The sequence below is a fragment of the Malaclemys terrapin genome, chromosome 15, assembly GCF_027887155.1.
Source record: "Malaclemys terrapin pileata isolate rMalTer1 chromosome 15, rMalTer1.hap1, whole genome shotgun sequence".
Classification (NCBI taxonomy): Eukaryota; Metazoa; Chordata; order Testudines; family Emydidae; genus Malaclemys; species Malaclemys terrapin.
The window spans coordinates 9,820,160-10,042,398 of record NC_071519.1 but is presented as its reverse complement, the minus strand read 5'-3'; the positions used below and the strand labels follow the sequence as shown (position 1 = coordinate 10,042,398).

The window sequence follows — 222,239 nt, the reverse complement described above, 5'->3', positions numbered from 1 at the left end:
ATATCTCTTTTCCCACTACTAAGCGAGGGATGCGGGGCTTTATTGGTATGATTGGATTTTGTCGCCCCTGGATCATTTCAGCTGGAGAATGGTTAAAACCTCTGCATAAACTAACGAAGGAGGAGGCTGAGGAGCCCTTACGCCCTAACTCTGAGCAAATAAGAGCCTTTAAGGCACTCAAGGACTCTCTTATTCGAGCTCCCGCACTGGGACTACCCAATTATAACAAACCTTTTGACTTATATGTACATGAGGTGAAGGGAGTAGCGTCCGGAGTATTAACACAGCTGTTCGGAAATGTATCTAGACCTGTGGCATACCTTTCAGGACAATTAGACCCAGTAGCAAAGGGACACCCAGGCTGCCTCCGAAATGTGGCGGCGGCGGCATTGTTAGTTGAAAAGGCTCAAGAAATTGTTTTAGGACACCCTTTAACAGTACATACTCCACACGCTGTGGCAAGTTTGCTAAATTCTCAACAGCATAAACATCTGACTAACCAAAGACTGTCTAGGTATGAGATAACTCTGCTAATGACACACGGAGTTACGTTAAAAAGGTGTGCAAGTTTGAATCCAGCTTCTTTGCTGCCCCATGAGAATGGTCAGATCGTACTGCATGACTGTTTACAAGTTTTGGATCAGGTATCAACGCCCTGGCCTGATCTAACAGATGTCCCTTTGCCCAACCCAGAATTGGAATTGTTTGTGGATGGGTCTGCTTTTGTCCGGAATGGAGTTCGATACTCAGGGTATGCAGTTACAGATGGTCATGCAGTAATAATGGGAAAACCTTTATCACCTGGAACAAGCGCTCAGTCAGCAGAGCTGCAGGCTTTAACAGCCGCCTGTTTATATGCTAAAGGAAAAAGAGTAAATATTTACACTGATTCCAAATATGCCTTTGGGGTGTGTCATGCTACAGGAGCCATTTGGAAGGAGAGAGGGTTTATCACTTCGTCAGGATCACAAATTGCTCATGGTAAAGAAATAGCACAATTGTTGCAGGCTATTCAAGCTCCTAAGGACATTGCAGTTATTCACTGCAGAGCTCATACTAAAGGTACTGATCCTGTATCAACAGGAAACCGCTTTGCAGATGAGGCTGCTAAAGCCGCTGCCTTACAAAGTACCCAGTTGGATTTAAGTCCTCCTCTTTTAGATTGGCAACGGCAAGCCCCTGATAGTGAAAAACTGGTCTGGGAAAAATGGGGAGCTAAGCCCAACTTAACAGGAATATGGGAATGTGATAATCGTTTTGTTTTACCTAAAAGCCACCAGAGTGAAGTTATGGAGCAAGTACACAAAAACACGCACCTGGGAGCCAATAAAATGTCCCAGATTATCTTAAGGAAATTTATTTCCCCCGGACTTCATGAAGTAGCAAAAAGAATAGTAGAGAAGTGTGCTCTGTGCCAACAATGTAATCCAAAGGGTGTTGATAAGCAAGCACCGCCTGGAGGTCGTAAATGGGCTCATAGACCTATGCAGAATGTTCAAATTGACTTTACTGATTTACCTCCCTCAGAAGGGAAAAAGCATTTGTTGGTCATAATTGATCAGCTAACAGGATGGGTAGAGGCCTATCCCACCAGCCGAGCAACTGCAACTACAGTTTGTAAAATATTGCTTAATGAAATAATGCCCAGGTTCGGCCCTCCTGAAGTAATTGACTCCGATCAAGGTACTCATTTCACGGCAAAAGTTTGTAAAGAACTTACTGAAGCAGTAGGAACTAAATGGGCTTTTCACGCTCCCTGGCACCCCCAGAGCTCAGGCCAGGTGGAGCGTATGAATGGAACATTGAAAAGACTTTTGACCAAATTATGCCAAGAACTCAACTTAAAGTGGACCAAAGTTCTTCCCCTTGCTCTGTATATTATTCGAACTACCCCCAACGCTAGAACCAAACTAGCACCCTACGAGATTCTGTTTGGACATATACCTCCCACTTTTGCCCCTTTAGTATCAATTCCAAGTCTCTATATCTTTATAATGCCACTTGGGAAAGAGCAAACCACCTTAGGGAGGTAGCAAAGGACCACGGAGGGAAACGGACTGACTCCTGGTGGAGTAACCTGTTCAATTGGATCCCAGATATAGGTGGTTGGCTCCATAATGTACTCCGCAGCGCCGTTGTAATCATATGCGGCTTGCTGGCTTTGTATGTTATAATAAAAGTCGGATGTTGGATGGGCACCAAGGTATGTTCAGCCCAAAAGTAATCAACCCCCAAGCTTAACACCAATAGCGATCTCATAGCGGTTAGTTGTCCCAGGAGTCCCTTCGAGGGACTCCAGGGACAAAGGGGGGACTGTTAGGCCCAAGGAAAATGGAGTGTAAGAACAGGCTGTTGAGCCAGCTGAGCCAAAGTTAGGCTAACTAACTGTGGTTGCTGGGCCTTTCTTGTCTCTTAGAGAAACCTAAGGGCACTTTGCCTAACTGCATGAGATAAGGGAGGAGGAGGGGACCACATTCTGATACCAAATGTACTAGGAATGGTTTGGACATATGGAGACTTGCAGTCCCCACTCCCTGTTTCTGTTCTTTATCTGTACTCAACTCCCTCTTTTCTCCTAGCCTCTGGTGCATGACGAAAAAGTTGATAAGCTGCTGAGGCATCATGAACTGTTTGTACTGTCGAAAAAGATAGATATGTATGAATATTAGAAGCTTTTAACTAGTAAGGGGGGGGATTGGGTTACTTTAACTATGACGCGACGGAACTGTCTATATAATCTCACTAGTTATTGTAATCGGGGCTGGTTCTCTCTGGAGACGGGCCGCTCTCTATTGTTGTGTGCACTCTTCAATAAAGAGCTTGTATTGGACCTTGCTGGTGTTGCCTGTCTCTCACTCTGCGGTCAGACAACGAACCTTGCCGTCTGGGTTAAAAAGTCCCCGACAGTAATATTGTGGTAATTTCACAATTTTGAAGAAAATGTTTAAGGAATGGGACCAGGAAGGGTGGGGGCTAGTTGAAAAGCCCACCCTCCTTGCTAAATTGGTAGTGGAACAAGGCTTGTGCCCATGGAAAAAAAAAACTGTTTATTGGAAAAAGCAGGATCGGGCCCAGGCAAGCAACAGATAAAGAAACTGGAAAACAGGTTGGGTACAGAGAGTTAAAACAGCACTCTCAAATCTTACAGCAGCAGTAACATCAGGAGAAGAAACATTTAAGACCCCAGAAGGGGGCAGACCTTTGGGACCCCTCTGGAGATTGGGACGGGGGATATTTGGGATATTTGGGTAAATTCCTCCTCCCAGGGCCAAAATGCCATTGAAACAGTTAACAACAGTGCCTGCTTCTGCCTCAGATCTCCAGGCCATGGCAAAATGGCTGGAGATTTTAAAACAGAATTTTTTTTTTCTAGATGGAGTGTTAACGCCCTTTTACTGAGAGAAAGGGAGGATTTACACTCTCAAAAAATGCACCATTTAATTAGCATTTGTGCAGCCCCAAGTACCAAAAACACTGTGGCAGAGACCAAGCAGGTTCTGCCATGGTAAAAGCACTGTGCTAATTTGTTTTCAAGCTTCTATCTTTCAGGCTCTGAACCAGAACATCAGGAGAGCTGGTACCAGCTGAAGAGTTATAAAATACCATGGTTATAGTGTCATGACAAAGTCTGTGTTCAGTGTTCTGTGTTGCATGTTCTGTGTCTGTCTCTAGTGGTGTCCTGTGTTAGCATTGGGTCCAGAAAAAGAGGGGATACTACACTAGACAGGGCAAATGTCTTTTCCTCTCTCTACTTCCCCCATGTCCATCCAATTTATCAATCACCACTTGTGTCCAAAAAACTTTGGTCCCCAGTGCATCAAGGTTATTTTGTTTTGTTTTGTCAGGTTCTCTAATAATCATTTTGTTGTTAATTTTTGTTCTTGATACATTTGTATTGTTAGTTACATTTGCTTGTATTATTATTAATTCCACACTTTCCTCTATGCACTCTGATTCTATTTCCCCAAGCCCTGAAGGGTAGTTCTTGGGCCCCCATAACCTGTAAGACCTTGGCCCATAATTGTATGGCTCCATCTTTCAGGTCCCCAGAAACCTCTGAGAACAACTGTTAAAAATAGGGAATTCTACAACATTTTAGCAACTGAATGTTAGTTTAAGTCCAAATCAGCTTAACCTTGCATAACAACTGTGGTACTCCTACAAAATCTTATTTGTTGTGTGTGCTTAAGAAGGTCCTGACCTCAGTGACTTTTATTGTTTGATGGCTATTGCAGCATCAAACTTGGGCTTCATTTTGTTTGTCAATGTACCCAATTATTGTAATGGTAATGGTTTTGTTGTATTTCCAATTATTATAATTATAATTGTTTGCATTTGTGTTTATGTTATATCTGGTGTTTAGTCCATTGTAATGGTTTTAGTTATATTCACCTGGTTATAATTGTTTTGTTTGCAACAAATACAAAAGATTTATATGGTGACCACTCAAGAATTGTTCTTGAGAGGTCAAAAGGGGGACAATGTAAATATATTATATTACATTGTGTAAGTGTAATATATTATATGCATATAATACAGTGTTAATAAATACATGTATTACTAATAAATGTGGTGTTTTGTCTTATTCCCCCTGAAAAGATCCTGTGCAGTACTTTAAGTACAACAGTCTACCCACATGTGACCTCTGTTTTCATGAAACTTTGTATCAAGGCCTAATATAGAAACCTTGTACTGATAAGCCTTGGTATATGGAAACTTTGTATCGAAGCCTCATGTAGAAACTTTGTGTTAAGCCTTGGTATAATGTTATAGCCCCTAAGGATAGTTAAAGTAAAGGAAAATGTCTTTTTGCTTGGAAAAAGAAGAACAGGAGTACTTGTGGCACCTTAGAGACTAACAAATTTATTAGAGCATAAGCTTTCGTGGACTACAGCCCACTTCTTCGGATGCATTTTTGCTTGGAGTAGAATAAGATCTTCCCCCCCATGCCCTTAATCAATTGCCCTGTTGAATGAATGAGGTGTGAATGAGGAAGGCATGGAAGGCAGCACCTCCAAACAGCTGCAACAGTTGGAGAGGAGCTGGGAGCCAGACCCAAGGACAATAAAACATGTCAAGTGGGCTCACTAAAGAAGATCAGACATACTGACAGCCTCGGGGGTTAGAAGCAAGCACCTTCTTTTGGAAACACCCTCTTTGCAGCATTGGGACAACACCCAGAAGGAAGCAGCACAAAGGCCCAATGGACACAGACACAGAGTTTGAATCTGGTATAGATTTGCATGAGAGGGAAGCTGCTATAAAAGTGAGGTGTCTTGCAGAGGACCCCGGGTCTCGTCTTGTCAACATGGGAGCATCGATCCGGATCGGCAGAAGCCCGGCTCCACCCCCTCCCCCATCTAACTCACCTGGCCAGTGAAGTTAAGGGGAGCAACTAATTGGTAACAACAAGACGGAGTGTGTTTGTGTGTGTGTGTGAGTGTAAGTGTAATATATTATATGCATATAATACAGTGTTAATAAATACATGTATTACTAATAAATGTGGTGTTCTGCCTTATTCCCCCTGAAAAGATCCTGTGCAGTACTTTAAGTACAACAGATGCAGGTTGGGGGTGGGGAGCCCAGGGCTGGGGCAGCAGGAGGGTGTGCGTGGGGGGAAGAGCCCAGGGCGGGGGCAGCAGGGGGCTGCGGGTGGGGGGAGGGAGAGCCTAGGGCTGGGGCGGCAGCGGGGGGTAGCCCAGGGCTGGGGTGGGGAGCAGCCAATTTTTTTTTTTTTTGCTTGGGGCGGCAAAAAACCTAAAGCCGGCCCTGATCTTAACTTCAGTACCTGGAAAGATAATGGATAAGCAAACATTCTATTTGCAAGCACTTATTAGTTTATTTCATCTAGGTAACAGTCAACATGGATTTGTCAGGAATAAATTATGTCAAACCAACCTAATATCCTTCTTTGACAGGTAATAAGCCTTGTGGATAGGGAAGAAGCATTACATGTCACAGCTCAACCTTAGTGAGACTTCTGATACTGTCTTACATGACCTTCTCATGAACAAATTAGAGAAATACAGCCTAGGCAAATAAGGTGGGTGCAGAACTGGTTGGAAAACCACACTCAGAGTAGTTATTATGGTTCAAAAATGAGCTGAAAGGCATATTGAGTGGGATTCCACAGGGATCTGTCCTATTCCAAATCTTCATAAATGATTTGGACAGTGGCACAGAGAATACACTCAAAGTTTATGGACGATTCCAAGCTGGGAGGGGTTGCAAGTGCTTTAGAGGACAGGATTAGAATTCAAAAGGACCTTGACAAACTGGAGAAATGGTTGGAATTAAATAGGATGAAATTACATAAGACCATATGCAAAGTACTACACTTAAGTCAGAATAATAAATCACACAAATACAGAATGGGAAATGACTGCCTAGGAAGGAACAGAGCAGAAAACCATATGGGGTTATAGTGGATCACAAACTAAATATGAGTCAACAATGGAATACTGTTGAAAAAAATATCATTCAGGGATGTATTAGCAGGAGTGTTACAAGCAAGATGTGAGAAGTAATTCTTCTACTCTACTCAGCACTGGTAAGGCCTCAACTGGAATAATGTGTCCAGTTCTGGGCCCCACACTTCAGAAAGGATGTGGACAAATTGGAGAGGGTCAGATGAGAGCAACAAGAATGATTAAAGGGCTAGAAAACATGACCCATGAGGAAAGATTGAAAAAATTGCATTTGTTTAGTCTGGAGAAGAAAAGACTCAGGGGGGACCTGATAACAGTCTTGAAGTACCTAAAAGGTTGTTAGAAAGAGGCAGGTGATAAATTGTTCTCCTTATCCACTGAGGCCAGGACAAGAAGCAATGGGATTAAATTGCAGCAAGGGAGATTTAGGTTAGATATTAGGAAAAACTTCCGAACTGTAAGAGTAGTTAAGCACTGGAAAAAATTACCTGGGGAGGTTGTGGAATCTCTGTCATTAGAGGTTTCTAAGAACAATTTAGACAGACACCTGTCAGGGATGGACTACATAATACTTAGTCCTGCCTCAGTGCAGGGGACTGGACTAGATGATCTACCAAGGTCCCGTCTAGTCCTACATTTCTATGATTTCTAGGATTCATTGATATCAAGGCCAGACAGGCTCATTGAGTGCATCCAGCCTGGCTTTCTGCCTATCCCAGCCAGAGAATCTCCCCCAGCCACTCCTGCTTCCAGCCCAGTAACTGCTGGCTGAGTTAGGGTATGTCTACACTACGGGATTAATACGAATTTATATAATTCGAATTTGGGAAACAGATTGTATAAAGTCGAATGTATGCGGCCACACTAAGCACATTAATTTGGCGATGTGCGTCCAAGTACCGGGACTAGCGTCGATTTCTGGAGCGTTGCACTGCGGGTAGCTATCCCATAGTTCCCGCAGTCTCCCGCGCCCATTGGAATTCTGGGTTGAGATCCCAGTGCCTGATGGGACAAAAAACATTGTCGCAGGTGATTCTGGGTACAGCCTCACCCCTCCCTCCCTGCATGAAAGCAACGGACGGCAGACAACCATTTCGCGCCTTTTTTCCTGGGTGAACACTGCAGACTCCATACCACGGCAAGAATGGAGCTCAGCTCAAGACAGCACTCATGAACATTGTAAACACCTCGCGCGTTCTTGTGGAGTTTATGCTGAGCCAGGACCAGAAAAACGAGGCGAGGAGGCAGCGGCGGTGGCAGCAGCAAAGCGACAAGCGTGATGAGGACATGGACACGGACACGGACACAGAATTCTGTCAAACCGCGGGCCCCGGTGCTTTGGAGATCATGTTGTTAATGGGGCAGGTTCTATCCATGGAATGCCGATTCTGGGCAAGGGAAACAAGCACAGACTGGTGGGACCGCATAGTGTTGCAGGTGTGGGACGATTCCCAGTGGCTGCGAAACTTTCGCATGCGTAAGGACACTTTCATGGAACTTTGTGACTTGCTGTCCCCTGCCCTGAAACGCCAGAATACCAAGATGAGAGCAGCCCTCACAGTTGAGAAGCGCGTGGCGATAGCCCTGTGGAAGCTTGCAATGCCAGACAGCTACCGGTCAGTCAGGAATCAATTTGGAGTGGGCAAATCTACTGTGGGGGTTGCTGTGATGCAAGTAGCCAAAGCAATCACTCAGGTGCTGCTACGAAAGGTAGTGACTCTGGGAAATGTGCAGGTCATAGTGAATGACTTTGCTGCAATGGGATTCCCTAACTGTGGTGGGGCGATAGATGGAACCCATATCCCTATATTGGCACCGGAGCACCAAGCCACCGAGTACATAAACCGCAAGGGGTACTTTTCAATGGTGCTGCAAGCACTTGTGGATCACAAGGGACGTTTCACCAACATCAACGCAGGCTGGGCAGGAAGGGTTCATGACGCTCGCGTCTTCAGGAACGCTGCTCTGTTTAAAGGGCTGCAGCAAGGGACTTACTTTCCGGACCAGAAAATAACTGTTGGGGATGTTGAAATGCCAATAGTTATTCTTGGGGACCCAGCCTACCCCTTAATGCCATGGCTCATGAAGCCATACACAGGCAGCCTGGACAGGAGTCAGGAGCTGTTCAACTACAGGCTGAGCAAGTGCAGAATGGTGGTAGAATGTGCATTTGGCCGTTTAAAAGGTCGCTGGCGATCGTTATTGACTCGCTCAGACCTCAGCCAAACCAATCACCCCATTGTTATTTCTGCTTGCTGCGTGCTCCACAATCTCTGTGAAAGTAAGGGGGAGACCTTTATGGCGGGGTGGGAGGCTGAGGCAAATCGCCTGGCTGCTGATTACGCACAGCCAGACACCAGGGCGATTAGAAGAGCACACCAGGAAGCGCTGTGCATCAGAGAAGCTTTGAAAAACAGTTTCATGACTGGCCAGGCTACAGTGTGAAATATCTGTTTGTTTCTCCTTCATGAAAACCCGCCCCCTTTATTGACTCATTCTCTGTAAGGAACCCACCCTCCTCCTTCCCCCACCTTGCTTTCAAACCAAATAAAGTCACTATCATTTAAAAATCATTTATTCTTTATTAATAGATTATAAAAAGAGGGAGGGAACCCGGGTGGGGTTTGGGAGGAGGATCGGTGGGAAGGAAAAGGACACTAAAAAAAGATTTAAAAAATGACAGCCTTTTGCTTGGGCTGTCCACTGGGGTGGAATGGGAAGGTGTACGGAGCCTCCCCACCCGCGTTCTTACACGTCTGGGTGAGGAGGATATGGAACATGGGGAGGGGGGAGGAGGGTTATACAGGGGCTGTAGCGGCACTCTGTTTTCTTGCAGCCGTTCCTGAAGCTCCACCAGACGCCGGAGCAGGTCTGTTTGCTCACGCAGCAGCCCCAGCATTGCATCCTTCCTCCTCTGATCTTCCTGCCGCCACCTCTCATCTCGAGCGTCCCTCCTCTCCTCACGTTGGTCCCTCCTCTCCTCACGTTGGTCCCGCCTCTCCTCACGTTCACTGGCTTCTTTCCTATACTTTGAAACCGTGTCTTTCCACTCATTCAGATGAGCTCTGTCACTGCGGGTGGATTCCATGATTTCTGCAAACATCTCGTCTCGCGTCTTCTTTTTCCGACGCCTTATCTGTGATAGCCTTCGGGACGGAGGAGGGAGGCTTGAAGAATTTGCAGCTGCTGTAGGGAGGGAAAAAAAGAGAGAATTTTTTAAAAAGATACATTTTGCAGAACAATGCTTATACTCTTTCACGGTGACCAACACTATTCACATTATATAGCACATGTGATTTCTGTGCAAGGTTGCATCTTGCCTCTTAATATTGAGTGCCTGTGGCTTTGCTGCTAGAGATCACAGGTCCGGGCAACAGAATTCAGCTTGCATGCGGCCATGGTAAGCCACTGTCTTTCAGCTTCTGCGCCCTCCTTTCCCACATACCAAGCAAAGCCTGTTGAGTACTGCGGTTTTCCTGTTAACTTTCAGCAGCAGCAGAAAACAAACTAACCCCCCCCCCATCCAATTCTCTGGATGATCGCTTTATCCCTCCCCCCCACCGCGTGGCTGGTATCAGGGAAGATCCCTGCAGGAACCAAACTAACCCCCCCGCCTCCCCTCCTCCCGCTATGAATTCTCTGGGATGATCGCTGTACCCCTCCCCCCACCACATGGCTGGTAACAGGGAAGATCCCTGCTAGCCAAACGTGAAAAGCTCAGGGCCAATTTCCCCCCCTGCGCTTGGCTAACTGCAGGGAAGGATTTCTTTTCAGCCACAGGCAAACAGCCCAGTAGGAACGGCCACCTCTGTCCCCTTAATTAAGTTCCCGTATTTCAACCAGGTTACCATGAGCGATATCACTCTCCTGAGGATTACACAGCAAGATAAAGAACGGATGTTGCTTGAATGCCAGCAAACACCGGGACCATACGCTGCCAGGCTTTGTCAGGCAATGATACCAGATTACTTGCTGCAAGCATGGCGTGGTCAAGTGTCCTACCATGGAGGACGGAATAAGGCTACACTGCCCAGAAACCTTGTGGCAAGGCTTTTGGGGTACCTCCAGGAGAGCTTCATGGAGATGTCCCTGGAGGATTTCCGCTCCATCCCCAGACACGTTAACAGACTTTTCCAGTAGCTGTACTGGCCGCGAATGCATCCCAAGTCCTCAGGGCAAAGTAATCATTAAAAAACGCTTGCTTTTAAAACAATTTTTATATTTTAAAAGGTAAACTCACCTGAGGTCCCTTCCATGGGGTCATGGTCTTGGATACTGGCTTGGGAGGGTACTTCAGTCAGGCTGAGAAAAAGATCCTGGCTGTTGGGGAGAACGGAGTGCTGGGTGCTCTCTGCAAGCTCGTCCTCCTCCTCCTCTTCCCCATCCGCAGAATCCTCAGGTGTAGCTGATGAGACTATCCCCGACCTGGAATCCACGGTCACAGGTGGGGTAGTGGTGGCGGCCCCCCCTAGAATTGCATGCAGCTCAGCGTAGAAGCAGCATGTCCGTGGCTCTGACCCGGAGTGACCGTTTGCATCCTTTGTTTTTTGATAGCCTTGTCTGAGCTCCTTGACTTTCACGCGGCACTGATCTGAGTCCCTATTGTGACCTCTCTCCATCATGCCCTTGGAGATTTTTTCAAAAGTTTTGGCATTTCGTCTTTTCAAACGAAGTTCTGCTAGCACTGAATCCTCTCCCCATATAGCGATCAGATCCAGTACCTCCCGTACGGTCCATGCTGGTGGTCTTTTTCGATTCTCGGACTGCATGGTTACCTGTGCTGATGAGCTCTCTGTGGTCACCTGTGCTCTCCACGCTGGGCAAACAGGAAATAAAATTCAAATATTTGCTGGGCTTTTCCTGTCTACCTGGCCAGTGCATCCGAGTTTAGATTGCTGTCCAGAGCGGTCACAATGGTGCACTGTGGGATAGCTCCCGGAGGCCAATACCATCGAATTGCGGCCACACTAACCCTAATTCGAAATGCTAAAATCGATTTTGGCGCTACTCCGCTCGTCAGGGTGGAGTACAGAAATCGATTTAAAGAGCCCTTTATTTCGAATTAAATGGCGTCGTTGTGTGTACGGGTGCAGGGTTAATTCGAATTAACGCTGCTAAATCTGAATTAAAGTCGTAGTGTAGACCAGGCCTTAGAGCAGGGCTTGGAGAAAGAGACGCCCCGTCTCCATTGACAGACTCACAGTAATGGAGAATCCACCCTCTTCTGAGGGGAGCTCTCTCCATGGATCATTCCTCTCCCAGATAAACACTGGCCCCTAAATCCCAGTGTCAGTTTGTCTTGCTTGTGTTCCCAGCCAGTGGATCTCACTCTGCCTTTGCCTTTTACATTAAGGAGCCCTCCACTAGCAGGTGTGTAAATCAGAAGGGATTGGATTATTATGACTCACCCGAGGACAGGCTTTTAGACCCTGAGCTTTCCCTGGAGTTCTTGGCATCCCAGATCCAGAGCTCTGCCTCCCCTAGCTCGATCCGGTGGATTAAGTCCGGGGTGGAACCTGAACAGCCTGTTTGGGGAGAAAGAATCAGTTCTGGGGGCAGGGACTCATTTATAGGTTTGTGCAGCCCAGCACAACAGGGCCCCGACCTCGGACAGCGTTTGTCTGCGCAGCAACTGGCACGACGAGGCCCCAATCTCCGACACTGCTTGAGAGGAAACGCAAGAGATCCCAAGCAGGAGAATAATGAATTTGAACTTTCCTAGAGGAGATTTTGTCCCGTCTCCCACCAGGCAAGTTCAGTTCGTATTCTGAAGCAGCAACGTCTATGACCCTTCTCAATTTGCTGTGGGGGTTGAGTCATGGCAGGCATCACAGTTACACAGGCCTATAAGTTCTTTTGCATAGGGTGCAAGATTTGTTCAACTGTGCGGCTGTTAAACGTATGATGTTCATTCTTTTTTTTGGGGGGGGGGTGCTGCAGGAGGATTTTCTCCCTGCCTTATTTGTCTAACTAGAGTCAGTTCCTGAGGCAGAGTTGCTGCCATTGGTGTCTGGGCTGGGATTCCTGGAAGCGGTTGTTGCTCATGTGCTGTTTGCAACCACCTCTGTGCCAGGACTGAGATACATAACGCAAGTCAACAGGTTACATTAACATTAGCCCGAGGCTCTGAAAGCTGCTGACATTTGCCACCACTTGGCTGCTGGGTGGCACATGGCAGCTGAGGCGTCAAGGGAACCCAGACATTTCACAGCTGTGAGTAAAGATAAATAGGTCCTTACCCAGGAAAACGAGGGCCTGGTAATTCCTCAGCATCTGGTCCTGGTACAGCTGCTTCTCTGGCCGGGTTAAGAGCTCCCACTCCTCCCGGGTGAAATACAGAGCGACGTCCTCAAACGCCACCTGGAGCTGCTGGCACAAGCGTTACACACTCAGCACCTTCCGCTCCAGCCCCCAGCCCGGAGTCTCAGCAGGGGACGCGGTTTCTAGGGGAGCGACTCCCAGGGAACCCCCAGCCCAGCAGCTGTGACCCAGGGAGACTCCACCACCCCACCCAGCTCCCCCACGGACCTCAGGGCAGGGATTTCCCCCTGAATTTCCCCAACACCCCCTCCCAGTTACATGCAGTGTTGCCAATTTAGTCGTTGGTTGGAAATTTGAATTGAAATTGAAACATTAATACACACTTTAAAAGCATACACAGTGTATGAGAAAATACTTGTACCTGAGAAAGCATAATGGGCTTGAAAAGTATGAACCAAGACTAGCTTCCTCACACAGTTGTTATTTAGGACAATGTCAGCGCATTTGTTTCGGCTATATTGGCCTACCTCATAATTTCAAATGATGATTTGTAAGCAAGGTCTGAATGAGCTCTCCCCAACAGCTAGTGATGAGCCAGGGTGTCACGGAGTGTGCAGGGACACAAGGCCCTGCACCCCCGGCTTCCTGCGATTCACCATGACTCTCAGCTAGCCAGTAAAGCAGAAGGTTGATTTAGATGACAGGAACACGGTCCAAGACAGGTCTTGCAGGTACAGACAACAGGACCCCCCTCAGTTAGGTCCATCTTGGAGTCCCAGGGGCACCACAGGCCCATTGGGGTGGGGGCAGAGCCCCGTCCGGGCTCCCTCCATTACCAGCCAGCACCTGAAAACTCTCTCTCCCCCAGCGTCCTCCTCCCCAGCCTTTGTTCAGTTTCCCAGGCAAAGGTGTCACCTGGCCTCTAACCCCTTCCTGGGTTCTCATGTTACATGCTCAGGTATTCTCCCTTAAGGCCAGTCTCCCATCCCCCCCTAAAAAGAAGAACAGGAGTACTTGTGGCACTTTAGAGACTAACAAATTTATTAGAGCATAAGCTTTCGTGGACTACAGCCCACTTCTTCGGATGCAGTGGCTGTAGTCCACGAAAGCTTATGCTCTAATAAATTTGTTAGTCTCTAAGGTGCCACAAGTACTCCTGTTCTTCTTTTTGCGGATACAGACTAACACGGCTGCTACTCTGAAACCATCCCCCCATGCAGACCATCTTAGCCACACTCCCCTGCCTTCCCAACCAACACTCCCCACTCAGCATTCAAAGAGTCCCAGTTCGTCGCACAGGGGTGGGGCGAAGGCTTCAGGACCAGACTGTATTTACATGAACTCACCTACTCTGCCTAGGTATCCGGCAGAAAGAGCTGTGCTGCCCAAGTGATCAATTTTGGCTGGTGTTGGTTACAAATCACTTCAGTATTAACTGTGGGGGTCATGAAATGTTGTTATCCTTATCGTATGAGTAAAGGGCAGCAGAACTGTGCTTAGCCTGCCTGAATGAGGGGGTCTCCCTCAGTGCTTCATTTGTGCTCGGGCTTGCCAGGACTGAGGCCCCTGGGCAGTTCATAGCCCTGGGACCTCTGGGCTTGCCACATCACTTATGAAAATAACAAACTTGCTTGAGCCCCAGCACTTCTTTCATTACAAATTAAGCACTGGTCATCTTCAACTGAGCTGCACTCCCTAAGCAGGAGGTTTGGATGCCAGATCCTAGTGACGAGAGAGAGGGTGGGGCACAGGTGTTTTGCTTGGTGGTGTAGGCTCTAAGAGTCACAGGCACTCTTTGACTTGCCCCCTCTGCTGTTTAGAGAGAGAGCTGATTGGGCTTCATAAGTGACCACTGCAGCTGAAATCACTGATAATCAGGTCTAAGTGCTTAGACCTGCTGTGGGACAGTGTTTCTGTGGAAGAGACGGCCCAGCCTGCACTAGCAGTGAGGTTCCCCCCCCGAGAGATCAAATCACTGAGAGCTGGTGGAACCGCAAGAGACCGACTCGCACAGGTCAGTGGCAGCAGAAGGTGACAGTGCAGGGCCATTGGGGACGGAGCGGCAGAGTGAACGGTGGCACGACAAACAACAGCAGCCGGAGCATTAGACTATGTTTTAGTGACTTCGCTACAGAATGCCAGATTTGTGACTGGGAAACTTATATAAATATATGTTTCGTAGTAGGCCAAGATTTTTAAAATGCATTATTTGCCAAGGTCATTATCTCACATCATCACGATCTCAAGAGGTCATTATCTTGGGGAGTTTCTGTACTAAACTTTATTATTATAATTATTTTTATGTAAGAACGGCATTATTGGGTCAGACCAACGGTCCATCTATCCCAGTATCCTGTCTTATGACCGTGACTATTCCAGGTGTCAAGTATCAGGGGGTAGCCATGTTAGTCTGTATCTACAAAAACAACAAGGAGTCTGGTGGCACCTTAAAGACTAACAGATTTATTTGGGCATAAGCTTTCGTGGGTAAAAACCTCACTTCTTCGGATGCAGAGAGTGAAAGCTACAGATGCAGGCATTATATACAGACACATGGAGAGCAGGGAGTTACTTCGCAAGTGGAGAACCAGTGTTGACAGGGCCAATTCAATCAGGGTGGATGTAGTCCACTCCCAATAATAGATGAGGAGGTGTCCATTCCAGGAGAGGAAAAGCTGCTTATGTAGTGAGCCAGCCACTCCCAGTCCCTATTCAAGCCCAGATTAATGGTGTTGAATTTGCAAATGAATTTTAGTTCTGCTGTTTCTCTTTGAAGTCTGTTTCTGAAGTTTTTTTGTTCAATGACAGTGACTTTTAAATCTGTAATAGAATGACCAGGGAGATTGAAGTGTTCACTTACTGGCTTGTGTATGTTACCATTCCTGATGTCCGATTTGTGTCCATTTATTCTTTTGCGGAGGGACTGTCCGGTTTGGCCAATGTACATGGCAGAGGGGCATTGCTGGCACATGATGGCATATATAACATTAGTAGATGTGCAGGTGAATGAGCCCTTGATGGTGTGGCTGATGTGGTTGGGTCCTCTGATGCTGTTGCCAGAGTAGATATGGGGACAGAGTAGGCAACGAGGTTTGCTACAGGGATAGGTTCCTGGGTTGGTGTTTCTGTGGTGTGGTGTGTAGTTGCTGGTGAGTATTTGCTTCAGGTTGGGGGGTTGTCTGTAAGCGAGGACTGGCCTGCCTCCCAAGGTCTGTGAGAGTGAGGGATCATTTTCCAGGATAGGTTGTAGATCGTGGATAATGCGCTGGAGAGGTTTTAGCTGGGGGCTGTATGTGATGGCCAGTGGTGTTCTGTTATTGTCCTTGTTGGGCCTGTCCTGTAGTAGGTGATTTCTGGGTACCTGTCTTGCTCTGTCAATCTGTTTCCTCAGATTCCAGGTGTTTCAGAGGGAATGACCAGAACTGCACGCAGTATTCAAGATGTGGGCATACCATGGATTTATATAATAAAAGTGGAGGAGCTTGGTTTGCCAGACTGATCAACTAAGGCCAAGCCAATACTGACAACCTATATGAAAAGGCTGCAAAACGCCATGCCTCTGGACTGCATCAACATGCAGAAAGCCTTATAAGCCTGTCCCTGTCAAAGCCAATTTTAGAAGAACTGAATGAAGCTGTTAAGAATGCTGGTGACACAACTCAGTTTATAAAAAACGAGGAGTCCTTGTGGCACCTTAGAGACTAACAAATGTATTTGGGCATAAGCTTTCCTGGGCTAGAACCCACTTCATCAGATGAATGAAGTAAAAAATACAGGAGCAGGTAGAAATACATGAAAGGATGGTGGCTGCTTTATCGAGTGTTAGTTCAGTCTAAGGAGATAAATCAATTAACAGCAGGATACCAAGGGAAGAAAAATAACTTTTGAAGTGGTAAGAGAGTGGTCCATTACAGACAGTTGACAAGACGGTGTGAGTAACAGTAGGGAGACCTTAGTATTAGTGAATTTAAGTTTAGGTTTTGTCAAGACCCAACCACTCCCAGTCTTTATTCAGGTCTAATCTGATGGTATCTAGTTTGCAAATTAATTCCAGTTCTGCAGCTTCAGGTTGGAATCTGTTTTTGAAGTTTTGTTGTTGTAGAATTGCCACTTTGAGGTCTGTTAGTGAGCGACCAGAGAGAATGACGTGTTCTCCTACTGGTTTTGGAATGAATCCATCATAGGACCTAACCACATCAGCCACACCATCCCGGGCTCATTCACCTGCACATCTACCACTGTGATATATGCCATCATGTGCCAGCAATGCTCACTATCTTTCTGAAAAAACAAAAAAACCTCAGCTGACTCTCTAGAACAGAGGTGGGCAAACTACGGCCCTTGAGCCCCAGTCCCCCGCAGCCTCGGCTCGCCCTGCCGCCAGCGCCGTGGGCAGGGGGGCTGTGTGCTCCTGCTGGGCAGCGCAGCGGAGTGGCTAGCTCGGGCCCGGGGGGCTGCCAGTCCTGCTGCTCTGAGCAGCATGGTAAAGGGGGGGGGGGGGTTGGATGGGGCGGGAGTTGGGGGGCAGGAAGTGGGAGGGAGCGGATAGGGGTCAGCGCTACCGCCGGGAGATGCTGCAGCCCCCAGCCCCGGGGTCACTACCGCGGGAGGGACCAGTGCCCAGCCGGGGAGTCCCCGCCCCGTGTCCTACCTGCGCCGGCCCCGCTGCAGCCATTGCCAGGCTCGGCTCTGGCTCCAACCGCTTCCTCTGGGCAGCGACTTCCCGCCCTGCGGCTGCTGCCCCCGTCTCTCGCCGCATCTCCCCCGCTCCCCACCCTGCGCGGGGCCATTTTCCCTAAGGTCGGTCCTGCCACAGGACCCTCTCCTGCCTAGCCCCAGGGAAGCGCCCAGGGACCCCCGAGCCGCTCCCCGGCCCCAGCGCTCTGGCTGCTGCAGCCCCCGGTCCGGGCAGGGCTGGTGCAAAGCAGGACCCCGGGCCCTGCCTGGCCGCACCGCTCCCTGCCCCGGGGCAGCGCCACCCCCGGGAGCTGCTGCAGCCCCCAGCCCCGGGGTCAGTAGCGCGGGAGAGACCCGGGTCCCGGCCCCCCTCGGACCAGCCAGTGCCCGGCCGGGGAGTCCCCGCCCCGCGTCCTACCTGCGCCGGCCCCGCTGCAGCCATCGCCGGGCTTGGCTCCGGCTCTGACCCCGGCCGCTTCCTCCGGGCAGCAACTTCCCGCCCCTGGGTCTTCCCGCCGGGCTGGCCCGGGAAGGCCCCGCCCCGCTCGCTGGGCGCTGCAGGACGCGCCGGCTCCAGCCCCTCCCCGCCCTCCAAGGGCCCCGCCCCTGCGCCGCCAGCGCCAGCAGCCGGGGGGCCCAGCTGCCCCAGTGAGGCCCGGCTGCTGGCTGGGACCATCTGCCGTGGGGCGAGGGAACGTGGGGCAGGGACTGGCCAGAGGCTGCTCGAGACAATCCCCTGCCCTGGCCCAGGTCACGGGACATGTTCCTAAGCGGTGGGTTATTTGAAAAACTGGATCTGTTCGCTCAGGAGCGGTTCTTTGAGGTCTGCTGGGAGGAGATGGGGGCTGCAGCAGGGGAGAAATCCCCAGTAGAAGCAGCTGCCGAAGCAGGTCACTGGTACCTCCAAGTGCTCCCCTTCCTAGAGTGCGGGGCCCACAGGGAAGGGGAAGCACCTGCAGTAAAAGGGGATCCTCGGTTTGTTCCTGGGGAAAAGGAGGGGGCAGAGGGGACTAAACCCACACAGGGCCCAAGGAAGTGTTACTTATGTGACAAAGTGATGCCCTATGTCTGGGGGGATCCAAATACCCTCCCTGAGCAGTCCAGGTGAAATAGGGTGACCAGACAGCAAGTGTGAAAAATCGGGACACATTGTGGGGGGTAATAGGAGCCTATATAAGACAAAGCCCCAAATATTGGGACTGTCCCTATAAAATCGGGACATCTGGTCACCCTAAGGTGAAAGCCGCTCCCCTCCAATCAAAGATTTCAGTGGGGGCAGCTGCCGCATGCTCATAACCTCTGCCTTTTCCGCTGGGGTTAACGCGTCACATACTCTTCACAGCACTCTTGAGAGAAGTGTTGCTACGGCATTCAGCCATCAAATCAGTGAGAGGGGCAGTCTGAGAATCCTCCTCTGCACGGCCTGGCATGTTTATAATGGCTTCTCCATTGTCATCTGCTTTTAACCTGCTTATCAGCAGTCTGTGGAGCAACCTTGATGCGGGACCTTTGTGCAGTCTAAGATCGGGTAACCCCTTCCACAACCTTCCTGCCTGGGTTCTGCGATTTGTACCTTTCTACAGGGAGCAGGGCCTGCTCCAGGCACCAGCACAGCAAGCAGGTGCCTGGGGCGGCCAATGAAGAGGGGCGGCACATTCAGCTATTCGGCGGCGATCCCTCAGTCCCTCTTGGAGGGAAGGACCTGCCGCCGAATTGCTACCGAAGAATGAAGCGGCGCAGTGGAGCTGCCACCGAAGTGCCGCTGAGCGCGATTGCGGCTTTCCCCCCGCCCCCCTGCTAAAACCCTGGAGCCGGCCCTGACAGGGAGTAACAACAGCTCCAAGCTGCCTGCATAGATTCATAGATTCTAGGACTGGAAGGGACCTCGAGAGGTCATCGAGTCCAGTCCCCTGCCTGCATCAAGTGATCGTTCACACACCAGGCTATCTGAGCAGCTTGGCTCTTTGTGAGAATTTCCTGAACTATTCCCATCATAGTCTTTAAAGCTTCCCCAAACCAGGGCCGGCTTTAGGAAGTGCGGAATCCGATTCAGATAGTTTAGACGGGGCCCCGGCAGGGATGCCTCACCCGGCGGCGCTCCGGGTCTTCGGTGGCACTTCGGCGGCACATCCTTCACTTGCTACGGGTCTTCGGTGGCACTGAAGGACCCGCTGCCAAAGTGCCGCCGAAGACCCGGAGCGAGTGAAGGATGTGCCGCCGAAGACCCGGAGCACCGCCGAGTGAGTAAAAATTAAAAAGGCGCCTACGTTAGGCGCTCTTCTTTTGTTGTACTTAAAGTACTGCACAGGATCTTTTCAGGGGGAATAAGGCAGAACACCACATTTATTAGTAATACATGTATTCATTAACACTGTATTATATGCATATAATATATTACACTTACACTCACACACACACACAAACACACTCCGTCTTGTTGTTACCAATTAGTTGCTCCCCTTAACTTCACTGGCCAGGTGAGTTAGATGGGGGAGGGGGTGGAGCCGGGCTTCTGCCGATCCGGATCGATGCTCCCAGGTTGACAAGACGAGACCCGGGGTCCTCTGCAAGACACCTCACTTTTATAGCAGCTTTCCTCTTATGCAAATCTATACCAGCTTCAAACTCTGTGTCTGTGTCCATTGGTCCTTTGTGCTGCTTTCTTTTGAGTGTTGTCCCAATGCTGCAAAGAGGGTGTTTCCAAAAGAAGGTGCTTGCTTCTAACCCCCGAGGCCGTCAGTATGTCTGCTTGTTTTTAATGAGCCCACTTGACACGTTTTATTGTCCTTGGGTCTGGCTCCCAGCCCCTCTCCAACAGTTGAGGCTGTCTGGAGGTGCTGCCTTCCATGCCTTGCTCATTCACACCTCATTCATTCAACAGGGCAATTGATTAAGAGTGGGGGGGGAGAGCTCTTGTTCTACTGCTAGCAAAAAGAAAATTTTCTTCTATCTTATTTTATCCTTAGGGGCTATAATATTATACCAAGGGTAATGCAAAGTTTCTAAATGAGGCTTTGATACAAAGTTCCATGAAAACAGAGGTCACACGTGGGTAGACCCACCACAAGGTTATATGAAGAGGCACAATGTAAAGTCATATGAAAATTATCAGAGATTGATCTACATTGTCCCCCTTTTGACCTCTCAGGAACAATTCTTGAGTGGTCACCATATAAATCTTTTGTATTTGTTGCAAACAAACCAAACAATTATAACCAGGTGAATATTACTAAAACCATTACAATTGACTAAACACCAGATATAACATAAACACAAATGCAAACAATTATAATTATAATAATTGGAAATACAACAAAACCATTACCATTCCAATAATTGGGTACATTGACAAACAAAATGAGGCCCAAGTTTGATGCTGCAATAGCCATCAAACAATAAAAGTCACTGAGGTCAGGACCTTTTTAAGCACACACAACAAATAAGATTTTGTAGGAGTACCACAGTTGTTATGCAAGGTTAAGCTGATTTGGACTTAAACTAACATTTAGTTGCTAAAATGTTGTAGAATTTCCTATTTTTAACAGTTGTTCTCAGAGGTTTCTGGGGACCTGAAAGATGGGGCCATACAATTATGGGCCAAGGTCTTACAGGTTATGGGGGCCCAAGAACTACCCTTTAGGGCTTGGGGAAGAAGAATCAGAGTGCATAGAGGAAAGTGTGGAATTAATAATAATACAAGCAAATGTAACTAACAATACAAATGTATTAATAACAAAAATTAACAACAAAATGATTATTAGAGAACCTAACAACAAATAAACCTGATGCACTGGGGACCAAAGTGTTTTAGACACAAGGGGTGATTGATAAGTTGGATGGAGATGGGGGAAGTAGAGAGAGGAAAAGACATTTGCCCTGTCTAGTGTAGTATCCCCTCTCTCTCTGGACCCAATGCTAGCACAGGACACCACTAGAGACAGACACAGAACATGCAACACAGAACACTGAACACAGACTTTGTCATGACACTATAACCGTGGTATTTTATAACTCTTCAGCTGGTACCAGCTCTCCTGATGTTCTGGTTCAGAGCCTGAAAGATAGAAGCTTGGAAACAAATTAGCACAGTGCTTCCACCATGGCAGAACCTGCTTGGTCTCTGCCACAGTGTGTTTTGTACTTGGGGCTGCACAAATGCTAATTAAGTGGTGCATTTCTTGTGAGTGTAAATCCTCCCTTTCTCTCAGTAAAAGGGCGTTAACACTTTATCTAGAAAAAAAATTTGTTTTAAAATCTCCAGCCATTTTGCCATGGCCTGGAGATCTGAGGCAGAAGCAGGCTCTGTTGTTAACTGTTTTAATGGCATTTTGGCCCTGGGAGGAGGAATTTACCCAAATATTCCCCTTCCCAATCTCCAGAGGGGTCCCAAAGGTCTGCCCCCTTCTGGGGTCTCAAATGTTTCTTCTCCTGATGTTACTGCTGCTGTAAGATTTGAGAGTGCTGTTTTAACTCTCTGTACCCAACCTGTTTTTTAGTTTCTTTATCTGTTGCTTGCCTGGGCCCGATCCTGCTTTTTTTAATAAACAGTTTCTTTCCATGGGCACAAGCCTTGTTCCACTACCAATTTAGCAAGGAGGGTGGGCTTTTCAACTAGCCCCCACCCTTCCTGGTCCCATTTCTTAAACATTTTATTTAAAATTGTGAAATTACCACAATATTACTTACCAAAACAAAACAAAACAAACATGAACCACACTACACTGCCCAAACTCCTATATCCTTCAGAGTTTGGTTTGACAGAACAAGATCTGTATCTTATGTTTTTAACCCACTCTGGGCCAGAGAGAGAGACGCTAAGCCTCCCTCTGTATTACTCGGTCTGCTACCACCGAGGGTTCATACACCAATTATACAAATCCTTCCCCGGATCAGAGTGAGAAACACTAAGTTCTCCTCTTTAGCTCAGTCATGAACACAATTTACACCTAAACTCCTATATCCTTCAGAGTTTGGTTAATTAACTGAAAGTTTACGCTCTTTTTTCTATAGTGCCAGGCTTGCTAAAGCTGGCGGTGTGCACACCAGTTTTATAATAACTGTGGGTTCTATGCTTGCTCCCCCTTTCGCATTCTCCACCAAAATGTTGTACTTAAAGTACTGCACAGGATCTTTTCAGGGGGAATAAGGCAGAACACCACATTTATTAGTAATACATGTATTTATTAACACTGTATTATATGCATATAATATATTACACTTACACTCACACACACACACAAACACACTCTGTCTTGTTGTTACCAATTAGTTGCTCCCCTTAACTTCACTGGCCAGGTGAGTTAGATGGGGGAGGGGGTGGAGCCGGGCTTCTGCCGATCCGGATCGATGCTCCCATGTTGACAAGACGAGACCTGGGGTCCTCTGCAAGACACCTCACTTTTATAGCAGCTTCCCTCTTATGCAAATCTATACCAGATTCAAACTCTGTGTCTGTGTCCATTGGTCCTTTGTGCTGCTTTCTTTTGAGTGTTGTCCCAATGCTGCAAAGAGGGTGTTTCCAAAAGAAGGAGCTTGCTTCTAACCCCCGAGGCCGTCAGTATGTCTGCTTGTCTTTAATGAGCCCACTTGACACGTTTTATTGTCCTTGGGTCTGGCTCCCAGCCCCTCTCCAACAGTTGAGGCTGTCTGGAGGTGCTGCCTTCCATGCCTTGCTCATCCACACCTCATTCATTCAACAGGGCAATTGATTAAGAGTGGGGGGGGAGAGAGCTCTTGTTCTACTGCTAGCAAAAAAAAAATTTTCTTCTATCTTATTTTATCCTTAGGGGCTATAATGTTATACCAAGGGTAATGCAAAGTTTCTAAATAAGGCTTTAATACAAAGTTCCATAAAAACAAAGGTCACACGTGGGTAGACCCACCATAAGGTTATATAAAAAGGCACAATGTAAAGTCATATAAAAATTATCAAAAATTGATCTACACTTTAGGGCACGGGGCCTGATTCGGGGTAATAGGCCTAAAGCCGGCCCTGCCCCAAACTTTTGCACAAGTTCAGTCATAAACTCCTCCTCTGCCTCAGAGCCACCCTCCAGGGACTCTCCAGTGAGATCCAGGGGCCCTCTGACTTTTCTCCCACCCAGGAAATGAAATAGGGCACTCCAGGGTAAGCAAATAGACAGGGGAACATTACATCCCAGTCACTCACCCTCTTGTTTGCATCTGTTCCTGTTGAACATGGATTTTAGAGTCCTGATGAACCTCTCAACAAAACTGCTGATCTCTGGATGGTATGGGGCAGATTTCAATTGCTTTACCCTGCACATAGAATCACAGAAGATTAGGGCTGGAAGAGACCTCAGGAGGCCATCTAGTCCAGTGGTCTCCAAAGTGGGGTGCACAAGAGGATCCTTGGGGGTGCGAGGCAGGAGTGCTTTTTTTTTTTTTTGCTTCGGCAGTTTAGGCGGGAGTCTGAGCGGTTTTTTTTTGCTTAGGTAGTTCGGGTGGGAATCCAAGTTTTGTTTGTTTTGGGGTTTTTTTGCTTCGGCGCGGCAGGGGGGGCGTGCTCAAAAATTTTTTACTAATAGGGGTGCACGATCAAAAAAGTTTGGAGACCACTGATCTAGTCCAACTCTAGGGAACCCATTTCAGTGCTTCACCACCCTCCTAGTGAAATAGTGTTTCCTAATATGTGCCCCAGTGTCTCGCCAGCCCTGGTACACGCGACCATTTACCTTGGCCTTTTTTATAAACTCTTGGTCTGGGTCCATGAGGTCAGACCTGCCAAAATTAACTAGAACTCTGGCTGCCACCACTGAAGTCTTTGATTGGAAGGGAGCTGTTTTCATCTGGACAGCTCAGGGAGGGTATTTGGATCCCCCCAGACATAGGGCATCACTTTGTCACATAAGTAACACTTCCTTGGGCCCTCTGTGGGTTTAGTCCCCTCTGCCCCCTCCTTTTCCCCAGGAACAAACCGAGGATCCCCTTTTACTGCAGGTGCTTCCCCTTCCCTGTGGGCCCCGCACTCTAGGAAGGGGAGCACTTGGAGGTACCAGTGACCTGCTTCGGCAGCTGCTTCTAGTGGGGATTTCTCCCCTGCTGCAGCCCCCATCTCCTCCCAGCAGACCTCAAAGAACCGCTCCTGAGCGAACAGATCAATCAAGGAGTGATACATTCCTGTCCCTTTATTTTGTATCCAGTTTTTCAAATAACCCACCGCTTATGAACATGTCCCGTGACCTGGGCAAGGGCAGGGGATTGTCTTGAGCAGCCACTAGCTAGTTCCTGCCCCACGTTTCCCCGGCCTTGGACAGCTGGTCCGAGCCAGCAGCCAGGCCTCATGAGGAGGGGGCTGGGCAGGTGTGCAAAGTAGCAAAACGGGAGCGAGAGCACTTTGTGCTGATCCCCCTGATCCCCCTCTCCCCCCGCCAGCAGGATCAGGCCGGGATGCAATGTGGGGGGTGGAGGCTGCTTGCAGAAACTGGGGGTGGCCTCGGGGGGGTCAGGCAGGCAGGGAGCTGCAGAGGCAGAGTTGGGGGGGGCAGCTGGGGAGGAGGGTGAGGAGCAATGGGGGCTGGAGGCTGCTTGCAGAAACTGGGGGTGGCCTCGGGGGGGTCAGGCAGGCAGGGAGCTGCAGGGGGGAGTTGGGGGGCAGCTGGGGAGGAGGGTGAGGAGCAATGGGGGGGGCTGGCTTGCTTCCACTCACCCCACTCCAAACTTCAAGGCCCTTGTCCGGCAGAGGACCTGGCAGGCACTTTTCCCCTGACTGGGAGTCTTTGAATGATCCAGATTTTATTTTCAAGGTCTACTGCTGTATAAAGTGACATTTTCCGCAGCGAGGCCCCTAGGGTGACCAGACAACAAATGTGAAAAATCGGTGTGTGTGTGTGTGTGTAATAGGCACCTATATAAGAAAAAGACCCGAAAATCACAAGCTTAAAATAGTTCAGCTGCTTTAGAAAACTGGAATTGCCCATTGGAAAAATAAAATAAGCAGTGAGCTCCATTCCCCTGTCAGGATGTTTTTGCCGAATGATTAGCCTAAAGCCAACAGCAGCTGGCTGCATTCTTATCAGAGATCAGTTCATTCGTTTAGAGTTGAAAAGAATAGATCAAAATTACCTGCTTAAAAAGATTGTAAAATGCCCTTCTGATCTCGCTCTCCAGTGCACAGCTCACATGCACAGCCTTCTGGACATGTCAGAGAGAAAAAAAAAGCTATCCAGCAGAGTGGCGCAGCGGAAGCGTGCTGGGCCCATAACCCAGAGGTCGATGGATCGAAACCATCCTCTGCTAGTTGGTATTTTTATTACTTACAGCCTGGGAAAGAATTCAGGCTGCCTTCATTTAATCCACATAGAAAAGAGGAACACCTTCGCTTGCTTGATATGCATCCGAAGAAGTGGGCAGTAGCCCACGAAAGCTTATGCTCTAATAAATTTGTTAGTCTCTAAGGTGCCACAAGTACTCCTGTTCTTTATTCGCTTGCTATTTACTTTTTCACAGTGATTAAAGCCCCAGAGAGTCCCCTCCTGTAAGTTTCAGAGTAACAGCCATGTTAGTCTGTATCTGCAAAAAGAAGAACAGGAGTACTTGTGGCACCTTAGAGACTAACCAATTTATTAGAGCATAAGCTTTCGTGGACTACAGCCCACTTCTTCGGATGCATATAGAATGGAACATATAATGAGGAGATATATATACACACATACAGAGAGCATAAACAGGTGGGAGTTGTCTTACCAACTCTGAGAGGCCAATTAATTAAGAGAAAAAAAAAAAAAAACTTTTGAAGTGATAATCAAGCTAGCCGAGTACAGACAGTGTGATAAGAAGTGTGAGAGTACTTACAAGGGGAGATAGTCAACGTTTGTAATGGCTCAGCCATTCCCAGTCCTTATTCAAACCGGAGTTGATTGTGTCTAGTTTGCATATCAATTCTAGCTCTGCAGTCTCTCTTTGGAGTCTGTTTTTGAAGTTTTTCTGTTGTAATATAGCCACCCGCAGGTCTGTCACTGAATGACCAGACAGGTTAAAGTGTTCTCCCACTGGTTTTTGAGTATTTTGATTCCTGATGTCAGATTTGTGTCCATTAATTCTTTTGCGTAGAGACTGTCCGGTTTGGCCAATGTACATGGCAGAGGGGCATTGCTGGCACATGATGGCATATATCACATTGGTAGATGTGCAGGTGAACGAGCCCCTGATGGTATGGCTGATGTGATTAGGTCCTATGATGATGTCACTTGAATAGATATGTGGACAGAGTTGGCATCGGGGTTTGTTACAAGGATAGGTTCCTGGGTTAGTGGTTTTGTTCAGTGATGTGTGGTTGCTGGTGAGTATTTGCTTTAGGTTGGGGGGTTGTCTGTAAGCGAGGACAGGTCTGTCTCCCAAGATCTGTGAGAGTAAAGGATCATCTTTCAGGATAGGTTGTAGATCTCTGATGATGCGCTGGAGAGGTTTTAGTTGGGGGCTGAAGGTGACAGCTAGTGGTGTTCTGTTATTTTCTTTGTTGGGCCTGTCTTGTAGGAGGTGACTTCTGGGTACTCGTCTGGCTCTGTCAATCTGTTTTTTCACTTCAGCAGGTGGGTATTGTAGTTTTAAGAATGCTTGATAGAGATCTTGTAGGTGCTTGTCTCTATCGGAGGGATTGGAGCAAATGCGGTTATATCTTAGAGCTTGGCTGTAGACAATGGATCGTGTGGTGTGTCCTGGATGGAAGCTGGAGGCATGTAGGTAAGTGTAGCGGTCAGTAGGTTTCCGGTATAGGGTGGTATTGATGTGACCATCGCTTATTAGCACAGTAGTGTCCAGGAAATGGACCGCTTGTGTGGATTGATCTAGGCTGAGGTTGATGGTGGGATGGAAATTATTGAAATCATGGTGAAATTCCTCAAGGGCTTCTTTTCCATGGGTCCAGATGATGAAGATGTCATCAATGTAGCGCAAGTAGAGTAGGGGCGTTAGGGGACGAGAGCTAAGGAAGCGTTGTCTCCCCTTGTAAGTACTCTCACACTTCTTATCACACTGTCTGTACTCGGCTAGCTTGATTATCACTTCAAAAGTTTTTTTTTTTTTTTTTTTTCTCTTAATTAATTGGCCTCTCAGAGTTGGTAAGACAACTCCCACCTGTTTATGCTCTCTGTATGTGTGTATATATATCTCCTCATTATATGTTCCATTCTATATGCATCCGAAGAAGTGGGCTGTAGTCCACGAAAGCTTATGCTCTAATAAATTTGTTAGTCTCTAAGGTGCCACAAGCCCTCCTGTAAGGAGAGAGATGTGCTAGGACTCCAATCACACACAACCACAGGACTGGAAGGGACCTCCAGAGGTCAGCTAGTCCAGTCCCCTGCACTCAAAGCAGGACTAAGTACTATCTAGACCATCCCTGGGAGGTGTTTGTCTAACCTGCTCTTAAAAATCCCAATGATGGAGATTCCACAACCTCCCTGGGCAATTTATTCCAGTGCTTAACCGCTCTGAGAGTTAGGAAGTTTTTCCTAATATCCAACCTAAACCGCCCTTGCTGCAATTTAAGCCCATTGCTTCTTGTCCTATCCTCAGAGGCTGAGGACAATTTTCCTCCCCCCTTCTTTTAACAACCTTTTATGTACTTGTATATTGTCATCATGTTCCCCCCACCCACTCAGGGCCGGCTCTAACTTTTTTGCCGCCCCAGGCAAAAAAGAAGAGCACCGCCCCGCCTTAACACGCCCCCCCCCAGCGCCTTGCTGCCCAAACCCCTGGAGTGCTGCGCCGGCCAACCCCCCCAACCCCATGCGCCGTGCTGTGCCGGCCAAACCCCCCCCCCCCCCCGAGCGTCGCACCGGCCAACCCCCCAAGCGCCTCGCCTCACCGGGCTGCCCAAACCCCTGGAGCGCGGGGCCACTCAAACCCCTGCCCCCCAAGCGCCGCACCGCCCAAACCCCCGGAGCGCCGAGCCACACCGCCAAAGCCCCCCCCCCAGCGCCGCCCTGCCAAAACACACCCCGCGCTGCCCGGCCAAAACAAAAAACAAAAAAAACCCTAGAGCGCCGCCCGGCCGAACAAAAAAAACAAAAACAAAAACACCGTGAGTGCCCCCCCACCACCCCAACATTGGCCGCCCCTTCTAAGGTGCCGCCCCAAGCATGTGCTTGGTCGGCTGGTGCCTGGAGCCGGCCCTGCACCCACCAGTCTTCTCTTCTCCAGACTAAACAAACCCAACTTTTTTTTTTCCAACCTGCCCTCACAGGTCATGTTTTCTACATCTTTAATCATTTTTGTTTCTCTTCTCTGGCCTTTCTCCAATTTCAGCATTACAATCAACATCTAGAATGGAAACGCACAATTTAAAATCAACATTCACCCTTCTTCCCTTATCCGCACTCTTCTCTTAAACCGGACCTATTATCCTTAACTTTTGCAGCACGTATGATAGGGCTTGTCCCACCCTGACCTGAGACCTCTGCAAAACCAAGAGTTAAGGATTGTCGTGAGTTTTACGATGTCTTAAACATGTTATTTTCTCTATTTTTTTATAGAGGAAAATCCACGTAAAGAATGGATAGAAGAGCATGTTATACACTGAACAGTTACACTGTAGCACGTAAACACATATTGACACATTTTAAAAAATGTCTCTTATGTAAACGTTTAAGAACTTTAACTAGACAGGTTGTTAACACGACAGCCTGCAAGTGCTGCAACGTCAGTAACAATTTTTAATTTAGCATTAAACTCGTGCAATAGCTATTCATCGATATATCTCACATCTCCTCTTCTGAAAGAGTGAGTTTACGGAAAGATGTATTATTTCAACTCCCTCGCGTAACAGGGCTGCTATCATGAAAGGCTCTGTAACAGTCCTGGTTCATACATCTCAGCCATTAGGATGTTCTTTTTTAGGCATAGATATTTCCTTCAGGATGCATTTTCGGATTAAAGACTCTTGTGATCGTTTTGGTACGGTTTCTCAAAAAAAAGGGGGGGGAGGGTTAAATCGGTTTTGAGAGTTTGGGCGTCTCTTGTGGAGGTGGAATCATTATGTTCTTGGAGCCAGCGGCTTCCTTCACCAGAAGCGGCCTTCTGGAGTAGACACGGACGCAACCCTTTAGTGAAGACGTTTTGACGAGTAGACCCGGCCTTAGATAGGGAACAGCTGCCTTGTCCTGGAGGTCTGAAGACTAAGGGTCCAGGAAGGTCCTTCAAGGGGTCCAGGAAAGGTTGTCATTACCATGGCTTTCAAACTGTGATCTGCAGGGGATCTGCCGATGAAGTCTAAGGTTTCCAAAGGGGTCTGCACCTCCATTCAAAAAAATTTTTAGAGGTCCGCAAATTAAAACTGGCCTAGGCACGGGGATGCCTGGTGCCTTTCGGGACATGGTCCTGGGTCGCGGGGGTTGAGACATCCAGTCCTGCGAGGGGGGGGAATAGAAAAGGCCCCTTTGCCCCCACCCAATTTTGGCAACCAAGGCTCAGCCCATCACGGGTCACTTTTGGTACCCAAAGGGGTACCCGGGATTTTCCCCTCTGCCACCAGCTCAACCAGGGCCGGTCTTAGGGGAAATAGAGCCCTGGGAAAACTTGTATTTTGGTGCCCCTGCCGCCCCCATTGCCCCTGACCCCCGCAGGGTCCCCACTCCCCCATCTCCACAGATTCCCCACCCCCCAGGGCCCCACTGCGTCCCACCAGTGTTTAATTTGTAGTGAAAGAGGTGTATTGCCACACTTATTTGGTGCTGCAGATCCTGTGATCCTAAGTCCTGCACCCTCCCTCCTATGCCCACATGGGGAAACTGACCTGGGACTCACTTCCCCGTCCGTCCTGTCCCCCCACGTTCCTCCGCACCCCGTAGGGGGGAGCAAGAAGTATCTGTGCCTCACCACTCGCCCTCCCACCCATTCTTAAAAGGGAGGTTAATAAATACAACCCTGAATGCCCAGGGACCACACGGCAGTAGCGGATTGTGGTAGAAACACTGCAGATTCCACGGGTTAGCTAAGGTCACATCTTGACCTAAATTCCAGGGAGCCCTAAATTATTCACAAACTTAAAATATTTCAGCTCATATGTATTAGAACCAAATTTATCTTCTAAAAATGAATTCCAAAATCAACTCTGTCCTAAAAAGTTTGTGGCCAAACTTCAATACCTCTCAGCAAGAGAGATCGGAGCATTTTACATAGGCCCGTATATTTTTCAATAGACGCTCTGGGTTTGCATTTCACTGAACAAAACTGGCTTTGAAAAAACATACGGGCGTATGTAAAATGCTCCGATCTCTCTTGCTGAGAGATGTATCAAAAGTTGGCCCCAAACTTTTTAGGACAGAGTTGATTTTGGAATTCATTTTCAGAAACTAGAGTTGGTTCTAATACATATGAGATGAAGAACAAATTTTAAATGTTTCATAAAAAAACTATTAACAATTTGTTCGCGTTAAGCACGAGGTTTTCAGCAAACTGAATGTATCTTGCCCACAGAAAAGCAAGGGGGGATGGGATGTTTTTGCCAAATTATTAGCCAGCAGATAAGAATGCACCTCTCAGATTTCAGTTATTTTATAGTTGAAAAGAATACATGCAAAATTACCTGCTTAAAAAGATAGTAAAATTCCCTTCTGATGTCTCTTTCTCTCTCCAGTGCAGAGCCCACATGTGCAGCAGGACAAAGAGCGGCCTTCTGAACATGTCAGATTAAAAAAAAAAAAAAACCAACACACAGCAGAGTGGCGCAGCGGAAGCGTGCTGGGCCCATAACCCAGAGGTCGATGGATCGAAACCATCCTCTGCTAGTTTGCATTTTATTACTTGTAGCCCTGGAAATAATTAATGCAGCCTTTATTTTATCCACATAGAAAAGAGGAACCAATTCTCTTGCTATTGTCTCTTTCACAGCAATTAAACAAAGGGATAAAGCCCCAGACAGATGTGCTAGGACTCTAATCACATACAACCACAGGCCTGGAAGGGATCTCAAGAGGAAAATGGCAGCCAGTGGCAGGGCCAACTGGGGGGGAAGCCGGTACAAATTACTGGGGCCCGGCGGTCTGGAAGGGGGCCCGGGGCCTGGCTTTGTTGGCTCTGTATAGCCAGTCCACCCTTGCTGGGGGGCCCGAAAATTTTTTTTCACCGGGGCCCGAACCTGCTCTCGGCGGCCCTAGCCAGTGGGCCCCCCCCAGCACCTCCAGTCCACTGGTGGACCCCCTGATCAACTCCTCCCCTCCCTCCCAGTGCCTCCCACCCACTGCAATGAGCTGTTTTGCGGCATGCAGAAGTGCTGGGGGGGGAAGAGGGCACGCTCGGGGAAGGAGGCAGAATTGGGTTGGAAGAGGTGGGGGTGTGGCCTGGAGCGGGGGTGGGAGGAGGTGGCATGGGGGTGGGGGCTTGGGGGAAGAAGGGCAGACCTGGGGGCGGAGCAGGAAGAGGTGGGGGATTGGGGGAAGGGGTGGACTGGGGACAGGAAGAGGCAGGGGACGGGGCTGGGGGAGCAGAGCAGGGGTGGGAAGAGGTGGGGGTTTGGGGGAAGGGGTGGGGTGGGCCTGGCAGCAGAGCAGGAGTGGGACGGGGTGGGGGATTCAGGGAAGGGGTGGGGTGGGGGCGGAGTGGGGTTGGGAAGAAGTGGGGTAGGGGTGGGGATTTGGGAGAAGGGGCGGACCGGGGGCAGGAAGAGGCGAGGCTGGGGCTGGGGGCAGAGCAGGGGTGTGAAGAGGCGGGGGATGGGATTGGGGGCAAGGCAGAGCGGGGGGGAGCCTGGAGTGGAGCAGGGGTGGGAAGAGGCAGGGGATGGGGGTGAGAGCTTGGGGGAAGGGGTGGGAGTGGGTTTGGGGTCAGGGGTCAGGTGGGGCGGGCCTGGGGGCAGAGCAGGAATGTGAAAAGGCTAGGGTTACCATACGTCCTCTTTTTCCCGGACATGTCCGGCTTTTCGGCAGTCAAACCCCCATCCGGGGGGAATTGCCAAAAAGCCGAACATGTCCGGGAAAATGGCGGCTCTGCTCCTCCCCGACTCTTTGGCTCTGTTTAAGAGCCGAGCTGCCCGAGCGCTACCGGCTTCGGGCAGCCCCGTGCTTCCAGACCCTGCGCCGCCGGAGCCCGGGAGAAGTGCCCGGCCGGCGGCTGGGATCCAGAGGCATAGGGGGCTGGCCAAAGCCGGTAGCGCTCGGGCAGCCTGGCTCTTAAACAGAGCCGAAGAGTCGGGGAGGAGCAGAGCCCCCGCGCCGGGAGGCTCTGCTCCTCTTTGGCTCTGTGTAACTGACACAGTGTCAGTTACACAGAGCCACCGTGCCAGGAGGCTCTGCTCCTCTTCAGCTCTGTTTAAGAGCCGGGCTGCCCGAGCGCTACCGGCTTCGGGCAGCCCCCTTGCCTCCGGACCCTGCGCCGCCAGAACCCGGGAGGGGAAGTGCCCGGCTGGGGGTGCAGGGTCCGGAGGCATAGGGGCTGCCCAAAGCCCAAGCACTACCAGCTTCACGGTTTGCTGGGCAGCCTCCAGACCCTGCGCCCCCGGCTGGGCGCTTCCCCTCCCGGGCTCCAGCTGCGCTGGGGAAGCGCCGGCTGGGGGCGCAGGGTCTGGGGGCTGCCCGGCAAACCCTGAAGCGGGTAGCACTGGGGCAGCCCTTTCCCCGTGGCTGGGAGTGGGAGGGAGGAGGGGGCGGAGTTGGGGCGGGGAACGGGCGGGGTTGGGGCGGGGCTAGGGGTGGGGAAAGGGGCGGGGCCAGGGCCCATGGAGGGTCCTCTTTTTTTATTTTTGAGATATGGTAACCCTAGAAAAGGCGGCGTGGGTGCAGGAAGAGGTGGGGCAGGGGTGGGGGTTTGGGGGCAGGGGAGAGGCATTGCGCGCCTCCGGGGCCTGTGTAGCTGCTCCCCCCCGTACCCTGCTCTCCCGGCCCATGCCAGGGCACCCAGTGTGGACGCTCCGGCGCCGTGTGGACATGCGCCAGCTGTGCCATGGGACCGGCTTTGCATCTCGCCGGCTGCACACGTGTGTGGACAAAACCCCGTGGGGCAGAGGCCGCGCCGGAGCTCAGGGCACTCCGGTCTGCTGCAGCGGAGCCAGCCCCTGGGTGGCGGCAGCAGCTGTGGGGCTGGCAAAGGGGAGGGGCAGCCCCCGCCGGAGCCAGTGCTGACGTGCTCCGCCCCAGCCAGCGCTGCAGCAGCGGGCTGTGATTTACAGGGCACAGGAAGGGGCTGGAGCAGCTGGGAGCGGTGGGTGCCGGGAGGAAGGAGGCAGGAGCCGGGAGCACAAAGCGCGGAGAACATCAGACACTGGGGCGAGTCTGTGCTGGGGAGGGGTGCCCGGTATTAACCCCTCCCTGCCCGGCCGCGGGGGGGACAAGCCCCCCCGGACTCTGCCCGCATCCACTCCGGAGCCAGGTAATGGACAGAGCCCGTGGGAACGTGCTGGGGGGCAGGAAAGTGACTCTCTGCCCAAGGGAACCTGGGGGCATTAAATCTCCCAGCCCCCCCCCCCCCCCCCCGGAATCGGCCCCCTTGCTGCTAATGCACCCGTGGGCAGGACCGGAGCTGCATTAAAGCAGGTGCCCAGGGCAGGATCTGCTCCTGGTGGGGAACGAGGTCCCCTAGTTCTCAAATATCAATGTAACGTCTCAAATGTGTTGTTTTTGTCCCCTCCACCTTCTCAATATGCGGCTCATGGACCTGGCTTAGGTGGGAGACTCTTGCCCTGAGTCATTCCCCAAAGGAGAAGGGGATTAGTTGAGTGCAGCTTGCGCCTGGCTCTGGGGTGGAGACAAAGGGGTGATTTTCTGCCAGCAACAGGGCATGGAAGGGGCACAGGAGGGGAAGGGAGGAGCAAGGGTCCCCCATGTGTCCAGCCCCAGGTGACCCAGTCACAGCGGCTGTATTCTCACCCGCCCCAAACAACTCCCCCCCTCGCCTCCCTCCCGCTGCCAGTCACCCTCTGCGGCCCCATCCCTGCTCTCACGTAGCCCTTCCTGCGCCAAGCCCTCTGCTTCCCCTCTCAAAGCAGCTTTTCAAAGGGCACCTTGCTGCCCATGGGGGGTGAGGGATCCAGGACTGTTTATTGAACATTCATCTTAAAATCCCTTCCAATGAGCCCACTTCTCCCCTCCACTCTTTCTTTAATTTGGATATAAAATCCCCTCCCATCTCGGTGTTTTTCCCTCTCGTATCATCAGCATTTTATCAAAATACATCCCAATTTTTGACCTGTTTTGTCTGCGTCCCATTTTTTGACCTGTTTTGTCTGCACATCTCAAAGAGTGCTCTAAAATGCCCTAAAAACGGGCCCTTATTTCTCTTACTACTTTAAGATGTTGACGTTTTTCCATCTCTAACTACACCTCTACCTCTATATAACGCTGTCCTCGGGAGCCAAAAAATCTTACCGCGTTATAGGTGAAACCGCGTTATTTAAACTTGCTTTGATCCACCGGAGTGCGCAGCCCCGCCCCACCGGAGCGTTGCTTTACCGCGTTATATCCGAATTCGTGTTCTATCGGGTCGCGTTATATCGGGATAGAGGTGTATAAAATAGGAACATAAAATCTCAGCTTTCCCCTTCACGTTCTTTAATCTGGACCTAAAGTCCTTGCAAATGTGGCCCCTTTCCCGTGATCAAGTACGGATGTGAAATTCACGCTATTAGCTCGTTAGCTATTAACTGTTCCTGTAAGCGCTCAGACAGTTTGCCACTTCCGTTTAATGTGTGAAAAGTGACTTGTGGTTCAGATTTCCACCCCTTTCTCTTCCATTACAGAACATGCGTCTGAAATCTCAGGGTTTGCCTCGTTCCACCTAATTCCCAGCTGTCACTTAAAAATCCTCAGGCGTGGAGGTGGTTAATTGTGACAACATCTGCTTTTTCGGACGGAACCTGTTGCCCCGAGACGGTCTCCAGATTCGGGGGGTTAAATTGTCCCCTGATCAACTTGCTTCTCATTTGAGAATCGTTTAAAATGGTCGTTGAAATAGACTTGCCCCCTATTTAATATGCATTACAGCCAGAGGCCTGCCCTTTTCGATAGGGGGATCAGTGTCTGCCAGCTGCTAAGAGGACAGTCAGCTGGACTCTTTGCTTTTCCCCAGATGGCACAATCCGAGGCGTTCTCGCCTCAGTGGGCTGCCCTGTGTGGAACTGGTACCTTGCAGTGCCCGAGCATCTCCATGTTACCCTCACGTTCTCCTCACCATTTTCACCGGACGTACCCCCACCCTCCATGTGATGAATGGTCTCCCATCAGGGGCTCCTTTCCCCAACACCGAGATGCAGCCGCTTCTGGGGTGGGTGCCTGGTGGCCATTACTGGCCAGTGACGGGCATGGAAACACCATAAATATTTCTGGTTCCTCTGTTCTCCTGTTCACGCAGCATCCTCCCTCTGCCTGTGTGATTGGCCAGCAACGGGTGGGGATAACTTTCTATCCACTTACAAAGTCGGATATGAAATCACCACCGGTTTTGCTTCTCTTCCCACTTCAAAACTGTAAGAACGTCACATGTTTGGAAGGCAAATGGGTGCCTGGAATCCTTATCCTAGATATCGGGGGAGGTGGGAAGAGGGTCACCCCCCCCCCCCCCGACATGGAAGTGTTTAAAGGATTCTGACGTCATCCCTCCACGTTTCTGGTCTCATCTATGGCGTCTCTCCCTCTGGGTCTGCAGCCCCTTTCTCGCGCCACGGGCGGCTGCTGCTGCTGCTTCATGACTCCGCCCCCTGGCCGGGCGCAGACTTTCCCCAGCAGCCCTCTCTGTTGCCCGTTTCCTGGCTTTATAGCCCCAAGCCAGCTCTTCCCCCTCACTCAGGCCCTTGGCCAGCCAATTCCTCTGAGCTGCGGCCTGTTGGGTGAATTAGCCCCCGCCCAGGCTACATTAACCTACGTACATTGGCGGGGTGCAGACGAACCTTCAGACCTGTGTTAATCAGGTGCTGCTAGAAAGGACAAGGAGTGACTCCCGATTAACACGGGATAAATGAGAGCAGCAGCTGTCCCTGTGCGCAGGTGGTTTCATTAGCTGCTCCCAGAGAGCTAAAGGAGGGAAGCTGCTCAAACGCTCTGTCCCCCTATGCTCAGGATATCGGGGTTCGGCTTCTTGGGTCACACGCTGCAGCCTCCGTTGTGATCTGGGAGACCCGGCTTAGGAGCTGCTGCTGCTCCCCCAGCGGGGGCTCTGCTAAGCAGAGCGAGGCCTTCACTAAAGTTCCCTCTGGGCCAGCTAAGGGGAGGACGTTCTCCAGCCCCGTTGCAACTAAATCGTGAGCCAGAGAGACCTCAGGGAAGGTGCTGGGTCTGGGCACGAAAGTGACTTTGCTCCCTCAGCCCCTCGTCTCTCCTCCCATTAGCGATTGCAGGAGCCGATCCGGCCACGGGAGAGCCACCAACTCCCAAATGGGACTTTCCCAGCCAGAGGGGGAGAGACTGAAGGGGGGCGGTGGGAGAAATAAGTGGGGGGAGCAGTTGGCCGGTCTCTGGCCTGCCCAGACACATTTCTTGCAGAATCCCTGGGTGGATTCACCTTCTGTGAACAAGGTGAGCAGAGAGAGAGAGGAAAAGCCAGTTCCTGGTTCTCCCTGGGGACCGTGTCGGGGGGAATCCCCCCCAATGTGACTTCTGTACTTTTCTAATGGTTGGTTCAGAGGTCACGGGTTAAAAACCTCTGGGTGGGAGAGGCCAGGTCCGCATTGTAACAAAGCGACCACGTGTTTTCTCAGCCCGGAATCGGCGAAACGGTGGGGTGGGAGGGGCCATGGGTGTCCCAGAGCCAGCTAAGGTCAGGATTATCAGGAGATTGCTGGCGGGTTCCTGCTAGAGGAAGAAGGGCAGTAAATACATAGGACGACGCAGCTTCTGGAGATGGGAGGGGGCAGGAAATGCCCAGGGTGGAGAAAGGGAGAGGAACAAGGTGCGAGAAACCATCTGGGACTTGTTTAAATTGGGGCCTAGCTTCTAGGAAAGGCTTCGCGGGCTCTGGGATTAATATTCCCTAATTTGTGGAACAGGAAACAGGACCCCTGGACTGGGTAGAGAAAATGGCCCAGACCCCCAGTGCTGGAGGCTGACCCGACTAACCAGCAGCTGCGGTGAGATATGAAGGGGGCACCCACCAGTGAGGCTAAGGGGAGATGCCCCATCCCCTCGCATCCAGCTGCTGGCAGTGGAATTCGTACCAGGGGGCTCTCCGTGGACCCTGCTGGGGGCTCTAAACCACGGTCGGAGGCTAGTGGGTTTGTGAGGAATATGAAGACACTGCCCCTGTTTATCTGCTGGGGGAGACCAGGGGCTCTCTCTTTCTCCCCACACCTGATCTCCGCAGAGTGGGGGTGGGACTCTGACTGTGATCCACCCAGAGCTTCCATTTGATTGGTTTCTTTCCCCCATGAATAGTGGGGCAGCAGGTACTGAGTGTGGGACTCTTGCTCTTTCAGGGGCCGGTGACCTTCAAGGAGGTGGCTGTGTATTTCACCAGGGAAGAGGGGGCTCTGCTGGACCCCGTTCAGAGAGCCCTCTGCAGAGCCGTTATGCAGAAGAACTATGAGAATGTGACCTCGCTGGGTAAGGATCCCCGTCCCCTCGGTTCTTAGAAGGGGAAATGAAAAGTTAAGGTTCGCAACACCCCACAATATAACCTTAACTCTGCCCTGTTTCAGCAACATGCCAGTGACCCGCACGCTAATGCTCTGCCCGACCCTGCTACAGAGCACACTGGGAACAGAGCACAAGTGCGGTACAGTCTAACAGCTTCTCTTTGCTAAGGCAAAATTTAGGGTTAGGTAGTGAATAGAAACTTCCCACCCCTGGCCTGCACTCAAACACTGAGTCTGCTGCACACAGTCCATCATAGACTTTCAACATGTTACTAAGCCCGTCACCCTTTGGATATTAGGAAAACTTTTTCACTAGGAGGGTGGTGAAGCACTGGAATGGGTTCCTAGGGAGGTGGTGGAATCTCCATTCTTAGAGGTTTTTAAGGCCCGGCTTGCCAAAGCCCTGGCTGGGATGATTTAGTTGGGGTTGGTCCTGCTTTGAGCAGGGGGGTTGGACTAGATGACCTCCTGAGGTCTCTTCCAACCCTGATCTTCTATGAATGCCTCCACTTACCCTCAAGACCACCAGCATGTCTGCCACCAGACCGCTGACAATCCCCCTGGGCAAGAACTCCCCCTTGTGTATCTTCACTGGCACGGCCTATAACGCTGAAATGAGGTTCCCATGCACCTTCCTTTGTATCACAGCCACAGCTCTGCCAAGCTGCTCCAACTAATCCTTCCACCATCCAGTTACAGCTACAGCTGACCCAGTGCATACAGCTGCAGGGCATGCGGATAAATGCTGGGATTCCCGTCTGTGAACACAACACAAACAATGGCACCTTCTCTTAGTCCTTCCTCCTATTCATGATAGATTCATGGAATTTAAAGCCGGAAGGGACTAGGTCATATAGTCTGGTGTCCTGTACAATACAGCCATAGAATTTCGTCCAGTTACGGCTGCATTCAGCTGAATACCTTGTGTATGACTAAATCCTACTGAAGGCTTCAATCGCTGGAGAAGCCACCTCTTCTTCCCTGGTAGTTTGTTAACCTTTGCACTGCCCTTCCTGAACTCTTCTGAGTGGTTCTTACCAGCTGCAGTGCTAGCAGACGGGGGAGCAGAGTTAAGGTGGCATGGCGTACTTTTCATCTCCTGGTTTTCAGAGGTTTTTTGTTCAGACCCAGTTGTCGGTGGGCAGGATCGAACCGGGGAACCTCTGGAGCTTAGGGCATGAGCTGAAAGCAATTAAGCCATTAAGCAAACTCCTTAATCTCTCTCGTTAATTGGTATCGGTGCCACGACATGGGCCGGAACACCACACCCAGAAGGCGTATGGGTTACGGTACCACTCGGCAACCTCAACTCTGCATTAATGTAGCTATGGGGCACTTTGTTTTTTAATGGACTTTTTTGCCCCTGTTAACTGTGTCTATACAAGAGGGGGGAAGGATAGCTCAGTGGTTTGAGCATTGGCTTGCTAAACCTAGAGTTGGGAGTTCAATCCTTGAGGGGGCCATTTAGGGATCTAGGGTGACATCTGCTGGCATACCCACATCAGTTAGGGATGTGGGTTTTCAAGAACGTTGAAATATTGCTTTTCATCTGGAAATGTTGATATTAGGGCAAAACTTCCAGAAGAAACTCCTGCCTATCCCCTGTTGTCTGGAAGTTGACGGGGGTATGGCTCAGACTCAACAGCATACACCCTGGAGCAAACCAATCTTTGTGACAGTGGATTGCCGGGAACCTCTGGCGATTAACAGCCTTAATCTCGCTGCATTTCATGTCCTTCTGCCTCCTCAGGTTTCCTCGTCAATCTGAAATTGCAAACGATACAGTTATAAACTCTTTCAGTGCTGCTTTCCCAAAGAGGCGGTGGGTGCCCTGTACTCTGAGATAAATGCTAAGGGACTGCGATCAGTCAGGACAATTTCAACCGTTGTTTCAGCCTGAGGCCTGCACAGAAAATATTATCCGAGCAACCCTGCTCTGCACTCCCCTGGTGCGCAGTGAATTGCAAGACAATCCGAGTAAGCATGTGGATTTTAGAGTCGTTAGAATATTTGGCTTTTAAACAGAAAGCAATGCTGAACTTAACTATAGCTAGGCTAGGCAGAATGAGATTTTTATTTTTAATACTTTGGATAATATCAATGTTTATTTTTAAGCTTTTTTCCCCAATTTTTATCAATTTAATGTTTCGCGGTTGCTCAAAACGGTGGGTTTTAAGCATATTTTTTCAGTTTTTATCGTAAGAACAGCCTTACTGGTCAAACCAACGGTCCATCTAGCCTGGTATCCTCTCTTCCGACTGTGGCCCGTATCAGAGATTGAGAGGGAAGGTACAGGATAGTTGGAGTGATCGACACATCTTCCCCTCCTGGCTTCTGGCAGTCAGAAGTGTAGGGTTACCTCTAGCATGGGGTTGTATCCCTGACAATCTTGGCTAATAGCCATTGATGGATCTATCCTCCATGAACTTCTCTAGCTCTTTTTTAAGCCAGTTATACTTTTGGCCAACACAACATCCCATGAGAATGAGCTCCACAGGTTAATTGTGTGGGGAAAAAAATACTTTTGTTTGTATTAAACATGCTACCTATTAATTTTGTCAGGTGACCTCTGGTTTTGGTATTGGAGGAAAGGGTAATTAACACTTATAGACTCATAGGACTGGAAGGGACGTCGAGAGGTCATCTAGTCCCATCCCCTGCACTCATGGCAGGACTAGGTATGATCTAGACCATCCCTGACAGGTGTCTGTCCAGCCTGCTCTTAAAAATCTCCAATGATGGAACTTCTCTGTTCACTTTCTCCACACCATTCATGATTGCATAGACCTCTATCATATCCCCCCTTAGTCACCTCTTTTTTTTAAGAGTATGTGTTATTTTTGCACTGTAGTGTAGACTCTTACTACACTGATGGAGAGGTGGTATCTTAGTTGAAAGAATTCTTCCATAGACCCAGCAGTGTCTACACTGGGGCTTAGGTCAGCTTAATTACATTGCACAGGGTGTGACATTTTCACAGGCTTCAGTGATGTCATTAAGGCAGCCTAAATTTGTGTAGACCATCCCTAAATCGAACAGCTCAAATATATATTTTTAATCTCTCCTCAGACGGAAGCCGTTCCATACCCCTCATCATTTTTGTTGCCCTTTTCTGAACCTTTTCCAAGTCCAATAGATCTTTTTTGAGATGGGGCGACCACATCTGCTCGCAGTATTCAAGATGTGGGTGTACCATGGATTTATATAGAGGCAACATGATATTTTCTGTCTTATTATCTATCCCTTTCTTAATGATTCCCAGCATTCTGTTCACTGTTTTGACTGTTGCTGCATCTCGAGTGGATGTTTTCAGAGAACTATCCACAGTGACTCCAAGATCCCGCTCTTGAGTGGTAACAGCTAATTTAGACCCCGTCATTTTATATGTATAGCTGGGATTAATTTTTTCAATGTGCATCACTTTGCCCTTACCAGTTTTGAATTTCATCTGCTATTTTGTTGCCCAGTCACCCAGTTTTGTGAGATCCCTTTGTAACTCTTCGCAGTCTGCTTTGGACTTAACTCTTGAGGTTTTGGGGTTGTTGGTTTTTTTTTGCCGCCTCACTGTTTCCCCATTTTTCCAGATCGTTTATGAATATGTTGAACAGCTCTGGTCCCAGTGCAGATCCTTGGGGAACCCCACCATTTAACTCTCTCCATTGTGAAAACTATTTATTCCTACCCTTTGATTTTCTGCCCTTTAACCAGTTACTGATCCATGAGAGGACCTTCCCTCTTATCACATGACAGCTTACTTTGCTTAAGAGCCTTTGGTGAGGGACCTTAGCATAGGGACAATTCACAAGCTAAAACAAAAGATAATCTAACGTGTTTCCTTCCGATTAGCCTATTATATCCATACCTCATGACATATCAAGCACTTTGTTTCAACCATTGTATTATTTCGACTTCTTGTATTTGTATACAAGTCTTTCTAGATTTTTGTCAATATTCAGTTGCTTTCCTTCATATGTTCTGTTTAAAGGGGATTATTTTTCATTTGACTGTTCCTCGCTAGCTCCTATCTGTATGTTACCAACTTCTTTCGTATCTTCTTTACTGACATATAAACATCCCCCTTTAATAAACTCAACCTTAAGAGATGTCTTTGTCCGAACTATGTGCTCCTCCACACCTGTTGACTTTCCCACACCCCTTAATTTAAAAAAAAAATCCTCTACTATCTTTTCTGAATTTGAAGTGGCAGCAATCAGGTTCCATTTTGATTTCTTTGGAGTTCTTCCACCGTTCCTAATAAACTGAAATTCCCTCCTCCCTACACCATTGTCTGATCCACACATCAAGAGTTTTCAGTTCTGCTCTCTTACCAGCCCTGTGCATGGAACAGGAACCATTTCAGAGAATACTGCCATAGAAGTCCTGGACTTTAAATGATTTTAAATGGTTATCTAGGGAGGTGGTGGAATCTTCCTTAGAGGTTATTAAGGCTGGACTAGATGACCTCCTGAGGTTCCTTCCAACCCTGATATTCTATGATTCTAAGGTCAGGCTTGACAAAACCCTGGCTGGGATGATTTAGTTGGGGATTGGTCCTGCTTTGAGCAGGGGGTTGGACTAGATGACCTCCTAAGGTCCCTTCCAACCCTGATAGTCTATGATTCACATTTTCACAGTTTCAGAAAATTATGCGGGGGAGGGGAGAGGCCAGACAATTATTTTATGACCACAGAGGTCAATATTGGAAAAAGTGACTGTTAAAACACAAATAGTCAACATCCCATGTCAAACTATACCAAGTAAATAGCCTTACATCGAATCCTAATAAGTTCTCAAGCAGCATTTTTTTTCTTATTTTGCCTATCTGGAAATATAGATGATTTATCAATAGAAATATTTTCCCATCAGTATGTGAATGTACGGTGCAATCAGTGTTCATCAGTATTTACCGATTAAAAATCGAATCTTTCCAAGCCTAACTATAACCGATCTGCCCATCTGCTAGAACAACTTCACAAGTGCATGAGGGTGGGACCATCTGCTGACAGGAGACCATGTGAAGTTCCTCTCCAGGATTCCTTGGGAGAAGGGAGGGCAGGAAGCAGTGGGAGAGAAGAAGATGATGGGGAGCTGGTGCTCATGAGGTGCCACATAACAGGGAGAGGTCTTAAGCACCAACGGCTCTTAAGAAAAGTAAGCTGTCATGGAATAAGAGGGAAGGTCCTCTCATGGATCGGTAACTGGTTAAAAGAGAGGAAACAAGGGTAGGAATAAATGGTCCATTTTCAGAATGGAGAGAGGTAAATAGTGGTGTCCCCCAGGGATCTGTACTGGGACCAGTCCTGTTCAACATATTCATAAACAATCTGGGAAAAGGGCTAACAGTGAGGTGGCAACATTTGATACAACATTACTCCACATAGTTATGTCCCAGGCAGACTGTGAAGAGCTCCAACAGGATCTTTCAAAACTGGGTGATTGGGCACCAAAATGTCAGATGAAATTCAATGTTGATAAATGCAAAGTAACGCACATTCGAAAACATAATCCCAATTATACATATACAATGGTGGGGTGTAAATTAACTGTTACCACTCAAGAAAGAGATTTTGGAGTCATTGTGGATAGTTCTCTGAAATCGTCCACTCAAGGTGCAGCGGCAGTCAAAAAAGCGAACAGAATTTTGGGAATCATTAAGAAAGGGATAGATAATAAGACAGAAAAATATCATGTTGCCTCTATATAAATCCATGGTACACCCACATCTTGAATACTGCGAGCAGATGTGGTCGCCCCATCTCAAAAAAGATCTATCATGAAATGAATAGGCAGCAGGTTTAAAACAAAAAAGGAAGTATTTCTTCATACAACGCACAGTCAATCTGTGGAACTCTTTGCCAGAGGATGTTGTGAAGGCCAAGACTATAACAGGGTTCAAAAAAGAGGTTTTTTTCACACCCCGTGAGTGACAAGTTTCGTTGACATAAGTGCTCGTGAAGACATGGCCTGAGTCCCTCTATTTCCCTGTTTCCCTATCTGAATCTCTCTGCCTTGGGAAGCAGCCAACTGAAAGCCCAGGTGGTTCGTAACCTAGTCCCTTTGTCAAAAAAAGGGGGTTCCAAAAACCCTTTCTGTAAGCTGACTGGCGCAAGGTGGCAAAATACACTATCAGGTCAGGCATCATCTCTTCACAGCTCTTAGGTGTTTACCAAGAGGTGGCTTTCTGCTTGTTTTTTTTACAACCCCCTAAACCAACATATTCATGAATGTGTTTTTCTATGGAGCAGGAGGTAGCCCTTCCCTCTGAGAAGATGTATGTGTGTGTGTGGGGGGGGGGGTAGTGATATCTGGAGGAGAAGACAAGGGATGGTTGAGGGATAGATGAAGCCGGATGGTTGAGGGACAGATTCATAGACTCATAGACTCTAAGGTCAGAAGGGACCACTATGATCATCTGGTCTGACCCCCTGCATGCTGCAGGCCACAAAACCCTTCCCTGGACTCTGCCGTTGAAGTCCCCAATCCTGTGTTTTAGTGACTTCAATCGGCAGAGACCCTCCTGCTAGAGATCCCTGCCCCATGCTGCGGAGGAAGGCGAAAAACCTCCAGAGGCTCAGCCAATTTACCCTGGAGGAAAATTCCTTCCCGACCCCAAATATGGCGATCAGTAAGACCCCGAGCATGTAGGCAAGAGTCTCTAGCCTGACCCTTGTTGGCCATTATACTATTTACCCACCATTGCTTGGTTTTCCTTGGCTACTATGTTTTACCATTAAACCATTCCCTCCATAAACTTATCTAACTTAATCTTAAAACCAGACAGGTCCGTCGCCCCCACCGTTTCCCTCGGAAGGCCGTTCCAATATTTCACCCCTCTGACAGTCAGAAACCTTTGTCTAATTTCAAGCCTGAACTTCCCCACGGCCAGTTTATATCCATTCGTTCTCGTGTCCACATTAGTACTAAGCTGGAATAGTTCCTCTCCCTCCCTTGTATTTATCCCTTTGATATATTTAAAGATAGCAATCATATCCCCCCTCAGCCTTCGCTTTGTCAGACTAAACAACCCAAGCTCCTCTAGTCTCCTTTCATACGACAGGTTTTCCATTCCTCTGATCATCCTAGTGGTCCTTCTCTGCACCCGTTCCAGTTTGAGTTCATCCTTTTTAAACATGGGAGACCAGAACTGCACACAGTACTCCAAATGAGGTCTCACCAGCGCCTTATACAACGGAAGCAGGACCTTCTTATCCCTACTAGATATACCTCGCCTAATGCATCCCAAGACAGCATTGGCTTTTTTCACCGCCACGTCACATTGTCGACTCATAGTCATCCTGTGGTCTACAAGGACCCCTAGGTCCTTCTCCTCTTCCGTTACTTCTAACCAATGCGTCCCCAGCTTGTAACTAAAATTCTTGTTAGTTATCCCCAAGTGCATCACCTTACACTTTTCACTATTAAATTTCATCCTATTTCTGATACTCCAATTCACAAGCTCATTCAAGTCTCCCTGCAGAATATCCCGATCCTCCTCCGAATTTGCAACTCCTCCCACCTTCGTATCATCCGCAAACTTTATCAGCCCACTCCTGCAATCGGTTCCGAGGTCAGTTATAAATAGATTAAATAAAATGGATCCCAAAACCGAACCTTGAGGCACTCCACTAGTAACCTCCCTCCAACCTGACAGTTCACCCTTCAATACGACCCGCTGCATTCTCCCCATTAACCAATTCCTTATCCACCTCTGGATTTTCATATCGATCCCCATGTTTTCCAGTTTAACCAATAATTCCTCGTGGGGTACAGTATCAAACGCTTTACTGAAATCCAGGTATATTAGGTCCACCGCATTTCCCTTATCTAATAAGTCCGTTACTTTCTCAAAGAAGGAGATCAGATTCGTTTGGCACGATCTGCCCTTCGTAAAACCATGTTGTAATTTATCGCAATTGCCATTAACCTCAAGGTCCTCAACTAGTTTCTCTTTCAGAATTTTCTCTAACACCTTGCACACTACAGATGTTAGACTAACAGGCCTGTAGTTACCCGGATCACTTTTTTTCCCTTTCTTGAAAATAGGAACCACGTTAGCTATTCTCCAGTCTAACGGGATCACCCCTGAGTTTACAGATTCATTAAATATTATCGCTAATGGGCCTGCTATTTCCCGTGCCAATTCCTTCAATATTCTCGGATGAAGATCGTCCGGTCCTCCCGACTTAGTCCCATTAAGGTGTTCAAGTTTTGTTTCTACCTCGGATACGGTAATCCCCCATCCTGTATGCCCCTCTGTAATGGTGCTAGTTTCCCTAATACCTTCATTGGCCTCATTAAACACCGATGCAAAATATTCATTGAGATATTGCGCCATGCCTAGATTATCTTTAATCTCCTCTCCGGCTATAGTCTTCAGCGGTCCCACTTCTTCTTTCTTTGCTTTCTTCCTATTTATATGGCTGTAAAACCTTTTACTATTGCTTTTAATTCCCCTCGCTAGGTCCAACTCTACACGGCCTTTGGCCTTTCTCACTCTATCTCTACATTCTCTGACTTCACTAAGGTAAGTTTCCTTACTGATCCCTCCCCTCTTCCACTCTTTGTACGCTTTCTGTTTTTTCCTAATCGCTCCTTTGAGTTGGTCGCTCATCCAGCTCGGTCTAAATCTCTTGCTTAGTAATCTTTTTCCCTTTTTGGGGATACAGGCCTCTGACAGCTCATGCATCTTTAACTTAAAGTAATCCCAGGCTTCTTCTGCCTTTAGATCCCTTAATACGTTTGCCCAATCCACTTCCTTTACCAGTCCCCTTAATTTGTTAAAATTGGCCTTTTTAAAATTATAAACCCTAGTCTTTGACTTAATTCTGTTACTCCTTCCATTTAGTTTAAACCGAATTAGCTCGTGATCACTGGAGCCCAAGTTGTCCCCCACTACCACTTCCTCAACGAGGTCCTCACTAGTCACCAGAATCAAATCTAAAATGGCCTCCCCCCTCGTCGGTTCAGCTACCACTTGATGAAGGAATTGATCCGCAAGCACATCTAGGAACATCTGAGCCCTATTATTGCTACTAGTGTTTGTTCCCCAATCTATATCCGGGAAGTTAAAGTCCCCCATAATTATACAGTTTCTATTAATATTTACTTCTCTAAACACATTAAATAGTTCCTTATCCATATCCTGGGTCGATCCCGGCGGTCTATAGCACACCCCAAGCACTATCCCCGGAGAGGCTCTAGTAGTCTTTTTACCCAGTGTGAGTATCGCCCAGACGGACTCTGTTATCTATTCCATCCACTATTATTTCTTTACAGCTTATTTCACTATTGACATACAATGCCACCCCCCCCCCCTTTACCTTTGTTCCGGTCTTTCCTAAACAGTGCATACCCCTCCATACCTGCGTTCCAGTCGTGACTGCCATTCCACCACGTTTCAGTTATTCCTACGATATCCGGTTTCAATTCTTGGACCAAGAGCTCCAATTCCTCCATTTTATTACCTAGGCTTCTCGCATTGGTGTACAAACAGCCTAATGTATGTCGTTTAGCCTGTCTCCCATTAGTAGCACTGTATGTTGCGGGCCTCTTTGTGTTCGTCCCCCCTGTCCCTCCTATGTCCAATCTCATCTCCCCGGCTATGTCTCCTCTTATTTCACTCAGCTTTTCAATACTGGAATCTGGTGTGGAGATTAACTGTGCATCTCCCAACCGTCTCCCCAAACTTCCTAGTTTAAAGCTCTTTTGATAAGATGAGCCAATCTCCCTCCCAGAAGTCTATTTCCTTCCCTACTCAGGTGAAGCCCATCCCTCGAGAACAGGTGTCTGTCCCCGAAAGCCTCCCAGTGGCCATACATCCCAAAGCCCTCCTTATAGCACCACTCTCTTAGCCAACTATTTATTCTCACAATCCTATCAGCCCTTTGCTGCCCTTCCCTTGGAACAGGCAGAATCCCACTAAAGATAATCTGAGCCTCTATCTCCTTGAGCGTCTTCCCCAGTCTGGCATAATCTCCCTTGATTCTCTCTAACGAGAACCTAGCCGTGTCATTCGTTCCCACACGAAGGATTATCAAGGGGTTCTTACCTGCTCCTTTTAGGATCCTTTTCAACCGCAGGTCCACATCGCGTATCTTTGCGCCCGGTAGACAGCACACCCTTCTGTTCTCCGGGTCCGCCCTGGTCACAGGCCTGTCCAATCTCCTCAGTAAAGAGTCTCCAATTACATACACCTGCCGTCGCCTGGCAACAGTGCGATCTAGTAATCTAGTCTCTGATCCCTCTAGTCCTGACCTGTGTCTGTTCCTATCTTCCCTTATGCTCCCCCTTATGCCTTCCTGAATCCTCCGGGGGCCCAGAATTGGTGCTGTCTCCATCAACTCCTCCCCTCTCTCTCTTGGACTAGCTGCTCTTCTCTTCTTCCTCACCCTCCCACCTTCAGTCACTACCTGCTGCCCGTCCACCTCACTATCCAAACACTCGAACCTATTCCTGAGTTCTATTCCCCCCTCACTGGCCCTTCTTTTCCTTGGCCTGCTTCTCACAGTCACATGCTTCCACTTCCCTTGTTCTCCCCCTTCCATTCCCCTCTCGCTGTTTTCTACTACTGCCTTCTTCTGCACCCTAGAGCATTCCCCTCCAACCCCGCCTTGCCTATCCTCCATCAGCTGCTCAACCCCCCGTCTAAACTCCACCAGGGTCTCTACCTGCATCTCCAGCCCCCTAATCTTTTCCTCCAGTAACACTATAAGGCGACACTTCATACACACATACCTTTGTTCCAGGTCCCCTGCTAGGACTATATACATACCACAGCTCCCACATGCCGCCATCTGCATTCTGTCTGCTGCTGCTGCTTGGCTCATGTCTGCTGCAGTCTCTGCCCACAGCACCTGGGGTACCAGAGCACATACACCGAACCGCGCCCTCCTGCCTCCCCCTTTACCTCCCCCTGCAAACTCCCTCTCAAACTCCCCTGTTAGCCGCCCTGTTTGCTGCCTCCGGTGCCGCTGCTTGCAGATGGAGAGAAACAGAGAGACAGTGAGTAAACTGAGAGAAACAGGGAGAGGGAAGAAGGCCAGCTAGAGGGAAACTGGGACAGAGAAATTCCAAGAGTAAGCAGAGAGACTGAAATGGAGCAGGACAGACAGACATGCAGCGAAAAGTCCTTTTAGTTTAAAGCTGGCTCGTCAAGTCAGTCCATGTTTGACAGCCGTCTTCCTGAGCATCCATTCCTGTCTATTCCTGACCGTCGGTTCCAGTTGTCTCTTATCACTGATTCGCATGGTCCCAGAGAGCCTCAACAGGACTGCCAATGGGTCTGGTCTAACGTTCACCCCGATGACCAAGCGTCACTGGAGTTGAGTCTGTCTCTTCAGGAAGTCACGAGGGGCACTCAAGGCTCAAAGACTGACTTGGGCGTTACACCGCACCCAGTGAGATATTTGGGGAAAAGAGGAACCTATGAGATAATCGCCTGTGCATACCGAGATAGATATATTTCTTTATTTGGAGGGTTATAGTTAAGTACACTCAGTAGTAAGTTTTATAGGGTGTATTATATGTATATATGTACCTTTTTTATTATATATATTCATCTATTTAATGTAATTGTAGAATCAAGTTCCATTTATTCTAGTTTCGATAAAATCCCCATTATGTTGTTTTGGACAATGAGTTGTATTATTTCAGCTACCCTTAAATAACCTTTTATCCCTGTGTAACACATCTCCGCCAGAAAAATGACACCACCGCTGGGCTGAAACGTTAATAAATCTTGGCTGGAGGCTTGGAGAGGGGGTGATTGGTCCTGCTTTGAGCAGGGGGTTGGAATAGATGACCTCCTGAGGTCCCTTCGAACCGTGATATTCTATGATTCTAAGGTCAGGCTTGACAAAGCCCTGGCTGGGATGATTTAGTTGGGGTTGGTCCTGCTTTGAGCAGGGGGTTGGACTAGATGACCTCCTGAGGTCCCTTCCAACCCTGATACTCTGAGTCTATGACCCTTGGATATATTTTAAATTACAACCCAATAACCCTACTCGGAGAGCTCTGTTTACGTTGACATGCCTAGTTTAAATACCTGTTAGTCACAGACTTCAAAGCACAAATGTTGCGAGTATGTATAATTTCACTATAGTACGTATAGTTTGCAATACTATTATTGGTTAGTGCGTTGGTCATTTTCAAATGATACCCCACAAGGCATATTGTCTGCCAAAAAAATCATGGCAGTCGTGTGTAGGGTGTGAAGAGCCGGGTGCTTAGGGTCATCCTCTCCCCTTTTCCATTCCTGTTTCTGAGGTTTCTCTCTCTGTCCCAGCAGGTGATGGGATGGTGAGTGAGAATGAGGAGCAGAACCCTCAGCAGGAAGACGCTGAGCACGTGGAAGCATATGGGGCGTTATCGCAAAGATCTGAAGGGAATGTGTCCATGAGTTGTGGGCAGGGAAAAGGTTGTGAGACTCAGCACAGGCCAGAAAGGGAGCAGGGAACTGAGCCAAGGGAGAAAGAGGGTAATTGTCAGGGAAGTCACAAGGAAACCACAGCCCAGCAGAGCATCCCCACAAGTGAGAGAGACCACACACGCCCTGAGTGGGGAGAAAACGTCGGTAACCCTTCGGCTGTTCTTCGACACGAGAGAATCTGCGACAGAGAGCCATCCCACCAATGCGGTGAGTGCGGGAAAACCTTCCATCGGAACGCGCACCTGATTCGCCATCAGAGAGTGCACACGGGAAACCGACCCTTTAAATGCTTGGAATGTGGGAAAAGCTTCAGCGTGAGCTCCAACCTGATCACCCACCAGACCATTCACACGGGCAATCGGCCCTTTTCGTGCTCCGAGTGTGGGAAGAGCTTCAACAGACGCTCAAACCTTATTACGCACTGGAGAATTCACATGGGAAAGAAGCCCTTTACATGCTCAGAATGTGGGAAAAGCTTCACGGACAGCTCCAACCTTATCAGGCACCAGAGAACCCACACGGGGGAGAGACCCTATGAATGCTGCGAGTGCGGGAAAAGCTTCACTGACAGCTCCGATCTTATCCGGCACCAGCGAACCCACACAGGGGAGCGACCCTATGAATGCTGCGAGTGCGGGAAAAGCTTCAGTCGGAGCTCCACCCTTATTCGGCATCAGAGGATCCACACGGGAGAGACGCCCTATAAGTGCTGCGAATGCGGGAAAAGCTTCAGCGTGAGCTCAAACCTTATTACACATTGGCGAATTCACACGGGGCATCGGCCCTTTACCTGTTCCGACTGCGGGAAAAGTTTCACTGACAGTTCCAACCTTACTCAGCATCAGAGAATACACATGGGAGAGAACCCCTATAGATGCGCCGAGTGCGGGAAAAGCTTCACTCAGAGCTCGGCCCTTATTGCGCATCAGAGGATCCACACGGGAGAGCGCCCCTACGAATGCTGCGAGTGCGGGAAAACCTTCAGTGTTAGCTCAGCCCTTGTTGCGCATCAGAGACTCCACACGGGGGAGAGACCCTATAAATGCTCGGAGTGCGGGAAAAGCTTCAGTGTGAGCTCAACCCTCATCATACATCAGAGAATCCACACAGGGGAAAGGCCCTATCGATGCTCGGAGTGTGGGAAAAGCTTTAATCAGAGCTCACACCTGGTTAGACACCAGAGTCTCCACAGGGGAGATAAGCACCATAAAAACCTTGTCTAAGGCTGTCCAAAAAAAAAAAAGGTTTTTAATATTTTTCTAATTCCCACATAGTGACCTTTAAGGCTCTTTGCGGTGTTTGCATCACTGTGGTCCCGCAGCTCCCCCCAGAAGAGTAACACACTGTTGGAGTGAATCCCTTGGTCCTTTCTATCCGCTCCTTCGGCCTCAGTCATGAGAATGTATGTCCCTCCTACCGGGAATGTCCATCAGCCCCAGGTAGGGGAGATGGGATGCCATCATCTTATAGAATCATAGAATATTAGGATTGGAAGAGACCTCAGGAGAAATTGGAGAGGGTCCAGAGAAGAGCAACAAGAATGATTAAAGGTCTTGAGAACATGACCTATGAAGGAAGGCTGAAAAAATTGGGTTTGTTTAGTTTGGAAAAGAGGAGACTGAGAGGGGACATGATAGCAGTTTTCAGGTATCTAAAGGGGTGTCATAAGGAGGAGGGAGAAAACTTGTTCACCTTAGCCTCTAAGGATAGAACAAGAAGCAATGGGCTTAAACTGCAACAAGGGAGGTTTAGGTTGGACATTAGGAAAAAGTTCCTAACTGGTAGGGTGGTTAAACATTGGAATAAATTGCCTAGGGAGGTTGTGGAATCTCCATCTCTGGAGATATTTAAGAGTAGGTTAGATAAATGTCTATCAGGGATGGTCTAGACAGTATTTGGTCCTGCCATGAGGGCAGGGGACTGGACTCAATGACCTCTCGAGGTCCCTTCCAGTCCTAGAATCTATTAATCTAGTCCAACCCCCTGCTCAAAGCAGGACCAACCCCAACTAAATCATTCCAGGCAGGGCTTTGTCAAGCTGGGCCTTAAAAACCTCTAAGGAAGGAGATTCCACCACATCCCTAGGGAACCCATTCCAGTGCTTCACCACCCTCCTAGTGAAATAGTGTTTCCTAATATCCAACCCTGACCTCCCCCATTGCAACTTTGCTTGCTACATTGAAGTAAAATCTAGCTGGGCCTTGGCTCCTCTGGGATTTTCCCAGGGGTTAGCTAGCTTGAGGTAGCTATCCTCATGTAAAAAGACAACTATATTTGCAGTGCTGACGTAGGCCAGATATAATGGTCAGGGTTAACTAAGATATTTCCCCTTGACCGGTCCTAATCTACACCACCTTCTAGTCTAGACAAAACTCCGAGCATCACATTTCGACTTTTACTCCCATTAGCAGAGCAATTGGTAGAGTCACCGAGTTCCCCCTTTGGTGACCGATTGTCTCATTCCTGGTTGCCCTGGGTTGTATTGAACAGCAGCTCTTGTTCCTACCATTTTTCTCATTTAAAAATATACTTAAATATAACAAAGATCTGGAGCAGGGAGAGGATTAAAGTGTCATTTCAGCTGCCATGACACCGGAAGGGTATAGAGTGTGCTTGATGGATTCCCTCCTTTTCCATTACCGTTCAATCCCCCCTCAACCCAGCAGTTAGCTTCTGTGTGAACCACAATGAAGCGTAACCTCCCCACATTTTACCCTTCCACCTCCCAAAGAGTCATGTGACACAGTCTTCTCGGTTCTCCGTGCTGAGGAATCACAATTCGATCTTAAACCAGACTCAGTAGGGCTGGAGATGAAAGTGTCAGAGACCCGGAGGGGGGATTGAATGGATCACAAAACCACAGAGTGATGGGTTTTCATCCCTCTATCTCCTGGCAAAGCTTTTTCTGGGCTGTTTCCAGATGAGAAGACTGGATGTTCTAGTGTCCTCGAAAGGGGGAAAACGTTTTGTAAATAACTTGACTCAGTAATAATGAAGTGGGGCTGCCTGAAGCAGGTTTGAATGGATGAGAGGAGACTGCAGTGTGCGAATCTGTTCTCCTGATTTTTGAGTTTGCAGCTGTAACCTGCTTTGGAATTTCATTTTACATGAAACTGAAAGTGTCCGTGATGTGGATTTTTCTCTCTTGCCTGAAGCCCATTCAGTCGCATAACTGGATGTTAGTTTTGGTTGCCAGGACGTAGCTCAGATTTGGGGACTTGGAGACAAAGAACCATGTGCTAAAATGGTCATTTCTTCCTTTATTTTTGCTTTTCCCTGCTCCTTCACAATGACATGGAGGAAGCTCACGTGCAATTTCAGTCCACCATTCAAGATAATTGAGTCCCACAATTGGGCTGCTCCATCAATAGAGAACTAAAGGAGGGTACTTAATTACCGCCAATCAGCGTGAGTTTATGGAAAACAGATCCTGTCAAACTAACTTGATAATTTTTTTGTTGAGGTTACAAGTTTGGTTGATGAAGATAATAATATTGATCTAAAATACGTAACTTCGATAGGGCATTTGACGTGACACCACAAGATATTTTGATTAAAAAACTAGAATGCTATAATATGAACATGGCACTGTAACGATGCTGGTTCTGGCGGGACCCAACTGAGAGTGCCAATTCAGGACCAATTGCTTAGAGCAGGGCAGTTACAGCCCAAGGCTGGGGTTCCTTTGCACACCAAGGCAAACCAAACCAGCCAAACGGAGAAGACTTTGATCTCACCCCACTGGCTAACCACAAGTCACACAAGCAATTCCCTTAGACACTCCAGTTTCCCAATATCACCACCAGGGCCACTCGTTATGGGGACAAATGATTATGAAAACCAATACCCCAGTAAAAGAAAAAAGGTTCTTTTGATCCCCAAGGACCAAGCCCCAGACCCAGGTCAAGATACAAGTTAGATCTCATCCACAAATCACGCTGTTGCCAATTCTTTAGAATCTAAAATCTAAAGGTTTATTCATAAAAGGGAAAAGATCTAGATGAGAGCTAGAATTCATTAAATTGAATCAATTACATACAGTAATGGCAAAGTTCTTGGTTCAGGCTTGTAGCAGTGGTGGAATAAACTTCAGGTTCAAATCAAGTCTCTGGAACATCCCCAGCTGGGATGGGTCATCAGTCCTTTGTTCAAAGCTTCAGTTTATAGCAAAGTCCCTCCAGAGGTAAGAAGCAGGACTGAAGACAAGATGGAGATGAGGCATCAGCCTTTTATAGTCTGCTTCAGGTGTAAGGACACCTCTTTGTTCTTACTGTGGAAAATTACAGCAAAATGGAGTCTGGAGTCACACGGGCAAGTCCCTGCATACTTTGCTGAGTCTCAAGGGATATCTGCCTTCTCTCAATGGGTCTATTGTATAGCTGATGGTCCTTAATGGGTCATCAAGCAGGCTAGGCAGAGCTAACACCAACTTGTCTGGGGTGTCACCCAGAAGCAGAGCACAAGTTTGAAATACAGATAGGATAGAGCCAATATTCATAACTTCAACTACAAAAATGATACATGCATACAGCTAGCATAATCATAACCAGCAAATCATAACCTTTGTACAATATTTCCTGCAAATATATAACAGTGGTTGCAACAGTGATCTATACGGTTACAGATTATGTTAATAACGTCACAGGCACATATTACATGGATTAAAAACAGGCTAACAAATAGGTCCCAACATGTAATTATAAAAGGGGAATCGCCATCAATTGGGTCTGTTTCCAATGGGGCCCAACATGGATGTGGTGTTGGCCGGACGCTAATTAACATTTTTATTAGTGAGCTGGAGGAAAACATGAAATCATCTCTGATAAAGTTTGCAGATGACAAAGAATTGGGGGAGTGGTCAATACAGAAGAGGACAGGTCACTGATTCAGCGCGATCTGGATCGCTTAGTAAACTGGGCCCAAGCAAACAATGTGTGTTTTAATACAACTGCATGTGAATGTATGCCTCTAGGAACAAAGAATGGAGGCCATATGTACAGCATGAGGGACTCTATCCTGGGAAGCAGTGATTCTGGAAGAGATTTCGGGGTCGTGGTGGATAATCAGCTGACCATGAGCTCCCAGTGTGATGCTGTGGCCAAAAAAGCTAATCATCAAATCGTAGGACTGGAAGGGACCTCGAGAGGTCATCTAGTCCAGTCCCCTGCACTCAAGGCAGGACTAAGTATTATCTAGACCATCCCTGACAGGTGTTTGTCCAGCCTGCTCTTAAAAATCCCCAATGATGGAGATTCCACAACCTCCCTAGGCAATTTATTCCAGTGCTTAACCACTGACAGTTAGGAAGTTTTTCCTAATGTCCAACCTAAACCTCCCTTTCTGCAATTTAAGCCCATTGCTTCTGGTCCTATTCTCAGAGGTTAAGAACAACAATTTTTCTCCCTCTTCCTTGTAGCAACCTTTTATGTACTTAAAAACTGTGATCATGTCCCCTCTCAGTCTTCTCCAAAGTAAACAAACCCAGTTTTTTCAATCTTCCCTCATGGGTCATGTTTTCTAGGCCTTTAATCATTTTTGTTGCTCTTCTCTGGACTTTCTCCAATTTGTCCACATCTTTCCTGAAATGTGGCACCCAGAACTGGACACACTACTCCAGTTGAGGCCTAATCAGTGCGGAGTAGAGCAGAATCACTTCTCGTGTCTTGCTTACAATACTCCTGCAAATACATCCCAGAATGATACTTGCTTTTTTTGCAACAGTGTAACTCTGTTGACTCATATTTAGCTTGTGATCCACTGTGACCCCCAGGTCCCTTTCCACAGTACTCCTTCCTAGGCAGTCATTTCCCATTTTGTATGTGTGCAACTGATTGTTCCTTCCTAAGTGAAGTACTTTGCATTTGTCCGTGTTGAATTTCATCCTATTGACTTCGGACCATTTCTCCAGTTTGTTCAGATCATTTTGAATTTTAATCCTCTTCTCCAAAGCACTTGCAACCCCTCCCAGCTTGGTATCCTCCGCAAAATTTATAATGTGAACCTGCATTGCATCAATATGGGACTCTTGAGTAGTAGGCGAGGGATTATTTTATTTCTTTATTTAGCACTGGTGAAACCACTTCTGGATACTCTCGTGCCCACCAGTCAAGAAGGATGTTGGTAAATTGGAGAGGAGGCGGAGAAGAGTCACACGAGTGATTAAAGGATTAGAAAACAGGTCTTGTAGTGGTAGACTCAAGGAGTTCAATCTATTTAGGTGAACAAAGAGAAGTTAAGGGGGGACTTGCTTACAGTCCATAAGTAGATCATGGGGAACGAATCTTTAATAAAGGTCTCTTCGGTCCAGCCGAGAAAGGTCTAACTGGATCCAGCGGCTGAGGGTTGAAGCGAAACCCTGAAGAGTGTTAATAAGGTGTATGTTTTAAATAGCGAGGGTAGTTAACCATTAGAACAATGTTTTCTCTGCCACGATTTTTACCTTAAGAATAAAGTAGGTTTGCTTAGAAAGAACTGTGTGGTAACTTCTATCCATAGCACCCATGGAAAATGAATAGTAGGTGCTTAGCACCCACCAGCAGGCCCCACCAATCAGCTCCTTCCCTTCCCATCCCCCCTCCCCCCAGTGCCTCCTGCCTGCTGCAGATCAGCGGTGGGCAGGAGGCGCTGGGGGAGAGGGGTGGGGGGCGAGGGCAGAGTGGGGGTGGGAAGAGGCGGGCAGGGGGTGGGCCTTGGGGAAGGGGTGGAGTGGGGGCGGGGCCTGGGGAGTAGCAGGGGGCCGTGCACCCCCAGGGAAATGAGAAAGTCAGTGCCTTGAGTCCTGTGATGATTTTGTCTTAAAGTGCCAGTGAGAAGAGAGAGACACATGGACAGAGACATCCAACCCGTGACGGGGAGATGTAGAAGACTGAACAAACATATTCCCACTCGCCTGGGTGGTAGAAAAATGATCCAATATAGCCCCTAAGAGCTGGGTGGGAGTAGCCTTCAGCGGCCCTGGAACGTGCATGGGGCATATCAAAAGGGCCTTCGAACAGATGCTTTTCCCCTGGGCGGGTTGGGTCCGGGGAGCACGGCTTTGGCCAGCCCGGGGGTCCTCCAGCCGAGGGGGGAGTGGGGGCTGGTTTAAAGACTTCCAAGTTACAGAGAACCCACCATTCGCACTAGTTTAAACCTGCAAGTGACCCATGCCCCACGCTGCAGAGGAAGGTGAAAAAAAACCCCCCCAGGGTCTCTGCCAATCTAACCTAGGCGAAAACTCCTTCCCATCCCCAAATATGGCGATCGAGTAGACCACGCACATGTGGGCAAGACCCAGCAGCCAGACACCTGGGAAAGAATTCTCTGTAGTAACTCAGAGCCCTCCCCATCTAGTGTCCCATCACCGGCCTTTGGAAATATTTGCTGCTAGCAGTCGCAGATCGACTACATGCCATTATGGGCAGTCCCATCCTACCAATCCCTCCATAAAGGTATCGAGCTCAGGCTTGAAACCAGTTCGTTTTTTTGCCCCCACTGCTCCCCTTGGAGCACCAGAACGTCCCGCCTCTGCCCGCTGGGCATGTTACAAGTGCAGCAAAAGGGGATGCAGTCCCGAGGCACTGCCGTGCCAAACACACCCACCCTGAAACCGAACCGAATGATCATTTTTAAACGCCGGCCCCAGCTCGTTGTAAATTGCCAGGTGCTGCCGGACCCATCGCCTGCAGCCTCCTCTCCCCGGGCGTTTCTGCAGCGATGGTAGATGTACCCGGCACCGACGAAGCTGAGGGGTTTTTTTCACTGCTGCTGTAAGCCCTTCCTGTCCTGCGTGCGGGAAGCGGTGTGGTTGAGTTTATACTCAGGAGAGTGCTGTAGGCGACAGCAGCTCCAGCTCCCAGCCCCTCCTGAGCCAGACCGTGCTCAATTCCACAGGGTGACCCCCCTCTCCCCACCGGAGTTCAGGGAGACCCCCTTCTCTTCTGTCCCTGTGATAAATGAAGGGGGAGAGCTCAGTTTTATGGACGCCCAGCCAGCCCGTTAGCTATAAAATCCCTCTGAGTCCCTGCTCTCTGCTTGCTTTACCTGTAAAGGGTTAAAAAGTCTCCCTACATAGGTAAAAGGAAAGGGAGTGGGCACATGACCAAAAGAGCCAATGAGAGGGTTAGAACTTTTTAAAATGGGGAGGGGAAACATCCCCTTTGTGTGTGGTGTTGTTCCCCGGGAAAGAAGGGAACAGGCCAGCAGTTGTGTTGTGAAACGCTTTAAGCCGGGTACGATCATAGATCAGATCCTGCCTAGAACTACTCATCTGCAACCCCCAGATATGTAAGTAGATCAGGAAAGTTTAGAAAGACGCGATTGGGTTTAGCTCTGTTTATTTCTCATGGCTTGTGGACTCCTCTGTGCTAACCCCAGGTGCTTTTGTTTGCTTGTAACCTTTAAGCTGGACCTCAAGAGAGCTATTTTGGGTGCTTAATTTTTAGAATTGCTCTTTTAAAATCGAGCAAAAGCCGAAGTTCCAGATGTATTTTCTTTCTTTTTGTGTGTAATAAAATTTACCTTTTTTAAGAACAGAATTTGGGGGTTTGTGTCCTAAGAGGTTTGTGCACATGTTTCATTAGCTGGGGGCAACAGCTGATTTCCTTTGTTTTCTTTCTCAACTCTTCCCCGGAGGGGGGGGTGAAAGGGCTTGAGGGTACCCCTCAGGGAGGAACTCCCAAGTGCACCTGGGTTCCAAAAAAAAGGGGGTTTGCATTCCAAAAAAAGGGGGGTTGCATTTGGGTGGTGGCAGCGTTTACCAAGCCAAGGTCAGAGAGAAGCTGTAACCTTGGGAGTTTAATACCAACCTGGAGTGACCAATATTAATTTTTAGAATCCTGGCAGGCCCCCACCTTCTGCACTCGAAGTGCCAGAGTGGGGAATCAGCCCTGACAGTCACTGACCCGGGCTGGGAGATTTTGGACAAATCTGGGCAGTGCCAGAGAGCTGGGGAAAGAAACATCCAGAGACAGTTACAGGTGCAGGAAGCCGGAGATGGGCCCCTTGTGGGGGCGGCTTTGCCCTCACTTCAGACAGCAGAGAGAGATCTGATCCCCCTTAGTGGGGCCGTTACCCGACTGTCACCCTAGGTGTGAATTAGTTTAAACCCAGCGGATCAGCATCTGCAGCCGGAGAGCGGGATGAGGAATGTTAGCTCTACCCAAGCTCATTCGTGCCTCAGTGACCCTACGGCAGGCCCAGTGATTCCTGCTCAGCCAGCTGTGATCCCTCTGGGGGGGAGGGTTGGGGGTAGGGACGCGGCTGAACAGACACTTGGTGTCTGAGCGCCGCGTGGTGCCATCTCCGGGACGTTCTCCAGACCCTCCTAGCATTGAATGTGACACCCGGATTCCGGCTGATTTGTGGGATCTTCCCTCTTCCTCCCCCAATCCCAGCCCCACTCAACCTGGTGCATGCCACTGAGGGGAAAGTTCTGTATATGGACCAGGGATCCCACTGCGGCAACGCCAGGATCCCTGGCCGGGCATCAGAGAGACAGCGGTAGGGGTGACCATACGTCTTTTTTGGCCAAAGTGGCCATTTGTCGCTAAGTGGTGATGCCAGCCCCAAGCCAGGCGGGTGGTGGGGGAGGCAGGATGGGCATGGACCAGCAGCGACACCAGCTCCAGCCTTTGGAAACATGGTCGCCCTAGACAGCAGGGGTGTTAGCTTCACCAGCCCCTGTTCTCGCTGCGGGGTTTCACTTCAAGCCAGGGCCTCAATCGAAGGGAAAATCTTCTCCCTAAGTCATTTTATGTCACTCTTCCCTGCCAGGACACTTACAGATGCCACATCTAAATCCTCCTGTATTGAGAGAATTTGGAGAACCTCCGAGTTACGAACTGTCACCGAGTCCCCGGGCGATGCTCTGGAGCTGCTCCCTACGGAGCCCGGCAGGACTCTGGGGGAGTCTCCTCTCTGGGAGCGGACTGTCTCCAGGGCAAGAAGCTCACATGGCTTCACCTTCCTGGGTCTGACCTCGGAGCATTCAGCCTCCCCTGCCCCACCGTGTGCTTCCCACAGCAAGTCCACCTGGGTGGGGTTCTGGGGCAGCCAGAGGGTCCTGCCCCCCACCTCCGCAGTCAGATGTGTCTCTCAGCCAGCTGGGAAAACAGAAGGTTTATTAGACGATAGGAACACGGTCTAAAACAGAGCTTGTAGGTACAGAGAACAGGACCCCTTAGTCGGGTCCATTTTGGGGCCAGGGAGGCCAGACCCCATCTGGGCCCCCCTCCATTTCCCCAGCCAGCTCCAAACTGAAACTCTCCAGCCCATCCTCTGGCCTTTGTCTTTGTCCCGGGCCAGGAGGGCCCGGGTCACCTGATCTCTTTGTTCTCTTCAGTTGGCACCTTTGCAGAGGAGGGGCCCAGGCCATCAGGAGACAGAGCGTCGGCCATTCTCTGTGCAGACACCATCACACTGGCCCTCTAGGGCTCTGCAACAATCACACCCCCGATCCCACCACTTAGAGACTTAGAAATGTATAGGGGAAACTGAGGCACCCACACAGTATTCAGAGAAAACATTAAGAACAGTCCCACTTCGTCACACAAACATCAGAGTTACAATCTGACCAGTCAACCACACACCTCCTTTGGAGCCAGACATACATAATCTGGCAGCAGCAAAGACGAAACAAATTCAAATACAGTACCGTATTGCGTTAAATGTATATCACAACAACAACAAAAGGGAAAGCAGCCTTTTTCTTCTGCATCGTAAAGTTTCAGAGCTGTGTTACATCCATGTTCAGGCGTAAACTTTGCAAAGAACAACCATAACGTTTTGTTCAGAGGGACAAACATCCTCCGTTCCCGACGTGTTCATAACTCTAAGGTCCTTGCCAGCCCCAAGTGCTCAAAAATCCTGAGGCAGGCTCACCCAAACTCATGAACGTGTCTTTGCAATCATGAGATTGTGTAAAAAGAAGAAATTTTGAGTTTCTTTTTATTGCCTTCTGCTTTCTGAGTCTTCAGGGTGCACTGGGGTCACATTTTGAAGCTTTCTCCATAGCCACGAGGACTAGAAACTTACTTTTACAGAAGATACAGAAGATATCATGTTGCCTCTATATAAATCAATGGTACGGCCACATCTTGAATACTGCGTGCAGATGTGGTCACCCCTTCTCCAAAAAGATATATTGCAATTGGAAAAGGTTAAGAAAAGGGCAACAAAAATGATTAGGGGTATGGAACGACTTCCATATGAGGAGAGATTAATAAGACTGGAACTTTTCAGCTTGGAAAAGAGACGACAAAGGGGTTGAGGTCTATAAAATCATGACTGGTATAGAGAAAGTAGATAAGGAAGTGTTGTTTACTACTTCTCATAACACAAGAATGAGGGGTCACCAAAGGAAATTAATAGGCAACAGGTTTAAAACATATAAAAGGAAGTATTTCTTCACACAACACACAGTCAACCTGTGGAACTCCTTGCCAGAGGATGTTGTGAAGGCCAAGACCATAACTGGGTTCAAAAAAGAACTAGATAAATTCATCGATGGATCTGGCTATTAGCCAGGATGGGCAGAGATGGTATCCCTAGCCTCTGTTTGGCAGAAGCTGGGAATGGGTGACAGGGGATGGATCACTTGATGATTCCCTGTTCTGTTCATTCCCTCTGGGGCACCTGGCATTGGCCTCTGTTGGAAGACAGGACACTGGGCTAGATGGACCTTTGGTCTGACCCACTTGACATATACACTTACTCACTTGACTCCAGGAGCTGGGCCTTTAAGGAAAACAATAATCGTCATGAGATTCATGAGAACATTGAAGAAGGCCCCACCCCATCTGGTCTCAAGAACTCTGTGACATCACAAGGCTGAACCTACAAGAACCTCTCCCCCTCCTATCGCTTCTAGCTCCTTTCCACTAGGAATTGTTACGGTGGGAGGTAACCGGTGGCCCTGCTTGCTATCCAGGCTGACCCAGGTTCTTTTCCTGAGCATGCAAGCAAATGTTCAGCCTTTGGGAGACAAGTGTGTCCCGGTGAGATTAGGGAGTTGGTTGTCCTTGGAGAGAAGCCGTGGCAGACAGCAGAGTTGGCTCCACTTTATTCTCTGAATTCAGAGGCAATTTTTGGCCCAAAGCAACGACCTGGGAACCAGGCGTTGGTGTGGGCTGAGATTTCTGGAGGAGGGGGCTTCCCCTGGGTTGTTTCTCTGCTCCAAGGCAGGTGTATTTGAATAACAACAAATCTAGAATTAGCCTAGAGTCTGTTCACTATTTCTCCTCCAAAGGTACAGGGCCCAGGACATCTCTTGCTCAGCAGAGCGGCCACACTGGCCTCAGTAGGGTAATATAATAACAACTATGGCAGCATGAGTTATTATTTTAACAGCGTGCATGAGTGTGTGAATTCCCCATCCCCCAATGCAGTAGACAAACTAGTGACAGAGGTGTCCCTCTGAAAGGAGCAGGGTAGCGATGAATTTATTTCACTCGGAGGGTGGTGAAACACTGGAATGGGTTCCCTAGGGAGGTGGTGGGATCTCCATCCTTAGCGGTTTTTAAGGCCTGGCTTGACAAAGCCCTGACTGGGATGATTTAGTTGGGGATTGGTCCTGCTTTGAGCAGGAAAAAGATCTCACAAAACTAAGTGATTGGGCAACAAAATGGCAAATGAAATTTAATGTGGATAAAGGTAAAGTAATACACATTGAAAAAAATAACCCCAACTCTACATACAATATGATGGGGGCTAATTTAGCTACAACTAATGAGGAAAGAGATCTTGGAGTCATCATGGATCGTTCTCTGAAGACGTTCACGCAGTGTGCAGCGGCAGTCAAAAAAGTAAACAGGATGTTAGGAGTCATTCAAAAAGGGATAGAGAATAAGACAGAGAATAGCTTATTGCTCTTATATAAATCCATGGTACGCCCACATCTTGAATACTGCGGACAGATGTGGTCTCCTCATCTCAAAAAAGATATCCTGGCATTCGAAAAGGTTCAGAGAAGGGCAACTAAAATGATTAGGGGTTTGGAATGGGTCCCATATGAGGAGAGATTAAAGAGGCTAGAACTTTTCAGCTTGGAAAAGAGGAGACTAAGAAGAGATATGATAGAGGTCTATAAAATCATGAGTGATTCAGAGAAAGTGAATAAGGAAAAGTTATTTACTTGTTCCCATAATATAAGAACTAGGGGCCACCAAATTAAATTAATAGGCAGCAGGTTTAAAACAAATAAAAGGACGTTCTTCTTCACACAGCGCGCAGTCAACCTGTGGAACTCCTTGCCTGAGGAGGTTGTGAAGGCTAGGACTATAACAGCATTTAAAAGAGAACTGGATAAATTCATGGAGGTTAAGTCCATTCACAGCTATTAGCCAGGATGGGTAAGGAATGGTATCCCTAGCCTCTGGCTAGGGATGGCAGGAGAGAGATCACTTGATCATTACCTGTTAGGTTCACTCCTCTGGGGCACCTGGCATTGGCCACTGTCGGCAGATAGGATACTGGGCTGGATGGATGGATGACCCAGTATGGCCATTCTTATGTTCTCCTGAGGTCTCTTCCAGACCCTAATCTTCTATGATTAATCATAGAATCATAGAAGATCAGGGTTGGAAGTAGGGTGACCAGATGTCTCGATTTTATAGGGACAGTCCTAATTTTTGGGTCTTTTTCTTATATAGGCTCCTATTACCCCGCACCTCCTGTCCCGATTTTTCACATCTGGTCACCCTAGTTCAGTGGTTCCCAAACTGGGGTTTGTGAACCCCTGGGAGTTCACAAAATGTTACAGGGGGTTCTTGGGAAAAAATTCCCTAATGGTGAACAGAGCTGTCCCTAGGAACCCCAGACAGCACGGGGTCAGCAGCCTGGAGCCCCTGGGCTTCCAAGAGCTAAGCAGATCAAAGCAAGCATATCTATCACACTGAGGAGATTTAAACTTCAAGACTCCTTATAAGAAATGGAAAGAGAGGTGGATATTTTTTGCTGTTTTTAAAATGAAATAAGCAGCTAGTATTGTTCTTAAAATTATTATGAAGAACGAGTTTAGGCTTTGTTGAAATGTGCGTTGTTTGCCTGGACTGCTTAAGACCTGAATGCTTGTGTAGGAGGAACTCTTTGAGTTGGCTTCTTAAATACCTTTATGCTGTTTCACATCTGATACTCCTTGATGAAACATAGGAGCCTTGTCTTATAACAGGCTTATTCAAAGAGATACGAGCTTCGAAAGTGAGATCTTGGAAGAGCGTTGCCGTTTTCATAATGTAATAATACTGTCATGATAAATAATTAATAAATGTGTAATAAGCATGTCATAAAAACAAATTGTGTATTTCCCAGATCACTGCTTTTATAATTTATACTCAGGTAAAGGAGAAAATCCCTGGATAGATTCATTTTTAGGAGGGGGTTTGCGAGACTTGACATTTTCGTGAAAGGGGTTCACAGGTTGTTAAAGTTTGGGAACCACTGCCTTAGTTGGAAGGGACCTCAGGAGGGATCTAGTCCACCCCCCTGCTCAAAGCAGGACCAATCCCCAGCTAAATCTATGAATTCATGCAATTACTCAGCGAGGCTGAAGGAAAAACCTACAGGCGTGTCCTCGAGGGAGAGGGGGGATCTCTGAGCTCCGCGCCCTGGGGTCTTTGTCCGCAGCGCGGATCAGCCCAGAGATGGGGCAGCCAATGGAGGGGGGGGCAGATTTGGGAATCTCTCTCCCCTCTGATTTCCCCTGCAGCTGCAGGCCCTTTCCCAGTGTCTCTCTCCCGGTCCATCCCCTTCCCCCTCTGGCTGGGAGATGTGACTCCTGTCCCTTCCCAAGGGGCAGGTCCCCCCCCACTGCAGACAGCCGGGGGGGGGGGGGGGATTGCAGGCACAGGAAGGGGCTGGAGCAGCTGGGAGCGGTGGGTGCCGGGAGGAAGGCGGCAGGAGCCGGGAGAACAAAGCCCGGAGAACATCAGACACGGGGGCGAGTCTGTGCTGGGGGGGGGGGGGGGAGCCCGGCATTAACCCCTCCCTGCCCGGCCGGGGGGGGGGGGGGGACCCGCCGCCCCGGGCTCTGTCCCCATCTACTCCGGAGCCAGGTAATGGACAGAGACTGCGGGAACGTGACTCTCTGCACAAGGGTGTGTGTGGAGGCCCCCCCCCCCCCCCCCGATCTGTGTCTGGAAGTGGCAGGAAGGGGAGGTAGAGGTGGGGGGGGGGCAGTGTGAATGGCAGCCGGGGATTTGCCTGTAGGGAGAGGAGCGGGGACAGTCAAGTTCCAGCAGATCTTGCCTCTTTGGGAAAAAATCCCCCTCTCCTCCCCCTCAGTGTTGGCCTTTTTCTTCCCCATGAAAGCCATCCACTCCATGGCTATTCCCTGCAAGCCTTTTCTCTGACGGTCGCCCCGGTTTTACCCTGCACTGGCCCTTTCCAAGCTACAAAGATTGTGCAAGTGTTTCCCCCCCACACACACACACACTTTTTATTTGCAGGGATCTGTCCCTGTTTAGGTGGCCAATCGGTGCGTGGACTTATTGGCTAACTAGCAAGGCAGTCAGTGGGTGCAGCTGCTTCTGGGGTGGGGGAGGCCGTGTGCCTATTCTCTGCCAGCAACAGGGCAGGGGCAGGGGCAGGGGCAGGGGCAGGGGAAAGGAACAGGTTTCCTCTAGGTAGACTGACCAGCCCCAGGTTACCCAGTCTAGGCTGCCCCCCAAGTGCCCAAGGCAGCTCCCCCAGGCTGCCCGTCAGCTGCCCACCCCTGCTGCTGTTGCTCCCACAGTAACTTTGGGCTTCAGTGCCTGCCCTTCTCTTCCCCAGGGCGCCCGGCTGGCCATGTGAACGGCAGGGCCGTGGAGTAACCATCACCATTTCTTTGCAGAACCTCTTTCCTCAATCCCATCTAACTTTCCTGCTTTTCCCTCGAATGGCTGGATCGCAATCAGCGTTCCCTCTAATTCGGTGGTTCCCAAACTGGGGTTCGTGAACCCCTGGGGGTTAGCAAAATGTTACAGGGGGCTCTCGGGGGTGGGGGGGAAACTTCCCTAATAGCGGCTGGAGCTGTCCCTAGGAACCCTGGGCAGCACGGGTCCAGCAACCCGGAGCCCCCGGACTTCCAGGAGCGACGCAGATCAAAGCCAGCATCTCTATCAGACTGAGATTTAAACTTCAAGACTCCTTATATGAAATAGAAAAGGAGGTGGATATTGTAAGATAATATAAGATATTGGCTTATAACAGGCTTAATCAAACGTGATACAAGCTACCAAAGCGAGACCTTGGAAGCGTGTTGCCGCTTTCATAATGTAATAAAAATACTGTAACAATAAAGAATAAGTAACAAATAGTGTGGAATAAGCATGTCAGAAGAACAAAGTTTATGTTTCCCCAAGATCACTGCTTTTGTCATTGATCCTCGGGTAAAGGAGAAAACCCCGGGAAATATTCATTTTTGGGAGGGGGTTCGTGAGACTTGACGTTTTAGTGAAAGGGGTTCACAGGTTATTACAGTTTGGGAACCACCGATCTCCTTGTTTCCATCCCTGTGCGGGATGAATTGGGTGATGCGCGGCACGGATAGCGAGGTAATGTGCGGACGTGCGCCCTCACGGAAGTCCTTATCCCCACCAGAGCTCACAACGTCCCACAGCTGGGTCTTAGGGAAGGTCTGTCTTCCGGTGAGCTCTGCAGGACCCATCTGTTCATTCCCATAGCCTCCTTCCGCAAGGAGCAGTAAGTGTTTCGCAAACGATACATAGAAATGCGCCGCGGAAATGCGGCCACCTCTGGGGAGGAAAGTCAGCAGCCAGCGAGGCCAACAGCACAGAGAGCACAGTTCAGGAGTCTGGAAAGAGAAAGGGAATTTTGGATAGGAAGAATCTTTTCCTCTTATGCAAAATGCTTGAGTTATTTAATATTCAGACAGGGCTTCATCCGTAAAGGTCTCATCTGAATGTAACATATAATACCACAATGCAGAAAGCAAAGTAAATGTTTCTTTTTAAATCAGGCTCAAAATAATTTAAAAAAAATACTCAAATTCCCCTTACTACCATCCTCTTGAAGTAACAGGACAAAGCACTTTAAAAGTCCGATAGATTATTTAACCTTCGTGTTGTTTATATTTTTACGCTGGATCAGCTTGGATAATTAAAGAACCATCAGAGTCTCATGCACACATACAGTGATCCAATAAGAACATAAGAACGGCCCTACTGGGTCAGACCAATAGTCCATCTAGCCCAGCGTCCCGTGTTCCGACAGCAGCCAGTGCCAGGTGCCCCAGAGGGAATGAACAGAACAGGGAATCATCAAGTGATCCATCCCCTGTCACCCATTCCCAGCTTCTGGCAAACAGAGGCTAGGGACACCATCCCTGCCCATCCTGGCTAATAGCCATTGATGGACCTATCCTCCATGAACTTCTCTAGTTCTTTTTTGAACCCCGTTTTAGTCTTGGCTTTCACAACATCCCCTGGCAAGGAGTTCCACAGGTTGACTGTGCACTGTGTGAAGAAATACTTCCTTTGGTTTGTTTTAAACCTGCTGCCTATTCATTTCATTGGGTGACCCCTCATTCTTGTGTTGTGAGAAGTAGTAAACAACACTTCCTTATCTCCTTTCTCTACGCCAGTCATGATTTTATAGACTTCCATCGTATCTCCCCTTAGTCGTCTCTTTTCCAAGCTGAAGAGTCCCAGTCTTATTCATCTCTCCTCATATGGCAGCCGTTCCATACCCCGAATCATATTTGTTGCCCTTTTCTGAACCTTTTCCAATTCCAATAGATCTTTTTGGAGATGGGGCGACCACACCTGCACGCAGTATTCAAGGTGTGGGCGCACCATGAATTTATATAGAGGCAACATGATATTTTCTGTCCTATTCTCTAATCCCTTTCTTAATGATTCCCAACATTCTGTTCGCTTTTTCGACTGCCGCTGCACATTGAGTGGATGTTTGCAGAGAACTATCCACAATGACGCCAAGATCTTTCTCTTGAGTGGCAACAGCTATTTTTGGCCTGATCATTTTATACGTAGAGTTGGGATGATGTTTTCCAATGTGCATTCCTTTGCATTTATCAACATTGAATTTCATCTGCCATTTTGCTGCCCAGTCACCCAGTTTTGAGACACCCAATGTCTTGGTTATTACAGTGAAATACACACAGCTCTGTAAATCTGCACAACACTTAACAAACACATGGGCTCAGGCAAACTTTCATTTCTTGTGACGTTCCCCCCGCTTCTTTCCCGGACACCACTCACATAACTGCTCCCTGAGTAATACTTTGCAGGATCAGGCCCCTCGACAAGTCCTCCTGCCCACAAAAGGCTTTGCAAACACCGCGAGGGCGGTTTAAATGCCCAGCAGGGAATCGTTGCCAGTGGAAGTCAGCCCAAAAGAGTCACAAAAACATTTCCCGCTAGCCCTCGTTTTGCTAACTTCCTTTTAAAACACAACTCAAAAAGCCAGCCGTAGTTAGTGCTTTTCATTCATAACTCTCAAAGCGTTTTGCAGAGGAAGGTCAAGATCATTATCTCCATCTGGAAAATGGGGAAACTGAGGCACAGTATAGGGTGGGGTGGGGTGTAAAGAACAAACATCCCAACCTGTGCCCAGAGCAGATACGTACTATGACAAAGTTCCTCCTCTACCTTGGTGGGTCCTGCACTTATTGGTGGATTTGCTCGCTTCACAGATTCACCCTGTGGGTCAGGAAACAGTCCAGAGACCTTCCCCTCTGGTAGAAGCTATAGTCCAGGTCAATTCCTCCTGTGTTTGATCAGGAGTTGGGAGGTATGGGGGGAACCCAGGCCCGCCCTTTACTTCAGGTTCCAGCCCAGAGTCCTGTGGACTGCAGCTGTCTATAGTGCCTCCTGGTACAGTTGCACGACACCTACAACTCCCTGGGCCTCCTCCCCATGGCCTCCTCCCAACACCTTCTTTGTCCTCACCACCGGACCTTCCTCCTGATGTCTGATAACGCTTGTACTCCTCAGTCCTCCAGCAGTACGACTACTCACTCTCAGTTTCTTGCATGCCTCTTGCTCCCAGTTCCTCACACGCACTTCCTCTCCCCTGTCTCCCCCTGGCTTGACTGGAGTGAGCCCTTTTATAGCATCAGAGGGGCCTTAATTAGAGTCAGGTGCTTAACTGCCTCACCTGACTCTTAGCAGGTTAGTTGGAGTCAGGTGGTCTATTAGCCTGGAGCAGCCCCTGCTCTGGTCACTCAGGGAACAGAAAACTACTTATCCAGTGGCCAGTATATCTCCCTTCTGCTACTCTGCTGCTCCCAACTGGTCTGGGTCTATCACAATACCTAGGGGTTACAGTGGATGAGAAGCTGGATATGAGTCGACAGTGTGCCCTTGTCGCCAAGAAGGCTAACAGCATTTTGGGCTGTAGAAGTAGGGGCATTGCCTGCAGATCGAGGGACGTGATCATTCCCCTCTATTCGGCACTGGTGAGGCCACACCTGGAGTATTGCATCCAGTTTTGGGCCCCCCACTACAGAAAGGATGTGAACAAATTAGAGAGAGTCCAGCAGAGGGCAACGAAAATGATTAGGGGGCTGGGGCACATGACTTATGAGGAGAGGCTGAGGGAACTGGGGTTATTTAGTCTGCAGAAGAGAAGAGTGAGGGGGGGATTTGATAGCTGCTTTCAACTACCTGAAGGGGGGTTCCAAAGAGGATGGATCTAGACTGTTCTCAGTGGTGGCAGATGACAGAACAAGGAGTAATGGTCTCAAGTTGCATTGGGGGAGGTTTAGGTTGGATATCAGGAAACACTTTTTCACTAGGAGGGTGGTGAAGCCCTGGAATGGGTTACCTAGAGAGGTGGTGGAATCTCCTTCCTTAGAGGTTTTTAAGGCCCGGCTTGACAAAGCCCTGGCTGGGATGATTTAGTTGGGGTTGGTCCTGCTTTGAGAAGGGGGTTGGCCTAGATACCTCCTGAGGTCCATTCCAACCCTGATCTTCTATGAGTCTATGATACCCTCATTGCAGTTGCTGTGCCAGACCCTGTGATTCTGGCACACAGTACCTATTCACGTGTCATGTAAACACGATGGTTCTGCGGCACTGGGAGGACTTTCTGTGGCCATCTATGTCCCTGGGTGAATTTCAACAAAACTGTGCACAGTTGACATTCACCCTCACGAGGGTTGCACCCGGCAACAATCCGACCTCGTCGTTTTCCCAAGTGGAGCTCAAGTCAAAATACATTTGTTTAGCATCCGAATTTGTCTTAACTTCGTTTGTCTTACCTAGAGACTGGTCCTTTGGCATCGATCAATGGGAAAGGCTCACTCCTTCAGGCTTAACACCTCCTCTTCCTTCTGAATTCAGAGAACAGCTCAAGTTGAGGGACAACGTTATATTGATCCACTGACTAACCTCAACGTAAGAACATTGCTGCCAGCTGATCCAAGTCTCTTCTGCAGTGGTAAGCCAGGGACAGTGAAATACTATTTTTCCCCAATTTTTTTAAAAGAATGCAAAAAAAATAATAATAATGTGGATAGCTTAATGGAGAAAAAAATTAACTGATAGATGATGGCCAAGAATTAGGTTTACAAGACATTTACATGAAGTCAAAATTTATCAACCAATCTGGAGGTTGCCTGAATCATTTCTCTGGCAGATAACTGACTGTTTTATTGTGGCATTATCTCCTGGCTATTCAGATGGGGGTGACAAGACATATTCTGCTAATCATAGAATCATAGGGTTGGAAGGAACCTCAGGAGGTATCTAGTCCAACCCCCTGCTCAAAGCAGGACCAATCCCCAACTAAATCATCCCAGCCAGGGCTTTGTCAAGCCGGGCCTTAAAAACTTCCAAGGATGGAGATTCCACCACCTCCCTAAGTAACCCATTCCAGTGCTTCACCACCCTCCTAGTGAAATAGTGTTTCCTAATATCCAACCTAGACCTCCCCCACTGCAACTTGAGACCATTGCTCCTTGTTCTGTTATCTGCTACCACTGAAAACAGCCGAGCTCCATCCTCTTTGGAGCCCCCCTTCAAGTAGTTGAAGGCTGCTATCAAATCCCCCCTCACTCTTCTCTTCTGCAGACTAAATAATCCTAGTTCCCTCAGCCTCTCCTCATAAATCATGTGCTTCAGCCCCCTGATCATTTTTGTTGCCCTCTACTGGACTCTCTCCAATTTGTTCACATCCTTTCTGTAGTGGGGGGCCCAAAACTGGATGCAATACTCCAGATGTGGCCTCACCAATGTCGAATAGAGGGGAATAATCACTTCCCTCTATCTTCTGGCAATGCTCCTACTAATGCAGCCCCAATATGCATTAGCCTTCTTGGCAACAAGGGTACACTGCTGACTCATATCCAGCTTCTCATCCACTGTAACCCCCAGGTCCTTTTCTGCAGAACTGCTGCTTAGCCAGTCGGTCCCCAGCCTGTAGCAGTGCATGGGATTCTTCCGTCCTACGTGCAGGACTCTGCACTTGTCCTTGTTGAACCTCATCAGATTTCTTTTGGCCCAATCCTCCAATTTGTCTAGGTCAATCAAGATACTGTGCTGACCTGAGGAGAGGTCTCTCTCCCATCCCTGCTGCGAGTCCCAGGAAACCAATGGTTCTAGAATCCATCTCGGTCACCCGATACTCCAGTCCCGTTCCCTGGCTGGCTTCGTACCCTCCCTTCCAGCGCTGGTAGTCTCACATCTTTCATTGTCTTGCCTCCACTGGTGGTCAGCCCCAGTCTCAATCCAGCTAGCTTCTATGTCCTGGATCTCCAGCCACCTCCCAGCGGGAACCTGCAACACATATCTGCCCCCATCAGTGGTCAGCCCAGAGGTACCTTCTCCAGCTTCATGGTCCATGAGCCCCGCCTTGGGAGGGTTGGGGGGGTATTGGCTCCAGGGTGATAAACAGTTCCTGGCTGTTGGGGAGAATGGTTTCTCCGCTTGCGTACTGTGCGCTATCCTCATCCTCCTCCACTTCCTCATCTTCCTCGTCCCCAAAATCCTGATTGCTGTTGCATGAGAGTCCCCCCTTGCAGGTGTCCATGGACAGGGGTGGGGTAGTTGTAGGGGCCCCCCCGGAATGGCATGCAGCTCATCATAGAAGCAGCATGTCTGGGGCTCTGACCCGGAACGGCCGTTTGCCTCTTTGGTTTTTTGGTAGGCTTGCCTCAGCTCCTTAATTTTCATGCGGCACTGCTGCGGGTCCCTGTTGTAGCCTCTGCCCATCATGCCCTTGGAGATTTTTTCAAATATTTTGGCATTTCATCCTTTGGAACGGAGTTTAGATAGCACAGATTTGTCTCCCCAAACAGCGATCAGATCCAGTACCTCCCGTTCGGTCCATGCTGGAGCTCTTTTGCGATTCTGGGACTGCATGGTCACCCTTGCTGATGAGCTCTACATGGTCACCTGTGCTGATCAGCTCGCCACACTGGCCAAACAGGAAATGAAATTCAAAACTTCCCGGGGCTTTTCCTGTCTACCTGACCAGCGCATCTGAGTTCAAAGTGCTGTCCAGAGTGGTCACAATGGAGCACTCTGGGATAGCTCCCGGAGGCCAATACCGTCTAATTGGGTCCACACTACCCCAAATTCAACCCGGCGATGTCGATTTCAGTGCTAATCCCCTTGCCGGGGAGGAGTACAGAAATCGATTTTAAGAGCCCTTTAAATCGACAAAAATGGCTTTGTCGTGTGGATGGGTGCAGGGTTAAATCGATCTAACGCTGCTAAATTCGACCTAAACTCGTAGTGTAGACCAGGGCTAAGCTGAGCTATCCCCTTTTATACTCTGCTCCCCTCTTCCCTAGGCCTCTTATTTTCACTCTCAGTAAGATGATCCAGGCCAGTTGCCCCTCTGGTTACTCTTCACTTTTGGGGACACGGAGTGGCCTTCTCTGTGTTTTCAGGAGCCCCTCTGGTGACGAGCGCATGGCTGTGTGTTCCCAGCACAGCTGGAGATAGTTAAATATCCCTGTTAGCAGAGTGTCCTGCGGCATAAAGCAGCGGGGGAGCTGTCTCTGGGATTTTACTGCTTAGAAATGAGCTTGAATACCTTGAACACTGCATGCCCCGTCTTGGAAAAAAGTTAGAATTGGAAAAAGAACAGAGAAGGGTCACAGAAAGGATGAGGCGTCTGGAACGGCTTCCATATGAGGAGAGATTAACAAGACTGGGACTTTTCATCTTGGAAAAGAGACAGTCCTGCTTCGAGCAGGGGACTGGACTAGATGACCTCCCGAGGTCTCTTCCAACCCTGATCTTCTATGACTCTATAAGGGGAGATATGAGAGAGGTCTATAAAATCATGAATGGTTGGAGAAAGTTAATACGGAAGTGTTGTTTATCCCTTCTCATAATGCAAGAAGCAGGGGTTGGATGACATTAACAGGCAGCAAGTTTAAATGAAAAAAAATAGGAATTACTTCTTCACACAATGCACGGTCAACCTTTGAAACTGGTTCATAGGGGGGTGTTCTGAAGGCCAAACGTATAACTGGGTCTAGAAAAGAATGACAACCTTTCACGCAGGATAGGTCCATCAATGGGTATTAGCCAAGATGGTCAGGGAAGCAACGCCATGTTCTCTCCCTAAACATCTGACTGCTAGAAGCTGGGACTGGATGATAGGGGATGGATCACTCATTAATTGTCCTGTTCTGTTCATTCCCTCTGAAGCCAGCCACTGTCAGAAGACCAGATACTGGGCTAGATGGACCATTGGTCTGACCCAGTGTCTCTATTCTTGTGCTCTTACAGAATCGTAGGACTGGAAGGAACCTCAAGAGGTCATCTAGTCCAGTCCCCTGCACTCGTGGCAGGGCTAAAGTATTAATGAGCTTTACCCTAACTATAGAGATTTCCATTGTGCTAGAGGAGAATTTTCTTCCCAGGGGTTCAGGTGATCTTTTAGATATTATGGGCCCAGGCTTTGAAGATGCGGACCGTAGCCTGGAGCTTTATTTGAAATGCGATGGGAAGCCCGTCGGGAGGTTGTAGGACCACTCTGATGTTTTCACCGTCTCCCGTGGCGCTGCCGTCATCTGTACGAGTTTGAGTGTCCTAAGCACGGAAGGCTTCACGCTCAGGTCTATTGCATTGCCGTAGTCGAGCGCAGAGGATACAAAGTTCTGACTAACCGAGGGCCAGTCATCGTCCATTAGGATGGGAGGGAGGCAGGATGAGCTTCCTGGGGCAGACGCTGCTGCCTCCATTGAGAACTTGGAGCCTGGACTGAGTCTCTGCTGCTCCCCCAGGGAGTCCATGAGAGACCTTCATTAAAGCTCCCGCTAAGCCCAGCCAAGGTGGGGACTTTCTCCGGCTAGGACTGGCCCCAGGCTCTGCTGACAGTAACTCCTGACCTAGAAACTCCAAGTGATGAGAGAGCTCTGGGAAAGCGCTGGGGCCGGGCAGAAAAGCGACAGTCTGCACAGTTGGCCACGTCTCATCTCCACTCCCTATATGTCTGTGAGCCCCAGAGCTGCTGCCAGCATCTGGGGGGAGGGATAGCTCAGTGGTTTGAGCATTGGCCTGCTAAACCCAGGGTTGTGAGTTCAATCCTTGAGGGGGCCACTTAGGGATCTTGGGCAAAATCAAAATCAGTACTTGGTCCTGCCTAGAGAAGGCAGAGGGCTGGACTCAATGACCTTTCAGGGTCCCTTCCGGCTCTATGAGATAGGTCTATCTCCATATATTAAGGCAAGAAGGGATTATTAGGTCATCTCATCTGACCTGCTTCACCCAGGCCCTTCAATTTCTCCCATATGGCGTCCAATAACTTGCTTCTGGTAACCTATGTCTTCCTGACTGGGATCCCCCTTCCCAGCACAGGCGGAGTGGGGCCAGTCACAGGAGAGAGCAAGCCCCCAAAGAATGGGATGTGGAAGGAGAAATTAGTGAGGGAGATTGCCAGATCGTCTGACACCTACTGCACCATCCCTGGGCACAGTCATGTTCCTGCCCACAAGGTGAGGAGCAGAGCAGAGAGAGGAAAAACTAGCCCCTGACACGCTCTGTTTCCCCCTGCTGCAGGTGTGTGCTGCCCTGGGGACAGTGTCAGGGGTATCCCACCAAAGAGGCTCCTTCGATTCTGCTCTTTTCTAGCATTTGATTCTGTCCCTGGGAGGGGTTAGAAATGTCTCGGTGGTGCAGAGTACAGTTCATGTTTCGCTCCATGCGACCATGAAATAGGGAAGAGAAATGGCTGCAGCGAAGCCAGCGAAGGAAGGGATCAATGGGGGGAATGCGGACGGGTTCCCGCTGGAAGGAGAAGGGCAGTAAATACTCAGGAGGTGGGAGCTTTTGGGCAGTTGTGTCTGGAGGCGGGAAGGGGAGGAAACCTACAAGGCGGAGAAAGGGAGGGGGACGGGGTGGGACAAGCCTGCTGGGACAGACCCCGGGGGTTTTAGTGGGAATTCCCAATTTGTGAAACAGGAAACAAACCCCCTGTGAGATATGAAGGGGGCACCCACCAGGGAGGCGTCGGGAAGATCATAGAAGATCAGGGTTGGAAGGGACCTCAGGGGGTCATCTAGTACCACCCCCTGCTCAAAGCAGGACCAATCCCCACTAAATCAGATGCCCCGGCCCCTCACATCCAGCTGCTCTCAATGAGGAGGGGGTTGGGATTCCTACCATAGGGCTTTGGGGGTTGGGGGCTCCATCTCCTGTATCAGTCTGTGGCTAGTAGGTGTGTGATGGATCTGCTGGGAAAGCGAAGGGATTCTCTCTTCATCCCCTCACCCTGGTGTTTCCTGGATGCTCTGAGCTGGGTGGGGGTGGGACTCTGTTGACTGTGATCCACTCAGAGTTCCCATTTGATTGGCTCCTCTCCCCCATGAATAGTGGGGCTGTGAATGGGGCAGCAGGTGCTGAGTGTGGGACTCTTGCTCTTTCAGGGGCCGGTGACCTTCGAGGAGGTGGCTGTGTATTTCACCAGGGAAGAGTGGGCTCTGCTGGACCCCACTCAGAGAGCCCTCTACAGAGCTGTCATGCAGGAGAACTATGAGAATGTGACCTCGCTGGGTAAGGATCCCCGTCCCCTCGGTTCTTGGAAGAGGAAATGAAGAGAGAAGGTTCATGCAACCACAATGTAACCTTTACTCTGTCCTGTTTCAGCAACACCCCGACATGCCAGTGACACACATACTAGCCCTTTCCCCTCCCCTGCTACAGAATGCTCTGGGAATGGAGCCCGGGAGCAGTACAGCGCAACGTTGAACCTCTTCCCTTTGCTCAGATAATATTTGGGTTTCTTTCCGGCATAGCAAACAGAAGCTGCCTGCCCCCGGCCTGCACTCAAACCCTGACTCTGCTCCACAGGAACCAGCTCCGACGTGCAGAATGACGCCACCCCTTTACCCTCTCCCGCAGGAATCCTCCTGAGGCGTCATCTTCACTTACCCCTCACGAAACACTGCAGAGCATTAGCATGTGTGCTACCAGACCTATCCTGACACAACCTACTACGCTCAGCACGGAAATGGGGCAGATATGGTCCCTCGGGGTTCACATGCGCCTCCCTTTATATCATAGTCACAGCTCTGCCAACTGCTCCAAATAATCTCCCCACCATCCAGTTGCAGCTACACCTGACCCAGTGCACACAGCTGCAGGGCTTGTGGATAAATGCTGGTATTCCCATCTAGAGCACAACGCAGACAATGGCACGTTCTCTTAGTCCTTCCTCATGTCTATTATAGAGTCATAGATTTTAGTGCCGGAAGAGATGATTCGGCGTCTAGTCTGACCTATATAACAGGCCATAGAATTTCATCCAGTTACTGCTGTACTGAGCTGAATACCTGGTGTGGGACTAAATCATCTTCCAGAAGGGCTTCCCGTCTTGACATGAAGACTTCAAGAAAGGAAGTCTCCAATTCCTGTGGTCGTTTGTTAACCTTTGCACCACACTTACAAAACCATTCCCAGTGGCTCTTACTCTCAGGAGTTGTGTGTGTGTGTGTGTGTGTGTGTGTGTGTGTGTGTGTGTGTGTGTGTGTGTGTGTGTGTGTGTGAAGAGGGGGAGGGTCAGAGTTAAGGTTACACTGTGAGGGTGGTATATATTTGAACGCTTCATTTTCTGGTTTCCCGGAGTTTACGTTTAGCCTTGTCCCTATGGTGAAAGGCATGAGACCGCACTGAGCAACTTGACTTTCCTTTAACTTAGTTTATGGGCATTTAATTTCCTTGATTTTTGTTTTTTAATTGATGCTTTTTCTACTCTACCTGTGTCTACACTCAAGCTTTTGCCAGAATAGTAATGTTGGATGGTGGGAGGGGGATTTTTCACAGCCCTTATCAACAGAGGTATAAGAGCAGACTAGGTCAGAGTCTGTGTGTATATTTTCGAGGACTTTCAAATATTTTTCTGAATCCAGAAATGTTGGTATCCGAGGGCAAAAACTTCCAAGAGAAACTCCTGCAGGATGCAAGAAAAATGCCGAATGCATTGTCTGAAAGATATCAGTGGTCGGGCTGAAATATCTATCCTCAAATGCATGGGTGCCAGGTTCAACAGCCCCGGCATGTTCTCTCGAGCCAAACAATTATTGTGATCGTAGACGACTGGAAACATTGTGGCTGCTGAGAAAACGCCTTAGTCTTGCGGCTTTTCATGCACACTTCATGTGGCTTTCGATCTCTGACTCCTCACTTTTCCTTATGCCGATCTGAAATGCCAAACTCCTCAGTTATTAACTTTTGCTATACTGTTCCCCGTGGAGGCAGTCTGTGCCGTGTACTAGCTGAGAGAAATGGCAAGTGATTGGGATCAGTCAGAGGATAATTAGATGATCAGTCAGAGGATAATTAGAACCATAGTTTCAACCCCAGCTGTGTGCAAGAATGTGTTATAGGAGCCAGGTGTTTTAAGGGGTGGGGGTTGTATTTTAGGAAAAAAGGGGAAGAAGGAGAATCCGGGGAACCTCTGCCCCTGGAGGGGGAGACCTGAGAACTGTCTTGAAATATGCAAAGGTTGTTTATAAACAGGATGGGCATGAAGTGTTCGCCATGAGGTTTTTAAGGTCAGGCTTGACAAAGCCCTGGCTAGGATGATTTAGTTGGGGATTGGTCCTGCTTTGAGCAGGGGTTTGGACTAGATACCTCCTGAGGTCCCTTCCAACCCTGATATTCTATGATTCATGTCCACTGAAGGTAGGAGAAGAAGGAATTCAGCATCGTCTGCAGCAAGGGACAGGTTTATGTTGGATATTAGGAAAATCTTTCCAACTGCAAGAATAGATGCGTATGGGAATAGATTAGCAGGAGAGGTTGTGGAATTCCTGTCACTGGAGGTTTTTAAGAATAGGTCAGACAAACACCCGTCAGGGATAATACTCTACTTATATTCGATCCTCAGGGTTGTCAGCCAAGATGCCCTCTTGATGTCCTTTTCAGACCTGGATTTTACGATTTATGATCCTAGCCCTTCACTTTGACCATATCTCCCTGTGGAGAATGTGGGCATTCTTAATTACTATTATTTTTTCAATGAACAATATGTATGACACAACTTCCTGTCTCATTTTGCTTTGTTACCCACTGGGTGTGAAGGCGTTAATTCCTCCTCTGGGCCAGGGGATTGAATGTCTGTTGGAGTAAGAAGAACGAGGAGTATTTGTGGCACCTTAGAGACTAACAAATGTATTTGGGCATAAGCTTTTGTGGGCTACAGCCCACTTCATAGACTTGAAATTAGACGAAGGTTTCTAACCATCAGAGGAGTGAAGTTCTGGAACAGCCTCCCAAGAGGAGCAGTGGGGGCAAAAGACACATCCGGCTTCAAGACTAAGCTTGATAAGTTTATGGAGGGGATGGTATGATGGGATAGCCTGATTTTGGCAATTAATTGGTGTTTGACTATGAGCGGTAAATATGCCCAATGGCCTGTGATGGGATGTTAGATGGGGTGGGATTTGAGTTACTACAGAGAATTCTTTCCTGGGTGTCTGGATGGTGAGTCTTGCCCACATGCTCAGGGTTTAGCTGATCGCCATATTTGGGGTCAGGAAGGAATTTTCCTCCAGGGCAGATTGGCAGAGGCCCTGGGGGGGTTTCACCTTCCTCTGCAGCGTGGGGCACGGGTCACTTCCTGGAGGATTCTCTGCACCTTGAACTCTTTAAACCACGATTTGAGGACTTCAATGGCCTCAGACACAGGTTTGATACAGGAGTGGGTGGGTGAGATTCTGTGGCCTGCGTTGTGCAGGAGGTCAGACTAGACGATCATAATGATCTCTTCTGACCTTAAAGTCTATGATTCTATGATACACAGAGAACATGAAAAAATGGAGGTTGCCATACCAACTCTAACGAGACTAATCAATTAAGGTGGGTTATTATCAGCAGGAGAAAAAAAAAACTTTTGTAGTGATAATCAGGGTGGCCCATTCCTAACTGTTGACAAGAAGGTGTGAGTAACAGTAGGGGAAAAATTAGCCTGGGGAAATAGTTTTTAGTTTGTGTAACGACCCAGCCACTGTATCTTCCTACTGTCTTTTCCACTGCATGCATCCGATGAAGTGGGTTTTAGCCCATGAAAGCTTATGCCCCAATGAATTGGTTAGTCTCTAAGGTGCCACAAGGACGCCTCGTTGTTTTTGTTGATACAGACTAACACGGCGAACACTCTGAAACCTGTTGGCGTAAGGTAGGCCTTTCCAGATTGACGTGGATACACTATAGAGAACTGTCCATATATGAATGGAGCGCCCCGGAGAGACAATGGACTACCCAACGACCGGGCGTCGATTTGTGATGACTGTGAGCCAAGAGATGCAGAGCATGGGGACATCTTGGGACAGAGGGACCGGGTTATAAACAGACAGGGCTTCCAGTTAGCTATCGCCCAGGCAAGGCCGGCTTTAGGTGTTGGTGACAGAGGTGATGCATGGGGAGGCGCCCAGGTTTCTCCTGGTTTTGTCCGCACGGAGGAACGTTCAGAGGGGCGAATGCACAGAGTGGGTGGTGGTGTTTCTTCCCCCACCCCTCCGAATATTCCTCTGTGCCCTCCTAGGGGGCGCTGGGGGGCACAGCAGCAAGGACAGGTGCTTCATGCATCGAGGGCAGTTTCCCCATGTGGGTGCAGAGGGGTTTAGGGGAGAAGGGGGTGCAGAAGGGCTTAGCAGACTCAGGAGGGATAAGGGGTGCAGGAGGCATTATTCATTATTCCGATTTTGTATTTTGCAAATAATTTCAGACCTACGTCTCAGCTTAAATGCCTGGAAATCACACTCAAATTTTATCAATGGCTGCACGCTCCGCTTCTCTGCACTAGCCCAAGATGGGTCCATCTCCCCTTCCATCTGCCTGGGTTCATGCCTTCCCTTGCTTTATTCTTGGGAAACCTGTCCACAGGAGCCAAAGATTTGATCCTTGTAAGGAGTCCCGACGCAGACGCTTTGAACACATGAAGGTTGCAGGATCTGACCCCAGCTCGGCGGTCCAGAGTTTTGGAGCCGCTCTATATCGGCGTAGATTTGTCTGCCAACATTTTAATGTTCTGCTGCTGGTGAGAGGAATAAAGAACACGTCTATGTTCTCCCATACTTCAGTCTTTGTATCCTGAAGTACAATCACCAGGCCAGGCTCCTGTTGTCTATATATCGCACAAGTTGTGAGAGAGAAAGTGTGTTTTCTTGCCAATTCTGAGACAGACATGGAGATGGGATGATTTAGTTGGTGTTAGTCCTGCTTTGAGCAGGGGGCTGGACCAGATGACCTCCTGAGGTCCCTTCCAACCCTGATCTTCTATGATTCTGTGTGTGTTAAAGCTAGAATGTCTGGGTTGTCAACAAATTAATTCCTAATAAAGGTAATTTTTTCAGAATAAGCACTGGGATCAACTTTTGCAATATTGATTAGCCTAATCAAATTATTATTTTTGTAAGGACACTGTCTGCTATTTAACTGTATTTTTCAAGTCCAACATTTCGCACTTGTGGTGGTGTTCGCACTTGTTTAGATATTTTTGTTATTGCTTTTTATTTTTTAGCTAATGTAGAAGTTGCTAACTTATACAGTTATAGAATCATAGAATATCAGGATTGGAAGGGACCTCAGGAGGTATCTAGTCCAACCCCACTGCTCAAAGCAGGACCAATCCCTCCTAAATCATCCCAGCCAGGGCTTTGTCAAGCCAGGCCTTAAAAACCTCTAAGGAAGGAGATTCCACCACCTCCCTAGGGAACCCATTCCAGTGCTTCACCACCCTCCTAGTGAAAAAGTGTTTCCTAATATCCAACCTAGACCTCCCCCACTGCAACTTGAGACCATTGCTCCTTGTTCTGTCATCTGCCACCACTGAGAACAGCCGAGCTCCATCCTCTTTGGAACCCCCTTTCAGGTAGTTGAAAGCAGCTGTCAAATCCCCCCTCATTCTTCTCTTCTGCAGACTAAACAATCCCAGTTCCCTCAGCCTCTCCTCATAAGTCATGTGCTCCAGGCCCCTAATCTTCTTTGTTGCCCTCCACTGGACTCTTTCCAATTTTTCCACATCCTTCTTGTAGTGTGGGGCCCAAAACAGGACGCAGTACTCCAGATGAGGCCTCACCAATGTCGAATAGAGGGGAATGATCACGTCCCTCGATCTGCTGGCAATGCCCCTACTTATACAGCCCAAAATGCCGTTAGCCTTCTTGGCAACAAGGGCACACTGTCAACTCATATCCAGCTTCTCGGCCACTGTAACCCCTAGGTCCTTTTCTGCAGAACTGCTACCTAGCCATTCGGTCCCTAGTCTGTAGCAGTGCATGGGATTCTTCCATCCTAAGTGCAGGACTCTGCACTTGTCCTTGTTGAACCTCATCAGGTTTCTTTTGGCCCCATCCTCTAATTTGTCTAGGTCCCTCTGTATCCTATCCCTACCCTCCAGTGTATCTACCACTCCTCCCAGTTTAACAACATAACCCTGGCGAAGCAAGCACTGTGTGTTCTGTGTTCTGTTTGACTGGTTATTGTGAATACGTTTTTTAAGCCTTAATCTCGTGAGACTCCAATTTTACAGCTATGGATAGTGAAAATACTTGTAGTAGATGATGCAATGCCCATCACATTTTACTGGAATATGTGACAGAGTATACTTCTCTTTTAAATGACTTACTCTTTTTTTTTTTTTTTTAATTTACAAATACAAAAACGAAATGGGTGAACGACATTTTGATTGTGTTCGTTTGCAGAGTTATTTGAAAGCAACAACAGACCAGCCCGAAGGAAAGCTGATCTATAAATGATCGTTTCTCATGGCGTTGTATTAAACCAGCCCGATAGAACTTATCTGCTCTATCAAGGGGCATTTTTTACAATGTACAGACAGATCTGTTGTTCTTTAGAGCATTTTGAAGTTAATTTTTTTTTTCCCAAATCACAGGATGTGACAAATTTCTTGTAACTTAGCGGTTCTCTCCGGTTTTTGCCTTCAGATCCGGGCGGCCGGAGAACGGCGGCTGCTGGCCGGGGGCCCAGCTCTGAAGGCAACGCCGCCACCAGCAGCAGCGCAGAATGGTCTGGTATATGGTGCATTGCCACTCTTACTTCTGCGCGGTGGGAGTCCAAAGCAAAGAACACTCCGGACAGTGGGAGCATCAGGTGGAAAGTGGTTGCGAAATGGGAGATTTTGGAGAACAGGTAGCAAAGAGGCCTGCAGACAATGAAAGCGGAGGGGAGCAATTGCTTCTGGGGTCCCAGGAGGTGGGGGCAGTCGGAGGAAGGGGAGTAGGTGTCATCATGAGTGACAGGGCTAGCTGCATCCTGTCCCCTTCCTGGTCTCTCTGAGTGCCCCCCTCAGATGTCAGGCCGCAGGGTTTTCCCTCTCCTGGCATGGAATTCTGCAGTTCCGACACCGGGCCCTAGGCAACAAGAACTTACGTCTGAACCTTTACTTGCCCAGCAAATCAGGCTGAGTGCAGATCCCTTCGTCCGTCTGGGATCAGGGCTGGACAGTGACAGACCAGGCATCTTCAACCCCTAGCCGTGTTTATTTTGGAGTAGGAAAAAAAGGATAAGAAAAAAAAAAGATTTTAAAATAACAGCCGTCACACCTGCCTGTCTTACTAAAAGGCCTACCATCCCCTGGAAGACCTAACTTCTTCAGACGCCCCAGCAGGGTTCCCTTGGCTCTGTCTCTTTCCCCCAAACAATCACCTTCCAGCTCAGAGCCCGATTTGCCTTGGTTCCAGGGGATAGGGGGCGATGAACAAGGCTTCTCTAGCCTTCCAGGCTTTTGACAGGTTGACGTGATATGTGCGTTCCTCTTTTTGCTGCCTGGGCATCCGGATCTTGTCGTTTATGGTGTCGTGCAACCTCAAAGGGGCCCTGCCACTTGGCCGAGAGTTTGGACTCCGCAGAGGGCAATACAAGTAGGACTCAGTCCCCAGGTTCAAAGCTGCTTAGCTTGGTCTCCTTATTGTACCCCTAAGGCTGCAGCGGATTCTCCTGGGCAAAGGCCCCCCAGGTGCGGAGCTGTTCACGTGGTTCTAACATGTATCCCGCTGACCCCATGACTGGAGTTTCTTGCTCCTCCCAGTCCTCCTTTAGGAGGTCGCGGATGCCCTGGGGTTGCCTCCCATAGAGTTCGAAGCGGGAGAACCCAGTCTTGGAGAAATGGCAAACAGCAAGACTGGGAGTAACATGTCCAAGTGTCAAGGGTTGTTTTCCCACAAACTTGCACAGCATCACCTTGAGGGGTCCATTAAACCTCTCCACTCGCCCGTCAGTTTGGGGGGTGATACACTGAGGTCCTGAGTGCTCAGGCAGTTCAGTACACGACACGGCTCAGCCAGAAGCCGCAAGGATAGATCGGTGCCCCAGGTCTGTCAGGATTTCCCGTGTTGTCCCAACCCTGGCGAAAATCTTCATGAGTTCTGTGGCAATGTTGAGAGCTGGGGCTGCATGCAAGGGGATGGCCTCCGGGTACCACTAGAATGTAACAGTTTCCCACCTTATTCTTCCCCAGTGGTCCCATGAGGTCCATGCCGATGTGTTTGAAAGGTACCCCGATCCCTGGGAGGGAGATAAGGGGTGCCCTGGGTACCCGCTTTAGTCCAGCACACTGGCATTCAGGACAGGATGCACAGTAGTCTTTTACCTCCCAGTGTATACCCGGCCAGAAAAACTGGGGTATCTGCGGTAGTCATGGAGCGTCGCCTCCTTCCTGGTTTGGGTTCGTAACCTGGTCCCAGGCTCAGCTGAAGGTGGGGTCCTCCATCAATTCCCTGATGAGTTCCCATCACACTCCAGCTCCACGTGGGCATCCTTCACGGGGGAGGTCTCCGCATCAGGGTATGGGTCACCTGAAGTCTCGGTGGGGTCGGATAGTCAGTTTCCTGGGTTGGGCTGAGGGGTGCCCAAGTCATCCCCTCCTTGCTAGCCCGTTCTTCCCTCTCCTGCGGGTTGACAACCGTATTCACACAGGATCTCCTGGAACCCCAGCCAGTCCCCTCCCAGGACCACAGGGTAGGCCAATTTTGGCAGCCACATCCACCTGGAGGACCTCGTCATGGTGGGTAGTTTTCAGACTTACCCAGGCAGTCGGATATGGCCATATGTCCCCGTGGATACACTAGAGATGTATCTCAGTCCCTGCCGGTGTGAGGTTTGGTACCAGGCCAGCCCGGATAAGTGTCTGGCTGCAACCAGAGTCTACCAAGGCTGTTGTGGAGATCCCATCAAGTCCTAAGGGGGTCAGGAGTTTCTCTGGACCTGTTTTCCGAGCCTGAGGGCTGGCTATGCACAGCTGCCCATAACTACGGTCCATATAGGGGCAGTCTCGCTGAAAGTGCCCCTCCTGGCCACATTCATAGCAGCGGTTTTGGTTCCTCTCAGCCCCCGGATCACCCTAACAGATCCTCCTCTCTCTGGGCTGTAGGTTGGCTGGCTGGCCATCTTCAGTTGGGGTTCAGATTAGCAGGTTGTTGCCGGCCTAGAGAAGGCCCGAGGGAGCAACAGGGTCCGTTGCCCGGTGTGCTTTGCATTAATGAAGACACCGAGGTGGAGAAACAAAGCAAATTTATTCGAGATCTCTGAATAGGCACTAGGAGACCATCATGTCTCAAATCAAGCGCAGCACATACAAACAAATTTTCTTTTTTATACTCCAAGCTGTTTCTGTGTAAGCCTTTGTCTATTTTACCCCTCCCCCTCCCTTCCAAACAACAGTCACAGCAGGTACACATTGTGCACGTTAGAAACTTTTCCTTCGCCTGCTTATCTTTTGGCCTTGTAGATTCATGCGCACGCAGTCTTTCCCCCGCCTACTTTCCCCCGCACTTATTACTACAGTGTTTGTGAGCGAGCAAAACAGCAGCTGTCTGCTAGAAAAGCTGACCATTACATATTCTGCTTTTTAGGCTGTCAGCACTTTAGGCTGGGTAATGTTCACAAGATGAAGTTACTGTGGCTCACCTAGACCCAGAGCAGAAGAGCTTTATTGGCACTTCTGGCCTTCCATTCTCCCGAGTTACCTGGTAGCTATGTCTAGTGACACCAACAAGGTGGCATCAGGGGCATGTGTTGTGGGTCCCCTGGTTGGGGCAACTGGGCCCCCTTCCCGTCCCAGCTGGGCCATCCCTCTTGTCTGGGCTCTCGGGTTTCCAGGGTCGCAGTTCTACCCTCTTGGCTGTCAAATAGTCTTCCGTCAACTCGACGGCCTCGGCCCAGCGGCCAGGGTGATCCCGTTGGTTGCATCAGGGCCGCCATCTGCTTGAGCAACTGTTCTCGTTGTGCGGCCAGCTCCTGTATCCTGTGTTGTTGTTGGGCAACAACCTGCTGTAGTCGTGGAGTCTGGAACTGCTGTTACTAGGTCACCTGTTGCTGCTGGTTTTCCAGCCGCCATTTTAGGAACTAGTCCCTCTCAGGTCGGAGCGACTGCTAGTCAGGACAAAGGGGTTGTTCACTCGCCAGCTGTCTCGAATGCGGGGCCTTTCAGCGGAAGCCGATCGGTGCCCGCGTTCTTCATTACGTCTCACAGGCCCTGTACGCCCCGTCCATCTTTGGGGCGGGGCGAGGGTGCCATGGCCCTGCAGTTAAGTCCGCCTGCCTGCCCTTAGCCTCAGGGCAGTACGGCCCAATGGCCAGAGTCAATGTGGTTGCCCTTGATGTCAGAGTGGTACAGCCCAATGACTGCAGTCAATATGGGTGCCCTCTCCCTTGGTCTGTATGGCCTAGTGGTCAGCGTCCATAAAACAGCCCTCCTCAGCAGGGCTATGCAGCCTAGCGGCTACAGTCAGGAAGTGGGCCACCACCAAGGAGGGAGGGTGGCGGCCAGGGTAGAGGGACCCGGACTCTCCCGCTCCATCGGGTCCCAGTCCAGGGCCCTGGTAGTGGCAAGCCGAAACACAGCGACTCAAAAGCCGGGTCAATAACCAGTCAACTGCCTAGTACCCCTGGGCTTCTTCCTACCATATCCCCTGATGCTGTGTCCTTGATGTCTTTGGGGTCTCCGGCTTCCACAGGCTGCGCTACCTCTGGTGACTCCGGCCTCCACATGGCATCCGCAGGTATCCAGGTGTCTGTCTGGATCTCAGCATCTCCAGCTCCTATAGTCTGCGGCTTTGGCTGCTCCCGGGCTGGAGCCAGCAGCGTGTGTCCTTCCTCTGCCACGGTCAGCCCAGAATGAGCTGGGCGGCTCCCTTTTATACCGAGACAGCACTTGGAGCATGCCCAGTAGGGGCGAGGGGGCGTAGCTTCCTCAGCCCAGAGTGTGGGGTTAACTCCTTCTTGTCCAGTGCGGGGCCTGTATGCCCCATCACATCTCCACACCCAGGGATTTTCATACTCCCACCCATCACATCCGACTCACTAGATTCTCTAATTCTTTCCTGACACTGCTGAGATCCTGCATTCAGTGATGTCCCTGCCCTTCCTGTTCCCTTTCTCCACTGAACCCCACCAGCCCATGCTTACTGTTCCCAGCTTCACCAGGACTCTCTCGTTGTCTCTGGACTTCTCTGTCAGCAAGAAGCAGTGCCAGGGTGACTTGCCCTCTGTCTGGAGACTTCATTTTCTGGGGCATGGATTTACCTTCTTTATGTTTTAGGAGCCTCTTCATAATAACTAAGGCTCCATTTTAGTCACGGGTATTTTTAGTAAAAGTCATGGACAGGTCACAGGCCTGAAACAAAAATTCCCGCGCCCGTGACCTGACCATGACTTTTATTAAAAATACCCGCAGTGATTAAAACTTGGCCGGGGGCCAGTCTGGGGGTGCTGCGGGTGCTGGAGGAGTGGGGGCCACTGTTACTTGGGGGGAGGGGTTTGGCAGGGCTTCCTACCAGCTCCATCCCTGCAGAGTGTTGTGTACCTTTGAGTACCTGGGGAGCTGAGCCTGGGATTTTACTGATCTACAGTGGACTGTGGTTCAATTAATATATAAACCTATAAATTCACTTGATCTCACTTGTTTTCTGTCCCTTTTCTTTCCACTTTACAAACTTGATGTGATTTCCATCCTGGAACAAAGGCCCCAGATGTCCAGAGGTCAAAGGAAAGAGAGGTCCTTAGAGTCCCTGTAGCGGGGTGGTTGCCTGCTCCTGCCCAGAGGGGTTTAAAGACAGCCCTGGGAGAGGGCTGGGGCAGGGGAAAAGCTACAAGGCTGATTGGGGAAGCAGCCGCAGCTGGGCCACGCCCTAATCAGGCCTCTGCTGGCCCTATAAAGGCAGGGAAGCCAGGGGCAGACACAGCCTCTCAATGCATTCAGAGAGATGGAGGGACGTGGCTGCAGGGACCTGAGTGGAGCAGGGCTGGGGACAGGCAGAGGAGCTGGGGAGCTCCTGCTTGGAAAGCCCCAGGCTGTGGCCTAGCAGAAGGCCAAGGGGTACTGGGGGTTGCAGAGGGCAGCCCAGCGGTAGGCCAAGGCAGCAGGTCCAAACCCAACCTTGCCAGTGATGAGTCGGCTGGTACTGCAGCCTGCCTCAGGGCGCGGGGGCTGGACGATGACTGGCAGTAGCCGTATACTGAGGCGAGGTGGGGATAGTGGGTGGGGGGTCCCCGGGGAGGGGGGACCGTAAGACTGAGGGGTTACTGCCAGGGGGCAGCGCCCCAGACAAATGGGGCACCTGGGGTCCTGGGAGGGACATGGGAGCCAGCGGTAAGGTGGATCACTGGCCTGCAGAGGGCGCTCTGGGCTGGAAATTGAGCTAATTCCCTGAGTGACCCGCAGGAGGCGCCACAGGGGTGAGTCCAGATGCTTACAGTCCCCTACATTGGCGAGGAGACATTAAACAAACTCGGAATCTGTAAGTGTCTGGAGGAAAGAGCTGGGATTCCCCACAAAGACCACGAGGACTTTCTAAGTTCAGGAGTCTCCTCAGCAGGTGTCGTATCTTCAGGGTACAGATCACTCATGCCACCTGGAAATACTCCCTCCCTTCTCACTGAGAGTTTGGGTGGGACGTTGAGGCAGAATTGATCTTTTCCTCTCTCCCATAGAAGGGCCACATTTGGGGAGGGATAGCTCAGTGGTTTGAGCATTGGCCTCTTAAACCCAGGGTTGTGAGTTCAATCCCTAAGGGGGCCATTTAGAGATCTGGAGCAAAAATCTGTCTGGAGGTTGGCCTTGCTTTGAGCAGGGGGTTGGACTAGATGACCTCCTGAGGTCTCTTCCAAGAATTCAAATCCTGATTTTTATTTTCTCTCTCTCTAGCTCTGATTTTGGTTTGCCCTTCCCTTTTCCTGAGATTTCTCTCTGTCTCCCAACAGGGGATGGGATGGTGAGTGAGAACGAGGAGCAGAACCCCCAGCAAGAAGATGCGGAGCAAGTGGAACCAAATGGGGGATTATCACAAAGATCCAAAGGGAAAGTGTCCAGGACTCATGAGCAGCGAAAAGCCTGGGAGAGTCAGGAGAGGCCGGAGAGCGAACGGGGAAACCAGAAAGGGACGAATGTGTGTAAACCCATGAATGGGTGGGGAACTCACCAGGACCTCAAAGAAACAGTAACCCAGCAGAAAATACTCAGGGGAAAGGGAAAAAATACATGCACTGAGTGCGGGAAACATTTCAATTACCACTCAGGCCTTGTTAGACATGAGATAATTCACATGAAAGAGAGACCCTACAAATGCCATGACTGTGGGAAAAGTTTCACTCAGAGCTTAAAACTTATTACGCATCAGAGAATCCACACAGGGGAGAGACCCTATGAATGCTGCGAGTGTGGGAAACGCTTCACTCGGAGATCAAACCTTTTTACGCATCAGAAAATCCACACGGGAGAAAGACCCTATGAATGCAGTGAGTGTGGGACAAACTTCACTGACAGCTCGGCCCTTCTTAAACATCAAAGAATCCACATGGAAGAGAGACCCTATGAATGCTGTGAGTGTGGGAAAAGCTTCACTCAGCAAGCAAGCCTTCATACACATCAGAGAATCCATACAGGGGAGAGGCCCTATGTATGCTGTGAGTGCGGGAAAAGCTTCACTCGGAGCTCAAACCTTATTACTCATCAGAGAATCCACACAGGGGAGAGACCCTACGAATGTTGTGAGTGTGGGAAAAACTTCACTGATAGCTCAGCCCTTCTTAAACATCAAAGAATCCACACGGGAGAGAGACCCTACGTATGCTGCGAGTGCGGGAAAAGCTTCACTCGGAGCTCAAACCTTATTACTCATCAAAGAATCCACACAGGAGAGAGACCCTATGAATGTGAGTGTGGGACAAACTTCATTGACAGCTCAGCCCTTCTTAAACATCAGAGAATCCATACGGGGGAGAGACCATATGAATGCTGTGAGTGTGGGAAAACCTTCACTCAGAGCTCAAAACTGGTCACACATCAGAGAACCCATACAGGGGAGAGACCCTATGAATGCTGTGAGTGCGGGAAAACCTTTATTCAGAGCTCAGACCTTATTAGACATGAGAGAATCCACACGGGGGAGAGACCTTATGAATGCTGTGAGTGTGGGAAAAGCTTCACTCAAATCTCAAGCCTTATTACGCACCAGAGAATCCATGTGGGAGAGAGACCCTATGAATGCTGTGAGTGCGGGAAAAGGTTCACTCAGAGCTCATACCTCATTAGACATCAACGAACCCACAAAGGAGAGCATTTATGAATGCGGTGAGTGTGGAAATAGCTTTACTCAGGGATCAGCCATTTTTTATCATAAGAAAATCCACACCAGAGAGAGATCCTCTCGGTGCTGTGAGTGTGGGAAAAGATTCACTCAGACCTTACTACGCATCAGAGAATCCACACAGGGGTGAGAACCTATGAATGCAGTGAGTGTGAGAAAAAGCTTTACTGACCGCTCAGCCCTCATTACACATTACAGAATCCACATGTGAGAGAGACCCCAAGAAAATTACGAGTGCGGGAAAAGCTTCACTCAGAACTCGGATGCCTCATCTATCATCAGAGAAATTGTAAAGGGGAACAACACCATGAAACCCTTGTCTAGAACTGTCAACTTAAAAAAAAAAGGGCTTTTGCTAATTCCGACATGGTGACCTTAAATGCAGCTTGCACCGTTTGCATCACCATAGCCCCTCAGCTCCTCCAGGCGAGCTGCCTTTCAGCTCAACCTTCTTTGGGCTGAATCCCATGGTCCTTTCTATCAACTCCATTGTCCTATGAGTCATGGAAGTATGTGTCCTTCCTACCAGGAATGTCCATCACTTCAGGTGGAGGACATGGGTATGACCTCAGCTAGCTACATGGAGGTAAAATCTACTCGGTCTTTATCACCATGGTCTCCATGGAGTTAGCTAGTTTGCCTTAGCTTTTCGGATCTAAAAACACAAATATTCTTGCTGTAAAGCCATGTATACAGGCTGGGGTGATCTAGAACATTTCCTCTTGACCTAACCGCTGTCACATTTCCTAGTCTAAACAAACCTGGAGAATCACATTTTTACTCTTCCTATCCCTGCAAAGTTGTTGTTTGAATCACCAAGTACGCCTTTGAGGACAGATTGTCTCATTTCCCGTTCTCACAATGCCCGGGGTTGCGCTGAACAGTAGTTGTTTTTCCAACCATTTTTCTCATTCAAATAAATGTTAATATAATGAAGAGCAGGAGCAGAGGTGGGAAGAAAAGGATATGGGATGTGTAGGAGGGATCCCCTCCTTCCCCATCGCTCCAGAACTCTAACCTTCCGTCTCAGCCATGCAGAGGTTATCTTCTTTATGGAATCATAGAAGATCAGGGTTGGAAAAGACTTCAGGAGACAGACACATCTGAGAGGGCAAATGTAGACAGGCTTCTTGCTTTTCTCCTAAAACACAGGCCCCATCACGTCAAGCAGAGATTTCATCAGGGAGGGACCTAGGTGTGGGCAAAGTTTGAGCCAGAGGCTCCCTTCCTTCCTGGCTTAGTCATGCATGGAATGGGTTCCCTAGGGAGATGGTGGAATCTCCTTCCTTAGAGGTTTTTAAGGTCAGGCTTGACAAAGCCCTGGCTGGGATGATTTAGTTGGGGATTGGTCCTGCTTTGAGCAGGGAGTTGGACTAGATGACCACTTGAGGTCCCTTCCAACCCTGATATACTATGATTCTATGCTAAGCTGCACTTTCTCAAAAAGGACCACAAGTTTTGACTGCGGTTAGCAACAAAAGTATGATCATCAATTTTACACTATTGGTACTGACCCATCAAAATCTCCCCATACAGTGTGACTATTTGGAGTTTAAATTCCATCTACTGGTAAAGCCACTTCTGGGAAGTTTGACTGTTTTTCCCCCCTATATGAGGATGCTAAAACTTTGCTAAATAATAACAGTGCTGAGTGAAGCAGGTTTGAATTGATAGGTGGATAACATGATGGGAGAATCTCTTGTCTGATTCAGAGTCATCAGATGTAACCTGCTCTGGAATTTCGCTTGACTCTTTCATTTTCATGTTGTCTACTTCTCTGAGATGTGGGTTGCTCTGTTTCCTGAAGGCTGTTTGGTCACCCAAGTGGTGATTAGTTTAGGTTGACAGGATATTGCTCAGATTTATTGGAGACTTTGAGACAAATGACTGTTTGCTAAAATCATTTCTCACTCGAGTTTGGCTTTTCCCCCACCCCTCCATGATGACATGGAGAAAATTCAAGTGCAGTTCAGTCAGTAGGAGAGAACGCTCCAATTTACTGGACATGCTAACAAAGGAAGAGCGGTGATTTGCAATCTCCGCTCAGAAATGGTGAACAACAGCAGAACCCCAAACTGTGCAACTAACTGAAGGAAGTGCAGATGATCCCAGTGCAGTTCTAGTGTTTAATTTACTATTGGTTCGGATGATCTGGGGAGAGAATTCCACGGTAAGTTACTTGGCAGTAGGCAAAATGTTCATGTAGTTGGTTCCCAAAGCATTTGTAACCCAGGCCTTACAGAAGATATCTCCTAGCTAATCCTAATTTGCCCTTTATGATGCAAATGTGGAGGAAATAGAAGTGGTTTATTGTTGAATTTTCTCTTTGTAGGTGAGGCAAAGGTGTATAAAATGAGATCAGTGTTGAAAATGAAATAGTAGCAGGAAAAATAGCTATTTTTTAATACAAACTCCACCTCTGGTAAGTTACAGCGATCCCGATCCAGGCCTGTATCTAGTCCCTAGCCTAGATCTGCGCCACCAAATGAAAGAAACACTGGGCATGTTTAGGAAAGTGATTCTTCACTAACACTGCTGAGATTTTGAGTGGTTTGGTAAAGGATTCTACTTCAGAGAAGTGTAAATTTACCCTAACCAAGGCCAAGGGTTTGGAAAGAACTGGCGTAGGAATAGTACGCACCCAATTCTTGGTTTTCACCCTGTAAAGGTAGCTATGGTGACCAATGGCCCAAGGGAAATTGTTTTTAGAACACCACTCCTTCGTTCAGTATCACGGGTTACAGGCCCAAAAGATGTCATGGTTAGATAGAGAACAATCATCCTTCACTGTTTGGATTCAAAATTTCATGAGGCAAAGAGAGAGAGAGTCCTTTGGAGGATATCCCTTCCCTGTGGCTCCCAGACTGGCTGCCTGAGTGAGTAAAAAGGACTTTCATGCTCTGGAAATGGCAACCAAACAGGGGATTGAATGTGTCCGGCTCCAATTTCAGGCTCTAGGATGCATTAATATTGAGTCCTGATTCTCTGTTTTTGACTCACAAAGCTTGTCTATGCTTTAAAATGCTGCATTGGTGGAGTGGCACCACTTATTCCTGGGGGAATTCTGCGCCTCCACGGAGACACAGAATTCATCTGTCTCGCATAATTTTGTATTTTCCTGCCTAAAAATCATGATGCCTAAGATATGCTGTAGTTCTGCCTTTTCTCCACCAGACGCAGCTGTGGCGCCAGATGCTTTAGCGCCACCGTGGTCTCTGGTGGGCAAAAGATGGAACTGCAGCACTTCTTAGGGAAAATGTATTTTATGCGGGAAAATACAAAAATTCTATGCCCAGTCTTGCAGAATTGCCCCAGGAGTAGAAGTTCATCACAGCCCCCTGCTCGCGGAGCCAGGTTAGGACAGAGTGGGGGCACACAGGGCTGCCAAGGGGTCACAGGTTCAGAAGGGCTAGTGGGGAGGACAGGCTGGTGTATGAGCTTAGGAGCTAATGGGGTGACAGCGTTGAGCCTAGGGATGGAGGAGGGGAGCCGCAGAGACCCGTGAGGATGGTGGGGGTGCAGGGACAGGTTCACTCCTAGGCTCCTTCCTTCTCCCTCTGCTCCTCTGTTACCCCTGACTCACCCAAGCCTTTTCATGGCTTCTGACAGGTGCAGGAAATACCGTTCTGTATTGTAATGTAAATGACTTGCACAAAGTTCCACATTAATATGCCTAGTAAGGAATCGATTTGAAAAAAATAATGACCAGAATTATTATTATTATTGGTCTGTATTGTTAGACACATCCTTGTTGACAGATATTTTGAAATAAATTCCCAAACTAATTGTAACTGGCATGATTATATTGTGCTATTTTGACAAATAAACTATGCAGAATTTTCAAATATTGTGCACAGAATTTTTAATGTTTTGGTGCCGAATTCCCCCAAGAGTAACCACTATGGGGCTTCAATGAAGACGCTCTAAGCTGAAGGAAGATAGCTCTCCTGAAGGAAGATAGCTCTCCTGTTGGCTTTGTTAATCCACCTCCCTGAGGGGCATCAGCTCTGCCAGCAGGAGCTCTCCTACCAACCTGGCATTGTCTATGCGGCGGGTTAGTTCTGTAGAACTAGGTCGTAGATTTTTCACACCCATGACCAATGTTGCGATACCGATATAGGACGGTAGGGTAGATCAAACCTTAGTTTTTCTTGTGTTTTATGCATTTGGATCTCTTCTCCTCTACCTCCTCCTACTTTGAAAGATTAAAAAATGTGGAAATACAAGCGAGCATAGGCGCTGACTCTGTGGGTGCTCCAGGGCTGACGCACCCCTGGGGAAAAATTAGTGGGTGCTCTGCACCCACTGGCAGCTAAGCGCCCCTCCTCACTGCCTACTCCCACCCCGAGCATGCCACATCCCTGCTCCTCCACCTACCTCCCAGCACTTCCCACCCGGCTGCCGCCAAACAGGCGTTTGGCAACGTTCACAAGCTCTGGGAGGGAAGGGGAGGAGTGGGAACATGGCACGCTCAGGGGAAGAGGCAGGGCAGGGGCGGGACCTCGTGGGAGGGGTGGAATCAGGGCAGGGCTGGGGGCAGAGGCGAAGGGATCGAGCACCCAGGGAAAGGAGGAGACGTCGGCGCCTATGCAAGAGAGGGTTTTTTGTTTTTTGTTTTTTGCACGATGCAAACATTCCCATATAGGAGACCCCTTCCCATCAATGCATATGGCAAAAAATCCAGAAATCTGAACTCGCAGACGTGGGAGGCTCCTATGTTGTGACAAACCACAACTTGGCTCACGGTTTCACTTGGTGGCAATGAGGATTGAAAGAAAACGGACGTATATGACATGTGTGATTGTGGAGGCTGTGAATATGTCATGGAGGTCACGGATTCCGTGACTTTCCATGACTTCTGCAGCAGTTGGTGCTGGCCCAGGGCAGTTTGGGTGTGTTGGAGGGGGCTAGGGGCAAGGGTTTGGGGGGGCGAGAGAGGGGTGGGGAGGTCTTCACGCCGCGCGCCCGCAGGCCCCACCTCTGCTGCTCCCATTGGCTGCGGTTCCTAGCCAATGGGAGCTGCAGCAGCTGGCGCTTGTGGCAGGCGCTCCTGCCCTGACCCCTGCCTCTGCTGCCTAGGAGCTGCAGGGACGTGGAGATGGATATAGGGCCCCCCCAGCACTAGCTGGGTCCCCGCCCCACGCTGCGGCCAGGCCCCCCACTCCCTAGTACCGGTGGGGGTCCCGGGCCATGCGCCACAGCCTGGCCTCCCTCTTCCCCAGCACCAGAGGGGAGCCCAGGTCACCTCGACCCCCTCCCCCAGCACCTGCGGCGCCCCGGACCACTGCATCCCCACCCAAGTTTTAGTCAGGGTGGGTATTTTTAGTAAAAGTCATGGACAAGGTCACGGCCCGTGAATTTTTGTTTACGGCCCGTGACCCGTCCATGACTTTTACTAAAAATACCCGTGACTAAAACGGAGCCTTAGTTATTGTCACCAATGTTGCCTGGGTTTTAGAGGGCTGTATATTATTGTTATAGACTTGCCAATTGATCTGAGCAGAAGGTTTTCATCCCAGAATCAGGCTACACAGAATCAAACGTGGTGAGTTCAATATCTTGCAAGGACCCTCGGGGGCTGTGGCAAGAACACTCACGCTGAGGACAAAACAGAGCCTTAGGGACTTTTATTAAAATAAATGGAAAAGGTCTCAAAGCTCCAAACCACAACATCATAAGGAAATACCACCATTCTGGGGGTACTGTGGTATCATTTTATAAAAGCTTCCTGTATTAGCACACTCACTCCCTTCCATGGGGACCCGGTGGTAAGAGACAAAGGACCAGTCTCATCTCTGGCAATGCCAAATGAGTCCGATGGTCCAGGTTCCTCAACCCTCGACATTGATGGTGAATAATAGAGCTGAAGGGTCAGCTGCTGAGTGGCTAAATTAACAGCTAAAAGACTCCAAAGATAAAGATGAAAAAGCCAAGAGCTGGAAAAAGCTAGTGAGAGCTGCTTCCACTCGGTGGTTTGCCCTCTTCTGGGCAATATTCATGCCCGTGCCCAATCTTCCATGCCTAAATCTAATTTCCTCACCCCCATAATATTCGGGTGCACTTATCCTGTAGTCGAATATATTCATACATATTAATACCAACTAGCTTGAAACCTGTTGCTCAAACCAGTCTCTGGTCGTTACCTCCATGTTCTGGTGGTGTACCTTGTGGTTACCGTTAAGTCCCAAATGTCTTAGTTAAACGTGTTTCATTGCCCAAAATCTCAAAGGGTAACTGTTAGGCCCGTTATCTGTGCCAAAGGTCACAAGCCAACACAGAATACAGATCTGTAGGATCCTTGCGTTACAGCCAAACATCACGGAATAGTCCTATACAAAAATATAAGCCAAATATAGTAAGACAAACAACAAACCAATAAATAAAGGTAGGATATAATAAAGCAAGCCACCAGGCTAGCCCCATGGGATAAACCAATGAAAAGGACATTAAAGATGAAGTTATGGGTTAAAGAGTAAGATAATTTCCCCCCCCCCTTCAGTGTAGGTAATCCACCCCCCTAGTGGTGGTAGCTTGGTCCTCTGGAATCATGACCAAAGCATGAAGGGGCATACGAATATTTAGTGTATCTGGCACGTAAATATCTTCCAATGCCAGCTACAACAGCTGTTCTCACTTTCAGGTGACATTGTAAAGAAGTGGGCAGCATTATCTCCCGTAAATGTAAACAAACTTGTCTTAGCAATTTGCTGACCTAGAAGTAGGACTGTGGACTTGTAGGCTCTAGTTTTACATTGTTACATAACTGAACTCAAAAACAAAACAAAAAAAATCTACATTTGTAAGGGCAGGTCTACACTACAGGGTTAAGTCGACCTATGTTATGCAACTATTTGTTACGCAGCTAAGTTATTCACATAGCTGTAGTTGATGCATCTTAGGTCGACTTACTGCGGGGTCTACACCACACTGAGTCGACGGGAAAAACTCTCCCGTCAACTTACCTTATGCTTCTCGTTCCGGTGGAGTACCGGAGTTGACGGGAGAGCGATCGGCGATCGATTTAGCGGGTCTTCACTAGACCCACTAAATCAACCCCCAGTAAATCAATCACTGCAGCATCGATTCACGGTAAGTGGCAACAAGACCTAAGTTGCACTTTTACAATAAAGAGATTGCACAACGGTACTTCTTTGAGGTGAATTGAAAAATGCTATTTCTTTTATCTTTTTACAGTGCAAATATTTGTAATAAAAAAATACTATAAAGTGAGCACTGTACACTTTGTATTCTGTGTTGTAATTGAAACCAATATATTTGAAAACGTAGAAAAACATCCAAAAATATTTATAATACATTTCAATTGGTATTCTATTATTGTTTAACAGTGCCATTAAAACGGCAATTCATTTGTTTAATCATGATTCATTTTTTGAGTTAATCGCGTGAGTTAACTGTGATGAAAGGATAGCTCTAATAAAATACACTTCATGATCATCTTCTACTGCCACGGGACAATGACTCCTAACACAAACACCTCCCCTTCCTGCATACATAACAGCAGACTTTCATTCAGTGAAGATATCAAATATACAACTTTGGGTTCCTTTACCTTTCACATAGAAACATTCATCTTTTTCTTGTAAATTTTGATCCTCACACACATCCCAAATTTTCATGGGCCACACACTGAAATATGTCAATGGTTTTCCATTCTTGGTTTTCTTTATATGACCAGGCATGATGATCAGCGGAATCGCATAACCAAAGTTTTTGTTAGCTGGATTCCAACAGGTACCACCAGATATGTATCAATAGTGAGATGGGGTGTACAGTTATATATGCTGATAGAACCATTTGCTCCTTATTAAGTATAAAGCTTAACAACTTCCACCAGGCCATTAATGGTCTCTCCACTTCTGTAACATTTTTCCACAGCAATTTTTTTATTTCCAAAGGAAAATTTCCTCGCATGCCTTCCTGGATTATTTGAATGACCAATTCCTGACTTATTTCCTGGGCCTGTGCACAGGCTAACGCTAAGGACATTTTCTTTGTATCGATTTCATAGTTCCTGCTAAAAGTAACAAACCCTTTTCACCGTGCTATTCCCATACTGGCAGTATTTTTAGAAAATTGCCCCGTTCCTAATTTTGACAAGGATGTACTAATGGACTTGCCCAATACTTGTATTTCAGCTGTAACATAACTTAGTTTGTTTGCCAATACCGCTATGTTTGCAGCATCCAGTACTCCAACTCCTAATCCAGTTCCACCCAAACCAGTTTCCAGTACACCCCTTGAAGTCCTTTTTTTAATGGATTTTTCAATATACCATCATTTCAACCATGCTGCCCACCCCTTATGTACATATGAGTAAACCCCTTTTCCCAACACAAGCAACAGCTGGTGTGACTGAATACGGATGGATTAACACAACATTGGACCATCATCCAGAAATCATTTCTCCATACGTTTACTGCATGGATGTTGACAGGCCAGTGAATAGGGTTGGCTAGCAAACAACACATAACATAAAACACACACAGTTGTGACAGAAGCTTCTTCATTACAGTGCCCAGGTTACTTGTGCTCTTCTACTGGTTCCAGCCTTTCCTTGGAACTCTGAAAGACAAAATAAACATTTTTCTAACCCCCCCTTGGTGGGGCTAATTTGAGGTTACTGCTTGAAATCCCCTTTCCATGGAAGAATGGAACCATTTTAACTTTGGCTTGTTTCACCTCTATGACCAGATTTGTCCCTGGTATACTGCTGGGCTGGCTTTTTCCCAGTGTTTACTGGGCCTTCCCATTTCATACCCAAAGAACGATCTTGTTCTGCAAATTTTCGATACAGCCCCTGCTTTCCAACCTCCCACTAAATAGGCTTTTTTACACGGCTCAGCCTTTTATCCACCTTTTTTACATTAAAGCCCAATTGTTCTGCTCTTTTCTTGTGGGTTTCTGTTAATGCCTCTAAAAGGGACTGGATCCATTGGTCATTTTTAGCACTTCGGGTTGCCACCCATCTGGAATATCTACATCTGGCCACCATTGTTTGGGTGTTCTCATGTCCCTTCCCGTCACTGCTACAAAGGGTGTATAACCGTGACTCGACCTTAAGGCCATTAGAATCATAGGCAGTTTTTCATCCCAATCTTTTCCATTTTCTTTTACCATTTTTCTTAAAGCATCCTTTAGAGTGTGGTTAGTTTGTGCCACTTGTCCTGAGGACTGGGGGTGGCCCGCAATATGGAACCTTTGCTAAATGCTTAATAATTTACACATTTCCTGCAGAGTTTCCTCAACAAAGTGTGGGCCTTGGTCTGAATCGATTTCTTTGGGCAGCCCCCACTGGCTAAACACTACATTAAACGATTGCAGGGCTGTAGTCAAAGCTGTGTTGGTTTTTAGTGGGATGGCTTCTATCCATTTTGTAAAGGGATCGACAATTACCAAACAATACTTGTTATTTCGCAGGTGACTGATAGGGGTCCAATATAATCTATTTGTAACCAGGCCCACAGCTTTTAGGCTGTTCCCCAAGGTCTGAGCCACGCTCACTGACCCACACTACCCCTCCAGGGTCTTTATGTACATGCCATTTTCCTATAATTGCTTTTTCCGACAGTAATCATTCAATTTCATCGTCCTCGTCCTGTAGGGCTGGTAGATCCAACGTCTCTGGGCTTGTCACCTGCTTTCGTGCTCTGGTTACTGCTTCAACTACCTCCTCTTCCTTGCCTTGTGTTAACAAGGCCGCTTGTTTGGCTAACACATCTGCCCTGTTATTCCAAAATCCTTCCTCGCTCCCTGGTTTCTGATGTGCTTCCACATGTGTTACTCAAGTGTCTCCCTTTCTTAAAACGGTCACTTGCTCCCAGTACTGTTCATGAGCTCCTGGCTTTCCATCTCCCATCTTACAGGTACTCCTAGCTGCCCAAATGGGTAGTCACACCACAACTATGACACCCCCCGGGAGGGACTCCCCCCCCCAATGAACTCCCCTTCTCCATCATGGGGGGGGCTCCCCTCCCTCATCCCCAATGGTCTGCCCAGGTGCTCCCAACCCCCTATGTAGGGAGGCCCCTCAGTTCGCTGCCTGCAGACTGCGTGTTCACTCTTTGTCCGGGCCCAATCATTATTTTCTTGCAACACCGTTCTGACAGCCGCCTGAGCATCCCCCAGCTTCGATTGCAATGTAGATACTTCCCCCGTCCAGGTTTTCTACTTTCAGTTGCTGACGCTCTCCTGGTTTTGCCTGTTGCAGTCTGTGATGCCTTCTACTGAGCCAAATTATCCTTAACTGTATCCCACTGCAATTTGTAATCCTCCAGTTGCGTTTCCCGGAGTGCTACCAGGCTGGAGCGATCAGCGACAGCTTTCCACAATGTCCGTGGCAGCTGCTACTTCGATTGCTTTTCCTTTGGTTTCATGCACTTACAGAATGAGTCAAACCCCTTACAAGCACACTCAAGGATGTACCTCCCCGGAAAGAATCTTGTCTCCATGAGCACGGACCTTGCTCTGCTACCTGTTTAGCCGGGGGGGGGGGAGGGAGGGTTCTTCAGCTAACCCCCACCCTCCTAGTCCTTTGGCTTTGTTCCCTCCTGAAGCTTCAGAGTGGTCACTCTGTCAAGCAGGCTGCAATCCTTTTGGACAAAATGGCACAGCTAGTCGGCTGCTCCTCCCCGTGTCCGTACCCATCCATTCCCAGAAGGGGTCGATGTGGGAGGGATGCGGGGCGGGGAGGGGGAGGGTGTCCCACACACCTGGGAGAAGCCAGCGGGTCAGGAGCTGGGGGTTCTCACATACCTGGTAGCAGCTGGCATGGTGGGGGGGGGGGGATCAGGAGTCCCCACACACCTGGGAGCTGCTAGTGCAGATCATGGGCCTGGCTGGTTCTCTCAGCTCCTTCAGCACATTCCCAGAGGAAGTGGGGAAGAGTCACCCACTGCTGGCCCCTCCTGTTGCCCACTCCCCCAGGCATTGATCCCCCCCCACCGCCCTGGAACGACCCCATCAACTCCCCACCTGGGGGAGTCACCCCATCACCAATCACCTGACACGGACCCTCTGATACAGCCCCGATGCCCCCAACATCACCCTCTAATCCAGGTTGCTTGTGTTGCCCCCCCTGCACCTGGGGGGAGGGGAAGAGCTGGGAGGGTCCCCAACCCAGATCCCCACACCAGCCCTACTAGCAACCCCTGAAATTCAGCTCCCTGCTGTCCCCCTGCATTTGGGGGTGCACGGGGGTCACCCCCCACCCAGCCCTGATTCTCCCCACCCCCATTGCCTCCAACAGTCCCCTCCTCTCAGTTTGGGGGAAGCACGTGGGGGCACTGTCCAGGCAACGGAGGGAGCACAGACAACTGTGTGGGCATCATTGGGAGGGATGGGCAAGGGGGGCCACTGAGGAGAACCTGAAGGGTGCATAGGGAGAAAGGGCTGGGTCGGCCCCACTGTGGCTGTGGGGGGTGTCACACCCCAATGGCCCCCTCCCTCAAGTCCCCTGGGAAGTAGATCGGTATTGTGTGTAGCTAACGCTGCGCAAAGCATTGTGGGAGGGCATAAAGGTGTGCGAGTGTGGAATGGAAGAGAGGCCAAGGGGGGAGAAAAAGAGAAAACAGCAGAGAGAGTGAGCAAGCCGAAAAGGGGTTAACTCGGAGTTCCCGCTAGACCCAAGATAAGACGGGGACTTCAAGGCCGAAGATGTACTGCTCCATGCCAAGAAAGAAGCGGGGGGAGCCGAGTTTTCCACCCCGCCTGCCTTGCTGTGAGAACAGAGTCACAAACTGAGGTGGTGGAATCTCCATCTCTGGAGATATTTAAGAGCAGGTTAGATAAATGTCTATCCGGGATGGTCTAGACAGTATTTGGTCCTGCAGTGAGGACAGGGGACTGGACTCGATGACCTCTCGAGGTCCCTTCCAGTCCTAGAGTCTATGAATCTATGAAAGGAAGAAGCTGCAGAAACTCCAAAACAAGGCCAGCAAAGTAAAGATCAACAGTCTGGCTGTTCCATGGCCCTGAGGCTGGTTGTTTTGGGGAAAGCTGAAGAAGCCACAAAAGGCGGTTTGGGCTGGACTACCAAGCACAGGGACAAAGGTCTCTCCGGATTTAGCTAGTAACTCGTGGTGTAGATATCGGCTCGCTTTAACGTGTAAATAACGCTCCGATTCCTCTGTCCTAGTTTATTCCAGGAGCGGCTCCAGGCGTTGCCTTTGGTGGGAGATTCAGGGGACCCATTGATCTGGGGGAAGTGACTGGAGGCAACCAGAAGGTGGTGTGAGTTTTGGGGTAAGTGACGACTGATCACTAATTCTAGGCTGCTGCCTGCAGGAAATTCCTTGAGCGTTACTCATGTTGGCCGGGGGCAACGGGAGGGATAGAAACGTTCCCTGCTGTCCGACTGAGGAGGGCTGGCTGCTGGAGTGTAGTGTCCAGAGGGGAGGGCTGTGATCCTCCAGTCTGGGGAGCTAGAGGCCATGGCATGCTTGGAGTTCATGCCTGGATGAACTACAGCGGCACCAACCCACAGCCACACACTGCTTCTCTCCCCCCCCCGCTTAGAAACATAGAATCTAGAACTGGAAGACACCTTGAAAGGTCATCAAATCCAGTCCCCTGACTTCACTAGCAGGACCAAGTATCATCCCTGACAGATTTTGCCCCAGATCCCTAAATGGCCCCCTCAAGGATTGAACTCACAACCCTGGGTTTAGCAGGCCAATGCTCAAACCACTGATCTTCCCCCCACACACACACCCTCCACAGCCACCGCACTTCCCCCATCATCTCCCACATCCAAACTGCTTACCCCGCACACCCACCCCACTTCCCCCTACACCCCCACCCACCCCTCTTCCCCCCCACTTCCCCCTACATCTACCGCACAGCCAGCCCCCTTCCCCCCTACACCCACCTCCCACAGCCAGCCCCCTTCCCCTCCACCCCCACAGCTTCATCCACACACCCCACTTCCCCCTACACCCCTCTTCCCCCCCCACTTCCCCCTACATCTACCGCACAGCCAGCCCCCTTCCCCCCTACACCCACCTCCCACAGCCAGCCCCCTTCCCCTCCACCCCCACAGCTTCACCCACACACCCCACTTCCCCCTACACCCCCACCCACCCCTCTTCCCCCCCACTTCCCCCTACATCTACCGCACAGCCAGCCCCCTTCCCCCCTACACCCACCTCCCACAGCCAGCCCCCTTCCCCTCCACCCCCACAGCTTCACCCACACACCCCACTTCCCCCTACACCCCCCCCACAGTCACGCCCCCAGACTCCTGCCCCACGGACAACCCCTCACCCCCCACACACATTCACCCTCCCCCCATGGATTTCCCGCCATGTCCCCCCGCAGACTGCCACCCGGCCCCCTGGCCACGCCCCCACGCCACGGATCGGACCCCCCACCCCCGCAAGTCTCAGCAGGTCAGGATGACGTGCCCGGGCCAACATTCGCTGCTCCAACCGCCCTAACAGAAAATCCCACCGCGCGCGAGGGGGGGGGAGAGGAGGGGTTCCGTCCCGGCTCGCGGCGCTGCTCCAACCACCCTGAGGGAACCCACCCCCATGGAGCCCCTCGGCACGTCTCGCGTCACGTCACTTCCGGGCTGCTCCCAGCCGCCTTACGGCCCCGCCCCCCAGCTCTGAGAGTAGATGGGAAGAGTGGGCACCTCCCCCTTCCCGCCCCCGCGCAAGGGTCACGCGCGCCTCAGCCCCGCCTCCCATCGGGGACTGCGCTCTCATCCTCCCCCCCGCTCCAGTGTCGCCGAGAACTGACCCCTCTCGCTCGCCGTAGCTGTGCTGGGTGTTTCCCCACCCCCACTGGTGCACCCCCAAATTCCACCCAGATAACTGACCCCCTCCCCCACTGTAACCGTGCCTAGTGTCTCCCCACCCCCACGGGCGCACCCCCAAGTCCCCCCCCGGAGAGCTGATACCCCCTCCCCTGCTGTAACCGTGCTGGGTGTCTCCCCACCCCCATGGGCGCACCCCCAAATTCCACCCAGACAACTGACCCCCCTCCCCTGCTGTAACCGTGCCAGGTGTCTCCCCACCCCCATGGGTGCACCCCCAAATCCCCCCCCGACAACTGACACCCCCTTCCTCGCTGTAACCGTTCCGGGTGTCTCCCCACCCGTGCACCCCCAAATTCCCTCTGAGAACTGATATCCCCTCCCCCACTGTAACTGTGCTGGGTGTCTCCCCACCCGTGCACCCCCAAATCCCCCCCCGACAACTGACACCCCCTTCCTCGCTGTAACCGTTCCGGGTGTCTCCCCACCCGTGCACCCCCAAATTCCCTCTGAGAACTGATATCCCCTCCCCCACTGTAACTGTGCTGGGTGTCTCCCCACCCGTGCACCCCCAAATCCCCCCCCGACAACTGACACCCCCTTCCTCGCTGTAACCGTGCCGGGTGTCTCCCCACCCGTGCACCCCCAAATTCCCTCTGAGAACTGATATCCCCTCCCCCACTGTAACTGTGCTGGGTGTCTCCCCACCCGTGCACCCCCAAATCCCCCCCCGACAACTGACACCCCCTTCCTCGCTGTAACCGTGCCGGGTGTCTCCCCACCCGTGCACCCCCAAATTCCCTCTGAGAACTGATATCCCCTCCCCCACTGTAACTGTGCTGGGTGTCTCCCCACCCGTGCACCCCCAAATCCCCCCCCGACAACTGACACCCCCTTCCTCGCTGTAACCGTGCCAGGTGTCTCCCCACCCGTGCACCCCCAAATTCCCTCTGAGAACTGATATCCCCTCCCCCACTGTAACTGTGCTGGGTGTCTCCCCACCCCCACAGGTGAACCCCCAAATTCCCCGAGAGCTGATACCCCCTCCCCTGCCATATCTGCACTGGCCCTGCAATGTCTAACGGAGGCAGCCAGATGCCACCATAGGGTTGCCGGGTGTCATAAGGACGTAAGAGCGACCAGGCTGGGTCACAGCAAAGGTCTGTCCAGCCCAGCGTCCTGTCTGCCGACAGCGGGCAGTGCCAGGCGCCCCAGAGGGAATGGACAGAGCAGGTAATGATCTAGTGATCCATCCCCTGTCGCCCATTCCCAGCTTCTGGCAAACAGAGGCTAGGGACAGGGGTGGCAGGTTTGTAGAAATTTTGGTGGTGCCCAGAACCCCCCCCCAAACTCCGCCCCCCACCTGCTTAAGGCTCTGGGAGAGAGTTTGGGTGAGGGGAGGAGGTCTGGGGTGCAGGCCCTGGGCTGGGGATTGGGGTGCAGGCTCTGGGAGGGAGTTTGGGTGCCGAAGGGGTGAGAGATTGGTCTCTGGGAGGGAGTTTCGGAGGGGGTCTGGGGAGCAGGCTCTGGGACGGAGTTTGGGTGCAGGCTTTGGGACAGAGTTTGGGTGCAGGCTCTGGGCTGGGGGTGTAGGAGGGGGTGAGGGGTGCAGGCTCTGGGAGGGCATTTGAGGGTTGGAGGGGGTGCAGAGGGAGGGGGTGCAGGCTCTGGGAGGGAATCTGGGGATGGGAGGGGGTGCAAGCTCTGGGAGGGAAGGCTAGGGTAGAGGGTTGGGGTACGGGGGGATGAGGGCTCTGGCTGGGGCCAGGGATGAGGGGTTTGGGGTGTTGGAGGGGCTCATGACTAGGGCAGAGGGTTGGGGTGCAGGGGGGTGAGGGCTCTGGCTGGGGGTGCAGGCTCTGGGGTGAGGCGAGGCTGGGGATGAGGGGTTTGGGGTGTTGGAGGGGCTCAGGACTAGGGCAGAGGGTTGGGGTGCGGGGGGGTGAAGGCTCTGGCTGGGGGTGCGGGCTCTGGGGTGGAGCAGGGCTGGAGATGAGGAGTTTGGGGTGCAGATGCTCCGGGGCCAGGCGGGGGATGTGCCGGGGGAGGGGTGGCTGGCAAGGGCCACGGCCCACTCCAGGTAGGGCTGGGGGAGAGACCCAGCTCCAAATATTGGTGGAGCAGGGCCCCCAGCCCTGGAGCCCGGGCACCATGAGAGAATGTAACTCACTGCCCATGGCTAGGGACACCATCCCTGCCCATCCTGGCTAATGGCCACTGATGGACCTATCCTCCATGAACTGATCTTGTTCTTTTTTTAACCCAGTTCTAGTCTTGGACTTCACAACATCCTCTGGCAAGGAGTTCCACAGGTTGACTGTGCGTTGTGTGAAGAAATACTTCCTTTGGTTCGTTTTACTCCTGCTCATAACACAAGAACTAGGGGTCACGCAATGAAATGACTAGGCAGCAGGTTTAAAACAAACAAAAGGAAGTCAAAACTATAACAGGGTTGATATCCTGTTGCTTGCCTTGTCCTGGGAGCAAGCCAGAGCCAAGGGGGGCTGGCAGCCCCCGGGGACAGTTGTGGGGGAGGGGGTGGGCGTATGGGCCATGGGTCTGCTTCATCACACACCAGGATTATCTGGGGGTATTGCATTTGACTAATTCTCTCCCACCTTGGGGGCCCCAGGTCCCCCCAATTTCCTGCCTGTGCCCTGGAACAGTTGAGGACTCGGATACTTTGGGCTCAGGGCTGTTGTTAGGTTTAGTGAGTGGGTGCTGGTGGCCACCCTCGTGTCACCCACCCACCTGGCATTGGAGCCTCTGGGCCATACCCCTGCCTCTGATGTCAGGCAGGAGGGTCTCTCCACCCACACAGGGCAGGGGCGGGGATGGGGACCCTGGATTGGCTGTGCCGATCTGGACCTGTGGTGCCTCAAGCCTGGGGAACTCCTTGCCATGGGACCCCGCGAGCACACACTGGCCTCGAGCCAGAGCAGGGACACCCAGCCCGTGGCACGGCTCAGCCACCTCACCACAACAGGGATAGGGAAGAACCATGGTGTGGGAGATGGGAGGATGCCCCCGCCTACTTCCCAGCTTTCCTGAACAACCCCATGAGAATCAGTAATCAGCGTCAGGTTACTCATGGGGAAACTGAGGCACAGAGGGACAAACGTCCCCCAGAGTGAGACACCAAGGATTAGAACCCAGGCATCCTGGCTCCCAGTCCCCCAGCCCCTGCTCTAACCACTAGACCCCGCTGTCACCCCAGAGCCAGGAGAGAACCCAGGAGTCCTGGTTCCCAGCCCCCCCTGCTTTAACCCACTAGCCCCTACTCCGCTCCCAATGCTGGGGAGAGAATCCAGGAGTCCTGGCTCCCAGCGCCCCCCCCCCCGCCCCCAGAGCCGGGGAGAGAACCCAGGAGACATGGCTCCCAGCTCCGCCCCCCGCTGTAACCCACCGGCCCCCACTTCCCTCCCAGCGCCGGGAAGAGAACCCAGGAGTCCTGGCTCCCAGTCCCAGCACAGGACTTGCCGGCTCTCCGAGCCAAGAGCCCGGTCCCTGATCAGCAGCTCCTGGTGTTGGCCCCCCCAGCTCCCCCGGGTGGGGGTTGCAGGGCACAGGAAGGAGCTGGAGCAGGTGGGTGCCGGGAGGAAGGAGGCAGGAATAGGGGAGAACAAAAGCCCCGAGATCGGCATCCAGGTGGGGACAGAGCCTGGGGCCTGGTGGGGTGGGGGTGTCAGGAGGAGAAGGTCAGAGGGGCAGGTGTGTGTGTGAGGGGGTGAACTGCCTCTGTGCAGCCAGGAAATTCCCAGCCAGGAGGAGATGGATCCGGTCCCTGTTTGTGCCTCTCACCCCGATACAAATTCTCTCTAGTTCTGCCCCTTTTCTCTCTCAGTATCACATACGTGGCTATAAAATCCAGGGAGATTCCCCCCTTTCCCCTCAACCATCAGCTCTCTGGTCTCCCCCGATTTCCCCCTGGTCTCTCCATAACCCTCAAATGGCCATTGCAAATCTCTGATTGGGGGGAGTCTCCCACTCATTTTCTCTGCACTCATTTGTGGAAAATTGTTGCCTGGGGTCATTCCCCCAAAGGGGTCAGGGCTAATGGGGGCCGTTCGGGGGAGCCCTGAGACCCGGCTATCTCTGGGGTGTGGATGGGGGGGCGGTCTTGGCCAGGGCGGGGAAGGGGGGAGCATGTGTCCCCCATGGGGACGGCCCCGACTCTGTTACACAATCCCAGTCGCGGCCCCCGAACTGCTATCATAGTTGTCCCCGGCCACCAATTGCCAGTCACTTTGTTGTACTTAAAGTACTGCACAGGATCTTTTCAGGGGGAATAAGACAAAACACCACATTTATTAGTAATACATGTATTCGTTAACACTGTATCATATGCATATAATATATTACACTTACACTCACACACACACACAAACACACTCCGTCTTGTTGTTACCAATTAGTTGCTCCCCTTAACTTCACTGGCCAGGTGAGTTAGATGGGGGAGGGGGTGGAGCCGGGCTTCTGCCGATCCGGATCGATGCTCCCATGTTGACAAGACGAGACCCGGGGTTCTCTGCAAGACACCTCACTTTTATAGCAGCTTTCCTCTTATGCAAATCTATACCAGATTCAAACTCTGTGTCTGTGTCCATTGGTCCTTTGTGCTGCTTTCTTTTGAGTGTTGTCCCAATGCTGCAAAGAGGGTGTTTCCAAAAGAAGGTGCTTGCTTCTAACCCCCGAGGCCGTCAGTATGTCTGCTTGTTTTTAATGAGCCCACTTGACATGTTTTATTGTCCTTGGGTTTGGCTCCCAGCCCCTCTCCAACAGTTTAGGCTGTCTGGAGGTGCTGCCTTCCATGCCTTGCTCATCCACACCTCATTCATTCAACAGGGCAATTGATTAAGAGTGGGGGCGGGAGAGCTCTTGTTCTACTGCTAGCAAACAGAAAATTTTCTTCTATCTTATTCTATCCTTCGGGGCTATAATATTATACCAAGGGTAATGCAAAGTTTCTAAATGAGGCTTTGATACAAAGTTCCATGAAAACAGAGGTCACACGTGGGTAGACCCACCACAAGGTTATATGAAGAGGCACAATGTAAGGGATAGCTCAGTGGTTTGAGCATTGGCCTGCTAAACCCAAGGTTGTGAGTTCAATCCTTGAGGGGGGCCACTTAGAGATCTGGGGCAAAATCAGTATGTGGTCCTGCTAGTGAAGGCAGGGGGCTGGACTTGATGACCTCAAGGTCCCTTCCAGTTCTAGGAGATGGGATATCTCCATTAAATTAAAAAAAAAAAAAAAAAAAAAAATGAAAATTATCAGAGATTTATCTACAACTTCCACATGCCCTGCTACTGCCCCCGTCCCTCTTCCCAGGCCAGCTCCCCCTCCTTTGCCCTGTGAAATCAGCCCCTCCAAGGGCCCACTGCTGCCCATGGGAATGGGGGGGGGGAATCATTCCATTGTTTATGTGTTGAACAGTCATATAAAATCCCTTCAAACTGCCCCGTCCTCCCCTTAATCCATAGCCCCGTAAAATCCCTTCAAACCGCTCCCCTTTCCCCCCCTTATTCCATAGCCCTGTAAAATCCCTTCAAACTGCCCCCCTTTCCCTCTCCCTTATTCCATACCCCTGTAAAATCCCTTCAAACTGCCCCCCTTTCCCTCTCCCTTATTCCATAGTCCTGTAAAATCCCTTCAAACTGCCCGCTTCCCCCCCCCTTATTCCAGAGCCCTGTAAAATCCCTTCAAACCGCCCCCTTTCCCCTCCCCTTATTCCAGAGCCCCGTAAAATCCCTTCAAACTGCCCGCTTCCCCCCCCTTATTCCAGAGCCCTGTAAAATCCCTTCAGACTGCTCTCTTCCCCCCTTATTCCAGAGCCCCGTAAAATCCCTTCAAACTGCCCCCTTTCCCCCCCTTATTCCATAGCCCCGTAAAAACCCTTCAAACCGCCCCCTTTCCCCTCCCCTTATTCCATAGCCCTGTAAAATCCCTTCAAACCGCCCCCTTTCCCCTCCCCTTATTCCATAGCCCCGTAAAATCCCTTCAAACTGCCCCCTTCCCCTCCCTTATTCCATAGCCCCGTAAAATTCCTTCAAACCGCCCCTTTTCCCCTCCCTTATTCCAGAGCCCTGTAAAATCTCTTCAAACCGCCCCCTTTCCCCTCCCTTATTCCGTAGCCCCGTAAAATCCCTTCGAACTGCCCCCCTTTCCCTCCCCCTTATTCCATAGCCCCGTAAAATCCCTTCAAACCACCCACCATGTGGATTTTGTGACACGTTTTCTCTGCAAATCTCACAGGTTGATATAAAATTCCCTAAAGATTTGCGCCACTTTCTCTCTAGGTGTCTATTACGAATTTCGCCCTGTTAAAAGGTTTGCCGATGAAAAGGACCAGCCACATATTTAATACCCATCAAAGCCAGAGGCCTCCCCCTGTTTGGGGGTGTAGTAGTTCCGGGGTGGGGCTCGTCCCTTCCTGGGGCGCCTGGAAGCCAGGCCGCCCCGCTACAAAGCGAATAACAGTTCTGAGCTCAGGGCCTTTGGGCAGGGGCTGAGCACACAATTAACAGTTCTGAGCTCAGGGCCTTTGTGCAGGGGCTGAGCACACAATTAACAGTCCTGAGCTCAGGGCCTTTGTGCAGGGGCTGAGCACACAATTAACAGTTCTGAGCTCAGGCCCTTATGCAGGGGCTGAGCAGACAATTAACAGCTCCGGCCCTGGGTCAGGGCGGGGCAGCAAACCAATAGTCAGTCAGAGGCCCAGGCCTTGTAGCAGGGGCTGGGTCAGTTTGGGTTAGCCCAGGCCCTAGGTCAGGGCAGGGCAGCCAACGGATAGTCTGTCACGGGCCCAGGCCCCTTGGACAAGGAGGAGGAGAGACTGCCACCCGGCGCGGGGTGGCAGGGGGGAACACAGGCCTGCCCACTCCACTGTGTTCCAGCCCGGGGCCCTATCCGCAGCAGTCCGTCTGCCGCGCAGTCAGTGGGGATCCTGACCGCAACACACTGACATGGGTTCGGGGTCTGCTATCCCCGGGCCACTTCCCATCTCCTCCTCCATGGGTACCTGCTCCTCCTGAGTTCCGTCTGCTGGGTCAAGATCATGGGCTCCTCCGGGCCCCGAGCACCAGGTAGGTCTGTCACTCCCTCTGGGCCCTCGGCGGGGGGAAGCTCAGACTGCTCCTCAGGGTACCGGGCTCTCGGCAGGCTCGGCCAGTCCTCCTCAGGGTACCGGGCTCTCGGCAGGCTCGGCCAGTCCTCCTCAGGGTACCGGGCTCTCGGCAGGCTCGGCCAGTCCTCCTCAGGGTACCGGGCTCTCGGCAGGCTCGGCCAGTCCTCCTCAGGGTACCGGGCTCTCGGCAGGCTCAGGTCCGCGGGAGCTCGGGCACCAGCGTCTGTCCTCTCCCGCTGCCGGCCAGCTACTGAGCGCTGGGGCCTGGCCTTTATACTTCCTGTCCCGCCCCTTGACTTCCGGGGGGCGGGGACAGGCCGCGGTGGCTCCGCCCACTCTGGCGGCTTTTCTGGCTCATCCCTTCCTGGGGCGCCTGGAAGCCAGGCCGCCCCGCTACACGGCCCCCCCCTCAAGGCTGGCTCCCGGGTACCGGGGCCAGACCCTTCCATACCTCCTAGGCGGGAAAGGAAGTCGGCGTTTGCGTGGTCTCTCCCAGCCCGATGGCGAACGGTGAAGGCATAAGGTTGCAGCGCTAAGTACCACCGCTGCAGCCGCATATTATGGTCCTTCATGCGGGCCAACCACTGGAGAGCAGAGTGGTCGGTGACCAAGATGAAAGGGGCTCCCAGGAGATAGTACCGCAGGGCGTCACAAGCCCACTTCGCGGCTAGGGCTTCCTTTTCCACCACGGCATAGTTCTTTTCTCGGGGGAAGAGCTTCCGACTGATGTAAAGGACCGGGTGCTCTTCGCCGCCAACCTCTTGGGAGAGGACCGCCCCGAGACCCACCTCCGAAGCGTCGGTTTGCAGGATGAAGGCCTGCTTGAAATCGGGGCTATATAAGACTGGCTCTTGACACAGGCTTGTCTTGAGGGCTTGAAAGGCTTCGTCACACTCACGGGTCCAGACCACTTGCCGGGGGCTTTCCTTCGTTAAGAGTCCCGTCAAGGGGGCTGCGATCGCCGCAAAGTGGGGAATGAAGCGTCGATAATACCCCGCTAGCCCCAGAAACTGGCGTACTTGCCGTTTCGTGGTGGGCGGGGGGCAGGTCGCAATGGCCTGCACCTTGTCCACCAGCGGTTTCACCTGGCCGTGCCCGATAGCGTACCCCAGATACTTAGTTTCTTGTCGGCCGATGCAACACTTCTTCGGGTTGGCCGTTAACCCGGCGGCCCGCAGGGACCTCAGGACGGCGGCGACCTGTTCCAGATGGTTTTCCCACTGCGGGCTGTAAATGACTACGTCGTCCAAATAGGCCGCCGCGTAGTCTTGGTGGGGGAGGAGGAGGCGGTCCATCAGGCGCTGAAACGTGGCCGGGGCTCCGTGGAGGCCGAAGGGCATTCGAGTAAACTGGTATAGGCCCGTAGGGGTGGCGAATGCAGTTTTCTCCCTTGAAGTAGGATCCAGGGGGATTTGCCAATACCCCTTGCTGAGGTCCAGGGTCGTGATGTAACGAGCTCCACCTAACCGAGCCAACAGCTCGTCTATCTGGGGCATGGGGTAGGCATCGAACTTGGAGATGGCGTTCACACGTCTAAAGTCGATGCAGAACCGTTGGGAGCCGTCGGGCTTCGGTACCAATACGATGGGGCTTCGCCACTCGCTGTGCGAGGGTTCAATCACGCCCAGGTCCAGCATCGCCCGTACTTCCTCATCCACGGCGCCTCTCCGGTGATAAGGCAAGGGTCTGGTCGCGCCGCGAATCACCACCCCAGGCTCCGTTTGGATCCTATGGTACACCAGGGAGGTGGCTCCTGGTTGGGCAGTGAAGGTGTGACGGAATGCTCGTAGGAGGCACCGGGTTTGCTTGAGTTGTTCTTCCGTCAGGGTCTCCCCAAGTTGGGGTTCCTCAGGGTCCCGGGTATGGGCTACCTGGGGCCCTAGCTCGGGCTCTGGTGGGTAGGGGTTAATCAAAAGCCCTTCTCGTTCCCGCCAGGGCTTGAGCAGGTTGATGTGGTACTGCTGTATCCGCTTCTTTCGGTCGGGCTGGTCGATCTCATATGTAACCGGGCCCACTTTCCGGACCACCTCATATGGTCCTTGCCAGCGAGCCAGAACCTTCGACTCACTGGAGGGGAGAAGGAGTAATACCCGGTCTCCGGGTAAGAAGTCCCGTGCTTGGGCGTCCCGGTTGTAGGCCTGGGCTTGCGTCTCCTGGGCGGCTTTCAAATTCTCTTGGGCCCGGTCTCCCGCTTGCTTAAGACGCTCCTGGAGCTGGATCACGTACTTTAAGAGTCCCTGGGCCGGTGACGGGGTTTGCTCCCAAGTTTCCCTCACTAGGTCCAATAGGCCTCGCGGTCGACGGCCGTAGAGCAGCTCGAACGGCGAGAATTTCGTCGACGACTGGGGGACCTCTCGGACCGCTAGGAGCAAGGGTGGGAGTAGCTGGTCCCATCGGCGAAGGTCTTCCGGGGGGAACTTACGGAGCATGTCTTTTAAGGTCCGGTTAAACCTCTCGACCAGCCCATCCGTCTGGGGATGATAGACTGACGTTCGCAGTTGCTTGACCCCCAGAAGCTCACACACCTGGCGGAGCAACCGCGACGTAAAGTTTGTCCCTTGATCCGTGAGGATCTCGCGGGGTAGGCCGACACGGGCAAAAATCTTCACTAGCTCATCAGCGATGGTGCGGGCTGTAATGTTCCGGAGGGGAATTGCCTCGGGGAACCGGGTAGCATAGTCCAACATCACCAAGATGTATTGAAACCCTGCACTGCTTTTGGGAAGGGGCCCCACTAGGTCCATGGCCACGCGCTCGAAGGGTGTCTCAATCAGGGGCATCGGGATCAACGGGGCCTTGGGAGTCCGGGCCGGGGCAGCCAACTGGCAGCGCGGGCAGGAATTACAGTAGTTCTTCACCTCCTGGTACACCCCTGGCCAGAAGAAGCGTCCCAAAATCCGGGCCAGGGTTTTCTCGTGACCGAGGTGCCCAGCCGCGGGGACGTCATGGGCCAACTTCATGACGGACTGTCGATGAGGCCGGGGAACGAGGAGTTGGGTTCGGGTCTCCCCCGTGTGGGGGTCCCGCTCGACCCGATACAGGCGGTCTTGCCGCAACTCAAAGTGTGGCCACTGGGCCGCTCGACCGGGGTCGAGGATAGTCCCATTCGCCATGGCCAATTGTTCGTATGCTCGCTGAAGAGTGGGGTCGGCCCGTTGGTCCCGGCAGAAGTCCATGGTGGCCGAGGAATCCGTCGCCGCCCCTCGGGAAGCATCCTCTGGTTCTCCGGCCGAGCTGGTTGGCTCGGGGGTTTCCCTTTCCTCTCCTTCACTCTCGGGGGTCTCCCCTTCTAGGGCGGGCATGGCCCGCGGGTCGTCTCCTGCGTGCCGGCGGAGGAGTGCTGGAAACTCCGGCCAGTCTCGGCCCAGGATCACGGGGTATGCCAGTCGTGGGGCCAGTCCCACCACCATTGATCAGGTGACCCCCTCGATCGTCAGCTGGGCCCGGGTACTCAGGTAGGGCCGTACGTCTCCATGGATGCACTGCAGGCGAATTTCACCCAATCGGGCGTCAGCCGGGGGACCGAAGCGTTGGCGGACTAGCGTCTGTCCGCAGCCCGAGTCGAGGAGGGCCACCGTCGGGTATCCTTCAAGGACCACCGGCACGGTGATCTTAGCCGCCTGGGAAGGACGGGCCCGAGCCTCCCCTGCACAGACCTGGCCAAAGGTACACTCCAGCCCTGGGCAATCCCGCTGGAGATGGCCATACTCCCCGCAGGAGAAACAGGGCCCCGGGGTGGCCCGCCCCGTCCGGGGCCGGACGCCAGGGGGGGGTCCCGGCGGACTTCGGTGGTCTTTTTGCCCTATGGGGGTCGGGGTCCGAGCGGGTCGCCCGGGTGCCACCGGGGCCCGAGTCCCACCCTCGGCTCCCCGGGACGAAATCCGTGAATCTGCTCGAGCGGGTGTTCCTTTCTTCTCGGGGGTAGGGCGCTCCGCCCCGGGTGGGGGCCCTCGGAGTCCTGGGCCTATCGGCGTGTCAGCCGCGAGGAAGTCCTCCATTAGGGACACGGCGGCGGTCAGGGTCGCTGGTCGGTGCCGGAGGACCCAGGCCCGCCCCCGTGGTGGAAGAACATGGGTGAACTGCTCCAGCAGCACCTGTTCCATTACCTCCTCCGATGTCCGGTGCTCGGGTTGTAACCACCGCTTGCAGGTTTCCCGGAGTTCCTGAGCCACCTGCCGAGGTCGGGCCCCCGTGGGGTAGGTCAGACTCCTAAACCGCTGCCGGAAAGTCTCGGGGCTCACATCCAGGGCATCAAGAATGGCAGCCTTTACTTGGCTGTAGTCTTGGGCGGCTTCCACCGACAGGCCTCGGTAGACCATCTGCGCCGTCCCAGTCAGGTATGGGGCTAATATGGAAGCCCATAGCTCCGGGGCCCAACCGGCGACAACGGCCACCCGCTCGAAGGTGACGAGAAAGGCTTCGGGGTCATCGCCGGGCACCATTTTCGTCAGCCGGATCGGGGGGCTGGGCCGCGTAGTCCCGGCCGCGCCTCCAGGCTGGGCCAGCGTCGCTGCGATTTGCTGGAGACATTCCCGCTGGAACTCCTGCTGCTGGGTGACCAGGTCTTGCACGAGCTGGTTCCGTTGAGTTCCAAGCTGCTCCATGAGCTGCTGCTGCTGTTGCAGCTGTGCGGCCTGCTGCTCCCTTTGCTGTTGCAGCTGGGCCGCCTGCTGCCGCTCCTGGGTTTCTGTCACCAGGGCCAAGAGCTGGGACAGATCCATGTCTCGGGAGGGGGATCTTTCTCCCCCGGCCCCTCTCTCCCCGGAGTCGAGGGTTCGCGCCCACATCCTGGGCGGAACTCCTGCCTGGCTTGCCACGTGTAGTAGTTCCGGGGTGGGGCTCGTCCCTTCCTGGGGCGCCTGGAAGCCAGGCCGCCCCGCTACAAAGCGAATAACAGTTCTGAGCTCAGGGCCTTTGGGCAGGGGCTGAGCACACAATTAACAGTTCTGAGCTCAGGGCCTTTGTGCAGGGGCTGAGCACACAATTAACAGTCCTGAGCTCAGGGCCTTTGTGCAGGGGCTGAGCACACAATTAACAGTCCTGAGCTCAGGCCCTTTGTGCAGGGGCTGAGCAGACAATTAACAGTCCTGAGCTCAGGCCCTTTGTGCAGGGGCTGAGCAGACAATTAACAGTTCTGAGCTCAGGCCCTTTGTGCAGGGGCTGAGCAGACAATTAACAGTTCTGAGCTCAGGCCCTTTGTGCAGGGGCTGAGCGGACAATTAACAGCTCCGGCCCTGGGTCAGGGCGGGGCAGCAAACCAATAGTCAGTCAGAGGCCCAGGCCTTGTAGCAGGGGCTGGGTCAGTTTGGGTTAGCCCAGGCCCTAGGTCAGGGCAGGGCAGCCAACGGATAGTCTGTCACGGGCCCAGGCCCCTTGGACAAGGAGGAGGAGAGACTGCCACCCGGCGCGGGGTGGCAGGGGGGAACACAGGCCTGCCCACTCCACTGTGTTCCAGCCCGGGGCCCTATCCGCAGCAGTCCATCTGCCGCGCAGTCAGTGGGGATCCTGACCGCAACACACTGACATGGGTTCGGGGTCTGCTATCCCCGGGCCACTTCCCATCTCCTCCTCCATGGGTACCTGCTCCTCCTGAGTTCCGTCTGCTGGGTCACAGATCATGGGCTCCTCCGGGCCCCGAGCACCAGGTAGGTCTGTCACTCCCTCTGGGCCCTCGGCGGGGGGAAGCTCAGACTGCTCCTCAGGATACCGGGCTCTCGGCAGGCTCGGCCAGTCCTCCTCAGGGTACCGGGCTCTCGGCAGGCTCGGCCAGTCCTCCTCAGGATACCGGGCTCTCGGCCGGCTCGGCCAGTCCTCCTCAGGATACCGGGCTCTCGGCAGGCTCAGGTCCGCGGGAGCTCGGGCACCAGCGTCTGTCCTCTCCCGCTGCCGGCCAGCTACTGAGCGCTGGGGCCTGGCCTTTATACTTCCTGTCCCGCCCCTTGACTTCCGGGGGGCGGGGACAGGCCGCGGTGGCTCCGCCCACTCTGGCGGCTTTTCTGGCTCATCCCTTCCTGGGGCGCCTGGAAGCCAGGCCGCCCCGCTACAGGGGGATCAGTGGGTCCCAGCTGGTAACAGGAGAGTTGGCTGGACCCTTTTCTTTTCTCCAGCTGGCACAGGCTGAGGTCGTCGCTCTGAGTGCAGCGTGGCTCCAGAAGTATCCCAAACCCCATGACAAATGGTCTCCGTGAGGCGTTGCTTCCCACAGTGCTAAGATGCAGCCACCTCTGGGGTGGATTCATAGTGGCCATTATTTGCTAGTGACAGGGCATGGACATTTCTTACCTATTTTGGCCTTTCAGGCCTTCCCGTCTCCTGTTAAAGATGCACCCCCCAGGGCTCCCTCTGCCTGTGCGACTGGCCAGCAGAGGCTGGTGGTAACTTTCTATCTACATATCAGACACTGTGAGGTGAAATCAACACAGATTTTGCTTCTCTCTCCTCTGGAAAACTGCAGGAACTTCTGGTTCGGTGGGGAAGAGTTGAGTCCTTGTCCTAGATCTGGGGAGGGAGAGAGGTGGGAAGGGGGTTAGCACTGCCACACAGTGATCTGTTGAAGAGGATTCTGGCCTCCTCCTTTCTGAACTGTGCTTCTGGTGTCATTGAGACCAGTGTTAATCCGGAGTCATGGCAAGGAAAGACAAGGAGTAATTCCAGATGAACAGTGGGGCAAATGAGATCAGCAGCTGTCCCTATGGGGAGGTGGTTTCATTAGCTGCTCTCCCCAGAGAGCTCTGGTGGTTTTTGTGTGCCCGGCCAAGATGAGGACTTCCTCCAGCTGGTACTAGCCCCTAGGCCAGCCCTGAGCCCTGTTAATACCAAATTCTGAGCCAGACATTCCAAGTAACTGAGAGACCTCTGGGAAAGTGCTGGGGACTGGCATGAAAGTGACTCTGCACAAAGATCCCTTCCTCCCCATTAGCAATTGCAGGAGCAAATTCAGCCATGGGGGAGCAAACAACCCAGGAATGGGACTTTCCCAGCCAGGGGGGCAGGGAGAGGGGACAGGGCAAAGAAGATAGAAGGGGGAAAAGAGACTGAAAGGGGCCGTGGGAGAAATAAGTGGCAAGAGGGATTTCTAGATCTCCCATCTGCCCAGAGACTTGTATTTCAGCATCCCTGGGTAAAATCAGACAGAGGAAAAGCCAGTTCCTGACTCCATATTCCCCCAGCTCAGGTGTGCATGGCTCGGGGGTCAGTGTCAGAGGGAATCCCCCACAGAGACGCCTTTGGTTCTGCTTTTTTCTAGCATTGTGTTCAGAGATTTTGTTATGGGGAGGGAGAAGGGAGGTTAAAAGTATTTCTGTGGGCTTAGCCAGGCAGGAGAGGCCAGGTCTATGCTGTAATAAAGCAATCAAGCATTTTCCCAGCGTGGTAGAATCTAGGGTGTCTGTCTGCAGGGAAAGGCCTGTGGGAAGCGTGATATGAAATTAACTAAAGCCTGTTCTGAAACCTCCACAACTGCCCTTCTCGCCCTGCCAGGCTGCAGAATGACGCCCACGTTTCGCTCCAGCTCATCCCGTCCTCCCATGGGACAGGGAGAGAAATGGCTGCAGAGGAGCCAGCTCAGTTAGGGATTGTCAAGGTTCCTTCCCCACTCTGAACTTTAGGGTACAGATGTGGGGATCTGCATGAAAACTTCTAAGCTTAACTACCAGCTTAGATCTGGTTTTGCTGCCACCACTCCCAAGTGCTAACTCCCTTCCTTGGCTAGCCTTGAGAGACTCCTCCACCAATTCCCTGGTGAACACCAATCCAAAACCCCTTGGAGCTTAAAACAAGGAAAAATCAATCAGGTTCTTAAAAAGAAGGTTTTTAATTAAAGAAGGAAAGGTAAAAATCATCTCTGTAAAATCAGGATGGAAAATAACTTTACAGGGTAATCAGATTCAAAGAGCACCCTCTAGCGTTAAGTTCAAAGCTACAGCAAACAGAGATAAACACTCTAGCAAAAGGAACATTTACAAGTTGAGAAAACAAAGATAAACCTAACATGCCTTGCCTGGCTGTTACGTACAAGTTTGAAATATGAGAGACTTATTCAGAAGATTTGGAGAGCCTGGATTGATGTCTGGTCCCTCTTAGTCCCAAGAGCGAACAACCACCAAAACAAAGAGCACAAACAAAAGCCTTCCCCCCACCAAGATTTGAAAGTATCTTGTCCCCTTATTGGTCCTTTGGGTCAGGGGTCAGCCAAGTTACCTGAGCTGCTTAACCCTTTACAGGTAAAAGGATTTTGGAGTCTCTGGCCAGGAGGGATTTTCTAGTACTGTACACAGGAGGGCTGTTACCCTTTCCTTTATAGTTATGACAGGGATTGTTGGGGGGTGGCTGGTGGGTTCCTGCTGGAGGGAGAGGGGCAGCAAATACACCAGAGATGGGAAGGTTTGCACAGTCTGGTTTGGAGGTTGGAGTGGGCAAGAAATGCACAGGGTGAGGAAGGGAGGAGGGCAGGGTGCGGCAAACCTGCTGCGAGTTGTTTAATAAGTGGCCTAGATTCTAGGAACAGACCCATGAGGTTCGTAGGTGGAAATGCTCTAATTTGTGGAACAGAAAATAACCCACTTACTTGGGGCTAGAAAAACTGACCAGACTCCCAGTGCTGGAGCCTGACCCGACTAACCAGCGGCTGCTGTGAGATATGAAGGGGGCACTCAACAGTCAGGCTTAGGGGAGATTCCCCTCCCTTCATATCCAGCTCCTCACAATGAGGAGGGTGTTGGGCTTCCTACCAGGGAGCTTGCCCTGGACCCTGCTAGGGGCTCCATGTCCTGTATCAGTCTGTGGCTAGTAGGTGTGTGATGAAGCTACTAGGAGATTTGTCCCCTCACCCTGATGTTTCCTGGATGCTCTAAGCCAGAAGTTCTTAAACTTCATTGGACCACGACCCCCTTCTGATGAGAAAAATTACTACATGACCCCAGGGCCCTGTGTTACTCAGAATAGTTAGACTTTAAATAAATTAAAAAAATATTATCTACAAAAAGTAGCCACTAAATATTTAAATTCACTATACAATCACAAGACAATCCAGTTAGGGGCTCCAACTCCTGTATCAGTCTGTGGCTAGTAGCTGTGTGATGGATCTGCTGGGAGAGACCAGGGGCTCTCTCTGTCCCCTCACCCTGGTGTTTCCTGGATGCTCTGAGTGGTGTGGAGGTGGGATGCAAAACCATCCAGCGCTTTCATTTGATTGGCTCCTCTCCCCCATGAAGTGTGGGGCTGTGAGTGGGGCAGCAGGTACTGAGTGTTGGACTCTTGCTCTTTCAGGAGCCAGTGACCTTCGAGGAGGTGGCTGTGTATTTCACCAGGGAAGAGGGGGCTCTGCTGGACCCCGCTCAGAGAGCCCTCTACAGAGCCGTCATGCAGGAGAACTATGAGAATGTGACCTCGCTGGGTAAGGATTCCCGTCCCCTCGGTTCTTGGAAGGGGAAATGATGAAATAAGGTTCACGTCACCCCAACAATGCAACTTGTACTCTGCCCTGTTTCAGCATCACCCCAGCATACCAGTGACACACACACTAACACTCTGCCCTCCCCTGCTACACGACACTTTGGGAACAGAGCACAGGAGCAGTACAGCACAATGTCACATATCTTCTCTTTGCTAAGGTAAAACTGGGATTTGGGTCCCGCATAAAGAAAAGAAGCTTCCACCCCCTGCTCCTCACTCACACACTGAGCCTACTCCACACAAACAGGCTCCGACTTGCAAACTGATCCCACCCCCCTACCCTCACCGTGAGGATTCCTTCTGAGTCGTTGCCTTCACTTGCCCCTCACTGAGCCCTGGAGATCACTAGCGTGTATCCCACCAAACTGCTGACAATCCTCTGCGCAAGAACTCCCCTTTGTGCATCTTTAGTGACACAGCCTACAACACTCAGCACTGAAATGGGGCAGTCTCAGTCCCTCAGGGGTCATATACACCTCTCTGCATACCACAATCACGGCTCTGCCAGGCTGCTCCAACTGCTCCCTCCACCATCCGATTACAGCTGCAGCTGACCCAGTGCACACAACTGCAGGACATGCGGATAAATGCTGGTGTTCCCGTCTGTGAACACAACACAAACAATGGCACGTTCTCTTAGTCCTTCCTCGTATCTATTATAGATTGATAGAATTTTAAGGCCAGAAGGGATAATTTGGTCATCTAGGCCGATCTCCTGTATCACCCAGATTGTAAAATTTCATCCGGTCTCTGCTGTACTGAGCTGAACACCTTGTGTTGGACTAAATCATCTTCCAGGAAGGCATCTGGCTTTGACATGAAGACTTGAACAGATGGAGAATTCTCCAGGGACTGGGGTAGTTTATTCACCTTTCCACCACCCTGACAGAACCATTCCCAGTGGCTCTTACCAGCTGCAGGGCTGGGGGTCTGAGCACAGTTAAGGATACATTGCAGGGGTGGCGTGAACATTAACTTCATTTTCTGGTTTGCAGAGGTTTAAGTTTAGCCACTGTCCATATGGTCAAAAGCAGGAGACAGCACAGGGCAACCTTAGCTCTGCAGTAAAATAGTTGATGGGTATTCAGTTTCCTTCATTTTTTGTAATGGACTTTTTGCCACCATAACTGTGTCTATATTGAATCTTTTGCCAACGTCGTTCTGTTGGATGGGGTAGTGAGTGTGATTTTGTACAGCCCTAAGCAACAGAACTATCCTGGCAAAACTTTAAAGAGCAGACCGTGTTAGAGTGTGCCTGTGGGTTTTACAGAACTTTAAAATATTTTCAACAGGGAAGTGATAGACACACTCATAGACTCATAGAAGATCAGGGTTGGAAGAGACCTCAAGAGGTATCTAGTCCAACCCCCGGCTCAAAGCAGGACCAATTGCCAACTAAATCATCCCAGCCAGGGCTTTGTCAAGCCGGGCCTTAAAAACCTCTAAGGAAGGAGATTCCACCACCTCCCTAGGGAACCCATTCCAGTGCTTCACCACCCTCTTAGTGACATAGTGTTTCCTAATATCCAACCTAAACCTCCTCCACTGCAACGTGAGACCATTACTCCTTGTTCTGTCATCTGCTACCAGTGAGAACAGCCGAGCTCCATCCTCTTTGGAACCCCCCTTCAGGTAGTTGAAGGCTGCTATCAAATCCCCCCTCACTCTTCTCTTCTGCAGACTAAACAATTCCAGTTCCTTCAGCTTCTGCTCATAACTCATGTGCCCCAGCCCCCTAATCATTTTTGTTGCCCTCCACTGGAATTGCTCCAATTTGTCCACATCCTTTCTGTAGCGGGGGCCCAAAACTGGACACAATACTCCAGATGTGGCCTCACCAGTGTCGAATAGAGGGGAATAATCACTTCCCTCAATCTGCTGGCAGTGCTCCTACTAATACAGCCCAATATGCCGTTAGCCTTCTTGGCAACAAGGGCACACTGCTGACTCATATCCAGCTTCTCATACACTGTAACCCCTAGGTCCTTTTCTGCAGAATTGCTGCCTAGCCACTCGGTCCCTAGTCTGTAGCAGTGCATGGGATTCTTCCTTCCTAAGTGCAGGACTCTGCACTTGTCCTTGTTGAACCTCATCAGGTTTCTTTTGGCCCAATCCTCTAATTTGTCTAGGTCACTCTGGACCCTATCCCTACCCTCCAGTGTATCTACCACTCCTCCCAATTTAATGTCATCTGCAAACTTCGAAGGGTGCAGTCCACGCCATCCTCCAGATCATTAATAAAGAGGTTGAACAAAACTGGCCCCAGGACCGACCCTTGGGGCACTCCGCTTGATACCGGCTGCCAACTAGACATCGAGCCATTGATCACTACCCATTGAGCCCGACTATCTAGCTAGCTTTCTATACACCTTATAGTCCATTCATCCAGCCCATACTTCTTTAACTTGCTGGCAACAATACTGTGGGAGACTGTATCAAAAACTTTACTAAAGTCAAGGTATATCACGTCCATCGCTTTCCCCATATCCACAGAGCCAGTTATCTCGTCATAGAAAGCAATCAGGTTGGTCAGGCATGACTTGCCCTTGGTGAATCCATGTTGACTGTTCCTGATCCTCTCCTTCCTCTCCTCCAAGTGCTTCAAAATTGATTCCTTGAGGACTTGCTCCATGATTTTCCAGGGACTGAGGTGAGACTGACCGGTCTGTAGTTCCCCAAATTCTCCTTCTTCCCTTTTTTAAAGATGGGCACTATGTTTGCCTTTTTCCAATCTTCCCCAATCGCCATGAGTTTTCAAAGATAATGGCCAATGGCTCTGCAATCACATCAGCCAATTCCCTCGGCACCCTCGGATGCAGCACATCCGGCCCCATGGACTTGTGCTCGTCCAGCTTTTCTAAACAGTCCTGACCCACTTCTTTCTCCACAGAGGGCTGGTCACCTCCTCCCCATGCTGTGCTGCCCAGTGCAGTAGTCTGGGAGCTGACCTTGTTCGTGAAGACAGAGATGAAAAAAGCATTGAATACATTAGCTTTTTCCACATCCTCTGTCACTAGGTTGCCTCCCCCATTCAGTAAGGGGCTCACACTTTTCTAGACTTTCTTCTTGTTGCTAACATACCTGAAGAAACCCTTCTTGTTACTCTTAACATCTCTTGCTAGCTACAACTCCAAGTGTGATTTGGCCTTCCTGATTTCACTCCTGCATGCCTGAGCAATATTTTTATACTCCTCCCTGGTCATTTGTCCAATCTTCCACTTCTTGTAAGCTTCTTTTTTGTGTTTAAGATCAGCAAGGATTTCACTGTTAAGCCAAGCTGGTCGCCTGCCATATTTACTATTCTTTCTACACATCGGGATGGTTTGTTCCTGCAATCTCAATAAGGATTCTTTAAAATACAGCCATCTCTCCTGGACTCCTTTCCTCCTCATGTTATTCTCCCAGGGGACCTTGCCCATCAGTTCCCTGTGGGAGTTAAAGTCTGCTTTTCTGAAGTCCAGGGTCTGTATTCTGCTGCTCTCCTTTCTTCCTTGTGTCAGGATCCTGAACTCAACCATCTCATGGTCACTGCCTCCCAGGTTCCCATCCATTTTTGCTTCCCCTACCAATTCTTCCCCATTTGTGAGCAGCAGGTCAATAAGAGTTCTGCCCCTAGTTGATTCCTCCAGCACTTGCACCAGGAATTTGTCCCCTACACTTTCCAAAAACTTCCTGGATTGTCTGTGCACTGCTGTATTGCTCTCCTAGCAGATATTGGGATGATTGAAGTCCCCCATGAGAACCAGGGCCTGTGATCTAGTAACTTCTGTTAGTTGCCTGAAGAAAGCCTCGTCCATCTCTCCCCCTGGCAAAATTGCCCCTCATGACTATACTCACAGCAGCGGTCTCGGGATCCTCCGGACCTAGTTTCTGCCTGTGGTGGACTTTGCCTCTCCTGCAGATCTCATTCACACCTGCTCTGGGTCTGGTTGACGGGGCGCCTGTCTTCAGGGTTTGGGGGGGTTGGCCAGAGGTCATGATAAGCGTTGGTGTTCCCTCGGTCCTGTTTCATGGGGACTCCCCCCTGCCATCCTCTCCAGACTCCTGGAGCTCCAAAGCCGAGCCTCCTCCCTGTCAGCTGCCAGGTAGTACTCCATCAGATCTGGGTGAATTGTTCAAGGACCACGGTCTCCACCACCTGGGTCCCTGATCACTTCTCTGGTTCCAACCATCACCAGGCGCTGTCTCGTAGGCATTGGGCTACCGCTTGGGGCCCTGGCCTACGGAGGATACCTTTCCTGGTGAAAACAACAGTGGTAAGTGTTCTGGTTAATCCCCAAGTAGGCCTTCTGCGCTGTCCCGCTCAGACACGGGGTCAACAGGGTGGCCCAAATGTTACCAGGAACGCCTTGGGGTCCTCACTGCCATTTCAATATCTTCTCAGTCTGTATCGGGGGCAAGGCCACAGACAGGCGGACAAAGAATGATTACCCTCTTGGCACTATCCTCCCACTGGGGCCTTCCAACAGGGTCCAGTCATTGTCTGCATTCTCCACTGTGTGTGGTGGTGTGTGCACACCCCATCCTCCTTTGGGGTGGATCATGCCTGTGGCGACACTGTGGTTACAGTCTACCGGACTGCCCTGGGATTCAAGACACTGCGGCTCAGTGGCCAGAGTCAAAGTGGCCGCCCTTAGGTGTTGGGTTGTGTGGCCTAATGGCCTGATACAATATGGCCGCCCTCCAGCGCAGGACTGCATGGCCTAGTGACCAGAGTCAGTACAGCATCCTTCAAATGCCTTGTGTCCAGATCCAAGTGCTGCCATCAAAATGGGGGTGGCAGCTGGGGTAGGGGGACCCGGGCCCACCCGACTCAACCGGATCCCAGCCAAAGATCCTAACAGTAGTGGAGTGGTCCGCCACTGGGTCAGCGGGGAATCCAGCCGCAACATGCTGACCTTACACGGGTGGGAGATTCCACTCACCCCACCTCCCTCGGCCACTTCCTCCCATGCTTCCTGGAGCTTCAATCCTCCGGGCTCTCAGCGCAGGTAACTCCCTGGGACTTTGACTCCAGCTGGACAGCTATAAGCAACAGCTCTCCGGTCTGGGTCTTGAGATATTTGGCTCCTGCAGACAAGGGTTGAAATGACTTCTGGGCTGGGGCATCCACCAAGCATCCTTTCTCCTTGGCGGTCAGGTTTGGGAGTGTTTCTATCTCTTGACAGGACATCCAAGGCTGGTGGATGCCAGAATGTGCCTGGCGTGTAAGAAGCAGGCTGCTGGATTCTGAGCTGCTGATCCAGGGTCACTTATCACAAGACACTCAGTGCATCCTTGAATGCTGGCTGGGAGCATCCAGACGGGGAGCTCCAGCAGCAGAACATTGAAAATCACCCAGCATTATAGATGACACAACTCCTCTGGATTGCAACCAACAATGTGAAAATGGCCTGGGTTGGTAAAGACACTTCTTAAGACATGGCGAGTCTTGTTCCCCCCAGCAGTAGCCACAATCTCTCTTCTCTGCAAGCTCCTTCGATCTTGGGCTCCATCATTCCTGAAGTCACATGGCCTTCTTATCTTTCGCGTGCTGCTTTTCCAGATGAATTAGAGTCTGTTGCTGCTGAATTATAGCTTCTAGTTTCCCAGCGTTCTCCACACTCAGGGATTTTCATACTCTCCCATGACACCGGACTCACTAGATTCACCAATTCCACAATATGTGCTTTCTTCACATCTAGCACTGCTGAGATCCTGCATTCAGTAATATCCCTGCCCTTCCTGTTCCCTTTCTCCACTGAACCCCACCAGCCCATGCTTACTGTTCCCAGCTTCACCAGGACTCTCTCTTTGTCTCTGGGTCTCTCTGTCAGCAAGAAGCAGTGCCAGGGAGACTTTCCCTCAGTCTGGAGACTTCACTTTCTGGGGCATGGATTTACCTTCTCTGTTTTGTAGGAGCCTCTTTCATAATGTGTGTCTGTGACATTACCCAGGGTACAATTTGGACTGTTCAACAGCTGTGTTCCCTCAATTCTCCACCCTTGGGTGCCTTTTACACTGTTTTACTGTGAGAACAGCCCCTCTTGGCCAGTTACCAAACAGTTTCCAGCATGTAACTCTACTGAACACTGCAAGCTCATATAAAGTCGTTCATTTAATCAGTGCAAATTGACATGTACCAGCCTTGTTATCCCAAATAGAGTTTCCCACACACTTTAATCCAAACGAACTGGTTAGATAAAACAATAAAACAGGTTTATTAACTACAGAAATAAAAGATTTTAAGTGACTACAGGTAATGAGGCATAAAATTCAAAATTGATTACAAAAGGCATAAAAGATACAACACAAACCAACTTCTAACTTAATCAGCTAAAACGGATTCAAAGCAAATGTCTTTCTCTCACCATATCTTGTGACAGGCTGGGTTTCCTATCAGCCAGGACTCACCATCCCCACAAGCTCAGCTCTTCAGGAGCTGTTGATTTCGTGTGCAGAGAGAAAAGGAGGGAGGGAGGGAGAGAGAGAGAGACTCAAGTTTGTTCATCACTTTGTACTGGAAACATCTTCCATTTTTAACTGTCATGATGACTGGCTGGCTGTTGTGGATGTAAACGTCAAGCAGCCCCTGTAATGAAAAGTAAATTTCTTGTTCACACCTCCCCTCGCCGGAGAATGGTCATATAACCAAGCGATAGCCTTGCTCTCTGAGGAACAGGTCTGTGGGTCTTCCCCAGAATTGTAACATATTTTCAGGACTATCATACATTAAAATCTCATAACTTTACATACATAGTGTTGCTTCACTTATTATAACAGGACGCTAATGTTCAGTGGATTATGAATTTTAAATGAAACCTCAAAAAGGTATACTTTGTACTAAACATCGTAATTTTGTAAAATAGTGAATATAGGTGTACAGACTCACTCAGTGTCTATCTATGTGAGTTCTTAGCAGATATGTGGGTAGTTTAGTCCCTCATAATCAGTGTTCTCCACCTTTGAGGACCTGGGGAACTGGCCCTGAGATTTTGTTTACTAAGGACTGGAGTTAAATTAATAGACAATTTTTGATGACAAAATCTTATTAATTTCCCCAATCTCATTTTTTTTTAATCTAAGCAGGGTTTCCAGTTTCCAAACCTGATGTGATCTCCCAGTTGGAACAGGGGGAAGAACCGTGGGTCCCAGACCTCCAGGGTTCAGGGGAAAGAAAGATCCTGAGACGTCCCTGCACAGGTGAGGAAACATTAAACTAACTCTGAATCTGTAAGTGCCTGATGGAAAAATCTGGGATACCCTACAGTGACCTTGGATTGTCCCCAGCAGATGTGGTGTCCTCAATGCAGAGGTAGCACATAGCTTCCTACAGATTATAGCTGACACCTGGCATTATCTTCCTCCCTTCCCACTGAGAATTTGGATGGGATGAGAAGGCTGAATTAATCACCTCCTCTCTCCCATTTGGGGGAAGAGTTTGGGGGACTTCAATTCCTGATTTTTATTTGACCTCTCTCCAGCACATTTTTTGGTTTGCTCTTCCTTTTTCCATCCCTTTTTGAGGTTTCTGTCTCTATCACGGCAGGTGATGCGATGCTACGTAAGACTAAGGAGCAAAATTCTCATCAAGAAGATGCTGAGCAAATAGAATCACATGGAGCATCATCACAAAGATCAAAAGGGAATGTGTCCACGATTCATGAGAAGGGAAAATCCTGTGAGATTCAGCACAGACCAGAGAGAGAGCAGGGAAACCAGCCAGGGGAGAAATCGGATACATTAATTTACTGTCGGGGAACTCAGAAGGACCTCAAGGAAACCACAGCCCAGCAGGAAATCCTCAGGGGAAAGAGAAAAAATACATGTACTGAGTGCGGGAAAACCTTTAGTTGCTGCTCAGCCCTTATTAGACATCAGAGAAGTCACACAGGTGAGAAACCTTATGAATGCAGCGAGTGCGGGAAAACCTTCACTCAGAATTCAAACCTTATTAGTCATCAGAGAATCCACACAGGGGAGAGACCCTATGAATGCAGCGAGTGCAGGAAAAGATTCACTCGGAGCTCAGAACTTACTACGCATCAGAGAATCCACACGGGTGAGAAACCCTATGAATGCGGCGAGTGCGAGAAAAGGTTCACTCAGCGCTCAGAACTTACTACGCATCAGAGAATCCACACCGGGGAGAGACCCTATAAATGCAGCGAGTGTGGGAAAAGCTTCATTTCCAGCTCAAACCTTATTAAACATCAGAGAATCCACACAGGGGAGAAGCCCTATGAATGCTGTGAGTGTGGGAAAACCTTCGTTCAGAGCTCAGACCTTATTACACATCACAGAGTCCACACAGGAGAGAGACCCTATGAATGCTGCGAGTGTGGGACAAACTTCAGTGGCAGCTCGGCCTTCCTTCAACACCAGAAAATCCATATGCGGGAGAGACCCTACGTATGCTGCGAATGCAGGAAAAGCTTCACTCGCAGCTCAGAACTTACTACGCATCAGAGAATCCACACGGGAGAGAGACCCTATGAATGCGGCGAGTGTGGGAAAACCTTCATTTCCAGCTCAAACCTTATTAAACATCAGAGAACCCACACAGGGGAGAAGCCCTATGAATGCTGTGAGTGCAGGAAAACCTTCGTTCAGAGCTCAGACCTTATTACACATCACAGAATCCACACAGGAGAGAGACCCTATGAATGCGATGAGTGTGGGACAAACTTCAGTGGCAGCTCGGCCTTCCTTCAACACCAGAGAATCCACATGCAGGAGAGACCCTACGTATGCCACGAATGCGGGAAAAGCTTCACTCGCCGCTCAGACCTGACTACGCATCAGAGAATCCACACAGGAGAGAGACCCTACGAATGCAGTGAGTGCGGGAAAACCTTCACTCACAGCTCAAACATTATTCAGCATCAGAGAATCCACACAGGGGAGAAACCTTACAAGTGCAGTGAGTGCGGGAAAAGCTTCACTCAGAGGTCAAGCCTTACCGCACATCAGAGAATCCACACAAAGGAAAAGCCCTATGAATGCTGTGAGTGCGGGAAAAACTTCACTTACAGATCAGGCTTTCTTAACCATCAGAGAATCCACACAGGGGAGAAACCATATGAATGCCGTGAGTGTGGGAAAAGCTTCGCTAGCAGCTCATACCTCATCGCACATCAGAGAATCCACACAGGGGAGAGGCCCTATAAATGCAATGAGTGTGGGAAAAGCTATACTAACAGCTCAGCCCTTTCTAAACATCAGAGAATCCACAGAGGGGAGAGGCCCTATAAATGCAATGAGTGTGGGAAAAGATTCACTCAGAGCTCAGAACTTACTACACATCAGAGAGTCCACACCGGGGAGAGACCCTACGAATGCGGTGAGTGCGGGAAAAGCTTCATTTCCAGCTCAAACCTTATTAAACATCAGAGAATCCACACAGGGGAGAAGCCCTATGAATGCTGTGAGTGCGGGAAAATCTTCGTTCAGAGCTCAGACTTTATTACACATCATAGAATCCACACAGGAGAGAGACCCTATGAATGCGGTGAGTGTGGAACAAACTTCAGTGACAGCTCGGCCTTCCTTCAACACCAGAGAATCCACATGCGGGAGAGACCCTACGTATGCCGCGAATGCAGGAAAAGCTTCACTTGCAGCTCAGACCTGACTATGCATCAGAGAATCCACACGGGAGAGAGACCCTAAGAATGCAGTGAGTGCGGGAAAACCTTCACTCACAGCTCAAACATTATTCAGCATCAGAGAATCCACACAGAGGAGAAACCTTACAAGTGCGGTGAGTGCGGGAAAAGCTTCACTCAGAGGTAACAACTTTCTACACATCAGAGAATCCACACAGCAGATACCCTCCAAATGCCGTGACCGTGGGAAAAGCTTGACTGATCGCTCAGCCCTTCTTAAACATCAGAAAGTTTGCAAGGGAGCTAAACACCATACAAACCTCTAGAGCGACCAACACGTTGTTTCTTTTAATGGTTATGTATCCAATTCTGTCACAGAGGTCATGGATTCTGTGACTTGAATGGACCTCCGTTTCAGCAGCTGTCAGCCCCCAACACAGAAGCAGTGGCCTCCTGGGGCCAGAGCAGGAACCATCACCATCCCGGTGCCAGTGGTAAGCCCATAAGGCCAGATAACCCACAGGGCTAGAGTAATGGCCAGGCTAAGTCAGCCGCCAGAGCAAGAACTGCAGCTAACAGTCATCCCCCCGTGGGGCTCCGTTTGTTATTCCCCCCTCCCCCGACCAGGGTATTTTTAGTGAAAGACAAGGACGGGTCACAGGCTTCCATGAATTTTTGTTTACTGCCCATGTCTTGTTTGTGACTTAGTAAAAATACCCACGACAAAAGTTGAACCTTAGTAATGGTTTTGCTAATTCCCATGTAGTTCAAGCAGCCTTCATGGTTACTGTTTGTTTATCCCTCAGTTTGTCCAGGTGAGTGGTCCATTTTTGCCTTTTGCAGTTTGTCCTGTTATGGCGTGGACCTGACTGTCCTTTCTATCAACTCCATTGTCCCATGAGTAATGGGAGTGGGTCCCTCTTTTCACAAAACGGGGAGCATCGTATTTATACCAGTCTGATACCAGTCAGCTCTGTGTTATTGGGAACCAGGGTGCAGTAACTAGCCTGTCTGACTCATGAAAGACACACCCCCCCCCCGGTCTCTGTTGGAACCAAAACCGATCAGAGAAAAGGCTCGCAGAGAACAGGATTGTGAGTTCAGTCCTTGAGGGGGCCACTTAGGGATCTGGGGCAAAATCAGTACTTGGTCCCACTAGTGAAGGCAGGGGGCTGGACTTGATGACCTCTCAAGGTCCCTTCCAGTTCTAGGAGATGGGATATCTCCATTAAATAAATAAATAAAAAATAAATAAAAGAACAGTGAAGGGTGTTGGGAGACACACCCCAACCCCTCCTGACAAGATTAAAACATCTCCATTAGCATAAAGAATGAAGAACCGAGACAATTCCCCTAGCCTCATCTGCATGAAAGATTGGACTGGAATTAGCATAAAGAATGAGGAACAGAGAACTGCACTGAACTCTGGGACCAAAAAAAGCAGGGATGCACTGCATCATGGGAATCTCTGCTCCAGATGCTAATGAACCTACGCCTGCCCACACCCAGCTCAGCAATTATCAGACCAATTCTAGTAATAAATCTGTAATTGATATCCAAACTACTGAAGCAGTCTAGTTGCCTTGTGAGCTCCCTGGAAGAAAACACCACCCATAGCCAAGAGCGATCAGCTCCTATTGTCTAGCCTAAAGAAACTCCTTGAGTCATCAGTTTACCCATAAACAAATCTATTGTTCTCCCTTGAACCATTGTATTTTCTCTACAAAAACCCCTACCTATGCCCAAGTAAGGGTTCTGATGGATAGACCCAAACTCTGCATCAGTTCCACTGGGACTCCATCTCCTGACTGATCGTGCTGGGGGCTCTGCCTGTCTCCAGCACTCAGGACCCTGAGCTACCACCATCACCTGGGAACCCCGACCAGCTCAAGCTCATGGCATGGGTGAGATTCCCCCCTCTTTCTCTCTCTCGGTTTTCTTTTCTACCTCCGGTATTAAGCTGGTTGCTTTTCTCTCTCTCTGAATTTTACTCTTTTGTGTTTTTAACTTCCCCCATTTCCTCTGCAGCAACGCTTCTTTTACCTAAGCTAGAGATCCCTGTAGTGCCCAAAAATACTATGGGGTTTGCTCATCAAGTGGGTTACTACCAGTACAATTGTAACGTGAAAGTAGGATAGGGACATGTTAAGCTTGGGGCGCATAAGGGTACCAGCTTGAAAGTGCTGATTGACCCAGTCCGCTCAGGGGTGTGTGTGTGTGTGTTTTCATCTAAGCCCTGGGGAACCTAGGTCCTGCAGGGTACCTCCATTGGGAGGGGACTTGGAGAAGGTAGGAGTAGAGCTCCATATGAACACACAAGTGACATAAGCAGCACATTAATAGAATTACAGCACACACACCACTCAGAAGAGTAACCCTAATCAATGAGCCTACCCCCAAAGTAACGGGCACATCTGGTAACAAATTGGTGGAGATACGTGGGCAGCACATGACCCTAATCATGTGGTAATTGTTGAATAGTTGCTCTGGAGTAGGGAAACTGAGGCACAGACCTGAGTAAGCTTTCTTTCTTTTCCTTTTTCAGACCAAGCTCCTTTAGCAAGGTCTCTCTCTCATAGACTATTTGGTAACCTTCTGTTAAGAATCATGCTTAGAATACCTGTAGAACTGTGAACTAAGGAGTTAAGAGTAGTGCCTTAAAAATATAGATTTTAGAAAGAACTGTTCATAGACTCATAGACTTTAAGGTCAGAAGGGACCATTATGATCATCTAGTCTGATCTCCCGCATGATGCAGGCCACAAAAGCTGACCCACCCACTCCTGGAATAATTCTCTCCCTTGACTCAGCTGTTGAAGTCCCCAAATCATGATTTAAAGACTTCAAGTCGCAGAGAATCCTCCAGCAAGCGACCCCTGCCCCATGCTGCGGAGGAAGGTGAAAAACCTGCAGGGCCTCTGCCAATCTACCCTGGAGGAAAATTCCTTCCCGACCCCAAATATGGCGATCAGCTGAACCCCGAGCATGCGGGCAAGATTCTCCAGCCAGACCCTCTGGAAAAAGTTCTCTGTAGTAACTTTTAATATCCCATCATTGACCATTGTTACTAATTACCAGCGATGGCACGTTATTGACCTATTGACTAAAATCACATTATCCCATCAAACCATCCCCTCCATAAACTTATCAAGCTTAATCTTAAAGCCAGAGAGGTCTTTCGCCCCTACTGTTTCCCTCAGAAGGCTGTTCCAGAACTTCACCCCTCTGATGGTTAGAAACCTTCGTCTAATTTCAAGCCTAAACTTCCCGACGGCCAGTTTATATCCATTTGTTCTCGTGTCCACATTAGTACTGAGCTGAAATAATTCCTCTCCCTCCCTGGTATTTATCCCTCTGATATATTTAAAGAGAGCAATCATATCCCCCCTCAGCCTTCTTTTGGTTAAGGTAAACAAACCGAGCTCCTCGAGTCTCCTTTCATACGACAGGTTTTCCATTCCTCAGATCATCCTAGTGGCCCTTCTCTGTACATGTTCCAGTTTGAATTCATCCTTTTTAAACATGGGAGACCAGAACTGCACACAGTACTCCAAATGAGGTCTCACTAGTGCCTTGTATAACGGAACCAGCACCTCCTTATCCCTACTAGAAATACCTTGCCTAATGCATCCCAAGACCGCATTAGCTTTTTTCACGGCCACGTCACATTGCCGACTCATAGTCATCCTGTGATCAACCAGGACTCCGAGGTCCTTCTCTTCTTCCGTTACTTCCAACCGATGCGTCCCCAGCTTATAACTAAAATTCTTGTTAGTCATCCCTAAATGCATAACCTTACACTTCTCACTGTTGGTGGGGATCATTAATGAAATAAGAACATAGAGATGGCTGAAAAGGACCTTTTTGCTGCTCGCTTGAGACAGGAGAAAACCAACAGGTTAGAGAGATGGGTAATGAAAAAGGGGAAATGTCCCCAGGAAAGGGGGTGTTTTAAGGGTGAGAATCCCCTGACTGAAGCTAGTCTGAGCTTTGAACAATATTGCACAACCTTTAAGCCACGTGGTAGTGCAAAGGATGCAACTGCTGCATGGGCATTATTTTATGCATGTCTGGACATGGTTGAAATGGTAAAGAGAGGGCAGGAACTAGAGCTTGAGAACAAGCAGTTACAACGACGTTTGAACAAATGTGAGACAGACAGGTGTGAATTGATAGCAGAAAAACTCAGAACAGTGACTGTACTTAGAGATATACAAGAGGAGAGAGACAAGGCCAGCAGGAATGCAGAACAGTATAGGAAAGAGTTAACACACACAAAAGTTCTGTTAGAAGAAGCAAGAGCAGCAACTCGCTTCTTGGCAGAAGAGAACAGGGCAGCAAAGGCAGCGGCAGACCATCAGGAGCGTGAGGCAAAGATTCGTAAATTGCGTGTCCAATTTAGCGCTCATAAGGGGGTGGTAGCAGCTGTAAGGTTGAGAGAGGATTGTGATTTGGAGCCCCCTGGGAAAATACAGATACCCCCTGATGCTGTCCCCAAAAACCCATTCAACCCCGATTGGCCACGAATGCATAATGTTGCCCCTGTTTCCACAAGGGAGGTTAAACACATAGTTGCAGGAGTCAATCTTCCCACAACAGAGCTGGTTACGGACGTAGTAAGGTGGTCTCCTAGTCAAGCCAAGGCTATTGCTGAGAGACTGGGGCCACTGAACCGTGACACAGCCGTTGCATGGCTGGCCTGTGTGTGGCAAATGTACCCCTCTGCTGATGGCATGGACTTAACCCAATTGGCTCAGTTATGCGCCTCTCCTTGTGATGCAGATGCTCTAGACATAGGCATAGGTTCTTGGGAGCGGACTGCCCCTGCACCCCGGGAATGGATGATAAGTGCTCTTAAAATATGACTGCCTGCATCTTCCCTTAAGAAACTGTACATAATGGAAGAGCAGAAACCAGGAGAGGCCCCAGAAGCTTACTGAATTCGAAAGAAAATGCTGGCAGCTCTCTCTGATTCATTACCACAGACAGAAGAGAATGGGATTATCACTTTCCAGAATCAGGGACACAAATTAGTACCGAGCACTTATGCAGGACTAAATTCTCAGACATGGGGACTGTGGATTTGGAACACCTAACCTGAAGTGAACTAGTGGCAAAAATCAAACAGGCAGGAGATTTGCTGTGAGAAACTGGTGTCTTGAAAAGACAAGTCAGCAAAAAGACTACCTCAGAGCTATCACATTTACAAATAATGGTCCTCACTCTGCCAGGCACCCTCCCAAACTTAATTCCCCTATCTCCCACAACCCTGGGCAGCGCCAACCCAAGGAACATGATTTGGAAGGAGATGGTGAATTTAGGGGAGGATATGGGAAAATATGATCGCCAGCCCCTCAGCATCCTGATTAATGCTTTGTCTCAGGTCATGCAAAGAACAGAGTTAATGCAGGGCGCTCCCCCACAACCCACTGCCCCAGTACAGAGTGCCTCCCCCACGCCCACTCCCTGTCAAAGCCAGATCCCTGCCCCCTCTTCTGAGTGGAGGCTCTGGGGCCTGGTCTACACTACGGGTTTAGGTCGACTTTAGCAGCGTTAAACCGAATTAAGCCTGGACACGTCCACACAACGAGGCCCTTTCTTTCGAATTAAAGGGCCCTTTAAACCGGTTTCTTTACACCACCTCCGACGAGGGGATTAGCGATAAAACCGGCCTTTGCGGGTCGGAATTGGGGTAGTGTGGACGGAATTCGATGTTATTGGCCTCCGGGAGCTATCCCACAGTGCTTCATTGTGACCGCTCTGGACAGCGCTCTCAACTCAGATGCACTGACCAGGTAGACAGGAAAAGACCCGCGAAGGTTTGAATTTCATTTCCTGTTTGCCCAGCGTGGAGAGCACAGGTGACCACGCAGAGCTCATCAGCACAGGTAACCGTCATGGAGTCCTCCCAGGATCGCAAAAGAGCTCCAGCATGGACCGAACGGGAGGTACGAGATCTGCTCGCCATATGGGGAGATGAAGCAGTGATAGCTGAACTCCGTAGCAGTAAAAGAAATGGAAAAGTATTAGAAAAGATCTCCAAGGCCATGAAGGACCGAGGCCATAACAGGGACACACAGCAGTGCCGCGTGAAAATTAAGGAGCTAAGGCAAGCCTACCACAAAGCCAGAGAAGCAAACGGAAGGTCCGGGGCAGAGCCGCAAACTTGCCGCTACTACGCGGAGCTGCATGCGATCCTAGGGGGTGCAGCCACCACTACCCCAACCGTGTGCTATGACTCTCTCACTGGAGAAACACACAGGGAAGACGGTTCGGGGAACGAGGAAGATGACGATGGAGGTACTGTAGGTAGCTCACAGCAGCAAGGAAGCAGAGAAACCGGTTTCCCCAACAGCCAGGATATGTTTGTGACCCTGGACCTGGAACCAGTAACCCCCGAACTCACCCAAGACCCTCAGGGCACACAGGAGACCTCTGGTGAGTGTAACTTTGTAAATATTTGTAAACATTACAAAAAAAAAGCAAGCAAGTCTGTTAACGTGTATGGGGATGGGGCGGAAATCCTCCAGGGACATCTCCAGAAAGCTCTCCTGGTTGAAATGGGGTGATTTTATTAAGGGGGACATTCAGAGGCGCCCGTTCCTGCTCTTCTGACCAGAAATGTTCCCCGCTGTTAACCACGCGGTGGGGGGGAGGGGTGAAGTGATCATCCCAGAGAATCGTGTGTGTGTGTGTGGGGGGGGGTGGTTTACTTGTGTTTGTGCCGCATGTTAACCGGGAAACCGCAGCCCCCTCCTTTTACATTGAAACCCCATTTTAAATGGACAACCCAATTCATCCTTGATATGGGAAATGCGCTGCTGTTTGCAACCTTTCCCGCATGTTAAGAAGGTTAAAAAAGCCAAAACACTGTGGCCTACGATGGCTGCCTGCAAGCCGAAATATGCGACCTTGTAATGAAAGAGTGTACCCATTGTTCCCTAAAATGTGTCCTTTTTAACCACCTCTCCCTTCTCCTCCACCAGCTGCAAATGTTTCTCCTTCGCAGAGGCTCGTGAACATTAGAAAGAGAAAACGTAAGACGAGGGACGAGATGTTCACGGAGCTGCAGATGTCCGCCCAGGCTGATAGAGCACAGCAGAATGCGTGGAGGCAGTCAATGACGGAGATGAGAAAAGCCCAATATGAACGAGAGGAGAGGTGGCGGGCTGAATCGCGGGAAGAACAGAGCAAGTGGCGGGCTGAAGACGATAGGTGGCGTCAGCTTGCAGACAGACGGCAAGAGGCAATGCTCCGTCTGCTGGAGCATCAAAGTGATATGCTCGAGCGTATGGTTGAGTTGCAGGAAAGGCAGCAGGAGCAGAGACCGCCGCTACAGCCCCTGTGTAACCAACAGCCCTCCTCCCCAAGTTCCATAGCCTCCTCACCCAGACGCCCAAGAACACGGTGGGGGGGCCTCCGTCCACCCAGTCACTCCACCCCAGATGATCGCCAAAGCATCAGAAGGCTGGCCTTCAATAAGAGTTAAAGTTTTAAAATGCAGTGTGTCCTTTTCCATCCCTCCTCCCCCACCCATCCCAGGCTACCTTGGCAATTATCCCCCTACCTCTGTAAGGAACTAATAAAGAATGCATGAATGTGAAAAAACAATGACTTTATTGCCTCTGCAAGGGGGAGGGGAGGGTGGGGTGGGGTGGTTGGTTTACAGGGAAGTAGAGTGAACCGGGTCGGGGGGGGGGGTTGGAGGGTTCATCAAGGAGAAACAAACAGAAGTTTCACACAGTAGCCTGGCCAGTCACAAAACTCGTTTTCAAAGCTTCTCTGATGCGCACCGCGCCCTGCTGTGCTCCTCTAACCGCCCTGGTGTCTGGCTGCGCGTAATCAGCGGCCAGGCGAGTTGCCTCAACCTCCCACCCCGCCATAAAGGTCTCCCCCTTACTCTCACAGATATTGTGGAGCGCACAGCAAGCAGCAATAACAATAGGGATATTCTTTTCGCTGAGGTCTGAGCGAGTCAGTAAGCTGCGCCAGCGCGCTTTTAAACGTCCAAATGCACATTCCACCACCATTCGGCACTTGCTCAGCCTGTAGTTGAACAGGTCCTGACTCCTGTCCAGGCTGCCTGTGTACGGCTTCATGAGCCATGGCATTAAGGGGTAGGCTGGGTCCCCAAGGATCACGATAGGCATTTCAACATCCCCAATGGTCACTTTCTGGTCCGGGAAGAAAGTCCCTTCCTCCAGCTTTCGAAACAGAGCAGAGTTCCTGAAGACGCGAGCATCATGTACCTTTCCCGGCCATCCCACGTTGATGTTGGTGAAACGTCCCTTGTGATCCACCAGGGCTTGCAGCAGCATTGAAAAGTACCCCTTGCGGTTTACGTAGTCGGTGGCTTGGTGCTCCGGTGACAAGATAGGGATATGGGTTCCGTCTATGGCCCCGCCACAGTTTGGGAATCCCATTTCAGCAAAACCATCCACTATTGACTGCACGTTGCCCAGAGTCACTACCCTTGCTATCACCAGGTCTTTCATTGCCCTGGCAAATTGGATCACAGCAGCCCCCACCGTAGATTTGCCCACTCCAAATTGATTCCCGACTGACCGGTAGCTGTCTGGCGTTGCAAGCTTCCACAGGGCTATCGCCACTCGCTTCTCAACTGTGAGGGCTGCTCTCATCTTGGTATTCTGGCGCTTCAGGGCAGGGGAAAGCAAGTCACAAAGTTCCATGAAAGTGGCCTTACGCATGCGAAAGTTTCGCAGCCACTGGGAATCGTCCCATACCTGCAGCACGATGCGATCCCACCAGTCTGTGCTTGTTTCCCGGGCCCAGAATCGGCGTTCCACGGTATCAACCTGCCCCAGTGACACCATGATTTCCACATTGCTGGGGCCTGTGCCTTGTGAGAGGTCTATGGCCATGTCAATTTCCTCATCACTCTCGTCGCCGTGCTGCAATCGCCTCCTCGCCTGGTCCAGGTTTCGCCTTGGCATGTTCTGGCTCTGCATATACTCCAGGACAATGCGCGTGGTGTTCATAGTGCTCATAATTGCCGCGGTGATCTGAGCGGGCTCCATGATCCCAGTGCTAGCTATGGCGCCTGGTCAGAAAAAAGGCGCGAAAGTAGTATCTGATGGACCAGGAGAAGGAGGGCGGGAGGGAGGGAGGGAGGGAGGGAGGGCCAAGTGACGACATGGCGTACAGGTACAGGAACAGGGAGAAACACAAACAACTGTCACACAGAATGGTCCCCCCAAAGATTAAACTGGAAACCCTGGGCTTAGCAGGCCGTTGATTTCACGGAGGAAGGGGAAGCAAATGAACACAGAATAAATCTATTTTTTACATCTTAAGGTGGCAGCCGACGCTGCAGCATGAGTGACAGCCATACCAGTACGATGATGATGGGTACCAATCATAATATACCATCATCTGCCAAAAGGCAAGGGGCTGCTGCTGTGTAGCAATGCAGCCCCATGTCTGCCAGCCCCACGTCCGCCAGCACCCAGCATCGCCCTCGGCCTCTTCTGGGTGCTTAGCAGACAATATTGGGCAATTGGCAGAAAATAGTACATTATGACTGGTAACCGTCATCATCGAGACAGTAGCATGTCTGCCCAGGTGGCCATGATTGACAGCCACTCCAGTACGACGACGACGGGTACCAGTCATAATATACCATCGCCTGGAAGGGGCTGGTGCAATGCAGCCCTACGGCTGCCAGCCCCACGGCTATCACTCATGCTACACCGTCTACTGCCAAAAGGCAGTTAGCAGCTGCTGCTGTGTAGCAATGCAGTCCCACGTCTGCCGGCACCCAGAGGACATATGGTGACGGTGAGCTCAGCTGTGCTGAGCGGGCTCCATGTTGTCTGCACAGGTAACCCAGGTAACCCAGGTAAAAAGGCGCGAATCTATTGTCTGCCGTTGCTGTGACGGGGGAGGGAGGGGCCTGACGACATGTACCCAGAACCGCCCGCGACACTGTTTTGCATCATCCGGGCATTGGGATCTCAACCCAGAATTCAAAGAAAAGGCGTGAACCGCTTCGCGGCTCGAGCTGTGGCGCAAACGTAGTATCTGACGGCCTAGGGGAAGGAGGGAGGGGGGCCGAGTGACGACATGGCGTACAGGCACAGGGAATTAAAATAAAGAACGGTGGCTGTGCATCAGGGAGAGACACAAACAACTGTCACAGACTGGTCCCCCCCAAAGATTAAACTGAAAACCCTGGGTTTAGCAGGCCGTTGATTTGACGGAGGGAGGGGGAAGCAAATGAATACAGAGAAAATCTATTTTTTACATCTTAAGACGACGGTGCAGCGTGACTGATAGCCCTCGGCATCTTTCTGGGTGCTTGGCAGCAAATACGGGGCGGTGTATGACGATGGTCTTCAGGCCTATTGCACGAGCTGCTGCTCAGGGAAGACTCTGCTAATGTGCGATGACCCGACTTGTAATAGGCCGGCTAACAGTCATAATACACCATTTACTGCCAAAAGGCAAGCCCCACGGCTGCCAGCACCCAGATCGCCGATGAAGGCTACCAGTCTACTGCACCGTCTACCGCCAAAAGGCAGTTAGCAGCTGCTGCTGTGTAGCAATGCAGTCCCACGTCTGCCGGCACCAAGAGGATATATGGTGACGGTGAGCTCAGCTGTGCTGAGCGGGCTCCATGTTGTCTGCACAGGTAACCCAGGTAACCCAGATAAAAAGGCGCAAATCTATTGTCTGCCGTTGCTGTGACGGGGGAGGGAGGGGCCTGACGACATGTACCCAGAACCGCCCGCGACACTGTTTTGCATCATCCGGGCATTGGGATCTCAACCCAGAATTCCAAGGGGCGGCGGAGACTGCGGGAACTGTGGGATAGCTGTGGGATAGCTACCCATAGTGCAATGCTCCGGAAGTCGACGCTAGCCTCGTACTGTGGACGCGGTCTGCCGACTAGAGCACCTAGAGCATTTTATTGTGTGGACATACACAATCGGCTGTATACAACCGATTTCAATAAAACCGGCTTCTATAAATTCGAACTAATTTCGTAGTGTAGACATACCCTGGGAGTCTGACGATCAGTAGGGGTGTCCGGTTCCCCACAGGCCTCCCCAGCTGATTGCAAGACGTCAGTGCGACGTATGGAGGAGACCCACTGTGAGGGCTACAGTGGGGAACCCAGGGATGTTAGCCCAATTGCCAGCGGACAGGATCTCCGAAGGGAGACCCACCACTAAACAGGTTCAGCTCAGCGAGTATGAAGGAGAAACTGTCTCCCATGGTTTGTCTCTTGGGAGTGGCAATTTGCCTGTTAAAAAAGCCATCCCAATCTCCCATGTGGTCTGTGACAAGGGGGAGGGAAGTTCAAACTGTTTGTCTAGTCAGAAAAGCAGTTTAACTGTTGGGGGAGAAACTGTCTCCAGTGTTCTGTCTGTGGAGCAGGCAGAAGGTACCTCTCAGCTTATGCTGATTGAGGATATGGCAGTTGTCTCAGAAGTCGTTCTGGACTCAACTGAAACCCAGAAAGATGCTCAGGAAGATGTTTCTGTAGAGCAACCCCTAGCTAAAAAGGGAAAGGACAAAATTTCTGGAGAAAATGAATTGTTGCCTAAAAGTGCTCCTGAAGGAATAAAACCTCAGGATAGCTTTTGCAAGCAGTTTGCTGTAACTGAAGGGTGTGGAAGTGGGTTGATTGAGTTAGCTCAGAATTAATCATTGCCTGTAGCAAGCAACAGTGTGGGTGCTGAGAAATTTGGTTTCTCAACTGTGTATGAATCCACTGACTTTGTTTTAGAAAAATCCAGGGTGAAAGCCATCCCTACTAAAACCGACACTGCCTCTGTCACTGCTAAGCAGTTCTTTACATGCACCTGGGATGGCCACTGCTCTGTTGTGAATCGGGCCAGCCCCAGTGTGTATCAGGTAGAAATCCTGAATGGGAAAAATGGGAACCCTGGTGAAAATGGTTTCATTCTTCACAGCTCAAAGAATGGAAGGACCCTAAAAACTGTCTTCTCCATCCTGTCGGCCACCCTTCTTGGCCAGCAAGAAGGAACGGCTTTGAGCCGTTGGAAAATACGCATCGAGTGAGCTGGTCAGTGCCGACCCCGATGTTAAGACAGGAAAAGGCCAGAAAAGTCCTTGACTTATTATGGCCACACTCACGTAGGTCACCACTTCATGTTCACCCTGTAATATTGATCCCAGATTCTCCCAGGATATAAGCGGGGAATGGGGGGGAGTGTGGGAAGTTTTTCTCTCTTCTCTGCCCCCTCACAGGTCCCGTACATGAGCCATGACATCCCACCGGTGCACCAGCCCCCTGCTGTTCATAAGTGTCTGGAGTCTGATGCTATCCAGGCTCTATGCTGTACCTGGGATCCCTCTGAGCCTCTGGAGGTGCTTGCCAGCTGGAGCCCAGGAAGCAAAATTGCCGTGCCACATGCATGGATTCTGTGGGAATGGGAGCAACCCCCTGGCCCTGCAGCATTGCTACCAGTTCGAACGGGACAAACACACCCAGTGACAGCCTCCTGGGTGGTGAAAGGTGCAGGGTAGCCCTGGTTTCTTCCGCTGTTTGGGGAATAACCATGCCCCTATGTGTCCTCATTGTCATTGGAATTCAGGCACCTCCGTTACCCGGAGAGGAACTGCAGCTGTCTCTGATCCCGCCAACAGGCAGAAATATCACCCGGTTCCTCGTGAACTGGGAACCACTGAACTGGACTTTAGCTGGACATGACTTGATTCAGCGAGGTCCCCCAGACTGGGTAGTTCAATTAAAGGACACACATTGTGACAAGCTCAGGCCAGCAATTTGGTTTAAATTCTATGGACATATTGCCATTTCGGAGGGATTTCATGAGCCCGGTTTGTACAGAATGGAATTGGGCCAACAACAAAAAAAACAGTTTTAAATTTCTACTCTCTGATCACAAACCTTGCCCCCTTCCGACATTTAAGAGCCCCAATTTCAGGACCCCATGGGTTAAAATTGGATCAACAAGAACATTTGGTTCTTCAACCTCAGACTTCTCTGAAGGACGTTCAAATCCACTCAGAGGGCATGAATATCTCTCACATTGCACCTGCATGTGCTCCCTGGATTGGAACTAGCCATAAGGACTGGGATGAATGGGTAACCTGGGAATAAGTCTCATTGTTCCTTCGATGTTATCCAGGAAGAGGGGTCTGTTATTGTCTATGGTAAAGCATGTGTGTAAGGACAAGATGTAATATTGTATTGATTAATGGACATTGGGTCCAACCCATGGAGCCTTATGTTAATCGCTGTTTCTATAATATAACCACCATTGTTAGTTGTGATATTAAGTTTACGGTGCCTATATGGATTGTACAACATTTAAATGTCTACCCTGAGCTCTACAAGGAGGTTTCTCCCATTTCACTGGGAATGGGTCTCATTGACATTAAGGTAAAAACACAGGCCATCACTCTTGGTGGGAGACTTTGCTTGGTTGGAGCCCCAGTGCAACAGGTCTTCTAAATATCATGCTTCACCCCATTGTGGTGATCATTGGTTTCCAAATTATACTAGCAATTGGTCTGATTCGGCTGGTTTGTTTGATGCGGCGGCTGCAATGGATGGAAGATCAGATCACGGAGGAAGGAGGTGATGGGGATACTCGCTCAGTGCAAGCACCCCATCAACGGGGGACTTGATACCAGTCAGCTCTGTGTTTTTGGGGAACCAGGGCGCAGTATCTAGCCAGTCTGACTCATGAAAGACACCCCCCCCCCCCAGTCTCTCTTGGAACCAAAACGGATCAGAGAAAAGGCTCGCAGAGAACAGTGAAGGGCGTTGGGAGACACACCTCGACCCCTCCTGACAAGGTGACAAGATTAAAACATCTCAATTAGCATAAAGAATGAAGAACCGAGACAACTCCCCTAGTCTCATCTGCATGAAAGATTGGACTGGAATTAGCATAAAGAATGAGGAACAGAGAACCGCACTGAACTCTGGGACCAAAAAAAGCACTGCATCATGGGAATCTCTGCTCCAGATGCTAATGAACCTACGCCTGCCCACACCCAGCTCAGCAATTATCAGACCAATTCTAGTAATAAATCTGTAATTGGTATCCAAAATACTGAAGCAGTCTAGTTGCCTTGTGAGCTCCCTGGAAGAAAACACCACCCATAGCCAAGAGTGATCAGCTCCTATTGTCTAACCTAAAGAAAACCCTTGAATCATCAGTTTACCCATAAACAAATCTAGGGTTCTTCCTTGAACCATTGTATTTTCTCTACTAAAACCCCTACCTGTGCCCAAGTCAGTGTTCTTCTTCGAGTGATTGCTCAGGTGTATTCCACAGTAGGTGTGCGTGCTCGCCACGTGCACCGGCGCCAGAAGTTTTTCCCCTAGCAGTACCCGTAGGGGGAGCGCCCCCCTCTCCCGCAATCCCTAGGGTGGTGCCACCTTGGTGCGCTATAAGGGGCGCCACGCAGTCCCCCCACCCTCAGTTCCTTCTTGCCGCCAGTGAAGGTGCATCGGAACTTCGCAGCTCCAGCTTCGCTGCAGCTCATCCATAGTGTTCTATTTAGTACCTGTAGCTACTTAGTTTTCAAGTGAGTTTAGTTAGTTAGTTAGAGTGCCCGGGCCGGGGCATGCCCCGAGCCCCAGGTTTTAAGTCATGCGACACTTGCAGGCGTTCTATGCTGAGGAGTGACCCGCACGCGGACTGTTGACACTTTGGGTGAGACCCATATCAGCGATGGTTGCAAGATCTGCAAGTCGTTCAAGCCCTGGATGAAATGAGAAAGGGACTTTCGACTCCAGGCCATCCTGATGGAGTCGGCACTGGCCCCGACTCCGGCGCGCTGCTCTGAGTCAGCACCAGGCACCGTGACGTTGGCACGTGGCGATCCCCCGGCTTTCGTCCAGTCAGCACCACTCCCCATCCTCGGGGCATAAGAGGGTCAAGACGACGCCATCGACGCAGCAGTACCATGGTGCACTGGGGCAGAGGCTAGACCCACATCGGGCAGTCCTCGATCCCCTTCGGCCTCCAGGCCTCCGACTCACATTGAGTGGAGCAGCCCGGCCCCATCGACACAGGTCTCTCTGGATGTCCGGATGCCTTCCACGCCAGAGGCTTTGCAAGCGGCCCGAGATATCTTGTCCCTGCCAGTACCTGGAGCGCCACCAACGTCAGTTCCACACTCCAGAGGCAAGCCATCGCCGGGCTCTCTGCAGTCGCCCCCAGAGCAGTACCGGTTACAGTCGAGGGAACATTCCCGACACCGTTCACCGTCCAGTGGCACTCCAGGGCGGAGTCCACATGGATCACCCTCGACACCTGCAAGGCTCTCTGGCTGGGTGCCATCGGCCCGGGACTCCAGGCACCGCTCCATGTCAGGGAGCACACCCCGACGGGAAAAGGGGGACATTGCCCAAGGTCCCCGTCCAGAAAGTGTTACCGCAGCCGGTCGTAGCACAGACGTCGTCGCCGCTCCCGCTCAGAGTCCCGTTCAGAGTCTCCTCCACAATACCGCCTCCGTAGTCCTGGGCGTCGATCGCTGGCACCGCGCCGTCGCAGGGCCGCCCGTCGGAGTCGTTCCAGGAGCAGCAGTTACCATCGGTACCGGTCCTCTAGCTCCAGGTCGCGGTCCCATGGACAACGTCGTTCCCGGCACTGCCGCTCCTCCAGGTCTCGATGCAGTGGAGACTCGTTTGTCAGCCCAACCTTGGCTAGGAGCCATCCCTCCGTCAGCCAAGCTGTCCAGGCAGAGCAGAAAGGCCTTCAGTGCTGCAGCAGGTGCAGTGGCACCGGGCCTTGTGGACGGGACAATGGTACCAGTGGGCACTGTGACCCCCGGCGCAGTCCCCGGTGGGGCTGTGCTCGGTGGCTGGGGCCTCAGAGGCACCATCAACCTCCCTCTCCAGGCCCCCATGTAAGATGTCGGTGGGAAGCACATCTTCGGTGCCATGCCTGGAGGCCGACCAAGTGGTGGACCCTCTCGTCTCGGTGCCGGCCTCCTCGCCCTCCCAGGAAGTGGTGATAGCAGCCCCACCCCCCTCGGTCCCACAGGAGGACTTTCGGGCCAACCAGGACCTCCTTAAAAAGGTGGCCTCAAACCTTCACCTCCAAGCTGAGGAGGTGGAGGAGCCCTTGGACTCACTGTTTAACGTGTTGTCCTCTTCTACCCCGGGCAGGGTGGCCTTGCCCCTCCATGACGGGGTGGCAAAGATCTCCAATGCCCTGTGGCAAACTCCGGCCTCGTTGGCTCCCATATCTAAGAGAGCGGCGCGCAAGTACTTTATACCGGCTATGGGATCATTTAGCATGTTGGGTTGCCACCCATCTGGAATATCTACATCTAGCCACCATTGTTGGGGTGTTCTCACATCCCTTCCCATCACTACTACAAAGGGAGTATAGCCATGACTCGCTGGGACCGACCTTAAGGCCATTAGAATCATAGACAGGTTTTCATCCCAATCTTTTCCATTTTCTTTTACCATTTTTCTTAAAGCATCCTTTAGAGTGCTGTTAGTTTGTGCCACTTGTCCTGAGGACCGGGGGTGGCCCGCAATATGGAACCTTTGCTAAATGCCTAATAATTTACACATTTCCTGCAGAGTTTCCCCAATGAAGTGTGGGCCTTGGTCTGAGTTGATTTCTTTGGCTAAACACAACATTAAACGATTGCAGGGCTGTAGTCAAAGCTGTGTTGGTTTTTAGTGGGATGGCGTCTATCCATTTTGTAAAGGGATCGACAATCCCCAAACAATACTTGTTATTTGCGTGTGACTAGTAGTCCAATATCGTCCATCTGAAACTGGCCCCACGGACCCTCAATCATTTGGTAAACAATGGGACCCTTTTGTACCTGGGGGCTGGAATTGACCATAGCACACGGCAAACAATTATTACACCACCGCTTTACAGCTTCCTTTAGGGTGGGCCACCACCCTGGGTCTTTGATCCTATCCAGAATTTCATCCACCCCAAAATGCCCTTGCTTATGCACATATTGAATCAATTCAGTCCTGACTTTCTTAGGCACTAACCACCTTTTAAGCTGTTCCCCAAGGTCTGAGTCACGCTCAGTGACCCACACTACCCCTCCAGGGTCTTTATGTACATGCCATTTTCCTATGATTGTTTTTTGCTTCAGTCATCATTCAATTTCATCATCCCCATCCTGTAAGGCTTGAAATCCAACGTCTCTGGGCTTGTCACCTGCTTTTGTGCTCTGGTTACTGCTTTGATTGCCTCTTCCTTGCCTTGTGTTAACAAGGCCGCTTGTTTGGCTAACACATCTGCCCTGTTATTCCAAAATCCTTCCTCGCTCCCTGGTTTCTGATGTGCTTCCACACGTGTTACACAAGTGTCTCCCTTTCTTCCCTTTCTTAAAACAGCCACTTACTCCCAGTACTGTTCATGAGCTACTGGTTTTCCATCTCTTGGGCACATACCCCTAGCTGCCCAAATGGGTAGTCACACCACTACTGCTCTGAACACCCAGTCCCTGAAGGAGTTGGAAAAACACTGCAGAGGGCTGGGGCTGTGAAGGGGAGCAAAACCCTGGCTGACTGGGGGAAGTGGCTGCAGCTGGGGCCATGCCCCAAACCAAGCAACTGGGCCTTATAAGAAGGCCAGGGAAGCCAGAGGGAGCAGTCTCTCTCTGATTGGAGAGGGAAACAGGCCTGGCTGCTTGGGAACTCAGGGGACCTAGAGGGAGGCAGGGCTGGGGAAAGGCCTTAGGAGCTGGGAAGCCCTAAACCAGCAACTCCCCAGGCTGCAGGGCCTCACCGTTGCCCTCAACCCCCTGGTCATGGAAGCTGCAAATGAGGCTGGTATCCCCACTCAACCCTGCAACACCTGGTTCATCTTCTGCTCCATCTTGGGGTCCCCCCGCTGCACCGCCCCAAAATCCAGCTCGCTGGCGTCACCCTGCATCTGGGGGGAGATGAGGGGGTTACCCCAATACCAATCACTCAACACCGACCCTCTGATACAGCCCCGACCACCCCAGCCTAATCCCCTTAAAACCCCCAACTCCAGCTTTCTGGCGTTATCTCAATGCACCTGGGGGAGATGGGGGGGGGAGGTCACCGCATCACCAATCACCTGACATGGACCCTCTTATACAGCCCCGATGCCCCCAGCCTAATCCCCCAACATCACCTTAAATCCAGGTTGCTTGTGCTGCCCCCCATACCTGGGAAGGAAGAGCTGGGAGGGTCCCCAACCCAGATCCTCACACCCAGCCCTACTACCACCCCACTGTTGTCCCCCTGTATTTGGGGGGGATATAGGGATCACCCCCAACAAAGCCCTGATTCCCCCACACACATTGCCGCCAACAGTCCTCTCCTCTCAGTTTGGGGGAAGCATGTGGGGGCACTGTCCAGGCAATGAAGGGAGCACAGAGGACTGTGTGGGCCTCATTGGGAGGGGGTGGGCTGGGGGGCCACTGGGGAGAACCTGAGGGGTGCATAGGGAGAAGCTGTGGGGGAGGGACTGGGTGGGTCCCAATGTGGCCATGGGAGGGTATGAGAGGAGGGAGCCTGGGGGGAAACAGGGGGTCAGGGCTGTAAGGGACCAGGGAGGGAACAGAGTGCCCCTGGGAAGGCAGGTGGTGGCATCAGTTAGGGGCACTGTGGGAGAAGCGCAGGCAGCAGGTGGGGATGGAGCATTGCCATGGGCTTTGCTGAACACCCCCCAGCACCCAAGAGCCAGACCCCCTGTCCCCATCCCCCAGGTCCCCTTCCCACTCACTGCAATGGAAGAGGTTGTACCCCTCCACTCTGATCCGGTACAGGGGGCCCCCCACCTTCACTGCCTGTATCCCTGGGGGGAGCTGTCCGACCCCACAGCCTGGGGGGATGCCTCTCCCTCACCCCTATTCCCCTTGCAAGGGGCAGGAGCTGTAGGGCTGGCCAGGACGGTGAGGGAAGATCTGGGGCTGGATGGCTGCCCCCTCACTCAGCATGGGGCACCCCTGGGGGAAGAGAAAGGGATTTTGAGGGAAGGGGCAGGGGTGCTTTCCAGGCTGGGGGGGGGAACCTTACCAGGCTGGGGGGGCTTCTTGGGCATGTGAATGCCCTCTAGATGAACATGACAGACTTGATTCACTCACGGCACCACCCATTAGGGAGCTGCTGGCCAAAGGAGCAGGCGAACCCTGCATGGGACAGGGGGAGGTTAGAGACCAGAGACACTCCCTCCCCCCCACAAACCCCCTCCCTCTGCCTCTCTCCACTGGGCTCCACAGCCCTTTAGAGCCCAGCACTTCCCCTGCCCAGCTTGTTAAACATCCCTCCCCCCCCCCACTCCCACCCAGAGCTCCTCAACCCAAGCCCAGCACTGTCCTCACACACCCTGACCAACCCCCCTCTTAGAAGAAGCTTGTGGGGCCGGGAAGCTAAGAGTTAAACGGGGGGAAGAAGAGCAGCAGTGTGGGAGCCCTACTGAACCGCCCACTCCAGTGCTCATGCGGCCAGACTCTGGATGGGGAGTGGGGGCTAGTGGTTAGAGTGGTGGTTTTCTCCCTAGCCCTGGGAGGGGAGTGGGCTCTGTGATGGTGTCAGGCCAGAGGCCAGTTCTTGCCCAGGTTGCAGGCGTTAGCTATGAACTGACCAACTCCTAGCCGGAGACCAGCTCAGGTCATCGGTGTGTTCGTTTTTCTCAAAATGGTTATGTCTTCCATGAAGGCCTTTAGACTTTATGAAACGCGGGTAAGGGCTGCTGCCGGCATGAATCGCAGTTGCAATGTCTGTATCCCAGGCTAGCAGGAAAGATGGAAGTTTTGCGTTATAACTTTGGAAATGTTTGCTCTGAACCTGTGAACCTGTGAACGGGAATCATCCGCCGGCCCTCCCAGAAGGACGAGCAAAATCAGCTGGGCCGTGCGGGATCATCACAACACACGGGACTGGTCAATGGCCCGGTCGCACCTGGGAAACGCTACGTGGCAGGGAGCTCGTCCTGCGGGCTTGGAAGCTGACTGAAGGAAATAAAGCCACAGGGAAATTTTCCATCTTTTTGGCTGCTTGAACTCAGAGAGGCCAGAGACCACCCGGGGCTGCATCCTGCGTTTGCCCTGAAAGACATTTTGAACCGACAGATCACTAAGACTCAGTCACTCTTCGGATTTAGCTGGTAACTCGTGGTGTAGACGTCGGCTTGTAAATAACACTGATTCCTTTGTCCTAGTTTATTCCAGGAGTGGCTCCAGGCATTGTCTTTGGTGGGAGATCCAGGAGACCCGTTGATCTGGGGGAAGTGACTGGAGGCAACCTGAACATGGTGAGATTTTTTGGTGTAAGTGACAATCAATCACTGAATGTAGTTTGTCCAGGTGGCAAGATAGACTCGACGGGAACTGTCTGTGATGCCATGAGGAGACAGGTACAGCGATCCAAGAGTTCACAGTTGTCACTGACTTGGTAAAATGGAATCACGGAACACACAACCGGTTTGGGGTATCTGCCCCTAGTTTTGACAGGCCGCCGTGAGCGTCAGGAGCAACTCCAGACAGCATGACGGGGCCTAGTAACGTTAGAGCAGGGGGCTGGGAGCTAGGACTCCTGGGTTCTTTCTCCAGCCCTGTCACTGTTGCCTGCAGGAAATTCCTTGAGTGTTATTCCTGTTTGCAGGGGGCAAACTGAGGGATAGAAACATTCCCTGCTGTCTGACTGGGTGGGGAGGACTGACTGCCAGAGTTTAGCGTCCCAGATTCAGAGAGTCTAAGGCCAGAGGGGATGACTGTGATCCTCTAGTCCAGGGTTGGGCAAACTTTGTGGCCCGAGGGCCACATCTGGGTATGGAAATTGTACGGTGGGCCATGAATGCTCACAAAACTGGGGGTTGGGGTGCAGGAGGGGGTGCGGGCTCCAGCTGGGGGTGCAGGCTCTGAGGTGGGATTGAGGATGAGGGGTTGCGGGTGCAGGAGAGTGCTGCGGGCTGGGTAAGAACCTGCCTTTAAGTCTTAAAGGTGCCACAGGACCCTGTGCTGCCCCTCACACACTCACTCTCGCCCCCGGATTCCCCGCAATGGCCCCCTGCAGACTGCCACCCCCCAGCCCCGCATTGTGGATCTGGGCGGGGCCGGATGACGTGCCGTGTCCAACGTTCGCGGCGCGCGCCGCTGCTCCAACCGCCCTAACGGTAATAACCCCCCCACCTCGCGCGAGGGGGAGGGGCTACGTCATGGCTCGCGCCGCTGCTCCAACCGCCCTGAGGGACAGGGCCGGCTTTAGGAAGTGCGGGGCCCCGGCAGGGATGACTAAAAAAAAAAAAAACCACGTAAAAAAACATGTGGGGCTTGTTCTCACCGGGCGGCGCTCCTAGTCTTCGGCGGTGGGTCCTTCACTCGCTCTGGGTCTTCAGCGGCACTGAAGGACCTGCTGCCGAAGTGCTGCCGAAGACCCGGAGCGCCACCGGGTGAGTAAAAATTAAAAAGGAGCCTCTAGCCAGGGAAGGGATTCTCAGCCACTTCTTTCTCCCCTCCCCACCGGCGGCCCTGCCACTGGGCGCGGGGCCCTCTTAGGCGCAGGGCCCGATTCGGGGGAATTTGTGGAATTGGCCTAAAGCCGGCCCTGCTGAGGGAACTCCCCTCCAGGGAGCCCCACGGCTCGGCTCGGCACATAACGCGCTACGTCACCGGGCTGCTGCCAGCGACCTCACAGCCCGGCCCCGCCCACCTATAAGAGTAGATGGGCCTAGGGGCCCTGCCCCCTTCCGTGCGCTAGTCAACGAGCCTCGCGCGGGCAGCGGGGGTCACGCACCGGGCTCGGGCTCTGTCACGCGTTCCACAGCCCCGCCCCCAGCCAGAGACCCCGCCCTCCCTGCTCCAGTATCGCCGAGAACTGACCCCTCTCGCCCGCCGTAGCTGGGCTGGGGGGTCTCCCCCCACAGGTGCACCCCCAAATCCCCCCCCGAGACCTGACCCCCCTCTCGCCCACCATAATTGCGCTGGGGTCTCCCCCACCCCCACAGGTGCACCCCAAATCCCCCCAGGAACTGACACCCCCTCCCCCATCGTGGCTATGCTATGCTGGGTGTCTCCCTTCCCCACAGGAGCACCCCCAAAATCCCCCCCTGAGAATTGACACCCCCTCCCCCACCATAGCTGCTCCGGGGGTGGGATTGGAGTGTCAGACTGGGAGGATTTGTCCCCTGGGGGCAGGGGATCGGGGGGCCTGGTCTGGACAGGATCAGTCTGGGTGTGTAGGGAAGTAATTTACACCCCAGAATAGTGAAACAACTGGCAGCTGAGATTTGGCGTAAGCTTTTGTGGGCTAAACCCACTTCATCGGCTGTTTGAAGTAAAAGATACAGGAGCAGGCATAAATCCATGAAAGGCTGGGGGTTGTTTTACCAAGTGTGAGGTCAGTCTAACGAGAGAAATCAATTAACAGCAGGATGCCAGGGGAGGAGAAATAACTTTTGAAGCGGTAAGAGAGTGGCCCATTACAGACAGTTGACAAGAAGGTGTGCGTAACAGTAGGGAGACATTAGTATGGGGGAAATTAGGTTTTGTAATGACCCAACCACTCCCCGTCTTTATTCAGGCCTAATCTGATGGTATCCAGTTTGCACTTTAATTCCACTTCTGCAGCTTCACGTTGGAGTCTAGTTTTGAAGTTTTGTTGTTGAAGAACGGCCACCTTGAGGTCTGTAATTGAGTGACCAGAGATTGAAGTGTTCTTCTACTGGTTTTTGTGGAGAATTAGCTCATGAACTCGTCCGATGCCCCATCCCACAATTACTGTCCTCCAGCCAAATCACATTAAATCCCCGCCCCTTCTGGGTTCCATCAAAGTCTTCCTCCAGAACAGCTTCCGGCAGCCCCCACGTAGGCTGTCTCTGGCATGCCACTCCCCCCAGGCCATGAAGGGGAGCCCCCATTCACCCTCCACACTGGGTTCCAGACCAGGGACCCTCAACCCAGCAGCTCTGGGCTTTCCTCCCCCAGTTCTTACTGCTTCTTCCCCGGACTGCTGCGTCCTAAGGTGTCACCAGAACTTCCTGCTCATCCCATTGTATCAAGACACGCAACCGCCAGTTTCTCCCTACAGTCGGCGGCGTTCTAGGGGCGCCAAAAAGTGGGTTAAAAGTTTCATTGTCTATGGAAAACACAAAGGTCAGCTGTAGGCAGGGGGGGGCGCTGCAGATGCTAGGGGCAGGTAAAGTGTAAATCCGGCCCTGCTGCCGAGGGTTGCCAAACCTCCAGGATCGTCCTGGAGTCTCCAGGCATTAAAGAGCAATCTTTAATTAAAGATTATGTCATGTGATGAAACCAAAATTGGCAACCCTAAACCTGCCAATTTCCTCTCTTTAAAGAGCCCACTCAGTCAGGGCTGATGCAAGGATATTTTGCGCCCTAGATGAAACTTCCATCTTGCGCAAAGCATCGCTTATTATAAACTTTCAAAACCAAATACTGCATAATGTTCATTAGAATTAATACACATTTGGTTTGAAAATGTATTAATTTCATTATTTAGTCTACATATTTAATGAAAATAAATACACCCTTTTTAGTCATGTATACTTCCTTCCTTCCTATCAAAATCTACATTTTATTCTACCTTTAGAATATCCAATTGTTGTTAATAAAATTTATAAAATTAGAATGGTGGATACTCCATCATACAACAACTGACAATCAATATGACAAATTTCAACAACCTACACATGCATATTTGCACATGATCAGAGAATATTAGGGTTGGAAGAGACCTCAGGAGATCTATTCCAACCCCCTGCTCAAAGCAGGACCAATCCCCAGACAGATTTTTGCCCCAGATCCCTAAATGGCCCCCTCAAGGATATGATAAACATATACACTCAAAATACTTAACATACACACACAATTGACACAAAGTATTAGCGAAATGGTGCAGCAGCAATTGTCAGAATCTTAGATCTGAAACAACTCAACAAAAATAGTTCGCCTCAGTCGACAACCTCCAAAAACTAGTAAACTTAGCATTATAAACAGCCTGTCAGAACGGGGAACAGCGGCGCACGACGAGCAAAATGACGTCACTGCCACTTTGTACCGTAGGGAAGCAGTACGCTTGTGCCCGCAACGCAGAGATGGCGTAGGCTATGGCTGTAATGTACGAGAGAAGAACAACCAGTTAAAATGCAAGTTCAACGATGTTTCTCTTTTCTTTATTCATTCGTTTTCCAGCTAAAAAAAAAAAAACTTTGGGGCACCGCTTTTTGACACCCCCAAATCTTGCCGCCATCACAGGACCTTTGTAATTCTCTAGTCTGACCCCCTCTGTCACAAAAATCATCCCTGGCACAGAAACACGGCCAGTCTTGATATCAAAATTGCCAGGGATGGAGCATTCACCGTGACCCTTCTTGGGAAATTGTTCCAGTGGTTAAATAGTCTCACTTGAAGCAATTTGCACCTTTTTTCCCCGCTCTGAAGTTGTCTGGCTTCAACTTCCTGCCATTTGTTTGCTAGACTGAAAAGCCCAGTATTCAATATTTGTTTTCCATGTAGCTCAGGGGTGGGCAAAATACGGCCCACGGGCCAGATCCGGCCCATCTAACGTTTCGGTCCAGCCTGCCATGACTAACGTTTCAGTCCAGCCTCTGCCCCCTCACGATCTCTGAGACCAGGCCACTAAAAGTCCCATGGTGCAGCAGGGCTCAGGCAGGCTCCCTGCCTGCCGTGGCCCCACGCCGCTCCTGGAAGCAGCTGGCTGCTGCTGGCACATCTCTGTGCACCCCTGATGTGTGTGTGGGGGGGGGGCTTCACACGCTGCCTCCACCCCCAGCACTGTCCTCACAGCTCCCATTGGCCAGAAGCTGCCCGTGGTAAGCGCCTGCCAGCCAGAGCCTAAACCTTGCATTCCCACCCCCTGCCCCAGGTCAGAACCCGCTCCTCCACCCGAACTCCCTCCCAGACCCTGCACCCTAATTCCCTGCCCAGAGCCCCCTCCTGCACCAAACTCCCTCCCAGAGCCCACACTCCTCAACCTCTTCTGCACCCCAACACTCTGCACCAACTAGAGCTCCCTCCTGCACCTAAACTCCCTCCCAGACCCTGCACCCCCTCCAATAATATAGTAGAAATGTGTGGCCCTTGACGACATACCAAAATTCATGGAGTGGCCCCCGTACGAAAATTATTGCCCACTCCTGATGTAGGTACTTCTAGATTGTGATCAACTCACCCCTTAACCTTTTCTTCGGTAAGCTAAATAGATTGAACTCCTGAAGTCTCTCACGCTAAGGTAGGTTTTTGAATCCTTTCATCACGGCTCGTCTCTGACTCCCCTCCAACGTAGCCACGTCCTTCCTGAATTTGGGACCCAGATCTTTTTCAGAGTCACTGCTTCCCAGGAGAGAGTCCCCCTCCCGCATTCTGTAAGCATCGCTGACAGTCCTTGTTCCTAGTTACATTTAGAGGTATTAATATGGATATTGTTTGCTTGCACCCAGTTTATCAAGCAATCCAGATTGCAGTCTCCACTCCTGCCATTTTTGTGTCATCCGCAAACTTTCTCAGTGATGAGATTATGTTTTCTTGCAGGTCATTGATAAAAATATTAAATAGCATTGGGCCAAGAACCAATCCGTGCAGGACCCCACTGGAAACAGCCTTTGTCCCTGTAGCACAGCGCAGACTCACCTCTGCAGCGCCTCCTGCTGGTCATCCTTGGGAATTAGCTCTTCAACCCAGGAGCGCTGTCTGCAGGCCGGTGATCCGCTTGCCATTGGCCCCCCATGTCCCTCCCAGGACCCCAGTGCCCCTTATCTCAGGGTTCTGCCTTCTGCAGTACCCCACAGTCTTACTGGGTTTCCCCCACTCAAGGGGAACCCCCACCCCCTATCCCCACATCTCCTCAGTCATGGCTACTGCCAGTCACCGTCTAGCCCCCGCGCCCTGCAGCAGACTGCAGTCTATCAGCCGCTCATCACAGGCAACAAGGGGTTTGGACTGGCTGCCTTTACCCACCCTCCAGCTGCCCCTCTGCAACCCCAATACCTAGGTGGGCCTAGGACTAGGCCCTGCAGCCTGGGCTTCCCAGCCCCCAAGGCCTTTCCCCAGCCCTGCCTCACTCTAGGTCCCCTGGGTGAGTTCCTCTCCAGTCAGAGAGAGAATCTGACTCTGGCTTCCCTGGCCTTCTTATAAGGCCCAGTGACTTAGTTTGGGGCGTGGCCCCACGTGCAGCCACTTCCCCCAGTCAGCCAGGGTTTTGCTCCCCTTCACAGCCCCAGCCCTCGGCAGGGCTTTTCCAACCCCTTCGGGGCTGGAGCGGGTGCTCACCCCGCTACACACACACACCCTCAAAGCCCCCACCCCTGGAGGAAGGGGGGTCTCTTGGCCGGGACTCCCAGAAAGTTCCCCTCCAGGCTCGCCCACCTTCTCTCAGCAGCCTCCCAGGCCCGGGACATTTCCCAGGTTTGGGTTTCAGCCTTCCTGCAGGCCAACTCCACGGCCTCTAGCCGTGTCGGGGTCCCCCCGGCCCTCCTCTCTCAGGGTCTGGGTCCCCACAGCCACCCGCTCTACCCGCACCAGGGCCCCAACCTCCTGCTGGGCCCAGTCTGTCTGGGTTTCCTGGGTGAAGGCGGTCCTGGCAACGGTCTGGGTCCCGGCCTCCTGCTGGGCCCACTCAGTTTCAGTCTTTTTATCCGCAACCCCCTGCTCAAAGCAGGGCCAACCCCAACTAAATCATCCCAGCCAGGGCTTTGGCAAGCCGGGCCTTAAAAACCTCTAAGGATGGAGATTCCACCACCTCCCTAGGGAATACATTCCAGTGCTTCACCACCCTCCTAGTGAAACAGCATTTCCTAATATCCAACCTAGACCTCCCCCACTGCAACTTGAGACCATTACTCCTTGTTCTGTCATCTGAGAACAGTCTAGATCCATCCTCTTTGGAACCCCCCTTGCTATCAAATTCCCCCTCACTCTTCTCTTCTGCAGACTAAATAAGCCCAGTTCCCTCAGCCTCTCCTCGTAATAGGGTTACCATACGTCCTCTTTTTCCCGGACATGTCCGGCTTTTCGGCAGTCAAACCCCCGTCTGGGGGGAATTGCCAAAAAGCTGAACATGTCCGGGAAAATGGCGGCTCTGCTCCTCCCCGACTCTTCGGCTCTGTTTAAGAGCCAGGCTGCCCAAGCGCTACCGGCTTCGGGCAGCCCCCGTGCTTCCGGACCCTGCGCTGCCGGAGCCCGGGAGGGGAAGTGCCCGGCTGGGGGCGCAGGGTCCGGAGGCATAGGGGCTGCCCAAAGCCCGAGCGCTACCGGCTTCACGGTTTGCCGGGCAGCCTCCAGACCCTGCGCCCCCGGCTGGGCGCTTCCCCTCCCGGGCTCCAGCTGCGCTGGGGAAGCGCCGGCTGGGGGCGCAGGGTCTGGGGGCTGCCCGGGAAACCGTGAAGCCGGTAGCGCTGGGGCAGCCCTTTCCCCCTGGCTGGGAGTGGGAGGGAGGGGGCGGAGTTAGGTGGGGAAGGGGCGGAGTTGGGGCGGGGCTAGGGGTGGGGAAATGGGTGGGGCCAGGGCCCGTGGAGGGTCCTCTTTTTTTATTTATGAGATATGGTAACCCTACCTCGTAAGTCATGTGCCCCAGGCCCCTGATCATTTTCGTTGCCCTCCATTGGACTCGCCAATATTTCCACATCCTTTCTGTAATGGGGGCCCCAAACTGGACACAATACTCCAGATGTGGCCTCACCAGTGCCAAATAGAGGGGAATAATCACTTCCCTCCATCTGCTGGCAATGCCCCTACTTATACAGCTCAATATGCCGTTAGCCTTCTTGGCCACAAGGGCACACTGCTGACTCATATCCAGCTTCTTGTCCACTATAATCCCCAGGTCTTTTTCTGCAGAACAGCTGCTTATCCACTCGGTCCCCAGCCTGTAACAGTGAATGGGATTCTTCCGTCCTAAGTGCAGGACTCTGCACGTGTCCTTATTCAACCTCATCCGATGTCTTTTGGCCCAATCCTCCAATTTGTCTAGGTCACTCTGGACCCTATCCCTACCCTCCAGCATATCTACCTCTTCCCCCAGCTTAGTGTCGTCCGCGAACTTGCGGAGGGTGCAGTCCACGCCATCCTCCAGATCATTAATGAAGATATTGAACAAAACCCGGCCCAGGACCAACCCTGATTTCCTTTGTTGAGGAAAGAACTGACTTTTTAAACTCAGGGAAGTGCAGTAGATCTAATATACTGTCCCGGTACCCCGCGGAAAATGATTTGTTCAGTTAGGAAGGATGGGTGTCATGGAACGCTGAACTCTATTGCCCTCGTCAGCCAAGCAGTGGCACCGTACAAATATTTACAGTATCTGTGGTGCTTGACTGCCTGGTCTTTACTCACATGCTCAGGGTCTAATTGATCACCATAGGTGGGGCGGGGAAGGAATTTTTCCCCAAGTCAGATTGGCAGGAACTTGGGGAGTTTGCCCATCCTCTGCAGTGTGGGGTGCAGGCCACATGGATCAACTCTGTAGCCCCAAGGCGAACCCTGGAGTGGCCCGTTCCCACTATCCTAAACCCCTCCCAGGGTTAGGGAATTGAGACTGTGCTGAGAGGACTGGGGGGCAGCCAAGCCCCCCAAGTCAAATAGAAGCAGACTATTCAGCTCAGTGTAGTAAAGATGTGAAAAAATTATCTAAGTTATATCACTGGCCCCTGTTTTTGCTGCTGAGTTTTTACAGTATCCAGCCAGCGGGGGCTGGGGGTCTTTCTGGGCTTTTTCCCCCTCTGGCTCCAGGGTCCCTGCCATGCCCAGAGCACAGAGGAGGATGGTCCCAGGTGCTGGGTCAGGGATCCTAGGCAGGGGGTGTGTGGGGTCCCGCTGGGGGGGCAGGAGTGAGGGACTGTCCCTTCGGAGGTCCCGGACAGGCAGTGAAGGTCTGGTGGGAGGTTACCAGGCAGGTGGGATGGCGGGGTTCCTGTGGGGATCCCTGACTAGTGGGGAGTTCTTGGGGGGAGTTTCTGGGGAGGGGCCTGGGGGCTGGCCCCTGGCAGGCAGTGAGGGTTACAGGGGTCTCTGGCTAGGGAGGTATCAGGGGAGGGGTCCTGGGAGTGTCTGGGGGGGTGTCCATGAGTAGGGGCTGCTTCCGGCCACACTCCTCCTCACTAATCAGCTGGTGCTGGACTCCCAGCTCTGAGAGCGGCTGGTATCCCCTGGCCACAACCAATCACCACCCTCGTGTCACCCACCCACCTGGCCATAGGGACCTCTGGGCCGTACCCCCGCTTCAAATGTCAGGCAGGAGGGTCTCGCCACCCACACTGGTTGAGGAGGGGGACTCAGGACTGGGGGCGCCGATCTGGACCTGAGGTGCCGCGAGCCTGGGGAACTCCCTGCCACAGGACCCTGCAAGTACACACTGGCCTCTAGCCGGATCAGGGACACCCAGCCCGTGGCACAGCTCAGCCACCTCGCCACAACAGGGATCAGGAAGAACCATGGTGGGGGAGATTGGAGGATGCCCCTCCCCCTGCTTCCCAGCTTTTCCCACAACCCCATGAGAAGCAGTAATCAGCTTCAGGTTACTCAGGAGAAACCGAGGCACAGAGGGGCAAATGTCCCCCAGAGTGAGACACCAAGGATTAGAACCCAGGCATCCTGGCTCCTAGTCCCCTGCTTTAATCCACCAGCCCCCGCTCCCCTCCCCGAGCCGGAAAGAGAACCCAGGAGTCCTGGCTCCCAGCCCCCCCTGCTCTAACCCACCAGCCCCCACTCCCCTCCCAGAGCCGGGGAGAGAACCCAGGAGTCCTGGCTCCCAGCCCCACTCCCCTCCCAGAGCCGGGGAGAGAACCCAGGAGTCCTGGCTCCCACCCCCACTCCCCTCCCAGAGCCAGGGAGAGAACCCAGGCGTCCTGGCGCCCAGGCCAGGACTTGCAAACAGCCCGGTCCCTCCCCTGCCTCTGACCAGCAGCTCCTGGTGAGGCGCTGAGAGATGTTTTGGCCCCAGCTCCCGGGGCTGCGGACCGGCTCCGGGCCAGCGATCGCGGTTCGGGCCGGGTCTGAGCGCCGCAGCCCGGGTGGGGTTTGCAGGCACAGGAAGGGGCTGGAGCAGCTGGGAGCGGTGGGTGCCGGGAGGAAGGAGGCAGGAGCCGGGAGAACAAAGCCCGGAGCTCGGAGGGGCGCAGCTGGCATCCAGGTGGGGACAGAGCCCGGTGGGGGGGTCCCACTTTGCTGGGGGGGGGGTGTCAGGAGGGGAAGATCCGTGGGGCAGGTTGGGGGTTGAACTGTCTCTGTGCAGCCAGGAAAGGGGGGACGAGGGGAGTTAATTGAGTCCTGTCCCTGTTTGTGCCACTTGCCTCTCACTCCCTGATACAAATTCTCTCTAGTTCTGCCCCTTTTCTCTCTCAGTATCTCACATCTGGGTTTAAAATCCGGGGAGATTCCCCCCTTTCCCCTCCAATCATCAGCTCTCTGGTCTCCCCCGATTCCCCCTTGTTCTCTCCATAATCCTCAACTGTCCATTTAAAATCTCCGCTGATCTGGGGGGTTCCCCACCCACTGTACCTGCAGCGATTTGTCCTGGGCCCCGTGGGAAATTGTTGCCCTGAGTCGTTCCCCCAAAGGGGTCGGGGTCGGGGGGGCTGTTTGGGGGAGCCCTGAGACCTGGCTGCCTCTGGGGTGGGAGTGGGGGGTTGTTCTCTGCCAGGGCAGGGAAGGGGGAGCACGTGTCCCCCATGGGGATGGCCCAGACCCAGTTACACAATCCCCCGAACTGCCAACACGGTCGCCCCCAGTCACCTGCCCATCCCCCACTGCTGCCCCCTTCCCTCATCCAGGGATCTTCCCTCGTCCATCTTCCAGCTCCCCCTCCCCAGCCCCCTTCAAACTGGTCCCCCCAGGGCTCCCTGCACCCCGTGTGAATGGTGTGGGGGGGGAGCCATCACTTTCTGTTTGTGTATTGGACAGTCATATAAAATCCAGTCCAACAGTCCCCCTTTACCACTAGTTGGTTAATAGCAATATAAAATCCCCTCAGACCTTGGTGTTTTTCTCTTGTGTTATCAATTGTGTAGTTTGTGACACATTTTCTCTGCAGATCTCAAAGATTGATATAAAATACCCTAAACATTTGCCCCACTTTCTCTCTAGTTCTCTATTACTAGTTTTGCCCTGTTAAAATGTTTGCCGATGAAAGAGACTAGCTACGTATTCAATAGACATTAAAGCCAGAGGCCTCCCCCTGTTTGGGGGATCGGTGGTTCCCAGCTGGTAACAGGAGAGTTGGCTGGACCCTTTTCTTTTCTCCAGCTGGCACGGGATGAGGAGGTCGCTCTGAGTACAGCGTGGCTCCAGAAGTATCCCAAACCCCATGACAAATGGTCTTTATCAGGGGTCACTTCCCACAGAGCTAAGATGCAGCCACCTGTGGGGTGGATCCATGGTGGCCATTATTTACATGTTTTCAATATTTTGGCCCTCCATTCTCCTATTAAAGATGCACCCCCCTGGGCTCCCTTTGCCTGTGTGAATGGCCGGCAGGGGGTGGTGGTAACTTTCTATCCACTTATCAGACACTGAGAGGTGAAACCACCAGCAGATTTTTGCTTCTCTTCCCTCTGGAAAACTGCAGGAACTTCTGGTTCTGTAGGGAAAATTCTTCCTGAGTCCTTGTCCTAGATCTGGGGGGGAGGGAGGTGGGAAGGGGGTTAGGAGTCCCACACAGTGATCTGCTGAAGAGGATTCTGACCTCATCCTTTCTGAACTGTGCTTCTGGTGTCATTGAGACCAGTGTTAATCCGGAGTCACGGCAAGGAAAGACAAGGAGTGACTCCAGATGAACAGTTGAGCAAATGAGATCAGCACCAGTCCCTGTGGTGAGGTGGTTTCATTAGCTGCTCCCCCCACAGAGTTCTGGTGGTTGCTAAAGGAGGGAAGCTGCTCAAAGGCTCTGTCCCTCTCTGCTCAGGATATGGGAGTTCAGCTTCCTGGGTCAGACGCTGCAGCCTCCGCTGTGATCTGGTTTGGAGGTTGGAGCGGGCAGGAAATGCACAGGGTGGAGAAAGGGAGGAGGACAGGGGGTGGTAAAGCTGCTGGGATCTGTTTAATATGTGGGTTAGGTTCTAGGAACAGACCCATGAGGTTTGGAGGTGGAAATGCTCTAATTTATAGAACAGGAAACAACCCACCTAGATGGGGCTGGGAAAACGGACCAGACTCATAGTTCTGGAGCCTGACCCAACTAACCACTGGCTACTATGAGAGATGAAGGGGGCACCCACACGTGAGGTGTAGGGGACATGTCTCTCTTCTTATATCCAACTCCTCACAACAAGGAGCGTGTTGGGCTTCCTTCCCCGGAGCTCTCCCTGCACCCTGCTCGGGGCTCCACCTCCAGTATCAGTCTGTGGCTAGTATGTGTGATGGATCTGATGGGAGAGACAAGGGGCTCTCTCTGTCCCCTCACCCTGGTGGTTCCTGGATGCTCTGAGCGGGGTGGGGGTGTGGTGGAGCTTTGTAGACTGCGAGCCATCCAGAGCTTCCATTTGATGGGCTCCTCTCCCCCACAAACAGTGGGGCTGTGAGTGGGGCAGCAGGTACTGAGTGTTGGACTCTTGCTCTTTCAGGGGCCGGTGACCTTCGAGGAGGTGGCTGTGTATTTCACCAGGGAAGAGGGGGCTCTGCTGGGCCCTGCTCAGAGAGCTCTCTACAGAGCCGTCATGCAGGAGAATTATGGGAATGTGACCTCGCTGGGTAAGGATTCCTGTCCCCTCGGTTCTTGGAAGGGGAAATGGCAAAATAAGGTTCACGTCACCCTCACAATGCAACTCGTACTCTGCCCTGTTTCAGCATCACCCCAGCGACACCCATACTAACACTGTCCCCTCCCCCGCTATACAACACTGTGGGAACAGAGCACAGGAGCAGTTTAGCACAATGTCAAATATCTTCTCTTTCTTAAAGTAAAACTGGGGTTTGGGTCCCGCATAAAGAAAAGAAGCTTCCAAGCTGGGATAGTTTGTTAATCTTTGCACCACCCTTAGAGAACCATTCCCTGTGGCTCTTACCAGCTGCAAGGTTGTGGGCAGAGTTAAGGTGGCAATGCAGGGATGGTGTGTACATTTACTGTTCATTTTCTGGTTTTCAGAGGTTTAAGTTTAGCACCGTCCATATGGTCAAAGGCAGGAGGCAGCACTGGGCAACCTTAACCCTGAAGTAAAATTGTTTCTGGGTATTTAGTTTCCTTTATGTTTTGTAATGGACAGTTTGCCACCTTAACTGTCTCTATATTGAATCTTTTGCCAACGTCGTTCTGTTGGATGGGGTAGTGAGTGTGATTTTGTACAGCTCTGAGCAACAGAGCTATCCTGGCAAAACTTTAAAGAGTAGACCGTGTTAGAGAGTGCCTGTGGATTTTACAGCACTTTAAAATATTCTCAACAGGGAAGCAATAGACACACTCAAAGAATCATAGAGGATAAGGGTTGGAAGGAACCTCAGGAGGTATCTAGTCCAACTCCCTGCTCAAAGCAGGACCAACCCCAACTAAATCATCCCAGCCAGGGCTTTGTCAAGCCGGGCCTTAAAAAACCTCTAAGGAAGGAGATTCCACACACACCCCAGGTAACCCATTCCAGTGCTTCACCACCCTCCTAGTGACATAGTGTTTCCTAATATCCAACCTAGACCTACCCCACTGCAACTTGAGACCATTGCTCCTTGTTCTGTCATCTGCCACCACTGAGACCAGCCAAGCTCCATCCTCTTTGGAACCCCCTTCAGGTAGTTGAAGGCTGCTATCAAATCCCCCCTCACTCTTCTCTTCTGCAGACTAAATAAGCCCAGTACCCTCAGCCTCTCCTCATAAGTCACGTGCCCCAGCCCCCGAATCATTTTCATTGCCATCCGCTGGACTCTTTCCAATTTGTCCACATCCTTTCGAACCAGGGATTGGTCCTGCTTTGAGCAGGGGGTTGGACTAGATGACCTCCTGAGGTCCCTTCCAACCCTGAGATTCTATGATTCTATGATGGCTTTGATCTTTCAGAAATCTATGCAAAATCGGATGACCCTGTCCGGTTTCAGGACCAAGACGTTCGGGCTCTGCCATTCGCTTCACAATTCTTTGACCACCCCCATCTCGAGCCTTGCCTCCAGTTCCTGGCGGACGGCAGTCCATGTCTTCTGGGGAAGAGGCTGATGGTCTCCCTCATTCTCTGCCTGGGAGGTGGGAGGAGTGTTGCAGTGTGTGGCTCATGATGTTGGTCCATCCGGCATGGGTTGACAAGACATCCAGGAAGTCTTGCAGGAGGTATTGTAACTGCTCTCGTTGAATGGAGCTAAGGCCTTTTCCCAGTACTGCTGGGTTTGGTCCAAGGGGTTCTCCCACTCTAGGCTCCAGTTCAGCTTCCGGGGGCAGAAGAGAGGGGCAATGAATAAGGCCTCCTTGGTCTTCCAGGGTTTCAATAAGTTCACATGGTATGTACACACCTCTTTCCTTCGCCCTGGCAACCTAATCTTGTAGTCTTCTGGCCCTACCTGGCAGGACATCTCAAAGGGGACCTGCCATTTGACCAAGAGTGTTGATTCGGTAGAGGGCAACAAGACCAAACCCCAGTCCCCTGGCTCGAAGCTGTGTACCTTCATTCCCTTGTTGCGTTGTTGTTCCTGGGTGTATCAGGGTTTCCTGTGTGAGGGCTCCCAAGGTTGCTCTCGGAGTCTTAACAGATATTGGGCAGTCCCTAGGACCCATGTCTCTTGCGTCTTCCAGTCTTCTCTCAGGAGCTCGAGGTTGCCTCCCACAGAGGAGCTCAAAAGAGGAGAACCCAGTTGAGGCTTGGGGAACCTCCCATATGGCGAAGAGTAGGGCGGACAGGAGTGAGTCCCAATGACGGGGATTGTCCTCTACAAATGTGCACAGCATTGACTTCAGAGTGCCATTAAAATGCTCAACTAAGCCATCTGTTTGAGGGTGATATACTAACATCCTGAGAGTTCAAATATTCAGGAGGCGGCGCAACGCCGCTGTTAATTTGGAGGACACATTCATGCCTTGATAGGTCAAGATTTCCTTGGATATCCCGACCAGAGCGAAAATCTTCACCAGCTCTGTAGCAATGTTAGGAGCTGTGGCTGTCCCTGCGTGGCGTAATGGCCTGAGACAATATGGCCGCCCTCCAGTGCAGGACTGCATGGCCTAGTGGCCAGAGTCAGTACAGCGGCTCTCGAGTGCAAGGCTGCATGGCCTTGTGGCCAGATCTGGGGGCTGCCGCCAAAGTGGGGGTGGCAGGTAGGGTAGGGGGACCCGGGCCCACCCGACCCAACCGGGTCCCAGCCAAGGGCCCTAACAGTGGCGGAGTGGTCCGCCACTGGGTCAGCGGGGAATCCAGCCGCAACATGCTGACCTTACATGGGTGGGAGATACCACTCACTTCACCTCCCTCAGCCACTTCCTCCCATGCTTCCTGGAGCTTCAGTCCTCCGGGCTCCTCAGCACAGGTAACTCTGACTCCAGCTGGACAGCTATAGGCAACAGGGTTTAGACCCCATTGGGAGTTGGGCATCTGAGTGTTAAAGACAAGCACACTTCTGTGAGCTGTTTTCAGTTAAGTCTGCAGCTTTGGGGCACATGGTTCAGACGCTCGGTCTGTGTTGGAGCAGACGGGTGTCTCTGGCTCAGCAAGACAGGGTGCTGGAGTCCCGAGCTGGCAGGGAAAGCAGGGGCAGAAGTAGTCTTGGCACATCAGTTGGCAGCCCCCAGGGGGTTTCTGTGATCCAACCCATCACAGTAACTTGTAACTTAACAAGCTAAAACGAATTAAAAGCAAATGTCTTTCTCTCACCATATCTTGTGACAGGCTGGGTTTCCTATCAGCCAGGAATCCCCATCCCCACAGCTCAAGTCTTCAGGAGTTGTTGATTTTGAGAGCAGAGAAAAAAAGGGGGTGGGGGGAGAGAGTCTCAAATTTCTTCATCACTTTGTACTGGAAACATCTTCACTTTTTAGCTGTCATGATGACTAGCTGTCTGTTGTGGATGTGAACTTCAAGCAGCCCTGGTAATGGAAAGTAAATTTCTTGTTCACACCTTCCCACTACCAGAGAACGGCCATTTAACCAAGCGATAGTCTTGCTTTCTGAGGAACAGGTCTGTGGGTGTTCCCCAGAATTGTAACATATTTTCAGGAATATCATACATTAAAATCTGATAATTTTACATACATAGTGTTGCTACACTTATTATAACAGGATAATAATGTTCAGTGGATTATGAATTTTAAATGAAACCTCAAAAAGGCATACTTTGTACTAAATATAATTTTGTAAAATAGTGAATATATGTGTCTATCTGTGTGAGTTCTCAGCAGATATGTGGGTAGTTCAGTCCCTCATCATCAGTGTTCTCCATCTTTGAGGACCTGGGGAGCTGGCCCTGGGATTTTATTGGTTTATGAAGGACTGGGGTTAAATTAATAGACAATTTTTTATGCCAAAGTCTTATGAATTTCCCCAATCTCATTTTTTTCCTTTTATCTGAGCAGGGTTTCCAGTTTCCAAACCTGATGTGATCTCCCAGCTGGAACAGGGGGAAGAACCGTGGGTCACAGACCTCCAGGATTCAGAGGAAAGAGAGATCCTGAGAGCTGCCTGCACAGACAAAGACACATTAAACCAACTCAGAGTCTGTAAGTGGCTGAAATAAACATCTGGGATCCCCTACAAAGACCTTGGTAACTCTCTTAGTTCAGGATTGTCCCCAGCAGATGTGGTATCCTCAGTGCAGAGATAGCACAGGGCTTCCTACAGATTTTAGCTGACTCCTGGCATTAGCTTCCTCCCTTCACACTGAAAATTTGGATGGGATGTGAAGGCTGAATTAATCACCTCCTCTCTCCCATTTGGGGGAAGAGTTTGAGGGGAGTTCAGTTCCTGATATTTATTTGACCTCTCTCCAACACTTTTTTTTGGTTTGCTCTTCCCTTTTCCATCCCTGTTTGAGGTTTCTCTCTCTATCACGGCAGGTGACGCGATGCTACCTGAGACTAAGGAGCAGAAGTCTCAGCAGGAAGATACTGAGCGAGTGGATAAACACGGAGCATTATCGCAAAGATCGAAAGGGGATGAGTCCAGGAGTCACGAGCAGGGAAAATCCTGTGAGATTCAGCACAGACCAGAGAGAGAGCAGGGAAACCAGCCAGGGGAGAAATTGGGTACATTAATTTACTGTCGGGGAACTCAGAAGAACCTCAAGGAAACCACAGCCCAGCAGGAAATCCTCAGGGGAAAGAGAAAAAATACATGTACTGAGTGCGGGAAAACCTTTAGTTGCTGCTCAGCCCTTATTAAACATCAGAGAATTCACACAGGTGAGAAACCTTTTGAATGCAGCGAGTGCGGGAAAACCTTCACTCAGAACTCAAACCTCATTAGACATCAGAGGATCCACACAGGGGAGAAACCCTATGAATGTAGCGAGTGCGGGAAAAGATTCACTCACAACTCAAACCTTCTTGTGCACCAGAGACTCCACACAGGGGAGAAACCCTACAAATGCGGCGAGTGCGGGAAAAGATTCACTCACAGCTCAGAACTTACTACGCATCAGAGAATCCACACCGGGGAGAAGCCCTATCAGTGCTGTGAGTGCGGGAAAAGCTTCACGGCCAGCTCAGCCCTTATCACACATCAAAGAATCCACACAGGGGAGAAGCCCTATGAATGCTGTGAGTGCGGGAAAAGCTTCACTGTCTGCTCAGCGCTTATTACACATTATAGAATCCACACGGGAGAGAGACCCTATGAATGCTGCGAGTGCGGGACAAACTTCAGTGACAGCTCAGCCTTTCTTCAACACCAGAGAATCCACACGGGAGAGAGACCCTATGTATGCCGCGAATGTGGGAAAAGCTTCACTCGGAGCTCAGACCTCACCACGCATCAGAGAATCCACACGGGCGAGAGACCCTATGAATGCGGTGAGTGCGGGAAAACCTTCACTCAGAACTCAAACCTCATTGCACACCAGAGAATCCACGCAGACGAGAAACCCTACGAATGCGGGGAGTGCGGGAAAAGCTTCACGCGGAGCTCAAACCTTATTGCGCATCAGAGAATCCACACAAAGGAAAAACCCTATGAATGCTGTGAGTGCGGGAAAGGCTTCACTGACAACTCAGCTCTTATTACGCATCAGAGGATCCACACAGGTGAGAAACCCTATGAATGCAGTGAGTGCAGGAAATGCTTCACTCAGAGCTCAAACCTCATTGCACATCAGAGAATCCACAAAGGGGAGAGGCCCTACCAGTGTTGTGAGTGTGGGAAAAGCTTCACTCAGAGCTCACAACTTTCTACACATCAGAGGATCCACACAGCAGAGACACCCTCCGAATGCTGTGAGTGTGGGAAAAGCTTGACTGATCGCTCAGCCCTTCTTAAACATCAGAAAGTTTGCAAGGGAGCTAAACACCATACAAACCTCTAGAGTGACCAACACGTTGTTTTTTTTAATGGTTATGTATCCAATTCTGTCACAGAGGTCATGGATTCTGTGATTTGAATGGACCTCCATTTCAGCAGCTGCCCACCCCCGGGGGCCAGAGCAGGAACCATCACCATCCCGGTGCCGGTGGTAAGCCCATAAGGCCAGAGCGACCCAAAGAGCCAGAGTGGTGGCTGGGCTAAGTCAGCCACCAGAGCAAGAACTGCAGCTAACAGTCATCCCCCCATGGGGCTCCATTTGTTATCCTCCCCCACCCCCCCGACCAGGGTATTTTCAATGAAAGACAAGGACAGGTCACAGGTTTCTCTGCATTTTTGTTTATTGCCCGTGTCCTGTCTGTGACTTACTAAAAATACCCATGACAAAAATTTAACCTTATTACTAGTTTTGCTAGTTCCCATGTGGTAACCATTAAGGCTGCTTGAAGTATTTGCAGCACCGTTATCCCTCAGTCTGTCCAGGCGAGTTGCCCATTTTTGCCTTTTGCGGTTTGCCCTGTTATGGCGTGGACCTGATCGTCCTGTCTGTCACGTCCATTGTCCCATGAGTAATGGGAGTGTGTCCCTCTTTCCACAAAACTGGGAGCATCGTATTTATACCCTTCCTCCTATTGCAAAGTTACTGTTACAGTCACCAATGATGTAGCTTGTATCATACCCAGTTGTTCTCGCGTTGCTCTGGGTTGTGCTGAAGAGCAGTTATATTGGGAACTTTTTTTCATTATATTTAAATGAATTTTAAATGAAGAGAAGCAGGGGGAAAAAGTGTCATTTCAGCTTCTGTGACACTGGAAGGAGACGGGGTGACTCAGAGATTCCCTCCTTCCCCATCACCGCAGAACTGTTACCTTCTGTCTGAGCCAGGCAGAGTTTATCTTCTTCACATTCTGTCCCTCTACCTCTCAGAGTGTCATGTGATGCAGTGTTCTCAGCTGTCTGTGCTTGGAGATGACACTTTGACTTGTTTAATCCGAAATCAGAATCACTATGGCTGGAGATGAAAGTGTGGAAGACCTGGGAGGGGAGTTCAAATGGATTCTAAACACTGTGATCATTTGGAATTTAAAATCCGTTTCCATGTATTGGCAAAGCCATTTCTGGAAAGGTGGCTGTTTTTTCCCCCCATTATGAGGATGCTAACAATTTTGTAAATAACATAACTCAATATTGAGACAGGGCTGAGTGAAGCAGGCTTGAATGGATCAGAGGAGAATGTGATGGGAGAATGTCTTGTCCTGACTCTGAAATCATCAGATATCCCCTGCTCTGGAATTTCACTTGACAATATTGTCTCCTATGATCTGAGGAGAGAGTTTCACAGTAAGTGACGTGGAACTAGGCAAAATGCCCATCTATTTGGTTCCCAAGGCTTTGTAACGCAGGCCCTACAGCAAATATCTCCTAGATAATCCCATGAGAAGGGAAATGCTGCCCTTTATCAGACAGCTGTGGAGGAAATAGAAGTGGGGTTGTGAATGAATCGACCGTTTGTAGGTGTTGCAAACGTGTATAAAATGGAATCGGTGTTGAAAAATAGCCTGACCACCTCAGCGCCGCATTGCTGTATGCCCGTAAAAATTAAAAATAATAGTCAAAAACCCCCTCCGTGACAAGTCTGGATTTGAGCTAATTTCTTGGGAACCGAGTGGAAAAGGTCTTAGAGAAAAATCCCAACACACCTGAGTTATTAAAAGCAGGATCTTCCCAAAGGCAATTCCTACTTGTTCTTCCAAGAGATGGGTGAAGAAAGTGTGCTGGAGGGAGTCCTACGAATCTGTGGGGGGAATCTGATAGCCCCACTGTCAGTTCTCCTTTGATCTCCCCTAACAGACACACACACACACCCATTATCAATTTTTAAGAGTGACCTACAGCCCAAGCCTTCATCCCCCCACGCTGTTGGGTACAGACCCTGTGTCTCGGACAGACGGGGTCTTGCTTCTGCATCTTCCCACCAGCAAAGAAGAGAGGCTGAGGCGGGAGGAACACGAAGGGAAAAGGAGACCAATGTGGCTAGGCAGGAACAGAGGAGATTTTCTTCTTGTTGTTGAAATCCCCCCAAATCTCATTCCTGAAAATCTCCACGGGGGGGACCTGAAGCCGCCACTGCTCCGTTAACAGCCAAATGGACTCAATGAGTCTGTCACAGAGACTGGTGGCTCCCATCTCCTTTTTTCTCCTCAATGCTCTGAGATACCCACGGTCTGGCTGGAGCTTCCCCCGCAGCTGCTGCCTTGTGAGCCTTGGGGTGGGCTATAGGGGCCCCCGCCCAAGGGGGCGCCGTGCGCAGGGTTTGGATTCCCAGCTGAGCTGACGGAGGCGGCACGGGAGGCGGGGGGAGAGACCCGAGCTGCAGGGGGCCATTGGACAACCAGACGTGGGAGCCAGGTGAGTGCTCCGGAGCAGGGGAGCCCCTCCTCTGTTCGTCCCTGGAGTTGCCCCTGGCCACTCTGGACTGGGAGCGTCTTCCTGACTGCTCGGGGAGGGAGGGGGGCTGATGGTGGGGTGTCCCCCTGCACCTGGGTACCCGGTTTCCACTGAGCTGGGGTGACGGGACAGGGGGAATCTGTGTGTGGGGCTTTGGCTCTGGGGCCAGAGCTGCCAGCAGGTGCTTGTGTCTGACCCAGCCTAGTTCAGGGTCCTGACTTGGAGAGTTTTCTTAAAGAGACAGTGCGGTCACTCACTCACTCAGGCACACACACACACTCCTTCACACACACACACACACACACACACACATTCCCCTTCACACACTCCCATCAACACACACACACCCTTTCATATCCTCTCCTCAACACACACACACACACTCTCCTTCACACCGTCCCCCAACACACACACACACACTCCCCTTCCCACCCTCCCCTCAACACACACACACTCCTTCACACACTCCCTTCAACACACACACACTCCCCTTCACACACTCCCTTCAACACACACACACCTTCACAAGGTCACTTCAACACACACACACTCCTACACACCCTCCCTTCAACACACACACACTCCTTCATATCCTCCTCTCAACACACGCACACATTCCTTCACACCCTCCCTTCAACACACACACACTCCTACACACCCTCCCTTCAACACACACACACTCCTTCATATCCTCTCAACACACACACACACACCTTCACACCTTCCCCTCAACACACACACACACAGAGTCCCCCCAACACACACACCAGGGCTCCCTACATCCAGGTCACTTCCCCACCTGGGTTGTGCTGAGGCACCAGGAGCTGCTGCTCTCCTGCCCTCCCCTTACACAGCCCACAGGGAAAGTGACCTGGATGTAGGAAGCCCTGATGTTGCTCCTTGCTCCACTCTCCCAGCCCCCCAGGGCTGCGTGGGGCAGAGGAGCAGCATCCAGTGGGGGAGCGAGGAGCAACGCCAGTTGCTTTGTGCACCCAGGTCAGGTTCCCCACATGGGTGCAGGAGGAGGATGCAGGGGGTAGGAGCAAAGGGGGCACAGTGCAGAAATTATGGGGGAAGGGATGGTGGGGAGCCCATGGGGGAAAACGGGGGGGGGCACACCCACAGGGGCACCAAAATACAGGTTTGCCCAGGGTGCCATTTTCTCTAAGGCCGACATGGATCAAAGGGAGATGGTTAAGTTCTGACCTGGACCATCTGATCTCCGTCCATATCCTCTATGGCTCTAACCTGTGCTGCGTGAGAAAAAACTGACTTGAGACATTTCATTTAACGAAGAGACAAATAAAACCAAGAACCCACATCATGAAGGCTGAACAGCTAAAACGCCACGAAAAGAACTATCGGTTGACATATGAAGTTAAGGCCAACTCAGTAAATGAATGTGTCCATAATGATATGGAATTGGATTCTAGTCATCAATTTAATCCAATCTTCCCATTCATACCACAGATACTAAAACCTTATAAATCCTAAAACAGGGCCCCGAAGCGGCGTCTATCCATTTAGTCAGAATCCCTAACCCCAAAACTTCATCTAGGCAGATCCATCCCCATGGAGCTGTTTGAATATTTCAACGCCAAAATATTTCTCCACCTCGGCGAGAAGCATAACGCTTGGTGCGCCTCAGGGTGAGACGCCCGGGCGTCAGTGCGGACGAGGTGTTGCATTACTGTGCTCTGATTGGCCTCCGGAAACATCCCATAACCCCCTGCAGTCAAGTGGCCACTCTTGTCGTTGTTTTGGCATCGCTGCAGGATGGCGGATATCAAAGCAAACCATTGCTGTGTGTGAGAGAGAGAGAGAGAGAGACGGGGTGGCGGGGGAGGGGTGTCTGCGGCTGTCTAAACTTACAAGACAGCATGCTGACATGCTCTCAGCCCCCCCCCAAAACCCACTCTCTCTCTCCCCCACATACACACAACACACTCCCTGTCACGCTCCACCCCTCCCCACCCTAGGGTGACCAGACTGCAAATGTGAAAAATCAGGATGGGGTGGGGGAGGGGGGGTAATAGGGGCCTATCTAAGAAAAAGAGCCCAGAAATCAGGACTGTCCCTATAAAATTGGGACATCCGGTCACCCTCTCCCACCCCCATTTGAAAACCATGTTGCAGCCACTTGCATGCTGGGATAGCTACCACAATGCACCGCTCCCAATGCCACTGCAAGTGCCACAAATGTGGCCATGCCAGTGCGCTGGCAGCTGTCAATATGGACAGACTTTCCCTACTGCGTTCTCCGAAGGCGGGTTTAACTCACAGCGCTGTACATCTGCACGTGGAGCCCATGCCCTCAGTGTGTGGCTAAATCCTGTGGCATCCCCCGACACCACAGATAAACACTTTAATGACGCCTGGTCTAGAAAACGAAGTTGGCCTAACTACGTCACTCAGGGATGTGAAAATCCACCTCCACGGGGCAGAGTTAAGCTGATCTAATCCCCGGTGGAGACCGTGCCAGGCCAGAGGAAGCATTCTCCCATTGACCAAGCTACCACCTCCGGGGAGGGTGGATGTACGAACTGTGACAGGGTTGGGCCAGAGGGCTACAGGAGAGTGATTGATGGCAGAGACATTAACCCCAAATTAAGCAGGTCCCTTTTCCCTGGGTAAGGTAACAGGGGCAGTTCCGGAACAATCAGGAAGTTGCTGGAACAAATTAAGGCAGGCAGGCTAATTAGGACACCTGGAGCCAATTAAGAAGCTGCTAGAATCCATTAAGACAGAGAGGAACAATAAGACACTAAAATGACAATGGTTGGAACTCTCCATTTCTCTCAGTCTCTGCATTCATGGGCACTAAGAGGTGTAGCTACAGTTGAGGAACCAGGCGATCGGACAGCTGGCTCGGCCCTCCATACTAGTACCTTTCTCACATACAGGGAGATGGGTCAAAATTGGAATTGATGTCATGACTCGCTTCCCATAGGGGATCAATCTGTCTAAGGCTATGTCTACACTTCAAACACTGGATGTATTCTTCTGACAACCTAACACTGTCTACACTAGGGCTCAGGTCATATTAACTACTTCTCTCCGTGGAGTGGATTTTTCACACCCCTGAGAAATGTGGCTATGACAACATAGTTTTTCAGTGTAGACCAGCCCTTAGGTGTCTTTTTGATATGAAAGGCAATGGGACTTCAGCCTTTTCCTTGATATTGATGGTTGATGATTGCTGCTTACGCACCTGCTGGACACATCCCATGACAGATGTCATGCCTTTCCCTCGCAAATTAGAGAAGTAGGTAAGTCAGTGACTGCCGAGCTCCATCCTCTTTGGAACCCCCCTTCAGGTAGTTGAAAGCAGCTATCAAATCCCCCCTCTCTCTTCCCTTCTGCAGACTAAACAATCCCAGTTCCCTCAGCCTCTCCTCATAAGTCATGTGCTCCAGCCCCCTAATCATTTTTGTTGCCCTCCGCTGGACTCTTTCCAATTTTTCCAGCTATCATATCCAGCTTCTCGTCCACTGTTACCCCTAGGTCCTTTTCTGCAGAATTGCTGCCTGGCCATTCGGTCCCTAGTCTGTAGCGGTGCATGGGATTCTTCTGTCCTAAGTGCAGGACTCTGCACTTGTCCTTGTTGAACCTCATCAGATTTCTTTTGGCCCAATCCTCCAATTTGTCTAGGTCCCTCTGTATCCTTTCCCTACCCTCCAACGATAAATACAGGTAATGAAAAGTGTATTTCCCCTCCGAAGGGCAGACTTTCCCCTTGGTATCTGTGCCTGGGTGTCCCACTGAGAGCAGTGGATGTCCTGCTCTGAATGGAGCCACATAGGGAGTCCAAAATTGACGCCCTGGCCCACTTGTTGCCAAGAAGGCTAACAGCATTTTGGCCTGTATAAGTAGGGCCATTGCCAGCAGAACGAGGGACATGATCATTCTCCTCTATGCGACATTGGCCTCATCTGGAGTACTGTGTCCAGTTTTGGGCCCCACACTACAAGAAGGATGTGGAAAAATTGGAAAGAGTCCAGCGAAGGGCAACAAAAATGATTAGGGGGCTGGAGCACATGACTTATGAGGAGAGGCTGAGGGAACTGAGATTATTTAGTCTGCAGAAGAGAAGAATGAGGGGGGATTTAATAGCTGCTTTCAACTACCTGAAAGGGGGTTCCAAAGAGGATAGATCTAGACTGGTCTCAGTGGTGGCAGTTGACAGAACAAGGAGTAATGGTCTCAAGTTACAGTTGGGGAGGTTTAGGTTGGATATTAGGGAAAACTTTTTCACTAGGAGGGTGGCGAAGCACTGGAATGGGTTCCCTAGGGAGGTGGTGGAATCTCCTTCCTTAGAGGTGTTTAAGGCACGGCTTGACAAAGCCCTGGCTGGGATGATTTAGTTGGGGATTGGTCCTGCTTTGAGTAGGGGGTTAGACTAGATACCTCCTGAGGTCCCTTCCAACCCTGTTATCCTATGATTCTGTGATGCTATGGTGGGGCAGCATGGAAAATTACAACAGGGTCAGAGGAGCAACAAGAAGAAAATCAGTGGGGGAATCTGCTCAATATCTTGGATGTCTGTGACCCAGGAACCCCTGAGGACATGAAGGGTTCATAGGGATCCCCTGGCTGTGGTGTGCTGAATCTGTGTTTTTTTCCAACAGCCAGTAAAGGGCTGGTCATGCTAATCATTCCAACGTACATCTTCTATTTCCACACGGCGCAACCAATCAAGACTGTGAAGGTGACAAGCCATCACGAGCTCTGCTGGAAGAACCCCACGGCAGGCGGGTATCCTGTTTATGACTAAGCTCAAAGCATGAGTCTGGTCTGGCAGGAGAAAGCGAAGAGACACCCGGACTCCTTCACTGCGGAAACAAGCGGAGAGCGTGACTTGTGTCATGAAAAGGAGACAACGGCCAACCTGGCTGGAAAACAACTGAGAAGTCACGGGGCGAACTAAACTTCGTTAGACAAGACGACAACATTTTCTTAATAAAGTCGAGGCTCTAAGGAGGCATCTTACGGATTTATTTTACCAGTCACCTTCCTTTCCGGGACTTTGACTCGCAACTTTTCGAATCTCTGGACTTGGTGAAATAAACTGTCCCTTACGAACATTGGGAGGCTGGCAGAAGCAGTGCCAGCTCATGCCAAAACCCCGCATCGCTGGAGCCACGCTGCCTTTCTGCAGGGAGCCATCGAGAGAGAGATCCCTGGCGTCTGAAGGCCCAATTTTGGAGTCTTGTAGCGCACCGGCCTGCTGCGGGGTAACTATGAGACCTTGGTGCGCCAGTCCCCTAAAGGGGTCACTCCCAGGGGACTGGATGCAGGCTGGGGCATAGACCAGACCCATAACAGTCCCTTTGGCCACAGCATCATGTGGAGTTGTCTGTCCACTCTGCCCCCCAGATCCTTTCCAGAGTCCAGGCTTTCCAGGGCACTGTCCCACAGTCTGTAGGTCTGGCCAGTCTGATAGTTGGCTGCAGTCAAAGGCATCATGTTTGAACAGGCCAGCTTACGACGACTTCCTGTGTGCTTTGTAGGGCTGCCCTGTCCTGGTTCTTACATCCCACTCCACCAACCTTCGTGTCATCCACACAAAAATTTTCAGCGGTGATTTTATATTTCATTCCGGCACATCGATGAAAATGTTGAATAGCATCAAGCCTCGTATCTATCACTGGGAATGCCGCTGCCCACTCCCTCCATTCACTGACGAATCCCCACAGGCAACTACTTTTTGAGATGTCATTTAGCCATGAGGGTGACGTTTTATTGAGATTGTACACTACTGATCGTTTAATCATAGTCATAGATCGTTTAGTCATAGATTCACAGACTTTAAGGTCAGAAGTGACCATTATGATCGTCTAGTCTGACCTCCTGCACAATGCAGGTCACAGAATCCCACCCACCCACTCCTGTAACAAACCCCTAACCTATGTCTGAGCCACTGAAGTCCTCAACTTGTGGTTTAAAGACTTCAAGGTGCAGAGAATCCTCCAGCAAGTGACCCCGCCCCATGCTGCGGAGTAAGGCGAAAAACCTCCAGGACCTCTGCCAATCTGCCCTGGAGGAAAATTCCTTCCTGACCCCAAATATGGTGATCAGTTAAACCCTGAGCATGTGGGCAAGACTCACCAGCCAGACACCCAGGAAAGAATTCTCTGAAGTAACTTAGATCCCACCGCATCTAACATCCCATCAAAGACCATTGGGCATATTTACCACTAATAGTCAAAGATCAATTAATTGCCAAAATCAGGCTATCCCATCATACCATCCCCTCCATAAACTTATCAAGCTTAGTCTTGAAGCCAGATGTGTCTTTTGCCCCCACTGCTCCCCTTGGGAGGCTGTTCCAGAACTTCACTCCTCTGATGGTTAGAAACCTTTGTCTAATTTCAAGTCTAAACTTCCTGATGGCCTGTTTATATCCCTTTGTTCTTGTGTCCACATTGGTACTGAGCTTAAATAATTCCTCTCCCTCCCTGGTATTTATCCTTCTGATGGATGTATAGAGAGCAATCAGATCTCCCCTCAGCCTTCTTTTGGTTCGGCTAAACAAGCCGAGCTCTTTGAGTCTCCTCTCATGTCATGTGGGGCTTTAAGTCAGTTACCCCCAGTGATGAGCTGACAAAATCTTAACAACCGGTTCCCTACCAGGTCCTCGGCGGCACTTCGGCGGCGGGGGGGCGGCCTTCATCTGCCGCCGAAGTGCCGAAGACCCATAGGGAACCAGGCCGTGAGTACAAGCCCCACGTGCCTGTCTCCCCCCATCCACCCAACCCCAACCCACATCCTGCCCCCAACTGCCCCCCTCAGAACCCGCAACCCATTGACCCCCCCCCACTCCTTGTCCCCTGACCAACCCCTCCTGAGACCCCCCCACCCTAACTGCCCCCCAGGACCCTACCCCCTACCCAACTCGCCCCGCTCCCTGTCCCCTGACCACCCCCTCCTGAGACCCCCCACCCTAACTGCCCCCCAGGACCCTACCCCCTACCCAACTCGCCCCGCTCCTTGTCCCCTGACCACCCCCTCCTGAGACCCCCCACCCTAACTGCCCCCCAGGAACCTACCCCCTACCCAACTTGCCCCGCTCCCTGTCCCCTGAGTGCCCCGACCCCATCCACCACCACCCCGAAAGACCCCCCGGAACTCCCACGCCTAACCAACCCCCACCTTCCCCATCCCCTGACCGCCCCCCCAGCAGGGCCGGCTTTAGCAAGCGCGGGGCTGATTGGTGGGGCTTGTACTCACCGGGCAGAGCTCCGAGTCTTCTGCGGCACTTCGGATTGCCGTACTCCGGCTGGGGGAGCAGGGCCGTGGGGCTTGCCACGCTCTGGGACCTCCGCCCCCTCCTCTCAGCCCTGGCCTCCAGCCTTACCATGCTGCTCAAAGGCGGCACAGCACGGCTGGGGCTCTGCGGGGGGAGAGGGGGAGAGAGAAGCAGGGAAGGGGCCGGGGGAGCCTCCCCAGCTGGGAACTCAGGCGGGCCGGACAGGACAGCTCCGCGGGCCGGATATGGCCGGCGGACCAGAGTTTGCCCACCCGCCGGCCCCTTTAATAACCGGTTCTAGACCGGCTTCTAAATTTAACAACCAGTTTTTGCAAACTGGCTCCAGCTCACCACTGGTTGCCCCTGTGCCAACGAGCTTACAGCTTCACTTACCCTTTCTGAGTATTGGCACAACATTACCAGCCTTCCAGTCTTCCGGCATTTCCTTGGTATTCCGAAATGTATTAAAAATTACCATCAGCAGGCCAGCGATTTCCTCAGCCAGCTCTTTTAGGACTCTTGGGAGCAAGTTATCTAGGCCCGCTGATATAGATTTGTCCCTCGGAGGGGTTAACCTCCTGTGATGGAATACACCTCTGTGGTCACACCCTACACACGACTGTAATAATCTTTGTACAAAATATGCCTTGTGAGGTATCATTCGAAACCGATTAACTTGCTGGTCAGTATTATCAGGATGAAATGTATGTAGCACCAGTGTATGTAAAGGCATGAACATAAGCTGAAATCATGACTGAAATGTTTTCCGGATAGGTCTGGAGAGTGTGTAAACCCATTTCTCAAAGACAAAGGACAAGTTGACACCCAGCAACGTGGGTGATGGGCCATCCCCTATCACGTGACCATTCTTTGGCAAGGAAAGGGGATGGAAACAAGCGGATCTGTATCTTAGCAAACAATTTAGCAAACCTCCCCTCCACCAGACTCCAGGTCTCCTTCTGCTCAGCTGAACAGAACTTTATAAGGGGGTGGAACTATCAAAGTGAGGGGCAAACGCCCCGAGGTTTCCCTCTTCCTGTCCATCCGCCTCTTTGCACCCAAGACGACAAAATGTTTGGTCGGTAATACCGTTAGATGGATGTAGTAAAGACTTTACTTTGAATCAAGTCTAGTTTGTTAAGTTAGGCCAGAGTTCCCCAAACTAGGGGAGGAATGTTCGGAGAGGCACAGTGGGGCCCGGGCCAGGCCCCAGGATGGTGTGGAGAAGGAGTGCCACCAAGCCGCTCCCAGCCCGGGCCCCTGGCTGCAGGTCCATTCCTGGCCCCAGACCCACACCCATCTGTGGCCCCTGCCTCAGCCCCCTTACCCTGTCCGCCCCACTCCCAGCCCCGACTCCGGGGGCAGGAGCACAGACAGAGGTAAGGGGGGCATGACCCAGAAAAGTTTAGGGATCGCTGAGTTAGACACCAGGAAATATTTTATCTGTATTTTTCTTGTACGCATTTCTAACTTTTATGCCTCCTTACTTGTACCGGGCTCTCTTGAAATCTCTCTCTTCGTCGTTAAAGAAACTCGTTTTATTTTTTAATTGAAACCAACCCAGTGTGTTTAAGTTAAATTGCCTGGATAACTCCATTTATGGGGGCAAGTTGTGTATTGTTCCCTTAAAGGGACAACGAACCTAATCTCTCCAGACCGTCCGGGAGCGGGCTGGGCAGTACAGAACATACATTTTGGGGAGTCTAGTTACGCAACTTCAGCGACGAAGTCGACGTACTGAGATCAAGTCACCACGAGAGGCGCAGGCGAAGTCGGCGGGGGAGCGGCAGCCGTCGACTCACCACGGTGAAGACACCATGGTAAGTCGATCGAAGTACGTCGCCTTCACGGCGCTCAAGTCGCATAACTTAGATCGATCCCCCACCCTAGCATAGACCAGGGCTAAGAGTAAAGGCCAACCACCTAACTCATTCCAAGAGGGAGTTGGATCCATTTGAGACTGGAATGAGCTGGCAGAGAGCTGGTCCTGATGGTCCCGGAGACCCCTCCCATCCTGGGCCGCACGTGGCCTCAAGGTCCGGCAGCTCACGTTTCTAGCTCCGGAGGTCCCACGCTACATCAGCCAAAAGGGCGTCCCTCTCTCTAGAGCATGAGAGGGTTGGATTGATTGGTGGGTCTCCCAGGCCAGGCTACACATTGTGCCTACATCAGCCCAGGAGGCACGCTGTTCTTCTACAATTAGGGTGACCAGATGTCCCGATAAAATCGGGACTGTCCCGATATTTAACCCTTTGTCCCACATCCCAATCGATATACAATTGGGACGCCATTTGTCGCAATATTCGGGTAAGGAGGTGAGCGGGAGGGAGGCGCTGACCCCAGGGGTGCTCCAGGGGGAAAGTACAGCCAAACTCCCCCCTCCTCACCTCCTTCTCCCTCCTCCCCCCCCCAACGCACCGCGTCCCCGCTCCTCCCCCCCCCCCATCGCTTTTCGCCCCCTAACAGCTGTTTGGTGGCACTTAGCACTTTCCAGGAGGGAAGAGGAGGAGCGGGGACGCGGCATGCTCAGGGGAGGAGGCGGAGAAGAGGCAGGGACTTGGGGGAAAGGGGTGGAATGGGGGCAGGGCAGGAAGAGGCGGGGGGTGGGCGAGCCCCCACGCGACAGAGGGGAAGTCAGCGCCGTAGGGCCCGCAAGGAGGCGAGCGGTGGGTGGGGGACTGAGGAGGGACACAGCAAGCCAGCGGCAGGCCGGGGGATGAGGAAGGGCGTGGGGGGGGGCCCAAGTGAGGAAGGGGTGGAACCTGGGGCAGAGTGGGAGCAGAGCCCGGGAGGACTGAGGGCAGGGCCAATGTGGCCCAGTATTTTACTGCGGTGATCTGGTCACCCTAGCTACAATCTTCATCTAGTCCATGGTCCCCGGCGTGGGGTAAGTCTCCCCCAGCCTCCCGTCGCTGGTGGTGGGGTGGCACAGTGGCGGATTTGGGGCCCCAGGAAAAATCTCTCCCCACCACATCCTAGAAGAGCTCTCACAGAGCTTCTCTGGGCCGCAGAGGGATGGGGGGGGGGGAAGAGGTGGAGTGGGGCGGAATGGGGGGCTGTGGGGGAAGGGGAGGAATTGGGTGGGGCCACAGGTGGAGGGGCTCCAGGCTCACAGTCTCAGCCCCACCCCTTTCCCCATGACCCTGACTCAACTCTCAGCCCCCCTGCCCCCGGGCGTCCCTCCTGGGAGCTGGCAGACAATCCGAACGGCACCGTCTCCCCACCCCCACTGCAGCACGGACTGTCCCCCAGGAAGCCCCCCCAGCCCCGGGGCAAACGGGCACAGATTTGGTGGTCGACCTTCCCCCCCCAGCAACCAACACAGCCAGATCCCCGTTAAAACAACTTTATTAAAAAAAAAAAAAAAAAAAACGAAACAAACCAAAAACCCAACACCCGATCATCGAGCTTGGCTTTTTAAAACAAAGGGTATAAAAATAAGCCCCGTAAAAGGCCCCCCGGGGCTAGTGGGCAGCGGGCTCTTGGCCCAGGCGTCGGCACGGCCCCTCCAGGACGCCGCGGAAGACCTCGTAGCGGTGGTTCAGATCCTGGCGGCCGTGGAGGCGGTATCCGGTCCCCAAGGCGCCGTGCGGGGAGGACACGCCGTAAAAGACCCGTTGGATTCTGGAGTGCACCAGGGCCATGGCGCACATGACGCAGGGCTCCCGGGTGAGGTACAGGTCGTAGCCGGTGCAGATGTAGGGGAGCCCGTCGCCAGGCAGAGGGGGCAGGAAGGAGCAGGCGGGATAGTCCAGGTAGCTGTAGGCCCCTCCGCCCTGGCCGCAGGCCACCAGGTCGATGCAGACCATGGCGGCGTGGAGCAGCGGGTGGATGCCATTCCGGCAGTCGTGCCCCACCGCCAGGACCTGCCCCGTGGCCGGGTTGACCACAGCGGCGCCTGCTGGCACCATGCCCAGCTCCGCCCCCCGGCGGGCGGCCCGGATGGCGTGCTCCATGTGGGCTCCCATGGCCGCCTTGTCCTGGGGTGTGAAGAGCCGCCCGGCCAGGGCCTGGCTGGTCCGTTTGTTCTCGTGGAAGGCCGTGGGCCAGTGCCGGGCGGCCTCCTCGAACTGGGGCCGGGTGAGGGGGGCCCGGGCAGGCACCTGCACCAGGAAGGGCTCTCCCAGGCCGCGGACGTCCACCCGTCCATCCGGGAGGAGCTCCGCCAGTGTCCGCAAGGCGCCCGGCAAGGGGCCGGCCGGGCAGAGGAGCACCTCCAGTGGCTGAGTCCCGCCCCGTGCCCGCACCCGCTTCAGGTGCGGGAGCTCCGTCAGGGGGCGGGCGGCCGACAGCTCCCGCACCAGGCGGGACGTCTCGGTCCGGAGCAGCACGGGGGCGGCGTAGGCCGGGGTCAGCTCGATCTCCTGCGACTCCAGCTCGGGCAGCACCAGCAACGCCTCCCATGGTGGGTCAGCCGGCTCCTCCATCTTCCGGCGCTTGCAGTCTGGCTCCATCGCCGCACGGCCTGCTGGGGAGAGAGGGGGAGAGTTGGGGGGCAGGGGAACGGCTTGGACATTGGGCTGCAGCACCGTAGCCCAGGCCAGCCCCTCTCTGCAGCCTGGGCCCCAGGATCCAGCCCTGTGGGGTCCTCATCCCTCAGGATCAGTCCCTCATCCTGACCCTCCAGTACTCCTGATTCAGGGCCATGAGCTGGGGGCTTCTCCTTCTCCTGGGACTCCCATTCCCACCGGCCCCCCAGTTCCCCTTCCACACTGGGGGAAAGTCCACAGCCCAAGAGATACCCTCACTTTCAATGCAGATCTCCCCAATGACTCCCCTCCCCTCTACGAAAGGGGCTCTCCAGTGACCTCATCCTAACCCCACAGACTTTCCCCCCCTTTCACATAGAGGGCTCGCCTCTCCCAGCCCCACTGACCCATCCCCCTCCCTCAGCCCCAGATGCTGCCACACCCCTGCCCCCTACATATGGGGGGCTCCTCCTGAAAGACCGTAACCTTCCCCCCCAGCCACACACCCCTTCCCTCGCAGGGGGGGCTGCCTCAAGGCTTTCCCACCCACCCCTGTGGAGGGCGGGTTCTTCAAATACCTAAACTCCCCCCCCCGCCACCCCTTTCCCTCCTCAGGGGGGCACACCTATGACCCCCCACCGGAAGGGACTCCCCCAATAAACGCTGCCTTCTTCATGGGGGGGTTCCCCTCCCTCAGCCCCAATGATCCCCATGGGCACTCCCCAGCCCCCATGCAGGGAGGCCCCTCAGTGACCTGCTCCCTGCCCCTTTCACATGGGGGGCTCCCCTCCCCCCCAACATGGGGGGGCTTTCCCCTCCCACGTGGGGGCTCCCCAGAAATCTCAACTTTCCCCTGCCAGCCCCCCAGGATCCCTTGTCCCAGCCCCCCTAGGCTCCCCCCCTCCAAGAACGCTCCCTCACCTGCCCCTGTACCCCAGTCCCGGCCCCGCCCCCCTGTCCCGGTCCCTCGCGCCCATTGGCTCCCGGCGCTGCTCGTCTGCAAAGGGAAGCGTCCTGATTGGTCAAACGCGCCTGGCGGGAGGGGAACGCGGAAGCCTGAGAGAGCGCGTGGGTTCGCGGTCCTCCGGCCATAGAAGCGGCCGGCTAGAGCGGCCCGGAGCCTGCAGCATAGAGCCGGCAGGCTGGCTAGAGCGGAACCCGAGCCGGCGAGCGGAGGGGGCCGCGCCCGTACCATGGAGCCGGCCGGCCTAGAGCGGAGGCGGCCACCATAGAGCGCGGAGGCCAGAAGGGCCGGCGGAAGTGACGCCGCTACCACGGAGAGGCCGGGGCCAGAGCGGCCGGAAGTGCGGTATGCGGAAGTGCGGGGCTGGCGGCGGAGCGGGGTGGTATGGAGCCCGGGCGGGGAGCCGGGCCGGGGCCGGGACTGTGGTGCTGCGGGCGGCGGCTGCTCTGGGCCGCCTCCCTGCTCTGCGTCCTCCTGGACCTGCAACTCCCAGGTAACCATGGCAACGCGCCGGAAGTGCCCCCTCCCCTCCGTTCGCTGGGCCCCCTCCTGCGCGCTTAGCCCCGCCCCCTACGGCGAACCCAATAACGCGCGTAGCCCGCCCCTTTCGCCCTGGGTCCCGCCCCCTCCCCGCAGGGCCAGCCCCGCGCGCTCCCGTCTGACTCCGCCCCCTGGGCCGCTCCTAGTCCCGCCCCCACCTGGGTGACCACCTTCCGCCTTGGCCCCGCCCCCTTTGCCGCTTCTAGCCCCGCCCCCACCTGGACGACCACCCTCCGCTTGGCCCGCCCCCTTTGTCGCTTCTAGCCCCGCCCCCACCTGGACGACCACCTTCCGCTTGGCCCGCCCCCTTTGTCGCTTCTAGCCCCGCCCCCACCTGGATGACCACCTTCCGCTTGGCCCGCCCCCTTTGTCGCTTCTAGCCCCGCCCCCACCTGGATGACCACCTTCCGCCTTGGTCCCGCCCCTCCCTGCTGGCCCCGCCCCCTGGGCCACTCGTAGGCCCGCCCCCACCTTGATGACCATCCGACGTCTTAGCCCCGCCCCCTCCCTGCTGGCCCCGCCCCCTCTAACCAGCTGCTCTTTAGCTCCTCCCCTGGCTCCTCCCACCTGCTGCTGGCTCCGCCCCCTGGTGCTTTTGCCCCCACCTGCAGAGAAGGGGAAGCAAGTGTGAAAAATCGGGGGTGGGGGATGTGATAGGCGCCTACATAAGACAAGGCCCCCAATATGGGGATTGTTCCTATCAAATTGGGACAGCTGGTCACCCTAGGGAAGCCAAGGGCGGATGCCCCCTTAATTGGCAGGGAAAGGGTGGGGCCTGGAGAGTGGGGGTGGGGTGAGAGGGGGTCAGGAGAAAGGGGGTGGGGTTGTGTGGGGGATGCAGGAGAGTGGGCGTGTGGCTAGTGGGGTTAGGAAAGTGGGGGTGGGTGGGAGGGGGCAGGAGAGTGGGAAAGGTGAAGGGTCCCAAGACTGGGGAAAGAGTGAGGTCAGGAGAGCGTGGGAAGGTGGCGTCAGGGCAGGCAGCAAGGGGGCAAGGCCATGAGAGTGGGGGCTAGTGTAGAAGGGGATGGGGCTATGGGGGGGCTGGGCGGGGCTGATAGAAAGGGGGCATGGCATGCGAGGGGGGGCATGGCTAGCAGGCAATGGACAGTTTGATGCTGTCTCGGGAAGGGGTGGAACCTCCCTCACTGGAGGTTTTCCAAAGGAGGCTGGGATGGTTTAGACCCCCCAGATCCTGCATCTTGGGGGAGAGTGACGAGGTGACCCTGTGGTTCTCTGAATACTAGAGCGGTGTGTAGATCGGGGTCAGGGAGATGGGGATTTCAGTGGGGCCCCCAGCCCTGACTCCCCTCAAACTAGTGATGTTGAGCCACTTTGTCCGCTGCAGGTTTGCTGGCCTCCGGGCAGGCTGAGATCGAGAACCACCTGGAAATGGGGCGCAAGCTGCTGGCGGCCGGACAGCTGGCCGAGGCGCTGTCTCATTATCACTCCGCCGTTGGTAAGTGGGTGCTGGCGTGGGGTGTCGCTGGCGAGCCTGGGAGCACGTCGGACACTAGCCTCCTCCATGCTTGCCGCTGTGCCAGGCAGGCACGGAGCATCGGGGATGCCCCGGGGACAGTGGGCAGGAACTCAGCGCCAGGGAGGGGCATGTGGGGGGACAGCTGTGGGGCAGATACATGAATGGGGCCTTGAGGTTGGCGGGAAGTGGGGGGTGGGCAGGGAGAACAAATCTGGGTGGGGCTAGGACACTGGGGGTGGGGCCAGGACTCCAGTAATATATTCTCCCTCCTGCAGAAGGCGACCCCAAGAATTACCTCACCTATTACAAGCGAGCCACCATCTACTTGGCCATGGGCAAGTTCCGCTCGGCGCTGCCCGACCTGTCGAAGGCCATTGAGCTCAAGCCGGACTTCTTGGCCGTAAGTCCCACCTGCTGTTCCCACTTCGGGCTCGCAAGGATATAGTGGGGGGACTGGCTCTCCCCGGGGGTCAGAGCGCTCGGGGAGTGGGAGACCCAGATTCATTGATCCCAAGGCTGGAAAGGACCACTCTGAGCATCTCGCCTGTGTAATAAACACCAGAGAACGTCCCCAAAATATCTCCAAGTTAAACTGCAGCAGCTCTTGTCGAGAAACATCCGATCATGATTTAAACACGGTCAGTGGTTTCAGTAGTGAGTTACCCTCACTGTGAAAAATGTACGCCTTATTTTCCGTCTGAATTTGTCCAGCTTCAATATCCAGCCATCGGAGCTGGTTAGACCTTTTTCTCCTAGATGGAAGAGCCAACTATTATCGTGTGGCTGTTCTCCGCATTGGTGCTTATAAACTGGGATCAGGTCACCCCTTCGTCTTCTCTCTATCAAGCTAAACCGATCAATCTCGTGCTGTCTCTGTCTCGGGCATGTTTTCCAGTCCTTGAATCGCTCCCGTATCTTCTCCGGTTTATCCACGTCCTTCTGGAATGGTGGAACCCCGCAGCTGGATGCAGGATACCAGCAGCGATGGTCACCAAATACAGAGAGAATGTTACCTACTCGAGATTTCCCTCTCGAATCCCTGAGCCGAAAACTGTGCAGATCGGGGGCTCGAACCCAGGCCTCCCACATCCCACGCGATAGCTCTAACCACTAGGCATTGGCTATCCTGGGCATTCTCTCTCTCTCTCGCTCTGCCTGAGCTCAGACACAGCTGTTCGGAATGATTCCCTGCCAGCACTGAGCTGCCAAAGCTGATTCAAAACCGGTTCGGCTGGATGTGTGTTGACACAAAGCTGTAAATAGCATTGTCGTTCTTACATGACTGGGAGAGCTCGGTGGATTCGCCCGACTGCCTCCCAGCTGGGCCTGAGGCCAGGCCCGGCCTCTTTCGGTGCCTCGGTTTCCCTCTCTGGGGCTAACGACACTCCCTGCCCCGGATTAACCAGGGTCTGTGAACTGCTTTGGTATGCGGGAGGTGCAACAGGGAGCGCCAGCTAAAACCCTGAAAATCCGGTGGCCTATTTTTCTTCTCCCTAACTATGCTTTTTTATTATGGCCGGGTTTTCAAGGTACCATAGGAAGACACCACGGAAAGCAGGTTGCGATTTGCAAAAGATCCTGCGGGAGGCAGTGTGGGCTAATCTAGAGACCCGGGTTCTGTTCCCAGCTCTGCGACTGGTGACCCTGAGCAAATCACTTTGCCTCAGTTTGCTCATCTGTCAGATGGGGCTAATGGATTCTCCATCACTGACTATTTTAAAATCAAAATGGGATATTTTCCTGAACGAATTCCTCTTTGAAGTAGAGCAGGGGATGTCTACGCTGCAATAAAAAACTCACAGCACTGAGTCTCAGGGCCCAGGACAATCAATTTGGGCTGCAGGGCTAAAAGTTGCTGGGCAGACATGCAGGATCTGAGAGCCAGGACTCCGGCTAACCCCGAGTGTCTACACTCCAGTTTTTAGCCCCGCGAGCCTGAGTAAGTCGAGCTGGGCTGCGCTGTGGGGCGTTGATTGCAGCGTAGATGGAAATGGCTGGTCCTGATTTTAAAAGTCACTTCGGCCAGATTTTTTTTTTTTTTTAAAGGTAAGAATGCCCCTAAAAATCTAGCGCGGGGGTTCTCAAGCTGGGGGTCGCGAGGTTATTACAGGGAGGCTGCAAGTTGACAGGTCCGGGTATGCCGACTGCCAGCCACATGTGGGGCTGACCGCCCGAGCACTTCCGAGCTGGGTGATTGGAGAGAAGCAGCTACTGGCCAAGCAGGCAGCACCGCCCCCAGCAGCAGCGCAGAAGTAAGGGTGGCCTGGGATTGATGGAGGGGAGTCTTCAGAGCCTGAAATATTTTCAAAGTGGGTCCCAGCAAAAAAAAAAAAAAATTGAGAACCCCACGCCTCAGTTTCCCCGATCTGTAAAACAGGAATAATGTCGCCGAATCTCCTTTGGCACATGCTCTGAGCTCCATAGATGAAAAGCGCTAGGTCTGAAACATTAGATAGCCTTGACTTTCCCAGGCCACGTAGGCTCGTCCCTTGGATGCTTTAGCAAACATCCCCCCGGGAACCGAACTTGGCACATCCGTTGTGGTGGCAAAACGCGGCGGCCGTTACGGCCCCGAGTTGGCGAGAGCACTGCCTTTTGCAACTGACTGGGCTTAAGCATTAAGAACTTTGCCTCGATCGAGGGCGCCGATTTGAATCTGCCGTTGCCGGAGTCCCTCACCCCGGGAATCTGCTTTCTCTCTCTCCGCTCCAGGCCAGGCTGCAGAGGGGTAACATTCTCCTGAAGCAGGGCAACACGGAGCAAGCCAAGCAGGACTTCGAAGCCGTGGTGAGTGCCGTGAGAAGGGACCCCTCGTGAGAGGCCTGGGAATGGAACCTCTGTCCCCAAAGGGCACTGGCTGGGGGACCCTCCCCCTTTGCCGGAAGGCCCTCTCTAGGCCTCTGCCAATCCTTGTTGTTGTTTTTTTGCCCTCTGCTTCCCCCTTCACGCTCCCCGCAGCTGCAGAGCGATCCTGGCCACAAGGAGGCTCAGAGCCAGCTCGCCAGACTCACCGAGCTGGAAGTGACCATGCAGGAGGCCCGGGCAGCCTATCAGAGGACAGAGTACGCGGGAGCCATCGGCATCCTGGAACGAGTCGTCGAGGTATCCGCCGGGAGAGGGGGCTGTCCCCCTCCGCGGGGATCGCGTCGCCTCTGAGAGCTGGGGAGAGCTGTTCAGAGGTGCTTTGAGCCCCGTAAGGTTCACACTTTGGGCAGGGAGGCGGTGCATCACCTCTGTAGGCTCCCAGCTGGAACTACATCTCCTATGATGCACCACGGCCACGGCCTCCCACGATGCATCCCCTCACCCTCCAAGAGGCGGAGACTGCCATGATATCTGCCCTGGGAATCTGGTCCGAACTACATCTCCCATGGTACATGGCGCTCTTCCCCTCATGGAGAGGGAAGGTGGGGCATGATGGGAGTCCCTGGCTGTGGTGCATCATGGGAGATGTGGTCCAGCCAGGAAGCCTGGCCCATAGCAGAGAATGGGAGAGATGAAGCACCCGACGTACAATTCCCACAGGGCAATGCAGCAGCATTTCCAAACGCAGCTCCCTTGGCAATCCCAGGGCTGCTTACTGCGGTCTGGGCTGGCTGAGGCCTGGCACTGGAGCTTGGAGCAGTGGAGGAACAGCCGGGCCGATTGTGCAGAAAAGTTGGGACACCTCGGGTGTTGGGCTTGGAAGTGTGAATGTGAAACCATAGAGCTCTTCGATCCCCCTGCCGCCGCCTTAAAAAGCCAGAGGGATCTGGAACCAAGGGACTGGGGGCAGGTCCGCCTGAACCTGGCCTCAGGCCCTGCCTCAGTTTCCCCTCTCTGGTGGAAGCCGGCGGGCCTGCCCACCAGCACGCCGTCAGTCCAGGCGGGGTCCAGCCTTTCTCACCTTTCCCGTTCGCTCCCTTGGCCGCAGATCTCCCCGTGGGACCCCGATGCCAAGGAGCTGCGCGCCGAGTGCCACCTCCTGCTGGGCGACTACGGCCAGGCCATCCTGGACCTGAAACCCACCACCAAGCTCCGCGCCGACAACCGAGCGGCTTTCCTTAAGCTCAGCCAGCTCTATTACGGCCTGGGGGAGCACGAGGAGGCCCTGGCGTGAGTTGGGGGGCACGAGGCAGTGCTGGCAGTGGTGCGGGATGTCTGGGGGGGGTGTACAAGGAACTTCCCCGCACCGAGCCACCTTGAAACCCTGCCCCTGGAGGAGCCAGGCTTTGACTCTGAGCCCTGCCCGGGTGCGCTGGGATCTTGGGGGCTGGGGGACCCCTGAGTCTCCCAGACCCCTCCCCCCCACCTGTCCCGGTCTCCCCTCCCCAGGCAGGTACGTGAATGTCTCAAGCTGGACCAGGACGACAAGGCGTGCTTCGCCCATTACAAGCAGGTCAAGAAGCTCTCCAAGCAGCTGGAGTCGGCCGAGGAGCACGTCCGAGCGCAGAGGTGACCACCCTGCCCGCCCTCCCTCTGCCACCCGCTTCCCATAAAGCCAGGGGCCAGGAGAGGCGGGGTCCTCCCAGCCGGGTGTGCCGTGGCTCTAGGGGGCTCCCTGAAATCCCCCCATCCCCCTCTCCGCTGGGTTCCTGGGAGTAGTGGAGGGGCTGAGATGCAGCCGCCTCTGGGGTGGGGCACGGGGACTGTTTATACAGGGCCCGCCTTGGCCAGCTCTGAGATGCGGCCATCTCTGGGGTGGGACACGGAGGATGTTTATACTGAGACCCCCTCACCCGGTGCTGAGATGCAGCCGCCTCTGGGGTGGAGCACAGGGGCTGGTTAAACAGGAATCCTGGGGGCAGGCGGGTATTCTGGGATCTCTTCCACTGCCCCTTTCCCCTGGAAGCCCTCCCTGGCTCTACATCTGGCCTGTTTTGGGCTCCCTGAGCCTGAGTTTGGTTCCCTGAGTTTGTCCCCGTTCCTCTCCCCACCCCTTTGCCGGCTCGAGCCCCGCCGGCAGCTGACACATGCCGTTCCTGGGGACAGGTACGAGGAAGCCATCGAAAAGTACAAAGCGGCCATGAAGACGGAGCCGCAAGTGGAGGTTTATATTGTCAAGGCCAAGGCGCGCATCTGTCACTGCTTGTCCAAGGTGAGCCCGGCCTTGTGCCGCCATCCGCCCTGCACGCTGCGGGGAGAGCCTGTGGGAGCGCCCCCCCGGCGGTGGGAGACACAAACAACGGGGTTGGGACGGCCATATGGACACAGACTCCTTGCCCAGTGCTGAGATGCGGCCACCTCTGGGGTGGGGCACTGGGGCTTTGTATACACAGACTCCTCGCCACATTTCCTAGATTTCATCGGGTTTAAGGCCAGAAGGGCTCATTCGCTCTAGCTGGATCTCCTAGCCACGGGCCGTTCCGTTCCCCCTGTGCAGAGCGCAAAGCCTTCACTTAGAGTTCAGCGTTTTGCTCCTCGGGAGCACCCGCCTGGTGTGCGCCCCATGCTGAGCCCAAGGCCCCTGCCACGGCAGGGAATTGAGTGGGGAGACCCACCCCGGTGATCCCAGCAGGTGATCCACACCTCGTGCGGCAGAGGAAGGCAGAACACACCCCTGCCCCCTTAGGTCCCTGCCGATCTGACCTGGGGGGAAATTCCTTCCTGATCCCCAACCTGGTGATCGCTTGGACCCTGAGCTTGTGGGCAAGAACCAGCCAGCCGGGCACCTAGAAAGAGGGTTCTCTGGCTCCCCCTGTCCGGGGTCCCGTCTCCAGCTGCGGCTGATCCCCGACTCTTCAGAGGAAGGCAAAGAAACCTCAGAATATATCTGGTCAATTGTGCCTCAGGGGGAAAAAATCCTTCCTGACTCTACAGGCACCCGGCTGATGCCCTGAAGCATGAGACTAGATTGTAATCATAGCAAGTCCGGGCCCCAGAAGTTCTGTCTCCCTCTCTCTGCTTCCTTTCGGGGTCCCTTTTACAGAGTCCTGCTAGCTTTCTACTGGCGTCGTCTCTCTCTCACGGGCACACAGAACAAGGCCTGTCCCTTCCAGTAGGGGGCAGCGCGCGCGCGCACACACACACACACACACACACACACAGCAAGGCCTATCCTTTCCAGCAGGGGGCAGCAGGGACGGAGACACACACACAGAGCAGGGCCCGTTCCCTCCAGCAGGGGGCAGCATGGACACACACACACACACAGAGCAGGGCCCGTTCCCTCCAGCAGGGACACCCACACACAGAGCAGAGCCCGTCCCCTCCAGCAGGGGGCAGCAGGGACATACACACAAACACACAGAGCAGGGCCCGTCCCTCCAGCAGGTGGCAGCAGGGACACACACACACACGGAGCAGGGCCCGTTCCCTCCAGCAGTGGGCGGCAGGGACACACACACAACAGGGCCCATTCCCTCCAGCAGAGGGCGGCAGGGATACACACATAGATTCATAGATTCTAGGACTGGAAGGGACCTCGAGAGGTCATCGAGTCCAGTCCCCTGCCCGCATGGCAGGACCAAATACCGTCTAGACCATCCCTGATAGACATTTATCTAACCTACTCTTAAATATCTCCAGAGATGGAGATTCCACAACCTCCCTAGGCAATTTATTCCAGTGTTTAACCACCCTGACAGTTAGGAACTTTTTCCTAATGTCCAACCTAGACCTCCCTTGCTGCAGTTTAAACCCATTGTTTCTGGTTCTATCCTTAGAGGCTAAGGTGAACAAGTTCTCTCCCTCCTCCTTATGACACCCTTTTAGATACCTGAAAACTGCTATCATGTCCCCTCTCAGTCTTCTCTTTTCCAAACTAAACAAACCCAATTCTTTCAGCCTTCCTTCATAGGTCATGTTCTCAAGACCTTTAATCATTCTTGTTGCTCTTCTCTGGACCCTTTCCAATTTCTCCACATCTTTTTTAAAATGCGGTGCCCAGAACTGGACACAATACTCCAGCTGAGGCCTAACCAGAGCAGAGTAGAGCGGAAGAATGACTTCTCGTGTCTTGCTCACAACACACCTGTTAATACGTCCCAGAATCATGTTTGCTTTTTTTGCAACAGCATCACACTGTTGACTCATATTTAGCTTGTGGTCCACTATAACCCCTAGATCCCTTTCTGCTGTACTCCTTCCTAGATAGTCTCTTCCCATTTTGTATGTGTGAAACTGATTTTTCCTTCCTAGGTGGAGCACTTTGCATTTGTCTTTGTTAAACTTCATCCTGTTTACCTCAGCCCATTTCTCCAATTTGTCCAGATCATTTTGAATTATGACCCTGTCCTCCAAAGCAGTTGCAATCCCTCCCAGTTTGGTATCATCCGCAAACTTAATAAGCGTACTTTCTATGCCAATATCTAAGTCGTTGATGAAGATATTGAACAGCGCCGGTCCCAAAACAGACCCCTGCGGTACCCCACTCGTTATACCTTTCCAGGAGGATTGGGAACCATTAATAACAACTCTCTGAGTACTGTTATCCAGCCAGTTATGCACCCACCTTATAGTAGCCCCATCTAATTTGTATTTGCCTAGTTTACCGATAAGAATATCATGCGAGACCGTATCAACACACAGAGCAGGGCCCGTCCCCGCTAGCAGGGGGCAGCAGGGACACACACACATACACAAAGAGCAGGGCCCGTCCGCTCCAGCAGGGACACACACAACAGGGCCCGTCCCCGCTAGCAGGGGGCAGCAGGGACACACACACACACGGAACAGGGCCCGTCCCTCCAGCAGGGGGCTGCAGGGACACACACACACGGAGCAGGGCCCGTCCCCTCTGGCAGGGGGACACACACACACGGAGCAGGGCCCATTCCCTCCAGCAGGGGGCGGCAGGGGCACACACAGCAGGACCCGTTCCCTCCAGCAGGGGGCAGAGAGGGACCGGCACAGCGCCTGTACCTGACCTGTGCGCTCTGTGTAAAGGGGCTTTGAGGAGGTCTGTGATTGGCTTTGGCGCTAAGCCCCGCCCCCTGCTGGAGGGAACACTGTGGACACCGCAGTGTTTACAGACAGGGCTGGCTCTAGGTTTTTTGCTGCCCCAAGCAAAAAAATGTTTGGCTGCCCCCCACCCCAGCCCTGGGCTCTCCCCGCCCCCCCCACCAGTGTCCTCCCCCACCCGCCCCCCCTGCCACCCCAGCCCCGCCCCCCCCAAACGTGACCTCCTCGTTCATCACAGCAATCCCCGTTTACACTTGCGGTGGGGATCAAGCCATTTCTCCTATTTTTATTTCACTTTAGTATAAATCTCGCCCCCCCGCAACCCCATCTTCAGTGCTCTAAATGCACATGGAAGGCATAGGGACTAACCCTCAAACCTTGTACCCAGAAAGGGATGGGGATCTAGTAAAGAGGTTCAGGCAGAGGAGTGGGTGTGGGGGTGCTTGGGGGCTCTACACTGGCAGAGAAGCGCGGTGTGATGTACTCGCGGAGGAGGAGAGGGGATATCAGGAGGGTTGCGGGAGAAGAAGTGCGGGGAAGCAGGGAGGAGAGGGTTGGGGGAGGGTACAAGGGGAGAGGTGCGGGGGAAGGGGTGCGACGAAGGAGCGATGGGGGGAGGTACAAGTGAAGAGGCTGCAAGCGGGATGGGGGTGCAAGGGCTGAGAGGGGCAGGCTCTGACAGCTGCTTCCCCCGCCCCGAGCATGCAGAGCCGAGAGGACGGACACTGATCTCCCAGGTGCTCCAGCCGCGGGGGTCCCCTGGCTGGGCAGTATCCCCCACTGCCCCGCTCGGAGCCGGGCTCTGCCTCTCCCCACCCCTGGCGCTGTGGGGGCCCGTGGCAAGCAGCGTGAGGCTGAGGCGGGGGAAGTGCGCGGTGGGCTGGGTCCAGAGGCAGGAGGGGGCAGCTCCCTGGCAGCTCGGGCTGCCCAACCACTCACCCCATCAGCGCGCGAGCCGGGATCCGCACCCCCTGCCCAGCCCGGCGGTGCCCTGCACAGCCCACTCGGGTGGGGAAACATCACATCGCCCTGGGGAGACTCAGAGCAGCAGCGGTGGTGGCAGCAGGACCCCTCCTCCCTCCCTGCATCCCAGGCCCCGCTTCCCTCCCTCCCCGGCTCCTCGCACACTCTGGGAGCCCCTCTCGCTGCCGCAGCCCAGGCTCAGCTCCAGGGGACGATGCACGGGCTCTCCAGCAGCAGGGCTCTGGCATGGGCCGGCTCCCAGCTTTTTGCCACCCCAAGCAAAAAAACAAAAAAGAAAGGGGCCGGAATGCCGCCCCTTGGAAAGTGCCGCCCCAAGCACATGCTTGGAGCGCTGGTGCCTAGAGCCGGCCCTGTTTACAGAGGTCGCGGGAATCAGAGCCCAGCAGAACCACATCTTTTGCGTCCATCCCCAAACCACCCGCCGACTCTGAGCAGAGCGTCCGGACGGAACCAGGATCTTGGCCATTGCTCCAGTACACACCTGGCCTGCGCTCGCTGGGCCTGTCTCTGGTTGCTCCTGTCCTGGGGTTAGAACTGGTCTGCAATTGGGGATTCATTTTCTGCTGAAAAATTCAACTTTGGGTAGAAAAATCAGATTTTTTTCCCTCCGCCCCCCAGTTTCGACGCCTGAAATTGTTCTGGTTTTTCGACGGAAAATCCAAAATATCCTAGGAAGGGAGAGACCCTGCCTGCAAAAATATTCCGCAGTGTTCTCTCGGAGGGGAGAAATGTTGCTGGCCAGTTAGCCAGTAGCTGTGGCTGATGGGCTGGACTGGGAATCAGGACTCCTGGGTTCGATTTCTGGTGCTGCTGCCGCAGACTCGCTGTGGGACCAACCGCAGGTCGCCGAAGGCCACACTGTGCTTCAGCCACCTAAAGTGACTCAATTGAAACGCATCGCTTTTGAAAACGGTGCCTTGACGTTGCGTGCCTCAGTTTCCCTCAGTGAAATGGGGAGAAATGACCCTTCCCTGTGTTGCAGCGGGGCCGGTGAAGGCGGGCCTCCGAATGCGGGCGAGGGGCTGGTTCCGTGGGGACTGAGCGCACGATCGGGTGTGGGCGGGAGGGAAGGCGCATTTGCTTGTGTGTGCAAGGCGGCGACGGCAGGGGAGGGAGAGGAAGCTCCAGCCCCTGGCCCGCCAGCTCGGGGTGAGGCAGGGACCGTTCGCATTGGCCCGGGGCCAGGCTTGGAATGTGTGGACGCCATCTCTGGGTCTGTCCCTCCCCCCCGCCGCCTCCCGTGTGCGCCCTGCACGCCCGCGTTTCCCAGTGTAAGGCCCCAGGTTCCACGCTAGGGGGCTCCCCGTATGGCTAATGCAGCTGGATGAACACCTACGGGGTGTGTTGATCTCCCGCCCACCAGAGCAGGCCTATGGGAGAGGGGGCGGTTGTGAGGAGGAATAGTGGGCATGTGTCTAGGGCACCTCCTGGAGGAGAGGGAGGCACGTGCCCAGAGGGAGGTTATGGGGGACATCCTGGAGATGGTGGGGACATGTGTCGGGGGGCATGTCCCAGAGGGCATGGGGCGTGTCTGGGAGGGCTCGTGGGTCACATCCCGGAGAAGATGGGGGGGACGTATCTCGCAGAGTGTGGGGCATAAGTCTCGGGGCCGGTGCGGGGCCTCCTCAAGATGATGGAGGTGCATGTCTGGAGGTGGGCAGTTATCCCCACCCCATAGAGCGGGGAGGGTCAGTGGGGTGTCCCGGGCGGCAGGGATTGGAGTGCAATAATCTAGAGGGGTGGATCAGCCCCACAGCTGCAGCCTGACCCACCTCTTTCCCCCCCTTTCCCCCAACCCGACAGAGCAAACGGCCCCAGGAAGCCATCGATGTCTGCACAGAGGCTCACCAGCGGGACCCACGCAACGTCTTCATCCTGCGGGACCGGGCCGAGGCCTACATCCTGAACGAGGAGTTCCAGAGAGGTAGGGGGCCGGGCGCGGGGCCGAGCCGGAGCAGGTCTCTCACCGGCCTTCCTTTGGGGAACGCTTGGGAGAGTGGCTCAGGGCCGGCTACCAGCAGTGCACCGCTCTGGCCACCACCCTCGGGGAAGGAGCTAGCAGGCAATGCTGCCTAGTGGCTTGAGCACCGCCCCGGGAGTTGGGACTCCCAGGCTCTATCCCAGCTCTGAGAGGGGGAGCGGGGTAGGGCCTGTGTGTGTGTGTGTGTGTCTCTGGGGCCAGTGGGGGCACGTCCTGGCGGGGGGCATGGCTGGGAGCCAGTGAGGTGGGAGGGGCTGGGAGTCAGGACTCCTGGGTTCTCTCCCCGGCTCTGGTTGGGGAGCAGGGGCTGGTGGATTAGAGCGGGGAGGGCTGGGAGCCAGGACTCATGGGTTCTCTCCCTGGCTCTGGGAGAGGAGTGGGAGCTGGTGGGTTAGAGCAAGGCAGGCTGGGAGCCAGGACTCCTGGGTTCTATCCAAGCTGTGGGAGGGGAGTGGCGTGGGATACAGTGGGTTAGAGTGGGGGCAGGACAGGGGGAGGAGTATTTTTGTCTAAATTTTTCAATGGAAAATTTCCAAAAACAAACAAAAAAAAAAGGGCAGAAATCGATTCCAGATGAAAACTGGTACCTCCTGGGCGATGTCGTTCTGGGGATGGGGTCCCCTTGTCAGACTGCGTATCCCATGATGCTCTGCAGTCATCCCTCTTGGAGATGGGAGGCATTGCCTTGTGGGAATTGTAGTTCGGGTTCCTTATGGCCTGGTTCAAGGCCATCTCCCACGACACATCACAATCTACTCTCTTCGAGATGGAAAGTGGGGCGTGGTGGGAGCTGTATTTGGAGGGGTCTCCGCCTTCCATGAGGCCCCTCTGCCAGGGGCTCCCATGATGCACTACTGTGGCTCAGCAGGAGGAGAGACCACGGTGTATCGTGGGAGTGTCCTGTGGGTGCCTCGTGCCCTCCATCTCCCATGATGCACCACGGTCGCCCCTTTTGGAGAGGCAATGCACGAGGGAACTCTGTCTGGGGTGCATCTTGGGAGCTGTAGTTCCCCCGGGGAGCCCGGCCCGCCGAGCGACAAGTCCCAACAGCAGCCCCCGTGCCTGGCAGGGCCGGTTCCTTGGCGGAGGGAGCCGTGCCTTGCGAGGAAGCTGGGCACAGCGTCAGGCAGCTCTGCTTGGTTCACAGCGGTGGAGGATTACCAGGAGGCCAAGGAGTTCGATGGGGAAAACGAAGAGGTGAAGGAGGGGCTGGAGAGAGCCCAGAAGCTGCTGAAGCAGTCAAGGAAACGCGACTACTACAAGATACTGGGGATCCGGAGGTGGGTGTTGTTGACCAGGCGGGGGGGTTGAACATGGGATCTCCCCAGCCCTCTGAGCTTCCAGTAAGGGGTTTGTGACACCCACCACCCAACGGGAAGACGTTTCAGGACCCCCGGGCCATGAGGAAGTGGGGATCGGTACGACTGAGCCTTATTTCCAGTCTGAATTTGTCCCGCTTCAACATCCAGCCGCTGGTTCTTAGACCTTTGTCTGCTAGATCAAAGAGCCCAGTTTCTGTGCCCCATGTAGGACCTTCTAGTCTGGGATCAAGTCTCCCTCTCCCCTCCCCCCCCGCTTCACTTCTCTATGTTAAACTAAACAGACTGAGCAGGCCAGTTCTCGGGTGGGGGGGGGGTGTTTCAGTACTTTAATCATTCTTGTGGCCTCCTCTCCAGTTTGCCAACGTCCTTGTGGAACTAGGAACCCCAGAACTGGACTCTCTGGTGGCCTGGCTAGTGTAGACAGGGACCCGGCTTTGCCCAACTGCCGGCGTGACCCCCCCCCATCCGCTGCCGAGTAGCTCTTTCTTTTCCGTGTCCTTACTCCGCCTGCTTGCCTCCCCCCCCTCCAGGAACGCCAACAAGCAGGAGATCATCAAGGCCTACCGGAAGCTGGCCCAGCAATGGCACCCCGACAACTTCCAGTCCGAGGACGAGAAGAAGGAGGCGGAGAAGAAATTCATCGACATCGCGGCCGCTAAAGAGGTCCTGACAGACCCAGGTAGGGCCTGACCAGGGGGCTGGTACGTGGGGTGCCTGAGCCTCACTCGGGAGCCCCTGGCATAGCGACCTCCTGAGGGCCATGTGGTCCCACCATGCGTCCAAGCCTGGGCAGAAGTAGTCAGTCACCTGGCATATAGCGCTGGGCGGTGGTCGGGTTAGCCGGGGACAAGCCAAGAAAGGATTCCTGTAGGCGGAGGCACCCTCCCCCCGAGAAACCACATTTTCCTGGGGCCCCGTGTCAGTCAGTCTCTCTCTGTATGTTCTTGGTTCCCTCCCTTGTTCCCCAGAAGCAGCCGGGCAACGATTGGGTGTGCGGCTGCCTCTGCTTTGGGGGTTGATGTCCGGCCACAGGGGCCAACTCCGGGGCTGGGGAAGGGGCAGAATGTGGGGTGGAGCACCCCCCGGGGAAAACTAAAAGTCAGCGCCTACGCGTCCCACCATCGATGTCTCTATCGGTTCTTCTATTCGACCGCATCCAGCCAGTCCCAAGCCTCCACCCCTGAGCGCCCCGATGCCTGGGAGAAATGATCTCTTCCCGGTCAACGGGGGGCAATTCCTAGTGGGTAGGCACAGGTCCTAAACGTTACCCCAAATCCCCTGCTTCACCCCGCCTTTCCCTTCCAGACATGCGGCAGAAGTTCGACTCAGGAGAGGACCCCTTGGACCCTGAGAACCAGCAAGGAGGGGGAGGGCACCCCCACCACTGGCCTTTTGAGTTTAACCCCTTCGGCTCTGGCAATTTCCACTTCAAATTCCACTTCAATTAGCTCGGGGCGGGAGGAAGAGCTCCAGACGGCGCGTCGAGGGGAGAGCGGGGCTGACGGTCTCTCCTGTAATGACTCCTGCCCGCCTTCCACTCATCGCGTCAAACGTTTCCGGCCACGTTTCTTTCTGGCCTGGGAACGGGGCCAGCTCTGGGGCATTTGCTTTCCCCGTGCCCTGCAAAGAGGTGGAGAACGAGATCATTTCGCCGCCTCTCTCTGGTGTGGCAAGAAGGCCTGCGAGGGTCGCTCTTTCTGTGCTGAATTTCCCGGAGAATTAATTGGATTCGCTCCGTCTGTGCATCGCGCCTTCGCAGCATCTCGGCCCTGGAGCAAGACATGTGCCTAGCCCCTCCCCCCGCTTCCCCTTCATCAATATGGGCATCGGTTTTAATTCTCTTCTCGTTCGTGGTGTGTGATGGCTAACGCCCAACACACACTTAGGAGAAGTGCGGTCTGCGTTGAAGGTTCGGCGTGAACGTTGATTGGAAATTGCCCCTCAAAAGGAGAATTATTTGCCCCGGGCGTGTCTGGAGTGTCTGCCACAGGGAAACGTGGCTGCTTTGGAAACTTACGGCTTTTGGTGGAAAAACAAACAAATGCCTCAAAATGACAAATTTTCTATTTGGACTCATGGGAGTTGTCGTTCAGGAGCCTCATGCCTCCTATGGGTTTGGCCGGCATCTCCAGCAATGCAGCAAGGGCTCCCATAATGCACGCCTCCCCCTCCAATAGCGGTGCATCATGGGAGATGTAGTCCAGCCAGGGCCTCTGGGCTACAGACCGGAAAGGGGGGCACGAGGTGCTTGAACTACATCTCCCATGAAGCTGCCACCACAACCGAATCAAAAAATCGGTCAGCATTTGAATTTTCGCCAGGAAATTGAAATTGTCCCGCAGGAAAATTAAGACAAAACCAGTTTTTTATTTCTTCATTTTTGTTGCCATTTTTCTCAGACCCGTCTTCCTTTTTTTCCGAGCCCACCCCCATCACGTCATTGGGGCGCTGAGAGAGCACGGGACCCACATAGCCGACCTCCAACGAGCCCTGTAAAGCCGGTGAAAGTCGGCCAGCCATTTCTGCTTTGTGTGTGTGATTTACAAACAAATCAGTCCGGCGCGGGGGGAAGTATTTGCTGGATTATTTATTAGTATTTTTTTAATGAACCAAAAAAGCCTTTTTTTTTTTTTTTCTTCTTCCCCTCCCCCTAAGAAAATCTCCTTTGCACAGTGACAAGCTCTGGGTAAAAACTCACCCACATTCCAGGAAAATTCCCTGATTATATTTTTCGCAGAGAAATAAAATTTGTTTCCCCTTCTTGGCAAAATCCCTCCCCGGCCTTTGTGTAGCTAAAAAAGACAGCCCCATTCATAGCTTCCTTTTCCGGGTCCCTTGTGGTGGGCTAAACGGTTCTTTACTCCTTGCTCTACGAGGACTCTGTTAATTTCGGTCAGGGCGAATGAGAGCCCAAGCAGGACTTTTCTTCAGTTAATGATCATTCCCACCCTCCGTGCTGGTGGCTACCGCCCCCGCTGGCTGGTATCGTCGCCGTCGGCACTGCTGATATTTTACTACTGAGATGGATTTTTCTTCTCCCCCCTTTGCGATTTTATAGATGCGATTTTTAACGTTGATTTATTTTCAGGACCGGGTTGCGCCCTGTAATCGTTGCCCGGGCAAGGGGGGGCAGCTGCCCCCGAGCGCTGGGATTAAAGTTTGTATTGCAAACAGGGGGCCAGTTTGCCTTTCCCTCTTTGGGCTCCGGCCCGCGCAAGCTGGGCTGAAAAGGAGGAACGGAGGTTTGCTGCTTTCTGGAGGCCGGAAAGCGTTAACTGTGTTAGTGATCTTAGTAGCATCCAGGTCCGGTGTCTTTTTCCTGCAAGGGGGTGGCGACGTGTGATGCTGGTTGTGACTTTTCAGCTCGGCCTGGCCCAGGGGGAAGGGTAGATCTTTAACGGCAAGGACTTTTCTCCCAACTGTTTGTTAGGCCTTGGAGTTAGGCATGGGCAAGAATTAGAATGAAACAAGCCCCCACCAAGTACTGGGTTAGAGGCTCTGACCAAGATCAGGTCCCCTGTTGTGCCAGGTCCTCCCCTTCCCCCAACTTAGATCCGGGCCACCGTCCTGCTTGGCACAGCACAGACTCTCCCCTCAACCATGCTCAGGGCCCCCATTGTGTCAGGCACTGCCCAGAGACCTCAGCCTAAAGAGACAAAGGGTGGGAGGGGAAACTGAGGCACAGAACAGAGATGGGGGTCACCGCAGAGCCAGGAATGGTCCTGCGTCCTGGGCCGGACCAATCAGGCTCTGACAAACAGGCCCATCTGTTCTTCTCCTACACGTTCTCTCGTCAGCCACGGAGCCGTGAGGGTTCGGATCCAGCCACATCTCAGAATCGGGTCTAGGCCGATTTTCCTGCTGTCCGCTGCTCCAGCGTAGCAGGAATATACCGAATAGACTCCAGCGGTCCACCGTCTGTCCAGCCTCCCTCCTACAGCCAACGCAAGGTGGCCAGCGGTGGCGTTCCTACCGATTGTCCCCAGCCAGCTGCACCGCGTCAAACCAAACCGGCCGAGTGCTTTCAAAAAGCGGGACCGTCGCAGAGTGGGAAACCCAGCGACAAGCCAACGCGGGGATATTCCAGCCCAACCGAGCCCCCAGCCGCATTTGCAGACGCTCCCAGGGCGTCACACGGCCGTTCTCGGCTTCAGAGCAACACTTGGCGGGCAGATCCTGGGGTCTTCGGGGGGTCGAGTGGATCGGCGAGCTCCGGCGCCAATGGGGCGGACAGGATCGGCCGTCTAAACAGGAGCAAGGGATGGGAGCGGCCTCCTGTCTAGAACAAAGGCAAGTCGCTGGGCTTACGCCGGGGTCGGTGGGCGAAAATGAACTGCCCTTTGCTAGCTGGCAGGTCCGATCGACGGGGGGGGACCTCTGGCATTTAATGCAGGAGCAGAGATGGGGTGAGATTGATGGGGGACCTGGGCACAAAGAACACTTGGGGCCCCACCTCCGGCCAGGCCAGGAGTCCCACACTCTCCCCCTGCCCTGGGGACCGGATACATGAGCCGGAGGCTGCTCTCGGGCACCCCGGCTCCTACCCAGGGTGGGCGGAGGATCCGGGATGCCCTACAGCTGCCCGGGCTCCGTGGGCAGCTCTTACCCCGGCCAATTCGACCCAGGTTCTGGTGCTCCTACAGGGGGCCTCAAATTGGCCGGGTCCCGTGCGTTACTCAACCCCGTGTGTGAACCTCTACTGCGTGAGCTAAAAGCCGCATCTGTTTTAGCCCAGGCTGGAGCAGTGCCGTCAATGTGTCGCTGGTCTGGGGGACAGAGCCTCACCAAGCCCCACCCCCCATATTCACCAACTGGGGATCCAGCCACCCCGGTATTCACCCCACCCACCCCCAGCCTCCCCAGGAACCACCTGGCCTTTGAGTTCACATAACGTGTTTATTTTGTACAAAACAGGGGAAGAGTCTGGCTCCACACGTCCGCCTGTCCCAGGCAGCTCCCCGGCCCCCACAAACTCCAGACTGCCGGAGAAAGTCAGGCTGGCTTCGTGGCAGAGTCCGGCCGCCCCTCCACGGCTGCATCCTCCACACCTTCTGCCTGCAACGTATCAGCCTCACCGTGTACGACCAGGGAGCCGAACCCCTCCGAGGGACCGAGCCAAGTGCCCCCCACCGGCAGCGCTGGGCTCCGTTTTCCCAGCCCCCGCGGATTTTCAAGCGGGTGGAGAAAACGATCAACACCCCCAGGCCAGGAAATATCAACCACGCTCAGGAGCCAAACGGTTGTGGAGCCGGTCCATCAAAACGCCGCCATCCCACCGTTTTGGCTCCGTTCAGACTTGAACTTCGGCCAAAAACGTGGAGCTCCCCCATTTTGACATTTTTCTGACCCTTTTTTTTTAAATCCTCCCTCCCCCCCTCCAAAGCAGAACCGACACCTTCCCCCAAACAGTTTTGTTTTCTGTGGATCAGCCTTTTCCCATGGGGAAAAAAAATCTCATTGAAAAATTCCTGTTCGCATGGGAAAGCTCAAATCCAGTCTCATGGTTCAGGGCTTCAGCTGGTTGCCTGTATGGTCAGGAAGATTTCCTCTCCCTCCACCTCCCACCGTGCACAATGAGCCAGGTGAATCTCGGTTGTTATGTTTTTTCTGGCTTTCTCTGACACAGCAGGGATCGGCCACAGCTGGAGATGGGACACCGGCAGGGGTGGGCCAGAAAACCCTCTTTCTGGGTCCAACTGATCCCCGGATTTGGGGTTAGGAAGCACTTTCCTCCCACAAATTGGATTAGCAGGGACATTGCGGGGTTGTGGGTTTTTTTGCCTTCTGCTGCAGCACAGTGCATGGATCGCCCGCTGGGATCCTCGGGGCACCGATCGCCCGCTGGGATCCTCGGGGCGCGTCTCACCTGCTGCGGTGCAGTGATCGAACGGAGTCTTCTGGCCTCACAGGTCGTCAAACAATCCTGCCCCTCTCCCGTGGCTGGGGATCGGCTGGCAGTGGGGCGGCACGTCCCTGCAGGGGCCGCCGAGTCCGGTGCAGGGTGGGAGTGGGGGGAGGGGGGAGATTTGCAGTGGGTCCCCCTCCCCCCGTCCCCACACCTAGACATAGGCGTTCTTGCCGTATTGGCCGACACTGCTGGCGTCGGAGCCTCTCCGGGGGCGCTTGGGGCCCGCCTTGGGCTCGCTGTAGGGGTAGCTGAAGCTGGCGGGACACAAGGGGAGGGATGGGGTCATGCACACGCAAAGCCGGGGAGCCAGGGGAGGAGATCTCCCCTCTCTGCTCCAGGACAAGGGGTCAAAGGCCCCCCCACCCCCGTTACCTCTTGTCCCGCGAGGGGTGGGTGCAGCAGGAGCCCAAGAGGCAGCCACCCCCAACGATGGCCAGCAGGGATCCACTCCAGCCCAGGTACAGCGCCGGGCCGATCTCGTACCTGCGGGGACGGAGAGACGGGTGTCAGGGTGAGGTGCCTCCCACGCGGCGGGGACGGGATCCCGCCCCCCTCCACCTCCCACTCCGCCAGACTCACTTGGTGCCGGGGAAGAGGGGGTCGAAGAAGTCCCGGGTGATGTTGAAGGCGTACCAGGAGAGCGCCACCATCCCGCACAGCCCTTGGGGGGGAGAGGAGACAGCGTGAGTGCCTTGGGGGGCAGGCCGACCCCCCCCACACACACCCTGCCCTGCAGCATGGACTGCACAGCGCTGGGGCAATTCCCTGCCCCCTAGGGCCCAGAGGGGGTGGATTGGGGGCGTGGCTTGAGCACCCCGCACTGTGGCTATTCCCTGCCGCCCAGGGCCCATAGGGGGCAGAGCGGAGGCATGGCCAAGGCACCCCATGCCATGGCTATTCCCTGCCCCTCCCCCCCCCCCCCCCCGGGGCCCATAGGGGGCCTGGCAGGCTCTCACCTGCCAGGATGAACATGCAGCCCCCGGCGGCCACCATCTTGCCCTTGACCGCAGGGTTCCCATCCGCCACCTTGGTGCACTTCATCCCCACCACGCCGCAGAGGATGGCCAGGAAGCCGAACAGCAGAGCCGTGATCATCAGGGCCCGGCAAGCCTGCAGGTAGCCTGGGGAGAGGACACAGATGGGAGGGATCCAACCTGGAGCTGAAGGAGGGTCCAGAGCTCCCGGCTCCATGGGGCGCGGCCCAGCTGGGTGGGCGAACACTTGGGGGTCAGCGGGGCCAGGCCTGGGCGCTCCGTAAGAACTAGATGTGATGGTGCCTCAGTTTCCCGCATCTATCATGGGGCTCGTTTCCTCCCCCCCTACCTGACAGGGTCAATACAATCAAAACGGGGAGGTGCTGTGGTACGTCCGTGCCCGGATAGACACGTATCTACGCCAGAGTCCAAAAACCCGCCTGCCACCCTGATCCCTGCGGCCAACAGAAGAGAGGGAGAATGGGCCATGTGGTCCAGGGGCTGATTACGGGGCCTAATGTGAGCGCGATCTGCCTCACCAGTGGTCTCCGCTGAGATCGGGAGCCCCCGCTGGGCCGGGTGCTGCACAGTGCCCCTGACTGAGAGCGGGGCCCTGGGGTGCTGGGTAGACCTGAACCCAGATCAGGGCCACAAACGTGATGCGGAGTGTGGGGGTAACCCCAGAGCCGTGGGCACCGCCCGCCTTGGCAGGGACCCAACTGGGGCTGCTTCGCTCCATGAGCCGCAGCCGACGGAGCGGATTGCTGGGCCGGGAAGCAGTAGTAGGTTGTTGTAATCGTTGGGAGGGGCCACTGGGGGAGCTGTGATCTCACCCCCCTCCACCGGCAAATGGACTGAACTTCACTGAGGCAGCAGGTGACAACCTGACCCACAGCTCTGCCCTCCATCCCCGGCTCTAACCCACTAGCCCCCACTCCCCTCCCAGAGCCGGGGAGAGAACCCAGGAGTCCTGGCTCCCAGACTCCCCTTCTCTAAGCAACTCTAAACCCACTTCCCTCTCCGAGTCTGTTCTCTCTCTCTCTCTCTCTCTCTCTCTCACACACACTGTTTCTGAGGGAGTGGGGGCTGGTGGGTTAGAGCAGGGGGGGTTGGGAGGGAGCCAGGGCTCCTGGGTTCTCTCCCCAGCTCTGGGAGGGGAGTGGGGGCTGGTGGGGGGGCCGGTAGAGCCGGGGACTGGGAGGTCGGAATGGTGGGTGAGAGATTGTTGGGGTGAAAGCCAGGACACGTGGGTTCTCTTCCAGCTGTGTGTGTGGGGGGGGGGCTGTTTGAACACAAAATCTCATTCTAACCACATCCTCCAACCCTCCGCCCCTCGGCTCAGGTTCCGGACGCCTGGCAGCGGGTCAGGACATGGGCTGCCCAGCGGGCACCGAGCCCCCAAGCGCCGGGAGCTCCGGGTACTTCCCGCCCCCTTGGGACACCTGCCACGGGCAGTGCCTGGGCCATGCTCCCAGCGTTTGCCCTGGCGCCGGGCCTGAGCAGGGCGGTGGCCGTAAACAGGGGCTGCCCGCCTGGCTGGGGAGTGGGGAGCAGGATAAGGACCGGCCCCGGGGCGGGGAGGGGGGTTCCGGCTCTCCAGGGGGCTCCGCGGCCGGGGCGGGGCGGAGGTCCCGGCTCTCCAGGGGGCTCCGCGCACGGGGCGCAGGGGGCGGGGGGAGGTCCCGGCTCTCCAGGGGGCTCCGCGCACGGGGCAGGTCCCGGCTCTCCAGGGGGCTCCGTGCCCAGGACGCAGGGGACGGGGCAGGTCCCGGCTCTCCAGGCGGCTCCGTGCCCAGGACGCAGGGGACGGGGCAGGTCCCGGCTCTCCAGGCGGCTCCGTGCCCAGGACGCAGCGGGCGGGGGAGGTCCCGGCTCTCCAGAGGGCTCCGCGCACGGGGCAGGTCCCGGCTCTCCAGGGGGCTCCGTGCCGGGGCGCACGGGGCGCGGAGCGGGGGTCCCGCTTACCGGACAGCGCCAGCATGGAGGGGAAGTCCCGGCAGTTGTAGACGCCGGTGGAGTCGGTGGCGCAGCTCTGCCAGAGGTTCTCGAAGAGGGTGGAGGTGGTGATCACGTTGCCGTCCACCGTGGACACCCGCCAGTAGCTGTTGGGCAGCGTCACCCCCAGCAGCCCCCAGCCCAGTGTGCCCAGGAAGAAGCCCCCCGCCTCCACCGCCGCGGCCATGGCGCGCTCGGGGCTGGGGCGCACGGGCAGGGGCGCACGGAGCTGGAGCGCACACGCAGGGCGAGCACCGGATGGCTCAGCCCGGAGCGGCCCGCCAGGTAAAACCAGAGGCGGCCTGACGTCAGGGCGGGATAACGGGGCCGAGTGGCGGCTAACGGGGCTGGGGGAGGCGGGGCACCTGGCGGAGGGGGCGGGGAAGGTGTGGATGGGGGGCGGGGTTGTGCACCGTCTGCCTGGATCTCTGACTCGCCACAGCCCTCGCTGTGTGTGTGTGTCCCCTCCCCCAGCTATGAACGTGACTAAGGCTCTCCTGGAGCTGGGGGTGGAACCCAGGAGTCCTGGCTCCCAGCCCCCCCTGCTCTTACCCACCAGCCCCCACTCCCCTCCCAGAGCCGGGGAGAGAACCCAGGAGTCCTGGCTCCCAGCTTGCAGGTCACGTTGACCTTCCCCCAGGCCATAATGGGGTTAAGCCTGGCCCCTTTGACTCCAGCCCACTGAGTTGCACCTGTTACGTCTCATTCCCAAACTACCCCTCCAGGAGCTGCGGCCTCATGCCAGCCCCTGGTACGGCCCTCCTGCAAGCAAACCCCTTTCTCTTTGTGCCGGGCTCATAGGAACCTGCCCCCGAGTGCAGCCCTTTCTGGGGTGCCGTGCAAAATCCGTGGCCGAGTGCTGACGGAGCGGGAAAATCTTGGCTCCAGCTGATCCTGCAGGGAGAGCCAGGATGCACACTCCCTTGCGATAGCCAGAGACGCTATGAGCGTCTCTCGGGCTGCATTCCAAAATGGCACGGACCTCTATCACATGCGCCCCTTCCTGTTGACACCCAGGGTTTACCCCTCTTTCCTCTTGGGAGGCTGCCAGCCCCGGATGAGGAGAGGTGGGCTGGGCAGCGGTTTCTCCTGGATGCATGGTTGGAAAGAAGCTGGTGCGTTGCACAATCCCCAAGGCATTCACCTGGCTTAGCAAGGACACGAGGAAGGCGGGGACGCTGGTTTCTATGCCATGACAAAGGGCGATTTCTCAGAGCCAGACAAAGGTGGACCCCAGCGCCAGCCACCGGGAGCCGAATCTGGCCACGTTGAGCCAGAGAATAAGAGGCTGTTGACCCCGGCAGGTGGTGAGCCATCAGCAGGATTTATTTCTCCATCCCACCCGAATCAAGTGTCTCTTTCTTACAGACCCGATCTGTTTCTCTGGCAGATTACCGGGCCTCCACACAGTAATCCGGGCCTGAGATTTTCCAGCCCGGGGCCTATGGGAGGATCGAAACAGCCCTGAAGGATCAATGAATTGTTTCTCCAGAAGGGTTGGCTGAAGGCACAACTGTCCCTCCGTTTCATAAGCAGGTTTCTCGCCCAATCCATTTTTCTCCTGAACCTGGCACCACTCAGTGGCAAGAGGCCTTTCTGGGGCCGCAGCTCAGATGGTTTTTCTAATCTTCCTCGACAAACGCCAGTGGAAATGCCAGTGCCTGCCTCCATTGGCCTGGGGCTTTCCTGGCAGGCAGGGGTTACCCAAATACAGTGATGCCCAACTAGCCCAGGGGCACAGCAGGCTGCTACAGCCTGTCCCACCCGCTTAGCTGCTCCTCAAGGTGCAGCTCTTCTGTGTGGCTGAGCAGGGATGGAGTTTCACAGCCCGGCAAACACAGCTGTTGGTCTCTCTGGTTTCCTTTGTGCCCTTCCGGTGTGGCCTACCTTGGATAAAATCAGGATAGGCCTGTTATCCCAAGATGCTTAGCTTCAGTCCCATCCCAGCTCCAAACTCCCTCCCCCTCACCAGCAAATCCCCAGCCAACATCTATTGGCAATTGGGGATTTTCGTGGAGGAATTATTATTATTATTATTTGGTACCAAATTGTCCATTTTTGCAACCAAAAAAATAGAGAGCTGGTTAAAAAAAAATTCTTTTCACCAGAAATGTTTTTTTTCTATGTAAGCCTAGAAGCACCCAGGGGTGCTGTGTCATTTCCCCAGGTTACTGGGTGGGGGCTTGAGTCAGTTTTGTGTCGTATTGTTGAAAAGGAACCCCAAGATATCGAACCCGGCCCTGGATGCTGCCGGCTCCACCTGGCAGAAGAGTTACATTTAGACACATTTTTCATAGGAAATTTGCATTTTCTGCGAACAAAAAATGGTAAGTTTTTGTCCAAAACCAAAAAAAATCACTGGACATTTTTATTTTTCTGTTGCCAAAAAGAACAAAAAAATGGTTTGGGTTTTTTTTTATATAAACCTCCCAAATCGCCAAGGAAATATTGCAATGAAAAATGAAACCGTTTTCATGGTGTATCCATGTTAAATATTCGCCAGAGCAAAAATGATAAAAGCAAAAAAGTTTCGGGGGAAATGAACAACATGTGTCTGTATTTTCTTTTTCTTTCTTTCTTTCTCATTTTGAAATGGTTTTCAAATTTCCATTTTAGGAAAACTGTGAGAATCTGGCAGAAAAACATTAGCAATGTTGTCATTTTTTCCCCCTTGAAAAGTGTTAATCTTTTTTTTTTTTTTTTATGTCTACAAGGGGAAATTAGGATATGTTTTCAAAGTAAACACAAAGAGAAAAAAAGTCACAACATTCCAAAATGGAATTTTCCAAAGAGAACCAACATTCTGGAAATTGAACAGCGATTTTCATTTCAATGTGGAATTTTTTTTTTTAACAAAAATTGGGGGAAATGTGACAAAAAAATCCCTATGCCATGAAATTGGATAAAGTCATAGATTTTTAAGCCTAGATGGGATGAGATCATCTCTAGTCTGACCTCCTGGACGACACAGGACGTTAAATGACACCAAGTGACCTCTGTTTGCAGCCCCGTAACTTGTGTATTGTTGAAGCTCTGTTCACAGCGGGGGCCCTGATCTCGGTGGGGTCTGCGCAGACCCAGGCCGAGCTCAGGGGCCCGTTGTGCACAGATCCCGCCCAAGATCAGGGTTCTTGCTGGGGCAGGATTTGCTTGGCTGGGGCATCATCAGTGATCTTTGGTTCCAGAAGGAAGTTATTGCTTTCTGCTCCTTCGCACGGGCTCTGAAGACAGCAGGGGTGTGACTTGGGGGCTGGGGAGGGCCGTACCAGCCTCCCCTCCCTGCCAAGCTCTGATGAGGGGGGGCCCAGACAGCGCTGCCAGAGCTCGGCCAGTTAATTATTTACCCCTCTGCAGTGGCTTTGATCAAGGCCAAACTCGAGACCTTGGCCACTATCCATCCTGGGGCTGGGAATGACTGGGACAAGGATGGTAAACCAGCCGGTTGCTTGGCAACAGGGTGCTGGAGATATGGGGTGACTCATTAATGCCCCTTGCTCCCAGCTGGCCCCATCCCCTGCCGCTGGGGTGTGGAGAACCCAGCCAGCCTTCAGCCCTGCTTGGGGCAGCGGTGGGTAAGGGGCTAGGCCAGGAGCTCTGGGACGGAGGCCTAGGGGGCCGGGAGCCAGGACTCCTGGGTTCTTTCCCTGTGAAATGGCACAGGGTGTCCTTTGGTCAACCAGTCAAACATGCCCCATGCAGCTGCCTGGCTGCTGTGTCCTGGTTCAAGCTTCAGCCCCCTCGCCTCCCCCATGGGGCTGTGGGGCACTTCCCTCTCCTCCCTCTGTGGAGGGGGGGGTCATCTGGGGATAGATAGATAGATAGATAGATAGAGGGGGTGCCTGGGGATAGATAGATAGAGCGGGCATCTGTGGATAGATAGATTAGATTAAATAGATGGGGTACCTGAGGATGGATGGATAGATAGATAGATGGGGTGGATGGGGATAGATAGAGCGGGCATCTGTGGATAGATAGATGGATAGATAGATAGAGGGAGTGGGTGGGGATAGATAGACAGAGCGGGCATCTGTGGATAGATAGATGGATAGATAGATAGAGGGGGTGGATGGGGATAGATAGATAGACAGATAGATGGGTTGGATGAGGATAGATAGATAGATAGATTAGATAGAGGGCGTGGATGGGGATAGATAGAGGGGGTGCCAGGGGATAGATAGATAGAGCGGGCATCTGTGGATAGATAGATTAGATTTAATAGATGGGGTGCCTGGGGATGGATAGATAGATAGATAGAGGGGGTGGATGGGGATAGATTGATTTAGATTAGTTAGAGGGGACGTCCGGGGATAGATAGTGGCTTTTCCTGCACAGCTGGGCTGAGAGGGGAGGCCGTGTTTGAGGCTGACCAGGAAGGCATTTGAGGACACCAGCCCAGTGTAATTTCTGTTTGTGCTTTTGTCCCACCGTACAGGTGACAGGATGTTTTCACTGGCAGCTTATAATTAACTCTGACAAATTGCGGCTGTACAATGCGGACTGTGTCTGAGGATGGGTTTCCCAGCCGTCACGGCCCATTCGCACCAGTGCTCTTGCTGCAGCCACTGGCGGCCAGCCATATATTGTGAGGTCGTTTCTCCTGTCATCTTCCGCCTCCCACGCTTTTCTCGGGGTTTAGCTCAGCTTCTCGGCCTCCCCTTTTAATCTCACGAAACATGGGTGGCTTTGAGGAAGCATCAGTCTCTTCTGGGCTTCTTGTGGATTTGGGCTAGGGAGCAGAAACTGTCTGTGAGTGTCTATGTACCTAACCGTCCATCCATCCATCCATCCATGCATGCATCCATCCGTCCGTCCTTCTGTCCATCCATCCATCTGTCTGTCTATCCATCCACTCGTTCATCTCTGGCGGAGGGCAACAAAAATGATTTGGGGACTGGAGCACATGACTTATGAGGAGAGGCTGAGGGAACTGGGGTTATTTAGTCTTCAGAAGAGAAGAATGAGGGGGGCTTTGATAGCTGCTTTCAACTACCTGAAGGGGGTTCCAAAGAGGATGGAGCTCGGCTGTTCTCAGTGGTAGTAGATGACAGAACAAGGAGCAATGGTCTCAAGTTGCAGTGGGGGAGGTCTAGGTTGGATATTAGGAAACGCTATGTCACTAGGAGAGTGGTGAAGCACTGGAATGGGTTCCCTAGGGAGGTGGTGGAATCTCCATCCTTAGAGGTTTTTAAGGCCCGGCTTGACAAAGCCCTGGCTGGGATGATTTAGTTGGGGATTGGTCCTGCTTTGAGCAGGGGATTGGACTAGATGACCTCCTGAGGTCCCGTCCAACCCTGATATTCTATGATTCTATGATCTATCTATCCAATCATCCATCCATCTGTCTGTCCATTCATCCATCTGCCCATCCACTCATTTACCCATCTGTCAGTCCATCTATCCACCCATCTTTCCATCCCTTCATCCACTCATTCTTCCATCCCTCCAATCATTTATCTATCCATCCACCTGTCCACCCATGCACTCATCCTTCCATCCATCTATTCATCAATCCATCCATCCACTCCTGCACTCATCCATCCAATCTTTTATCCATCCATCCATCCAATATCCATCCATCCATCCATCCAATCTTTTATCTATCAGTCCATCCATCCATTCCATGATTTATCTATCCATCCTCCCACCTAAAAATCTATTTATCTGCCCATCTATTATTAATAATAATAATACTATTGAAACACATTTTTCTGGAATGGGCCCAGCTTACCAAGGGATCCAGGTTGCTCTGTATGACTGCCCTCTCCTCACCAATCTTTGTGCCATCCACTAATTTGATTGGCAGTGGTTTTACATTTACCATCAAATCATTGATGAAACTGCTGACTCGTGCCGGGCCCAGGACCGGGGTCCCACCGAACACACCCCCATTCGAACATGGTGGGGGATTAGACTAGATGTCCCTTCGAACCCTATGGTTCAGTGATTCTGTGTACAGACTCCAGCTGGCATAGAATATGGCTGCCTGCCACTCACCAGCCCAGGCCAGTCAAACATCCGTCGTCCTTATCTTCGGAGCAATTCATGGCTCGAGCTCCAGACAAATCAAAGACCAGATTTTGATTCCTGAGCAGACCTGGTAGTTGATCACCCCTGGGACAAGGCAGATGCACAAAGCACTGGTCAAGCGGTTGTTCTTTTGGGGGAGTCCAGCATTTGAGCAGCTCTCAGAAACTCTGCCAACCCTCCTCTTTGAGAAGCCCTTCGTGAGCTTGACGCTCCCCTTCCAACCAGCCCCTATCACCGTCACAGATGTCCCATGATGGGGCAGGCATGGGCCCAGGAATCAGAGCTGGAATCAGGAGCCGGAAACGGAACAGGGCTGGAGCAAGGCTGGGGATAGGCGCAATTGTGGCTGGCCCTTTAACAGGTGGCCCCGTCCGAGAGGGTTGACACAAAAGGCTGGGACAGTGCAGTTTGAAGAGACGCTTCAGGGGGGCATTTACACCCAAGGATAGGCCCTGCCGGGAGAGGGGACAGGGCTGAAGGAGACCCCTGGAGTGGGCCAACCCACAAGCAGATGGAGCTGAGAATCCAGACCAGGGGCCAGACTCCAGGGTCAGAGTCAGAAAAAACAGAGAGCCTGGGAGAACCCTGGACGGGTTAAAAGTTCAAGCCCAGGGAAGGGGTAGAAATTGCTTCTAGTGCGTTTTCTTTCCCTTTTGAGTGTAGTTGAAAGCCTCCAGGGAGACGCCCTGGGGCCACAACTCTGACAGCAGCGGGAAACGGAAGAGGTCAGGTTGATGCCCAGGGTCAGGCGGGATGCTGTCCATGTGGGATGTTCAGGCCTCAGAAGGGAGAGACTATAGCGTCTTGAGAAGAAACGGCCCAACTGCAGCAGGGGGTGCTGTATGAGGAGAGCTTGCTACACCAAACCCATCCATGAGGGGGTGCTCCAGTGGTGAGTTAACTCTTCTCCACCAGGGTTTCTCAAACTTTTTTTGCTGAGATCTCCTTTGAAAATATTGCAGGATGTGAAGACCTCCCCCCCCCCCCCATACCACGTCACCCTTTCTTCTGTGCTGCTGCTGCTGGCGGCAACGCTGCCCACCCAGCAGCCACTACTCTCCCAACCCCCCTACAATAGTCTTGCGACCCCCTTTTCGGGTCAGGATCCCCAGTTTGAGAAACACTGTTCTCCACCAACCCCAAAATGAACAATACTTTTTTAAAAAAAGAGGAAAGGAAAATAAGATTTAAAAGATTTTAAAAAAGGGGGATAGAGAATAAGACGGAGAATATCTTATTGCCCTTCTATAAATCCATGATACGCCCACATCTTGAATACTGCGTACAGATGTGGTCTCCTCATCTCAAAAAAGATATCCTGGCACTAGAAAAGTTCAGAGAAGGGCAACTAAAATGATTAGGGGTTTGGAACGGGTCCCATATGAGGAGAGATTAAAGAGGCTAGGACTTTTCAGCTTGGAAAAGAGGAGACTAAGGGGGGATATGATAGAGGTCTATAAAATCATGAGTGATGGAGAAAGTGGATAAGGAAAAGTTATTTACTTATTCCCATAATACAAAAACTAATGAATGGACAGCAGGTTTAAAACAAATAAAAGGAAGTTCTTCTTCACACAGCACACAGTCAACGTGTCAAACTCCTTGCCTGAGGAGGTTGTGAAGGTTAGGACTATAACATGGTTTAAAAGAGAACTGGATAAATTCATGGAGGTTAAGTCAATTAATGGCTATTAGTCAGGATGGGTAAGGAACGGTGTCCCTAGCCTTTGTTTGTCAGAGGGTGGAGATGGATGGCAGGAGAGAGATCACTTGATCATTATCTGTTAGGTTCACTCCCTCTGGGGCACTTGGCATTGGCCACTGTCGGCAGACAGGATACTGGGCTGGATGGACCTTTGCTCTGACCCAGTAGGGCCGTTCTTATGTCATTTCACTAAAACTGAACATGCCTGTTGGGAACGTGGCAAATTTAGTGGAATTTTGTTTTGGATTAAAAAACTCTGACAAAAAGCATTTTGACAGGGTTGAAAGACTCCGTTTTGATGTTTTCATGTGGGAACATTTTGAGTTTTTGTTTGGACATTTTTTTCATACTGGAAAATTGACCCCTCCCCCCCCCCCCCAAAAAAAAAATTAATCAAAATTTCAAAATCAAAACGAAACGTTTCCATGGCTCTGAAACAAAATGTGTTTGGAAATTTTGTTTCCCAAGACATTTTGCAATGTGTTGGCTCTCATCCGAGGCAGCGCAAATTTAGACATCGTAGAATTGCTCATTAAATGGTTCCCATGCAATGCTCACTCCAAAACCCTCTCCCACCCAGAGCTTTTACCCTGAAAAGTGAGACGTGGGTCCCCATTAGAGACTTTGCACTAGCCCTCGATTTCCATAGAAATTTTGGGCCAGCAGGGAACTCAAGAGGTCATCTAGTCCAGCCCCCGAGGCAGGCCCAGGCGGGCCCAGATCCTCAAAGGTATTTTGGATGGAAGGAGCCCAGATGCTACAGTGGTGAGCAGCAGGTGACAAACCTAAGAGCTGTGTGTTTGTACCGTAGCTAACACAAAGGGGTCCTGCTCCATCACTGGGGTGCCTCGGTGCTCCCATAATAAACCTACTAAATTCTATATCACTGTAATGATGCTGGTTCTGGCGGGACCCAAATGAGAGTGCCAATTCAGGACAAATTGCTAAAACAGGGCAGATACAGCCCAAGGCTGGGTTTTTTCCACCTCTAAGGCAAACCAAACCAGCCAGACAAACAGGACTTTGGTCTCACCCCACTGGCTAACCACAAGTCACACAAGCAATTCCCTTAGACACTCCAGTTTCCCAGTATCACCACCAGTGCCACTTGTTATGGGGACAAATGGTTATGAAAACCAACACCCCAGTAAAAGAAAAGGGTTCTCCTGATCCCAAAGGACCGAGCCCCAGACCCAGGTCAATATACAAATCAGATCTTACCCACAAATCACGCGGTTGCCAATCCTTTAGAATCTAAAATCTAAAGGTTTATTCATAAAAGGAAAAAGATATCGCTGAGAGCTAGAACTGGTTAAATGGAATCAATTACATACAGTAATGGCAAAGTTCTTGGTTCAGGCTTGTAGCAGTGATGGAATAAACTGCAGGTTCAAATCAAGTCTCTGGAACATCGTCAGCTGGGATGGGTCCTTCAGTCCTTTGTTCAGAGATTCAGTTTGTAGCAAAGTCTCTCCAGAGGTAAGAAGCAGGATTGAAGACAAGATAGAAATGAGGCATCAGCCTTTTATAGTCTTTTCCAGGTGTAAGAACACCTCTTTGTTCTTACTGTGGAAAATTACAGCAAAATGGAGTCTGGAGTCACATGGGCCAGTCCCTGCATACTTTGCTGAGTTACAAGGTTTATCTGCCTACTCTCAATGGGTCAGTTGTAGCTGATGGTCCTTAATGGGCCATCAAGCAGGCTAGGCAGAGGTAACACCAGCTTGTCTGGGATGTCACCCAGAAGCACAGCATAAGTTTGAAATACAGATAGCACAGAGCTGATATTCACAACTTCAACTACAAAACTGATACACACATACAGACAGCACAATCATAACCAGCAAACCATAACCTTGTCTTAGACACCCCATTTGACCCCCTTTATATAAGATGTGGTGCCACTACAGGACCTTGGTTGCAACAATGTTCTATATGGTCCCAGATTATATCAATAACGTCACAAGCACCTACTGCAATAGGTCCATGATTAGACCTCCTAAGTGCTGAAGCGACAGACACAATAACTAATTATAAAAAGAGGATGATAGAAAACACAGCCAAAAAAAAAAAAATCCAATTTTTGGTTCCTTTTTAAACGCTTGGAAAATGTTCCAAGCCATTTGTATTTCCAAATCGTTTCTCATTTTTCGTTTTTCTCGGGTCGTAGATGTAAGGTCCTTGTGACCCGCTCCTGTCTAGCATACTAAGAAAGACTCAAAATAAGACCAAGTTCATAAAGAATTATTTGATGAGCTGAGACACATGGGCCCAGAGTGTCAAATGGATTTGGGCACTTAGTGGGATCTGGGCCATGGTGCAATTAATTATTGTGATTATTTATTTTATTAATCGGGCTCATCATTATTATTATTTGAAGTAATGAGTCCAAGTTTTAAAGAACCGATCACAACTTACAATGTCTCATTTGAGAACTGTGCTAAAAGAGACAGGAAAAAATTTGGATGAAAAAACGACAATAAAAACTCGGTGAAAAACACAAGAGAAACTGTGAAGAAGTGGGAATGTTCTTAATGTTGTCTCTGAATACTGTGTGGGTGCCTCAGTTTCCCCTATGCAGTTCTTAAGTCTCTAGGTGGTGGGATAAGGGGGTGTGATTGTTGCAGAGCCCGAGAGGGCCCCTGTGATGGTATCTGCACAGAGAATGGCCAACACCCTGTCTCCTGGCAACTGATAGCCTGGTCCCCTCCTCTTCTGCAAGGTGCCAACGGAAGGTGTTGGAGAACAAAGAGATCAGGTGGCCTCCTGGCCTGGGACAGAGACAAAGGCCAGAGAAGGGGCTGGAGAGTTTCAGTTTGGAGCTGGCTGGGGAAATGGAGGGGAGTCCAGATGTGTTCTGGCCTCCCTGGCCCCAAGATGGACCTGACTCAGGGGTCTGGTTTCTGTACCTACAAGCTTTGGTTTGGACTGTGATCCTGTCATCTAATAAACCTTCTGTTTTCCCGGCTGGCTGAGAGTCGCGGGGAAGCGCAGGAAGGAGGGGGGTGCAGGGCCCTGACTCCCACACACTCTGTGACTGAAACCAACAAGTCTGACTGTCGATGCTTTGAAAAAGTGGCATTTTTGGTCATTGAAAATTGCAGGGGGCTCTATGATGGGGCACAAAGCTGGTTATTTAAAAAAAAGATTTCAAAATTCACTTTTGTCTCAGATCAGGATGGCCAGATGAATGCACAGAATTTTTCAGAAAAATGAAATAGTCCAAAAATATTTTGTTTCAAACTTTAGCATTTTGTATTTAAATTATATCTATCACTTGACTTGGCAAAATTCATTAATTCTTTAAATAAATTAAATCGTTAAAATAGATGTTTATTTTTAAGCAATCAACCCAGGCATCCTGCCTTCCAGCCCCCCGCCACTCTAACCCACTCCCCTCCCACAGCCAGGGATGGAACCCAGGAGTCCTGGCTCCCAGCCCCCCCCTGCTCTAACCCACCAGCCCCCACTCCCCTCCCAGAGCTGGGGAGAGAACCCAGGAGTCCTGGCTCCCAGCCTCCCTCTGCTCTAACCCACCAGCCCCCAGAGCCGGGGAGAGAACCCAGGAGTCCTGGCTCCCAGCCCCACCCTGCTCTAACCACCAGCCCCCACTCCCCTCCCAGAGCCAGGGAGAGAACCCAGGAGTCCTGGCTCCCAGCCTCTCACCACTATATTTGTCTCACTCAGAAACAAGGCCTGTACCCCCTCCCCCGGGCTGCCCCTCAGTGTGGAGGGGGGGCTGAGTGGCGGGATGCCCATCTGATAGGAGGGGAGCCGGACATTTAAAGGCATGAGTGTCCACACTGCATCATAATCCCCGGTCAGCAGTGGCTGCCCCCGGGTCCCCCAGCTGCGCCGCGCCAGCCTGACAGGGTGGGTCTGCGGTGTCCATGCTGCCAAACACCAGGGCCAGGACCCAAGCTGCAGCAGAGGGCAATCCGCCCCCTTGCTCCTACCCAATGGGCTCAGGCTCTCGGCAGACCCAGGCAGCGTCGCTGCATCAGTCAGGCTCAGGGATGCTCCCCCGTCTCACGGCGACAGGCTCAGGCTCTTGGCAGACTCAGGGACAGGTGCTTCCCAGCACGTTACTCGTTGGCCTTGACTAGCAACGCAGATCAATGCACTTCCTTCCCTCCCAGGCCAGCCCAGCCCAGCCCAGACGGCCCGTAGCTCCGACGCCCGTAGCGGGAAGTGGGTTGCTGTTGACGGAGCTGCCAGCCAGGAGGAGACAAGGCCGTTGAAAGCTGGGCCCCCCTCCCACTGGCCGCCCCATGACCCTGACAAGTCAGCGGAGCGGAGTGAGGCGAGCCGGGCCTGCATTCAGCCCTGCTGTTTACCCTGCTGTGGGGATCAAAGCAGCCGGTGTTGCGGACGAGATCGCCTGGCAATGGAACTGAGCGCGCCTGCCAGTGATTTGCCAGGTGGGGAAACTGAGGCACACAACTAGGGGAGGGGGGAGAAGGAACCTTGTAGGACAGGTTTCAGAGTAGCAGCCGTGTTAGTCTGTATCCGCAAAAAGAACAGGAGTACTTGTGGCACCTTAGAGACTAACAAATTTATTAGAGCATAAGCTTTCATGGGCTACAGCCCACTTCTTTGGATGCATAGAATGGAACATATATTGAGGAGATATATATACACACATACAGAGAGCATGAACAGGTGGGAGTTGTCTTACCAACTCTGAGAGGCCAATTAAGTAAGTGAAAAAAAACTTTTGAAGTGATAATCAAGCTAGCCCAGTACAGACAGTTTGATAAGAAGTGTGAGAATACTTACAAGGGGAGATAGAGTCAATGTTTGTAACGGCTCAGCCATTCCCAGTCCTTATTCAATCCAATGAGACTTCACTGCTCTCCTAATCTCTAGGTGTTGGCTTTCCCACAGGAGGCCTGCCTGGGTCTATAGAAAACCTGAGACAATCACTGTGCCCGTAATATAATCAAAACTTACCACAGGACTCCACTTCCCACAGAACCCAGGAGTCCTGGCTCCCCGCCCCCCCTGCTCTAATCACCAGCCCCCACTCCCCTCCCAGGGCCAGGGAGAGAACCCAGGAGTCCTGGCTCCCAGCCCCCACTCCCCTCCCCGAGCCGGGGGGAGAACCCAGGAGTCCTGGCTCCCAGCCCCCCTGCTCTAACCACCAGCCCCGCTCCCCTCCCTGAGCTGGGGAAAGAACCCAGGCATCCTGATGGCCAGGCTACCCATTCCCCCTTGCCTCTGTTTGCATTCCCAGCTCCAGGATCTTTTTTGATTTTTCTCATTTCGTGCCCATCCGCCCTGGGCCGCAGCCAGTCTAGATTATAAATAAATACAGTTCCAGGAGATGAGGTGGAGACATCCTCTGGCTTGCCCCACAGGCCCAGCCTGCCTGGTGGGTAGTGCCAAGATCACGGACAGGAGACAAACGCCCTCGTGTGCCAGGGAGCTGTGAGGGGCGCACAGAGACCCCTGCGCACGCACTGGGCATGCCAGGGACCGCACAGGGCCCTAGAAAAATAACCCTAGAAGGGGAACGTAGCTGAGATCTGGGCTGTGCAGGGGACAGTGCCCAACTGAGGTCAGCCGAGCTTGGGGACCCCGTCATCCCCGGCCGGCGCAGCGGAGAGCCCCAGCTTTGGTCAGGATCTACGCAGCTTGTCCCATTCTGCAAAAATTCAGAGCGCCCAAGGTTGGCTTGCGTTTCCGGGCCCGATTTCCACGCCGCTCGGAAAAGGCTTGAGTCAGATGGTTTCGAAGGGTGGTTCTCTAGACTATAAAAGTGGTTTCTGTGCTGGGCCCCCCACTTTGAAAATATCTCAGGGTCCCCCACACAAAAAAAGGGAGAGCAAATGATTGGAAGCACACATATGACCTTGCCACCCTTATGTCCCTGCTGCTGCTGGTGGCAGCGCTGCCTTCAGAGCTGGGCGGCCGGAAAGCAGCGGCTGTTGTACCAGCCCCAGCAATATTGTGATCTCACAAACTCCCTGCGATAGCCGTTTGGGTCAGGACCCCTGCTCAGAACTGCTAGTGATTACCCTCCAGGACTGGTGGGAGCTGGAGGAGATCCCAGAGGAGTGCCGATTTAGTACTTGGCTTTAAAAGGGAACAAAGACACCCTGCGGGAATTTGCGACCGGTTAGCCTCACGTTGTTACTTGGAAAGCCACTGGAACAAATGATTAAACGATCAGAACCTGGAGGATAATAGGATTATAAGGAACAGCCGGCGTGGATTTCTCAGGAACACACTGTGACAAAGTGGGACTGTTCTTGATGTTTTCCTCAGTTTCCCCTATGCAGTTCTTAAGTATCTAAGTGGTGGGATAAGGGTGTATGGTTGCTGCAGAGCAAAGGGCCAGGGTACATACCGACAGGCCGACACTCTGTCTCCTAGCAACTGATGGCCTAGGCCCCTCCTCTGCAAAGGTGCCAACTGAAGGTGTTGGAGACAAAGGAATCAGGTGACCTCTTGGCCTGGGAAAGAGACAAAGCCCAGAGAAGGAGGGGCTGGATGTGGGGGGTTGGAGTTTGGAGTTAGCTGGGGACTGGAAGGGAGGGCAGACGGGGGTCTGCCTCGCTGGGCCCCAGAATGGACCCAGCGGAGGGATCCCATTCACTGGACCTACAAGCTCTGTTTTAGACCGTGTTCCTGTCATCTAATAAACCTCTGTTTTACTGGCTGGCTGAGAGTCACGTCTGACTGCGAAGTGGGGGATGCAGAACGCTTTGGCTTCCCCAGGACCCCGCCTGGGCGGACTCGCTGTGGGAAGCGCACGGAGGGGCATATGCTGAATGCTCCCAGGAGAGACCCAGGAGGTGAAGCCGTGTGAGCTTCTTGCCCTGAAGACAGTCTGCTCCATGGGAGAGGAGGCTCCCCAAAGTCCTGACTGGTTTTGTGGGAAGCAGTTCCAGAGCATCGCCTGGGGACTCCGTGACAACTGGTGGCAGCGGTGGGATGTACGGCACCCCGTGAATGGCGCTTCTTGCAGTAAGTGACTGGGGAGCAGTAAAACAAAGGGGGGATAATGAGGACCAGGTGTGCTGAAGGCTCAGAGAGGGACGGTTTCAGGGGGCGATTAACCCCTAGGAGTGTGTGACCAGCGAGAAGGACTGTTGGAGTAACGGGGTCCCCCTGAGGACTGCAGCGAGCAGTCTCAGGGGCAGAGGAGCTTGCCGCTCTATCCTGGGAGAGAGAAGGACGTTTGCAGTAACAGGGTTCCCCTGGGGATTGCAGTGAACGGTCCCAGGGGCGGAGGAGTCTGAAGCTCGACCCTGGCAAAGAGGTGGTGACCACGAGAAGGGCTGGCACACTAGGGGTTCTTCCTGGAAACCGTGGGGGACCATGAGAGAGAGCAAGAGCCCAAGGAAAAGCTGCAGGAGAAGCAGCGGCAGCATGGACTGGCGATGGTGGCGCGGAGAGGCGTAGGGGACTCCCCAGGGGTGAGTGGGGTAGACCCCGGGCTGCCAGTTCTGCAGGGAGCCTCGACACTAAATTGCTGCCCCTGGTTAAGGAGGGAGGAGATGTGGATGCCCACCACACAGCCTTCGAGCAGGCTGGCGATTTGAACCAGGGGGACCCTGCGGAAAAGCCCCGGTATCTAGCCCCCTTGCTGGGTCCCAAGGCCATAGATGCTGTCAGCCAGATGGGTGGGGTGGTGGACAGGCTCCCACTCCTGGCCCCGGCCTATATGTCTGCGCGGAGTCTCC

At 52.2% G+C, this 222,239-nt stretch overlaps 4 protein-coding genes, 1 long non-coding RNA gene, 2 other non-coding genes and 1 pseudogene across 12 annotated transcripts; 5 read left to right on the top strand and 3 right to left on the bottom strand.

The window, feature by feature from the left end:
• Positions 1-22,343: 22,343 nt before the first annotated feature.
• On the bottom strand, positions 22,344-31,003 carry LOC128823132 (uncharacterized). The gene is made up of 3 exons (XR_008441684.1): positions 30,916-31,003; positions 25,039-25,176; positions 22,344-23,648 (listed from the first exon to the last, which is right to left on the bottom strand). It is a non-coding gene; the product is annotated as an uncharacterized LOC128823132 (long non-coding RNA).
• TRNAM-CAU (transfer RNA methionine (anticodon CAU)) lies at positions 25,557-25,628 on the top strand. Its single transcript has one exon. It is a non-coding gene; the product is annotated as a tRNA-Met (tRNA).
• Positions 31,004-31,045: 42 nt separating the features above from the next.
• TRNAM-CAU (transfer RNA methionine (anticodon CAU)) lies at positions 31,046-31,117 on the top strand. Its single transcript has one exon. It is a non-coding gene; the product is annotated as a tRNA-Met (tRNA).
• A 2,440-nt stretch (positions 31,118-33,557) lies between these two features.
• LOC128823036 (zinc finger protein OZF-like) lies at positions 33,558-58,827 on the top strand. Of its 5 annotated transcripts, none has more exons than XM_054005065.1 (4): positions 33,558-33,692; positions 37,726-37,852; positions 39,635-39,861; positions 50,171-56,846. In XM_054005065.1, exons 3-4 carry the CDS (start codon positions 39,732-39,734, stop codon positions 51,532-51,534), a joined length of 1,494 nt encoding a protein of 497 aa, XP_053861040.1. In that variant the 5' UTR covers positions 33,558-33,692; positions 37,726-37,852; positions 39,635-39,731; the 3' UTR covers positions 51,535-56,846. The 5 variants fall into 5 exon arrangements, 4 of the variants coding, with proteins under 4 accessions (XP_053861040.1, XP_053861039.1, XP_053861042.1 ...); XM_054005064.1 differs by having other exon boundaries at positions 50,168-56,846; XR_008441636.1 differs by lacking the exons at positions 39,635-39,861; positions 50,171-56,846 and adding an exon at positions 57,112-58,827.
• Positions 58,828-75,123: 16,296 nt separating this feature from the next.
• Positions 75,124-170,223, top strand: LOC128822965 (zinc finger protein 850-like; annotated as a pseudogene).
• Positions 170,224-181,651: 11,428 nt separating this feature from the next.
• Positions 181,652-184,034, bottom strand: ADAT3 (adenosine deaminase tRNA specific 3). 2 transcript variants are annotated; one of them, XM_054005158.1, is made up of 2 exons: positions 183,983-184,034; positions 181,652-182,789 (listed from the first exon to the last, which is right to left on the bottom strand). In XM_054005158.1, the coding sequence occupies exon 2, from the start codon at positions 182,773-182,775 to the stop codon at positions 181,786-181,788; it is 990 nt and encodes a 329-aa protein (XP_053861133.1). In that variant the 5' UTR covers positions 182,776-182,789; positions 183,983-184,034; the 3' UTR covers positions 181,652-181,785. The 2 variants fall into 2 exon arrangements, with proteins under 2 accessions (XP_053861133.1, XP_053861134.1); XM_054005159.1 differs by lacking the exon at positions 183,983-184,034 and adding an exon at positions 183,712-183,732.
• A 62-nt stretch (positions 184,035-184,096) lies between these two features.
• LOC128823035 (dnaJ homolog subfamily C member 3-like) lies at positions 184,097-201,115 on the top strand. Its single transcript, XM_054005063.1, has 12 exons — positions 184,097-184,247; positions 185,640-185,750; positions 186,047-186,171; positions 188,484-188,558; positions 188,730-188,873; positions 189,685-189,866; positions 190,086-190,205; positions 190,743-190,848; positions 196,440-196,560; positions 197,765-197,897; positions 198,470-198,618; positions 199,245-201,115. The coding sequence occupies exons 1-12, from the start codon at positions 184,139-184,141 to the stop codon at positions 199,385-199,387; spliced, it is 1,518 nt and encodes a 505-aa protein (XP_053861038.1). The 5' UTR covers positions 184,097-184,138; the 3' UTR covers positions 199,388-201,115.
• Positions 201,116-202,821: 1,706 nt separating this feature from the next.
• Positions 202,822-207,024, bottom strand: CLDN15 (claudin 15). Its single transcript, XM_054005185.1, has 5 exons — positions 206,787-207,024; positions 204,804-204,968; positions 204,427-204,508; positions 204,220-204,330; positions 202,822-204,101 (listed from the first exon to the last, which is right to left on the bottom strand). The coding sequence occupies exons 1-5, from the start codon at positions 207,001-207,003 to the stop codon at positions 203,999-204,001; spliced, it is 678 nt and encodes a 225-aa protein (XP_053861160.1). The 5' UTR covers positions 207,004-207,024; the 3' UTR covers positions 202,822-203,998.
• Positions 207,025-222,239: the final 15,215 nt, after the last annotated feature.

Bases quoted from the DNA above. Each gene is read 5' to 3' on its own strand.
- CLDN15 (XM_054005185.1), bottom strand. From the start codon at position 207,003: ATGGCCGCGGCGGTGGAGGCGGGGGGCTTCTTCCTGGGCACACTGGGC. The intron at 204,509-204,803 runs GTGAGAGCCTGC...CTCCCCCCCAAG, and splicing joins CTGCATGTTCATCCTGGCAG to GGCTGTGCGGGATGGTGGCG. The intron at 204,102-204,219 runs GTAACGGGGGTG...GTGTCCCGCCAG, and splicing joins CACCCCTCGCGGGACAAGAG to CTTCAGCTACCCCTACAGCG.
- ADAT3 (XM_054005158.1), bottom strand. From the start codon at position 182,775: ATGGAGCCAGACTGCAAGCGCCGGAAGATGGAGGAGCCGGCTGACCCA.
- LOC128823035 (XM_054005063.1), top strand. From the start codon at position 184,139: ATGGAGCCCGGGCGGGGAGCCGGGCCGGGGCCGGGACTGTGGTGCTGC. The intron at 184,248-185,639 runs GTAACCATGGCA...TGTCCGCTGCAG, and splicing joins CCTGGACCTGCAACTCCCAG to GTTTGCTGGCCTCCGGGCAG. The intron at 197,898-198,469 runs GTGGGTGTTGTT...CCCCCCCTCCAG, and splicing joins AAGATACTGGGGATCCGGAG to GAACGCCAACAAGCAGGAGA.
- LOC128823036 (XM_054005064.1), top strand. From the start codon at position 39,732: ATGCTAAGGGACTGCGATCAGTCAGGACAATTTCAACCGTTGTTTCAG. The intron at 39,862-50,167 runs GTAAGCATGTGG...TCTCTGTCCCAG, and splicing joins TGAATTGCAAGACAATCCGA to CAGGTGATGGGATGGTGAGT.